Source organism: Spea bombifrons, chromosome 8 (assembly GCF_027358695.1).
Source record: "Spea bombifrons isolate aSpeBom1 chromosome 8, aSpeBom1.2.pri, whole genome shotgun sequence".
Taxonomy (NCBI): domain Eukaryota; kingdom Metazoa; phylum Chordata; class Amphibia; order Anura; family Pelobatidae; genus Spea; species Spea bombifrons.
The window spans coordinates 3,640,292-3,894,392 of record NC_071094.1 but is presented as its reverse complement, the minus strand read 5'-3'; the positions used below and the strand labels follow the sequence as shown (position 1 = coordinate 3,894,392).

At 42.0% G+C, this 254,101-nt stretch overlaps 11 protein-coding genes and 4 pseudogenes across 15 annotated transcripts; 11 read left to right on the top strand and 4 right to left on the bottom strand.

Annotated features, from left to right (window-relative positions):
* The first annotated feature begins 15,748 nt into the window (after window positions 1-15,748).
* On the top strand, window positions 15,749-30,632 carry LOC128502861 (stomatin-like). Its single transcript, XM_053472808.1, has 7 exons — window positions 15,749-15,877; window positions 22,127-22,230; window positions 22,652-22,724; window positions 23,115-23,197; window positions 27,460-27,663; window positions 27,802-27,936; window positions 29,923-30,632. Exons 1-7 carry the CDS (start codon window positions 15,754-15,756, stop codon window positions 30,118-30,120), a joined length of 921 nt encoding a protein of 306 aa, XP_053328783.1. The 5' UTR covers window positions 15,749-15,753; the 3' UTR covers window positions 30,121-30,632.
* Window positions 30,633-32,519: 1,887 nt separating this feature from the next.
* Window positions 32,520-38,697, bottom strand: LOC128503243 (gelsolin-like). Its single transcript, XM_053473281.1, has 11 exons — window positions 38,638-38,697; window positions 38,113-38,328; window positions 37,349-37,482; window positions 36,619-36,709; window positions 35,715-35,738; window positions 34,877-35,047; window positions 34,403-34,577; window positions 33,985-34,106; window positions 33,811-33,888; window positions 33,157-33,217; window positions 32,520-32,893 (listed from the first exon to the last, which is right to left on the bottom strand). The coding sequence occupies exons 1-11, from the start codon at window positions 38,695-38,697 to the stop codon at window positions 32,724-32,726; spliced, it is 1,302 nt and encodes a 433-aa protein (XP_053329256.1). The 3' UTR covers window positions 32,520-32,723.
* A 12,606-nt stretch (window positions 38,698-51,303) lies between these two features.
* On the top strand, window positions 51,304-53,710 carry LOC128503241 (stomatin-like; annotated as a pseudogene).
* Window positions 53,711-62,880: 9,170 nt separating this feature from the next.
* LOC128503238 (stomatin-like) lies at window positions 62,881-65,294 on the top strand. The gene is given in 5 exon segments (XM_053473279.1): window positions 62,881-62,889; window positions 63,245-63,448; window positions 63,587-63,721; window positions 65,091-65,130; window positions 65,133-65,294. Coding segments are annotated over 5 exon segments (543 nt in total). The 3' UTR covers window positions 65,288-65,294.
* A 17-nt stretch (window positions 65,295-65,311) lies between these two features.
* LOC128503236 (stomatin-like) lies at window positions 65,312-77,034 on the top strand (annotated as a pseudogene).
* Window positions 77,035-77,051: 17 nt separating this feature from the next.
* Window positions 77,052-86,201, top strand: LOC128503234 (stomatin-like; annotated as a pseudogene).
* An 8,402-nt stretch (window positions 86,202-94,603) lies between these two features.
* On the top strand, window positions 94,604-98,016 carry LOC128503233 (stomatin-like; annotated as a pseudogene).
* An 827-nt stretch (window positions 98,017-98,843) lies between these two features.
* GSN (gelsolin) lies at window positions 98,844-121,211 on the bottom strand. 4 transcript variants are annotated; one of them, XM_053472775.1, is made up of 19 exons: window positions 121,088-121,209; window positions 116,268-116,474; window positions 109,872-110,076; window positions 109,627-109,781; window positions 109,069-109,230; window positions 108,268-108,417; window positions 105,987-106,076; window positions 105,321-105,453; window positions 104,977-105,065; window positions 104,460-104,675; window positions 103,643-103,776; window positions 102,909-102,999; window positions 102,025-102,048; window positions 101,189-101,359; window positions 100,715-100,889; window positions 100,296-100,417; window positions 100,122-100,199; window positions 99,482-99,542; window positions 98,844-99,217 (listed from the first exon to the last, which is right to left on the bottom strand). In XM_053472775.1, the coding sequence occupies exons 2-19, from the start codon at window positions 116,307-116,309 to the stop codon at window positions 99,048-99,050; spliced, it is 2,268 nt and encodes a 755-aa protein (XP_053328750.1). In that variant the 5' UTR covers window positions 116,310-116,474; window positions 121,088-121,209; the 3' UTR covers window positions 98,844-99,047. The 4 variants fall into 4 exon arrangements, with proteins under 4 accessions (XP_053328750.1, XP_053328751.1, XP_053328753.1 ...); XM_053472776.1 differs by having other exon boundaries at window positions 116,268-116,471; XM_053472778.1 differs by lacking the exon at window positions 116,268-116,474 and having other exon boundaries at window positions 121,088-121,211.
* Window positions 121,212-127,113: 5,902 nt separating this feature from the next.
* RAB14 (RAB14, member RAS oncogene family) lies at window positions 127,114-135,488 on the top strand. Its single transcript, XM_053472684.1, has 9 exons — window positions 127,114-127,305; window positions 131,683-131,734; window positions 132,316-132,374; window positions 132,660-132,713; window positions 133,201-133,378; window positions 134,032-134,098; window positions 134,288-134,375; window positions 134,581-134,611; window positions 134,809-135,488. Exons 3-9 carry the CDS (start codon window positions 132,323-132,325, stop codon window positions 134,984-134,986), a joined length of 648 nt encoding a protein of 215 aa, XP_053328659.1. The 5' UTR covers window positions 127,114-127,305; window positions 131,683-131,734; window positions 132,316-132,322; the 3' UTR covers window positions 134,987-135,488.
* Window positions 135,489-137,531: 2,043 nt separating this feature from the next.
* On the bottom strand, window positions 137,532-163,948 carry CNTRL (centriolin). 2 transcript variants are annotated; one of them, XM_053472785.1, is made up of 44 exons: window positions 163,848-163,948; window positions 162,796-163,017; window positions 162,436-162,560; window positions 162,046-162,176; window positions 161,693-161,834; window positions 161,237-161,423; window positions 160,928-161,121; window positions 157,628-157,747; window positions 157,121-157,349; window positions 156,697-156,806; window positions 156,210-156,404; window positions 153,096-153,249; window positions 151,168-151,388; window positions 150,587-150,763; window positions 150,349-150,483; window positions 149,892-150,037; window positions 149,589-149,796; window positions 149,102-149,281; window positions 148,815-148,994; window positions 148,573-148,689; window positions 148,064-148,208; window positions 147,636-147,778; window positions 147,200-147,380; window positions 146,822-147,117; window positions 146,546-146,721; window positions 146,128-146,320; window positions 145,786-145,916; window positions 145,508-145,648; window positions 145,194-145,320; window positions 144,752-144,916; window positions 144,241-144,400; window positions 143,696-143,811; window positions 142,725-142,942; window positions 142,107-142,264; window positions 141,747-141,820; window positions 141,308-141,496; window positions 140,864-141,089; window positions 140,398-140,603; window positions 139,840-139,980; window positions 139,434-139,712; window positions 139,029-139,091; window positions 138,659-138,868; window positions 138,315-138,413; window positions 137,532-137,803 (listed from the first exon to the last, which is right to left on the bottom strand). In XM_053472785.1, the coding sequence occupies exons 2-43, from the start codon at window positions 162,986-162,988 to the stop codon at window positions 138,324-138,326; spliced, it is 6,972 nt and encodes a 2,323-aa protein (XP_053328760.1). In that variant the 5' UTR covers window positions 162,989-163,017; window positions 163,848-163,948; the 3' UTR covers window positions 137,532-137,803; window positions 138,315-138,323. The 2 variants fall into 2 exon arrangements, with proteins under 2 accessions (XP_053328760.1, XP_053328761.1); XM_053472786.1 differs by having other exon boundaries at window positions 140,873-141,089.
* A 2,143-nt stretch (window positions 163,949-166,091) lies between these two features.
* Window positions 166,092-192,074, top strand: C5 (complement C5). The gene is made up of 41 exons (XM_053473541.1): window positions 166,092-166,244; window positions 166,983-167,175; window positions 168,959-169,121; window positions 170,154-170,224; window positions 171,164-171,255; window positions 171,592-171,674; window positions 172,401-172,491; window positions 172,836-172,941; window positions 173,328-173,454; window positions 173,911-174,026; window positions 174,538-174,732; window positions 175,122-175,325; window positions 175,706-175,915; window positions 176,339-176,488; window positions 176,681-176,810; window positions 176,994-177,062; window positions 177,676-177,888; window positions 178,089-178,179; window positions 178,434-178,516; window positions 179,257-179,396; window positions 179,526-179,750; window positions 180,712-180,772; window positions 180,921-181,010; window positions 181,184-181,396; window positions 181,945-182,020; window positions 182,398-182,557; window positions 183,081-183,176; window positions 183,416-183,593; window positions 184,438-184,643; window positions 184,977-185,129; window positions 185,763-185,825; window positions 186,336-186,417; window positions 186,875-186,941; window positions 188,711-188,810; window positions 189,541-189,615; window positions 189,700-189,805; window positions 189,937-190,023; window positions 190,192-190,281; window positions 190,640-190,723; window positions 191,077-191,215; window positions 191,799-192,074. The coding sequence occupies exons 1-41, from the start codon at window positions 166,180-166,182 to the stop codon at window positions 191,926-191,928; spliced, it is 5,073 nt and encodes a 1,690-aa protein (XP_053329516.1). The 5' UTR covers window positions 166,092-166,179; the 3' UTR covers window positions 191,929-192,074.
* Window positions 192,075-199,177: 7,103 nt separating this feature from the next.
* Window positions 199,178-206,815, top strand: TRAF1 (TNF receptor associated factor 1). The gene is made up of 8 exons (XM_053473273.1): window positions 199,178-199,371; window positions 199,574-199,658; window positions 200,322-200,420; window positions 201,117-201,242; window positions 202,860-203,105; window positions 203,926-204,103; window positions 205,985-206,133; window positions 206,333-206,815. The coding sequence occupies exons 1-8, from the start codon at window positions 199,178-199,180 to the stop codon at window positions 206,549-206,551; spliced, it is 1,296 nt and encodes a 431-aa protein (XP_053329248.1). The 3' UTR covers window positions 206,552-206,815.
* Window positions 206,816-216,241: 9,426 nt separating this feature from the next.
* PHF19 (PHD finger protein 19) lies at window positions 216,242-235,444 on the top strand. Its single transcript, XM_053473526.1, has 15 exons — window positions 216,242-216,308; window positions 221,499-221,706; window positions 221,935-222,016; window positions 223,474-223,569; window positions 226,227-226,327; window positions 227,778-227,926; window positions 228,313-228,408; window positions 229,887-229,955; window positions 231,358-231,478; window positions 232,908-232,975; window positions 233,074-233,247; window positions 233,389-233,476; window positions 234,275-234,360; window positions 234,824-234,919; window positions 235,049-235,444. Exons 2-15 carry the CDS (start codon window positions 221,515-221,517, stop codon window positions 235,395-235,397), a joined length of 1,767 nt encoding a protein of 588 aa, XP_053329501.1. The 5' UTR covers window positions 216,242-216,308; window positions 221,499-221,514; the 3' UTR covers window positions 235,398-235,444.
* Window positions 235,445-240,586: 5,142 nt separating this feature from the next.
* On the bottom strand, window positions 240,587-243,509 carry LOC128503445 (protein CutA homolog). The gene is made up of 7 exons (XM_053473537.1): window positions 243,418-243,509; window positions 242,529-242,677; window positions 242,063-242,122; window positions 241,644-241,689; window positions 240,892-240,941; window positions 240,659-240,801; window positions 240,587-240,609 (listed from the first exon to the last, which is right to left on the bottom strand). Exons 1-6 carry the CDS (start codon window positions 243,490-243,492, stop codon window positions 240,693-240,695), a joined length of 489 nt encoding a protein of 162 aa, XP_053329512.1. The 5' UTR covers window positions 243,493-243,509; the 3' UTR covers window positions 240,587-240,609; window positions 240,659-240,692.
* A 3,238-nt stretch (window positions 243,510-246,747) lies between these two features.
* Window positions 246,748-252,367, top strand: LOC128503439 (26S proteasome non-ATPase regulatory subunit 5-like). Its single transcript, XM_053473527.1, has 10 exons — window positions 246,748-246,935; window positions 248,056-248,200; window positions 248,803-248,916; window positions 249,220-249,348; window positions 249,721-249,830; window positions 250,181-250,323; window positions 250,433-250,624; window positions 250,818-250,927; window positions 251,217-251,357; window positions 251,900-252,367. The coding sequence occupies exons 1-10, from the start codon at window positions 246,763-246,765 to the stop codon at window positions 252,155-252,157; spliced, it is 1,515 nt and encodes a 504-aa protein (XP_053329502.1). The 5' UTR covers window positions 246,748-246,762; the 3' UTR covers window positions 252,158-252,367.
* Window positions 252,368-254,101: the final 1,734 nt, after the last annotated feature.

The window sequence follows — 254,101 nt, the reverse complement described above, 5'->3', positions numbered from 1 at the left end:
AATAACTCATGTACCCAGCGCGGCACGAGGCTTTGAAAGCTGCATTGTAAGTACTTAGATTAATTACTTGGTTTTCGTTGGAACGGCCGCAGGAATATTGGTCTTTGTGCTTGAGCGCAAAACAAAATAAATGTATATGGCATGAGCGCCCAAGGACTTCTGAGCGGTGTTTGCTGCGGCTCCTCAAAGTAGTTGGCAGAGGCTCATACGGCGTTCCTTCAGCCTGATTTAACTAATGGATTCCTGCAAGAATAAAGAACGCATCTTCAGCCCAAAAGACCGTAGGAGGCTTGAAGACACGGCTATAAAATATTCCTTTTGCCGAATGTGGGCATCGCTCACCGTTAACGGAAAATACATTTCTGTTTAATATTCAGCTTTTCAGAAAAAAAAAACCAGGCAAGGAGCTATATATTTTTTTTTTTGTTGTTTGTGATTCGGCAGCATTCTGTACCTAGGGACGCGGTCCTGTTCTGCGCAGGATATTGAACTTTGCCAGCAGCCGTTTTACATTTTAAAAGGAGCCGTGAAATCGAAGGGAGCAAAATCCACATTTAATTAGACCCACGAGCGCGGTTTACTTTAACTAATGTGCGCTCCTTTTTTAATGTCGTAGAAGAAACGTTTGTGATTTGTTTTCCCCAGATTGAACAAAGCACCAGAAGGCCACTTGAGGAAACGGTGGTCTTGGTCTTGGTCCTTCTTGGTCAGTTTGGGGGTACAGATGGGGTGCCCACAAATACAATAAAAGCTTTTTATTTTTGAGTTCACTAAATAAAATATCCTTTTTTTGGGGGCAACTGAAACCAAGCCATGTTCTACTTGGATACCGTGAGCGGTGTATGCTGGCCTAAGCCGATGAGAGCCGGGGCAGCAAGTCCAGGGGGTCCCTCTGCTGCAAACTCCGGGGCAGAGTGCCCTACTGAGAAATTAGGGTCACCAGAGCAACACTGCCTACAGCCTCAGCGTCCTCTACCCAGTGTTGGGGATCCTTCCAAGGTGGATAGTCAGGGTATGATGTCATATCTCTAGAGGGTAAGCTCATGTAGGGACTGTAAGAAGCGCTGCGTGAATCGTTATCACTATATAAATAATAATAATATTTATATATATATATAAAGAAATACGCAAAGAATAAGCTCTCAAAACTAATATTATTAACAAGGTTTTTAGCAACAACAACAAAAAAAGATATTGGTATTTCAGACGGATACAAAGCGAGTCTAGAGAAATGAACCATTTTCACACGTTTTTTTTTTTGCGTTCTTTAATATGGAAGGTGAAAACTAATTGGGCCATTCTACCATGTCTGACAACAAAGAATCCTTTGGAGAACTGTTTATAAATGGCGGAATTAATCTCAATTAATTGTACACCTAACAGAAAGCCAGCTCATTAAGGAATCAATGACAAGCAATGATATATTATACCGTTGGGATCAGGGATGTCTCCATTGCGTCAGATCCCAGGTGGTTCTTACCGTCAAAATCGTCCGTCGATAACACATGGGTAATGTCACATGGGTAATATATCGGGCTCAACTGGGACACCTTCACCTTATATGCTAGGGTAAATTATACAAGGGGTTAAATACCTACCAGCTACCTCTCATAGGCAGATACAGTCCCTCTTTGGCTACCCGATTAAACATTAACCATCGTCAACAACATTCTATGATTTCCATCATCACCTCCATATTTATTCTACTTTTTATCACCTTTTGCACTCGCACTAACACCACTCAGGTACCAGCGGAGGGGGCCATATACAGTAAAACATAGACCTAGCCGAGGGCGGGTGGGCGGAAGCCACAAACTATACATTTATTCTTCCTCCCACGTATTAATTCAACGCTCTTCCAGAAACTTGCTGCATAAAGAAACCTCATGGAGAGATCGAAAATGTCAGTTCTACAAAACACATAACAGAATAACCGTCAAAATGCAAAACTATAATCCTCGCCGATTGGATCTCGGCGCACAATGTTTTTTAAAGAATAATGCTCCCTTTTGTACAAGAAACTATAAACTCTATTTCCATTTATGATACATACAATGTGGCTCACCCTGGGATATCCATCTACACAAGCTCAGAATTAATATCCTACTTCTAATGTTGTTTGGTTGAAATTTAAGAGCGACTTCTAAGAAAGACGAAAGTTCTTTTCAAAAAATTGGGTCGACTTTCACATCGTTTTTCTGTGTGATTAAGTATTGAGGTCATTGGAGGAGGAACTACCATTGGGATTGGACAATCAACGGGCTTCTTTAACCAAGAATGTTATACATGTTCTATACATGTTCCTGGTTATGAGGAGGTCTGGCCAATCTACACTCTGGAACCTATGGGTCTACTCCTCAAGTCGGCAGCACAAGACAGCTCACATGAAGAGTGAGTGGGTGTTAGAGTGAGCTTGCATGTTAGTATGTGTTTTAGATACAGGCACTGCCAAATAAATAAGGCACCCAGACTCCACTAACACTAGGCTCAGCGTTGGATTATCACCCTTGGAGTATCGTAATCTGTTGGTGTTGAGGGACATTTATCTTGGCCGGTTTTTGTTCACATTTTGGCTACTTGTGGTTAGTCAGTACCCCTGTAAGGTTAGCCATACGTCCTCTGACCTTGTTCCGGAAGCCACTAGATAACCCTGTCAGGTGTAGCTAAACCGGTTGAATACTGGGGCCCCAGCAAAACCAGCAGTCTACTGGAAACCACAGCAACAAAAGAGCGAGAAGCCTATTCACTTTAACCCAACAGGATGGAGGTTCCTCCAGAAGATGCTTACAATGGATCCTATGGAGAATAAGAACGGCTCCGACCTAAAGAACCAAGCAGTGACAATGTTGTGGTTTTTGCTCCTTAGCGAGCAGTACAAGTTTGTGGTTTGTAACCCGATGCTTATTTGGTTTATTATAAATAACAGCTTGCCGATGAACTGGCTTGGAGCAAACCCTGAATGCAATTGTCATGGCCGACGTAGGTGGCAACAGATGAAGTGGCGCACACAAGGCACACTTATCTGCTGGCTGCCGCTGAGGAGTGGTTGGAGAACCGCAGAGCCTTTCCTATACGCAGATACAATTTGTGTGTCAGGGGAGAGGGTTCCTTAGTGTAATTTACAAGCTGTGTTGTTCCTCTCTGTTCTGAATTTTAAAGGCCACGTCTTGGAAACGTGTCACTGCACATCGGCATGATTGGCGTTTACGGTCACTTATTTTATGAATCCAATAACCAAAGATTTTGCTTGAAAATAAGTCAGTGATGTGATAACAGGCACCTTCAACGTAGCCGGTAATAAAACATGACAAACGACACCAGCAGCAGCCCCTCTTGTCCATTAAGGAACCTTGGAGGACATTGTTACTTTATAAATGTCCTTGGTGTTCCAAATTTATAGTGAGAAAAGAAAGACCCGGCGACCAGAGGCAGCTTTTGCATATAAGCCTGGAGCTCTAAGGGATCTTGAATTTGGTAGGTCCTGGTTCTTTAGGGTTAACCATTGGATTGACGCCAGCCACCCTACGTTTGATTGCGTGAAGTGCATTCTCCACTCTCCAGAAGCTGAACACAAAGTCGTTATATTTGTGTTCTGCCTGGAAAGGTCTTAAAGCACCCTCTGGTGTTTAAATAACGTCCTCCTTTTTTAAACGTCTGATTTGTGGCGTTTTCTGCTGAGCCCATCCTAAAAACGAAATGTTAGTCCAATAGAAATGGTATTACCGCAGACTATAATACTTATTTTATTCTAATGCCACACGCTGAAACATGTATGGTGCAAAACATTCCATCAATAATTACATTTCCAACTTTAGTTAAAAATAAATTGTAATGTAGTATGAACGCTCATTTATTAGGATAGTTATCCTATGTTTTGAAACCACTGAGAACATAAACCGTATTAAAGTTTAACATTTGTTCATGAAGTCACAGAAGCTCGTCATCTTCAGCCCAAAACCCCATCTCTTCCACCAGCTTCTGCATAAATTCCATGTGGCCCTCGCTCTCCATGAGAACCGTAAGAGCCACCAGCAGCTTCTCCAAGCTGCTCACATATCGGGGGTTACTGGTGAGGTTCAGAAGTCTCCTCTCTGCAGGCGGCTCTGACGAAGATGGCAGCCCCACGATTTTATCCAAAGTTGGAAGGCTCTCATCCATCTTCATCACTGTCCATGACTGCATTCCGGGGTCTTCCGCCATGGTCCAAACCACATCTGTGCTCACGTTTTCTGATCCTGGAGATGTTTGAGGAGCAGGAGCTAGCAGATGAGACTTCAGTGTCTGAAGATGCACCGGACTAAGAAATAGAGGAGCTGTTTTCGGGCTGGGATTGCTGTGAGTTGCTCTCATAGGAACGTCCTGGTTCTGGGAAGCCAATAGGAAGTAAGGGCCCCCCCCCAAGCTGCTTAGTAGGAGTTGGGCGAGAGAGAGAGGAACGTGGCTGCTAGTAGAAGACAGAGGGGTGATTTGTATCTGCAGGAAGATTGCTGAGGACCCCACTAGTGTCTGTGACCATTAGCTGACGCTGCTTAGATCTACTTATTCCTGTGCCACGGCTGCCATGTGGCTAAGGGATATCAACTCGCCCCATCGGGCTGTACCTGTGTATAAGACCGTGCTCTGGGACGATAGACCCAAGGTAAAAAGTATATACATATAAATGAATAGTGTATGAAATGCTGATATAATCCTAGAGATTCGGCTACTGCGAAACATATCATGTTAAGTCCCATGAGAAGAACAGCCCTGAAAACACTGGGCGGCATTTAAAGGAAACCAAAAAGATCTCATTGCTGAAAACCATTCCTTACCAAATACCAATGGAGAAGCGGTGACTGCCAGACGCAATCAATGAAAACCAGGGTATAAACACTCGTAGGAAAAATTCTTTTGTAAGAGAGAAAAAATGTTTTGTTTAAGCTGGATCCTTACAATTTAGAGGTCGTCCCCCCCTTTCCCTGGGTCGTGGTAATACAGAAGCCTATAATTTACATTCTAAAAACATACATGGGTTTATTCCATAGAGAGGGCATTATCAAGCCACTATACCGTTTAAATCTGTCTCTTCTTGTCTACGCAGAAATGATATGCTCCAGACGTGAGCTCCTAGGCATTTTTTCGGTCAGCCTGGCTCTTAAAAGGGTCTGTCCTCAATTATTGACTTTGTAACTACTGCAAAGTCTTAATCATTTCCATCCATGCCAAAAAACGCAGCTTTGCTAGAGGTCTGGAAGGGGATGAAGCACGAGTGGCCTGAACGCCTTGGATGCCTGGTGGTCTTTTGGGATACAGATGGCCTCCGTCAGCTCAGATATCCCTGCTTCTACTCTTCCCCGCCTTGATCAAAGTGTCAGGAGAAATTCATGTTATGACATTATAAATGTGGTACCTGATCCTCGCTGAAGCTTTTGGTTCTACATTTGCATCACAGACAAGAGAACATAATGTTGTAAAATGCAAATATGTTGGACGCATATGTTGGAAGCATAGACGCAATGTCCAGTTCTTCAATGACACCGACCATTGATTTATCTCCTCTTCTACTTACACCCCTTGCTGCTACATGTATGTGTTTTGATACTGTGTCCACCTGTGCCCATGCTATCTTTGAGGCTCAGCTTTTTGGCTAGATGGTTTCTGAACGTGACACAGGACCACCAGCTGAGGACACGCATCTCAACCTGACACCAAGTCCACAGGCCAGCCAAGCCAACAGATGCACACATCTCCTGGCACCTCAAGACGGGTAATGAGCTCAGGATCCTGGTGTCCTCAGTCACTGTTGGTGTGGACACTGTTTTAAGAGATGCAGCTTTCCTGGTTCCTTTTACTAGATCACAAGGGAAAGAGGTTACTAAATTTACGGAGGCCACTCGTGGCTTATTGTCCATTACCAGTCATGGTGCAATCATCTAGAAGCTACAAGATAACATGCCCACCCAAAACCTTTGCAGGTCTCAGTCTACTTGCCCAAAGGAAAGAAAAGTAGAGGGTACAAAGTTCTGACTGTTCAACTCAGAATGTCTAAAAGCTTGCATTCGAGAGATGTATCCCTTGAAGTGTTCTTGGGTGAAGAACATCACAATGCAGAAGACCATACGTTACTTGTGTGTGATACAATTTTTTTTTTACCTTTGTGGTTCTTTTGTAATAATGAATAAACAAGTGGCACTTACCACACTCCAAGATTGTTTCGGGCATTTCATCTGTGTATGACTTTCCCAAGGGAGCACTAATGGTCCTCTGGAGTCTCCGGCATCTGGCTGCTTCTTTCAGTTCCTCCTGGCCTAGGAGTCGGAATGCCTTGCAGGGAATAGGAGATACATTTACACTTCGAAGGATAACCTTTTGAACTAGTATGATTACAGGTCATGGTTTTTGCATGACCCTGATTATTTTTTGGGGGGTTTTGGGTTGAATAGACTATACTTTTAATCCTCTTGCAAAAAAAAACAAATTAATTTTCTGGTGGAGCTAAAATATTCCAATATATCCATTAAGTGCAAAAAAAACTTTCGATTTAAAACAAAAAGACGACATGACAAACAAGAAAGCATTTTGAATATTTACTTTTTAAATGCAATTTTGACCAAAACTCCAATCAAAAACACCTTTGTCGTCTTGAAAGCACCCAGCTTAACTCTATTTGTGCCAACGTGGCCATTGTAGAACAATGATAGCTAATGAGGCATCATACCTGCGGTTAAAACAAATTTTAAAGAACAATTATGAGTTTAAATGATGTTATCAAAAATATAATAGGCAGCTAATGAGCTCTGACAAGTGTAACGTTGGTCATTACCTGCTCAAAAATGACCTTCATCTTTTTTAACTCCTTTCAATGTTAAAATAATCTTTTTTTTTTTTTTTTAAACTAGGGCAGTGCCAGACAAGCCTACAAAATAAGTGTCACTTTGGTCTGTAGAGATGGGCTTCTTGGCCAAGTATTGACATTAGGGTTGAGTTACTTTGGTGGCCAATGGTCCATGAGCTGGGGATTATCCACCGTGTTCCAAAAGGGATTTTAAGAAAAAATAGACTATTCTGAAAACCTAAATCAGGATTCCATTGTGTTTTTTATGTTGGGTACCAATCTATGACTTCCATGCTTGCATCTTAACACTTATTGGGAATCCACAATGAGTGCGCAGGACCTTTTAATGACCCTTTCCTAGGGTTTATAGACAATAGCCTAGAATGCCTTGAGGTTAATATCCCCATAAACCTCTCAAGGTACAGATTCAAGGAACAGGCTTGAGGATGGTCTCAAGGACAAAGCTTGAGGATGGCGTCAAGTATAGACTTAAGGATGTTCTCCAGGACAGGCTTGAGGTGCTTGAGGACCACGTCTTTCCATATTGCTTACGTTGGCCATGCTACAAGCTTCGGTTCCACAAAAACCAAGAACAGTTACAGTCTGATTTGCGCTTCCATGCCTACAGAAATAAAATTGCTACTTGATGGCACCTACTTACGTCCTATTACCGTGTTACCTGGCTACCAGTAACCTCTACCGCCATGAATTCTTCATTTATAATTGGGATGGAGTTTTCCGGTAGCGCTAACAAACCTTGTTAAGTGATTATTTGGACATACCATAGGCAGTAAATGAGCGTTTGTGCTTTAATGCCAGAAGGTTACTGAGAAAAAAAATATTTTCCTAAAATAATAAGGAATAATAATAATGCCTGTACAAGGGTTTAACCCCTTAAGGACCATGGGCGGTCCCTAAACCCATTGAAAACAATGCATTTTGAGCCCGTACATGTACAGGCTTTGTCATTAAAGGGTTAAAGGAACGAATAGTGAAAATAATGCCATAACATTACAAGTAAATCTGTCAAGATGCATGTACGTTAAGGGTGCTTTCTCGCTGTGATTTTATCCTTTCCTCTGAAGAAAAGCAACACAGATACGTTTAAAAAAGTTTTTCAGTTGCCATGGCAACAACCTATCTCAGCTTGTTTGGTTGTTTTTTGTCACACGGTAATTAAGTTTTCCCGGCAAAAAAAAGGCAAAATTATGTCAAGATACTAAATATTCTATTTTAAAATAAATATATCGCATTAGCCGTACACCAAAAAGTTAAAGAAAATTCAGTTTAATTTACATAATAATCAATATTTCAGAAATATTCTTCTTTTTTTATGTTTTTAATTTAAGAATTATGCACTTTTGTGTACTTATTTTCCTCGACAATATTTCATTTTTTGCGCGTTTCTTTTTTTGGACGTCTGATACTCATCACATCCGATGGTTTATCTTTATACTTTTATATTTAGTGACCCTGGACATTTCTAACTCCCTCCCGTGGACGAGCTGCAGACAGCTGTTTCCCCTGCTGAATCCCCCCCCTTTTCCCTAAGGTCAGAAGCCCCCTCAAAAAAACCCTTCGGTAACGAACGCCAACTGTTCACTTTTTCATTTTGTAACATTATTTTTGTGAGTATGCTGAAATTTTTATGTTTTTTTTAACACGGGCTACAAATCTCATCGCAGATGCATAGAATATTATGCATCAAAGGGAACATATCATAAAGCCGAGCTCTGAAACTAAGAACTCTTTGTGATCGCTTTAATTAATTGGGTATAGCCTATTGTACAGCGCTACGGAATATGATGGCACTATATAAAACAATAAATAATAATAATAAAAAATCCCCATCTGCACCTGACTTTTTGTGGAGATTTGTTTCCTAATGGGAATTGGCCACCACGAAAATTCTTCCAAGTGGTTCCAAAGTCAACAAATATCTTAATATTTCACGTTCTTTCCTCCTTTGTTGTTCTACGTGGAACCCACACTCTCCTTAAATGCCCTCTCTTTAAAACCCATTATAGGACCACATTTTGAACATCCTAAGTTTTTTTTTCTATTTAATATGTCTGTGTGGTTAAGTCTTGCTTTGGGATTTCCTAAAACTCCAGCCGGAATATTTTTGGGTCCCATTCTTACAGGACGACCTTCTCCAGTAGGACCGTAGTCCATTCACACACCGCTAATAACTCCTTCTCCTTGTTTTAGGTCTCAAATATGTCATAATATGTCATTGCACCCTACATTGAGTCTTCGCCCAGCACTGGCTAGACCTCGGTTCCTCGCGTGTTCGCTGATATCCCATACACAATACGGCATTCCGAGGATGACACGCGAGTCTATACTGGATTACTAGAAGGACAACAATGTCTTTCAACTCTAGTCCTTCCAGGTTGTCTCAACAAAGCTTGCCAAATTTGGGTGACATTTGCTAAAATACTGTTTGTATCGATGGATTAATATAAACTATTTGGAACTTGGTCAACCCTTAGGTCTTTCTTAATTGTCTAACGCTAGTAACACATATGAGGCTGCTACTACCTCCCAAACATCTGAATGTTGATGTCCACTCTCTAGGTTGTCTATCCCCTTTGGGCCAGTCTTGTTGATCTGAAATATGCAAACTTCTAATCACTATAATAGAACAGCTCCTTCCACGTTTAAGTGCTTCTATTTTTTGTCCTCAATCATGGAACTATTACGAGAAGACACAATTAGCGCTCCGCAAGCCCAATGTCTAGAGAATTGAACGCAACCTTCAGAACATAAGTTCCTTCTCCGTTATGGGGGGGGGTCCGTAATTCAAACCCTCCAGCTTATTACGGTTATACGTTATTAAGACTTTACACCTCACATGAGTTCACTGATAACAGTAATCTTCATTCCCGGGAAAGCTTGCCACATAGTGAAACATTAAGTTGATGTTCCCTGAATGTGACGTGGGGGGGGGGACGTGAATGTAACGAGGGTTCTCCCGGCAAACAATGGGCAAACAGTAACAAGCAACTTTTGGAACAATAAAAAAGAGAAGTATCCATCCTGTCACTGCGAAGGCTGGAATGTATTCTGTGCAATTATCGACGGAACAGGCTAGAACGTGGCCATCGAACAGACGCTCGTTTTATTAAGAAAGAAGAGAATAAGCGATTCTGGCAGAATAAAGCTGCCCACGATTACCATAAGCTTCAATGCGCCTCCGGGATGTTTGATACACATTGGAACGTTTTTAGATTATATTTGGGTAAACAAAAGGACGGGGGGGAAAAAACAGACGTTATCGGCAATGCAAATATTACTGCCTGACAGCTAAAGAAGTGATGTTCTAATCGCCGACCTCCAACAAAAAGGACAACTTCACGGAAAAGCGGCGTTTCTGGCCAGCGTTAGTAATGTCATGCGACAAGACATCAGTGGTCTCTTCTTCCTTAGATAGAATGAAGAAGGTCGTTGTTGCAACTAAAGACTTTTTTAGTAATTGCCGGACACCGAATCCGGGTGAAGAAACGAACCCCCTGCCCGCGGAACGAGGCGCTTCGTTTCATTTGCCCAATGCTGAGCGTTTTCGACTAAAGTCCCGTAAATAAAACCATAAAAGCCGTCACATTGTGTCCAACAACGTCCTTACACATATTAAGAGTCTCCCAGACGGGCCTCAGCTGGGAAATTGATGACACCGAATACAGACATCAGCGAGTTAGAAAGAACACCTGCGCACGTTCATCCGAAATTGTTTTCTCGGAGTGAAAAAACGTTTGACTCGGGTCATCCAATAAAACATTTCAAAACGGAGCTGTGACCTGTATACAGACGCAAAGCATCCATGTAGTAATACAATTGTATAAAGTGTTTATTGTGTGGTTCTACACAATACATTATTTGCCGCGCTATAACCCCATTAGAGAAAGGGACCCGTTGGTTGCTGGTGGAAAGTTATTACACGGAAATGTACTGGATGGGTCTGTCCTTATGAGTATCCTAGTAAAACAAACCCTATGCTGGAGGGGCAGTTATGTTGGGTTAGTATGCAAATGCCTGGTGGATGCCGGCCCACCAGGTATTTGCCCGATGTGCCATATGGTCAGTCTTGGCGTAGCACAGACCGTTCCCCATACATATCGTATTCGCAGAGGGTTGCCAGGAAATACAGTGATATTCTTTGGAGAAAACCTTGCCAGGTTGTCCCTACAAGAAACTAGGTATGTCCGCCCCGGCCTGGCCCTGCTGGAAAAGGTATGTGTCTGTACTTAAATATTTATAATGTAAACTTCCAAAATTCAACAGTGATAAATGCAAAGTTACGCATTTGGGTTATTGATAATATACTCCATAAGAACTAAATCAGACCGGGTCGGTAAAAATATTTTGGGACACAGTATCAGCGTTCCATTAGAGGGACACCCTGGCCATCATATACACTACAATACATGTATTACAGCGTCATTAAAGAGGGTTCAATGAGACCCCCATGTGCATGTACAGAAAACACCCCCCTCCCTACTCCCATACCTACAGGTAAATAATGCGTAATTTAATATGCATTCTCCATTGCTATGGCTGTATAGGACGCTATACCGTCCTTGTAAAAGGGTATCATGCATGGAGAGAGTTATCTCCAGAAAAGGGCTTCCTACAGATTGATCACAACGCGCAAGTACATTCAAAGTTCTTAGAACCGTACTGGAGATTCTACATCCACCAGAAAGAGCTGGCAACAAAATAAATCACTCACTGTTGAAAAAAATGCAACTTTTTAGCATGCACCTACCACAGGTGGTATAAAAAATATAAATTGGGCAAAACAAGGCAAAGAGCCCTTTTTTTCCCCCCATAAGTTTTGGAAGCCGTGTTACCGTCACGTAACATCGTAGCCAGATCCGGACCGTTTAAGACCGCGCGTCGTGTTTAAATTCACCGATCTGCCATTTCCGTGCTGCTATACATTGGACCTGGCTGTGAAAGCGTTAAGACCTCGAGACCGCTTTACGTCTAATTAGACCGGCAACCTATAGCGGCTTTAAAAAAATTCCATCTGCCGCTAAAACGAAGATTATTTCCAAAGCAAAGCGGCCGAAAGATGCTTACTAATAGGCTCTTCGCGTAGGAGACTGCTCGTTCGCGACCTCATCGCTGCTCCATCTGGCAATCAAATATTTATTTATTTATGAAATCCTAAGAACGAGACAGGAAAAAGAAATGACAAAAATAAGGGTTTTTGGGTTTTTTTTACCTGTTGTGGTAACATAGCGCGCGCCGTGCTTCTCGCGGCTCGACTCCCGCGACGTGTAATGAAACAGATGACTCGGAAATTAGAAATTGTCTCCTCCGACCCACTACAGATCACCCACGTGATGTTTGTTTCATTACGCCATGCTGGATCCAGAACGGCTCATTACTCGAAGAAAAGAAAGAAAAAAAACGCGAGCACGTCGTGCGCGGAACAATAGTGACTGATAAAAGTCACCGACGACTCCGTCTGCTTGACATCTAGAAAAATGTTCAATTAAAGAGCTTTGAAGCAGATCTCTAACCGCGGCGCGCATGCTGATTTTCCGAGAAGATGAATGCACTCCTGTTCCTGACGGATTCCTTGGGACGGGTACTCATTAAAGTGGGAATGAGACTCGATTGGGAATGAAGTGATTGCGACGCTTCGGAGTAATCAGCCTCGTAATTTGAGTTACCCCACTCAATAGACTATGCGGAAACATCTCCAAGTTTGTATGCTGGATTTTGTTTAAAGCGTTTCCTCATGGGCTGAGGTTCTCTTACCGAAGACAAGTGATTAGACCAACATTTAAAACCAAGATGATCGTCCATTATGTTAATTTTTTAAGGGGCTTCTTAAAATTTTAAGTATTATAAAAGAGAGGATTGGGATTGGCAATTTGAAAGCTACAGTGTGTGTTAAGTTGATGGTCCTCTTGTAGCTTCTAAGATGATGGTCCTGCTTTAGCTTCTAACATGATGGTCCTCATGAACCTTCTAACATGATGGTCCTTCATTACCTTCTAACACAATGGTCATCCAATACCTTCTTACATGATGGTCCTGCAATACCTTCTAACACGATGGTCCTCTAATACCTTCTAACATGATGGTCCTCCAATACCTTCTAACATAATAGTCCTCCATTACATGATTGTCCTGCTTTGGCTTCTGACATGATGGTCCTTCATTACCTTCTAACACAATGGTCATCCAATACCTTCTTACATGATGGTCCTGCGATACCTTCTAACATGATGGTCCTCCAATACCTTCTAACATAATAGTCCTCCATTACATGATTGTCCTGCTTTGGCTTCTGACATGATGGTCCTTCATTACTTTCTAACATGGTGGTCCCCCTTTACCTTCTAACATGATGATCATGCCTTAGCTTCTAACATGATGGTCCTTCATTACCTTCTAACATGGTGATCCTCCATCACCTTCTAACACAATGGTCTTCCCCCACTGGAGGGTCAATTCACTAAATCAGGGGTCTACAGATGAGTTGGTTTGCAGGATAAAAATTATCAGGAAAGACTAAAGGATCTCAATATGTCCAGCATGCAAGAGAGAAGAGAGAGAGATGGGGGATTGGAGAACTGGTTAGAACAAGAGGGTACTTCACTGAGAGGGTGGTAGATAAGTGGAGCAGCTTCCTAGCAGAAGTGGTAGAGGCTAATACAGTGAGGGAATTAAAATATGTTTTTTACATTTCGTCTACAGATAGAAGTCGAATGATTTTATTGATTTCTTTTTTTAGTTTTTAATCTAAAAGGCTTTTGTTCCTGTATTACTGAAAGGTTTTTTATGTTCACTGATACCATAGCAACACTTTACAAAAGAAAATTAGACTACCGTTTATTGACCCTGAAACTGTATGCAACCAACCAACTTTTCTCAACACTAAAGTGTAGCCGTGGCGATGTTGAAGATTACGCAAAATACAATAAAATCGGCATTTATTTATTATTTTGCTGGGAAGGATATTTTTATATAAGGCTATGACCAAAGAATTTGATTGGTGGAGGTTAGATTTTATACTTTTTGATGTCCTTAGACGTTTTCTGCGAAACATTCCCAGTTTCCGATGACCTTCTCTGAACTTTCTCCAAAATATCCACATCCTTTACGTGCCAAATGCATTAGTTTGCATTTATCAACGTTAAACTGCAGCTGCCACACTCTAGATCCTTCTTTTAACTATGATAACTTGCAGTTTGGATCGAGTGCGATTATTCGGTAACCTAGCCCAGTAGATGGCTTTCCTAGTTACATCCTTACCTGTAGGCTTGTGGAATTTGTCCACGAGCATTGAGGGAATCGTAAATTCAGACGGTTTACAGACTTAATGTGAAACATTTAACGCAACCTCAGATTTCTGCCAAACTAACATCAGGACGGGTTATTTCTTTGGTCCGGCCGAGATTTTCTGTTACCAACAAAAATATTTAGCAGGACGAACCATAATAACATACGGGCTGCTTATTATAATTTTCTGCCCTGACGAAGGCCATTATGGCCGAAACGTTGGCTCAATAAACGTTAAGTGGATTCAGAGTGTGCATGGAATAGGTCGTTGCTGGTGATGAGTCTTTTTTTTTTTTTTTATTTTAAATTTACACATTCGTAGATCTGCACGGAAGGGGTTAAACGTTTTTATTATTATTATTATTATCGAGATCCGGTCTCCATTACAGTAAATAATGTCCAATTTAATGGAAATCGTCCATTTTTTTTATGGGTAGAAACATATGTCCTCGCAAGAATAATCAGCATATAAATGCAACGGTTCTAATGGTGTAAGCATCTTAACGGATCCTCCGCGGCCCAGGGAGTATTACCCCTCCCCCCCTCCATTTCTTATACTCCGTCAGATGTAAAATTTGAATATTTTGGTTAAACTGGCCCATTTTATCGTGCAAACCAGGCACTAAATGATTTACTCTCCGGCGCACGAAGGCATTTGTTTTAATTGGCTTTCAAAGTGCCTCGTCGCAGGGGCCAATAACTAAACCGCGTCTTCTTTGCTGATCATTCCAGGCACCGCCATATGTTTTGCTATCCTAATGATGTCATTTGCATGTCCTCTTGGGTTTTTAGAAAAAAGTCTCGTAAAGCCATTTCCTGCTGTTTCTATACACATTATCGGGGCTTTTAGGGCTGTAGAACCCTGCGATACCCTCATACCCAGCAAACATTCTGAATGCCTGAGAGCTTTACTGATAAGTGCAACAGCCTCCCAGCAGAAGTGGTAGAGGGTAATACAGTGAGGGGATAGACGAGACCACTGACTGATTAGGGTTTGAGTCTTTACTGCATGGGGCAGGTTCTATTTTTTTGTAATGTGCAGGTGTAATGTGTGCGAATCACCACTAGAGGGAACCATTTACCTGTAAATAATTGTGCTGCTATTTTATTAGTTAATACATATAAAAAAGATATTTTTTTCCCCAAATCAAGGCCTGGGGTAATAAAAGGACAGTAATGCAGGGCAGCCCCATTTCCTGATATCTACTGCCAGATACTTAATGCATTTAGAAAATGCCAGCATTCATGGGATTACCTGTACAGTCCTTTTTTAAATTCCTGCACATTGCTACTACTGTATAATATGATGATATTTAATGAATATGAAACTAAACAATACATGACAAGCAGGGGGTGCTGCTGCATTGTTGCATTCACTGGGGGAGGTACTTTACACCGGGGGTGTGGCACTGGGAGGTACTTGGGGGGAGGTACTGTACTAAGGAGGTGGGGCACTGGGAGGTACTTGGGGGGAATTGCACTAAGGGGGTGGGGCACTGGGAGGTGCTGTACGCAGGGGGTGGGGCACTGGGAGTTACCGATTAGGTGCTGTACACAGGGGGTGGGGCACTGTGAGTTACTGAGGAGGTTCTGTGCACAGGGGGTGGGGCGCTGTGAGTGGCTGTTACCGCCCTGCTATGAGCGGAGTCCGCGTTATATACTCGGGCTGTTCGGAAGTCGCCTTATTACCCCCTGGTCTCCCCGCCATGGCAGATAACCGGGACAGCGAGCTTAAGCCCCGGAGAGTGACCGACTTTGAAGGTATCGCAGGACTGAACGGGGTAACAGGGTATGGGGTGGGGTCTGAGGGGGGGTGACAGGGCGCCTGACTGCCCCAGCTGGGTGGCATTGGTGCTCTATTGCCCCTGCTGGGTGGCATTGGTGCTCTATTGCCCCTGCTGGGTGGCAGGATGATGACCATGTCCTGCAGTGCCTGGGTTTGGTAAGATGCCAGCACCATCTGTGGGGTGCCAGCCTGTAGCACTGGGTATTACTGGTATTACTGGTATTACTGGTATTGGGGTAAATGCATTTGCCCCCCTTGGTCTCAAATACAGTATTTGCTGCCTTGTTTAGCGCCCAGTCCTGGCTATTTATACCCCCGACTCCTGCCATCTGTCTCCACCCTGCAGCTGTCACTGGGGCACCTTAATAATAATAAAAAAAAAAAAAAACAGCACCAGATCCCAGCATCCACAGAGTTAAAAATATTTCCCGCAGTGTTTTTCTGAAAATTATTTATTTTTATTATTATTTTTTATTTATATATCGCCAACAATCCCCGCAGCTCCTCTTACAGTCCCTATGTTCATAAGGTCTGACAAAACTAGAACTGGCGGCCTAAAACGAGACGATACATTAGGAAAAGAGGACTTGGCTTGTGAGCTTACAGTCTAGAGATGCGTGGCTTTAGAACTCCAGTGGGGCAAGTGATTTCTTTTTTTGGGCCACCAGGTTCTTTTCAATCTAATTCCCCATTTAGTCAACCAGGCCCTTTAGACGGTGTCAGTCTTGATGGTTTCCTTTCTGTTTTGGGCTTTAAAATCTGTTTTTGGTGCTAATGGGATCTGTCCTTTTTTTTTTTTTTTTTTTTTTTTTTTCTCCATATCCTGTTTACAAAGTAGTAGTTTTTTTTTGGGCCTAAACCTTCACATTTCATTTAACTTGCCCAATCGCACCAGTTCCCTGAATGTTTCTTTTGTGTATAAATATTTTGAAGCCAAACACGAGAAATATTTACAAATATTGTAGTTCTGTTATTTGAAAATAAAATATTAACTGTTTAACTTCCACGGTGTTTCCATGTAACTCTTTGGGTAAAGCTTCACCTGTTGCCAATTGATTGGCAAAGGGCGAAAGGGTTAAATTCCTTCCAGAAGAATGTGAAATTAATTTTGTAATAAAGAGCAACCTACACATTAACCCTATAAATCACTGCCCTTCCCCATTAACCCTATAAATCACTGCCCTTCCCCATTAACCCTATAAATCACTGCCCGTCTGCATTAACCCTATAAATCACTGCCCGTCTGCATTAACCCTATAAATCACTGCCCTTCCCCATTTACCCTATAAATCACTGCCCGTCTGCATTAACCTTTACCTTAGGGGGTTCCACTAAATGTGTTTTTAATGTATGTGTGTATATGTATGTATATATATTTATATGTATGTATGTGTATCTGTGTATATATATACACATACATAAATGGTTTTAATGTCCTTGTACTTGGAATCCTAGCTGGTCATAGACTGTAAGCTCTTGTGGACTCATTCCCTGTTGATTTGTTTTTGTTTATGCTTTCTCAGACTTGTGTGCGCTCAGTAAGATTCAGGAGCCGTATGTCTATCCCATGCATGTTTAAATCTCCCCACTGTATTACCCTCTACCACCTCTGCTGGGAGGCTGTTCCACTCATCTACTACCCTCTCAGTAAAGTAAAACCTAATTCCATTCCATCTCAGTCTCTGATCGCCTAGTGTTTGATTCCGGTCTCTTGTTGTAATCTTTTTTCCTCCTTTTGAAATAAACTTCCCTCCTGTTAAATCCCTTCATGTATTTAAATTACTCTTCATCCTCTCTCTCTCTTCTCTCCTCTCTCTCTCTTCTCTCCTCTCTCTCTCTTCTCTCTCTCTTCTCTCTCGTATGTGATCCTCTCCATCCTTCTCTGCAAAGAATATGGACCGGTGTTTCTGCTTCCATCAATCCGTCTCCGTGGTTACTCTGTAAAACTACGGTGCCGTTGTTATAGGGCTGGTGGTCCTGAGCTCTGGTGGCCGGGAAAAGTTTCCCAGTCCACAAAAAAACCAACACAACAAGCCAAGGTCACAAAGGTCACATTAGGGTGTTGGGGAGGAAAGAAGGGCAGTGAGGAAGGACTTTTGGGAGGTATGCTTACTCGGTGGTTACTTTAGGGCCCCTTAAAGTGGGTATTAATGTTGTTTCCTCCTAATAATGTCTGTAATTATTAATTACCAGGAGAGTGGAGACACCAGCATTTTTTCTTATATCGCTATCTTATTTCTTTTTTCCAAATTGTCCCTAATCTGGAAGCTCAGTCCCTCTTTCAGACCTAAATCTCCCTTCTTTGTCCCAGAATCTCTGTCCTTCTTACAGAAGGTCGTATAACGTATTAAATTCTTTATCGGAAGGCGGCCTGAAACAGAAGAATGTTTAATAATATGAAATAATCACTTAATTACTGAACGACCTTCCCTCTTACACCACTGATGAGGTTTATTATCTGTCGTAACAACTCGGGGTTATCGAGGTTCCAACTTTCCCGTATGTTGCAATGAGGAATATTAAGAAATGAGCCGGCGTGTAACGTTAGGTACGGGAACAGAGCACAATACGTTCTTAAGAAATAGTTAGGTACGGGAATAGAGCGCAATACCTTCTGAAGAAATCAGCTCCAGAAATCAACTCGTAAATATATATACCGAAACTACATTATTACAGATCCCAATATTCTAGGAACATTTTAATATTAGGGACTGACTTTTGGCCTGTTGGCGGCTATTGGTGTGGGCCACTGAGTGGGGCATTTAGAAGAAGAATGGGTTTATTTACCCCGTTTAATTTATAAAGCCATTTCTGCTGTTTCTATACACATTATCGGGGCTTTTAGGGCTGCAGAACCCTGCGATCCCCTCATACCCAGCAAACATTCTGACCTCCTAGAAAAGAGGGGCATCAGGGGAGGAAAGAGGGGCATCAGGGGAGGAAAGAGGGACACTTGGGAGGAATGCATTTTGTAATGAAAATAAATATTTCCCATCTCATGAAAATTAGCCAAAGTCCATCTTTTTCCGCTGCAGCCGTAACATTTGGCAATCAGCCCTTCTTATCGCCGGCGTTATTACTGTTATTTGGTCGGATGCGCTCGGCCGTGTAAAGAATGTTTCTTCCTACGTTATCTACAGTAAATACTTTGTGATCCTTAAACTGTCACCAATTAACTTGTTATGTAGCTCCAACAATTCAATTAAAGGTGCGGTCATTATCCCCCCCCCCGATGCCCCTCGGGTCTAAGGCTAGAGCTTCTTTAGGGGGGGATTTCAGTATGTGTTCTTCAAACCAAAACCCGTGAAGCTGCAGCCCTGTTGCTGCAGCTTCCCCCGTCCTCCTTGGTTTGCCATTTCTCGCCACTGATTGGCTGACCGAATCAGTGGCAGGAAAGCAACATCCAAATCTTGATAGACCAGCAAACTGCGGCTTTCCCAGAGAACACCACGAAAGACTCTCTCCTTAGAAATTTAAAGGGGGCCACACGTATCAATTAAAGTGCACAGAATGGCCGGAGCGCCGGTGTAAAACGCGCCGGGACCTGTGTAGGTTTTAAGACTTTTTGGGTGACTTGGAGTATTTCTCGCTGGGTTGGCAGAATTTCAACTTTAAACCCGTAGCCACACGCTTGACTCGGGGGGGGGGGGGATGGGCTTTGGGTGACGCCACCGGCCCTGACGGGTAACAAACCTAGAATCTGCGATAATCTGCCTGTACCTTTAAGAGCCTTAGTTTCCATTGGAAACCTCCAGAGCCATGTGACCTAAAGCCCAACCTTTGTAAATAAGTCACCCAAGAAGCGGGGAAAACCCCCGTGGAAATTGTTGCCGAGGAGCTGACGATCTTTAGGAAGCAGTCGGTGACCAAGGATGTCTCTTGTTCTCCTCTGTTCTCAGACTCCGCCGCACTGTTTGCTCGCCTCGTGTTATCGGACGCCCGCGGGTTGCTGTTTGCTTTTAGTGTTTCCGAGCCGTTATCTCCCATGCTCTTTACCAGGCACTCAATCTTTGAGTTTGCGTCAGGTTCCCTTTATTCCGTCGAGTAATTCTATTTGCGGAGCTTGTGTACGCAACGCGTTCTGCTTGGATACTAAACAAAGGGATGGCTCCTTACGCTCCCTTCTTAGGAGGGAATCCCGTCGTCGGCAATTAGTTTTATCGTCTCTCGTTTTCTTCGACGGGTCCCAAGATGCAGCCGCTAGGAACGGCAAAACATCGGAGATGGTGGAGTCAGCCGTGTGTACACAACAGAGAAAGTCTCCATGGAGGGCCGCGGGGTTTCATGCCGTAACCCGACTAACCGGCTCCTCTGTGTCTCATTGGCTGCTTTATGCAGAACTATCGGCTCGTGCAAGGAGATGAAGCTCTCTCTTCCCTGCTGCATGCTATACATATACATATACAAAATAACTAATTCCTCGGCCGACGCGTTTCGCTCGTGAGCAGTCTTTTCATATAATGAGACCGCTTAGAAAGACTTATCTTATATATTTCACGCAAGCAGCTGGATTGCTTCCGTTTTATGTCTCCATGGCAATATAGACGGCCCTGATCCGCCTGGACTTTAATGTTTTTTGATTATATTAAAAATAATAATAAAAATAATAAACGTAATAATAAAAATATATTTATATAGCGCCAACAGTTTCCCGCGGCTCTGCTTGCAGTCCCTACATTCAAAGGGTCAGCCGTGATCACACGCTTTAAGTTGGGCGAGGAGAGAATGCTTGACGTAGAATAGCGAGAAGAGAGCAACAGAACCTTCTTCTCTTAACTAAAGAAGGAATTACGGGAATATTTGTTTCCTCTTCCTCCATGTAGAAGAATCGCAGTTCTTTCTAATAGATACGCTTAAAGAGGAACTTCCACCAATTCTTTTATTCCTCGTATCGGATTAAATGTGTCTTAAAAAATCTGGCGCTGTTGTAGTTTTTGTCTCATAATATAAATGTTTTCAGGCAGCTGCATATCAGCCGTTTGTATGAGGTTCTCGCTCTGTTATCTGATCCCCGATCTACTAAACCCCCCAACTCCTTATCATACTGCCTGTGGGAAACAATAGAATGTCTCAGTCTTATTTACCCTGCAGGACTCTCTGACTAATGAAAGTCTATGGAGGATCAGACTTCATTAGCATTGCCATAAAGCATCAGCTCAGTGTGGGGTTTGAGCCGGGAAAATCACCCAAATATCACATGACTGACAGCAACGGCGGCTCCAGGTCTGCAGATAAAGGGAGTTTATTGAAGCAAAATGAGAGAGAAACGGGTTTTATCTCACTGACCGGCATCGCTGTATACAGTGCTGGGGGTTATACTACTGTATACAGTGCGGGGGGTTATATTACTGTATACAGTGCTGGGGGGGTTATTACTGTATACAGCGCTGGGGGTTATATTACTGTATACAGCGCTGGGGGTTATATTACTGTATATAGCGCTGGGGGTTATATAACTGTATAAAGCGCTGGGGGGTTATATTACTGTATACAGCGCTGGGGGGGTTATATTACTGTATACAGTGCGGGGGGTTATATTACTGTATACAGTACGGGGGGGTTATATTACTGTATACAGCGCTGGGGGTTATATTACTGTATACAGTGCTGGGGGTTATATTACTGTATACAGTGCTGGGGGGTTATATTACTGTATACAGCGCTGAGGGTTATATTACTGTATACAGCGCCTGGGGGGGTTATATTACTGTATACAGTGCTGGGGGTTATATTACTGTATACAGCGCTGGGGGTTATATTACTGTATACAGCGCGGAGGGGGGTTATATTACTGTATACAGCGTTGGGGGTTATATTACTGTATACAGCGCTGGGGGTTATATTACTGTATACAGCGCTGGGGGTTATATTACTGTATACAGCGCGGAGGGGGGGTTATTACTGTATACAGCGGTCGGGGTTAATGCTGAAGGAGGAAACTTTCATCACTCTTTCCTTCTCTTCCGAGAGGTATCATCCGGTTGTGTGGTGCCCTCGGAGGACGCATCTCTATGGTTTTCCTGTTTGTTTTATCACCTGCTGTCTAGAATCACAAAGGATTTTAACCTGTAAAACGCCTTAAAGAGCGCTGAGTGTTCGGGGTAAGAATGTTAACAGCGCACGACCTCGCCTTTTATTTAAACGACGGATCCACGTTGCGAATGACCTCCTCTTAGGCCTGCGGACTTTGCATTTAAATGTCTGACCTCCTCGTGTCTTCGCAGGTCAGTCGGACGGAGGGCTGGGATGCTGCGGCTGGATATTGGTCATCTTCTCTTTCTTCCTGGTCATTATCACCTTTCCGTTATCAGTATGGATGTGCATAAAGGTAACGACGCGCAATTAGTGTTCTTCTGTATAGAGACATATGTCAAATGATTTTATTTTCGACCCCCTCTCCAAAAAATAACAGACACAGAACCTGCTGGAAGATCGGCCCCATCCGGCCCCCGTCTAGTCTGCCCGTTTCTCCTGCTGTAAAGACTCAAACCTTAATCAGTCGTTGGTCTCGTCTTCGATTCAGGAGCCGTATGTCTATCCCATGCATGTTTAATACCCTCACTGTATTACCCTCTACCACTTCTGCTGGGAGGCTGTTCCACTAATCTACCACCCTCTCAGTAAAGTAAAACTTCCTTACATTACGTCTAAAGAGCATAAACCACAGGATCGAGCCACATGGGGATAAAGGAATCGGTTTTCTGCTTAAGTTATATTCATTCCATGGTTCTTCTTTTTGCTTGTTTCAGATTGTAAAGGAATATGAAAGAGCCATTATTTTCAGGCTGGGGCGCATCCTGCGCGGTGGAGCCAAAGGACCAGGTCTGTAGCCGCTATTGATACTAAATTACATTTTTAATTTAAGTGAAATAATGCGAAATCTTCGTACCAAATGCAAATATTTCCCAGGTGTCCCTTTTTTCTTTAAACAGTTCTTCCAACAATAATAGGAAATAGTCACAGGTCCTTATGGTGGACATCTCTCCAGAACTTGGACTCTTATTTGGCGAGGGCTTCCGGTTATGCGAATTGTTAAATTTTTATTTAATTTCCAGTATACTTTGTTACTGAGAAGGTTGGTTGGGTTCGGCCGCCCGGCTGTGAGCCGTAGAACCCGACGCTCCATGACTTTGGTCGCCAGTAGACCTTTAGAACCTTTGATGATCTCCTGCTTTCTTAGATGGTCTCAGCTAAATCTCTTCTCCTCTGCAGGTCTCTTCTTCGTCCTCCCGTGCACCGACAGTTTCATCAAGGTGGACATGAGAACCATTTCATTTGACATTCCCCCTCAAGAGGTAAGGGTCTACCAACATGGCGTCTTTGAATGGGGCTTTTGGTGGACTTAAGGTTCCCTACTGCCCCGCTTTGCCTTGGACTGGCTTAATCTCACAACCGTTGTAGTCTGATTAAGCAAACCGTTTGCCGCCCATCTTAAAAGGGGGTAGGAAAAGTGCGATATTTGGATTTTTATGGCAAGCGTTATATTTTCTTACTATGATCGCTGATGCAGAAGGAGCTCCTGACTCACGTAGGGTGATGGATCTCTGGTAGAATGTGAGGGTAATAAAGTATCTGGGGTTGGCCACAAATAAGCAAGGATTTACGGAGAGTTTGAGTCACTCGGAGTGAAAAATATGTCCCTCCGATGGAAATATTTACCCGGCTTTTCAGTTTGAACTTTGGAGATTAGTGGCTCCGTTTATCGAAGGTTCAGATCCTTTATCTAGCAATTTGTGAATGACTGATAGATAAGGAAGACTAACCCACAACGGAGGGGAACTGCCGTCTATTCTTCTCCATTCATCTGTAATAATAGTTATTGTCAAGATATATATATATATACTGTAATATTTAAATACAACCAACAGTATGGTTTGGGGTCAGTCAGCTGTTTTCATGGTAGCGGTTTATACAGTGAGGGGATTAAACATGTGCGGGATAGACATACGGCTCCTGAATCTAAGACGAGACCAACGACTGATTAAGGTTTGGGGCCGATCTGAATGTGAAACGCGTCTGTAACCACATTACTTGCTGCGAGCTTTTCAATTGTTCTTATTCACTAGCAGTTTGTTTTAGTTGGCCGGGTTAACATCACATGACACCAGCGTATTATTGAAGAAGTGTCATGTTTATAACTTGGCTGTTGGTAAATACTGGAGTAATTTAACCCCTAACTGGCATCGATACCTATAGAGAAGTCACGGATGTGAGTGCTTTGTGCTGACACCTTGGAAAATCTTGGCTCTCGCTCATTTACATATTCAGATTTATGTTTCCCCTCTGCTTTATGTGACTCCTTTGCCAGAATAATGTTTGACGGCTTCATTCTTGCCAAGTAAGGTCTTCACCCAACCATTTAAAAAACTCTCACAAAGTATACAAAGTCCCTGTCAGATATTTTATGATAGAAAATATGTATTTCTATATTCTGTATTTTACACAAAATGGAGTCAGAGCCATTTTATTTTATTTAATCATAGTGATTATTTCTTTTTGTCCTTGTTCCCTCTATAATTGAGAACAAAGGAGTATTCATGTATAATGACGTTTCAGCGTATATATGATACAATTAATGTTATCTTCCATGAGAAGGTTAAGGAGTAGACACTGCATATCTTTAGAAATGTAACTTGGAATGGGGGATACATGGTAAGACTACCAAGGCCTGAGTTACTATCTAGGACAGTGATGGCGAACCTATGACACGTGTGTCACTGCTGACACGCGTAGCCATTTGGGGTGACACGCGCAGGATTTCCTGCGATTCATCCTCGGCTCCTGCACGGCCGCCGAGGATGAAAGAATCTGTGCTGGAGGAACGGGGGGGGGGCGGTCCGCACCGGGTGCCGCTCATCAGGGGGGTGCCAACTTGCCGGCACCCGGCACCCCTCCAGAGACGGACAGTAATGTCCGCCGCTGGAGGAGCAGGCTCGCAAAGGAGCGGTATCGGAGGTCTTTAACAGACCACCGGCTCCCTTGAGTGATTTTAAGCCGGTTCAAGGATCTCTCAAGGGAGCCGGAGGTCTGTTAAAGACCTCCGATACCGCTCCCTTGCGAGCCGCGCGGCAACAGCTGTTGTGCGCCGGGGTTTGTTGTCAGATCCCGGCGCACAACACTGAAGCCGCGCCCACCGCTGTCCGTGCCCTCTGAACCCCGTGCCCACGGAAGAAGACAGAAGAACTGAAGAAGAAGAGGAGCGAAGAGCAGGAAAAGGAGCTGTAAGGAGAAAAGAGGAAAGGTAGGAAAGCATACAGTGAGAGTGGATTGGTGTATGTGTGTGGATTGGTGTATGTGTGTGGATTGGTATATATGTGTAGATTGGTATATGTGTGTGGATTGGTGTGTGTGTGTGTGTGTGTGTGTGGATTGGTATATATATGTGTGGATTGGTATGTGTGTGGATTGGTATGTATGTGTGTGGATTGGTATGTGTGTGGATTGGTATGTGTGTGTGGATTGGTAAATGCGGATTGGTATGTGTGTGCGGATTGGTATGTGTGCGGATTGGTATGTGTGTGGATTGGTATGTGTGGATTGGTAAATGCGGATTGGTAAGTGTGTGAGAGTGATGGGTGTTATGCTGTACCATTTCCAATGTATTTTTCATTATATAATTATGCTCTAAAGTACATCATAACTCCCATCACTCTATACTGTTCCATACAGTGGCAGAGCTGGGAGACAGAGGCCTTGCACCCCCACCGCAGGACTCCTGAAAGGTAAGTAGTTACTAAGCAGGTATGTTAAAAAATTTGTTTTTGGTTTATTAAATACAATTATATATTGCAATTAGAAATTTTTGTAGTTTAAACTATAAATTGCGCAAAATTATGTTTTTTTGTCGAAGTGACACACCACGCGAGTTATGCTCGATTTTTTTGCCGATTTTTGACACACCACGCCAAAAAGGTTGCCCATCACTGATCTAGGAAGTAACATTTGGCGATTAGGGTGACCAAGGATAAATTTCAAACACATATGTAATGGTTTAAAGTTAATTCTTAGACCAGAGCGTCTCTCACAGGTAAATTAAGAAATTACAACGGTGTAAATATGAGTAGAAATCCTAATTATAATGGGTAAAACCCACCGTTATGATTGGAGAATTCCAATCAAGAGGTGGAGGCTTTGATAATAAGCCCTGTCTTTAAAAGCTTATGTCTTGAATTAAAAAAAAAAAAAAAAGCGCACCTTAAAAAGATGGCACCCTGAAATAGACAGACCCGGACGGACTTATTCACCAAATTTACCTCGGAGAATTGGAATCTTAAGATTCTGGCGCCATATTCCACTCTTGGAGTTACTTTGAGTTCTAACCTATATAATTTGTAGCGAGTGATATTCTTTCCACTTAATTTCTTGCCAATGAACCTGGATTAATTTCTACAAGGACCGGTGGGACAACAGCAACAAGTGGTGGTAATTATAATTGTTTTATTATTCTGAATAGAGATGAATTTTGTCTTCTTCGTATAGAATTCCCTTTTTCTGGGAAGTACTATATTGCATTATTGTATATGGCGGCTTGTGAGACTGCAGCTTATAACCCGTGATAATAACAATAATGAAAAGGTATTTTTACCTATAGATGAAGTTTGACTTCACTAATACTCTTGGACACAATTAAATTATTTTTAATTTGTTATATTAGTTGAACTAATATTAGAGAGATAGTGATATCTTTATTACTGCCCTGATTATTATCAATTTTTGGTTGCTGAGTGGGATGGAAATTAATTGTGTGTTAGACTCATAAAGTAGTAACTCATATTGATAACTTTCGATAATATACTGTATTTGAACTGATTCAATTTGACATGTTTTAAGAATTTTGTGTTTTATATTATGCACTGTGTGACTCATATAGATATTTTATAAATTGTGTTTACAATAAATAATATTTTTGATTGATTATTATTGTGATATATATCTGATTTGAATTATAATTTTCGGCGATCTGAAAGGATTTAGGATCGGAGATAAAATATAGGGCATCTCCTTAAATTAGTATTGTGGATGTGGTACTACAATATTTGGTAGCGTTGTTATTTTGCGTGTGTGATAAAATATTGGTTTTGCCTATTTTGTCTCATTAATATCCCTAACATCCCATCTGCCCCCCTGTGGGTGAGAATAATGCTCTCTGCCCCGATTCTGAGAATAATTCTGCTTCGTATCATCCCCGAGCAATGTCTCCTGTAAACAGACGAGGTACCCGCGCCGAAGAATCAAGGTCTCTCGAGTCTCCGGCCGATTTTAATTGCTCAGAGTCAGTAAGGCTGCTTCTGTTGTTGTTGTTGGAATATCTTGCATCATTTTCCAGTAACTCCCTTTCCAACCGAATAATAATAATTATTAGAATACATAACCTCTGCGTCTGGAGCGGGGGAATCAGAATCGTAAGGCGATTGGAAGTCTGTTGTCTGATAGCCGGTTGCTATGGAAACTGAAAAAACTTTTTGTATTGTTGTGTTTTTTTAATGTGATTTAGAGAAAAGAATACAATGACTTAAATGCCTTTATAAAGCAGGGTTTTTGGCTCTTCTGCTTGCAGATTCTGACGAAGGACTCTGTCACCGTTAGCGTGGATGGGGTCGTCTATTATCGGGTCCAAAATGCCACCCTGGCCGTGGCCAATATCACCAACGCCGACTCCGCCACCCGGCTTCTGGCCCAGACCACTTTGAGGAACGTGCTGGGGACCAAGAACCTGTCCCAGATCCTGTCCGACAGAGAAGAAATCGCCCATAACATGCAGGTGAGGGACCTCGACGGCCAAAAAATGCACCGTGATGGCCGACCGACCGAGACCCCCGTCCTTAAACCCGAGGTGTAGACCCCTCTTTGCCATCTTCATTAAAACTATGTTTCTATACCCAATTTCTCTTCACCCCAGTCTACCCTGGACGTTGCCACAGATGACTGGGGTATTAAGGTCGAGCGGGTGGAGATTAAGGACGTGAAGTTGCCCGTCCAGCTACAGAGAGCAATGGCCGCCGAAGCCGAGGCCACCCGTGAAGCCAGAGCCAAGGTAAGGTTATGGGCTAACGGCGCTCGTAGCGTCCTTGGGCGATAGTAAGTTCTCGGGATGTGATAAATATTTGTCTCCGCTTTATGAACGGGAATAGCCTTGGGGTATTAATGGGTTAAACCCGGGGTGCGCTATGTAGGTTCTTGAAATAGTCTGTTAGTACAGAATCGGTCGTTTAATCGTCTACCAAGAGACAAAACCCACTGATCCATCCATTAGCGGGCCTGCGGACAGGATGATGCTGCTTGTCGAGCTTTGTTTTCTTTGTACATATTTCTGAGAGCAACAGACGCCACCGCCGACATTAACCGCTTCTCTCCGTAATTCTCATTTATTTTTTATATACGCTGCGGTTCAAAAGTTTTCATGTAAAACAAGGACATTTCTGGCTGTAACATAATTACAAAAAGGGTTTCTAACCATCAATTATCCTTTTACACTTAAACTTGGATCAGCGAACACAACGTGCCATTGGAACACAGGAGTGATGGGAGTGATAAAGGGCCATTGGAACACAGGAGTGATGGGAGTGATAAAGGGTCATTGGGACACAAGAGTGATGAGAGTGATAAAGGGCCGTCGGAACACAGGAGTGATGGGAGTGATAAAGGGCCGTTGGAACACAGGAGTGATGGGAGTGACAAAGGGCCGTTGGAACACAGGAGTGATGGGAGTGATAAAGGGCCATTGGAACACAGGAGTGATGGGAGTGATAAAGGAGTGTTCTTGTATCTCAAAAAAGAAATTTTTAAATGACCCCAAACTTTTAAACGTGTGTGTGTGTGTGTGTATATAATATATAATGCGTAATGATGGGGCACAGAGTTGTGAAATCAGTTCTACAAAATCCTGTAACTGGCTGTAAAATGACCACCTATAGAAACTTTACATTAACGGAATAATGAAAGAAAATCCTGTTTAATTTAATTTTTTTTGTTAAATTCCTGGAGATTTGTGTTTAAGTGTTTGCTGGGTATGAGGGGATCGCAGGGTTCTACAGCCCTAAAAGCCCCGATAATGTGTATAGAAGCAGCCGGCTTTATATATTAAACAGGGCAAATAAACCCCATTATTCTAAATGCCCCACTCTGTTACCCCGATACCCAGCAATAGGTAACAGAAGCATCCGCCTGCCCCCTGTATGCCATCGCTGGTGCGTTTAAGACCCCGTCTGGAGAGGTTTCTCTGTTCCAGGTCACGAGATCAGGCGGTTATTGATAGCGGCTTCCGGGCTGGGAAGGAATCCAAGTCCTGGGCGTCCTTAAAAGGCTCCTCGGGGTCGTTGGGGGCCCCGTTGGCAGGCGGCTGTATTTTAGGAACCGGTGGAGACCCCCTCTCCCCATGCATTGTTTAAATATTTTCTCCCTCGCTGGGTCGGTCTCATCGCACGAGCAAACAGATAATTTTCATAAACGGGGCAAACCTATACACTTTGCATATTTAATTGCGTTGCAAACAAAGGAGTAGTGGATATGTGGCACTACTTGAAAGCAGAAGTGGCAGTACCATTTGAAATGCCTTTAAACCTAAGCAGTGTTTTCACGGTTAAACGCCTCGTTTCCTTCTCTCGTTGCGGCTGCTGACCTCACGGGCACATTTTCTCCAACTGTTTATCCTACGTATATTAATAGAAAATCATTTTTTTATTATTATTTATTACCGTACACCCAAAAGGATAGACTTGGTGTAAAGTTCACAACGGCTACAAAAGTCGTTTTTGGGAGGGCTGTAGATAAGCAGGATAGCCTTCCAGCAGAGGTGGTAGAGGGTAATACAGTGAGGGTATTAAACATGCATGGGGTAGACATACGGCTCCTGAATCTAAGACGAGACCAACGACTGAATAAGGTTTGAGTCTTTACAGCAGGAGAAGCGGGCAGACTAGACGGGGCCAGATGGGGCCGATCTGCCAGCAGGTTCTGTTTCTATGGGGAAACCATTGGTAGCCACCCTGCTAGACTTTATTTTTCCTCTCTTTCTTGGCAGGTTATAGCCGCTGAAGGAGAAATGAACGCCTCCCGGGCTTTAAAAGAAGCCTCCCTGGTAATCTCCGAATCGCCAGCCGCCCTGCAGCTGCGCTACCTGCAGACGCTGACCACCATCGCGGCGGAAAAGAACTCCACCATCGTCTTCCCGCTCCCCATCGACATGCTGCAGGGCATAGTCTCCGCGGGCAGGAAGTAAACCGTCGGGCACGAGACGCGAAACGCGCTGTCCCGTCCCTGTTGTTGGAGAGACGTTAGTCCTTCTCTGTTCTCTCTAACCAGATTATTCTAGAAGATATTTTTTATCATTTTAAGTGCTCTTTTTTGATAAAACAAGTTGAATTTTAATGTTTTTTCCCCTATTTGAAAACAAGTTGAATTTTAATGTTTTTTCCCCCTATTTGAAAACAAGTTGAATTTTAATGTTTTTTCCCCCTATTTGAAAACAAGTTGAATTTTAATGTTTTTTTCCCCCTATTTGAAAACAAGTTGAATTTTAATGTTTTTTCCCCCTATTTGAAAACAAGTTGAATTTTAATGTTTTTTCCCCCTATTTGAAAACAAGTTGAATTTTAATGTTTTTTCCCCCTATTTGGTAAAAAAAAAAAAAAATTTAAAGCCAAGTTTCTCGGGTCCAGGAATACCTCAGGTTGTCCCTTTACATTTTTGTTAATTCCATAAAAAAATCCAATTCTTTCTCAAATAATTGCTTATTTTTAGTACAAAACAGTAATTTAACAAATTCCCGTTCAGAACTGTTAACAAAAATGTTACTTCCCTGGTTAAATCTGCCCGTTTGACCTGGTCCGCCCGAAGGACCGTGGCGGTCTAGGCCTCCCGGACATTGAGGGGTATTGGATAGCCTCCCATGCTCGTAGGGTGGTAGAGTGGACGGCGGGCACGTCTAAGCAGTGGGGTTGCATTGAAGACTCCTCCTTTGTGGCCGAGATTGCAGCCGTCCCCTGGCTGGAGGATCAGCACCGCCGTCCGTTGATACCCAATCACCCGACGCTTTTGCCCACTTTGCGTGTCCTCCGGACCCATTTGATACGTATGGGTTGGCTGAGGTCCCCGAGTCCCCTTTATCCTGTCTCCTCCAACCCTGCCTTCCCCCCAGGAATGGGTAGCAGTGTCATTCGACGCTTCTTGCCTGCTGGGACGAAGGTACTACGACTCCATTTGTTTCTTGACAATTCGTTATGGTCAGCTTCCTCCCTGACGCAGGTCATCCCGGTGCCTTTTCACCTGCAATTTCTCCTCCACCAAATCAAGCGTTTTCTCCGGCCTTTGACCCTGCCACCCCTTACTCCCCGTTTTGAGATTATTTGTGCTGATGAGGGTCGCCATGCCCATCTTTTATCTACCATGTACAATCTGTATTTGACGCACCGCTCACAGACTAAACCTTATTTTTTCAGCTTATGGGAAAGGGACTTGAGTCTCTCGTTGGACGATGCTGACTGGGAAAAGATTGCCCTTCTCACCCATAAGGGGGCTATCTCCTCCAGGCTTCAAGAGTCCTCATACAAATTGCTTTCTAGGTGGTATCGGGTCCCAGCAGAACTCCATAACTTTTTGCCCCACGTCCCGCCATGCTGTTGGAGATGTGGTTCTGGTTTTGGCTCTTATCTCCATATACGGTGGGAATGTCCCCTGGTCAGGCCTTTTTGGCTCGCTGTTGCGGCAGTGATTCGGGAGGTTGCGGATCCTGATTTCCACCTCACCCCTGAGGGTGCTGTCCTCCACCACACGCGGTCGAGTCTGGGGTCCTTCAAACGCTCCCTGACCATACAGCTCCTTAATGCCGCTAGGGCTACCATCCCTGGGTTTTGGAAGCAGCCTGTCTCTCCCCCACTCGCCGCCTGGTTGAAACGGGTTAACTTTCTCTGCCAAATGGAGGATCTGGTGTCGTCCTCTAGGGGTTTGGGGTATAAGAATGGCCTGAAGTGGTTGCCGTGGAGGGAGTTCCTTAAGTCACCTACCTTTCAGAGGGTTCTGCCGGGTCTTCCTGGTTCTCCGCCGGTCCTGGATCCCCCTTGACTTACCTCGTGGCTCTGTACTGTTTGACCTGTATGGTCTTTCGCCTATACCTATATCTCTTTTGCTACTGTGTAACTCTGCAGCCTGCTGTACTCTCAGTTTTTACGACACTGCATCCACTTTTTTTATATTTTTTTTTTGTTAATGTTTGGTTCTCTGTAAATTTAATTCACTTATTTTTATATCTGAAATTAAAAAAGTTAAAAAAAAAATAAATAAAAATCTTTACTACTAATTGATGCCAATTGTTTTTGGTTTCCCATTTTATTCCCCCAAAATTTCTGAGTGCGTCTTATTTTAAATACTTTTAACTGCTGTTTAATAAATATATTTATCTTTGTTCTTGAACAGTTGTCCGGCTTTGTGTGTTTTTTTTTTTTTTCCATTATTTTTTTTAGAATCGCTATGAATTAATGGATTTAAGTCTTAAAAGAGACAGTTTTTATCTTAAAGATTCGATGCCTTCCAGAAATTCTGAGCTCACCAATGGTAAAGAGAACTGTTGCAAATGTTTCTTCTGCTTTTTCAGGAAATGAAAGCAGACGCTACCCGGCCAGCCTCTGTTCCAAGCTTTATTGCTTTTAAATATTCAAAAAGTACAACTTGAATTAACGGTATAAACAAGAACAAAACTTTTTTTGGTTATTGCACTGCTCGTGGGGGGTGGGGGGTTAATGAAACTCGTCTAGCGGGTCGGAGAAGCTTTCAGGCAGTGAAGGCACTAAGAGGGAGGACGACCGAGAAGGAGCCTACGATCCGTAATCACATGTTGAGTTCGGCCAAAGCCTTCTCTAGCGGGTCAACGGCCCAGTAATCCGAGTCCCAGGCCAGGAACCAGCCCGTGAAAGTAGGAGGCTCGAACCCTTGTTTGATAACCGCCACTAGCGTCCTCTTATCTCTCTTGGCAGGGTCGCTTTCGATGTATTTGTGGGCTGAAAGACACAATAAGCGGTTAAAAAAAAAAAAGTGCGGCACTTTTCTAGGAAGTTAAAATTTATAGCCTGAAGTAAAAGGAAATACGGTCCTTTAGTAAGATCCTGGGGCCCTGTATCTTAAAGGCACGGCGCACCTTTAAACGCGGAGGGAGCAGCTGAAGGTAAATACACTTCTGCCCCCAACACAGAGTCCTTCCTCCTCCCCGGTGTCTGTACCGGAGAGGGCAGGTTATTTATAATGTACAGATAAACGCACTTACCCGAGGACAAGGCTTCCTTCTTTTCTTCCTCGTGAGCATCGTTACCAATCCAGACAAAGACCTGGATGAAAAGAGGTCAACTTATTGTTACGAATGGAGCTCTGGTAGATTCTCAGCGCCGTTACAGAAGGACACAAGTTTAACAATAACACAAAGAAACAGAAAGAGATACAGGAGGAGATTACGGCCTGTCCTTGGGAGCTTACAGTCCGAAAGCCCTTAACAAGTCACCAAATATATTCATGGAGCAGAAGGTCGATCGGCTTTCAAATTTGGGGTAAAAATAACAACGATGGAAGCAGGATGAGAAACAAGGATACATTTCAGCATTCTAGACATTCTAGGAAAGAACCATGGAGAAGCCAATTAACAGATCTTAGCAGATGGGGTTAAAAATGGGCGTTGGGAAAGCAATGTCCAATAGTAGGTCAGGTGGAGAAGACAATGATATTGGGTCACTGCCTATTATCTTGTTTATATAGTGCCAACAATTTTCGCATCACTTCTTACAACAGATACATTCAAGGGGTCTGAGGAGACTAGAATGTGCGACTCCAAGGACACCCGACATTGTATCCAAGTGAAGTTACTGGTAAGTTGACAATCACTGTGACCAGAGAGGAAAAAAAGCCCTTCTCTCCGTGATCACCGTACCTGGTCCCAGATGTCCAGAAGCATCACGTCATCTGTGGCAAGGTCATCTTGGGTAATTTCTCCTGGAACCTCCTCGATCTACAGAAGAAGACGAAGATGAGTATTTTGGAATGGCTTAGAGCGAAGATAGTGGAATATTCTAAAACTTCTATGGGGTTCACAGAGACCACTTACTATGAAGCGGCCGGTCTTGTTGGAACAGGCAAACAGGCGCGGGGGATGGGCATTCAGTTTGTCCTTGAGCCGTGAAGAGGTACGGTATGGAGCTTTTCCGCCCAGGGCCTCCCAGAAATCATCTGGAATGAAAACAATATTTAAAAAAAATGAATAAATGGAATACCTTTGTCCAAAGCAAGATTATCTAATCCATGTTCTCAATGGAAAATTGGCTTTATTTATTTTTATTATTTTATCTTAATTTTTCTTTTAACAAAGTAATAAAATAATAAAAATCCCTCTAAAAGACACATGCGCTAAGGAAACCGTCAGTGACGGGCAGAAAGCGTAACCAGTACTGGGTGAAGTCATATAGTCTGGCCCAATTGTGACCATTAGTGGCCAAGATTCTTCAACGCGTTTCACTACTACTCACCAGTTTCTCCTCCTTCTGCTATTTCCGACGCAGACGCTCCAAGAACGTTCAATAATTCTTGGCCTCCGCGTTTCTCGGCCTCACTGGAACCTTGGCCGATCCACAGGTAGGCAGAGGAGGGAGTCTTCAGGACAAACGCATCGTTGGAATTCAAATTACTCGCCGCGGCATCAACCTACAGCATGGCGAGGGGAAAATGTATTTAGAATCGCACAGAAAAGACACTTGGTGCGGCGCGTTTCGCTGGCCATGCCTCGTTTTCACTTTAAAGAAGGAAACATAATAATGGTAAGATACAAAGCCACCAGCCCTGCTGGACTCCCATGCCAAGTACCCCTAGGCACAACTTCTACAAATAATATCTAAACCAAAGTGGACATAGACAAGAACACATGGGCATGGACTTCCTCCAAGCAGCTGAACCCCTTAATTCAAGGGGTCCCTTTAAACCTCTGCAATGATCAAACGTCTTACCTCGATTGCTCTGCTGAACCCAGAGGAAGACGCGCGGACCTGGAACAGACGAATGTCCGCATCTGTCGTCTGACCCCCTTCTCTTGAGGTTCCTCCTTTGTAGACAATCAAGGGCTTCCCACCGAACAGACTCAACAAGTGAGCGGGTTCCTTGCCCTGAATAACTCGCACCTAGGATTCAAGCGGTGGAATTATATTCTCCCGTCTCACAGAGTTTGCTTAATTCTAGAATTTGAAATGCGGCGGTTTAGTAGAAAAAGTCACCCGTGCAACGTCACAAGCCAGACCTCCTCGGTCAACTTTTGGTGGGTGCGTCTGTAGGCCCCCATACGGAAGGTGCGTGTGTTTAGTGATAAGACCATCAAACCATCACCACGGCAGAATTACTGATCCCTCCCTCTCACACTTAGTTACCCTTCTTTAAAAAGACACAGTCATAGAATCTCCGGTATCTTTAATCTTAGTTGGTTGCAACAGCACCCACCGAATAAATAACGGGGACAGCACCCTCAGCCTTATGTTAATTCCACTTCTATTAGTAATATGTTAATATAGTAACAGAAATGTTATCAGTGCCAATGTTTGCTGTTCCATAGAACGTTCAACATTCCACTTGGTACTACATTATTTACAACGAGATAACATTTACTATAGGATTTACTTTGCCAACAAAGCCTCGAAGGGCTAAAGTCAAAGCGATACATGCAACGCAGACCCCACGCTATTATGCTACACGCGTCTTAGTGCACCTAGGCAGGCTCTACGGCTTCTAGATCTACATGCAGCTTCGTGAGCTACGGTGAGAACTATGGCCACTCAATCCTAGACGTGCAAATACCTGGGATCTGGACCCCCCAAAGCTCTGCAAGGAAGAAGGAAGAAAAAGAAAGGTTTGCAGTATAGAGTTAAAGGAACGTACACAGTCCGGTCAGAACGCCCTCCGACAGTTACTACAAACACAAGTGTCACCATGATCACTGATGATGTAACATTGTAACAACGGGATTGAGTGGAGACAATCACTCAACAGAACTTTGTGAAGATGGAAACTCCATAATGGCTACATTCCGTATATATATATATATATATATATTAATACATAACAAACGCCAGGGGTGTTCTGATTGGCTGAACGACGACTGATCACTCGACCGTTCTGGATAGATTTCCCAAGGGGCAGGCAACGTGGCTTCTTGGTTTACTTGCCATTCAGAGCCGATAAGAATAATGCCGACTACCACACCAGCTTCTGATACCAACAGGTGACAAATAAGCCCCTCTATGATACTAAATACACAATTTTTCACTAACGTTAATAAGTTAACATTTATAATGGGGAGGGGGGGTCTCTAACCCCACTTTCCGCAGGGACGACCCACACAGACGGGGGGTCTGTTCAGAGCCGGGCTCCGTTATAACCTAAAAAACGTGCCTTTAATATTTGGTACTGAAGCTCTGCATACTTAATTTGCATACCAGGATGCACTATGATGTCAGAGGTGGCAAAGCAAATTTATAACCCTTTTCTTTTAGGTTTTTCAGCTTGCTCTCTAGATTGTAAGTCACGTTGTTTTGTTACATATAACGTTATGTCCATTGTGCAGCTCTGCGGAATATGACGGCGCTATCTAAAGACAATAAATAATAATTAGCGTTGTACAACACAGCATGACGAAGTCCAACTTCTATCCGGCTTTGGAAAACATTTCGCAACTGGATATGAGTTGTAGGGAGCTGCTCACCTGAACGGGGCCGCCGCCAAGTTCCTCATCGAGTTGGGCGCTCAAGAAAGCGGAAGCGGTTATCTCATCCTTAGTGGAATCAGCTCCCTGCCTGTATGAGATAAACAATATAGCAGAACCCATGACAAGCCTTTATTATGCAACGCAAAGTGCTGCTTATTATTCACAGAATACTCTTGGGTTTTACTTTACTGAGAGGGTGGTAGATGCGTGGAACAGCATCCCAGGAGAAGTGGTAGAGGCTAATACAGTGAGGGGATTTTAAAATGCATGGGATAGACAGATGGCTCCTGAAAACAAGAGTCCAGCTTGTGAAGTGGGAAGATCACTATGAAGAAAAGTTAACGCAATGACCCATAATAAATAACAGGCGACTAGTTTTTTAACTAGGTTTACTAGATACGTGGAACGGCCTCCTCGTAGAATTGGTTTACATTGTTTTGTTTCTACTGAGGATTGGGCGCCACCTGCTGGCCACAAACAGACGCAGTCAGTGGGTAAAAAAATTAAAAAAAAAAAACTCACAAATCCCACCGCCGCCACCAACAAGTTAAAAGAAAATAAAAATTCAGTTTGCGAAAAGGAAAAGTCGGTATGCAGTAAATGTTTATGTAATGGCCCGTAATAAAAAACAGCTGTCTAGTTTTCTAACTCCTATAGAAGAGGAACGCACGTACTTCCCGTTTCTTGGAAGGGTTTGAAGCAATAAAATAAAAAGGCTGCTATTTACCAGGTGTAGATAATCTGTCCCTGCTTCCCACCGTGGCTGTAATGGTACAGAATAATATAACTGTCTCCGCCATAGAACTGCCCATAGAGGGATTCATCCACCGGCACCTTCTCGGAAGACTCAATCCTCCAGATCTACGGAGAGCGAACAGAAACATTTCAATACGTAAAGCGATTTACTTCAAAAGGAGGAGAAAATGTTAGAGCAAGAGGCCATAATCTAAAACAAAAAAACTGCCGAGCGGGTCTGATCTGCCGGCAAATTCTGTGTATTTAAGATACAGAATAGGATTGTGGGCAGAGGAAGGTAAAAAATAATTTCCAGCTGCCCCCTGGTGGACAGAGTGTTTTGCTTCATAAAGATTCATTTTATTCTGGAGTTAATTACTATGAGAGAGGAAAAAGGGGGAGGGAGATAGAGAGAGAAAAGGAGAGAGAGAGAGAGAGAGAGAGAGAGAAAGGAGAAAGAGAGAAAAAGGAGGAAAATAGAGAAAAAGGAGGAAAATAGAGAGAAAGTCACAGCTTCCAGTACCCTACAAGTTTGTTTTGTTTTAATTGAAAGGTTTTTGTTTGTTTCGTGGTACCGGTGACAATAATAATAATCGCCCCATAAACCCGAAAACAGCCGAAATTCCAGAGCAGCTGAAGGCATTGCCTGCGATGAGGTCTGGCCAAGACTCGTGTCAAATATAAAATGGACATTTATCATCTCTATAGAGAACGTGGTTCACAGCGCAGGATCTCCTACCTAAATCTCACACCCACCTGTTTTTTGCCCGTTCCGTTGTCCACCATACCGTGCTGCGCCGCCATGGCGGAGGAATCGTGGAGGGTGCTGACATCAAAGGGCACGTTCTCGATTTTGGCGATGTGATTGGGGATGTAGGCGATACCCATTCCTTCGGTCTGGTCCTTATCCCGCCAGTTCTTAAAGAACTGTTTGAACAGGGGGGTCTCCCCACTCTCTGGGAGAACTTGGACCTAGAGATGATATTAGGAGAAAATTAAAAATTACACAGAAAACCCCAAACATTGCTCTAGAACAGGATTTTCCAGAAAGGACCGGCTTCCTTGAGGATTATGAGAAATCTACATTTCCACCACTTATGATCTAGAATTATTGTAAAATATTATATTACAAAAGCAGTTATCCCATTCTTTTCCTATATGACCTCATTAATCCAGGACATAACTTGACGAAAACCACATTATGAGGTCATTACTTCATATAAAGACCGGCTCTGGTGCAAAGTTCTAGATAAGGAACTTTTCACTATGTTCCAGCTTTACAATATCTTTTTGAACTATACCTTCCCAGCAGCCGTTGGGTAGAAGACAGTCTTCAGGCATCGATGACTTCCGGAAGTCTATCGTAGACATTGGGGTCTTTTTGGTACCAACCTTTCCATACAAATATCTTGCCGTCGGAGCCGTGATCGAGAACAAAGCAGTCGTCTGAGCTGAGAGCGGATTGCGTGAATGGATTTTCATCTGCGACCAGGGACACAGTCATGGGTCCATTTCCATTTGAAACCTCAAGGAGAAACATTTGGGTGTAGATGTTCGGAACAGAAAAAAATATATATCTGGCATTGACAAAAACCTGTCTGTAAACACCCATTATCCGCAGACCTGGAGCCGCCGTTGCTGTCAGTCATGAGATATTTTGGGTGACTTTCGTGCTCAAACACCACACTGAGCTGATGCTTTATGGCAATGCTAATGAACGCCTGCTTATACTGATTAAATTCCATTCCCTTACAGACCTAAATTAGCAAGAGAGTCCCACTGGGTGATTAAGAAGCAGCCATTCTATTTCTATTGACAAAGCAGTATGATAAAAGAGATCAAGCCAAGATAACAGACCCAAACACGTATAAAAAAAAGCCACAATTTTGGGAAATTGCTTAAGAAAAAAATATACGCTATATATTTTTTAAACGGCTTTTAAATGAAAATACGGTGGGCTTTCCCCTCGGGATACAAATTGTATTGTATTGTATTATAGATTCGTCTGCATTTCCATTCAGTTTACCTTGTAAAGCTTTGCAAGTTTCCTATTGGAGGAATCGACTTTGACATCATCAGGGCTTCCTTCTGGCAAGTCTGGCTTCTCTCCCAGAACCTGAACATAAAAAAAAAATAATAATAATAATTAAAGTTAGTGTTATATACCTTACAAGGCTCTGTCTGTCGTGCCATTTCTAAATTAAAAAAAATATTACATTAAAATAAAAAAAAACACATTTCAAAATATGAATACAAAAGCTCTATTTACCCAATTAATATCAGATTAAAATAATAATAATAATAATAAAAAAAAAAAAAAAAACCACTCCATTTCCTAAGTTTCTCTTTTTCTAACTTTTTAGTGACAGCCATCAGACCCAAATTTGCTGAATGGAAAAACTTGACTTAATCTAAACAAACTTTGGCTCAGCTGGGAAACCAACAAACATATCAACAAATATGCTTTTAATGATTTGAGCTGTTCCACATTAATTGCACTCTCTAGATTGTTAGCTAATAAAACTTGGCTGATCTCTCATATTCTCTCCTCTAAAGGTTTCCAGTTTCTATGGGGAAAAAAAAAAAGTGGTTTTAGGTCACGTGACAATTAAGTGTCCCCGGCCAAAATTCTGAATGAAACTAAATTTTACGGGATTAAAGAAATTATTTATAGAAATAATGGAACAGTAGCTTAAATCACCTTTTAAAAAAATAGACATTTATGTTCAAAATTGTGTTTAGTTTTGAAATATTTTTCCATACAAGAACAAGGAATACTTCACAGATGTTCACTGTCCACAAAGTGTCCAGCAGATGTCTCGCTTCAAAAAAATAGTTCATTAAAGAAAATAAAATTAAAAATAAGGATATTCTCTCCAGAACTTACACCCAACCCTGATTGCAACATTATGTATATTTAAAAACAAAAAAATTATAATAATTAAGAAACATTAAACAAGTCTAAAGTAGAACCTTATATGATTTATTCTTTCAAAACTCTCATACAGAAGAAAGTGTTGGCACACTATATATATATATATATATATATATATATATATAGATATACACACATATATATAGATATACACACATATATATAGATATACACACAATATAATATATATACACACAATATAATATATATACACACTATTATATATATATATATATATGCACACAATGTATATAATATACAATTAAAAAAGTTATAGGAGGCTTTGTGGATTAGCGCCCTGGATATAAGATCCGCTTTTGGAAGATACACAAAGCCAGCGGGGGATCTGCACAACGAAGCAGACGCGTCGGATTAGTTTGAAAAGCCTGACCGCGGAATTCTGCGCAAATGGGATGGGAATGGTTGGGTTAAGACGGGCTGCAATATATACCGGTATATATATTATATATCCCTCCCTGGTTGCCGTTCCATTTCGAGACGCACTAGGTGTAAATACAGCTTGGAAAGTTTAGATTTTTTAACAAAACGATTGAAAATTAAAATCTGACAACGGAATTCTGATACGCGGGCGTTAATCCATATCAAACGACTGTGTGAGAGACCATCACAGAACAAAACACCAGCACCAGAATTTCTGAAGAAAAGAAAAGGAAAAAAAACATATGTTCGGCTTTATATACTTCAGACGTTGCCAAGGATCTTCCTGCTCCGTCTCGCCGGATAACTTGAAAATCAGGTTTTCGGACTCAACAAAAGCCGTAAGTCAATAATAGAGAAAAAAAGTTATTATATTTATTGAGAAAAGAAGAAGTTTTAGTGAGTTTTAGAGCACAATTAGCGTTTTAGGATTTCGTCTTCCGATTGGCTGAAAATCCTAAATTTGGACCATTAAATGACCAGATAAGAATATGGGACAAATATCCCAATTCATTTTGAGGTATTTTCTTAAATTTTTCAAAAAAAATGGCATTTGTGTTGGAGACCCGGAACGATGGGAATTGTATTCATAATACAAAATTCTAATTCATACGGAATTAAAGCCTTTTTTTTTGTACAAAAGCCAAAATTACCTGGTTTAAACAAGGAGTACCCAAACATACAAAATAAACATATTTGTGTAGTTTGTACAAGGATGAGCCCTGATGACAAGTTAATTCGCAGAATAAAGATACATTTGAAAGAAATTAAAGTAGGATTTGGCAAAGGGTTTTGTTTTGTTTTTTTGTCCAATTTTATTTTTATATATTTTTTAACCAATATTTTCATTTTATTTTTTTTAATATATCAATATAGCCCACTGGCTTACCTCTCAAAAAGGTCTAAATAATAATTAATACCTCACTGCTAAATCCCTCGGCAGTCAACTCGCTGCCGTGTCCTGCATTTAGACAGTAAAACCGCGACAAAAAGTTCGACTGAAAGCGGTAGAGAGAACCAGGCAGAAAATTATAAAAAATTATGACAGGACTAGGCCTTAAATTTAAAACGTGATGTCATATCCAGTGTCAACCAGCAGGAATTATGTAAAAAACCACAGTTAGAGTCATCAAATTAATTAAATTCACATTTTCCATAAAGCAGCCATTATATATATTTTTATAAATAAATTATAGACGTATAATGTGTTGCTTTACTGCTGCCGTAAAAAAACCACTTATATGGCACTGTGTATTTGGAGTGAACCGGTAAGCCTGAGGAGATAGGAAAGCGTGATAAACTACATGTTATTTGACATAAAACCACAGCAGGAGGGGACTGGAAAGATTTCACGCGTGACAAGGATTTAGTACGCAGATAGGAATCCATCTGTATTCAATTTGCACCCTGTGGGATCCTAAAACCAATAGTTAAATCAGAAAAAAATGCGAGAAACACACATCGCCTGACGCTCGCAACATTTCTGTCACACAACGCAGCACGTCTGAATGATGTGAAGAATAAAGCATGCGTTACAAACGTGTCAATTTTCTACAGAATTCAGTGGCCTATTGATGGTGCTGACCGGCCACAGGCCGAGACCACGTAAGGCTTAACCAAACAGGACTCCGTCGCAATGACAACCTTAAAATTAGTTGGGTTTATTTTATCTTAATCAGAACCTCATGTTCTTCACAAAAAAAAAACAAAAAAAAACGCCACCGTGGTCACAGGGGGTGCCGTGGACTCCGTAGGTCGCGGCTGCCAACTTCTGCAGCTGAAACCGGTGGTTTAGGACGAAGACGACCGTGACGTGGCTGTCCACATGAATCGCACAGCGTGGGCTGTCATTGCAAATCAGTTCCTCACATAGTTTAGCCTTAAAATAGACGATGAGTTTTCTAAACCACTTGAAAGTGTTCATGCAGGACCACGCAAGCAACTCGTATCTCGAGTTTGCTCCTAATGGAGGGGAACATTCAAGAAACAAAACAGTCCACAAATACCCCCCCACCTCCCAACCATGCTAGTGATTTCTAAAGAGTCAGTAATGCCTTAATATTCCATATAAAATAGCCCACCGGGAGAAGCTCCAGTAGGTACGTCGTCAGACTCGACTACTCTGAATTTTATCATCGTTCATAATCTTGCATTTTAGAGAAAGTGGGAGAGAAACAGCTAAGAAAACCCAAAGCTCAATTCTGATTGGCCAATTAGAAGAACTCTAGAATGGATCTCACAGTCGCTGACCACAAAATGGCTTTTTCTTATGCTCGACCAATCATAAGATCGGACATTCAACGTATGGCCACCAAAATGACTTCATGGTGTCAGAAAACAACCATTATTATTATTATTATTATTATTAATTGAATTATAAAGCGCCATCATATTCAGCAGCCCCTTGAGTTCTAATTGTGGTCACCGACCAAAATAAAGATATATATATATATATAGCTTGCTAAAATTAAAATCTAAGAACACTAGGGGGCGCTCGTGTATACTGGTTTCAATGAACAATGAAATAAAAAAGAAAGAATATAATTGTGTAATATTAAACACAGGTGATATCGCTGCAAGTCTGTGCAATGCACTTACAGTGTTTACACGTATTCAGGCTTCAAGAGACAATCCAGTCTTCCAAATGGGTGTGTGACCAATATGCAAAGAAACAGAGAGACAGGTAGGGACCCCAATGGTGTGTTATCACGCAACGTTTGTACCACGCAAAATACCAAAATGCACTTACACTTCGGAAGGGGTTTATGAAACCCTTACACAGCAAATGTCTTTCCTCTGCTCCTTTTGTGACTGCTTCAGATGATCTGTATATGTGGAGCTGTATCCAATGCTGGAATCAAACTACATCCACTATATGGTATAATATAAAACCTATTTATTCAAGGCTTACAAGCCAAAATAATAAAAGATTCACAATCATCCGCTAAGGGATGCTTAAAATAAATAAAAAGTCCAGATAAAAAAGTAAGAAGAGCTCTATAAAATCCTCAACGCATTTCGCCAGTTCCGTGGCTTCATCAGGAGTGTTCTTCATTCTCGGTGCGTGGTCCTTTTAAATTGTGTGCGGCGCCATCTTTTTCCGCCGGCGTCTGACGTCAACACGTTCGTTTTTTTTTGTTTTTTTTTGTTCCAGGAAGTGCGCGTCTGTGCGAGGCTGAAAGCAGTGCTCTTCAGTGACTTGGTCGCTGCTAACAGTCGGACCATCCAAATGCACACTAAGATCGGGGAGTGATCCTACTAATGCATGCATCAAAACAAAAAGCAATGGTCGCCACAGAAAAAAAACACTATGCAATGCCCAAAAAAGGTTAATACGGTTAAAAAAAATATTGTAAAATAATCTGCAAATTCATGCATTTTTTCAACATTATATTTGTATTTTTTTTTCTCCGTCTAAACAGGTATTTAAAATAAAAATATCTAAAAACATTTCTTTGGTGCAAGTGTGCCTATAATCCAGCGGTTAAAAAAAAATTCTAATTTACATTTTTAGGGGGAACTTTAATTGTCATGTGACACAAGAGCAGGCATAGGTTATTGCCATAGAAGCCGTGTTCGACGGTAAAATCTAAGGTAGTCTTTTGTAGGGAAGCCTCCATTTTCTTTATACGAGTAAAAAGCGTGGGGTTGGTTTATTGAAAGCTGTAAAACAGCAAATAAATATTAATATTGCCTCAAAAACACAAACAGCATAACTACAGAAGTGCAGTTTTGGGTTTTTTTGGTCCTGACTGCTGAAATTTATAGAAAATCAGAACATAGTCCCTGGAGGCGGCCATTTTGTTTTACTTTCAAACATCAGGAAGTATGAAGTAAATAAAACCAATTTCCAATTTTTATCATTGAAAAAGGGGCAAAATGCTTATTACAAATAATTTATCAAGCAAAAATAGCCTTTTAGGGAGTACTTAAAGAAATGTAAATACATTTTATTTTAATTTGACTATAAAATATAGTTCACAAAAGGTTTGTAGGAACTTCTAATGGACGCAAATATCTGAATGCAATATTAGTATTACTGCACATTTACCGCACTTTTTTTTTTTATATTGCAAACCTACAGTTGTACTTCAAAGTACTGCAGCTTTATTGCATTTGTACTTCCGTACAAAAATAACTGCAGTAAAACTGCAGTACAGTGAAGTACAAATGCAGTAAAACTGCAGTAAATGTGCAGTAATACTGCAGTAAAAGTGCAATATTGCAGTTTTTTCATGTCCAAAAAACTGCAGTATTACTTCAGAAAAACTGCAGTAATTTTTCGTGAGGGTAGTATGACTTCCTGTTTACATGAATCGCTTGATAAATAATGTCAAGAATATTAAAAATATATAATATAAAAAATATTGGAAAACTAGATTATGCAGCTCTTGCACCAAATAAATAATTATTTAGGCATAAAAAAAGAATTCATACGGAAAAACAAAGTATTTTCATGTCTTACGTGCCTTTTTTTGGTAATTTGTGTAAAATTACATTTAACACAGACGGCTTAAATTTATCGGTTTCATCTAAATTTCTACATTTTAAAAATAGCTAAAAAAGACAAAATACGGATTCTAAAAGAAAGGTATGTGTTAATAATGCTTAAATTTTGTTTTTCTAATGAAAATGAATGAAATAAACTTTACTTCTGACAGAGGCCGTGACAGAGGCCCGTCTGGCCGGTAAAAGGAATATCTCGGTTTATTACCGTCAGGATGTAGATATTATAATGCATGCGCGGATCGGTCGCCGTAGAGAAGGAGGCAGGTGCAGGAATTAGTGGCGCAGGTGCAGGAATTAGCGACGCAGTGCGTTAAAATAGCATTAACAAAAGAGTGCATCTGATGTGTAGCATGCATAGTGTGCAACACGCATATTAACCCTTTCATCTGCTCTCCCAAATGAGCCAGGACTTCATAAAGGCCTAACCCATAGTATATATACATATAAATACACTCAAACATGCACACACATACCTACATATGTGATCTAATTATTCACTGTATGAACAGACGAGAAGCCTACTGTACATGAAAGGTTAGATTGTATTAAAATCTGAAATTTACTATTAATTGGTTTATTTATGCAACGTTGAGATGCCTCTGTTAATTTGTATAACTAATTCATTTTTTTAATTACTCATTTTATTTTAGTAATAAATTAAATACTACTTAAATAAAATAAATTATATTCACAAAAAAAAGTCACCATATTTTTTCTGTATTTTAGCACACTTCAAAAGGGCTTTAATCTGCCCCTCTTCCCGACACTCGAAGCAGGGGCCTTATTTTGCCCCTACTGGGATTTACTTTCCCAGGAATATACTAATCTAACGCCCAGTTCCAATTTATCATCCAAAAGTATCAAAATACTTGATTTCCAAATTTAAGAGTGTTGCCAGTAACCATAGAAAGGCGGATCTGGACCAATACAGCATTTAAAACATTTTTTCCTTTTTTTTTTTTTTTTATGTTTTTGTTAAATCTACTTATTTGATGTACTATGTACCATATTTAATAAAATTATAAAAAAATATACCAAAATAATATAATTACACTGAAGGGGTTAATCCCTGGAGCAAAGTGACGTTCATTCTAAAATAATATTTATGTTTAGAATCTCAAACGTTACAAAATACATTGTTTATCTTAGTTTTTTGGGGTTTTTTTGAGTTCCAAGATTTGCCAAGAATTATGTAACCTGATTATTCATTCGCTTTCTGTGCTTTGAAAGTGAATGAGAGTAAAGCGAGGAGATCTGAGCGCGAGGATCCCCGTTAGAATGTACAGTAATATTGTGCGTGTGACGAAAGACGAATTTCCGCCACAAGAAAAAAAAAAAATTCTAAAAAAAAATTTGGCAGTCAAAGTTGGCAAGCGGCTGAACATCTGACGGTAACAGCTGGTCTTAATACAGTCACTTATCCGATCTAAAAAGGAGAGAGGGGGTCTCTGAGTACCCCCAACCCCCACGCTAAGGAAAGGAAGAAAATTTGTATACTTTAGGAACCTTATAAAACTTTAAGTGCAGTGTGTCTGGGCCCAAGAGCTGTCACTCATCTACCTGCGACGTTCGGCATCAGATTTCCTCAATCAGTTTTTTTATACAATAAGTTATTTTTCTGCCCCGAAAGAACTAGCGAGTTTGAAAATTACTAGTTAATTTTAAATTTCTATATTGTAAGATTAGTGATTTACTAGTTTTTGCACCCCCCCCCCCCCCGATGAAGAATATACTTCATTTTGTTACAATCTGGACTGGAAGAGGTTAACATTTTAGAATTAACCCCTTATGGGCAACGGGTTGTCCTTAAACCCATTAAGGAGGATTCATTGAGAGCCGTGAAGGCGTTAAATACATCGCTGTTGTTACCGGCGGGTGAAAAATCACAGACGCTGTCACAGCGCTGCACGGAGCGGAAGAGTGAGCGAAGGTGCGGTCTCCTGCGTGACTCACCTGAGAAGTCACCTGGGGCCCAGCCCAGAAAATCATCTAATCCCTGGCCCCTGGGGGGTTATAATTAGCATTTAGGGTGACCGTTGGGCTTTAAACCCTACCCCATCTCACCAGGTGTGCTGCGCTTATTATATAACCGCTCCTTTGCCATTATTAACCCTCAAAGTGCCAGGGAGGAGAACAAAGCCTTGCAATAAGACACTGACATCCAGCAGCCCTTACAGAGCTAAAGGCATTCCCTCTGGGGTGCTCGGGGTTAAATGTTCAGAAATGAATACTTTAACATCTTTCATTTATCTGCTAAATATTCGGCTGGGAATTATTTTATTCAGGACCCGACACCTTAAAGGGCAATTGTGGCCCAAAAACATTTTTTTTTTAAAAGTTACGTTCCATTGGTTGCTACGGCAACTGCACTATTCCATTGACAAAATTGACACTCAATATATAGAGAAAGGACTTATATATTGCGCATTTATTTTTATTGGGGTAGGTGGCATCGGGACCCAATTTGGGGCTTAACCCTTATTTTGCACAGCACAAGAATACACAGGATCATAGAATCCGCCAGCAGATCGGCCCCCATTCGGCCCGTTTCTCCTGCTGTAAAGACTCAAACCTTAATCAGTCGTTGGTCTCGTCTTAGATTCAGGAGCCGTATGTCTATCCCATGCATGTTTAATCCCCTCACTGTATTACCCTCTACCACTTCTGCTGGGAGGCTGTTTCACTGACCCTCTAGTTTTAGATCAGGACCTTGTTTGTTCCAGCTACTAAATTACAGTTAATCTATTCGCAGTCACGCAGTTTCTAAATGTTGCCTTTGTATTTTCTCAAATCCCCAAAGCATTAATTGTTTTGTCTTCAAAACCTACAACTTGGCAACGCTGGAGGAGGCAATGAAACGATCTCCGCACTGCCGATCAATGAGAGCATTGAAGGATGCTGTTTACAGTCACAAGAACGGTGCTATATCACGCACAAATGGGACAGCATCTTAAATATAGGCATAGAACCGATTTACACCTGCCGGCAGATCGGCCCCCATCTGGCCCCAGTCTACTCTGCCCGTTTCTCCTGCTGTAAAGACTCAAACCTTAATCAGTCGTTGGTCTCGTCTTAGATTCAGGAGCCGTATGTCTATCACATGCATGTTTTATACCCCTCACTGTATTACCCTCTACCACCTCTGCTGGGAAACTGTTCCAGTTATCTACCACCCTCTAAGTGTAAGTAAAACGTCCTTAGCCTCTGATGATCAGATACAAATCAGACTAGGCATTCTTTGTGTCAGATATTTTATGATAGAAAACATGTATTCCATATATTCTGTACTTTACATGAACACAAAATGGAGTCAGAGCCATTTTATTTTATTTAATCATAGTGATTATTTCTTTTTGTCCTTGCTCCATCTATAATTGAGAACAAAGGAGTATTCATGTATAATGATGTTTCAGCGTATATATGATACAATTAATGTTATCTTCCATGAGAAAGTTAAGGAGTAGACACTGCATATCTTTAGAAATGTAACTTGGAATGGGGGATACATGGGAAGACTACCAAGACCTGAGTTACTATCTAGGAAGTAACATTTGGCGATTAGGGTGACCAAGGATAAATTCCAAACACATATGTAATGGTTTAAAGTTAATTCTTAGACCAGAGCGTCTCTCACAGGTAAATTAAGAAATTACAACGGTGTAAATATGAGTAGAAATCCTAATTATAATGGGTAAAACCCACCGTTATGATTGGAGAATTCCAATCAAGAGGTGGAGGCTTTGATAATAAGCCCTGTCTTTAACCCCTTCAATCCCCTATAGACGTACCGGGACGTCCAAAAAACCCCCACAAAGAAACCCCTATTGACGTCCCGGTACGTCCAGCCCTTCGTGCAGCGTAGGGACACATCCCTGCCGCTGCACGGAAGACCAGGCTGTCGTTTGACAGCCTGGACTCCCCACTGACAGCAGAAGCCGGCTTTGCCGGCTTTCTGCTGTCCGATCACCCGTAACAGCTTCCGGCATGAAAGCCGGTAAGCTGTTACTGGTAAACTGCCCGATCGCGCAGTTGCAAACGCGCGATCGGGCATTCCCTTCCGGGTTACGTCACTGCTGACGTAACCCGGAAGGTCATTGGAGGACAGGATATCCCCTGCGGGGATATCCTGCCCTCCGATGAGGCACAGAGACGCTACGATCTCTATGCAGGTCTGTGAGGACCTGCATAGAGATCACAGTGTGATCTGTGCAGGGGGATCGCGGGGAGGGGAATGAGAAACCATCTCTCTCACTCCCCCTCCCGTCCTGTAACGGAAAAGCTGAAAAAAAAAAACGGTTAGTGATTTAAAAATAATATAAAATAAATCATTAAAATATTAATATAAATAATACAAAAAAAATTATAACGTGAGCTGTGATGTCATTGTGACATCACTGGCATGTTCAGGAGGTCCCAAGGAGGACCTCTAACCATTTCTGTGTAAAAATAATACATAAAAAATAAAAAAAAATGTAAAAAAAAATAAAATAAAATAAAACTTTAAAAAAAATATATAAAAAAATTATTAAAAAACCTTACTTCCCATTGCCCAAGCATAACATCTAGCCAGTATAACCCTCCTGCCCCCGTTCACAACCCCCAAACCCGTTAAGCCATAGGCATAAAAATTATACAAAATTGTACACCTAATAGTATGCTCCCTGGAGATGGCAAATTCTGGATAATCTATATAAATTAGGTATTTCTGAAATCAGGACACCTGAATTGATAAACTTGGAGGGGATTTTCCATCACTTTACCTAATTTTGTGAGGATTCAGAGGGAAAATGTAAAAAAAAATTAATTTATTTTTCTAATCTTCGCTAGTTTTTACTAAATTTCTCATTCTAAATTTTCAGCTAATCATCCAACTATGGTATCAAACGAAAGCTCTATCTCTCCTTGACAAAACAATATATAGTTTACATGGGTACACTATTCACAGGAAAAGAGAATCATCGCTAAACCGACATACCCCAAAAATGGCAAAATTGCTCTGGGCTTTGAGGTACCAAAAACCCCTGGGATTGAAGGGGTTAAAAGCGTATGTCTTTAATAAAAAAAAACGGACCTTAAAGAACGCACCCTGAAATAGACAGACCCGGACGGACTTATTCACCAAATTTACCCCAGAGAATTGGAATCTTAAGATTCTGGCACCATATTCCACTCTTGGAGTTACTTTGAGTTCTAACCTATATAATTTGTAGCGAGTGATATTCTTTCCACTTAATTTCTTGCCAATGAACCTGGATTAATTTCTACAAGGACCGGTGGGACAACAGCAACAAGTGGTGGTAATTATAATTGTTTTATTATTCTGAATAGAGGTGAATTTTGTCTTCTTCGTATAGAATTCCCTGTTTCTGGGAAATAGTATATTGCATTATTGTATATGGCGGCTTGTGAGACTGCAGCTTATAACCCGTGATAATAACAATAATGAAAAGGTATTTTTACCTATAGATGAAGTTTGACATTATTTGCATCTATTAGAAACTTCACTAATACTCTTAGACACAATTAAATTATTTTTAATTTGTTATATTAGTTGAACTAATATTAGAGAGATAGTGATATTTTTATTACTGCCCTGATTATTATCAATTTTTGGTTGCTGAGTGGGATGGAAATTAATTGTGTGTTAGACTCATAAAGTAGTAACTCATATTGATAACTATCGATAATATACTGTATTGAAACTGATTCAATTTGACATGTTTTAAGAATTTTGTGTTTTATATCATGCACTGTGTGACTCATATATAGATATTTTATAAATTGTGTTTAGAATAAATAATATTTTTGATTGATTATTATTGTGATATATATCTGATTTGAATTATAATTTTCGGCGATCTGAAAGGATTTAGGATCGGAGATAAAATATAGGGCATCTCCTTAAATTAGTATTGTGGATGTGGTACTACAATATTTGGTAGCGTTGTTATTTTGCATGTGTGATAAAATATTGGTTTTGCCTATTTTGTCTCCCCCCTGTGGGTGAGAATAATGCTCTCTGCCCCGATTCTGAGAATAATTCTGCTTCGTATCATCCCCGAGCAATGTCTCCTGTAAACAGACGAGGTACCCGCGCCGAAGAATCAAGGTCTCTCGAGTCTCCGGCCGATTTAATTTCTCAGAGTCAGTAAGGCTGCTTCTGTTGTTGTTGTCGGAATATATTGCATAATTTTCCAGTAACTCCCTTTCCAACCGAATAATAATAATTATTAGAATACATAACCTCTGCGTCTGGAGCGGGGGAATCGGAATCGTAAGGCGATTGGAAGTCTGTTGTCCGATAGCCGGTTGCTATGGAAACTGAAAAAACTTTTTGTATTGTTGTGTTTTTTTAATGTGATTTAGAGAAAGGAATACAATGACTTAAATGCCTTAATAAAGCAGGGTTTTTGGCTCTTCTGCTTGCAGATTCTGACGAAGGACTCTGTCACCGTTAGCGTGGATGGGGTCGTCTATTATCGGGTCCAAAATGCCACCCTGGCCGTGGCCAATATCACCAACGCCGACTCCGCCACCCGGCTTCTGGCCCAGACCACTTTGAGGAACGTGCTGGGGACCAAGAACCTGTCCCAGATCCTGTCCGACAGAGAAGAAATCGCCCATAACATGCAGGTGAGGGACCTCGACGGCCAAAAAATGCACCGTGATGGCCGACCGACCGAGACCCCCGTCCTTAAACCCGAGGTGTAGACCCCTCTTTGCCATCTTCATTAAAACTATGTTTCTATACCCAATTTCTTTTCACCCCAGTCTACCCTGGACGGTGCCACAGATGACTGGGGTATTAAGGTCGAGCGGATGGAGATTAACGACGTGAAGTTGCCCGTCCAGCTACAGAGAGCAATGGCCGCCGAAGCCGAGGCCACCCGTGAAGCCAGAGCCAAGGTAAGGTTATGGGCTAACGGCGCTCGTAGCGTCCTCGGGCGATAGTAAGTTCTCGGGATGTGATAAATATTTGTCTCCGCTTTATGAACGGGAATAGCCTTGGGGTATTAATGGGTTAAACCCGGGCCGCGCTATGTAGGTTCTTGAAATAGTCTGTTAGTACGGAATCGGTCGGTTAATCGTCTACCAAGAGACAAAACCCACTGAGCCGGATCGTCTCCCGGCGCGTCGGGCTCTCTATCCGTCTAATGCGCTAGTAAATGGAGATACCGCTGATCCCCGGCGCGTTAATCCTGTTTATTACATTTAATTTTTTTGGTTAAATTCCTGGAGATTTGTGTTTAAGTGTTTGCTGGGTATGAGGGGATCGCAGGGTTCTACAGCCCTAAAAGCCCCAATAATGTGTATGGAAGCAGCCAGCTTTATATATTAAACAGGGTAAATAAACCCCATTATTCTAAATGCCCCACTCTGTTACCCCGATACCCAGCAATAGGTAACAGAAGCGTCCGCCTGCCCCCTGTATGCCATCGCTGGTGCGTTTAAGACCCCGTCTGGAGAGGTCTCTCTGTTCCAGGTCACGAGATTAGGCGGTTATTGATAGCGGCTTCCGGGCTGGGAAGGAATCCAAGTCCTGGCCGTCCTTAAAAGGCTCCTCGGGGTCGTTGGGGGCCCCGTTGGCAGGCGGCTGTATTTTAGGAACCGGTGGAGACCCCCTCTCCCCATGCATTGTTTAAATATTTTCTCCCTCGCTGGGTCGGTCTCATCGCACGAGCAAACAGATAATTTTCATAAACGGGGCAAACCTATACACTTTGCATATTTAATTGCGTTGCAAACAAAGGAGTAGTGGATATGTGGCACTACTTGAAAGCAGAAGTGGCAGTACCATTTGAAATGCCTCTAAACCTAAGCAGTGTTTTCACGGTTAAACACCTCGTTTCCTTCTCCCGTTGCGGCTGCTGACCTCACGGGCACATTTTCTGCAACTGTTTATCCTACGTATATTAATAGAAAATCATTTTTTATTATTATTTACTACCGTACGCCCAAAAGGATAGACTTGGTGTAAAGTTCACAACGGCTACAAAAGTCGTTTTTGGGAGGGCTCTAGATAAGCAGGATAGCCTTCCAGCAGAGGTGGTAGAGGGTGATACAGTGAGGGTATTAAACATGCATGGGATAGACATACGGCTCGAAGACGAGACCAACGACTGATTAAGGTTTGAGTCTTTACAGCAGGAGAAGCGGGCAGACTAGACGGGGGCCGGATGGGGCCGATCTGCCGGCAGGTTCTGTTTCTATGGGGAAACAATCGGTAGCCACCCTGCTAGACTTCATTTTCCCTCTCTTTCTTGGCAGGTTATAGCCGCTGAAGGCGAAATGAACGCCTCCCGGGCTTTAAAAAAGCCTCTCTGGTAATCTCCGAATCGCCAGCCGCCCTGCAGCTGCGCTACCTGCAGACGCTGACCAACATCGCGGCGGAAAAGAACTCCACCATCGTCTTCCCGCTCCCCATCGACATGCTGCAGGGCATCGTCTCCGCGGGCAGGAAGTAAACCGCCGGCCACGTCGGGCACGAGATGCGAAACGCGCTGTCCCGCCCCTGCTGTTGGGCTTTGGGGCCGATCTGCCGGCAGGTTCTGTTTCTATGGGGAAACAATCGGTAGCCACCCTTCTAGACTTCATTTTCCCTCTCTTTCTTGGCAGGTTATAGCCGCCGAAGGAGAAATGAACGCCTCCCGGGCTTTAAAAAAGCCTCCCTGGTAATCTCCGAATCGCCAGCCACCCTGCAGCTGCGCTACCTGCAGACGCTGACCAACATCGCGGCAGAAAAGAACTCCACCATCGTCTTCCCGCTCCCCATCGACATGCTGCAGGGCATCGTCTCCGCGGGCAGGAAGTAAACCGCCGGCCACGTCGGGCACGAGATGCGAAACGCGCTGTCCCGCCCCTGCTGTTGGGCTTTGGGGCCGATCTGCCGGCAGGTTCTGTTTCTATGGGGAAACAATCGGTAGCCACCCTTCTAGACTTCATTTTCCCTCTCTTTCTTGGCAGGTTATAGCCGCTGAAGGAGAAATGAACGCCTCCCGGGCTTTAAAAAAGCCTCTCTGGTAATCTCCGAATCGCCAGCCGCCCTGCAGCTGCGCTACCTGCAGACGCTGACCAACATCGCGGCGGAAAAGAACTCCACAATCGCCTTCCGCTCCCCATCGACATGCTGCAGGGTATCGTCTCCGCGGGCAGGAAGTAAACCGCCGGCCACGTCGGGCACGAGATGCGAAACGCGCTGTCCCGCCCCTGCTGTTGGGGAGACGTTAGTCCTTCTCTGTTCTCTATAACCAGATTATTCTAGAAGATTTTATCATTTTAAGTGCTTTTTTTGATAAAACAAGTTGAATTTTAATGTTTTTTCCCCTTATTAGGTAAAAAAAAAAAAAATTTAAAGCCAAGATTCCCGGGTCCAGAAATACCTCAGGTTGCCCCTTTACATTTTTGTTAATTCCAAAAAAAAATTCCAATTCTTTCTCAAATAATTGCTTATTTTAGTACAAAACAGTAATTTAACAAATTCCCGTTCAGAACTATAAAAAAAAATTAAAAAAAAAATAAAAATGTTACTTCCCTGGTTAAATCTGCCAGTTTGGACCACGTTATAGCATTATCCAAAAACAGCAGGATAGTTGAACTTTTCTCGCATACAGCCAAGGGAATAAAAAAAAAATGTAAAATTACATAAAGCACTTTAATATAGAGAGAAAAAACCCTGAAATTTTGCTACAGGATTACTGTACTGCCGGCAGGTTCTGTTTCTATGGGGAAACAATCGGTAGCCACCCTTCTAGACTTCATTTTCCCTCTCTTTCTTGGCAGGTTATAGCCGCCGAAGGAGAAATGAACGCCTCCCGGGCTTTAAAAAAGCCTCCCTGGTAATCTCCGAATCGCCAGCCACCCTGCAGCTGCGCTACCTGCAGACGCTGACCAACATCGCGGCGGAAAAGAACTCCACCATCGTCTTCCCGCTCCCCATCGACATGCTGCAGGGCATCGTCTCCGCGGGCAGGAAGTAAACCGCCGGCCACGTCGGGCACGAGATGCGAAACGCAACTATAAAAAAAAATTAAAAAAAAATTAAAAATGTTACTTCCCTGGTTAAATCTGCCAGTTTGGACCACGTTATAGCATTATCCAAAAACAGCAGGATAGTTGAACTTTTCTCGCATACAGCCAAGGGAATCAAAAAAAATGTAAAATTACATAAAGCACTTTAATATAGAGAGAAAAAACCCTGAAATTTTGCTACAGGATTACTGTGATCAAAGAGACAGTTTTTATCTTAAAGGTTCGATGCCTTCCAGAAATTCTGAGCTCACCAATGGTAAAGAGAACAGTTGCTTCTGCTTTTTCAGGAAATGAAACCAAACGCTGCCCGGCCAGCCTCTGTTCCAAGCTTTATTGCTTTTAAATATTCAAAAAGTACAACTTGAATTAACGGTATAAACAAGAACAAAACTTTTTTTGGTTATTGCACTGCTCGTGAGGGGTGGGGGGTTAATGAAACTCGTCTAGCGGGTCGGAGAAGCTTTCAGGCAGTGAAGGCACTAAGAGGGAGGACGACCGAGAAGGGGCCTACGATCCGTAATCACATGTTGAGTTCGGCCAAAGCCTTCTCTAGCGGGTCAACGGCCCAGTAATCCGAGTCCCAGGCCAGGAACCAGCCCGTGAAAGTAGGAGGCTCGAACCCTTGTTTGATAACCGCCACTGGCGTCCTCTTATCTTGGCAGGGTCGCTTTCGATGTATTTGTGGGCTGAAAGACACAATAAGCGGTTAAAAAAAAAATAATGTGCGGCACTTTTCTAGGAAGTTAAAATTTATACTAGCAAAAGTGGTGGGAGGTCACTTTTTTAGAACACTATTTGAAAAATAATCTGATCCCAAGGGGTTTGAGGATTCAAAAATATCCGGCATTTGGGCATGAAAATAATGAGTTCATGGAAAAATGGAATAAGATTTTAGAGCGATCCCGAAAAAAAGGGATCTATAGAACCACTTCCCCCGAGTCTATTGACCGAAACGAGAAACAGATTCTCCCCATTCACACACTCTCCAATCAAAAAACGAAAAACCTCAAGAGATGTAGAGGCGTTAGGGGACAGGGATTCAAAGTAAACACCAAGACGATAACATCTACTAGTACAAAAAATATTATTAATCTTTCGAAGATTTCTCTGGAACCGACTGAAATTGAATTATTATCAAAAGGGCTTAAATTTGCCCCTAATCAAGGTCCGAATGGGTTTAACCTTTTTATAGATACTCAAAAGTTTTTGAGAAAGTTAACAGTGAAACGCTTTTTTCTTAAAAGGGAACATAATCATCTGGAAATTTCTAATTCCACTATGTCAGACCCATATATACATACGCCATTTAAACCCAGATCCAAATTTTACCCTGAGTATGAAAAAAGTGAACATATTAAAGTTTTTGCTGATATGCTCTTACAAGAATTTAAAAAAATTGAATCTAATAAAAATAGAAAATTTAATTTATCAAGAGAAGAACAAGAGTCACTTAAGAAACTTAAAGAAGAGAAACAGATTGTCGTTAAATCGGCTGATAAAGGTGGTGCGATAGTGATTATGGATAGGACATATTACATCCAGGAAGCAAACCGCATTCTAGATGATAAGATTACTTATCAGAAATTGACTAACAATCCTACGAATTTATTTCAAACTAAATTCATAAAGTTACTACAAGAAGGAAAAAAAGAATAAAGTCCTAAACACACAAGAATATGACTTTTTAAACATCAAGTTTCCTAAAGTGGCGGTTTTTTACTTCCTGCCAAAAATCTATAAAAACATCACATTTCCCCCAGGTAGACCCATTATTAGTGGGATTAATTCTCTTTCGAGCAATACTTCCCAATACGTTGATTATTTCTTACAACAATACGTAAGGGATGTTCCTTCATACATTCAGGATACTAAACACATCCTTGGGATTTTACGTAATATGAAATGGCAATCGGACTATTTGTGGGTAACGGTTGATGTAGCTTCTCTGTATACATCAATCCCCCACGATCGGGGCCTGGAGGCCGTAAGGAGAGTTCTCCAGAGAGATATAAATATGGATCCCCTGCAAAATGAATTTATATTGAATTGTATTGACTTTATACTTCATCATAATTTCTTTTGGTTTAACAACGATTTTTATTTACAACTCTGTGGTACCGCCATGGGGACCAGATTCGCACCGAGCTATGCCAATTTATATGTGGCAGACTGGGAGGCTAATTCCATCTGGTCTAATAACCCGTTCGGTGCGAGTCTGGTCCTCTGGCGGCGCTACATCGATGATGTATTGATTATATGGAAAGGGACACCAGAGGATCTCAATAAGTTTTTAGACTTTATAAATGACAATCAATACAATTTAAAATTTTCATCATGCATCCACCCCCAAGAAATCAATTTTCTAGATCTTACACTCTATATAGAGGAGGATATGATAAAATCTAAAACGTTCTTTAAACCAACAGATGGTAATAGTTATATTGACTATGCCAGTTGTCATCACCCACACTGGCTGCAGAATGTCCCTAAAGGACAATTCGCACGTATCCGCAGGACAATGATTTTTTAACTCAAAGCGGATTATTAATGGATAAATTTAGAGAGAGGAATTATCCAGAAGAGCTGTTACAAAAACACCTGGATTGCACAATAAAGAAAAAGAGGGATTTTTTTCTGGGAGAAAGGGAACATAAATCTAAAAAAACGTTTGATTTTGCCTTCTTAACAAAATATAATGATAAGGCGTTCGAAATTAAAAAGGCAATAAAAAAATGCTGGCCTATTTTGCATCAAGATAACGTCTTAAAAAATCACCGGTGGGAAAACAGCAACAAGTGGTGGAAATTATAATTGTTTTATTATCCTGAATAGAGGTGAATTTTGTCTTCTTCGTATAGAATTCCCTGTTTCTGGGAAATAGTATATTGCATTATTGTATATGGCGGCTTGTGAGACTGCAGCTTATAACCCGTGATAATGTAAAGGTATTTTTACCTATAGATGAAGTTTGACATTATTTGCATCTATTAGGAACTTCACTAATACTCTTAGACACAATTAAATTATTTTTAATTTGTTATATTAGTTGAACTAATATTAGAGAGATAGTGATATCTTTATGACTGCCCTGATTATTATCAATTTTTGGTTGCTGAGTGGGATGGAAATTAATTGTGTGTTAGACTCATAAAGTAGTAACTCATATTGATAACTATCGATGTTGCCATTTGAATTATTAGGATAGGATAACCGGGTATATAAGAAACTTATATATATAAAGATGGAGGCAAAACACACAGGTACTCCTTGCTTCTGTGTCTTTATTGAAACATATAAGCTGCTTCTCTTCCTGTTCAGGAGGAAGGAGGAGATAACAACATAAACTTTATTTATACTTATCTTAACTATACAATTGTATCACATAGGCTATAACACTGTGAGAGCACTTTCAGATTATATCTCAACACCCCCACTTGCTCTCAAGTGTTTAACCTTTTTATTTTTTAATATACATGACTTACATTCCAAACATATAACTTAAAAACTTTTCTAACTTGAGTTTTGTTGAAGGTTTAGTCATAACATCTGCTACCATCTTGTCTGTTGGACAATACTCAAGAACTGTCTTACCCTCACTGATTACTGATCGAATGAAGTGGTACTTGATATCAATATGTTTGCATCTCTGTCGGCAAACAGGATTCTTTGCCATGTATTCAGCTTCACATGTAGATAAAGCTACTGTGGACTGTTTCTTTGACTTCCATGCAATCAGTGGACCTTTCTTTGTTAGACTAAAGCAATATCCAGTCACACTTCTTCTATCGTTCACATCAGAGGCCCAATCAGCATCACTATACGCTTCAAGTTTCAAGTTTTCACTACACCTTCTGTAGCAAAGCTCATAGTCAATAGTACGTTTTAAATACCTCATCACATGCTTAGCTGTGGCTAAATGTTGTTCTGTTGGTTCTGATAGGTATTGTGACAGTTAACTGATTACCCAGCTTAAATCCGGTCTTGTACAGGTCATTGCATATAACAAGCGTCCTACTATCTCTCGATATCTTTTTGTATCTACCAGATCATTGTGATCATTATGGTCCAACTTCTGTTCACATGGCGTTGATCTGGGTTTGCAATCTGTCATTCCAAACTTCTCCAGAATCTTTGATATGTATCTCTTTTCGTTCATCTTTACCAAACCATCACTTTGTTCAAAATCAATACCTAGGAAATGTTTGATCCTCCCAAGGTCTTTCATCTTAAATTTTGCTGTGAGCATTTTCTTTACGTCAGTGAGTACTGTTTCTTCACTGGAGCCAATAATGAGATCATCAACCCATATTAGCAATATTACTCTCTCATGTCCAGAATGTTTGACATATACACAGTGGTCTGCTGAGTTTTGTTCAAACCCATTCTCAGTTAAATGATCATGCAGCATCTTGTTCCAATTTCTACCTGATTGTTTTAGACCATACAATGACTTGTTCAATTTTAGAACTAGTCTCTCGTTTTGTTTGGACTCTACCTCAAATCCCTCTGGTTGGTCCACGTAAACCTCACAATCAATTGGAGCATGTAGGTAGGCTGTTTTCACATCCATCTGGTGAATAAGTAAACCATACTTTGCTGCCAGTTGCATAAAAATACGTACGGATATAATGTTAGCAGTTGGAGAAAAACTTTCCTTGTAATCAATTCCCCTTATTTGACAATAACCTTTAGCAACATATCTGGCTTTGTACGTTTCTAATCCATCAACATTATTTTTCACTGCATACACCCATCGTCCCCCCACTGAACATTTACCTATTGGTAAGGTAGTCAAGGTGAAGCTGTCATTTACTTTCAATGAATCAATTTCCTCTGTCATAGCATTAGGCCAATTCTGTGACTGAGGTGAGCTCATAGCTTCTTTAAAGCTTTGTGGTACATCAAACACCTTGTAGCAATAATCAATGTTTGTTAGTATTTGATCGTCACATTCCACTTCTGAAACATAGTCCTCCAAATACTGAGGAGTTTTTCTGTCTCTTTTAGGATAACGTGTACTATGGTCATTCCCTGCTTGACCATTGTCCTTGCTCTTCAAAGTTTCTTTTTCAGAAATTTGAATCAAGTTTGGACACTCAGTTTCAGTTTGATTAATCTTTGGTATAGAGGGTACATAGTTCTCCCAATGGCATTCCGCATCATCATGTAACAAGTCAGTTTGAGTCTCTCTTTCAAAAACTCTCTTTGTGATAAACTTCACAAGTCTGTGTTTAAGGACCTTTCCAGTGTCTGGGTAAAACACTAGGTAAGAAGGACTGTTATGTCATAGCCAATGAAAATCCTTCTCTCGCATTTTGAGTCTAGTTTCTTTCTGTCATACCTGTATGCAAAACACTCTGACCCAAAAACTCTCATTTTAGAAAGATTAGGTTTTCTGCCCGTTAAAAGGTAATATGGAGTTTGTGCTAAACGGTTGTTAAAACACCTGTTTCGGATATGAGCGGCAGTCATTACTGCATATGTCCATAATTCTTTTGGTAATTTACTCTCAACTAAGAGACATCTTGCCATTTCAAATAGCGTTCTCCAATTTCTCTCAGCAGTCCCATTTTGGTGGGGTGAGTAAGGTGCTGAGGTTTCATGTCTTATGCCTCTCTTATTTAGCAGTGACTTAAAGCTACTTGCCATAAACTCTGTACCATTATCAGATCTTATACATTTTATGACTCCATACAAGGCTGTGTCAGCAATAAACCTTTCAGTGGCTAACACTGCATCACTCTTGTGTTTTAGGAAATTTACAAATATTGCACCAGAGTAATCATCAGTGAATGCTATTGTATATCTGAAACCTTCTTTAGCTGGTGGTTCTTTAGGACATGCTAAATCAGTGTGTACTAGCTCTAATATAGCTGTGGCTCTTGTATCAGATTCTCTGTTCCTGCTCTGCATCGCCTCTTCTCAGCGCCACACCAGTTGTCTTTTTTCCATCTGCAAGTTCCATTGAATGTTTCTCCGGTTTAAAAGTGTCATCAAAGCTCTTAAATTTTCTGATGTCAGTAATTATATGGGACGTTGCTCCTGTATCAACCATTAGTCCCTTTAGTTTTAACTCATCTAGTGGGTCATCTCTAATTTTAAAAGCAAATGAGTGTCTGTTGTCGGCGTCATCTGTTGCTTGTCTGACATTGTCTTTCTTTTTACGCCTGCAATTTGCATCTTTGTGTGTTGAGCTTTTGCAATAGCTACACCACAGCGATTGACCTTTATTTTTATTGTTTGAACACACTCTGGCCTTGTGTCCCTTTTGGCCGCAATTGTAACAAACAATGCTAGGATTATCTCTCTCTTTAAGTCTTGGAGTTGTGTTGCTCACTTTTAATATATTATCATTAATTGCACTGCTGCTGTATTTCTCAGTATCCTCAAAACTTCTCAATTGTGTTTTAAACTCTGCAAAAGTTACTTTTTCATCCCCTTGTGTAATGTGGATGGCAAATAGTTTAAATGATTCAGGTAAATCTTTCAAAATCATTGCAATCAACAGTCCGTCACTTAATGTTTCTCCAGCATTTCTCAGTGCTGTAATGGCTGTCTCTGCACGTATAATATAGTCAGTTACACTCTCATTTACAGCCTTCTGTAGAGATGTTAGTTCAGTATATAAACTGATTATGCGTGGCTTTCCTTTACTTGCATAATAGTCTCTCAATATTTGAAGTGCTTTTCTTCCATCATCAGCTGCTTCTCTCATAACCAGGGACAAACTTTTATCATCTAAAAATTGAATTAATTCAGCATATGCTTCTTCATTCTTACTGTTATCTTCATCCTCATCTTCAGTGTCTGCAGGCACATACAGGATGGTCTTTTTAAGATTCATTAACCTCAGATGTCCCAAGAACTTATTCTCCCAAAGTTCATAATTCTTTTCATCTCAATCAAAGCAAAGTCTGTTCCATCGGTTTCCTGCATCCTTCCTGGGCCCATAACCTGTTGCCATTTGAATTATTAGGATAGGATAACCGGGTATATAAGAAACTTATATATATAAAGATGGAGGCAAAACACACAGGTACTCCTTGCTTCTGTGTCTTTATTGAAACATATAAACTGCTTCTCTTCCTGTTCAGGAGGAAGGAGGAGATAACAACATAAACTTTATTTATACTTATCTTAACTATACAATTGTATCACATAGGCTATAGCACTGTGAAAGCACTTTCAGATTATAGCTCAACAATCGATAATATACTGTATTTGAACTGATTCAATTTGACATGTTTTAAGAATTTTGTGTTTTATATCATGCACTGTGTGACTCATATAGATATTTTATAAATTGTATTCACAATAAATAATATTTTTGATTGATTATTATTGTGATATATATCTGATTTGAATTATAATTTTCGGCGATCTGAAAGGATTTAGGATCGGAGATAAAATATAGGGCATCTCCTTAAATTAGTATTGTGGATGTGGTACTACAATATTTGGTAGCGTTGTTATTTTGCATGTGTGATAAAATATTGGTTTTGCCTATTTTGTCTCATTAATATCCCTAACATCCCGTCTGCCCCCCTGTGGGTGAGAATAATGCTCTCTGCCCCGATTCTGAGAATAATTCTGCTTCGTATCATCCCCGAGCAATGTCTCCTGTAAACAGACGAGGTACCCGCGCCGAAGAATCAAGGTCTCTCGAGTCTCCGGCCGATTTAATTTCTCAGAGTCAGTAAGGCTGCTTCTGTTGTTGTTGTCGGAATATATTGCATAATTTTCCAGTAACTCCCTTTCCAACCGAATAATAATAATTATTAGAATACATAACCTCTGCGTCTGGAGCGGGGGAATCGGAATCGTAAGGCGATTGGAAGTCTGTTGTCCGATAGCCGGTTGCTATGGAAACTGAAAAAACTTTTTGTATTGTTGTGTTTTTTTAATGTGATTTAGAGAAAGGAATACAATGACTTAAATGCCTTAATAAAGCAGGGTTTTTGGCTCTTCTGCTTGCAGATTCTGACGAAGGACTCTGTCACCGTTAGCGTGGATGGGGTTGTCTATTATCGGGTCCAAAATGCCACCCTGGCCGTGGCCAATATCACCAACGCCGACTCCGCCACCCGGCTTCTGGCCCAGACCACTTTGAGGAACGTGCTGGGGACCAAGAACCTGTCCCAGATCCTGTCCGACAGAGAAGAAATCGCCCATAACATGCAGGTGAGGGACCTCGACGGCCAAAAAATGCACCGTGATGGCCGACCGACCGAGACCCCCGTCCTTAAACCCGAGGTGTAGACCCCTCTTTGCCATCTTCATTAAAACTATGTTTCTATACCCAATTTCTTTTCACCCCAGTCTACCCTGGACGGTGCCACAGATGACTGGGGTATTAAGGTCGAGCGGATGGAGATTAACGACGTGAAGTTGCCCGTCCAGCTACAGAGAGCAATGGCCGCCGAAGCCGAGGCCACCCGTGAAGCCAGAGCCAAGGTAAGGTTATGGGCTAACGGCGCTCGTAGCGTCCTCGGGCGATAGTAAGTTCTCGGGATGTGATAAATATTTGTCTCCGCTTTATGAACGGGAATAGCCTTGGGGTATTAATGGGTTAAACCCGGGCCGCGCTATGTAGGTTCTTGAAATAGTCTGTTAGTACGGAATCGGTCGGTTAATCGTCTACCAAGAGACAAAACCCACTGAGCCGGATCGTCTCCCGGAGCGTCGGGCTCTCTATCCGTCTAATGCGCTGGTAAATGGAGATACCGCTGATCCCCGGCGCGTTAATCCTGTTTATTACATTGAATTTTTTTGGTTAAATTCCTGGAGATTTGTGTTTAAGTGTTTGCTGGGTATGAGGGGATCGCAGGGTTCTACAGCCCTAAAAGCCCCAATAATGTGTATGGAAGCAGCCAGCTTTATATATTAAACAGGGTAAATAAACCCCATTATTCTAAATGCCCCACTCTGTTACCCCGATACCCAGCAATAGGTAACAGAAGCGTCCGCCTGCCCCCTGTATGCCATCGCTGGTGCGTTTAAGACCCCGTCTGGAGAGGTCTCTCTGTTCCAGGTCACGAGATCAGGCGGTTATTGATAGCGGCTTCCGGGCTGGGAAGGAATCCAAGTCCTGGCCGTCCTTAAAAGGCTCCTCGGGGTCGTTGGGGGCCCCGTTGGCAGGCGGCTGTATTTTAGGAACCGGTGGAGACCCCCTCTCCCCATGCATTGTTTAAATATTTTCTCCCTCGCTGGGTCGGTCTCATCGCACGAGCAAACAGATAATTTTCATAAACGGGGCAAACCTATACACTTTGCATATTTAATTGCGTTGCAAACAAAGGAGTAGTGGATATGTGGCACTACTTGAAAGCAGAAGTGGCAGTACCATTTGAAATGCCTCTAAACCTAAGCAGTGTTTTCACGGTTAAACACCTCGTTTCCTTCTCCCGTTGCGGCTGCTGACCTCACGGGCACATTTTCTGCAACTGTTTATCCTACGTATATTAATAGAAAATCATTTTTTATTATTATTTACTACCGTACGCCCAAAAGGATAGACTTGGTGTAAAGTTCACAACGGCTACAAAAGTCGTTTTTGGGAGGGCTGTAGATAAGCAGGATAGCCTTCCAGCAGAGGTGGTAGAGGGTGATACAGTGAGGGTATTAAACATGCATGGGATAGACATACGGCTCCTGAATCGAAGACGAGACCAACGACTGATTAAGGTTTGAGTCTTTACAGCAGGAGAAGCGGGCAGACTAGACGGGGGCCGGATGGGGCCGATCTGCCGGCAGGTTCTGTTTCTATGGGGAAACAATCGGTAGCCACCCTGCTAGACTTCATTTTCCCTCTCTTTCTTGGCAGGTTATAGCCGCTGAAGGAGAAATGAACGCCTCCCGGGCTTTAAAAAAGCCTCTCTGGTAATCTCCGAATCGCCAGCCGCTCTGCAGCTGCGCTACCTGCAGACGCTGACCAACATCGCTGCGGAAAAGAACTCCACCATCGTCTTCCCGCTCCCCATCGACATGCTGCAGGGCATCGTCTCCGCGGGCAGGAAGTAAACCGCCGGCCACGTCGGGCACGAGATGCGAAACGCGCTGTCCCGCCCCTGCTGTTGGGCTTTGGGGCCGATCTGCCGGCAGGTTCTGTTTCTATGGGGAAACAATCGGTAGCCACCCTTCTAGACTTCATTTTCCCTCTCTTTCTTGGCAGGTTATAGCCGCCGAAGGAGAAATGAACGCCTCCCGGGCTTTAAAAAAGCCTCCCTGGTAATCTCCGAATCGCCAGCCACCCTGCAGCTGCGCTACCTGCAGACGCTGACCAACATCGCGGCGGAAAAGAACTCCACCATCGTCTTCCCGCTCCCCATCGACATGCTGCAGGGCATCGTCTCCGCGGGCAGGAAGTAAACCGCCGGCCACGTCGGGCACGAGATGCGAAACGCGCTGTCCCGCCCCTGCTGTTGGGCTTTGGGGCCGATCTGCCGGCAGGTTCTGTTTCTATGGGGAAACAATCGGTAGCCACCCTTCTAGACTTCATTTTCCCTCTCTTTCTTGGCAGGTTATAGCCGCCGAAGGAGAAATGAACGCCTCCCGGGCTTTAAAAAAGCCTCCCTGGTAATCTCTGAATCGCCAGCCGCCCTGCAGCTGCGCTACCTGCAGACGCTGACCAACATCGCGGCGGAAAAGAACTCCACCATCGCCTTCCGCTCCCCATCGACATGCTGCAGGGTATCGTCTCCGCGGGCAGGAAGTAAACCGCCGGCCACGTCGGGCACGAGATGCGAAACGCGCTGTCCCGCCCCTGCTGTTGGGGAGACGTTAGTCCTTCTCTGTTCTCTATAACCAGATTATTCTAGAAGATTTTATCATTTTAAGTGCTTTTTTTGATAAAACAAGTTGAATTTTAATGTTTTTTCCCCTTATTAGGTAAAAAAAAAAAAAAAATTTAAAGCCAAGATTCCCGGGTCCAGGAATACCTCAGGTTGCCCCTTTACATTTTTGTTAATTCCAAAAAAAATTCCAATTCTTTCTCAAATAATTGCTTATTTTAGTACAAAACAGTAATTTAACAAATTCCCGTTCAGAACTATAAAAAAAAATTAAAAAAAAATTAAAAATGTTACTTCCCTGGTTAAATCTGCCAGTTTGGACCACGTTATAGCATTATCCAAAAACAGCAGGATAGTTGAACTTTTCTCGCATACAGCCAAGGGAATAAAAAAAAATGTAAAATTACATAAAGCACTTTAATATAGAGAGAAAAAACCCTGAAATTTTGCTACAGGATTACTGTGATCAAAGAGACAGTTTTTATCTTAAAGGTTCGATGCCTTCCAGAAATTCTGAGCTCACCAATGGTAAAGAGAACAGTTGCTTCTGCTTTTTCAGGAAATGAAACCAAACGCTGCCCGGCCAGCCTCTGTTCCAAGCTTTATTGCTTTTAAATATTCAAAAAGTACAACTTGAATTAACGGTATAAACAAGAACAAAACTTTTTTTGGTTATTGCACTGCTCGTGAGTGGTGGGGGGTTAATGAAACTCGTCTAGCGGGTCGGAGAAGCTTTCAGGCAGTGAAGGCACTAAGAGGGAGGACGACCGAGAAGGGGCCTACGATCCGTAATCACGTTGAGTTCGGCCAAAGCCTTCTCTAGCGGGTCAACGGCCCAGTAATCCGAGTCCCAGGCCAGGAACCAGCCCGTGAAAGTAGGAGACTCGAACCCTTGTTTGATAACCGCCACTGGCGTCCTCTTATCTTGGCAGGGTCGCTTTCGATGTATTTGTGGGCTGAAAGACACAATAAGCGGTTAAAAAAAAAATAATGTGCGGCACTTTTCTAGGAAGTTAAAATTTATACTAGCAAAAGTGGTGGGAGGTCACTTTTTTAGAACACTATTTGAAAAATAATCTGATCCCAAGGGGTCAAAAATATCCGGCATTTGGGCATGAAAATAATGAGTTCATGGAAAAATGGAATAAGATTTTAGAGACATGCTCGGTTCAACTTATGAAAGCTCTGATAGAAGTACAACAACAGAACCTCGAGGAGATAGAAAGAAACATTAAACAAACTGAGGAGGAAGTCTATAAACATTTTAGTGTTTCAGAAATCGAAAAGAATAATGAGACCTTAAAAATGAAAATATTAAAAATAGAGGAATCTATTATTAATAATAAGAAGAAAAAATTACAAAGAGATAAGGATGATTATCTTAAAGGTACACATAAAATAGTTCCAAAAATAAATAATTTTTTTGGACATAAGGGGCAGACACAATTGTATAAAAAGCCACATGAAAATAAAAATACCAGATTTCGTTATAATAGTTACGAAAATAAAAATAGAAACACTAAGTTTCACCATAACACTCATAATAAAGATGAAAGAAATTTGAAAGCACATCATGCAAGTGGTAACCAACATCATTCAGCCAAAATGCAGAGTAAACCACTTTACTCAGCTATAGCTAATACAGGTCATCAGTATAATCCCGATAAATCTTCGGGATCTGATAACCCCCAAGATCCTAAGAACTCTTTCTTAGACAGGGAGCGATCCCGAAAAAAAGGGATCTATAGAACCACTTCCCCCGAGTCTATTGACCGAAACGAGAAACAGATTCTCCCCATTCACACACTCTCCAATCAAAAAACGAAAAACCTCAAGAGATGTAGAGGCGTTAGGGGACAGGGATTCAGAGTAAACACCAAGACGATAACATCTACTAGTACAAAAAATATTATTAATCTTTCGAAGATTTCTCTGGAACCGACTGAAATTGAATTATTATCAAAAGGGCTTAAATTTGCCCCTAATCAAGGTCCGAATGGGTTTAACCTTTTTATAGATACTCAAAAGTTTTTGAGAAAGTTAACAGTGAAACGCTTTTTTCTTAAAAGGGAACATAATCATCTGGAAATTTCTAATTCCACTATGTCAGACCCATATATATATACGCCATTTAAACCCAGATCCAAATTTTACCCTGAGTATGAAAAAAGTGAACATATTAAAGTTTTTGCTGATATGCTCTTACAAGAATTTAAAAAAATTGAATCTAATAAAAATAGAAAATTTAATTTATCAAGAGAAGAACAAGAGTCACTTAAGAAACTTAAAGAAGAGAAACAGATTGTCGTTAAATCGGCTGATAAAGGTGGTGCGATAGTGATTATGGATAGGACATATTACATCCAGGAAGCAAACCGCATTCTAGATGATAAGATTACTTATCAGAAATTGACTAACAATCCTACGAATTTATTTCAAACTAAATTCATAAAGTTACTACAAGAAGGAAAAAAGAATAAAGTCCTAAACACACAAGAATATGACTTTTTAAACATCAAGTTTCCTAAAGTGGCGGTTTTTTACTTCCTGCCAAAAATCCATAAAAACATCACATTTCCCCCAGGTAGACCCATTATTAGTGGGATTAATTCTCTTTCGAGCAATACTTCCCAATACGTTGATTATTTCTTACAACAATACGTAAGGGATGTTCCTTCATACATTCAGGATACTAAACACATCCTTGGGATTTTACGTAATATGAAATGGCAATCGGACTATTTGTGGGTAACGGTTGATGTAGCTTCTCTGTATACATCAATCCCCCACGATCGGGGCCTGGAGGCCGTAAGGAGAGTTCTCCAGAGAGATATAAATATGGATCCCTTGCAAAATGAATTTATATTGAATTGTATTGACTTTATACTTCATCATAATTTCTTTTGGTTTAACAACGATTTTTATTTACAACTCTGTGGTACCGCCATGGGGACCAGATTCGCACCGAGCTATGCCAATTTATATGTGGCAGACTGGGAGGCTAATTCCATCTGGTCTAATAACCCGATCGGTGCGAGTCTGGTCCTCTGGCGGCGCTACATCGATGATGTATTGATTATATGGAAAGGGACACCAGAGGATCTCAATAAGTTTTTAGACTTTATAAATGACAATCAATACAATTTAAAATTTTCATCATGCATCCACCCCCAAGAAATCAATTTTCTAGATCTTACACTCTATATAGAGGAGGATATGATAAAATCTAAAACGTTCTTTAAACCAAGAGATGGTAATAGTTATATTGACTATGCCAGTTGTCATCACCCACACTGGCTGCAGAATGTCCCTAAAGGACAATTCGCACGTATCCGCAGGAATTGCACTAAGGACAATGATTTTTTAACTCAAAGCGGATTATTAATGGATAAATTTAGAGAGAGGAATTATCCAGAAGAGCTGTTACAAAAACACCTGGATTGCACAATAAAGAAAAAGAGGGATTTTTTTCTGGGAGAAAGGGAACATAAATCTAAAAAAACGTTTGATTTTGCCTTCTTAACAAAATATAATGATAAGGCGTTCGAAATTAAAAAGGCAATAAAAAAATGCTGGCCTATTTTGCATCAAGATAACGTCTTAAAAAATCACCGGTGGGAAAACAGCAACAAGTGGTGGAAATTATAATTGTTTTATTATCCTGAATAGAGGTGAATTTTGTCTTCTTCGTATAGAATTCCCTGTTTCTGGGAAATAGTATATTGCATTATTGTATATGGCGGCTTGTGAGACTGCAGCTTATAACCCGTGATAATGTAAAGGTATTTTTACCTATAGATGAAGTTTGACATTATTTGCATCTATTAGGAACTTCACTAATACTCTTAGACACAATTAAATTATTTTTAATTTGTTATATTAGTTGAACTAATATTAGAGAGATAGTGATATCTTTATGACTGCCCTGATTATTATCAATTTTTGGTTGCTGAGTGGGATGGAAATTAATTGTGTGTTAGACTCATAAAGTAGTAACTCATATTGATAACTATCGATGTTGCCATTTGAATTATTAGGATAGGATAACCGGGTATATAAGAAACTTATATATATAAAGATGGAGGCAAAACACACAGGTACTCCTTGCTTCTGTGTCTTTATTGAAACATATAAGCTGCTTCTCTTCCTGTTCAGGAGGAAGGAGGAGATAACAACATAAACTTTATTTATACTTATCTTAACTATACAATTGTATCACATAGGCTATAACACTGTGAGAGCACTTTCAGATTATATCTCAACACCCCCACTTGCTCTCAAGTGTTTAACCTTTTTATTTTTTAATATACATGACTTACATTCCAAACATATAACTTAAAAACTTTTCTAACTTGAGTTTTGTTGAAGGTTTAGTCATAACATCTGCTACCATCTTGTCTGTTGGACAATACTCAAGAACTGTCTTACCCTCACTGATTACTGATCGAATGAAGTGGTACTTGATATCAATATGTTTGCATCTCTGTCGGCAAACAGGATTCTTTGAAAGAGCTATTGAACCTTGATTGTCACCAAAAATTGTTACTGGTTCATTGTGATAACCATTGTCCATTCCCTTGAGTAACTGCACAAGGTACAGACTTTCCTGCGTGGTTGCAGCCAATGCCATGTATTCAGCTTCACATGTAGATAAAGCTACTGTGGACTGTTTCTTTGACTTCCATGCAATCAGTGGACCTTTCTTTGTTAGACTAAAGCAATATCCAGTCACACTTCTTCTATCGTTCACATCAGAGGCCCAATCAGCATCACTATACGCTTCAAGTTTTCACTACACCTTCTGTAGCAAAGCTCATAGTCAATAGTACGTTTTAAATACCTCATCACATGCTTAGCTGTGGCTAAATGTTGTTCTGTTGGTTCTGATAGGTATTGTGACAGTTAACTGATTACCCAGCTTAAATCCGGTCTTGTACAGGTCATTGCATATAACAAGCTTCCTACTATCTCTCGATATCTTTTTGTATCTACCAGATCATTGTGATCATTATGGTCCAACTTCTGTTCACATGGCGTTGATCTGGGTTTGCAATCTGTCATTCCAAACTTCTCCAGAATCTTTGATATGTATCTCTTTTCGTTCATCTTTACCAAACCATCACTTTGTTCAAAATCAATACCTAGGAAATGTTTGATCCTCCCAAGGTCTTTCATCTTAAATTTTGCTGTGAGCATTTTCTTTACGTCAGTGAGTACTGTTTCTTCACTGGAGCCAATAATGAGATCATCAACCCATATTAGCAATATTACTCTCTCATGTCCAGAATGTTTGACATATACACAGTGGTCTGCTGAGTTTTGTTCAAACCCATTCTCAGTTAAATGATCATGCAGCATCTTGTTCCAATTTCTACCTGATTGTTTTAGACCATACAATGACTTGTTCAATTTTAGAACTAGTCTCTCGTTTTGTTTGGACTCTACCTCAAATCCCTCTGGTTGGTCCACGTAAACCTCACAATCAATTGGAGCATGTAGGTAGGCTGTTTTCACATCCATCTGGTGAATAAGTAAACCATACTTTGCTGCCAGTTGCATAAAAATACGTACGGATATAATGTTAGCAGTTGGAGAAAAACTTTCCTTGTAATCAATTCCCCTTATTTGACAATAACCTTTAGCAACATATCTGGCTTTGTACGTTTCTAATCCATCAACATTATTTTTCACTGCATACACCCATCGTCCCCCCACTGAACATTTACCTATTGGTAAGGTAGTCAAGGTGAAGCTGTCATTTACTTTCAATGAATCAATTTCCTCTGTCATAGCATTAGGCCAATTCTGTGACTGAGGTGAGCTCATAGCTTCTTTAAAGCTTTGTGGTACATCAAACACCTTGTAGCAATAATCAATGTTTGTTAGTATTTGATCGTCACATTCCACTTCTGAAACATAGTCCTCCAAATACTGAGGAGTTTTTCTGTCTCTTTTAGGATAACGTGTACTATGGTCATTCCCTGCTTGACCATTGTCCTTGCTCTTCAAAGTTTCTTTTTCAGAAATTTGAATCAAGTTTGGACACTCAGTTTCAGTTTGATTAATCTTTGGTATAGAGGGTACATAGTTCTCCCAATGGCATTCCGCATCATCATGTAACAAGTCAGTTTGAGTCTCTCTTTCAAAAACTCTCTTTGTGATAAACTTCACAAGTCTGTGTTTAAGGACCTTTCCAGTGTCTGGGTAAAACACTAGGTAAGAAGGACTGTTATGTCATAGCCAATGAAAATCCCTCTCTCGCATTTTGAGTCTAGTTTCTTTCTGTCATACCTGTATGCAAAACACTCTGACCCAAAAACTCTCATTTTAGAAAGATTAGGTTTTCTGCCCGTTAAAAGGTAATATGGAGTTTGTGCTAAACGGTTGTTAAAACACCTGTTTCGGATATGAGCGGCAGTCATTACTGCATATGTCCATAATTCTTTTGGTAATTTACTCTCAACTAAGAGACATCTTGCCATTTCAAATAGCGTTCTCCAATTTCTCTCAGCAGTCCCATTTTGGTGGGGTGAGTAAGGTGCTGAGGTTTCATGTCTTATGCCTCTCTTATTTAGCAGTGACTTAAAGCTACTTGCCATAAACTCTGTACCATTATCAGATCTTATACATTTTATGACTCCATACAAGGCTGTGTCAGCAATAAACCTTTCAGTGGCTAACACTGCATCACTCTTGTGTTTTAGGAAATTTACAAATATTGCACCAGAGTAATCATCAGTGAATGCTATTGTATATCTGAAACCTTCTTTAGCTGGTGGTTCTTTAGGACATGCTAAATCAGTGTGTACTAGCTCTAATATAGCTGTGGCTCTTGTATCAGATTCTCTGTTCCTGCTCTGCATCGCCTCTTCTCAGCGCCACACCAGTTGTCTTTTTTCCATCTGCAAGTTCCATTGAATGTTTCTCCGGTTTAAAAGTGTCATCAAAGCTCTTAAATTTTCTGATGTCAGTAATTATATGGGACGTTGCTCCTGTATCAACCATTAGTCCCTTTAGTTTTAACTCATCTAGTGGGTCATCTCTAATTTTAAAAGCAAATGAGTGTCTGTTGTCGGCGTCATCTGTTGCTTGTCTGACATTGTCTTTCTTTTTACGCCTGCAATTTGCATCTTTGTGTGTTGAGCTTTTGCAATAGCTACACCACAGCGATTGACCTTTATTTTTATTGTTTGAACACACTCTGGCCTTGTGTCCCTTTTGGCCGCAATTGTAACAAACAATGCTAGGATTATCTCTCTCTTTAAGTCTTGGAGTTGTGTTGCTCACTTTTAATATATTATCATTAATTGCACTGCTGCTGTATTTCTCAGTATCCTCAAAACTTCTCAATTGTGTTTTAAACTCTGCAAAAGTTACTTTTTCATCCCCTTGTGTAATGTGGATGGCAAATAGTTTAAATGATTCAGGTAAATCTTTCAAAATCATTGCAATCAACAGTCCGTCACTTAATGTTTCTCCAGCATTTCTCAGTGCTGTAATGGCTGTCTCTGCACGTATAATATAGTCAGTTACACTCTCATTTACAGCCTTCTGTAGAGATGTTAGTTCAGTATATAAACTGATTATGCGTGGCTTTCCTTTACTTGCATAATAGTCTCTCAATATTTGAAGTGCTTTTCTTCCATCATCAGCTGCTTCTCTCATAACCAGGGACAAACTTTTATCATCTAAAAATTGAATTAATTCAGCATATGCTTCTTCATTCTTACTGTTATCTTCATCCTCATCTTCAGTGTCTGCAGGCACATACAGGATGGTCTTTTTAAGATTCATTAACCTCAGATGTCCCAAGAACTTATTCTCCCAAAGTTCATAATTCTTTTCATCTCAATCAAAGCAAAGTCTGTTCCATCGGTTTCCTGCATCCTTCCTGGGCCCATAACCTGTTGCCATTTGAATTATTAGGATAGGATAACCGGGTATATAAGAAACTTATATATATAAAGATGGAGGCAAAACACACAGGTACTCCTTGCTTCTGTGTCTTTATTGAAACATATAAACTGCTTCTCTTCCTGTTCAGGAGGAAGGAGGAGATAACAACATAAACTTTATTTATACTTATCTTAACTATACAATTGTATCACATAGGCTATAGCACTGTGAAAGCACTTTCAGATTATAGCTCAACAATCGATAATATACTGTATTTGAACTGATTCAATTTGACATGTTTTAAGAATTTTGTGTTTTATATCATGCACTGTGTGACTCATATAGATATTTTATAAATTGTATTCACAATAAATAATATTTTTGATTGATTATTATTGTGATATATATCTGATTTGAATTATAATTTTCGGCGATCTGAAAGGATTTAGGATCGGAGATAAAATATAGGGCATCTCCTTAAATTAGTATTGTGGATGTGGTACTACAATATTTGGTAGCGTTGTTATTTTGCATGTGTGATAAAATATTGGTTTTGCCTATTTTGTCTCATTAATATCCCTAACATCCCGTCTGCCCCCCTGTGGGTGAGAATAATGCTCTCTGCCCCGATTCTGAGAATAATTCTGCTTCGTATCATCCCCGAGCAATGTCTCCTGTAAACAGACGAGGTACCCGCGCCGAAGAATCAAGGTCTCTCGAGTCTCCGGCCGATTTAATTTCTCAGAGTCAGTAAGGCTGCTTCTGTTGTTGTTGTCGGAATATATTGCATAATTTTCCAGTAACTCCCTTTCCAACCGAATAATAATAATTATTAGAATACATAACCTCTGCGTCTGGAGCGGGGGAATCGGAATCGTAAGGCGATTGGAAGTCTGTTGTCCGATAGCCGGTTGCTATGGAAACTGAAAAAACTTTTTGTATTGTTGTGTTTTTTTAATGTGATTTAGAGAAAGGAATACAATGACTTAAATGCCTTAATAAAGCAGGGTTTTTGGCTCTTCTGCTTGCAGATTCTGACGAAGGACTCTGTCACCGTTAGCGTGGATGGGGTTGTCTATTATCGGGTCCAAAATGCCACCCTGGCCGTGGCCAATATCACCAACGCCGACTCCGCCACCCGGCTTCTGGCCCAGACCACTTTGAGGAACGTGCTGGGGACCAAGAACCTGTCCCAGATCCTGTCCGACAGAGAAGAAATCGCCCATAACATGCAGGTGAGGGACCTCGACGGCCAAAAAATGCACCGTGATGGCCGACCGACCGAGACCCCCGTCCTTAAACCCGAGGTGTAGACCCCTCTTTGCCATCTTCATTAAAACTATGTTTCTATACCCAATTTCTTTTCACCCCAGTCTACCCTGGACGGTGCCACAGATGACTGGGGTATTAAGGTCGAGCGGATGGAGATTAACGACGTGAAGTTGCCCGTCCAGCTACAGAGAGCAATGGCCGCCGAAGCCGAGGCCACCCGTGAAGCCAGAGCCAAGGTAAGGTTATGGGCTAACGGCGCTCGTAGCGTCCTCGGGCGATAGTAAGTTCTCGGGATGTGATAAATATTTGTCTCCGCTTTATGAACGGGAATAGCCTTGGGGTATTAATGGGTTAAACCCGGGCCGCGCTATGTAGGTTCTTGAAATAGTCTGTTAGTACGGAATCGGTCGGTTAATCGTCTACCAAGAGACAAAACCCACTGAGCCGGATCGTCTCCCGGAGCGTCGGGCTCTCTATCCGTCTAATGCGCTGGTAAATGGAGATACCGCTGATCCCCGGCGCGTTAATCCTGTTTATTACATTGAATTTTTTTGGTTAAATTCCTGGAGATTTGTGTTTAAGTGTTTGCTGGGTATGAGGGGATCGCAGGGTTCTACAGCCCTAAAAGCCCCAATAATGTGTATGGAAGCAGCCAGCTTTATATATTAAACAGGGTAAATAAACCCCATTATTCTAAATGCCCCACTCTGTTACCCCGATACCCAGCAATAGGTAACAGAAGCGTCCGCCTGCCCCCTGTATGCCATCGCTGGTGCGTTTAAGACCCCGTCTGGAGAGGTCTCTCTGTTCCAGGTCACGAGATCAGGCGGTTATTGATAGCGGCTTCCGGGCTGGGAAGGAATCCAAGTCCTGGCCGTCCTTAAAAGGCTCCTCGGGGTCGTTGGGGGCCCCGTTGGCAGGCGGCTGTATTTTAGGAACCGGTGGAGACCCCCTCTCCCCATGCATTGTTTAAATATTTTCTCCCTCGCTGGGTCGGTCTCATCGCACGAGCAAACAGATAATTTTCATAAACGGGGCAAACCTATACACTTTGCATATTTAATTGCGTTGCAAACAAAGGAGTAGTGGATATGTGGCACTACTTGAAAGCAGAAGTGGCAGTACCATTTGAAATGCCTCTAAACCTAAGCAGTGTTTTCACGGTTAAACACCTCGTTTCCTTCTCCCGTTGCGGCTGCTGACCTCACGGGCACATTTTCTGCAACTGTTTATCCTACGTATATTAATAGAAAATCATTTTTTATTATTATTTACTACCGTACGCCCAAAAGGATAGACTTGGTGTAAAGTTCACAACGGCTACAAAAGTCGTTTTTGGGAGGGCTGTAGATAAGCAGGATAGCCTTCCAGCAGAGGTGGTAGAGGGTGATACAGTGAGGGTATTAAACATGCATGGGATAGACATACGGCTCCTGAATCGAAGACGAGACCAACGACTGATTAAGGTTTGAGTCTTTACAGCAGGAGAAGCGGGCAGACTAGACGGGGGCCGGATGGGGCCGATCTGCCGGCAGGTTCTGTTTCTATGGGGAAACAATCGGTAGCCACCCTGCTAGACTTCATTTTCCCTCTCTTTCTTGGCAGGTTATAGCCGCTGAAGGAGAAATGAACGCCTCCCGGGCTTTAAAAAAGCCTCTCTGGTAATCTCCGAATCGCCAGCCGCTCTGCAGCTGCGCTACCTGCAGACGCTGACCAACATCGCTGCGGAAAAGAACTCCACCATCGTCTTCCCGCTCCCCATCGACATGCTGCAGGGCATCGTCTCCGCGGGCAGGAAGTAAACCGCCGGCCACGTCGGGCACGAGATGCGAAACGCGCTGTCCCGCCCCTGCTGTTGGGCTTTGGGGCCGATCTGCCGGCAGGTTCTGTTTCTATGGGGAAACAATCGGTAGCCACCCTTCTAGACTTCATTTTCCCTCTCTTTCTTGGCAGGTTATAGCCGCCGAAGGAGAAATGAACGCCTCCCGGGCTTTAAAAAAGCCTCCCTGGTAATCTCCGAATCGCCAGCCACCCTGCAGCTGCGCTACCTGCAGACGCTGACCAACATCGCGGCGGAAAAGAACTCCACCATCGTCTTCCCGCTCCCCATCGACATGCTGCAGGGCATCGTCTCCGCGGGCAGGAAGTAAACCGCCGGCCACGTCGGGCACGAGATGCGAAACGCGCTGTCCCGCCCCTGCTGTTGGGCTTTGGGGCCGATCTGCCGGCAGGTTCTGTTTCTATGGGGAAACAATCGGTAGCCACCCTTCTAGACTTCATTTTCCCTCTCTTTCTTGGCAGGTTATAGCCGCCGAAGGAGAAATGAACGCCTCCCGGGCTTTAAAAAAGCCTCCCTGGTAATCTCTGAATCGCCAGCCGCCCTGCAGCTGCGCTACCTGCAGACGCTGACCAACATCGCGGCGGAAAAGAACTCCACCATCGCCTTCCGCTCCCCATCGACATGCTGCAGGGTATCGTCTCCGCGGGCAGGAAGTAAACCGCCGGCCACGTCGGGCACGAGATGCGAAACGCGCTGTCCCGCCCCTGCTGTTGGGGAGACGTTAGTCCTTCTCTGTTCTCTATAACCAGATTATTCTAGAAGATTTTATCATTTTAAGTGCTTTTTTTGATAAAACAAGTTGAATTTTAATGTTTTTTCCCCTTATTAGGTAAAAAAAAAAAAAAATTTAAAGCCAAGATTCCCGGGTCCAGGAATACCTCAGGTTGCCCCTTTACATTTTTGTTAATTCCAAAAAAAATTCCAATTCTTTCTCAAATAATTGCTTATTTTAGTACAAAACAGTAATTTAACAAATTCCCGTTCAGAACTATAAAAAAAAATTAAAAAAAAATTAAAAATGTTACTTCCCTGGTTAAATCTGCCAGTTTGGACCACGTTATAGCATTATCCAAAAACAGCAGGATAGTTGAACTTTTCTCGCATACAGCCAAGGGAATAAAAAAAAATGTAAAATTACATAAAGCACTTTAATATAGAGAGAAAAAACCCTGAAATTTTGCTACAGGATTACTGTGATCAAAGAGACAGTTTTTATCTTAAAGGTTCGATGCCTTCCAGAAATTCTGAGCTCACCAATGGTAAAGAGAACAGTTGCTTCTGCTTTTTCAGGAAATGAAACCAAACGCTGCCCGGCCAGCCTCTGTTCCAAGCTTTATTGCTTTTAAATATTCAAAAAGTACAACTTGAATTAACGGTATAAACAAGAACAAAACTTTTTTTGGTTATTGCACTGCTCGTGAGTGGTGGGGGGTTAATGAAACTCGTCTAGCGGGTCGGAGAAGCTTTCAGGCAGTGAAGGCACTAAGAGGGAGGACGACCGAGAAGGGGCCTACGATCCGTAATCACGTTGAGTTCGGCCAAAGCCTTCTCTAGCGGGTCAACGGCCCAGTAATCCGAGTCCCAGGCCAGGAACCAGCCCGTGAAAGTAGGAGACTCGAACCCTTGTTTGATAACCGCCACTGGCGTCCTCTTATCTTGGCAGGGTCGCTTTCGATGTATTTGTGGGCTGAAAGACACAATAAGCGGTTAAAAAAAAAATAATGTGCGGCACTTTTCTAGGAAGTTAAAATTTATACTAGCAAAAGTGGTGGGAGGTCACTTTTTTAGAACACTATTTGAAAAATAATCTGATCCCAAGGGGTCAAAAATATCCGGCATTTGGGCATGAAAATAATGAGTTCATGGAAAAATGGAATAAGATTTTAGAGACATGCTCGGTTCAACTTATGAAAGCTCTGATAGAAGTACAACAACAGAACCTCGAGGAGATAGAAAGAAACATTAAACAAACTGAGGAGGAAGTCTATAAACATTTTAGTGTTTCAGAAATCGAAAAGAATAATGAGACCTTAAAAATGAAAATATTAAAAATAGAGGAATCTATTATTAATAATAAGAAGAAAAAATTACAAAGAGATAAGGATGATTATCTTAAAGGTACACATAAAATAGTTCCAAAAATAAATAATTTTTTTGGACATAAGGGGCAGACACAATTGTATAAAAAGCCACATGAAAATAAAAATACCAGATTTCGTTATAATAGTTACGAAAATAAAAATAGAAACACTAAGTTTCACCATAACACTCATAATAAAGATGAAAGAAATTTGAAAGCACATCATGCAAGTGGTAACCAACATCATTCAGCCAAAATGCAGAGTAAACCACTTTACTCAGCTATAGCTAATACAGGTCATCAGTATAATCCCGATAAATCTTCGGGATCTGATAACCCCCAAGATCCTAAGAACTCTTTCTTAGACAGGGAGCGATCCCGAAAAAAAGGGATCTATAGAACCACTTCCCCCGAGTCTATTGACCGAAACGAGAAACAGATTCTCCCCATTCACACACTCTCCAATCAAAAAACGAAAAACCTCAAGAGATGTAGAGGCGTTAGGGGACAGGGATTCAGAGTAAACACCAAGACGATAACATCTACTAGTACAAAAAATATTATTAATCTTTCGAAGATTTCTCTGGAACCGACTGAAATTGAATTATTATCAAAAGGGCTTAAATTTGCCCCTAATCAAGGTCCGAATGGGTTTAACCTTTTTATAGATACTCAAAAGTTTTTGAGAAAGTTAACAGTGAAACGCTTTTTTCTTAAAAGGGAACATAATCATCTGGAAATTTCTAATTCCACTATGTCAGACCCATATATATATACGCCATTTAAACCCAGATCCAAATTTTACCCTGAGTATGAAAAAAGTGAACATATTAAAGTTTTTGCTGATATGCTCTTACAAGAATTTAAAAAAATTGAATCTAATAAAAATAGAAAATTTAATTTATCAAGAGAAGAACAAGAGTCACTTAAGAAACTTAAAGAAGAGAAACAGATTGTCGTTAAATCGGCTGATAAAGGTGGTGCGATAGTGATTATGGATAGGACATATTACATCCAGGAAGCAAACCGCATTCTAGATGATAAGATTACTTATCAGAAATTGACTAACAATCCTACAAATTTATTTCAAACTAAATTCATAAAGTTACTACAAGAAGGAAAAAAGAATAAAGTCCTAAACACACAAGAATATGACTTTTTAAACATCAAGTTTCCTAAAGTGGCGGTTTTTTACTTCCTGCCAAAAATCCATAAAAACATCACATTTCCCCCAGGTAGACCCATTATTAGTGGGATTAATTCTCTTTCGAGCAATACTTCCCAATAAGTTGATTATTTCTTACAACAATACGTAAGGGATGTTCCTTCATACATTCAGGATACTAAACACATCCTTGGGATTTTACGTAATATGAAATGGCAATCGGACTATTTGTGGGTAACGGTTGATGTAGCTTCTCTGTATACATCAATCCCCCACGATTGGGGCCTGGAGGCCGTAAGGAGAGTTCTCCAGAGAGATATAAATATGGATCCCTTGCAAAATGAATTTATATTGAATTGTATTGACTTTATACTTCATCATAATTTCTTTTGGTTTAACAACGATTTTTATTTACAACTCTGTGGTACCGCCATGGGGACCAGGTTCGCACCGAGCTATGCCAATTTATATGTGGCAGACTGGGAGGCTAATTCCATCAGGTCTAATAACCCGATCGGTGCGAGTCTGGTCCTCTGGCGGCGCTACATCGATGATGTATTGATTATATGGAAAGGGACACCAGAGGACCTCAATAAGTTTTTAGACTTTATAAATGACAATCAATACAATTTAAAATTTTCATCATGCATCCACCCCCAAGAAATCAATTTTCTAGATCTTACACTCTATATAGAGGAGGATATGATAAAATCTAAAACGTTCTTTAAACCAACAGATGGTAATAGTTATATTGACTATGCCAGTTGTCATCACCCACACTGGCTGCAGAATGTCCCTAAAGGACAATTCGCACGTATCCGCAGGAATTGCACTAAGGACAATGATTTTTTAACTCAAAGCGGATTATTAATGGATAAATTTAGAGAGAGGAATTATCCAGAAGAGCTGTTACAAAAACACCTGGATTGCACAATAAAGAAAAAGAGGGATTTTTTTCTGGGAGAAAGGGAACATAAATCTAAAAAAACGTTTGATTTTGCCTTCTTAACAAAATATAATGATAAGGCGTTCGAAATTAAAAAGGCAATAAAAAAATGCTGGCCTATTTTGCATCAAGATAACGTCTTAAAAAATCACCGGTGGGAAAACAGCAACAAGTGGTGGAAATTATAATTGTTTTATTATCCTGAATAGAGGTGAATTTTGTCTTCTTCGTATAGAATTCCCTGTTTCTGGGAAATAGTATATTGCATTATTGTATATGGCGGCTTGTGAGACTGCAGCTTATAACCCGTGATAATGTAAAGGTATTTTTACCTATAGATGAAGTTTGACATTATTTGCATCTATTAGGAACTTCACTAATACTCTTAGACACAATTAAATTATTTTTAATTTGTTATATTAGTTGAACTAATATTAGAGAGATAGTGATATCTTTATTACTGCCCTGATTATTATCAATTTTTGGTTGCTGAGTGGGATGGAAATTAATTGTGTGTTAGACTCATAAAGTAGTAACTCATATTGATAACTATCGATGTTGCCATTTGAATTATTAGGATAGGATAACCGGGTATATAAGAAACTTATATATATAAAGATGGAGGCAAAACACACAGGTACTCCTTGCTTCTGTGTCTTTATTGAAACATATAAACTGCTTCTCTTCCTGTTCAGGAGGAAGGAGGAGATAACAACATAAACTTTATTTATACTTATCTTAACTATACAATTGTATCACATAGGCTATAGCACTGTGAGAGCACTTTCAGATTATATCTCAACAATCGATAATATACTGTATTTGAACTGATTCAATTTGACATGTTTTAAGAATTTTGTGTTTTATATCATGCACTGTGTGACTCATATAGATATTTTATAAATTGTATTCACAATAAATAATATTTTTGATTGATTATTACTGAGATATATATCTGATTTGAATTATAATTTTCGGCGATCTGAAAGGATTTAGGATCGGAGATAAAATATAGGGCATCTCCTTAAATTAGTATTGTGGATGTGGTACTACAATATTTGGTAGCGTTGTTATTTTGCATGTGTGATAAAATATTGGTTTTGCCTATTTTGTCTCATTAATATCCCTAACATCCCGTCTGCCCCCCTGTGGGTGAGAATAATGCTCTCTGCCCCGATTCTGAGAATAATTCTGCTTCGTATCATCCCCGAGCAATGTCTCCTGTAAACAGACGAGGTACCGCGCCGAAGAATCAAGGTCTCTCGAGTCTCCGGCCGATTTAATTTCTCAGAGTCAGTAAGGCTGCTTCTGTTGTTGTTGTCGGAATATATTGCATAATTTTCCAGTAACTCCCTTTTCAACCGAATAATAATAATTATTAGAATACATAACCTCTGCGTCTGGAGCGGGGGAATCGGAATCGTAAGGCGATTGGAAGTCTGTTGTCCGATAGCCGGTTGCTATGGAAACTGAAAAAACTTTTTGTATTGTTGTGTTTTTTTAATGTGATTTAGAGAAAGGAATACAATGACTTAAATGCCTTAATAAAGCAGGGTTTTTGGCTCTTCTGCTTGCAGATTCTGACGAAGGACTCTGTCACCGTTAGCGTGGATGGGGTCGTCTATTATCGGGTCCAAAATGCCACCCTGGCCGTGGCCAATATCACCAACGCCGACTCCGCCACCCGGCTTCTGGCCCAGACCACTTTGAGGAACGTGCTGGGGACCAAGAACCTGTCCCAGATCCTGTCCGACAGAGAAGAAATCGCCCATAACATGCAGGTGAGGGACCTCGACGGCCAAAAAATGCACCGTGATGGCCGACCGACCGAGACCCCCGTCCTTAAACCCGAGGTGTAGACCCCTCTTTGCCATCTTCATTAAAACTATGTTTCTATACCCAATTTCTTTTCACCCCAGTCTACCCTGGACGGTGCCACAGATGACTGGGGTATTAAGGTCGAGCGGATGGAGATTAACGACGTGAAGTTGCCCGTCCAGCTACAGAGAGCAATGGCCGCCGAAGCCGAGGCCACCCGTGAAGCCAGAGCCAAGGTAAGGTTATGGGCTAACGGCGCTCGTAGCGTCCTCGGGCGATAGTAAGTTCTCGGGATGTGATAAATATTTGTCTCCGCTTTATGAACGGGAATAGCCTTGGGGTATTAATGGGTTAAACCCGGGCCGCGCTATGTAGGTTCTTGAAATAGTCTGTTAGTACGGAATCGGTCGGTTAATCGTCTACCAAGAGAAAAAACCCACTGAGCCGGATCGTCTCCCGGCGCGTCGGGCTCTCTATCCGTCTAATGCGCTGGTAAATGGAGATACCGCTGATCCCCGGCGCGTTATCTGTGGATCCGTCCATTAGCGGCCCTGCAGACAGGATGATGCTGCTTGTCGAGCTTTGTTTTCTTTGTACATATTTCTGAGAGCAACAGACGCCACCGCTGACGTTAACCGCTTCTCTCTGTAATTCTCATTTATTTTTTTATATACACTGCGGTTCGAAAGTTTTCATGTAAAACAAGGACGTTTCTGGCTGTAACATAATTACAAAAAGGGTTTCCTAACCATCAATTATCCTTTTTAAACTTAAACTTGGATCAGCGAACACAACGTGGCATTGGAACACAGGAGTGATGGGAGTGATAAAGGGCCATTGGAACACAGGAGTGATGGGAGTGACAAAGGGCCGTTGGAACACAGGAGTGATGGGAGTGATAAAGGGCCATTGGAACATAGGAGTGATGGGAGTGATAAAGGGCCATTGGGACACAGGAGTGATGGGAGTGATAAAGGGCCATTGGGACACAGGAGTGATGGGAGTGATAAAGGAGTGTTCTTGTCTCTCAAAAAGGAAATTTTTAAATGACCCCTTTTAAACGTGTGTGTGTGTGTGTGTGTGTGTGTGTGTGTGTGTGTGTGTGTGTGTGTGTGTGTGTGTGTGTGTGTGTGTGTGTGTGTGTGTGTGTGTGTGTGTGTGTGTGTAATATATAATGTGTAATGATGGGACACAGAGTTGTGAAATCAGTTCTACAAAATCCTGTAACTGGCTTTAAAATGACCGCTTATAGAAACTTTACATTAACGGAATAATGAAGAAAAAAAATCCTGTTTATTACATTTAATTTTTTTTGTTAAATTCCTGGAGATTTGTGTTTAAGTGTTTGCTGGGTATGAGGGGATCGCAGGGTTCTACATCCCTAAAAGCCCCAATAATGTGTATGGAAGCAGCCGGCTTTATATATTAAACAGGGTAAATAAACCCCATTATTCTAAATGCCCCACTCTGTTACCCCGATACCCAGCAATAGGTAACAGAAGCGTCCGCCTGCCCCCTGTATGCCATCGCTGGTGCGTTTAAGACCCCGTCTGGAGAGGTCTCTCTGTTCCAGGTCATGAGATCAGGCGGTTATTGATAGCGGCTTCCGTGCTGGGAAGGAATCCAAGTCCTGGCCGTCCTTAAAAGGCTCCGCAGGGTAGTTGGGGGGCCCTGTTGGCAGGCGGCTGTATTTTAGGAACCGGTGGAGACCCCCTCTCCCCATACATTGTTTAAATATTTTCTCCCTCGCTGGGTCGGTCTCATCGCACGAGCAAACAGATAATTTTCATAAACGGGGCAAACCTATACACTTTGCATATTTAATTGCGTTGCAAACAAAGGAGTAGTGGATATGTGGCACTACTTGAAAGCAGAAGTGGCAGTACCATTTGAAATGCCTCTAAACCTAAGCAGTGTTTTCACGGTTAAACACCTCGTTTCCTTCTCCCGTTGCGGCTGCTGACCTCACGGGCACATTTTCTGCAACTGTTTATCCTACGTATATTAATAGAAAATCATTTTTTATTATTATTTACTACCGTACGCCCAAAAGGATAGACTTGGTGTAAAGTTCACAACGGCTACAAAAGTCGTTTTTGGGAGGGCTGTAGATAAGCAGGATAGCCTTCCAGCAGAGGTGGTAGAGGGTGATACAGTGAGGGTATTAAACATGCATGGGATAGACATACGGCTCCTGAATCGAAGACGAGACCAACGACTGATTAAGGTTTGAGTCTTTACAGCAGGAGAAGCGGGCAGACTAGATGGGGGCCGGATGGGGCCGATCTGCCGGCAGGTTCTGTTTCTATGGGGAAACAATCGGTAGCCACCCTGCTAGACTTCATTTTTCCTCTCTTTCTTGGCAGGTTATAGCCGCTGAAGGAGAAATTAACGCCTCCCGGGCTTTAAAAAAGCCTCCCTGGTAATCTCCGAATCGCCAGCCACCCTGCAGCTGCGCTACCTGCAGACGCTGACCAACATCGCGGCGGAAAAGAACTCCACCATCGTCTTCCCGCTCCCCATCGACATGCTGCAGGGCATCGTCTCCGCGGGCAGGAAGTAAACCGCCGGCCACGTCGGGCACGAGATGAGAAACGCGCTGTCCCGCCCCTGCTGTTGGGCTTTGGGGCCGATCTGCCGGCAGGTTCTGTTTCTATGGGGAAACAATCGGTAGCCACCCTTCTAGACTTCATTTTCCCTCTCTTTCTTGGCAGGTTATAGCCGCCGAAGGAGAAATGAACGCCTCCCGGGCTTTAAAAAAGCCTCCCTGGTAATCTCCGAATCGCCAGCCTCCCTGCAGCTGCGCTACCTGCAGACGCTGACCAACATCGCGGCGGAAAAGAACTCCACCATCGTCTTCCCGCTCCCCATCGACATGCTGCAGGGCATCGTCTCCGCGGGCAGGAAGTAAACCGCCGGCCACGTCGGGCACGAGATGCGAAACGCGCTGTCCCGCCCCTGCTGTTGGGGAGACGTTAGTCCTTCTCTGTTCTCTATAACCAGATTATTCTAGAAGATTTTATCATTTTAAGTGCTTTTTTTGACAAAACAAGTTGAATTTTAATGTTTTTTCCCCTTATTAGGTAAAAAAAAATAAATTTAAAGCCAAGATTCTCGGGTCCAGGAATACCTCAGGTTGCCCCTTTACATTTTTGTTAATTCCAATTCTTTCTCAAATAATTGCTTATTTTAGTACAAAACAGTAATTTAACAAATTCCCGTTCAGAACTATAAAAAAAAAAAAAAAAAAAAAAAAAATTAAAAATGTTACTTCCCTGGTTAAATCTGCCAGTTTGGACCACGTTATAGCATTATCCAAAAACAGCAGGATAGTTGAACTTTTCTCGCATACAGCCAAGAGAATAAAAAAAAATGTAAAATTACATAAAGCACTTTAATATAGAGAGAAAAAAACCCTGAAATTTTGCTACAGGATTACTGTGATCAAAGAGACAGTTTTTATCTTAAAGGTTCGATGCCTTCCAGAAATTCTGAGCTCACCAATGGTAAAGAGAACAGTTGCTTCTGCTTTTTCAGGAAATGAAAGCAGACGCTACCCGGCCAGCCTCTGTTCCAAGCTTTATTGCTTTTAAATATTCAAAAAGTACAACTTGAATTAACGGTATAAACAAGAACAAAACTTTTTTTGGTTATTGCACTGCTCGTGAGGGGTGGGGGGTTAATGAAACTCGTCTAGTGGGTCGGAGAAGCTTTCAGGCAGTGAAGGCACTAAGAGGGAGGACGACCGAGAAGGGGCCTACGATCCGTAATCACATGTTGAGTTCGGCCAAAGCCTTCTCTAGCGGGTCAACGGCCCAGTAATCCGAGTCCCAGGCCAGGAACCAGCCCGTGAAAGTAGGAGGCTCGAACCCTTGTTTGATAACCGCCACTGGCGTCCTCTTATCTTGGCAGGGTCGCTTTCGATGTATTTGTGGGCTTAAAGACACAATAAGCGGTTAAAAAAATAATAATGTGCGGCACTTTTCTAGGAAGTTAAAATTTATACTAGCAAAAGTGGTGGGAGGTCACTTTTTTAGAACACTATTTGAAAAATAATCTGATCCCAAGGGGTCAAAAATATCCGGCATTTGGGCATGAAAATAATGAGTTCATGGAAAAATGGAATAAGATTTTAGAGACATGCTCGGTTCAACTTATGAAAGCTCTGATAGAAGTACAACAACAGAACCTCGAGGAGATAGAAAGAAACATTAAACAAACTGAGGAGGAAGTCTATAAACATTTTAGTGTTTCAGAAATCGAAAAGAATAATGAGACCTTAAAAATGAAAATATTAAAAATAGAGGAATCTATTATTAATAATAAGAAGAAAAAATTACAAAGAGATAAGGATGATTATCTTAAAGGTACACATAAAATAGTTCCAAAAATAAATAATTTTTTTGGACATAAGGGGCAGACACAATTGTATAAAAAGCCACATGAAAATAAAAATACCAGATTTCGTTATAATAGTTACGAAAATAAAAATAGAAACACTAAGTTTCACCATAACACTCATAATAAAGATGAAAGAAATTTGAAAGCACATCATGCAAGTGGTAACCAACATCATTCAGCCAAAATGCAGAGTAAACCACTTTACTCAGCTATAGCTAATACAGGTCATCAGTATAATCCCGATAAATCTTCGGGATCTGATAACCCCCAAGATCCTAAGAACTCTTTCTTAGACAGGGAGCGATCCCGAAAAAAGGGATCTATAGAACCACTTCCCCCGAGTCTATTGACCGAAACGAGAAACAGATTCTCCCCATTCACACACTCTCCAATCAAAAAACGAAAAACCTCAAGAGATGTAGAGGCGTTAGGGGACAGGGATTCAGAGTAAACACCAAGACGATAACATCTACTAGTACAAAAAATATTATTAATCTTTCGAAGATTTCTCTGGAACCGACTGAAATTGAATTATCATCAAAAGGGCTTAAATTTGCCCCTAATCAAGGTCCGAATGGGTTTAACCTTTTTATAGATACTCAAAAGTTTTTGAGAAAGTTAACAGTGAAACGCTTTTTTCTTAAAAGGGAACATAATCATCTGGAAATTTCTAATTCCACTATGTCAGACCCATATATACATACGCCATTTAAACCCAGATCCAAATTTTACCCTGAGTATGAAAAAAGTGAACATATTAAAGTTTTTGCTGATATGCTCTTACAAGAATTTAAAAAAATCGAATCTAATAAAAATAGAAAATTTAATTTATCAAGAGAAGAACAAGAGTCACTTAAGAAACTTAAAGAAGAGAAACAGATTGTCGTTAAATCGGCTGATAAAGGTGGTGCGATAGTGATTATGGATAGGACATATTACATCCAGGAAGCAAACCGCATTCTAGATGATAAGATTACTTATCAGAAATTGACTAACAATCCTACAAATTTATTTCAAACTAAATTCATAAAGTTACTACAAGAAGGAAAAAAGAATAAAGTCCTAAACACACAAGAATATGACTTTTTAAACATCAAGTTTCCTAAAGTGGCGGTTTTTTACTTCCTGCCAAAAATCTATAAAAACATCACATTTCCCCCAGGTAGACCCATTATTAGTGGGATTAATTCTCTTTCGAGCAATACTTCCCAATAAGTTGATTATTTCTTACAACAATACGTAAGGGATGTTCCTTCATACATTCAGGATACTAAACACATCCTTGGGATTTTACGTAATATGAAATGGCAATCGGACTATTTGTGGGTAACGGTTGATGTAGCTTCTCTGTATATATCAATCCCCCACGATCGGGGCCTGGAGGCCGTAAGGAGAGTTCTCCAGAGAGATATAAATATGGATCCCTTGCAAAATGAATTTATATTGAATTGTATTGACTTTATACTTCATCATAATTTCTTTTGGTTTAACAACGATTTTTATTTACAACTCTGTGGTACCGCCATGGGGACCAGATTCGCACCGAGCTATGCCAATTTATATGTGGCAGACTGGGAGGCTAATTCCATCTGGTCTAATAACCCGTTCGGTGCGAGTCTGGTCCTCTGGCGGCGCTACATCGATGATGTATTGATTATATGGAAAGGGACACCAGAGGATCTCAATAAGTTTTTAGACTTTATAAATGACAATCAGTACAATTTAAAATTTTCATCATGCATCCACCCCCAAGAAATCAATTTTCTAGATCTTACACTCTATATAGAGGAGGATATGATAAAATCTAAAACGTTCTTTAAACCAACAGATGGTAATAGTTATATTGACTATGCCAGTTGTCATCACCCACACTGGCTGCAGAATGTCCCTAAAGGACAATTCGCACGTATCCGCAGGACAATGATTTTTTAACTCAAAGCGGATTATTAATGGATAAATTTAGAGAGAGGAATTATCCAGAAGAGCTGTTACAAAAACACCTGGATTGCACAATAAAGAAAAAGAGGGATTTTTTTCTGGGAGAAAGGGAACATAAATCTAAAAAAACGTTTGATTTTGCCTTCTTAACAAAATATAATGATAAGGCGTTCGAAATTAAAAAGGCAATAAAAAAATGCTGGCCTATTTTGCATCAAGATAACGTCTTAAAAAATCACCGGTGGGAAAACAGCAACAAGTGGTGGAAATTATAATTGTTTTATTATCCTGAATAGAGGTGAATTTTGTCTTCTTCGTATAGAATTCCCTGTTTCTGGGAAATAGTATATTGCATTATTGTATATGGCGGCTTGTGAGACTGCAGCTTATAACCCGTGATAATGTAAAGGTATTTTTACCTATAGATGAAGTTTGACATTATTTGCATCTATTAGGAACTTCACTAATACTCTTAGACACAATTAAATTATTTTTAATTTGTTATATTAGTTGAACTAATATTAGAGAGATAGTGATATCTTTATGACTGCCCTGATTATTATCAATTTTTGGTTGCTGAGTGGGATGGAAATTAATTGTGTGTTAGACTCATAAAGTAGTAACTCATATTGATAACTATCGATGTTGCCATTTGAATTATTAGGATAGGATAACCGGGTATATAAGAAACTTATATATATAAAGATGGAGGCAAAACACACAGGTACTCCTTGCTTCTGTGTCTTTATTGAAACATATAAACTGCTTCTCTTCCTGTTCAGGAGGAAGGAGGAGATAACAACATAAACTTTATTTATACTGATCTTAACTATACAATTGTATCACATAGGCTATAGCACTGTGAGAGCACTTTCAGATTATATCTCAACACCCCCACTTGCTCTCAAGTGTTTAACCTTTTTATTTTTTAATATACATGACTTACATTCCAAACATATAACTTAAAAACTTTTCTAACTTGAGTTTTGTTGAAGGTTTAGTCATAACATCTGCTACCATCTTGTCTGTTGGACAATACTCAAGAACTGTCTTACCCTCACTGATTACTGATCGAATGAAGTGGTACTTGATATCAATATGTTTGCATCTCTGTCGGCAAACAGGATTCTTTGAAAGAGCTATTGAACCTTGATTGTCACCAAAAATTGTTACTGGTTCATTGTGATAACCATTGTCCATTCCCTTGAGTAACTGCACAAGGTACAGACTTTCCTGCGTGGTTGCAGCCAATGCCATGTATTCAGCTTCACATGTAGATAAAGCTACTGTGGACTGTTTCTTTGACTTCCATGCAATCAGTGGACCTTTCTTTGTTAGACTAAAGCAATATCCAGTCACACTTCTTCTATCGTTCACATCAGAGGCCCAATCAGCATCACTATACGCTTCAAGTTTCCACTACACCTTCTGTAGCAAAGCTCATAGTCAATAGTACGTTTTAAATACCTCATCACATGCTTAGCTGTGGCTAAATGTTGTTCTGTTGGTTCTGATAGGTATTGTGACAGTTAACTGATTACCCAGCTTAAATCCGGTCTTGTACAGGTCATTGCATATAACAAGCTTCCTACTATCTCTCGATATCTTTTTGTATCTACCAGATCATTGTGATCATTATGGTCCAACTTCTGTTCACATGGCGTTGATCTGGGTTTGCAATCTGTCATTCCAAACTTCTCCAGAATCTTTGATATGTATCTCTTTTGGTTCATCTTTACCAAACCATCACTTTGTTCAAAATCAATACCTAGGAAATGTTTGATCCTCCCAAGGTCTTTCATCTTAAATTTTGCTGTGAGCATTTTCTTTACGTCAGTGAGTACTGTTTATTCACTGGAGCCAATAATGAGATCATCAACCCATATTAGCAATATTACTCTCTCATGTCCAGAATGTTTGACATATACACAGTGGTCTGCTGAGTTTTGTTCAAACCCATTCTCAGTTAAATGATCATGCAGCATCTTGTTCCAATTTCTACCTGATTGTTTTAGACCATACAATGACTTGTTCAATTTTAGAACTAGTCTCTCGTTTTGTTTGGACTCTACCTCAAATCCCTCTGGTTGTTCCACGTAAACCTCACAATCAATTGGAGCATGTAGGTAGGCTGTTTTCACATCCATCTGGTGAATAAGTAAACCATACTGTGCTGCCAGTTGCATAAAAATACGTACGGATATAATGTTAGCAGTTGGAGAAAAACTTTCCTTGTAATCAATTCCCCTTATTTGACAATAACCTTTAGCAACATATCTGGCTTTGTACGTTTCTAATCCATCAACATTATTTTTCACTGCATACACCCATCGTCCCCCCACTGAACATTTACCTATTGGTAAGGTAGTCAAGGTGAAGCTGTCATTTACTTTCAATGAATCAATTTCCTCTGTCATAGCATTAGGCCAATTCTGTGACTGAGGTGAGCTCATAGCTTCTTTAAAGCTTTGTGGTACATCAAACACCTTGTAGCAATAATCAATGTTTGTTAGTATTTGATCGTCACATTCCACTTCTGAAACATAGTCCTCCAAATACTGAGGAGTTTTTCTGTCTCTTTTAGGATAACGTGTACTATGGTCATTCCCTGCTTGACCATTGTCCTTGCTCTTCAAAGTTTCTTTTTCAGAAATTTGAATCAAGTTTGGACACTCAGTTTCAGTTTGATTAATCTTTGGTATAGAGGGTACATAGTTCTCCCTATGGCATTCCGCATCATCATGTAACAAGTCAGTTTGAGTCTCTCTTTCAAAAACTCTCTTTGTGATAAACTTCACAAGTCTGTGTTTAAGGACCTTTCCAGTGTCTGGGTAAAACACTAGGTAAGAAGGACTGTTATGTCATAGCCAATGAAAATCCCTCTCTCGCATTTTGAGTCTAGTTTCTTTCTGTCATACCTGTATGCAAAACACTCTGACCCAAAAACTCTCATTTTAGAAAGATTAGGTTTTCTGCCCGTTAAAAGGTAATATGGAGTTTGTGCTAAACGGTTGTTAAAACACCTGTTTCGGATATGAGCGGCAGTCATTACTGCATATGTCCATAATTCTTTTGGTAATTTACTCTCAACTAAGAGACATCTTGCCATTTCAAATAGCGTTCTCCAATTTCTCTCAGCAGTCCCATTTTGGTGGGGTGAGTAAGGTGCTGAGGTTTCATGTCTTATGCCTCTCTTATTTAGCAGTGACTTAAAGCTACTTGCCATAAACTCTGTACCATTATCAGATCTTATACATTTTATGACTCCATACAAGGCTGTGTCAGCAATAAACCTTTCAGTGGCTAACACTGCATCACTCTTGTGTTTTAGGAAATTTACAAATATTGCACCAGAGTAATCATCAGTGAATGCTATTGTATATCTGAAACCTTCTTTAGCTGGTGGTTCTTTAGGACATGCTAAATCAGTGTGTACTAGCTCTAATATAGCTGTGGCTCTTGTATCAGATTCTCTGTTCCTGCTCTGCATCGCCTCTTCTCAGCGCCACACCAGTTGTCTTTTTTCCATCTGCAAGTTCCATTGAATGTTTCTCCGGTTTAAAAGTGTCATCAAAGCTCTTAAATTTTCTGATGTCAGTAATTATATGGGACGTTGCTCCTGTATCAACCATTAGTCCCTTTAGTTTTAACTCATCTAGTGGGTCATCTCTAATTTTAAAAGCAAATGAGTGTCTGTTGTCGGCGTCATCTGTTGCTTGTCTGACATTGTCTTTCTTTTTACGCCTGCAATTTGCATCTTTGTGTGTTGAGCTTTTGCAATAGCTACACCACAGCGATTGACCTTTATTTTTATTGTTTGAACACACTCTGGCCTTGTGTCCCTTTTGGCCGCAATTGTAACAAACAATGCTAGGATTATCTCTCTCTTTAAGTCTTGGAGTTGTGTTGCTCACTTTTAATATATTATCATTAATTGCACTGCTGCTGTATTTTTCAGTATCCTCAAAACTTCTCAATTGTGTTTTAAACTCTGCAAAAGTTACTTTTTCATCCCCTTGTGTAATGTGGATGGCAAATAGTTTAAATGATTCAGGTAAATCTTTCAAAATCATTGCAATCAACAGTCCGTCACTTAATGTTTCTCCAGCATTTCTCAGTGCTGTAATGGCTGTCTCTGCACGTATAATATAGTCAGTTACACTCTCATTTACAGCCTTCTGTAGAGATGTTAGTTCAGTATATAAACTGATTATGCGTGGCTTTCCTTTACTTGCATAATAGTCTCTCAATATTTGAAGTGCTTTTCTTCCATCATCAGCTGCTTCTCTCATAACCAGGGACAAACTTTTATCATCTAAAAATTGAATTAATTCAGCATATGCTTCTTCATTCTTACTGTTATCTTCATCCTCATCTTCAGTGTCTGCAGGCACATACAGGATGGTCTTTTTAAGATTCATTAACCTCAGATGTCCCAAGAACTTATTCTCCCAAAGTTCATAATTCTTTTCATCTCAATCAAAGCAAAGTCTGTTCCATCGGTTTCCTGCATCCTTCCTGGGCCCATAACCTGTTGCCATTTGAATTATTAGGATAGGATAACCGGGTATATAAGAAACTTATATATATAAAGATGGAGGCAAAACACACAGGCACTCCTTGCTTCTGTGTCTTTATTGAAACATATAAACTGCTTCTCTTCCTGTTCAGGAGGAAGGAGGAGATAACAACATAAACTTTATTTATACTTATCTTAACTATACAATTGTATCACATAGGCTATAGCACTGTGAGAGCACTTTCAGATTATATCTCAACAATCGATAATATACTGTATTTGAACTGATTCAATTTGACATGTTTTAAGAATTTTGTGTTTTATATCATGCACTGTGTGACTCATATAGATATTTTATAAATTGTATTCACAATAAATAATATTTTTGATTGATTATTATTGTGATATATATCTGATTTGAATTATAATTTTCGGCGATCTGAAAGGATTTAGGATCGGAGATAAAATATAGGGCATCTCCTTAAATTAGTATTGTGGATGTGGTACTACAATATTTGGTAGCGTTGTTATTTTGCATGTGTGATAAAATATTGGTTTTGCCTATTTTGTCTCATTAATATCCCTAACATCCCGTCTGCCCCCCTGTGGGTGAGAATAATGCTCTCTGCCCCGATTCTGAGAATAATTCTGCTTCGTATCATCCCCGAGCAATGTCTCCTGTAAACAGACGAGGTACCCGCGCCGAAGAATCAAGGTCTCTCGAGTCTCCGGCCGATTTAATTTCTCAGAGTCAGTAAGGCTGCTTCTGTTGTTGTTGTCGGAATATATTGCATAATTTTCCAGTAACTCCCTTTTCAACCGAATAATAATAATTATTAGAATACATAACCTCTGCGTCTGGAGCGGGGGAATCGGAATCGTAAGGCGATTGGAAGTCTGTTGTCCGATAGCCGGTTGCTATGGAAACTGAAAAAACTTTTTGTATTGTTGTGTTTTTTTAATGTGATTTAGAGAAAGGAATACAATGACTTAAATGCCTTAATAAAGCAGGGTTTTTGGCTCTTCTGCTTGCAGATTCTGACGAAGGACTCTGTCACCGTTAGCGTGGATGGGGTCGTCTATTATCGGGTCCAAAATGCCACCCTGGCCGTGGCCAATATCACCAACGCTGACTCCGCCACCCGGCTTCTGGCCCAGACCACTTTGAGGAACGTGCTGGGGACCAAGAACCTGTCCCAGATCCTGTCCGACAGAGAAGAAATCGCCCATAACATGCAGGTGAGGGACCTCGACGGCCAAAAAATGCACCGTGATGGCCGACCGACCGAGACCCCCGTCCTTAAACCCGAGGTGTAGACCCCTCTTTGCCATCTTCATTAAAACTATGTTTCTATACCCAATTTCTTTTCACCCCAGTCTACCCTGGACGGTGCCACAGATGACTGGGGTATTAAGTTCGAGCGGATGGAGATTAACGACGTGAAGTTGCCCGTCCAGCTACAGAGAGCAATGGCCGCCGAAGCCGAGGCCACCCGTGAAGCCAGAGCCAAGGTAAGGTTATGGGCTAACGGCGCTCGTAGCGTCCTCGGGCGATAGTAAGTTCTCGGGATGTGATAAATATTTGTCTCCGCTTTATGAACGGGAATAGCCTTGGGGTATTAATGGGTTAAACCCGGGCCACACTATGTAGGTTCTTGAAATAGTCTGTTAGTACGGAATCGGTCGGTTAATCGTCTACCAAGAGACAAAACCCACTGAGCCGGATCGTCTCCCGGCGCGTCGGGCTCTCTATCCGTCTAATGCGCTGGTAAATGGAGATACCGCTGATCCCCGGCGCGTTATCTGTGGATCCGTCCATTAGCGGCCCTGCGGACAGGATGATGCTGCTTGTCGAGCTTTGTTTTCTTTGTACATAATTTTGAGAGCAACAGACGCCACCGCTGACGTTAACCGCTTCTCTCCGTAATTCTCATTTATTTTTTTATATACACTGCGGTTCAAAAGTTTTCATGTAAAACAAGGACGTTTCTGGCTGTAACATAATTACAAAAAGGGTTTCCTAACCATCAATTATCCTTTTTAAACTTAAACTTGGATCAGCGAACACAACGTGGCATTGGAACACAGGAGTGATGGGAGTGATAAAGGGCCATTGGAACACAGGAGTGATGGGAGTGACAAAGGGCCGTTGGAACACAGGAGTGATGGGAGTGATAAAGGGCCATTGGGACACAGGAGTGATGGGAGTGATAAAGGGCCATTGGAACATAGGAGTGATGGGAGTGATAAAGGGCCATTGGGACACAGGAGTGATGGGAGTGATAAAGGGCCATTGGGACACAGGAGTGATGGGAGTGATAAAGGAGTGTTCTTGTCTCTCAAAAAGGAAATTTTTAAATGACCCCTAACTTTTAAACGTGTGTGTGTGTGTGTGTGTGTAATATATAATGTGTAATGATGGGACACAGAGTTGTGAAATCAGTTCTACAAAATCCTGTAACTGGCTTTAAAATGACCGCTTATAGAAACTTTACATTAACGGAATAATGAAGAAAAAAAAATCCTGTTTATTACATTTAATTTTTTTTGTTAAATTCCTGGAGATTTGTGTTTAAGTGTTTGCTGGGTATGAGGGGATCGCAGGGTTCTACAGCCCTAAAAGCCCCAATAATGTGTATGGAAGTAGCCGGCTTTATATATTAAACAGGGTAAATAAACCCCATTATTCTAAATGCCCCACTCTGTTACCCCGATACCCAGCAATAGGTAACAGAAGCGTCCGCCTGCCCCCTGTATGCCATCGCTGGTGCGTTTAAGACCCCGTCTGGAGAGGTCTCTCTGTTCCAGGTCACGAGATCAGGCGGTTATTGATAGCGGCTTCCGTGCTGGGAAGGAATCCAAGTCCTGGCCGTCCTTAAAAGGCTCCGCAGGGTAGTTGGGGGGCCCTGTTGGCAGGTGGAGACCCCCTCTCCCCATACATTGTTTAAATATTTTCTCCCTCGCTGGGTCGGTCTCATCGCACGAGCAAACAGATAATTTTCATAAACGGGGCAAACCTATACACTTTGCATATTTAATTGCGTTGCAAACAAAGGAGTAGTGGATATGTGGCACTACTTGAAAGCAGAAGTGGCAGTACCATTTGAAATGCCTCTAAACCTAAGCAGTGTTTTCACGGTTAAACACCTCGTTTCCTTCTCCCGTTGCGGCTGCTGACCTCACGGGCACATTTTCTGCAACTGTTTATCCTACGTATATTAATAGAAAATAATTTTTTATTATTATTTACTACCGTACGCCCAAAAGGATAGACTTGGTGTAAAGTTCACAACGGCTACAAAAGTCGTTTTTGGGAGGGCTGTAGATAAGCAGGATAGCCTTCCAGCAGAGGTGGTAGAGGGTGATACAGTGAGGGGATTAAACATGCATGGGGTAGACATACGGCTCCTGAATCTAAGACGAGACCAACGACTGATTAAGGTTTGAGTCTTTACAGCAGAAGCGGGCAGACTAGACGGGGGCCGGATGGGGCCGATCTGCCGGCAGGTTCTGTTTCTATGGGGAAATAATCGGTAGCCACCCTGCTAGACTTCATTTTTCCTCTCTTTCTTGGCAGGTTATAGCCGCCGAAGGAGAAATGAACGCCTCCCGGGCTTTAAAAAAGCCTCCCTGGTAATATCTGAATCGCCAGCCGCCCTGCAGCTGCGCTACCTGCAGACGCTGACCACCATCGCGGCGGAAAAGAACTCCACCATCGTCTTCCCGCTCCCCATCGACATGCTGCAGGGCATCGTCTCCGCGGGCAGGAAGTAAACCGCCGGCCGCGTCGGGCACGAGATGCGAAACGCGCTGTCCCGCCCCTGCTGTTGGGGAGACGTTAGTCCTTCTCTGTTCTCTATAACCAGATTATTCTAGAAGATTTTATCATTTTAAGTGCTTTTTTTTGATAAAACAAGTAGAATTTTAATGTTTTTTCCCCTTATTTGGTAAAAAAAAAAAAAAAAATTTAAAGCCAAGTTTCTCGGGTCCAGGAATACCTCAGGTTGCCCCTTTACATTTTTGTTAATTCCAAAAAAAAATTATTTTAGTACAAAACAGTAATTTAACAAATTCCCGTTCAGAACTATAAAAAAAAAAAAAAAAAAAAAAAAAAAAAAAAAAATTAAAAATGTTACTTCCCTGGTTAAATCTGCCAGTTTGGACCACGTTATAGCATTATCCAAAAACAGCAGGATAGTTGAACTTTTCTCGCATACAGCCAAGGGAATCAAAAAAAAATGTAAAATTACATAAAGCACTTTAATATAGAGAGAAAAAACCCTGAAATTTTGCTACAGGATTACTGTGATCAACTCCCCCAAATTTAATATAAAATTTGCTGCACCATCACATTAAAATTTTTTAATTTTAAGTCTAGTAGGCTACGACTTACCTGGAATTTAATGTGTTAAGTTCACCAATCAGCCTCTAGAATTCCTTTTTCCATACCTTTTCAAAAAAAGGGATTCTGAATATTTTTTTTAAATAACCAACCTTTTAGTGCTGCTTTATAATTTAATATAAACTTAATTCATTTATTTTTATATCTGAAATTAAAAAAGTAAAAAAAAAAAATAAAAAAAAAATCTTTACTACTAATTGATGCCAATTTTTTTTGGTTTCCCATTTTATTCCCCCAAAATTTCTGAGTGCGTCTTATTTTAAATACTTTTAACTGCTGTTTAATAAATATATTTATCTTTGTTCTTGAACAGTTGTCTGGCTTTGTGTGGTTTTTTTTTTTTCCATTATTTTTTTTAGAATCGCTCTGAATTAATGGATTTAAGTCTTAAAGAGACAGTTTTTATCTTAAAGGTTCGATGCCTTCCAGAAATTCTGAGCTCACCAATGGTAAAGAGAACAGTTGCTTCTGCTTTTTCAGGAAATGAAACCAAACGCTGCCCGGCCAGCCTCTGTTCCAAGCTTTATTGCTTTTAAATATTCAAAAAGTACAACTTGAATTAACGGTATAAACAAGAACAAAACTTTTTTTGGTTATTGCACTGCTCGTGAGGGGTAGGGGGTTAATGAAACTCGTCTAGCGGGTCGGAGAAGCTTTCAGGCAGTGAAGGCACTAAGAGGGAGGACGACCGAGAAGGAGCCTACGATCCGTAATCACATGTTGAGTTCGGCCAAAGCCTTCTCTAGCGGGTCAACGGCCCAGTAATCCGAGTCCCAGGCCAGGAACCAGCCCGTGAAAGTAGGAGGCTCGAACCCTTGTTTGATAACCGCCACTGGCGTCCTCTTATCTCTCTTGGCAGGGTCGCTTTCGATGTATTTGTGGGCTGAAAGACAATAAGCGGTTAAAAAATAATTTATGTGCGGCACTTTTCTAGGAAGTTAAATTTTATAGCCTGAAGTAAAAGGAAATACGGTCCTTTAGTAAGATCCTGGGGCCCTGTGTCTTAAAGGCACGGCGCACCTTTAAACGCAAAGGGAGCAGCTGAAGGTAAATACATTTCTGCCCCCCAATACCGAGTCCTTCCTCCTTCGCTGTGTCTGTACCGGAGAGGGCAGGTTATTTATAACGTACAGATAAACGCACTTACCCGAGGACAAGGCTTCCTTCTTTTCTTCCTCATGAGCATCGTTACCAATCCAGACAAAGACCTGGATGAAAAGAGGTCAGCTTATTGTTACGAATGGAGCTCTGGTAGATTCTCAGCGCCGTTACAGAAGGACACAAGTTTAACAATAACACAAAGAAACAGAAAGAGATACAGGAGGAGATTACGGCCCTGTCCTTGTGAGCTTACAGTCCAAAAGCCCTTAACAAGTAACCAATTAAATTCATGGAGGAGAAGGTCGATCGGCTTTCAAATTTGGGGTAAAAATAACAACGATGGAAGCAGGATGAGAAACAAGGATACATTTCAGCATTCTAGGAAAGAACTATGGAGAAGCCAATGAACAGATGGGGTTAAAAATGGGCGTTGGGAAAGGAATGTCCAATAGTAGGTCAGGTGGAGAAGACAATGATATTGGGTCACTGCCTATTATTATCTTATTTATATAGCGCCAACAATTTACGCAGCGCTTTTTACAACAGATACATTCAAGGGGTCTGAGGAGACTAGAATGTGCGACTCCAAAAGACACCCGACATTGTATCCAAGTGAAGTTACTGGTAAGTTGACAATCACTGTGACCAGAGAGGAAAAAAAGCCCTTCTCTCTGTGATAACCGTACCTGGTCCCAGATATCCAGAAGCATCACGTCATCTGTGGCAAGGTCATCTTGGGTAATTTCTCCTGGAACCTCCTCGATCTACAGAAGAAGACGAAGATGAGTATTTTGGAATGGCTTAGAGCGAAGATAGTGGAATATTCTAAAACTTCTATGGGGTTCACAGAGACCACTTACTATGAAGCGGCCGGTCTTGTTGGAACAAGCAAACAGGCGCGGGGGATGGGCATTCAGTTTGTCCTTGAGCCGTGAAGAGGTACGGTATGGAGCTTTTCCGCCCAGGGCCTCCCAGAAATCATCTGTAATAAAAAAAATATTTTAAAAAAAATGAATAAATGGTATACCTTTGTCCAAAGCAAGATTATCTAATCCATGTTCTCAATGGAAAATTGGCTTTATTTATTTTTATTATTTTATCTTAATTTTTCTTTTAACAAAGTAATAAAATAATAAAAATCCCTCCAAAAGACACATGCGCTAAGGAAACCGTCAGTGACGGGCAGAAAGCGTAACCAGTACTGGGTGAAGTCATATAGTCTGGCCCAATTGTGGCCATTAGTGGCCAAGATTCTTCAACGCATTTCACTACTACTCACCAGTTTCTCCTCCTTCTGCTATTTCCGACGCAGACGCTCCAAGAACGTTCAATAATTCTTGGCCGCCGCGTTTCTCGGCCTCACTGGAACCTTGGCCGATCCACAGGTAGGCAGAGGAGGGAGTCTTCAGGACAAACGCATCGTTGGAATTCAAATTACTCGCCGCGGCATCAACCTACAGCATGGCGAGGGGAAAATGTATTTAGAATCGCACAGAAAAGACACTTGGTGCGACGCGTTTCACTGGCCATGCCTCGTTTTCACTTTAAAGAAGGAAACATAATAATGGTAAGATACAAAGCCACCAGCCCTGCTGGACTCCCATGCCAAGTACCCTTAGGCACAACTTCTACAAATAATATCTAAACCAAAGTGGACATAGACAAGAACACATGGACATGGACTTCCTCCAAGCAGCTGAACCTCTTAATTCAAGGGGTCCCCTTAAACCTCTGCAATGATCAAACGTCTTACCTCGATCGCTCTGCTGAACCCAGAGGAAGACGCGCGGACCTGGAACAGTCGAATGTCCGCATCTGACGTCTGACCCCCTTCTCTGGAGGTTCCTCCTTTGTAGACAATCAAGGGCTTCCCACCGAACAGACTCAACAAGTGAGCGGGTTCCTTGCCCTGAATAACTCGCACCTAGGATTCAAGCGGTGGAATTATATTCTCCCGTCCCACAGAGTTTGCTTAATTCTAGAATTTGAAATGCGGCGGGTTTAGTAGAAAAAGTCACCCGTGCAACGTCACAAGCCAGACCTCCTCGGTCAACTTTTGGTGGGTGCGTCTGTAGGCCCCCATACGGAAGGTGCGTGTGTTTAGTGATAAGACCATAAAACCATCACCACGGCAGAATTACTGATCCCTCCCTCTCACACTTAGTTACCCTTCTTTAAAAAGACACAGTCATAGAATCTCCGGTATCTTTAATCTTAGTTGGTTGCAACAGCACCCACCGAATAAATAACGGGGGCAGCACCCTCAGCCTTATGTTAATTCCACTTCTATTAGTAATATGTTAATATAGTAACAGAAATGTTATCAGTGCCAATGTTTGCTGTTCCATAGAACGTTCAACATTCCACTTGGTACTACAGCATTTACAACGAGATAGCAACCAATAGATTTACTTTGCCAACAAAGCCTCGAAGGGCTAAAGTCAAAGCGATACACGCAACGCAGACCCCACGCTATTATGCTACACGCGTGTTAGTGCACCTAGGCAGGCTCTACGGCTTCTAGATCTACATGCAGCTTCGTGAGCTACGGTGAGAGCTATGGCCACTCAATCCTAGACGTGCAAATACCTGGGATCTGGACCCCCCAAAGCTCTGCAAGGAAGAAGGAAGAAAAAGAAAGGTTTGCAGTATAGGGTTAAAGGAACGTACACAGTGCGGTCAGAACGCCCTCCGACAGTTACTACAAACACAAGTGTCACCATGATCACTGATGATGTAACATTGTAACAACGGGATTGAGTGGAGACAATCACTCAACAGAACTTTGTGAAGATGGAAACTCCATAATGGCTACATTCTGTGTGTATGTATATTATATATATATATATATATATACATAACAAACGCCAGGGGTGTTCCGATTGGCTGAACGACGACTGATCACTCGACCGTTCTGGATAGATTTCCCAAGGGGCAGGCAACGTGGCTTCTTGGTTTACTTGCCATTCAGAGCCGATAAGAATAATGCCAACAACCACACCAACTTCTGATACCAGCAGGTGACAAATAAGCCCCTCTATGATACTAAATACACAATTTTTCACTAACGTTAATAAGTTAACATTTATAATGGGGAGGGGGGGTCTCTAACCCCACTTTCCGCAGGGACGACCCACACAAACAAGCTAAAAACGTGCCTTTAATATTTGGTACTGAAGCTCTGCATACTTAATTTGCATACCAGGATGCACTATGATGTCAGAGGTGGCAAAGCAAATTTATAACCCTTTTCTTTTAGGTTTTTCAACTTGCTCTCTAGATTGTAAGTCACGTTGTTTTGTTACATATAACGTTATGTCCATTGTGCAGCTCTGCGGAATATGACGGCGCTATATAAAGACAATAAATAATAATTGGCGTTGTACAACACAGCATGACGAAGTCCAACTTCTATCCGGCTTTGGAAAACATTTTTTTTCGCAACTGGATATGAGTTGTAGGGAGCTGCTCACCTGAACAGGGCCGCCGCCAAGTTCCTCATCGAGTTGGGCGCTCAAGAAAGCGGAAGCGGTTATCTCATCCTTAGTGGAATCAGCTCCCTGCCTGTATGAGATAAACAATATAGCAGAACCCATGACAAGCCTTTATTACGCAACGCAAAGTGCTGCTTATTATTCACAGAATACTCTTGGGTTTTACTTTACTGAGAGGGTGGTAGATGCGTGGAACAGCATCCCAGGAGAAGTGGTAGAGGCTAATACAGTGAGGGGATTTTAAAATGCATGGGATAGACATACGGCTCCTGAAAACAAGAGTCCAGCTTGTGAAGAGGGAAGATCACTATGCAGAAAAGTTAACGCAATGACCAGTAATAAATAACAGGCGACTAGTTTTCTAACTAGGTTTACTAGATACGTGGAACGGCCTCCTAGCAGAATTGGTTTACATTGTTTTGTTTCTACTGAGGATTGGGCGCCACCTGCTGGCCACAAACAGGCGCAGTCAGTGGGTTAAAAAAAAAAAAAAAAAAAAAAAAAACACAAATCCCACCGCCGCCACCAACAAGTTAAAAGAAAATAAAAATTCAGTTTGCGAAAAGGAAAAGTCGGTATGCAGTAAATGTTTATGTAATGGCCCGTAATAAATAACAGCTGTCTAGTTTTCTAACTCCTATAGAAGAGGAACGCACGTACTTCCCGTTTCTTGGAAGGGTTTGAAGCAATAAAATAAAAAGGCTGCTATTTACCAGGTGTAGATAATCTGTCCCTGCTTCCCACCGTGGCTGTAATGGTACAGAATAATATAACTGTCTCCGCCATAGAACTGCCCATAGAGGGATTCATCCACCGGCACCTTCTCGGAAGACTCAATCCTCCAGATCTACGGAGAGCGAACAGAAACATTTCAATACGTAAAGCGATTTACTTCAAAAGGAGGAGAAAATGTTAGAGCAAGAGGCCATAATCTAAAACAAAAAAACTGCCGAGCGGGTCTGATCTGCCGGCAAATTCTGTGTATTTAAGATACAGAATAGGATTGTGGGCAGAGGAAGGTAAAAAATAATTTCCAGCTGCCCCCTGGTGGACAGAGTGTTTTGCTTCATTAAGATTCATTTTATTCTTGAGTTAAATTACTAAAAAAAAAAATTAAAAAAAAAGAAAGGAGGAGAAAAAAAGAGAAAGGAGGAAAAGAGAGAAGGGAGAAAGAGAGAGAGAGAAGGGAGAAAGAGAGAGCAAAAAAGCTTTGATTCAAAAAAAGGGGTTATAAGTCAAAATATACACACACACATATAATATAAATATATGACAGTCACATCGCTTCCAGGACCCTACACGTTTTGTTTTATTAGTTTTAATTGAAAGGTTTTTGTTTGTTTCGTGGTACCGGTGACAATAATAATAATTGCCCCATAAACCCGAAAACAGACGAAATTCCAGAGCAGCTGAAGGCATTGCCTGCGATGAGGTCTGGCCAAGACTCGTGTCAAATATAAAATGGAGATTTATCATCTATAGAGAACGTGGTTCACAGCGCAGGATCTCCTACCTAAATCTCACACCCACCTGTTTTTTGCCCGTTCCGTTGTCCACCATACCGTGCTGCGCCGCCATGGCGGAGGAATCGTGGAGGGTGCTGACATCAAAGGGCACGTTCTCGATTTTGGCGATGTGATTGGGGATGTAGGCGATACCCATTCCTTCGGTCTGGTCCTTATCGCGCCAGTTCTTAAAGAACTGTTTGAACAGGGGGGTCTCCCCACTCTCTGGGAGAACTTGGACCTAGAGATGATATTAGGAGAAATAAATGAAATTACACACAAAAAGTCCCAGTTATCCCATCCTTTTCCTATATGACCTCATTAATCCAGGGCATAAATTGACAAAAACCACATTATGAGGTCATTACTCAATGGGCGACATATTTATAAAGACCAGCTCTGGTGCAAAGTTCTAGATACTATCCTCAATTAAGCGCATTAGCTAAAAAAATAAATAAAATCACGCGTATTAATTAAAAATATATATATATAAAATATTAGTCGTGGTGGGACTGGAAGCGGAAGCTGCCGTGTGGACGTACCTGCGTTTGTTTGGGGTAACCCATTTTTGAGATAAACTCTGTGGCTGTTTTCAAAGCCGCTTTCTTTTCTTCTAGGTTTGCGCTCTTACCTACAAAGAGTGTAATTAGCGGTCTTAAAAATAAAACAGGAATCAGGGATACGGTGCAGAATCAGGATCTATACCCATCAATCCGTATAAAATGTAGGCTGATGCATCACTATTCTTCTCTTAGATTAGACCCCCAAGCCATGTACTAAAGACCCCTTAAGTAATGAGACAGCAGCCGTTTGGTAGAAGACAGTCTTCAGGCATCGATGACTTCCGGAAGTCTATCGTAGACATTGGGGTCTTTTTGGTACCAACCTTTCCATACAAATATCTTGCCGTCGGAGCCGTGATCGAGAACAAAGCAGTCGTCTGAGCTGAGAGCGGATTGCGTGAATGGATTTTCATCCGCGACCAGGGACACAGTCATGGGTCCGTTTCCGTTTGAAACCTGGAGGAGAAACATTTAGGTATAAGGATTTGGCTGTATGGGTGTAGATGTTTTGTACAGAAAAAAATATATATTTGGCATTGACAAAAACCTGGTTTTCTGTCATTTTTGTTCCAATAAACTCCCTTTATCCGCAGACCTGGAGCCGCCGTTGCTGTCAGTCATGAGATATTTTGGGTGACTTTCGTGCTCAAACACCACACTGAGCTGATGCTTTATGGCAATGCTAATGAACTCCTGCTTATACTGATTAAATTCCATTCCCTTACAGACCTAAATTAGCAAGAGAGTACCACTGGGTGATTAAGACGCAGCCATTCTATTTCTATTGACAAAGCAGTATGATAAAAGAGATCAAGCCAAGATAACAGACGTATAAAAAGCCACCATTTTGGGAAATTGCTTAAAAAAAACCAAAACACGCTATATATTTTTTAAACGGCTTTTAAATGAAAATACGGTGGGCTTTCCCCTCGGGATACAAATTCTATTGTATTGTATTATAGATTCGTCTGCATTTCCATTCAGTTTACCTTGTAAAGCTTTGCAAGTTTCCTATTGGAGGAATCGACTTTGACATCATCAGGGCTTCCTTCTGGCAAGTCTGGCTTCTCTCCCAGAACCTGAACATAAAAAAAAAATAATAATAATAATTAAAGTTAGTGTTATATACCTTACAAGGCTCTGTCTGTCGTGCCATTTCTAAATTAAAAAAATATTAAATTAATTTAAAAAAAACAATTCAAAATATGAATACAAAAGCTCTATTTACCTAATTAATATCAGATTTAAAAAAAATAAATAAATAAATCACTCCATTTCCTAAGTTTCTCTTTTTCTAACTTTTTAGCCATCAGACCCGCAATTGCTGAATGGAAAAACTTGATTTAGTTAATCTAAACAAACTTTGGCTCAGATGGGAAACCAACAAACATATCAACAAATCTGCTTTTAATGATTTGCGCTGTTCCACATTAATTGCACTCTCTAGATTGTTAGCTAATAAAACTTGGCTGATCTCTCATATTCTCTCCTCTAAAGGTTTCCAGTTTCTATGGGGAAAAAGTGCTTTTAGGTCACGTGACCATTAAGTGTCCCCGACCAAAATTCTGAATGAAACTAAATTTTACGAGATTAAAGAATTTATAGGAATGCTTTTGGGTATTCCGCAGTGAATGAAGATACAAAAAAAGTAAATTAAAAAAAAGATGGAACAGCAGCTTTAATTATCAGACATTTATGTTCAAACAATGCTTAGTTTTTAAGGACAACGGGCGGTCCCTAAACCCATTGAAAACAATGCATTTTGTCATTAAGGGGTTAAATATTTCTCCATCCAAGAACAAGGAAAACAAAGTGTCCAGCAGATGTCTCGCTTCCAGAAAAAATAGCTCATTAAAGAAAAGAAAACAATTCAAAATAAGGATATTCTCTCCAGAACTTACACCCAACCCTGAGGGCAACATTATGTATATTTAAAAACAAAAAAATTATAATAATTAAGAAACATTAAACAAGGCTAAAGTAGAACCTTATATGATTTATTCTTTCAAAACTCTCATACAGAAGAAAGTGTTGGCACACATACATACATACATTATATATATATATATATCTATATATCTATAGATATATCTATATATCTATAGATATATCTATATATCTATCTATATATCTATATATATATATATATATATCTATATCTATATATATATATCTATATCTATATCTATATATATATAGAGAGAGAGAGAGAGAGAGAGACAGAGATATATCTATATATCTATATAGATATATCTATATATCTATATAGATATATCTATATATAGATATATCTATATATATATGTATATATATATATATATATATATATATATATATATATACATACATACATACACACACACACACACACACACACACACACACACACATTTATAGATATACACACACATAATATAAATATAATATATATATACACACTATTATATATAATATATATATATATATATATTATAAATGCACACAATGTATATCATATACAATTAAAAAATGTATTATATACATGATATATAGATAGATAATATATATAGGGCGGTGAGGCATTAAGATATGCAGGAGGGCATTCAACTTGTAAAGTTATAGGAGGCTTTGTGGATTAGCGCCCTGGATATAAGATCCGCTTTTGGAAGATACACAAAGCCAGCGGGGGATCTGCACAACGAAGCAGACGCGTCGGATTAGTTTGAAAAGCCTGACCGCGGAATTCTGCGCAAATGGGATGGGAATGGTTGGGTTAAGACGGGCTGCAATATATACCGGTATATATATATTTTATATCCCTCCCTGGTTGCCGTTCCATTTCGAGACGCACTAGGTGTAAATAAAGCTTGGAAAGTTTAGATTTTTTAACAAAACGATTGAAAATTAAAATCTGACAACGGAATTCTGATACGCGGGTGTTAATCTATATCTAACGACTGTGTGAGAGACCATCACAGAACAAAACACAGATCAGTTCAAGATGCAAGAACATGCCTCCGACCTTCAGGGGAATTCACATGATTATATGTTATATTTGGCACACGCCGAGAAGGAACCCGTCCAAACCACGAAACTGTCAGTTACTAAACATATAAAGAGCGCACGTCTCCGAACACGACTTCAATAGACGGCAACGCATGACAAAGGGTGAAACGCGGAGGGGTTTACGGCATTATCTACAAATAAACTGTTAATATTAACACACAGAGTAACAGAAAATATAAAAGGTGTACAGAAGTAATTAAGATTTTTATTTTTTATTTTAAATACCTCAATCATTTTCTCCCGCTCCATCCCTTCCTCCACCACAAACACCTTGGCGCGGCCGTGTCTTTCATTATCGCGAATGTCTTTGGCAAGAGTCGTGGCCTTCAGCTTCTCAAAGCGATTGGACTTGGAACCGCACCACTGGTAGATCTCCTGCAAGCGACATGATTGTGAGCAATACTGCAGAAAAGCAGGTAAAACCCCAGCCCTGTATACAGTAATAACCCCCCAGTACTCTACACTGCAATAACCCCCCAGCGCTGTATACAGTAATGTCGGTGGGTGTCATTTTGCTCCAATAAACTCCCTTTATCTGCAGACCTGGAGCCGCCGTTGCTGTCAGCCATGTGATATTTTGGGTGACTTTCCCGGCTCAAACACAGCACTGAGCTGACGCTTTATGGCAATGCTAATGAAGTCCGTTCCTCCATAGACTTTCATTAGTCAGAGAGTCCACTGAGTGATTAAGACTGAGTCATTCTATTGTTCCTCACAGGCAGTATGATAAGGAGTCAGGGGGTTTGTCTAGTAGATTGGACTCGGATAACAGAGCAAGAACTCATACAAACGGCTGATATGCAGCTGCCTGAAAACATTATGGGGCACAAAAATGAAAACAAAATAAATCTTAGGCTCCCCATAAAAAAGCTTTCTGCTAGCTGAGATTTAGCAGTAATTCCATAGAATACAGAATGTTCCGTATCGCGGCATTATTAATAAACGCTTTGAGAAATCTTTGCCTTCCTACAGGGCTTTGATGCGCCTGTAATTATAAACCCGTCTATAATCGCTAGGAACACTTACATCGCCAAGATCAAGGATAAAGCAGTCTCCTTGGTTGAAGCTTTCCCAACCAACAGAGACTTCGGTGGCTCTGGCCAGGCGTCGGCCTTTGACCTGCAGAAGTCGCTTGATATTCACGTCGTTCGGCACTACATGGGTAAAGCCCGAAGCCACACCACCGGCCTGGAATATAATAATAATCCAACATTTTTAAAAAGCCACAATCAGGATGGTACGAAAAAGGTAAATATTATTTTACATTTTATTTATTTATTTTTATTATTTATTTATTAAAAAAATTACCAAAAAGATCTAAATATAAAAAAAAAAAAAAAATACATTTTAAACTAACTAGAAAAAAGAAAGCCAACATTCTGAATTGTAGTCAAAATTTTCTCCGGAATTATTTTTTATTTTAACACCGTTTTAAAAATTGTGCATGAATTATTTTCTAAACTGGTTCCTCCGCTTCTCGCATTCCGCATCAGGTTCTCCTCCAACCTCTTGTCCGCCATATTACCCCCCCTCCCCGCGTCTATCAAAATGGGTTCACGTCACGAATGTCTACCCGGTAGCCACCTTATATTTGATGCCAGATTTGAAGTATCCCAAAAATACGGACGACTCGAACCCTTGAACTTCGCGGTTCTGGATGGGATCTCCTCCTAAATGGTCGTCCATTTGGACTGTGAAGATTGCAGCTGAGCCACTTTCATCCTGAGTGCACTCATCGCCTGTAGAGAGAAGAACATCGATGGATTCCCTTCTAAATGTTTAGATAATATGTAAAAAAATAAATAAAATAAAAAAATATATATATTTACCCAGCCAATAGTGAAGGTCGTACTGTAGTTTCCCAGATTTCTGTTTGATGGTGTTGAGGACAAGGTAGGCATCACCGGTGAAGAAAGACCCGTACTGGTTCCGTGGCACGGCCACCAGGTCAAACTTCTCCACCCTCCAAACCTGGAGGCCCGGCTCCTTTCCGGCCTTCTCAAACTCTGCGTGTTCAACCACCATTTCTGAAGGCTGGAGGAAGCATGCGGGGGTGAGGGACAAAAAGATAAAAATAATCATTAGAAATATATATATAAAAAATATTTGGGGCAGATGCATTTAAAACAAAAATCACTAAACAAAATAATTCCCAAATACAAGATCTTAGACAATATGAAAATGAACACGCAGAATTTAGATCCCCTTTTTTGGGGGGTGTTTGTAAAGCCACTAGCTTACCGCAATTTTAGGAATTGTGACATTTGATTAATGGGGAGAATGGTTTCAAATTGTGAAAAATCTTAACTAAATTCTGAAAACAATAAGAATTCACTACTCACAGTGATTTACTTATAAAGTACAGTATATTTATTGCCACGATAATTCATATTCCAAATCCATTTCAATTCATTGCAAACAAGATGAAGAAATTTGTATAAATGTTCACATCGGAGCCCATATAATACATATACACACCACACCATTCAAAAGTTTGGGGTCACTCAGCAGTTTTTACGGAAAACGTAACATAATTACAAAAAGGGTTTTCTAACCATCAATTATCCTTTTTAAACTTAAACTTGGATCAGCAAACACAACGTGCCATTGGAACACAGGAGCGATGGGAATGATAAAGGGCCATTGGAACCCAGGAGTGATGGGAGTGATAAAGGGCCATTGGAACACAGGAGTGATGGGAGTGATAAAGATTGATGAGCGCCTATGAAGATATCACATTAAAAATGATCATCTGTGCTGGATTTCTGACCAGTTTCATGTTAGTTTAATAGACAAAATCTTTTTCTTTAAATAAAAAAAAAAAAAAAAAAAGTGACTCCAAACTTTTGCACAGTAAAGTATGTAAAAAATCCTTTATATATTTAAGCGCCGTCTCCCCACATTGTTCACCGCTCTGAGACGAGAGCCATAAAGGAATTGTCGGTGATGATAGACTATCATTTAGACTTTGATCCATTTGAGAGGCCTCGATAGTTGAGCTTCAGCTTTTCAGATTCCGCTGCATCAAACGAGTCAGCAGCTGTTGTAACAGAACACGGTCACGTGCCGTCCGCACACGCTTACACAGCCAAACTATTGTGCGCTCGACAAAAGCTGCGAGTGTCGGTTTGTTATCTCCCTTGTCAGAGAATTAAAGCTAGACTCCAAACACCGGAATGAGACACCATGACATGTTTCCACAGGACGGGTCAACCTTTCCCTGAGCCACATTCAACAGTGTGATGAACGTCAAACCATCGTGGACTGGATTTAGAGACAGAAGCCATACGCCTATCCCTTCCACATTTAAATTCCCTCACTGTATTACCCTCTACCGTTTCTGCTAGGAGACTGTTCCACTTATCTACCGCTATCAAAGTAAAGCAAAACTTCTTTACGATCCATCAAGTCCTCTGATCTTCTAGTTTTCGGTTACGGCCTTCTTTAGTTCTGTACAAGACCACGTGCGGATGAAGCCACCTTGTCGTCTTCCACGTCTACTCCAGATCGCCTACCCATCAATACTGTTTGGGACTTTCTTTTAATTTTACTTGGCTGTCTTCCTCTAAATCCCAATAGATTGTAAACTCACAGGAACAGGACTTTCTTCCCTTCTGCATCTTATTACTGCTAATTTTCACCCCCCATTGTAATGTCGCAACGGAACCTACAGAAACTCTATATGTAGAATGTTATGTACATTTACAGTCTAATAAAATATTCTATTTTCTGTCTGATTTTCTGTTTAGGTCACGATATCAAACAAGAAGGTCCGGCGGATAAAAGATCACTTCGTTTCCCTGACCCAATGATAATGTTCAGCACGGTTCCCATCAATATATAAATATTCCAAATCCCTTTAGGCGGAATTTGGCAGAAAAGGGTAGTTTTGAAAAATCCCAACTTCCTTTTAACTTAAAATCATATTAATCAAGCGGAGAAAGACACAACTATTAACAAAAACAAAATATACGACTGTGGTCCTCCTGAGGTGACAAGAGGGACAGAAAAACCTCCTCAGAACATTGTTATTGTTGATCTTCTCACAATGTTCTTCTGGGTCCTCACCAGCACAACAAGTCATTTCTTGGAAGACCAGAAGAGAGGATTCAGAAATAACGTTCCGCGCCCTTTTATGTTACCCTTGGAGAAATTACCAAGGCTGGCTAATAATCTAAATATAAAAACGATGGATCCTAAAACAGGAAAAGGTTGCCGGGGCGCTGGAGTTTGGAGACGTTGTCTAGAGCAGATGCCATGCAAGATGGCGGCTCCACCAATACGGCATGAGAACCATTAGAAGACATTTTAATATTAAATATTTTTTATAAGCTATTAATATATATATAAATAACAAAAAATAACAGGAGTGACCTGTTTCTATGCGTCTATGACATGTTTATATTTTGGTTGGTGTTTTTTCTTTAAGCTAACATTTTATTTATAATGCGCCGGCAGATTCCATAGGGCTGTTACCATGTGAACATCAACAAAATCATATTAAAAAAAAAAAAAAATATATATATATATATATATATATATATATATATATATATATATATATATATATATATATAAATTTTATATTATAAACATATGAGCATTAACACAGACTACAGGAAATATTAAAAGCTCGACGGATTGAGATAAAAATAAATTTTAGGCAAAACGCCAGAAGTAAAGGCCGCTCAGGGAATTCCGTAAAATATCTTATTTTACAGCAGCTGTTGGGGCAGATAAAATAAACATACACCGGAAGCTAATAGCGGAGGCAAAGATGTAGAACGGGACGAGGGCCAGGCCATGCAGATTCATATGTCTTTTACGAAGGGATATCTCCCAATTGTCCCGGTTGTAGCTCATGGCGGACAACTATCGTAGTTACCGACAACTCTGAGAGATGACATCATCAATACCTGTAAGAAATGAAGAAATGGCCACGTGGAAGCAGAAAGGAGATCCTGTGCAACGCGGCCAAAGGTCCGTCCCTTTAGGCTACACGTAGAAGAGCGGTAGACGGGGGACAGAGCCCCGGACCTGGAGCCCTGGAACTGGTTGCAACCAAAGCCCCTGGAGTTACGTCTCCAAACCGAGGGTTTGGATATCAAGTCTGGATTCCAGGCAAGTCGCCAGCAATTGTGTAACACAAGCCTACCAGCTTGACGTTCGAACGCTCAACTTAAAACTAAACAAAAAAATCTTACTGAGAAAAGACATTCCTTAACAGAATTCCAGCCAAATCCAGATGTAGGAAGATCCGCGTTAATTATTAGAAGTGGACCAAAAACAATTCGGACGACCAATTTCCTTTCTTGAGCTTCCGGTTCGGACGGAATTCAGAGAGCTTTTTCAATTGGTCCTCACTCACATTCAGTAGAATAATGGGGTTTATTTACCCCGTTTAATTTATAAAGCCGTTTCTATCCACATTATCGGGGCTTTTAGGGCTGTAGAACCCTGCGATACCCTCATACCCAGCAAACATTCTGACCTCCTAGAAAAGAGGGGCATGGGAGAGGGAAAAAGGGGCATCTGGGATTTTGGGCCAATTTTATACAAAAGCAGAACAGACATCACCGCTCACTAGAAAAAAAACATATTTACAACAAAAATAAATTAACTTTACAGCAGCGACTCGTTTCTTGCTGCCAAATAAAAGGTTTTGTTGCCGATTCATTTTTTCCAGCGAAACTCAAAAACCTCAAATATTTTCACGCAGCAGGATATAGAATTTCTGAAGAAAAGAAAAGGAAAAAAAACATATGTTCGGCTTTAAATACTTCAGACGTTGCCAAGGATCTCCCTGCTCCGTCTCGCCGGATAACTTGAAAATCAGGTTTTCGGACTCAACAAAAGCCGTAAGTCAATAATAGAGAAAAAAAGTTATTATATTTATTGAGAAAAGAAGAAGTTTTAGTGAGTTTTAGAGCGCTATTAGCGTTTTAGGATTTCGTCTTCCGATTGGCTGAAAATCCTAAATTTGGACCATTAAATGACCAGATAAGAATATGGGACAAATACCCCAATTCATTTTGAGGTATTTTCTTTAATTTTTCAAAAAAATTGCATTTGTGTTGGAGACCCGGAACGATGGGAATTGTATTCATAATACAAAATTCTAATTCATACGGAATTAAAGCCTTTTTTTGTACAAAAGCCAAAATTACCTGGTTTAAACAATGAGTACCCAAACATACAAAATAAACATATTTGTGTAGTTTGTACAAGGATGAGCCCTGATGACAAGTTAATTCGCAGAATAAAGATACATTTGAAAGAAATTAAAGTAGGATTTGGCAAAGGGTTTTGTTTTGTTTTTTTGTCCAATTTTATTTTTATATATTTTTTAACCAATATTTTGGTTAAAAAAACAATTATTTTTTTTATATATATCAATATGGCCCACTGGCTTACCTCTCAAAAAGGTCTAAATAATAATTAATACCTCACTACCTCACTGCTAAATCCCTCGGCAGTCAACTCGCTGCCATGTCCTGCATTTAGACAGTAAAACCACGACAAAAAGTTCGACTGAAAGCGGTAGAGAGAACCAGGCAGAAAATTATTAAAAATTATGACAGGACTAGGCCTTAAATTTAAAACGTGATGTCATATCCAGTGTCAACCAGCAGGAATTATGTAACAAACCACAGTTAGAGTCATCAAATTAATTAAATCCACATTTTCCATAAAGCAGCCATTATATATATTTTTATAAATAAATTATATACGTATAATGTGTTGCTTTACTGCTGCCGAAAAAAAAACCACTTATATGGCACTGTGTATTTGGAGTGAACCGGTAAGCCTGAGGAGATAGGAAAGCGTGATAAACTACATGTTATTTGACATAAAACCACAGCAGGAGGGGACTGGAAAGATTTCACGCGTGACAAGGATTTAGCAAGCAGATAGGAATCCATCTGTATTCAATTTGCACCCTGTGGGATCCTAAAACCAAGAGTTAAATCAGAAAAAAATGCGAGAAACACACATCACATTACGCTCGCACCACGGACGCTCGCAACATTTCTGTCACACAATGCAGGACGTCTGAATGAAGTGAAGAATAAAGCATGCGTTACAAACGTGTCAATTTTCTACAGAATTCAGCGGCTCATTGACGATGCTGACCGGCCACAGGCCGAGACCACGTAAGGCTTAACCAAACAGGACTCCGTCGCAATGACAACCTCACAATTAGTTTGGTTTATTTTATCTTAATCAGAACCTCATGTTCTTCACAAAAAAAAAAAGGCACCGTGGTCACAGGGGGTGCCGTGGACTCCGTAGGTCGCGGCTGCCAACTTCTGCAGCTGAAACCGGTGGTTTAGGACGAAGACGACCGTGACGTGGCTGTCCACATGAATCGCACAGCGTGGGCTGTCATTGCAAATCAGTTCCTCGCATAGTTTAGCCTTAAAATAGCCGATGAGTTTTCTAAACCACTTGAAAGTGTTCATGCAGGACCACGCAAGCAACTCATATCTCGAGTTTGCTCCTAATGGAGGGGAACATTCAAGAAACAAAACAGTCCACAAATACCCCCCCCCACCTCCCAACCATGCTAGTGATTTCTAAAGAGTCAGTAATGCCTTAATATTCCACATAAAATAGCCCACCGGGAGAAGCCCGTCGTCAGACTCGACTACTCTGAATTTTATCATCGTTCAGAATCTTGCATTTTAGAGAAAGTGGGAGAGAAACAGCTAAGAAAGCCCAAAGCTCAATTCTGATTGGCCAATTAGAAGATCTCTAGAATGGATCTCACAGTCACTGACCACAAAATGGCTTCTTCTTATGCTCGACCAATCAGAAGATCGGACATTCAACGTATGGCCACCAAAATGACTTCATGGTGTCAGAAAACAACCATAATTATTATTAATTGAATTATAAAGCGCCATCATATTCGGCAGCCCCTTGAGTTCTAATTGTGGTCACCGACCAAAATAAAGATATATATATATAGCTTGATAAAATTAAAGTCTCCCAAGCATTTTTACATTTTTACTTAAAAAAAAAAAAAAAAAAAAAATTAGTAAACCTTGGAAATTTTGAATTAAAAAAAAAATTTAAAAATGTAAATAATCCCCCCCCAAATGAAAAATTCCAATCCATACTCCTCTAAACGCGCTATTTCATATAAAATGAGTGTGACCTGAGGCATTACTGTCTCTTTTTACACATGAGTGCAGGTATTAAAAATGAAAAATTTCACACACCCGTGGTACACAGCAAACTCCTGGAGCATTGGTGTTTCCCATTTATAAGCGGTTACTCATGCCCGGCGTTCAGAAATATATTTTTTTTATTTTTTGGGTCCAGGAAGTGCGCGTCTGTGCGAGGCTGAAAGCAGTGCTCTTCAGTGACTTGGTCGCTGCTAACAGTCGGACCATCCAAATGCACACTAAGATCGGGGAGTGATCCTACTAATGCATGCATCAAAACAAAAAGCAATGGTCGCCACAGAAAAAAAAACACTATGCAATGCCCAAAAAAGGTTAATACTGTTAAAAAAAAATATTGTAAAATAATCTGCAAATTCATGCATTTTTTCAACATTATATTTGTATTTTTTTTCTCCGTCTAAACAGGTATTTAAAATAAAAATATCTAAAAACATTTCTTTGGTGCAAGTGTGCCTATAATCCAGCGGTTAAAAAAAAATCTCTATACAATCTGTGAGGCCTTATTTAAATTTTTAGGGGGAACTTTAATTGTCATGTGACACAAGAGCAGGCATAGGTTATTGCCATAGAAGCCGTGTTCGATGGTAAAATCTAAGGAAGTCTTTTGTAGGGAAGCCTCCATTTTGTTTATACGAGTAAAAACCGTCGGGTTGGTTTATTGAAAGCTGTAAAACAGCAAATAAATATTAATATTGCCTCAAAAACACAAACAGCATAACTACAGAAGTGCAGTTTTGGGTTTTTTTGGTCCTGACTGCTGAAATTTATAGAAAATCAGATCATCATCTGGAGGTGGCCATTTTGTTTTACTTTCAAACATCAGGAAGTATGAAGTAAATAAAACCAATTTCCAATTTTTATCATTGAAAAAGGGGCAAAAGGCTTATTACAAATAATTTATCAAACAAAAATAGCCTTTTAGGGAGTACTTAAAGAAATGTAAATACATTTTATTTTAATTTGACTATAAAATATAGTTCACAAAAGGTTTGTAGGAACTTCTAATGGACGCAAATATCTGAATGCAATATTAGTATTACTGCACATTTACCGCACTTTTTTTTTTTTTGCAAACCTACAGTTGTACTTCAAAGTACTGTAGCTTTATTGCATTTGTACTTCCGTACAAAAATAACTGCAGTAAAACTGCAGTGCAGTGAAGTACAAATGCAGTAAAACTGCAGTAAATGTGCAGTAATACTGCAGTAAAAGTGCAGTATTGCAGTTTTTTCATGTCCAAAAAACTGCAGTATTACTTCAGAAAAACTGCAGTAATTTTTCGTGAGGGTAGTATGACTTCCTGTTTACATGAATCGCTTGATAAATAATGTCAAGAATATTAAAAATATATAATATAATATAAAAAATATTGGAAAACTAGATTATGCAGCTCTTGCACCAAATAAATAATTATTTAGGCATAAAAAAAGAATTCATACGGAAAAACAAAGTATTTTCATGTCTTACGTGCCTTTTTTTGGTAATTTGTGTAAAATTACATTTAACACAGACGGCTTAAATTTATCGGTTTCATCTAAATTTCTACATTTTAAAAATAGCTAAAAAAGACAAAATACGGATTCTAAAAGAAAGGTCTGTGTTAATAATGCTTAAATTTTGTTTTTCTAATGAAAATAAATGAAATAAACTTTACTTCTGACAGAGGCCGTGACAGAGGCCCATCTGGCCGGTAAAAGGAATATCTCGGTTTATTACCGTCAGGATGTAGATATTATAATGCATGCGCGGATCGGTCGCCGTAGAGAAGGAGGCAGGTGCAGGAATTAGTGGCGCAGGTACAGGAATTAGTGACGCAGTGCGTTAAAATAGCATTAACAAAAGAGTGCATCTGATGTGTAGCATGCATAGTGTGCAACACGCATATTAACCCTTTCATCTGCTCTCCCAAATGAGCCAGGACTTCATAAAGGCCTAACCCATAGTATATATACATATAAATACACTCAAACATACACACACATACGTGATCTAATTATTCACTGTATGAACAGACGAGAAGCCTACTGTACATGAAAGGTTAGATTGTATTAAAATCTGAAATTTACTATTAATTGGTTTATTTACGCAACGTTGAGATGCCTCTGTTAATTTGTATAACTAATTCATTTTTTTAATTACTCATTTAATTTCAGTAATAAAATACTACTTAAATAAAATAAATTATATTCACAAAAAAAAAGTCACCATATTTTTTCTGTATTTTAGCACACTTCAAAAGGGCTTTAATCTGCCCCTCTTCCCGACACTCGAAGCAAGGGCCTTATTTTGCCCCTACTGGGTTTTACTTTCCCAGGAATATACTAATCTAACGCCTAGTTCCAATTTATCATCCAAAAGTATCAAAATACTTCCAAATTTAAGAGTGTTGCCAGTAACCATAGAAAGGCGGATCTGGACCAATAGAGCATTTCATTTTTTTTTTCAGTTTTTTTTATGTTTTTGTTAAATCTACTTATTTGATGTACTATGTACCATATTTAATAAAATTATAAAAAAAATATACCAAAATAATATAATTACACTGAAGGGGTTAATCCCTGGAGCAAAGTGACGTTCATTCTAAAATAATATTTATGTTTAGAATCTCAAAACGTTACAAAAACGTTACAAGAGTTCCAAGATTTGCCAAGAATTATGTAACCTGATTATTCATTCGCATTCTGTGCTTTGAAAGTGAATGAGAGTAAAGCGAGTAGATCTGAGCGCGAGGATCCCCGTTAGAATGTACAGTAATATTGTGCGTGTGACGAATGACGAATTTCCGCCACAAGAAAAAAAAAAAAATTCTAAAAAAAAAATTTGGCAGCCAAAGTTGGCAAGCGACTGAACATCTGACGGTAACAGCTGGTCTTAATACAGTCACTTATCCGATCTAAAAAGGAGAGAGGGGGGGTCTCTGAGTACCCCCCAACCCCACACGCTAAGGAAAGGAAGAACATTTGTATACTTTAGGAACCTTATAAAACTTTAAGTGCAGTGTGTCTGGCCCCAAGAGCTGTCACTCATCTCCCTGCGACGTTCGGCATCACATTTCCTCAATCAGTTTTTTTATGCAATAAGTTATTTTTCTGCCCCGAAAGAACTAGCGAGTTTGAAAATTACTAGTTAATTTTATATTTCTATATTGGAAAATTAGTGATTTACTAGTTTTTGCATACCCCCCCCCGATGAAGAATATACTTAATTTTGTTACAATCTGGACTGGAAGAGGTTAACATTTTAGAATTAACCCCTTATGGGCAACGGGTTGTCCTTAAACCCATTAAGGAGGATTCATTGTGAGCCGCGAAGGAGTTAACAGCGATGTATTTGTTACCGGCGGCTGAAAAATCACAGATGCTGTCACAGCGCTGCACGGAGCAGAAGAGTGAGTGAAGGTGCGGTCTCGGGCGTGACTCACCTGAGAAGTCACCTGGGGCCCAGCCCAGAAAATCATCTAATCGCTGGCCCCTGGGGGGTTATAATTAGCATTTAGGGTGACCGTTGGGCTTTAAACCCTACCCCATCTCACCAGGTGTGCTGCGCTTATTATATAACCGCTCCTTTGCCATTATTAACCGTTAAAGTGCCAGGGAGGAGCACAAAGCCTTGCAATAAGACACTGACATCCCGCAGCCCTTACGGAGTGAAAGGCATTCCCTCTGGGGTACTCGGGGTTAAATGTTCAGAAATGAATACTTTAACATCTTTCATTTATCTGCTAAATATTCGGCTGGGAATTATTTTATTCAGGACCCGACACCTTAAAGGGCAATTGTGGTGCAAAAACATTAAAGAAAAAAAAAAAAAGTTACGTTCCATTGGTTGCTTCGGCAACTGCACTATTCCATTGACAAAACTGACACTCAATATATAAAGGACTTATATCTCGCGCATTTATTTTATAGGGGTAGGTGGCATCGAGACCCATTTTGGGGCTTAACCCTTATTTTGCACAGCACAAGAATACACAGAATCATAGAATCCACCAACAGATCAGCCCCCATTCGGCCCGTTTCTCCTGCTGTAAAGACTCAAACCTTAATCAGCCGTTGGTCTCGTCTTAGATTCAGAAGCCGTATGTCTATCCCATGCATGTTTAATCCCTTCACTGTATTACCATCTACCACTTCTGCTGGGAGGCTGCTCCACTTATCTACCACCCCCTCAGTAAAGAACCTTATTTCCATTCCATCTAAGCCTCTGACTCTTGTTGACTTTTTTGTAACATTTCTCCTCCTTAGTGCAAGATTGGTGTCGCTGCAGAACCTCGTGAACCCTTTTTCCGATCGAGTGTGACAAGGGGGGGGGCTTAAGCTTTCAAGAGGTTCTGCGGCAGCTTAGGTTCTCAGATCCATTTCCCAGATTAGAGCGGGGAGGCGGAACGTAATAAAGCATTGGGGTAATTCTGTATTATTCTGCCTACCCCCCGGGCATATGCCAACCACACTCAGACCTCACATGCGAACACGACTAAGCCGGGATTCCATGCCTATATATGGATCAAATTAGAGCGCAGAGGGGGAAGTTGTCAAGCTGTCTCACAAAGACATTTGCAATCTCTCCGCAGGCAATTACCCCGATCCGGTGCATTTATCTTGCTGCATGCACATCCCTATGCATGCATCTCCCGGTTAGCGCATGCACCAAAAGTGCAAGGGATGCTCTTCTGCAGCGGTGAGTCGTGTCTCCTGAGTGAGTGCAAGTGCATTTACACCTATACTCAGTAAAAAGGGGTGACCCAGTGAGTCTCTGTGCATTAAAGAGAGAGATTCAGAGCCCTGTCCCTGACTGATGAGCAGAGCCCTGGAGGATAGCAAGAAACTGGGGAGAGAGAATGAAGTTGCACCTACCTGGTGAGTTACCTCTGTGCACAGAGACCGAGATCCCACACTTACTGCGAGAGAGACAGCTCTGGAGTGCAGGCTTTGTGCACACAGGGAAGCAATTAGACAGCCACCACCCTCTGACTCACAGCAATGCACGTTACTGGGGCGCCCCAACCGGTGAGCAGCGGGTACTGCACCCTCAGATCAGTAACAAAGGCTGCATAAAATAATAATAATAATAATATAGTAATAATAATAATATAGTAACAATAATAAGAATAATAATAAGAATAATTATATAGTAACAATAATAATAATATTCAGAAGAAGCTTCAGAACTTCATACACAGAGGTGCCTGGATCACAGGATTGATTAAAAAAGTTATAAGTGTCAGGGTTAGTAAATTGTGGTTGATAAATGGAACAGCATCCCAGTAGATGTGGTAGAGGGTAATACAGCAAGGGTATTAAACATGTATGGGATAGGCAAACGGCTCCTGAATCTAAGATGAGACCAACGACTCTGGGCAGATATGGGCATCAGGAGAGGAAAGGGAGGCACAGGGGAGGAAAGAGGGACACCAGGGAATTGAGGGACCAAAGAGGGACTCTGATCCCTTTAAAAAGCATTTCCTTTGTTTGTTGTTGCCATAGTTTCTGCACAATCCGTGTATTTATATTTCTCCACACGCCGTCGCTACGACCGGTTCTTTTTTTGTGGTTAAAAAGCGATGACTATTTCCTCAAAAATGACTCGTCGGATCTGGTCAGGGTTTTAGAACGAGCGTGAATCACCCCGCAAACACCAAATAGACGGAGAAATATATATATATCCTCTCCAACCAAAGATAAGAGGACCTGCTTCCTGAATCTATTCCCGTCCTACCCGGGAGGGTTATATGAGATGTTTCTCGGTTGCGTAATACGCATTTTTTTGAGAAATGTACATCAAACGCCTTTTTTTTATAGGAGTGTATAGCATGCCTCCCAACTGTCCCACTTTGCGCTGGACAGTCCTGATGTTGCCACTCTATCCTGCTTTTCCGCCGAGCTCCACCTCTGTCCTGCTTTTCGGCAATCCCACGGTGCCAATTTCATGGGGGGCAGAAGACGCTGTCTGTCACCGGCCAACCGGGCACTTGTCGAGTGCCTCAGGTGACAGTCCGGGGCCTGTACTCATCAGATAAGTGTGTATAAGATGGAGACTTCTACGGATGAGGAACGTTGGCCATCTGGCCAGTTCAAGGTCAAGGTGACATTTATCCCCGTTTTCAGGTAATGCTGCTTCAGATGTCACCAAGTTCTGACCAGCAGCCGTCCTACCCAATTACCCCCTACTGCTTCTGTAACTGGGACGGAATTGGCGGCATTCATGATGTCCAGCACCTCCTGTCCAATTGGATCATACCACTTTGGTAGGCGTAGCCCTCCTCTTGCTACATTGTATACCGTACGGAATGTTGGGCTAATCTCGCGCCCACATTTGTTATTACATCCCTTGTAAGATGCCTTTCCGGCTCCAAATCTTGCCCTGGGGTGGTGAACGAGGCGTTTAACACAATGGAGTCTTCCGAGCTGCTCATATCTGGGCCGGAATTTGCTTCCTTGAATGCCCCTGCGCCGTGTCCTTCACCACCACGCAGGGCACTTTATCCCACCCACTGTTCCCATCAATACAGATTAAAAAAAGATCATCGATATACCCAAAACCTTCGTTTCTTTTCTCCTCGTTCTGCTCCAGAATCTAATGTGTTTTTTTTTGTTTTTTTGGGACCCGAATATATAATTCAGAATCCAGATCAGTGACGGAGGCCAAGAGGCAGCTCGTTATCTGCCAACATAATCAGCAGAGGGAGCAAATTCTACGTCCAAGGAAACACTTCGCCAGGAAACCAGACATTTTGTGAATGGGAACCAGTGCGCCCTCCCTTCCCGATGAGTCCCCTGACTGCTTTGTCTTTTGTCGCTTGTTATGTGAGCGTATTATTATTGTGCTGTTCCTGGCATTTTCTTTACGTAAATAAGGAGATATTGTATGTCTGGAGCTCCCACAATCCACCACGAACTCCAAGAACTCGGGAAGAACGGGAAGCAGCAGCTCTGAAGAGTATTTAACGGCTACGTTGTATCCGCAGTAGATCCATAGATTACATCATGCTAGTTTTGGATAGTCACAGTTTTTGGGCACTGTCCTGCGGTCCCAGTCAGTAGCTGCCATCTGTCCCGCTTTTGGGGTCAGTGGGAATCATGGACGGATCCTCTGATCACCTCCGACCGCCCCAGGGACCTGTGACATCAATGGAGATCTGTGCAGTCCTTCCTTTCTAGATCTGACTGTGGCAACTACCCCATACCTTCTGACTTTTACTCTCGGCGAATCAGAGGGGACGGAGCTTAGGAGATATAGTCCCATTGGCAGAGCTACTGTGCATGCGCAGTATGCCTTCTCCAAAGCCCCAGACACTGGGGAACGAAAGCGGGACCACCGCTCCGTTGTCGTGCTGAGCTCCACCTGTCGAAAGTGGGACAGAGGTGGAGCTTGGTGGGATAGAGTGGCAAAATCTGGACTGTCCCACGCAAAGCGGGACAGTTGGGAGGCATGCTTCCCTTATCTAGCCAAACCCCCCCAACATAGGTGCCCTGAAATATTGGAGGGCAAATGCCCAGTTGGCCGGTAGCTCCAGTGGCAGATTGGGTGGTGTAGTGTATGGACAGCAGCTGGATTTGCCCGGCATAATCATAGCACGCCACCGCGCATACATTCAGCCGTCGGCCACACTGACATCACCAAGCGGCCACTTGCCTTAAAGCGCCGACCGCCCCGTCATCTTCACTTTCATTCCTCGCATTGACTTTGAGAGTCTTCAGGTGGGGGGGGTCAAACTTATCGCTGCTTTCGTGTTATCTACGGAGTCCATGATTTCAATGCCTAAGAATTCCCCGTATGATGTAACATGCTTGTTGCCCCGGGGACAGGCGTGTAACAGATATGTGAAGGGTTACCTTATTTGTTATTTGATTTAACCCTATATTTGTTGCTTTACGCCTCCTTTTTCCACGAATCACAAAAGGTTTTCTAAAAGATATTTCTATGAACAGGTTAACTCTTTACTCACAACAGTACAATAAGTGTAAATACTGCTACAGACTTCATTTAAAGGCATTACTGGGGTATGACATCATATCCCAGCGCTCCGTTTCTTATAGGTGGGATTGTACTGGCGATGCTGACCACATATTAGGAGGGCGCTGTCCTAGATCGGCCCCAGAGGTAAATACATTGCTATGGTTGATGTGAGTGGTATATTTTCTTACATTGTTTTATGATTGGAGTGTCCGTGTAATCAACTACAATTTGTCCTCATTTTTTTCCGGGAACACTTAATTGCCATGGGACACTAAAACAAGTCACTGATTGGCTGTTTCCATAGACACTAAAAAGACTTCTTAAAATAATTAAAATAGTCTGTTGTAAAGATTCAAACCTTAATCAGTCGTTGGTCTCGTCTTAGATTCAGGAGCCGTATGTCTATCCCATGCATGTTTAATACCCTCACTGTATTACCCTCTACCACCTCTGCTGGGAAACTGTTCCAGTTATCTACCACCCTCTCAGTGTAAGTAAAACGTCCTTACATTCCATCTTAGCCTCTGATGATCAGATACAAGTCAGACTAGGCATTCTTTGTCACTTGTGATGTGACCCATCACATGTCATGAAATATACGCGTGAAGGATGCATTAACCCCTGCCACCCCTGCAGGGAGATTTGTCTCAATTGTTTTGTGCAGAGAGATGATGTGATTTTTGGGCAGTTATAGAGAGGGAGCCTTGATTGGAGAAGAAATATCATTTTTTGGCACTAGAGGCTGGAAAAATTCTTGCGGCGAGGAACGAAGGAATCTTTAACAGAGGACACAGGAAAGCGCCAATGAATCAAATTTCCACTGCATTGTATGCGCGGCCCTTATAATGGAGGAGGGAGAGACATTTATCAAAGTATCAAATCTTTGGAAACAACTCTCCATCATTATTACTGTGACCTTAAGGCAGTAGAACCCTGCGATACCCTCATACCCAGCAAACATTCTGAGCTCCGAGAAAAGAGGAGCTGCAGGGGAGGAAAGAGGGGCATCAGGGGAGAAAAGAAGGTCATCAGGGATTTTGGACCCATAGAGGGATTGGCCAAAGTAAACAGGGATACTTGGGAGCTATGTGAGGCTGAAGTTGATCTTTTGATAGAAACAGCATTGGCTTTGAGCAAGTGTGGGTTTTTTAAACTGCAATACTGAAAAAGGCCACCAGGTGGCAGACACATGTTGAAGTGTATCTGGGACCCGCATGGAATGACTGAATGCCTTGATCTACACATTGGCTACGTATGGCTCAAAAGATCATTGTAAACACCGCTTGCTAGTGGGCGTGGCTTTGCTTGAATCATGCATATATAATTACACGTATATACACATATATGTTACTGCAGCACGTTGAAAATAAAAGTACCGTATATACAGCACGTCCTCTTTATAATACTTGTAATGAGAATATGTTTAACCCCTCAGCTGATGGATTTCTCATTGTTGCAGCAGGGAAGGTGTTAACAGCGACAAGTTGCGCCATTTGCCACAATCTTGCAGCTTTCTAACATGATGTTGAAATCCCAACGAGCTTCTCTTGGGTCAGCATGTTTCGTGACAGTAATGGAAATAGGAGTGGCAACATGTAACATATGTAACAATAACTCAAACATGTAATTTATGTAACAATAAGTCATACATGTAATTTATGTAACAATAACTCATACATGTAACATGTAACAATAACTCAAATATGCAACATGTAACAATAACTCAAACATGTAATTTATGTAACAATTACTCATACATGTAATTTATGTAAGAATAACTAATACATGCAACATATGTAACAATAACTCATACATGTAACAATAACTCAAATGTGTAACATGTAACAATAACTCAAATGTGTAACATGTAACAATAACATACATGTAATTTCTGTAACAATAACTCATATATGTAACAAATGTAACAATAACTCATACATGTAATTTATGTAACAATAACTCATACATGCAACATATGTCACATTCATTCATTCACATAACATGTTGCTGATGTCATGAAAAGGGGACACACCCCCATTTAAGGTGGAAATGGGCGGGGGGTCTGGACCTCGATCCAGCGAACCGGAGAACTGGAGCCTCTCCTGGAGACTCCAGAGGAACCCGAAGCGTCCCCAGATCATATGTCTACATAATCCCAGCCAGAAGGGAGTCGGCTCCAGACTGTGTGACCCGGAGAATCTGCCCCGAGACCCTGAGACTGGGGCAAAAACCCTGAGACTCCGGGGCAAACCCTGACAGTTCCCAGATAAAATATTTATATAATCCCAGCGAGGAAGGTGTTGGCTCCAGACTGTGTGACCCGGAGAATCTGCCCCGAGACTGGGGCAAAAACCCTGAGACTCCGGGGCAAACCCTGACAGTTCCCAGATAAAATATTTATATAATCCCAGCGAGGAGGGAGTCGGCTCCAGACTGTGTGACCCGGAGAATCTGCCCCTGAGACCCTGAGACTGGGGCAAAAACCCTGACAGTTTCCGGGTGTGAAAAAATACATTTCAGAATCAAAGCAATATTTTATAGAACACGCGTCCGATAAACAAGAGTCTCCGCTATGTATAAAGACATACGTATATTTCAATGACAGACTGATTGATAATTCATTGATAATTGATTGATAGATCATTGATTGATAGACAGATAGATAATTGATTGATAGTTCATAGATAGAATATTAATTATAAGAAAGAGCGAATACTATAAGAACATTATAACAGCTTAGTGAACATGGGCCCAGAGTTTCGTTACGTCACCCCGCCCTGCTGGAATCACGTGATTGCGTCTCAGGATCTCGTGACCAAGCTCGTGCCCGCTGCGGGGAGACGGGAAGTGTTGGGCGTGTTCGGAACCTGAGCGCGTTCCGCCGGCCCCACCCCTCTCTCTCGCCCCCGCCCGGCCCGTTGGGAGCGCGCAGGGAAACCCCGTGCAAGCGCAGACGCCATCTTGGTGAGAGAGAGGTAGAGAACTGGAGCTGCCCGGGAGAGCGCACAGAGCCGGAGGGAAAGCAGCAGAGAATAGACAAGGAGGAAACGGAGACCGGCTTCTGGAGCGAGACACGGGTACAGGCGGCAGTATCAACAGAGAGGAGCTGGCACAGGTAACCCCGGAACACCCCCTGACAGGCACTGCACCCCAATACCGGCCTCACCCCAGAGACAGACAGGCCGTTAGTACCCTAGTTACCCGCCTCCCCAAATAACTGCCACACCCGTAATGCCTCCCCCGAGCTGTCATGCAACCTGGGGCCCCCATTCTCCCCCAGACCTCTCCCCGTGATCCATGGCAGGTACCCCTAATCCACCCCTCCCATCCCCTTGTGCAGCTGCTATTAACCCTGTGCCTGCCAGTGCACTGCATACCCCACCCTTTTTGTTACTAGGCTTTGGCCGGTTAAGCTCCCCCCCTTTCAATCTGCTGCCTGATCTGTCTGCAGTGTACCCGATAGCAGGGCCTGGAGTCCTTTATCCCTATAGCATCCATATAGCAGGGCCTGTCAGTCCCCATTTTCCATATAGCAGGGCCTGTCAGTCCCCATTTTCCATATAGCAGGGCCTGTCAGTCCCCATTATCCATATAGCAGGGCCTGTCAGTCCCCATTATCCATATAGCAGGGCCTGTCAGTCCCCATTATCCATATAGCAGGGCCTGTCAGTCCCCATTATCCATATAGCAGGGCCTGTCAGTCCCCATTATCCATATAGCAGGGCCTGTCAGTCCCCATTATCCATATAGCAGGGCCTGTCAGTCCCCATTATCCATATAGCAGGGCCTGTCAGTCCCCATTATCCATATAGCAGGGCCTGTCAGTCCCCATTATCCATATAGCAGGGCCTGAGAGTTTCCTATGATCTTTATAGCAAAATCTGGGACCCCCTTATCCTTAATAGCAAGGCCAGTGAGCCCCCATTACCCTCTGTGCCCGGGGGTGGGTATATGCGCATACCCCGGTAACCGGTGCTCAGGAAGTAGGGTCCGTGTCTTCCCCCTTAGCCTGAATTTATCAGATCGCGGCGACCATTTGCCATCTGGAGCCGTCATTTGTTACGGACATTCTGTACCCCAAAAATGCTGCTGTCATATTACCCCCGTAGCACCCCCTCGCCCCACTACGTGCCCCGGGAGAGGGTCTGACAGCTTTCCGGAAGAGGCAGATGATCTCGTGATCGTGTTTATTCTTCTCTGCAGCCGGCTAGTGTCAGGCCCGGTGGGGGGGGTTGAGTGCCGGCCCAGACTGTCACCACCTTTATTTACTTACCCTGCAGGACGGCTCTATCCTGGAAAAACCTCCCTCCCCACACGCTGTCTGCCCCTAATACCCCCTCTGAGGTCCTGATGGGGGTGGAATCAGCAATGCAAATCAATGCAACCTTCCACGGGAAGCATAAAGGTCGGGGGGGGGGTTGGGTACTGCACCTGCACCGGGCAGCGGCCACCGGAGGGCTGGGTTACCGGATTTATGAATGAAGGCCCGAGGGCTGTCAGTGACTCAGGTGTCGGTAACCATGACAAGGACGGGAAGCCGTTTGGGTCATTTGCCTGTCAGCATTCGGCCGTCTATATGGCTGCATGTAGCTTGTCAGCCGGCGTGCAGGACCCTGTCTACTTAATGCATCCATTTCTAAAGAGGTTCTGCAGCAGCTGCCGTCCTCGTCGCCGACGGCTTTTATCATTTATAATGCCATTCTGCGCTTCTCGTGACGCCGGACCCCATTTGGAATCATCCGGAGACCTTAGGATCCTAACATTAATTTTTTGTTTGTTTTGTTTCTGTAGCGCTGCGTAAATTGTTTGCGCTATATAAATAAATAATAATAATAATAATAATAATATTAGTGTAAAATAACTTTGTTATTTAAGTAGCGATTGATAGAATTACAGTAGGGTGAATCTTTAACATACTGACTATCCTTACAGTACCGCCTACTACAGTGTCCCCAGACCTGCGACTACTACTACTTTATCATAGCTCCTGTTCACTATGAGTGTAAAGCGTCCCATATAAGGGTTTTCTCATTTATAAACTAAGAAAAAAAAACTAAGCAAAAAACGTGATTTTATCCAAGTTCCTTACTTTGTGTGCCTGCTGGCCTCTGATGGTTCTGCGGGGTCAGGGTGTCCATAGGCTGGGTCCCCAGGGGCCTTTTAGCTGCATCTCCAATGATTCTTTGTTTTTTTTCGGTTGGGCAAAGGATCATGGGAGTTGTAGTTGGACAGCTGTGAGGTATCATCGTCATTTCCGGGCTCTGCTTTCTTTCTGATTTCTGCGTCATGCAGATAGTTTGCTGCTGTCGTTATGGTTACGGTTCTATGAATCAGGTATTGGGATAAACCTGCTTTGCTGCAGGTGTATTTTAGGGACACCGATTAACCTGTTAGTGATTGCGCAATCGGTTTTTAACCGTTTACGTGTATTAAGACGCACGGGGCTGTTTCGGCAGCGCATGGCGGGGCCGCCGAGTGAGTCTGTTGTGATATTTAGAGCCTGTCCAGGCTTTCGCACAGCTTTCTATCCTCTGCTGTGTTCCGAGGCACCTTGTGCGTCCGCTGGGGCCGCTCATGGATACAGCCTCCTGAGTCTCGCTGCGCTCCCTGTGTGCTGTCCGGCGTGAGATTTTCCTCCCGGCGCGTCCTCTCTGCGTTCCCGGCGTGGCGGCAGCCATGACACCGTGCAGTCTCCTTGTAGTCTCTTTGCTCTCTGTGCGACGTCCTAGCGAGGGGCAGGAGACATGCTTCGTAGCTGATGAGAGCTGCGAGCGAGGCAGGGAACGGCTTTTGGCTGTCGGTCTCGTACATGGACGGCTCTGGCCTAGGGGTCCTCCTCCCAGTGCGGAGCGCCCCCCCCCCTCCGTGGGGCAGCGAAAACAAGTTGCTCGCCGTGATGAGGCGTTTAGTGACGTTCTGGAATACGCGTCAAAAGTGACAGCTGCAGCGAGACGCTCTGAATCGTTCATCTCTGCGTCGCGCTCATAGAGTAACACTTTATTCTGTAGAGGAGACCGCTGTGCCGGCCCCTGCGTGCGCGAAAAGGTCTCCAGTCCTTTGTGTAGAAATTAAGATATTCAGAAACCCTCCTGCTTTTGTTTATCGATTGAGATGAAAAAATCCCCCCCCCCCGTACTCTGAGTATCTCTAACCCTCTGTCCGCACTTTAATACGCATTCTTTCAAAACGGGGAGGAAAAAAAACTAAAAGCATACGATCTGCAGCTACCCTCAATAATTCTTGAATTACCACCCCCATCCTGGGGAATTGGAAAGGGGGGCACCAAGAGACCCCCCCCCCAGCTGTCATTCATTAAAGTCCATGGGATGGCTGGAGCGCCCCTGTAGCGCGGCGCGCGGTGGAGACATGCGGCGTGGGACGCCGTTAACGACGTATCGGCTTTATAAATTCCGTTTAAGGCGAGGTCTGCTTTATGATGCCGACCCGGCGGCTCTCCGAGGGATTTCCGGAGCCGTATTTAATAGAGAACAGTCTGTTGTGACTTAAAGTATGACATCATCCTGTAAAGCTGCCAACACACCTGAACGCCGGACGAGTCAGGGCCGCTTTTTTTTTGCTGTAGTTGTTTTTAAGCCGGCTGTTTTGCCCCAGGCTGTCTCTCGAGCTCCTGGTGACGCTCGCGGTTTGCAGGGCGAGCTTTAGCCGGGGCGAGCGGCGTGACATCCGACGCACGGTTCCGGTTAAAGTGCCTGCGCGAGACGACCTGTTAGTTTGTAGGGTTTGCTGAGAGGTTCTGCGAGTTCTGCTTTTAAATTGAGAGGCGTCCGCATGTTCTCAGAGACCCCCGTGATGCAGAGACCCCGCTGACGGAGGGCATCAGACGGCTCCGTGGTGCTGCTCGTCTGCTAGGGCCTGATGTTGGATATTATCGCCCAGCTAGATGGCTGATCCGTTACCTGCGCATGTCCAGCAGTCTCACCCGCCGGACCCTGACCGGTTATGCTGCGCTCTCGCATTAATTATTCCTTTTATTAAACATTAACTCTGGACTCCGGAACCCGCGACTCCGGCGAGTGTCACTGCCGGCTCCCGAGTCATCGCCTATGACAGTAGACGAGCGCTGCGCTTGGCTTGTGTGTGGATGGGGGGTCTTTTGTGCCAGCTGCCCTTGATATTGTGCTGCCACTAGGCCACCATCCCTTTCCCTGGTCCATTGTACGGTCACACGATCCCCTGACGCATACATACATGGGGGGGCTTTATTACGGGACACCTCAAATCCCGATTGTGCCTCTCTTAAGTAGGTAATCGTATGGCCGTATCGTTTCTGCGCAGGGAGAGGAATAAAGTTTTGGCTTCAAAGTGAACACACAAGGGCTATATTTATTTTTATATATACCGTATATATATTACATGCAGATAGTAGCAGTAGGGGCCGTGTGAGCCTATAGGGAAGGATCGTATAGACCGGGGGTTCCTGATTGTCGGCTGCTTTCTTTGTATTTTAATCTTTTGCTTTTTCTTCCTGCAGAGTCACTCGCTTGGTGATCGTGAATCCCGTCCGTCGGCTGCTAATTTATAAGGTAATAAATATTCCTTACTTCTTCTGCTCCGGCCAGGCGAGGAGGCTCGTTAACTCCTTCAGTCCGTGCCTAGTATTGCTTTAACTGTTAAACAGAAGAAGTGCGGTTGTGGAGGGCAGGAGGAGGCTTTTTGATGGTCAGATGACGGGGAAAATCCTTTTGGACATTTTGTAAATAGTAAAGTTTTGTTTAATTGAAAAATAAATTGTAACACCAGTGTACCAGATACCCCTCCTATAGGGCTGTCCGCCAGGGGCCAGGATTCCTCCCTGCCCCCTTTCTTTGACGTTATTTCACCCCAGCACCTGCTGTATCTTTTCTATGCCTGTCATTTTTACAAAAATCTTTACATAACGGAAATAAAGCAGCCAATGATCATCAAGCAGGTTCTGGCTGCAAACGCGTTAACCGCCGACGTGCTGGACTGCACATATCTCTTGTAATTCTAGTGGGCCCTATGTTACGTTTGGCACTGTCAGGGTTAAGTCGTGCTTTTCTCCATACGTGTGTTTATCATCTGACTTCTTTGCAACCCAAAAAATGTGTTCCTCTAAATTAACCCCCCCTTCTTTCTTTTTTAGAGCCAAAATGGCAACCGCACCTTACAACTACTCTTACATCTTTAAGTACATCATCATCGGTGAGTTTATTTCCTCGTTACCTTTGTTTCGGTTTCTCGTTTGCCCCGTGCTGGCAGGAAGGGTGTGATTCCTATCAGAGCCACGTTTAAAGGGACATTGTGGTCACAAAGCCTCTGCCCCTCGTGTAAATCCAGTATGTGCGGGGTCATGGAGTATCGTACTGAAGTGTTTGCACTGTTTAAGGGCACTTTAAATACGCATTTACATACATTCCTTATAACGTTACCGTTGAATCATGCGCGTGCTTTCCGTGTTCCAGCTGACTTCTGTCTTCCTTTCCGCAGGTGACATGGGAGTGGGAAAGTCCTGCCTGCTGCACCAGTTTACAGAAAAGAAATGTAATTCTGCTTTTATTGTTACCCGGTGTTCCTGCGTCTGAGCGAGTTTTGGACTCGGAGGTCGAAGCCTTCCTTCCCGGAATCCCGTTTGGGTTTAGGGTCTTGTCCGCTAAGCTCTTTGCTGCAGGATTAGCACCCCCCCCCCCGATACATACGGATGTCTGCGTAGCTTTAATGGACGGAGTCCTTGTGCATCCAAGTGGGAGAATTCAGTGTACTTTGTGAAAGCAAATAAGCCAAGTAATAAAATCTTCTACGGTCAGGAGGAAAAAAAAGATCTCCATTGATCCATTAAAGGGCTGGAGCAGCCAATCGGCTAACGCGTTCATTCATGTGTTATTTAGAGATAAGCCGTCACGTGTCACAGCACTTACTTTGAGCGTTCTGTGTCATATGATCTAAACGTGTTAGTTTAATTATTATTATTATTTTTTGTATTTTAATGAAAGCAAAATATTAACCCATTCAATCTCTCTGCTTTTTCCAGTTATGGCAGATTGTCCTCACACAATCGGCGTTGAATTTGGCACTCGGATAATCGAAGTCAGCGGCCAAAAAATTAAACTGCAGATCTGGGATACGGCAGGACAGGAGAGGTTTAGAGCCGTGACCCGGAGCTATTATAGAGGTGCTGCTGGGGCCCTTATGGTCTACGACATAACTAGGTGAGTGCTGCCTACGTGTGACCAAACCAACTGCATTGTTACGGGTCGTATACTGTTACTTACGGCCTGCAGATTGTACATTTATTGAGTGTACCTGATGTAGTATTTCCACAACATATCAGAGCCTCGGCACTCCCCTCTCCCCCGATTAGAGGATTGAGGTAGTCTGTCCCCCCTGCGCACGGAGACTCTGCCCTGTCGCAGAAATACTACCTCAGGCCAGAACAATGCAGACGGATCTGAGGAGAAAGAGAAGCGTATCTGCACTTCTTACTCTACATACCCCTCTACGTTATTCTGGCCTCTTGGAGTACTTCTGGGACAGGGCAGAGCCTCCACCTCATGGGACAGCTTCTCCCCACTCCTCCAATCACGGGAGAGGGTGTGCATGGAGGCTCCGCCTTGTTGTGGAACCACCCCTGATTAGGATAATGAGCTGAGGGACCATGTCTAATAACTATGTTGCTGGCTATTAATGTCTGGCTCGTCCTTGACTTCTGCAGTATAGTCCTGGTTAAACCTCTTCCTCTGCGTCACCGTGAAGACTGTGCATGCGCAGAGAGGTCTGGCACATTCACTTCTAGTGTAAGCGCTGTTATTACTCTCTGATTTATTTCCCGAAGCCGTTGACACCGAATTGTTTTTACTTGCAGGAGAAGCACGTACAACCATTTAAGCAGCTGGCTGACGGACGCAAGGAACCTCACCAATCCTAATACTGTAAGTCGCCCGTGTCACGCGGATTCACGACGTTTACGTAAATACCAGCAAAGCGAGCCGTTAATAATGATCCGACCGCTGCTGCTGAGTTTGGGTTTATATGCGAGTTTAAGGGGATGCGCTGTTTTATTGCATTACAATTTAATTTTTTTGGTAATGAGGATTTCTAAGGAAATGTTTGTTCTTCAGGTCATCATTCTTATAGGAAACAAAGCCGACCTGGAAGCCCAGAGGGATGTTACGTACGAAGAGGCCAAGCAGTTTGCTGAGGAGAACGGTATAATTAGTTATTCAGACTCTTTTTACACGTCCGTAACTTGGTGGTGTCCTTAACGTTCTGCCCAGACGGCACAGATTGCGTGACCGAGCGTCTCCTTTGTAGTTGATCTCGTGGGTTAGGGGTACAGAAATTGCTGATTATAAAGCAAGGCCACAATTATTTCCTAATCGTTAAGTGTTTTTTTATTTTTTTATTCTTGCAGGTCTTTTGTTCCTAGAAGCGAGCGCAAAGACGTAAGTATTGGGAGGATTCGTTGGATTTATGTTGATAGACGTGGTATTGATCATACAATACATGGTTAGAACTGCCCTTTTTCTTAATTATCATTAAGATTTAATCCAAATCTAGATTGAGTAGATTTGATTGAGGACAAACAGATACAGAGTTTCCATAAACGCTTCTAAATACCTCGATCGTTCCTCCTCCCCAGGGGTGAGAACGTCGAAGATGCTTTCCTAGAAGCCGCCAAGAAGATCTACCAAAATATCCAAGATGGCAGCCTGGACCTGAACGCGGCGGAATCCGGAGTACAACACAAACCCTCCGCTCCCCAAGGCGGGCGGCTATCCAACGAGCCCCAGCCGCAGAGAGAAGGCTGCGGATGCTAATGAAATCCTCCTCCTCCGGCGGCTGATTCTCACCTCCACCTGTCTGTCTGACGCAGTATTTTTTTTTTGTACTGCCCCCTCTATCTTCTCTCCATCCTGCTGGTCTCTATTAAAGGTGTGTTGGGGTGGGGGAACTCTGCTAAGACGACAGTTTAACACAATACTAAACTGCTCAATAACTAGATGTATCCAGGTTATCAAAGGCAAGTCGAGTAATAAACACAGAGAAAAAACCTTTCCTGCATGGTATTAACTGTAGAATATATTTTTTTTTCTTCTTAATTGTCTTTGTGACGTCCGCAATCCATTGTTTAAAGATGCGCACTGATGCTGGACTTTCGCTGCAGGGGCTGTCTTAAGACTTTTTTTTTGTTGTAACTAAAACTTTCCTTGTGTGACTTGTAAAAAAAAAAAGAAAAAAAAAAGTCTGTCCGCGGTAGGCGATAGTTTTATTTACTGTGAATAATAACTACACGGTTAATTTTGCTGGATAAAAAACAAATCATATAATTGTCTTAAATTTTGGGAGTAAAGAATGCAATTTTCTATTTTTTTTTTCTTCTCTCCTTCCTGTGATCCGTAGCCTTCCTTGTGTTCAAGGTTTTATCATGTACCCTTAAGTGTTAAAATTATCCCAAAGGATCCCTTTAAATACATGCTGTGTATATGATTTTAATGAAGAATTCTAATTCCTGGCATTAGTATAATCAGAATATACTCGTCTGTACAGTACGTCGGCGGCATTTCTCTGTTGTACAGTAGACGTTACCAGCTGGTTTTTAAATAATCGGGGTTTTTGTTTCTGTTTTATATATTTTTTTTTCTCTGCGTACCAATTTCTCACTTTACGGTTTAGCAACCCAGTTGTGGAATAAGCAGCGGCTAACTTGATTTTTTTTTTCACCCCGGTAAACCTTTAATTCATACATGTTTTGTCTCCTTCGGTGTATCATTTTCATAAATATATATATTTTGATTTTTTTTTTTTTAACACTACAGTGGGATGGATTTGTAAAAACATAAAACTTTTTAACCTTTTGATTATTTGTTTTTTCTTCAAAAACCCGCTTTAGATCTAGTAAATTCCATTTGTTCATTGAAACCTTTTGCAAAGTAAATTTTGTTCTCTTTTTTTTGTTTTTTTAATTGTGTGACGCATATGGGTTGTAATATAAATCTATCAAGCCTATCGGTGTTTTTAAAGGGGCCATGCTTAGTTTCTTGTGCTTAGGGTCCCTTAAGCATGACCCCCTTCAAGTCATGTAGCTGAGTAGTTTCTAACCAGTTAAAACATATTTAAAAAAAAATCTAACCCTTCAAGTGCCAGATGGGGCTCAACAATACCCGTGTGGCATTAAAGGGCTTAAACGCTTAACTGATGAGCAATACGCAACACTTTAGGATGGGGTTTTGCGCGGTCCTTTGGAGAACCAGGTTATATATATAAATATATTCATTTTTAAATATGGAACTTGTCCGATTCTCTCATTGCTCACACTTTTAGAGGGTTTAGAGCATTTTGCCATCAGTTATAGTGCATAAGCGACTAAAGCTTATGCCAGGGACCACGACCTACTGAGCGTGGAAAGGCCGCACTTTGCTCAGACGAGACCCCCCCCCAGCTCGAGTAGGTCACCTTGTTTATAGCTGTCACTAAAGGATTTGTTTGGATTCCTGTACTTTTTCCCTTGATGTAACAAAATGCTATTAATCTAAATATTTGTAAATAAAGTACCTGTATCTAGATAATTTATAACCGGCTGCTTTTTTTTCTTATTTCTGTATTAACGTTCTTTACATGGGTGTTTATATGTGGAGTGTTTTAAAGTACTTTATATTCCAAAAGGAAAACTTCCATAATTAGGATGGTTGGGAGTCTTCATTCTTATGGATGCCAGGGGTGACCATCATGTAGTTTTGTGCTTTAACCCCTGCTTCACCTCCCTGTACTTCATACGTAAGCAGGGTACGTATTGGCTTCACCTTCAAGAGACCCCTGCATGCGTTGATACAGCGGAGCAATAAGCACAATCCCCCTTAAGCAGGTAACCAGGGAGAGAAATCAAATATTGTAGTACATTAAATACCCCGGGGAATTAGCTTATTTCATAACTTACCCTGGTATTTAAATATGAATTAATCGCCGGTGCCGCAAATATGTTCCCGTCACAGACAGACACATCAATCAACATTATATACGATGTCTCTAGATCTTGATATATATATATAAATACACACATCCTACTTTATTAGGTACACCTTGCTAGTACCAGGTTGCCTTCAGCACTGCCTTCATTTCTTCGTGGCTCACTATCTACAAGGTGCTGAAAACATTCCTCAGATTTTGGTCCATATGGACCTAATAGTGGCCAGTGAGTGTATAATATAAATAATAATAATATATTATATATATATATTATACCTAATGTGTAATATATCTATACCGGTATGTATCCAATTATAATTATATTAACATATTCTTGTGTTTTAATCCGAATAACATGTTCTTGTAATTACCTTAGCTTTTTTTTTTTTTATTATTCAATTATTTCTATACAAATTTTTTTATGAAAACCCATCAAAAATATACATTTAAACAAAATCTTTGTTTGAATATATAAAATAAGTTCTGTATATACAAACGTCAGTGCATAGGTGAAAGGAAGTATGGGGGCTGTGCCATGAGACCTTAGAATACAGAAATATAGACATTTCACAGTAAGTCCCTGTATCTTGAAGCAAAAAGAGCTCTGGATATTTAAGGCATTAAATCTTCTACTCCGTCGTTTAAACAGTCCGGTTTCCTGAAATATGTCACTGCAAAAAAAAAAAATAAAATATATATTACAATAGATCTGAAATATTGAAGAACTGTTGGTTTTGGATAGGCACGGTCCTATAATGAAGCTCACCCCCTTCCCATGAGTCAGCGGATAGGGCTGGATTATTTATTTTTTGCACCGACCTTTAAGTAGTGTACCATCTGGTCTTTATTGTTTGTATTTGGGATAAAAAAGGGCAGCATCCTAATAGCCCCCGGCATTTCACATGCTTGAAAAGCATTAATTGTGTTCCCTGGCATAGCTAATAAGCCTTAGCTTAGCTTGAGGTTTAATCACACAAGAAGCTTTTTAAGGTTCTACGGCAACAACCTATTGACAACTTTTGAGGTCACATGACAATTTGAGCCCCACAAAACAGGCATGAGTTTTACATTTAGTCTATAGGTGGGACAGCAGCTTTAACCATAGCCTTAGCATTTGGCTAGAGTAGCCCCGTTTCTGGGGGCATCTTGTCCATTAGCCTCTGACAGTTATTCGCTTCTTACCAATTTAGTTTAAGGTTGCGTTCCAGGTGAGTACATTGCATAGAGCTGCTGAGACAATATTCCACTGGAGCCCGTAATCCTCGTTCCTTGTAAGTACCTCTAAAAGAAAGAAGAAAGGGGCAAACAAAATATTTAACTTTGATTCTAGAAATATTTGCTTATGATGAGCAAATTTGCCAGCTTGAGTTGCCCCCGGGGCAAGCATTTTATTGCAACAAAGATGTTACCGCTGTAACAAACTTCTAATAGACGCGCACAAACATCGCTCTTTTCCGGCCAATGTGGTTTCCCAAGTTTGTCTGCTATGCTTGTATGTTGACGCCGGATTCCGCCTGCGATTTTACCTGGCTTGGCGGGTTCGGAGCATAATCGTGAAACGCGGCTGCCGCGCCGGATGAATTGTGGGAATGGAACGGAGAGTCCGTCGATCCGTTGCTGACCAGCTCGTCCAGGGCATCGACCTGTTTCTTCAGACTGATGAGGCTGCCCTCGGTCTGCTGCCGCCCTTGGCTCAGCACGTCGGCTTGCTTGGACATCCTTTGGTGAAGTTGAGCCTACAAAGGATAACTTTAGATGGTGTAGAACAACGACTACCCCACAATCCCCGAGGGGATCTATATGAAGCGTCTGAAGTCCAATGAGTTTCGCCACAGGTTGTTCTATCCACCCCCTAGTAGAATACACGCAAAAAGTCAACTAGATGACAAAAAGTACCTTGAGTCTGTCCTCTTGTTGCCGCAGTTCTTCTCGAAGAGCTTCTCCTCTCCAGTGCTCATCCTAAAATGTACAGCAGCAGACAAGATGCCTGTTAAGCCTAATTCAGGCACGACCTTCGACATTTCAATCTGGGCTAAGTTTAGGATTTAATGGTCAAATACAAGATCTATAAAGTTAAGAAGTGAATTGTGTTCCTCTGCAAAACAAAAAGAGTATTTAACAGTCCTAGATCTTTCTGTGAGAGTGAAGCACATAATGCTTTAGAATGGCCAACTTCATTCAGCGAATAGGCGATGAGATCACTGCCTTGCCGATCTTTACATTTACTCCAGAATGTTCTAATTTAGAATGAAGACTTCTGTATAGTTCTGTACCTCACTCTACGCGTTCACTGCCACCTACCATAATACTTGGCTTGGTGAGGCTTATCTTGCCCCGGAGCGATGGCTTTAAGGCCTCGTTGGCTGTGAAGGGGAAGTTCTCCTTCAAGCTCTCTAGCTGAGCCCGTAGGCTTTCGTTATCCTCCAGAACCCCGTCCACGTCTTCCGCCAACTCCTGCTCATCAGGACGACAGAAACCCGTAAGGCTGCTTTGGATTTCCATCTTCACCTGGGCCTTCAAGGCTCGCACGGCTTCATTAACATCCTGCTGTCGCTGGTCAAGTTCCTCTTGGCTCTTGAGCTAAAAGTCAAGGCGATAAGTACGATGGATTGTAAGAACGTGACATTTTTCAACATTAAACAACTCTCTCACAGGTGCTCTTCCCTTTGGCCCGTAGCCGTTCAGGTAATGGTCTGGCGCGCCGTACCTGCTTCTGCAGGACTGCATATTCTGCTTGAAGTTGCTTGAGTTCCTTCAGCAGATGTCTGGCGCGGTCATGGTTGTCGTACGCCGCCTGTTCCACCGTAGTGAGCCGCTTCCACAAACTGCTTTTTGCCTCTTTTAGTTCCTGTTTTAAAAATGACAATTGGAGAATGAATGAATGAGTGAATGAATGAGAATGTTAGAGGTGTGCGGCCAGGAACATTTCTCCTCCGCTCACTGCCAAGGGACCAAGCCATGAAGGGTTGTCACAGGGCTGCATGTAAGCAACACATGTATGTAAGAAAGCCAGGAGGGTAGATCACGGCGCTGCCAACTTTTCACAGTCAATGAACTCCGCCATTTTTTATTTTATAAAAGTTTTCTATTCGCTAACACCTAGAAACTTGATCACAATATAATTGACAGCTTAAACAATGATCAATGCAAACCCCTGGGAAGTAAGTAGACCACCTGACCACTTATTTTAATGTGAATCAAATGTCTCGGGAGTGATTCAGATCTGCAGATAGGACACCACGGTGTGCGTGTGAAGGGAATATACCTGGATGGTGTCCTCGTACTGGATCCTTTGGCCGTTAATGGTTTCTTTAAGTACCGAGATCCTTTTCTCGTCTTTGTCCTTCTGTGAAGTCATTTGATCCTGCAAGCGGCTCAGATCGCTTTTGTAAATCTCCAGGTGCTTCTGCAGGGCCAAAATCTCACTGTTTTTCTCCTCCAGCTGCTGCTCTGTCTGGGACAGCTGGAGTCCTGGAAGCACAGATCAGTCCTCGGTTACACAATCATTCCCACTTGCTTTTTACAATATTGTCACGAATCCCCGTTTCTTGCCCCAATAAACAATCCTCTATATGCTACACGTCTGTGCAAAGAAATAAATAATGATACTGTCCCTTTAACATACTTTAAAACCCTCTGTATTACCCTCTACCACTTCTACTGGGAGGCTGTTCCTCTCATCTACAGCCGTCTCTGTAAAGTAAAACGACCCAACACCATAAAAGACTCACGCGTGTTACTGAGAGCTTCCTGCAGTGCCAGCGACCACTTCTCCTCCTGCTGCAGTTTCAGGGCGCGTTCCTCCAGTTCCTTCACTTTCGAGGTCACCAGTTCCAGCGCGTTCTGCCGATTGGCCAGTTCCCACTCCATAGTCTGCTTGTGATCCCTCAGTTTAGCTGCCGACGCTTTCAGATGCTCCTCCTGATGCTCCATTTCTTTCATTATTTGCTTCAGGATCTGGGAACGAAACTCCGAAAATTAAAACCGGGGGGGTGGGGGGGGATTGGGGGTGTCGATGCAAATAGAAATACCTAAACGTACACATGTTCTATCATGGAGTCGCACTTAAAAGGTCTTAGGCGATAAAGAACAAACATTCTAATAACCCCAAATCTATGGGAATCTCCTATTTTCCCCCATTTTCTCTTTCGACAAGTAGGTTCCACTAGTTTTACCCTCTCCTGTTTTGCGACCTCGTCCTCCTTCTGCTCGATGGCTCTCTGCATCTGCTTCAGGTGGCCTTCCTTCCTGGTCTCTTTCTCCTGGAGGAGCTTGAACCTCCCCATACTCTCCTCAGTCTCCTTCTGCAGCCTGGCCTGCTCTCGGAGTAAGTCGTCTCGATTCTTGGTGCTGTTTCGGAGATCCTGAAGAAGAAGAAACGGCGTTGGTAAATCCAAGAGATAAAACACTCGGGGAAAAAAAATATCAGAATACATTTTTGGCCTTTAAAAGTCCCTTTTATTATATTTAAATGGTCTGTTTGCAGCAAATATATTCAGATATTTTGCTTTAAGGAATAATCGCTTTTTTTGGACGGTACGGCTAGATCAAACACATCGCAGGTACCTCAGAACCTTAGAACACGCGAAGAGTGGGCAAAGTCTGAAATCTTACCTGTTCGACGACTTTCAGCTGTTCCTTGGAGTCAGTAAGTTCATCTTTTAACAAATTCAGCTCCTCTGTTTTCTCTGCAAAGGAAAAGTCTGTTAGTCATCCGGTGTTATCTCTTCAGGAAAAGGTTTTATCATGACATCACTACGCAGGTTAAAAGATGAAGAAATGACAAAATAATCAAATTATTCGGCTGTGATGCACGAGTTCTTCAGGGAGAAAAAGAGACCTCTAAGGTCCCATAAGCTTACGTGACGCTCCAAGATTCCATCCATGTCGGACGGTCCTGCTGCTTCTAGCTTTACCAGTAACAACATCCCTGGTCCCTTCTCGTCTCAGTCCAGTGCCCCCCTCCCTGTTCACCTTGCAGTAACTGCTGTGCCGCTGCAGCTTCCTCCTTTAGGCACTGCTTCCGCTTGTTCAGCTGCTCAATATCTTTTTGCAGGTTCTTGATTTCCGCCCGCAGCTTCTCCAGGTTCGAGGCTGCGGCTCGGTTGCCGTCTTCTGAAGCGAGCAGATCTCTAGTAGAAAAACAGCAAACATTGCATTGGTACAGAACGTTCCTCCAGCGACTGAATTAAAAGGGAGCCACCTAAATGTACACTGGGGTATCTACCAATCACATGCTTGCTTTATAGTATGTAGCAAACTGCTAGGAACACAGAGCAGTCACCACAGGAACCAAAGAAACGTTCCAAACTCTCTTTTGGAATTTTTGGGCTGCGTCCTGCTGAGCTGCCCCGCTGTCCTGCCTTCAGGATTATGAACCAGTTAGATCTCCACTGACCGGCCCAGCGAGCAGTAAGAGGTCACCATCCAAGACTCCTTCTTCAATGCAAAACTAGCTACCATGGTATGTCCATCGTCCTGCCCTACTTTTAACCTTGCCGGCCACCAACCATGTCCCCCCAAACAACTGTGTGCCATGTTGGGCGCCTGAAATTTTGAGGGGTATGAGTAAAGTTAGGAGGTCCATCTTACTTTTTGGCCTGGTCTAGCTTCTTCTCTAGGTCTTGCCTGCTCCTCTCCAGCTGCTCCTTCTCTCTGCTCAGGATCTCGATGTTCTGCTGCAGGGAGAGCGTCTGGCTCCGGAGAAGCTCCATTTCCCGGCTGTCTTTCTCCATCACTTGCTTCTGCCAGTCCGTGTCCCCGCGAAGCCGCTGACACGTCCGCTGCAGGTTTTCCAACTCCATCTTCCCCTGGAAGAGGAAACATCCCCACGTTAATTCATGGTGGGTCCTCGCAGATAAATAGTTGCATGCGCTTTCTCACACGAGCCGTTATTGCAGACTTATAATACTATACTTAGCCTCTCTATTTTACATCGTGGAGGCTGGAATTAGTGTGGCAGCCTGTGGCACAACGGACATAAGTTTCATACACGACAAAGGAATGGATGGATTCTTTACAGTGAGGGCAATAAAGATAAAGAATCCACTGCGGATGTCTATAACGGATGTCTTCTATCGTTATTGGTATCTAAGTGGCAAAACTAGCAAAATTGCTTAATTGGGTTTTTCTGCCTTCTTTAGGAACAAAAAGCAGGAAGGATGAGTAGAAGGGGGGGACGCGATGGACGCAGTCCGTGTAAATGACTATGTTACTGTGAGATGGCTGCTTCCCTACACATAAGGTGGGTTTCTAATACAGCTATGTCCTTGCTTATTGGTTTGTATAGCGCATTCATATTCCGCAGCGCCGTACAACGAGATTGTTTATCAGTAAACAACATTGCACAGATTTAGGGTACAAAATTGTAAAATGGAGGTTTTTGAAAAATATCAGATCCGTTTTAAAACACGACTGACATCATCACGTCTCGGAATGGGTGCAAACGGCCCCTGATGGTGAATTGGGGGTAAAGGTCTGCTGTGCGAGGAACGTGATCTTCGTGTCTTGTGATTCACGTCCTGTGGCTTTTAACCGTTTGATGGCCGGAGAGCGGCCCGTACCTCCAGCACGGCGCACTGAGTCTTCTCCATCTCGTTCACTTTCTGGTTGTGCTGAAATCTTAGTCCTTCCAGCTCATTCGATTCAAACTGAATCATTTCCAACACATGTTTCAGCTCTAAGAGAAAGACACAGAATTAGCACTTTTTTACAATAGATAATAAGCATTTACACATACATTTTATTATATATATTATATATGTTTGTTTTTTTAAATGTATTTATTTTAAGAGCATGAAAAGATCTGGACTGCTTTATTCATTTATACCAATAACGATAGAAGACATCCGTATACATATAAAAAAAATATAGAAACATTAGAAATTTGTAATTATAACAGCACTGATAGAAAAATACATTTTTAACAAAAAAACTTCTCATTTAAAAAAATGCAATTAAAATTGTTATTGTCCCTTTAAGGTATCACATTTATAAAAAACAGTAAAAGTAAGTGAAGAATCCTAAAATGACCTATAATCCCGCACCTTTTTACAGTTATTTATTCAGCGTTGCGCTGGGATAGAGCAGGAATTAGCAGAACGGGTACCTGATTTGTGTTTATGGATCTGAGATGCCACCTTCTGCAGAGTATCTTCTTCCTCGGCCACCTCCTGTTTCAGGACGGCCAGCTGCGCTCTCCTCTCGTTCAGCTGGGCGTTGAGTTCCCCCTTTTGAGCACTTAAATCCTCCAACAGGGACCTCACCTCCTAAAATTAATTTTAATATAATAAATAACTCATGGGGTCCCATGGCTAGCTTTTCGGTGGACACACAGAGCAATATATTCTGGTGGCCGCCTAAGGAGTCCGTATACCATCCTTTAGGGTACAATCAGGGGAGCATTTAGGCCTCGGCCAAAGGTGGCCTCCTGGGTACATGGTTCCATCAGCGAGGGAGATGAGATCTTGGTTTCTCCATCACTGAGGACACGCTCCTCATGTAGTAGAGACAGGAGATTAAGATGGCTTCTCCCATCTCAAACACATGGTGGGACAAGTTTATTCAGCGTATGGAGACAAAAAACAGTTTAAAGAATGTAAAGCTAGTTAAGATTTTACCTTTATCTCTTGGCGTCTCTGAGACACGTCCATCTCTCCGTCCCGTAGGACCTCCTTCAGGCTGGCTTTCTTTTGGTCAATTTGATCCTGGAGAAGATGCAGCTCCTCTTCCTTCTGACCCAAAAGCCGGTCCAGGTCCACAATCTCTTGCTGCTGAGCGGACACCTTTGGCGCATACGCATCAAACATTACTACAGGCTTCACAGCAAACAATGTACTATAACGGTATATATCAATCAAGCCAAATGCACTGCAAGCAAATGTATAGAGCAAAAAGATTTACGACTTATAAAAACCCTCCAGAATTAGAATGAAGAGTAACGAATTTACATTGGGGACGAGATGCAGCCAATACATTTTAAAGCTTTTGATCTATGCAAGGTGATCACAGTTCCTTCATATACAAATATAAATAAATAAACCACTGGCGTAATAACCTTACCTGACTGTTTACATGTTCTAGAGTGACCACCTTCTCCTGGAGGATGATTTGCGCTTCTTTTAGGGTATTTAAATGATGATCTTCCTTTCCTTCCGCCATTTCCAAGTCAGTCTGAAGTTTCTGAAGACTGAAAACAATGCGTGATATTTAGAGCTGCCGATGGTTATCATTTCAGCTGCAGTTCCTTACACAGCCACTGGGGGCACCTGGTTCGTAGGAGATAATTTTACCGGCGTAATAAACCAGGGTAGACACTGGAGGGTTAACAGGTAACAGGGTAACAGCCCTTGCCAGACCAGTGATGAGATCCTTACTTATCAGCCATGGTTTGGATTTTGCTGCTGAGAGACTGGAACTCGGCGTCCTTCGCGGACACCACCGCGTTAATGTCCTTCAGGACGTTCTCCTGCTCCGCTCGGTGCCGCTCCAGGTCTTGTGTGCTCGCCTGCAGCATCCTGAAACGCAAGAAAATAAAAGCCGTTCTTTTTAAAATAATCCTAAATATTGGTTGCAGATTAGAACAAATTTGCTTAATTTGATAATTTCTTCCCATAAAGTCAGGCATGTCTCTGATTGGTCCTCTCCCACTCACCTCAGCTGCTGGTTGGCTTTCACAAGCTGCGTGGCGGTGTCCTGCGCTCTCCGCTCCAGCTCCTCCGCGTCGCTCTCCGTGTGGCTCAGATGCTTTCTGGCAGAGTTGTACTTCTCAATGATATCCGAAGTCTACAGAGAGAGGGAAAAAAGTAACGGAAACTAAAACTGTGGTCCCTGCTGGTGCTGCTGACATCATCCAAGTGACATCATCACCAAGGGGCACACACCTCTAAGTCATGCAGTGCAGGGATGTAAGCCCACAAGGGATGGACATCAGCAGGACATGTCCCAAAGTTAAATAATCCCCGCTCCCGACGGGTCGGACGTCACTTCCGCATACCTTGGTACGCGTGTTCTTCAGTTCTGTCTCCGCTTCGGCCAGCAGGCGGTCGGCCTCTCGAAGCTCTGCCCTACGCTTTGAAAGAGTTTTCTCGATGCATTCGATCTCGTCCGCGATGTCGTCGTGGTGCTGCAAGGACTGCTCGAGCTTCAGCTCTGTGATTAAGCTGTCCAGATGCCCTTCGACAAAGTCTCTGCAAAACAGACACAGAAGAATCAAGTTCTCCAGGGGGAAAACATTACGGCGGGACGAACAGAGTAAGAGTGTCGCCACAAACACAACGGGATTCCCAAATGGCGCCGGAATCAGGGATAAGTCATATCCACGCTTAGTTGAAGAGTGGATATGACTCCAGTTTAAGATGTAATAAAAACCTAATATGTCAACAAAAACGGAGCTTTGCCGAAGTTCCACTTACTTCCGCTTGCGTTTTTGGGATGATAGACGCAATTCCTCCGTTTCCTTCCAAAGTATTTCTTTTTGACGCTCGAGGTCATCGATATCCGCGAGTAACCGCTCCTTTGCTTTCTTTTCTTTGTGACGGCGAGATTTCAAATGGTCGACGATGTCTTCGAGGCGGGTGATTTCATTTTCCTGCAAGGCGGAGACGCTTCATGAGCGAACGGTCCTACAAGAACACACGCGTGACACGTCGGGCACGAAGCCGCGAGAACACGTCCCCAGCGTGACTTACTAGATTGTGATGGGTGGGCACGTTACAGTGAAGGACGCCAGCGGGGATGACCGGAACCGCAAAGTGAGCCGGGGGCGGCCCGTAAACCACTTGGGTTCCTACAGGAGGTGGCCCGTAAATGACCGTTCCAGGAGCCACCGGTCTGCTTCCACCGGGCGGAGGGGGGGCATAAATCACAGTCCCCTGAGGGGCAGGGGCACCATCTGGAAATACCGTGTAAATAACCGAGCCGGGAGGCGGCACGAAGTGACCCGGCACGCTACAATCGCTCTGCGTTTCACCGTCATCTCCGTCACCTGCCGAAGGAGAAGAATAGTGAATCCCATGTAAAGGTCGTGGAGATTCCCAAAGGCGAAGTCCATCGGAGCGGGGTCTTACCTCTGCCGGTGCGCCATCTGTGCAGGCCCTGCCGGAGAGGTGTATACACCCAATGACCGGCGGCCCCTTCTTTTTTGGGGTATCTCATAGGACTGCAGGTACGCCTCGCGGGTGATGATGTCATTGGATACTGTAAACCAACCCCGGAGTCCTTCGTGCTCGTGGAATCCGGCCCCGAAGTCTATAAATGATTTAAATATAATTAAACAAAGTTCAATATAAATATAACAGAACATATTAACCAATCCCAGCATTCCAAGTAACCAGATGGATACAGCATGCTGAAAGTCCCAAAGTTCTTGTGATGTCACTATTCAGGAAATATTTTTTATTTTGCATGGGATTATAATATTAATACTTTTGAAAAGATTTAGGAATAGGTAACAGAAGCTCTGTTTATTAACCCCCCCAAAAAGTCTAGATAAAAGGTTCTCACGTTCGATGGAGAGGGCATGTAACACCAGTAGCCCCTTCGGCGGAATGGGTCGGCCATGCTGGTGATATAGTCATTCTGGTAATCCAACGCATGCCTGAGAGAATCAATCTCATCTAACAGTTCCTCGATCTCACCAACATTATCTGTAAAACAACAAGGGTCAGTTATTAATTATTGTCTCTCCAACTAAAAGGACTTTTCAGCGTTCTTGCATATGATGCAACGTGATGATGTCACAAACAAAGAGATTCATTTAACTTTGGTTTCCGACGCTCAGATAGTTTTAAAATGTTCAAAAATATCTAATGGGCGAGAGACATGAAAAGTCCACATACAGGGACAGGAACTGGGTCAGCATGATGATTGGGTTAGACCGACGGTCGGCGTAACCCTTTTTCCAACCAATAAGGAGTGAACTAAAGCCGTACCGGCTCTGGCGTGATCCAATAGATGCTTGAGACGTTCGATTTCCTCCTTTTGTCTCTTCAATGTTTGGTTTAATTTATCGATTTCAAGCTGCTGCAGATTAGAAGTCGCGGCCCCAGCGTCTGCGCTCTGCATTTCATCTTGAAGCTGCATGGAAGGAGAGCTTAGAAGTTACTGAGCGCCCGACAGCGTTTCATTTACGCCAATCTGATTTGGAGCAGGAGTAAAAATAATAATTATATATATATGTATTTATTAATAATTATTAAAAAAATACATTTTATATTAATTAATAATTAAAAAACATTAAAATACATTTGATAAATATTATTAATGGCAATATTACTAATAATGTGTAAAAACGCAGAATTCCAAAACCTCTGAACCAAAGTTACTTAGTTTTCAATATTTCTTTTGATGTTAGATTTCTAATTCTAAATAACCAATTGCTATTCAAGATCAAAAGAAATAAATAAATACCAATAAATCCAGTTTGATCAATAAGTCTTACTTGTTTTTCTCTTTCCTTAAGAAGGTTCTGCAACAAGTCGATCTCCGCTTCTGCCTTCGCGAGATCTCGAGACGCTTGTGCCGCTTGAGAGCAGAAATTTCCCGCTTCTTGCATCTCCTATCGAGAAAGGAAAACACAAATAAAAATAAACAGATAAATAAACAACGCAGAAGGTTTGCAACATCGCCAAGGGGAAATCACATCGGGGTTAGAAGGGGTCTAAAATATCTAAGGTGCCCAACCTCAGTCCGTTCCTGATTTATCTTAAGCACGGCCCCGTGTAGAGACTTCAGCTGATCTTTGGCGTGGGACAGCTCAGAGGTGGCCATCTTGTCGGAAGCAGCCACTGCCCGCTTTAACTGCCTCAGCTCTTTTTCCAGATCGGACATCTGTTTCTGAGCCTGAGCATCTTCTGCCCTTCGCTGCCATAGTGGGGGGGGGGAGAATACATAAGTCTTCTTAGGAAATGTTCTGCATAAAACCCTCTGAATGCAGAGGCGGCGAGACTGGAATTATTTTATCAACCAACCTTCTCTTCCAATTCTTGCAGCTCGGCGAGCAGCTTCTTGCGCTCCTCGTCTGCCTCCACGAGCTGTTGGTCAGCCAGGCCTTGGATGTCCTCCATGTTTTTAAGTTTGCCATTGAGGCGGCGGATTTCGTTCTCCAGCTGCCGCAGCTTGGCTTCATATTGCCTTCTTTCCGTTTGCATCTACAGCGACATATAAAAGGTGTTCTTTGGCGTGTACATGATAACGTCTCGTGAAAAATAAACATGGCTTCCGGATCTACCAGCTGAGAAGAGATCCTCAACCTTCACTTGAATGAACTACAATTTGTATGCGAAACAAATGGATAGATCTATGAGGTTCCTCCATAGGGGAGCAGTTAAAAGACATCCCATGAAGAAGCGCGCATGCTGCGGGAGCTGCTCACCTTTGGAGGAACAACGTACATCACCTCAGTAAAGAATGAGGTTCAGGGGTCTCATATTCTTCATTTTGGACCCTTCTTCTTACCTTAGCCTCAGCTGCCATGTTGCAGGCCCTTTTAAAATCTGCTGGCGCATCCCTTGCCTTTTCTTGCAGTGAAGAGATTTCCTCCTCTAATTTCTTCTGCCTCTCCAAGGCCTCTTTCTTCTCCTCTTGCGCCTTCGCGAGGACTCCGTTTATCTGTTTCTGCAGATCTGCCAGGCTTTGTCCTAGAACGTCCGAGGGGCTGGTGGACCTGGCGAGGAACACCCGGCAGAGGAGAGAGATTTAGCAGAGAAATCTTGGCTTAGACTTAAGCATTATGATGTCTAGGCACCAGCGACGATTTACCTAACTTCCCCAACGCCGGTCTGTAATTTCCGCTTGAGATCGTGGACGCTGGCTCTGATCTGCTCTGGGTGGACCAGGTTATCCAGAGCGTCGTCAAGCTGGGCCTGGAGGTTTTCAAGTTGCTCTTTAAGGAACTCGTTATCTCCCTGCGGAATAAGATAAAAGACAATCACGAGGAACCTGAGCACAGAACTTAACCCCTTAAGGAGAACGGGTTGTCCTTATACCCCTTAAAAACAATGCATTGTGAGCCCGCACATGTACGGGCTTTATCAGGAAGGGGTTAAATTTGGCAGCTCCCATGGTATACACATAAGTTGTTTTTTTTAAAAAAAATGACATAATACATATATACTATGTCTTAAAAATTCAAATTTACCAAAAAGCAACCGATCTGCTTCCAGAAAGTAAGATTCCGCGTCGGGTCTTTTATCCGCGCGGCCAGCGTGACTCTTACCTTCGTTTGTTTCAACTGAGACAACAGCTTTTTGTTTTCCTTCTCCTTTTCGTCCAACAGTTGAGCTTTGGTGAGCACGTTCTCCAGAGCCTGTCTGTCTTTTTCGAGCTCTGCTTGCAGGGCAGAACTCTCCATCTGGGAAAACATCACAGATTTTTATGTGTTCTGGTGAGCACTGAGCAGCGGTCTTTTTTTAAAAACGTATACTTTGGGGGGGGGAACCCCTTTGAATGCTTACATGACTGAGCCGTTTCACCCTCTCCAGTTCCTCCTTCAGCTGGTTGGCCTCCGCGTCTCTCACTTTCAGCTGGGCCTCCAGCTCTGCCTCATACTCGCTGAGGTCTCCTTGAGCTTGCCGTAGAGTCGCGTTGAGTTCTTGTTGCTCTTGAAGGCTGCGCTCCAGCTGCGAGATTTCCTACAATCGCATGCAGACGTAACGCATTATTTCAAGAGATGCGTCGACTACATTTTTATTCAAACTTTTTCCAGCCAGACTTGTGCCAGGTACCTAGTATTTCAGGTATGATCTGCCCACAACTAAAGTGGAGCTTCTCATGCCCCCAAAATGCCCCACTTGACCCATAAAGCCACTCACTCTAAAGGAAACCATTTTCAATGTCCTTTAATATATTATCCTTTAAAATGTTTCTATCTGTTCCCCTCTAAACCACAAGGTCCCACAAGAAGAAAGGACGGTAGTCCTTGTGTTGGTGGACCTTCATGGTCTCCATACAAGTCAACGGTTGACCAGTGCAGGCTTTGGGTCAATCGAGACTTGTGCCATCATCCAAGAAGAATACCATTCCATCAAACAATAACCTTTCTCAGATTCTCTGCATCCGTAGCTACGATCTCCAGCTGTTTCTTCTCTTCTTCCAGTTCCGATAGCCGTTGAAGTAACTCCTCTCTTTCAGACTGAAGTTCTCGACATTCTTCCTGGGCTTGCTTGGCTTGGCCTTTCACGCTCTCCAGATATTCCTGCAGCCCGGCTATTATGCCTTCTAGATCCCTCTTCAGGGCTTCGTTGGCAGCGATCTGACCTGATCAGACAGAGAATAAACGAGGTATAGCAACAACCAATCAGGTAGTGATTAAACCCACCACACGTTCCCATGGAATGGTTCCTCTGCAAAGGGAACTGTTGGTGGATATGTGACCTCTACTTACTTTCTATGTCATTGATTTTTTTTTTATGAAAATGGGTAACTCAAAGACTGAAACTTTGGCTTTTGGGAAAAATAGGTCATTGTCCCCGATCAGATTGTTATACTAAGCTTTTGTTTGCACAAGTTTGGAAGGTCTACAATTATGCCACCAATGGTGCCCTCACGGTGGAAAGACCTAATTCAGAACAAGAGGGCTGGTAATTATGTATAAGGCGATACATGTAAGACATGGTCTTATCCACATAGCAACCAATGGGATCGCCCAATCACCAGGACGCTTCCCATTGTATCGGCATCCATAGAATGCTTTTATTTCCTCCAAACATAGCTTATTGAAGTAGAAACTGATCTCCAGTCTCGCGTTGATAAATTTGGCTCTGAATCTCTTATCAGACACGCCGTGGGCTATTTGCGGCCTCTCTCTTTGGTACATTCCATACTTTGATTTTAGAACCCTTTCGAATGCCTTCTAACGCATACAATACACCAAAAGAGCAGGGGGGGAAAGTATTGTAACAACTAGAATTTTTATGTAGTTTTCTTACTATAGATTAAGATTTTAAGTCTAAAAATAAAAAAATAAAAAATACTACATAAAGCAAAAACCGTGCATGGTTGGCAGTTAAGAGGTTAACAATACATGCATTTTCCTCCACCTTTTAGAGGAAATAACTCAGGAACTTACAGGCCTCTTTCCTGTGGATTTTTTTTTTTTTTATACCCAAACGACACAAACTGCAGACAAAGCAAAAACCGATGCTTTCACAACTTTGACTGCCCGGTCCTTTCTGAGCTAAAGCCTCGTCTGGCCTCCATAGCATAAGATCTTCAAGATGTTGATGATGATGGAGTTATTATGCGTCCCCTTCCGCTCTCGCGGTGAGACGCAAGGCTGTCATTTAACCACAAAAAGGGTTTGGAGTCTATTCATTGAGGCACCCGTTTAGCTTAGAGAGTTGGACCAACTTTCAACCACATTTGATTCCATCTAAAGAAGAAGAGATCTCTCAGGTCCCCAATGGTTATGCAACTCCTAAGAGGTATCCCCTTCGACTAAAGACCCCATTGACCACGGTGCCCGGGGCAGGAGCCATTCTGCCCTACGGCTAATGATCCCCTGGTATCAGCACATGATGCTCTAATCGCGGTGCCAGGGGTAGTCGGGGTTGTTGTCAATTTGTCTCCGTTGTGGTTAGAAAATTGTTTTAAAACTTAAAAAAAAACAAAAAACATTAGCGTCTTTTGCCCAAATAGAACTCACAATTTAACAATATATTTAAACTTAACTTATAAAAGCGCCGCCTGGACAATTACCGCGGGGGGGGGGGTATCTATAACAAGCAAATCGCTTACAAAGTTCTTAAAAGCGGTGCTATCGCCACAGTAATGTATGGAACGGTCCTATCAGCAGGAAGATCCGGTTGGTTGCTATGGTGATAAGATCATGTACAGACTTTGCATCCAGACAATGCAACACAAAGTTCCGTACGACGGCAGGACTTGTACGTTCATGCGCGGGGGAGCGGTGCCCTGTTGAGCTTTCCTTTAGGTGTCTGTATGCTAAATGCCGCGTCCGCTTACCCTCGGTGAGCTGCTGCTCCAGGTCCTTGATCTCCTCCGTCTCTTTCGTTATCCGGGAGAGCATCTCGTCCAGCCGAGCCTCGAGCTCCTGGTACTGCCGGGTCATCATGTCCAGCTGCTGCTCCTTGCCGGCCTTCTGCGCCTTCACATGGGTCTGGAAGAAGAAACGGCGTCTTAGGGACACAGACCTACCGCGTACATGCAAAACAATGGAAGAAAAGAGTCTCTGATCCCAAATGACATCACGGAGGGGATTTGTGAGACAGGACAAGAGGGCAATCCAGCTAAGGGGGGGTTAATTATTAATCGCACAAATCCGAGTCAATAAAAAGGCTTTATTACAATGCGTAGACACACAGGTGTCCATATTTACATTGTTTAATGGACGAGGGGGAGGGGAGTGTGTGCAAATGTCATTTATTTGACATCTGAATATCATAATTGTCTGATGATGTCATAAATCATGCAGACATGTTATTTCCTGCACAAAAAAAGAAAAGATAAAGACTATGCAGATAAATTATTGTACAGAGCTGTAAAAGTGGACTTGTCACCTGGATCACTGTGGCGGTTGCTATGGCAACTGCATCACCTTCCAAACTTTGCACCGTAATCCATTTTTATACTTAACCCTTAATAGTTACAAAGCAATTGAGAGGGGAGTGTTAAAAAAACAAAAAGGTCACAGAAGGAGTGTTCGGCCGTATTTATAAAGAGCCACGCAAAGTTCTAAATGTGGAGCAATCGCCATGGAAACCAGTAAACTTAAACCACTTAAGTGCGAAAGTGGGAAGAGCAGGTTAGATAATGGCGAGTAATTAGGATCTATCGTCCCTCCGAACACCTGCTGCTGATTCACGGTCCCTTAACACCAACACTCAACTGGGACTCAAAGAGTTAAATGAACCACAAATTAAAAGGGGCCGGTTTAGAGCCAACGCACCATGCGGCCCACCCCCTGCAGCTTACAAATCAGGGGCAGCCAAGGGGTGAGCCCTGTGGCATCTGTTTTACCTCAACCCCCATAACTCTCAGCCGGCCCACAACTTACTAAAGGCTTCTAGGAATTGTTTGCAGTTTAACATGAAAAGTACCACAGGATGCACGGCAAGTAATCCCTACACACCTGCAACCCCCATAACTCTCAGCCAGAACACAACGGTTTGCAATTTAACAGCCCGACAAGCACCCCACGTCCAGACAGACAGACACGATGCAGCACAAATAGTCCCTACATACACATACTCTTTCAGCATCTACATATATGACATATTATGACTTAATAACTGAATATTTGTACTGGGAAGAAGTGCTGCGGAAATTATTGGTGGTATATAAATAAAAAAATAATGATAATAAATAATAATAAAAAATATTATTAATAAACATATAACCCGCAAAGGGAACCTCTGCAACAATCATAATACACGATGATGAAAGCACTCACAACTTTGTTGCCTTCGGCAGGGGATGGGATCAGATCCCCTCCCTCATAACCGACCGAGACGTATACCGAAGAGTCCTTGCAGAGTAACGAGTTCCCCCTCGCCTGCCGCGGACCCCTCGGGAAGGGGACGCTGTGAATGCAGCTCTTTGTCAGCCTCCGGAGGTAGAGGAAGCCGACGACGGGCTGCGGGGCTCAGCCTCCCCCGGCTCCAACTCCCCTGCTGGTTTGAAATCACAACACAGGAAGCAAAGCCCTGCGTCCAATCAGACGCAAGCTCCTTCGCCGACAGCCTCCCCTGCCGGAGGCTGGGATCTTGCAAAGAGAACTTCTCTTGTCTTGCAACATGTTGCAGCGATGCTGTCAGCTGAACAGATCGCTTGGCAGATGGCCCGCATTTCATAAGCAGGCGTTCTAAACGCCGCCGACGGATACATTTACCCCGCTGCGGGGCAATTCAGATAATTGCACCTCTGGAGACCTCATCAAGCAGGAAGACGATCGCTTTCCAAACTCATTACGTTCGCTGTTGGTAAACAGTATGATGCAAGATTTCCTTTAAGACGCTCCTAGAGACTACGCGGCGATCGAGTCACTCGGTCCAAGATATATTTTTTAAGCCCAAGAGGTTGGTTTTTTGGTTTTTTTTTTTTTTAGAAACCAGATCCTTGTCTGTATATTAAATCAGCAACTGAAAGATACATCTGGATCTAACGGTTCTGTATAAATACCCCCCCCCTATATCAGAGGAAGGCACGGGGTCAGCAGCAGCAACTTAACTTCTACAACCAGGGGCATAAAACTATGTGGCAGGGGCAGAATTATTCATTTGCCCCCAGCGCTTCTTTTCATACTTCACATACCCCTACCCAGTTTTTTATAATGCGCAGAGGGATAGAGATGTCCAGAGGGCCACCTGACAGGCGATCTAGCTAATAGAAAGCCGTATGCTACACATAGGGGTGTATTCACTAAGCTAGGAGTTTGAAAGCGAATCAAACATTTTCACTTACTGATGTCACCGCGCATGTGCAGAACACACAAGCTTCTCCTGCAGGAAGGGCCATGTCAGTATAATGTATAGGTAACGAAGGGGAGATTTGGGGAAAGTAATGTTATACGCAGGGCCAGCACGGCCCGTCCTGTAGAAGTAGATCCCCTTTATAATGTAACATAACGTGCCTGAGAATGCCTGCAGTAATCTGGTGTTCATTGTGTTGTTGTACGAGTTAAACCAACGCCTTTAAGTCCTCCCCGGTGGGACTAACTGAAGCCGTGGCAATAGCCATAACTGCCACTAGAGGGCACACGAGCGCAGAGAATGGGGCTAGTAAATCGCACCCTCCCAGAGTTGCCGCTGTTAGAGATAACAGGCGGCGTGATATTTGATTTAAAAATATACAATTATTTGGGGACCAATAATAATAGAAACAGGGCCGTAACTTCCATGGGGCAAGAGGGACAGCTGCTCCAGGCGCGGCAAGGCGAGGGGCACATTTAAGCCACCCGGCAGCAACGTCTCTGCCCCTCCAGGAGTTGATCTGCTCATCTCCAGAAGGGACCTGCGATCCTGCCCCAGATGCCAAGGGCCCTCGTTATGGCTCAGAATAGAAGCCCTCCGAGGCGGTGTTCTACGCCATAAGTCACATGTTTGGGGGTCTGAAACTCACGTGTCTGGGGTCCTGTGGATTGAGGGAGTCCAGATATTTTTGAAGGTCGTCGATCTCCTTGTGCTTCTTGTCCATCTCTCGCCTCTGCCGCTCCATCTGGTTCTCCAGCTCCTGCGCCTCCTGTCTCAGCTGATTTAAGAGCTGGATTTTGCTGCCCAATTGTTGGCGAAGTTTTTCCTTTTCTGCTTCGGAAATCTTTACAAAAGGAAAACAATTAAGTAAATTTCCTTCGTTCTATGGTCGGAAAAATAAAAAAAAGAACACCAAATAATGGGAATAGCCACCAATCGCAATCACCTAGTTCACCAAGTACAGAAACCTAGAACCTGCCAGCAGATCGGCCCCATCCGGCCCCCGTCTAGTCTGCCCGTTTCTCCCGCTGTAAAGACTCAGACCTTAATCAGTCGTTGGTCTCGTCTTGGATGCAGGAGCCGTATGCCTATCCCGCGCATGTTTACATCCCCTCGCTGTATTAGCCTCTACGCACCTTTTTCTGAGCGATGGCCTCTTCCAGATTTTTCAGTTCTTCGGTTGCCTTTAAAATCTGTTCCTCTGCGTTCATGATCTGTTGACGGAGTTCTGTTAGTCTCGTTTGCGCTGTCAAAAAAGAACACGGGGGTGTGAGTGGATATCTTCATAGTGATGTTAGAATTCCCGGCAAGATGGCGTGTAAAGCTTCAGCAACACCAAACCGATAGCATAATGAAGGTTTTTAGGACGATCTGTGCCAGAGGAGGCATCGGCCACCGTGGGGGAGCTGCCATTCACAAGGTGAGTGAGTTTCGCCGGTGAGTCCTGCTTTAGGTCAGGTCTAGGGCATTACTGACTACACGGTGTAGATGGAGCTGGAAGGACAGATGGTCACAGACCTTCTCCATGTTCACCATGTGCAAAGATTCCAATGGGATTACCCGCTGAGATGTTTTTCTCCTTGTCGTCCAGATCTACGTCGAGAGTCGTGTGGATTCGCGCTCTGATTTGCTCGTTTCTGATCTGGTCGTCTCCGTCCAATTCCATCTTCCCCGTCTGCAGCTGCTGCGCATGATCTGCGATGAAACCTTCTTGCGCGTACAGATTTCTCTTGTACCTGGCCTTCCCGATGTAAGGGCTTTCTCCCGGAGCATCCTCGGCCTCAACGTTCTGAAAACCCACAAAGAAAAAGACTTATTTCATAACCACTTACAGCGTTTTTACGCTTAGAGGAAAGGTGAGACACCCCAAAGAGATCTTATCACCATTGAAACCAGTCGCAGGTTCCTGCTCACTGGACCATACCATTGTCTCCTATGGTGATAACACAGAACGGAAAGGGCTCTGGAGAGGTGGGCTATCGGTATCGGTACTGTTTGAGGAGCCGGACAGCACATAACCTTATCGATAACCCGTCTGCCCTTTATTTTTGGCCCTCAAGAGATTACCTCGGGAGACGTGTAGCCCATTGGTTCAAATTTGGCGTCGATCTTATAGAAAGCCAGTTCTTGTTCCAGTTCGTACTGCTTCTGACATGCGCGGGTCAACTCCAAGGTCTTCTGCTTCAGCTGAAAGATGATACAATAAAGGCACAACCTCAGGCTCTGGATATAAACGGCACTTATGCATATCCCGTGTTTGTTGGAAGGGATGTTGGGAACGACCGCGTGTGGCCAATGGGCCTATCAAGCAAACACACACACACGGCAAAGACGCAACTTACAACACGTCACGAAAGGATGGGCACAACCTCACGGAATTTTGAAGCCAGTTACGAAGTATCTCACACTGGCCATTGTATCGGATGTAAAATTCCATCGAAAAGGAAAATACATGAATTTGAACGAGACTTTCTGACGTTGAGTACAGGTAGACCTTCTACAGTGCTTCTGGCAGATCAACCAGTGCTCATGCGCAGAGCTTCTAAAAGATCACAACGATAAAACATCCTGAATTCCTAAGATTTGGCCAAACTGGCATTAAACGTTAAACCCCTCATGGCTTTATCTTGACAAACCATTAAACGCAGGGATTGGTTCTTTCTCTATATAATATTTGATCTAAACATTGTCCAGGGTACAGATCACCAAGCTCATGGCGGGCTTGCGCACAGTGCAGCGTACATACTCAAGTGTTTACTACTCTATGGAAACGCTAAGATGACACCAAGGACTGGTCAAGGTTTGAGTCTCGACATCGGGGGGGGCCTTTGAGTGGTCTGGAGCACATCACTCGTCTCAAAGTTCCAGGGTTAATATTTTCCTGGCACGTAGGGTCCAGCACAGAGCACACTGTACCTGACACAAAGGACGCAGAGGTGCTCCAAGCAGGTGTTCATTGCAAGGCTAATGGAGAGAAATGTTACAGGACACAAAGCAATCATGAGTTTAAAGCAGCCGAGACCTCATGCAAATAAAAAAAATAAAAAAACACAAATCGCCATGCAGTAATGTCGGAACAAAACGTTTCACAACACGTATCATGCCACCAACGCGTACGAGGGATGGGGATCTACGGTGACTACCTTTAGATAGGAGCCCGGGCTCAGTAGGAAAGAAGCGGTGCCACAGCAACACCATGACAGATGCTAAAAAGGAGGAAGGAACGGTCAAGAAAAGGAAAAAGAAAAGGTCTATATAAGTTAGATGTTTAAGGAAAATGATTCCCTTTTCTCTTTATTTTAAGAATTAAAAATTAAACGTGCTGGTTGATTTCTGGATTGAGGGGGAGGGGGGAAGATATTGTGTGGTGCACTCCATTTCCTTAGTAGGAAACGATGCAGGATAAGGCAGAGATCCAGCAGGAAGTATGCCGTGCGCTAAAAAAAAAAGCTTCCCCCGGTTAGCTAAAAGGAAAAAATATATATAAATATAGTTTGAACGATATGTATTTGGGCTTGGAGGGTCTTGTAACCAAAATGTTTTTCAACTAAAGACAAACCGATTTCATCTGAATTATCATGGAAACGGCACATTTATGCCACAATTTAGAGAATGCATTTAAATGTATATTTATGGTCGTTCTGATCAGTTAGGCTGACACATTGAATGTAAAACATACATTAATATGTACACCCGCTTTGACAGCACATGAGCCCTGAATCCTGTATAAATGATTTACAAAGAGTGAACATTCCCTACGGTACTATCCACGATACGCAGATTGCCAATAGATCTGACGAAGCACAGAGAGACTGCTGTTCTTCTATCAGTTAGCACAGCGATCCCTCCGAATACTATAAGGACACCCTTTGTGTCTTTACTGCCCTGCTCACCCCGTGAACGGTGCCAATTATCATGCATTGCAGCTGCAGGGAGGACGCTCATCAGTATACATCACATGTGCAAACCACGCAAAGGCGACATCGTTCCTCCAACACAAAAACAAGTTTGTTTTTGTCGTGGGAATTTATACGATTTGCGACGAAAAAGAATAGAATCTTCAGCAACTCGGAGACCTCCACGATGTGAAATTCCACCATTTAACTATTTAAACCATTTTACTGCCCGGTATTATCAGCTGGGGAGACCTGGCATGGGTTTCCCTTGTTGTGATGCTGCAATCTACCCAATACAGCAGCCGGGAGGAGAATTTCGCTATAGAAGGTTAATAGTAGAACACGGTTTCTGCTATACAGTGTATTTTGAGGGGTATTTTTGCCAAGCATACCCTATGCGTGGGTCGGATATAAAGTATGCTTCTTTTCCACCTTTCCTTCTAAGCAGAGAGAACTAAAAAGGGTCTAAGCATTCGGCAAGCACCGTCACAAAAATATATCCCAAACTGGAAAATCATTTGGTAAAAGTCAACAAAAAATACATGCAGTTTGAAAATAAATAAATAATAAAAATATATATATATAAAAATCAGATATGTTAATCAGGGATGCACAAAATCCAAGCGTTTCATTGTTTACATTTTTGTTAAAAACTCCCGGAAAACTAGTTTTTCTGCAAATAAGTGTCTCCCTGTTCCACAGAGGAGAACATGGCAATTATCTAGGAGAGGTTATAACTGATACTTTCAGGTGAAGGAAATACCACTACAAAAAAAATTCAGGATTTAGTGCATTCCTTTGTTTTATAAAACCAAAAAAAAACCAACGTATAACAGGAATGCATCATCACACCAAGCTGAAGCCTACTTTTGATGTTTCCAAACAAAATCCGCTGTAAACGTCACAATAGAACAAAGCAAAGAAAATCAGTTACTGGTTATAGATACGTATATATAACATCAAGACATGAAACCGTGTTTATCCTTATTTAGGCTAATAAAAACAACCATTTCGTTAGTTTCCATGGTAATATCTGCACACAAAGAACTCTTACCCAACATTATTCCAGTTTTGTCTGGCTGGATATAGCCTGTTATGTCAAAGTGGTTCATCATGGACTTATGAACAGGATTCTGAGTATCGTTGAGTATTTTACTTAAATTCGACTGTTTTGGTCCAAAATATACTTACAAAAGGAACATATTATAGGTACCTTAACAAAAAAGGAATTAATTAACCATATGGCTTAAGACCTAGAGCCGGGGCGTCCAAACTACGGCCCTCCAGCTGCTGCAGGACTACATCTCCCATAATGCTCTTTCAGCTAAGGGGCTGGCTGAGGAGTATGGGAGATGCAGTCCTGCAGCAGCTGGAGGGCCGCAGTTTGGACACCCCTGACCTAGAGGATAGGGGGATCTTACGGTCCATCATAAAACTTTGTCTGCTGCGGGACCCACCGCGGGACACTTACGATTTCATTCTTGGTCTCCACCTCCCTCTCAAGCTCCTTGTAGTTCTTCTTCTGTTGCACGGCCTGCTGTTTGAGCGACTTGTTCGTCTCGCCCTGGCTCTGGAGCTCGTCAACCACTTTTGCCTTCTGGCTTTGAAGTTCTTGAATCTCGTGCATCTTTTTCTCTAACTCGCTCTCCAGTTTTTCTACCTCTTCTAAAAGGAAAGAAGGACACAAGGTGGCATCTCAGCACGCTTTTCAAAGAGATGCAAGTTACGCGATCGAGAACGATCATTCTATTGTAACGTTGACCGATCTCCCGCGAGTTACCTATGTTGAAACGGTCATGAGCCTCTTGTCTTTCCTGGTTTGTCACCGGCTGTCCGTCCAACGAATCCAAAGCCCGTAGGTGGAAAATGGTGTAGAGCCGATAGTGAGGAAGGTTTGAAATGGGATTATCAGCCAGAAAGAGCGAAGCCAAGTCTTTCAAAGGCTTTAACCGAGACACATCCTGAAGCTGAAGATATAGAAGAAGAAAAAAGTACATAATCTTAATTAAAAAATGTTTAAATGCGGTGTCCTCTCTCTTTGGTGTCATCCCCAAATGCAAATAAAAGAAGACAATTCCTCTACATGGACAGATGGAGTATTTCAATTAATTTCAACCCCATTGTTCTCCAGGTCTGTATCTTGCTAATTCTGCAAGCACGATGTATATACATTACTATTTAGATCCAATACGGTGGTTCCCAACGCCGCTTGGGAGACGAGCTCACGGTGACTTACGGAGAAGATCTTATTCTGTTTCAGATTTAAGATGCTGAGAGATCGGAGCTTCTTCCCGACCCACACGGGAATGTGTTCGATGTCGTTTCCAGCCAAGTTTAATTTCTGTAAATGCTGCATATGCTCCAAGCCTTCAATTTTGCTGTAAACGGGTTAAAACAAGATTTAAAAACATGTATTACAAAATCTACGAGGAGAAGACAACACCCCAGGCCTAGTTGGCCCGCTACATACTCAATATGTACGACCAAGTTGGGGGGCATTGGATGGTCCGTCCCCCTTACCTTAAAAGGCACTTCCAAAAAAATAAAAAATAAAGTATTTCAATCCGAGCCGCATTAACCCCGGCGTACCTGATTTTGTTGTGAGATAAGTTGAGTTCTCTCAGTCGCGTCTGTTTTTCCAGTTTCTCGATTTTCTCAATTAGATTGTAGCCGAGATTTAGAATTTCAAGCCGTTCACATTTTCCAAGGTTTTCTATAAACTAAACAACAACAAAAAAAGGAAACAGATAACGAAGGTTTAGCATCTTGACATTTCTACTATAGACTGGAGTTGTATATTTTTTGTGCTCTACTCCCCAGTTCAGGCTTTTTGCCCTCATTTTTTTGATCTGAGACACTCTCTGGCACGTAACGTCAAAATTAATTTGCTTTTCCCTAAAATATTTGCTAAATAAAATAATTAAAGAACGTAATTGTTCACAAAATAACTATAACCCTAATGTATGGCAATACACCAACCTTAAATTTTTTGCCCCCTTCTTTAGACAGAGAAAGGTTCAAAGAGGTAACAAAGGCCAAGTTTTCCTGCTTCGTCTGCTTTTGTATGAGGGGTTCTGTGATGTAACGAACTCCCGATTCGTTATCTTTTTGCATTAATGAGAGAAAGAAAAGAAATGTAAGCAAAATCCCCACAGAATCATTACAATAACAGAGTTCTTTGAAATAATTGAAATTAATAAGCGTTATCTTGCCCAGTTTTGGGGTAAGTAAATAATGTGGAATTCACTTGCTTATGACATTGACTCTGTTTCAGATTTGAAGACAATAGCAAAAAACTCCAAAAGAAACAAATAAAATATATATATTTTTGTTCGTTACTTTTATCTCCGTCGTGATCTGGAACGTCACTTTCCTCAGTCACATCCAGGCGACGATCTTTCGGTCCTCTCGCTGCGTAAGACGGAGCAGCTTTGGCTTTGTTGGAGGAGGATGATGATGGTGACTTCATGGTGGGACTGGACGATGAAGGCGATGGACCCTTGTTGGCTCTTGGTTGAGAGCCTTTCTTCATTGCAAAAGCCACACAAGACTAATCATGTACTGAAAATAATACAAAGACATCAAGTGATTAGTGTTGCACAGAGCTAATGTTATGGAGTTGAAAAGAATTTAGGGGGGGGGCTATACATGCCGATAATACTATTGTATTTGCTCAATTGGTTCCCCCAGGAAAAAAAAAGAATCTGAAAATTAAAAGTCTGGATTTAAGGATACAACAGAACACCGAGCATCTCCCATGTGACTGCCCCGCACGGCCCTTTAAATTAGATATAGTGAGAAGAGAACTCACACTCCCCCTGCAACTGGATCTCCAGTAAATGTCACTCTCATACTAACACTCGCTCTCGCACCAACACTTATGAAAACATATCTCAAAAAGGTAGTCCTCCGTTAATCATGTTGTTCTGTATGTTGGTTCATAAATGTTTGGAAAAACAATTCCTAAATGTATACAATTGTTACTTTAATAAATATAAGAAATATTATTATTAGTAATAATAATAAAAACAAATCCTAAAAAAAAGGTCAGCGAGTGCTGGAGCCGTCTTCTTCCTATTCTACACAAATTATATATATATATTTAAAGACTCCCAATTGGTACTTTCCTCCCAGTGCGTTATGGCTGATACCCCTGCTTGAATGCAGGTGACTCAATTAAGTGTAACTTTATATTACGACACGTCAAGGTTTCTGAGAGCCGTTTGGTTTACACGTTAGGCGAGTGACTGCATGTAATCTCCACGGCGGACTATTAAAGGGTTAAATTTCAGCAGTCCCAGGGTCATTTAGAAAGTCCCCGGTACGGCTGTATCCCGCGCAGCATTCTAGTTCGTGGCTCAAACTTAACACGCGTTCAAAAACAAACTTACCGCGGTGCATTGATGATTCCTGACACATAACCGTCTGCAAACAGGACCGTGGAACAGGAACAAAGAAAACACTCTCTGCGCCTCCACTTCCTTCCTGTTTTCTGAACGGCAAAACCAAGTAACACGATTAGGTCGCTCTGATCCCGTTTGGAAACGTTACCTGTGCACACGGGAGTAGCAGTTAGAGCGTGCAGCTGCTGCCTGGGGTTGTCATGGCAACGCTTGGCCTCCTTCTCCTCCCTTAACTGACATCCCGCCTCAGGCTCTCTGAATGACAGGGCCCGGGTGTGTGGAGGGGGTGTGACCTATCCAAGGGCCCCTAGCACAGATTAGGGTCCCAGGGTGCCCGGTGCCGGGGCTGCACGGCCAGGCGGGAGCCCACACGGGAGGCACAGGAAACCGAGTTCACCGAGCGATGCGAGCCGCCATCTTGCGTGGGGAACGAGGCGTCAATCAATTGACAGGGGGGGATAGGGACACACCCATCTGCGTGGCAGGGGCGGGGCGGACACGCCTGTGCCCCATGAAACCGCCCCGTTTGGGACAGAAACAAAGCACAGCATAGCTCTAAGGTGTCCCTGGTTTGTTTGTCCAGTCCCTCTATGGACCTTAAATCCCTGATGCACTTCTTTCCTCCCCTGATGCCCCTCTTTTCTAGGAGCTCAGAATGTTTGCTGTGTATGCTGGGTATGAGGGCTTCTACAGACCCAATACTGTGTTTATAAACAGCAAGAAATGGTCTTATAAATTAAATGGTGTGAATAAAACCTGTTATGGCGGTATTTTCATTTTAAAAAAAACACCGGGACTGTCCTGGCAAATTCAAGACTGTTGCCTACTATATATGAGGGTATGACAGAGTTCTACAGCCCGAAAAGCCCCGATAATGTGTATAGAAACAGCAGGGAACGGGTCGAACACAAATTCTCTAATCATGGTGTCCGCTGCCGCAGAAAGTTAATGATTAAGGTTTCCCGTAAAGCCCTGCCTCCCGCTGCCGGATTTCACAATCTCCATTTACCCTCTTTGCTGTATCGTATTGACTGATTGGCCTCGTGAGTGGAGCCCAGTGAGTGGAGCCCTGTGAGTGGAGCCCTGTGAGTGGAGCCCAGTGAGTGGAGCCCAGTGAGTGGAGCCCTGTGAGTGGACCCCCGTTAGTGGAGCCCCATGAATGGAGCCCCTGGCGCAACCCATCCATCAAACTCACATCCTTGGCTACATTTCAGGAAGATCTGGCAAAGTCCTCCGCCGCGTCTGTCTTCCTACCAAGGAGGAGGCTGAAGACGCAGTAAAACCCCACATGTCACGCTTACGTTAAGCAATATATGTATAAGAAACCATGCGAAAAGCCATCGTAACCCCCCCTCCCTCTGAATCACCCTGATTATTCCTCCCCGATACCTGGGTTGTTGCCCAATTTCAGTCTGGATCTATCTCCTTTATGATCTACATTGTTCTGATGACATCTAAGACCCCCAGTTGATGCCTTTTCTCCCTTTATGTTATGGTTGATATCCCTGCTTGAATGCAGGTGACTCCATTAAGCGTATCCTTAAATAATAACAAGTCAAGGTTTCCATTACGACCGGCATTACAACACATTTGACGTTGAATCTGCATAATTATTGGGAGTTTTTTCTTCCATGAAGCCCGAGGGTCTTGTGCTTCTCAAATCGTCATGTGATGGACGGTGGTCCAAAAGCGTTAGGGCCGCAGTGGACACCCGCTCCCCGCTCATCCTCCTCTGGGGTCCCACTCCCCTCGAGAGAATATATATATATATATACTGTACAGCCGCTTCCTTCCCACCCAAGCCAAAGCCTAAAGATGGCGGCATCTTCTAGAGTCCCCCCCACCACCACCCCAAGTGAGGACCTACCGAAGTCTCCAAGGGGATGGGCCATTAATGGGTTAATGTTAGAAAGATCCGAGATTGTCTCGTTTGGACACATATGACCTTTTTTTGGAGGCCACGATTCTTTGTTTTTGGTGTGTTTGTGCTTGACGAACTTTGCTCGGGTTTCGGGTTCTTCCTCGGTATTTGCAGTCAGGTTTACTTTTCCCGACACTTAAATCCGGAATTCTCATCGGCGAATATTTACTCAGAGAGCCTGCGACACAATGTTATTAGTCACCTTATCAGTAACACGCTAAACCCGAGGGCAAACTAGCTCAATTCACTCAATTCCCCTTAAAAAGTAGGAGGTTTCCGCCCTATAAATTCAAATTCTTTTTTTTTTCTTGGATTTTTCGACACTTTGGAATTCTATGGATTTGCCACAACATCCATTCTCTCCATGACCACAAACACGATCCTCTGAAATTTCTTGCAATGATTTTACTACAATTTTTTGTTATTTTTGTACTTTATAAGAACGCTCAATGCCAGGAAAAAACGTAAGTAAAAAAAAAAAAAAAAAAAAAAAAAATTATTAATAAATAAATGCTTATATAAAAATAAATAAATAATAAATTGTTAGTTATTTTTTTTTTAAAAAAAAAACTTTTTAATGGAGAATTAAGTAGATATATTATTATAGATTTTATTTGTTTTTTTTTAGTTACTTTTGTCATTTAAACTTTTACAATAGTATGTCTTTTTTTATACTTTTATACTTAAATACTATAAAAAATAAATAAATAATAATATATAGAAAATGATTAAATATTTTTTTCCCCCCTGGAAATATATAAATAATTGTACCGTATTTTATTTTACTTTTTTAATTTTTAAATAGACACAAGTATAAAATGTATGCGAAAAGTATATATTTGATTTTTTTTAAAACAAAACAAAAAACAGGAAAAATGGGTTTTTGCCTCTCGTGCTTCTTGTAAAGATTCATATAAAACAACAATTTTTTTTTAATAATTTTATATACATTCTAACTCAAACTATTATGGTCAAAATTGAAAATAAGAAAATAATCTTTATTGTTTTTCTTTTCTTTTTTTTTTCTATTCACGTTTTTTATATATAGAGTGTCTGGCTGGGGGTTTATGGGCCGGCTATTTAACCTTTCGCAATCATGCAGTAAGATAGGGATTTATTTGCTTTATTTAACCTCTGATAAGAGGAAAGAGAATCATTTTGGGGTAAAGTCACAGATATTTGTTGTTTTTTTTCTTCTTCAGGTACCTTGTCACGGCTCCGAGAATATGGAGGGTTGGAGCCTCGGAAACAGTAGTGGTTCAGGCTTTCGGACTGACGGAAAAACTTAATATAAGAATTTCTTTAGTTAGTTATCCAGATAAAAAAACAAAATATGCTTCTCAGCATCTCCTGTTGACCCCCGGCGGCCATTCCCAGGGCCTCATCAATCTAATGGCGAGTACACGGTCTATTCTATTTATTACTTCCTATTATTTTACACCAAGGGTAGCGCTACCACCGGCCATTCGAATGAGAACAGTGATTATAATAACATACAATAATATAACCCCCAGCGCTGTATACAGTAATATAACCCCCAGCGCTGTATACAGTAATATAACCCCCAGCGCTGTATACAGTAATATAACCCCCAGCGCTGTATACAGTAATATAACCCCCCGGCGCTGTATACAGTAATATAACCCCCAGCGCTGTATACAGTAATATAACCCCCAGCGCTGTATACAGTAATATAACCCCCAGCACTGTATACAGTAATATAACCCCCCAGCGCTGTATACAGTAATATAAGCCCCAGCGCTGTATACAGTAATATAACCCCCAGCGCTGTATACAGTAATATAACCCCCAGCGCTGTATACAGTAATATAACCCCCAGCACTGTATACAGTAATATAACCCCCCAGCGCTGTATACAGTAATATAACCCCCAGCGCTGTATACAGTAATATAACCCCCAGCGCTGTATACAGTAATATAACCCCCAGCACTGTATACAGTAATATAACCCCCCAGCGCTGTATACAGTAATATAAGCCCCAGCGCTGTATACAGTAATATAACCCCCAGCGCTGTATACAGTAATATAACCCCCAGCGCTGTATACAGTAATATAACCCCCAGCGCTGTATACAGTAATATAACCCCCAGCGCTGTATACAGTAATATAACCCCCCAGGGCTGTATACAGCAATATAACCCCCAGCGCTGTATACAGTAATATAACCCCCAGCGCTGTATACAGTAATATAACCCCAGCGCTGTATACAGTAATATAACCCCCAGCGCTGTATACAGTAATATAACCCCCAGCGCTGTATGCAGTAATATAACCCCCCAGCGCTGTATATAGTAATAACCCCCAGCGCTGTATACAGTAATATAATCCCCAGCGCTGTATACAGTAATATAACCCCCAGCGCTGTATACAGTAATATCCCCCCCAGCGCTGTATACAGTAATATAACCCCCAGCGCTGTATACAGTAATATAACCCCCAGCGCTGTATACAGTAATATAACCCCCAGCGCTGTATACAGTAATATAACCCCCAGCGCTGTATACAGTAATATAACCCCCAGCGCTGTATACAATAATATAACCCCCAGCGCTGTATACAGTAATATAACCCCCAGCGCTGTATACAGTAATATAACCCCCAGCGCTGTATACAGTAATATAACCCCCAGCACTATATACAGTAATATAACCCCCAGCGCTGTATACAGTAATATAACCCCCCAGCGCTGTATACAGTAGTATAACCCCCAGCGCTGTATACAGTAATATACCCGCCTAGCGCTGTATACAGTAATATAAACCCCCCGGCGCTGTATACAGTAATATAACCCCCCAGCGCTGTATACAGTAATATAACCCCCAATGTTGTTGTCAGTCATGTGATATTGTGGCTGACTTTCCTGAGCTGATGCTTTATGGCAATGCTAATGAAGTCCTTTCCCCCATAGACTTTCATTAGTCAGAGAGTCCACCAGGGTGATTAAGACTGAGCCATTGTATTATTTACCACAAGGCAGTGTGATCATGAGTCAGGGCGTTTGTCAAATAGATTGGGCTAAAATAACTAAGCAGTTACTGTATTAAAGTATATAAACCGTGACCTACAGTATATACCATATACTGATCCGATGATCCTTCTTTAGATTTTAATTTAAAGCCCTGGTTTTATTTACATGCGCCATCTCTTTCATTCTAGATCCAACCCAAAGATTTACCTCGGAAAGCCGGCACGATGCAGTTTGTGTACCTCGAGGCTCTATCAGACATTTTCACCAAAGAAGAAAAGGTTCCGATAACCTACGATAACGGATTTCTTTTCATTCAGACAGACAAACCCATTTATACCCCCGACCAATCCGGTAAAATACACTTTAAAAAAAGTAATAAATTCCAAATAATTGTAATTAAAATAATTTGAATTTTGATACTGTTCTCCATGTTTTCAGTGCATAAAAAATTATAGTTCCACAAAATGAGTGTTTAATGCTCGGGGGGGGGGGCATTTGATCCAAAGGGGCAAGACCGGCAGTGAGGCAACTTTATAGACAGACTTTGTAATAGGATTAACTTGGACTGGCTTCTCCGGGTCCAACAACCCAGTAGGGTCATAAAAAAGGAATGTGAAGCCGAGAAAGGATTAGCTATGATGTAATTGAGGACTAAAAATTGTTTATAATGCGCCCCTTGTGGCTAAACTCAGTATTACACGTAAAAGATAAATTCCAGCGGCTTTTGGAAATTATATCAATTCTATGCATTTTGAAAGCCTCTTTTGGTAGGCTAAATATTCTACTTTCAGGTTTGTTGGGATATTTGGTGTATTATTAAATATTGATGGTTGTTGTCGTTAGATATTTATTCCAAGTAATTGAATTGGCATTTAGCGATTCCATTCATGCTGGCATTAAGTCATTTATGGAATTTGTGTGTTAGATGAATGGTAAAGAGTTAAGTAACTTGCTAGAAAATGATAAATTTACCTGTCGTCTCTCAGAGATCAATCTTTAAACCAATAAGACGGACTGGTTGGGCACCCCTGGTCTTTGGAGGCTGGCAGGAGCCTGATGATGTCAGCGGGCACCTGATGATGTCAGCAGGCCTCTGATGATGTAAATTTTTTCTGGTCACGGAGCATATCCAGGACTTCAGTGAGTGATGTCAGCCAGTGGCCCTCTGGGCATTAGCCCAGTGCGTCAGATGGCCAGTCTGGGCCTGAGGCATATGGCTGCTGAATCTAAGACAAATTAAGTTTTGAGTCTTTACAGCAGGAAACATGGGTAGAGTAGACGGGGGCCGAATGGGGCCGATCTGCCGGCAGATTCTTTGTTTCAATTTGTTGTTGTCACCTCGTCCTCCAAGCAGCATTGAGCGGGGTAATCCTGTTTCTACAGTGAAAGTTCGAGTTTACTCCATGGATGAAGAGCTAAAACCTGCACGAAGAAGCGTAACCTTAACATTTCAGGTTAGCCTTTAATTTTACTTACATATAAAGGCACATAATAGTCAGGGACGACTTCACTATCCCATTAATTAGCATACCTGGGAATAATAGTCAGGGACGACTTCACTATCCCATTAATTAAGATACCTGGGAATAATAGTCAGGTACAACTTCACTATCCCATTAATTAAGATACCTGGGAATAATAGTCAGGGACGACTTCACTATCCCATTAATTAAGATACCTGGGAATAATAGTCAGGGGCGACTTCACTATCCCATTGATGAGCATACCTGGGAACTCTTCAGGTTTCACACTGAGTCTCCGGGTGATGCCTTGCTTCTCTGGGTCATCCTGCTCTTGTTCAGGGGAGGGGAATTGCTTTAAGCCACACCCACTCCCCACCCAGTCCCCTCCCAATCAGATTCAAATTCAGTGCAATCTGGGCTAGCCTGGCCCCTTGCCCGGTGGCAGATAATAGGTCACCTCATTGTGGCTTGTCACTTCATAAGCCAATGTTCTTTGTCTTTGGGTCTTCTGCAACAAGGTATGCATGACATCATTGATGTGACATAGGCACTGAGCTCCGACACACTTTTATCGGGTCATAGGAATGTCCACTTTGGTTACTTTTGAATAGCATGACGTACTATAGATGTTCTTCAACCATCACACGAGTCAGCAGGTCCCTACAAGGTTGTTGACCTTGCTAAAAATCACTAATGTTGCCCCCATATAAGTTGCTTTGTTACCCAACACTGCGGACAGATACATTGTTATAAGCCTTCGAACAACCCCCGTCTGCCCTTACATAGTTGGTGTCCATATTGGGTTAGATATAGAAGGCTTTCAACGATGTTCCTGTGGGGGTTCCACGGTCTCAGGAAATGAATATCTGTGCGCATGCTGGCCTGGCGCTCCAAAAAATAAACTATATTTGTATTTTTTTATATTTTAAGGATCCGGAGGGAGTGAAAGTGGACATCATGGGAGAAAAAGATTTAACTGGAATAATTTCAGTCCCTGATTTCAAGATTCCTGCCAACCCTAAGTACAAACATGCATTTATATTTATATATTCTTGTGTCTTTTTTAAAAAAAATGTTAAAGTTCCCCAATTTTTTTTTTAATTACCCTTTACCTCGGCTTTAAAATTTTTCCATTTGTAATATGTTTGTGATATATGTTATATGCATACCCCCAATATTTCAATTTGTTAAGTTATTGATTGTTTTTGATTGGTTCAAGAAGCCTTTGTAATGTTAGGGGGAGTAAAAAAGGACAGAACTTTCCCATAGAAACAGCCGCGTTGGCCACGATTCCGACGTGAGAGCCGGATCTATATTTACCGGTACAGGGTCCTGAAAATGAGTTTATTTCTCTCTAGATATGGCGTATGGACCATCCAGGCTTCCTACGAAAATGATTTCACAACCTCCGCCGATGCACTCTTCGAAGTGAAGGAATATGGTATTTGTCTTCATTAAAAACACTCTGAGTATTTTAAATCAAATATATTAATCATGTTTTTCCTTTTCGCTTAAGTATTAATAGAAAAATCCCCTCCCTTGTCCGCCGTTGTGCTGTACGTGGGATCCGCCATCTTGCTGCCCCATCACACAGTTTAGATTGCCCCCTCGCCCTACGGTATTTGTGATAATAGCGTTACAGAGGGATCCGCCAAAACAATGCGGGGAGAGAACAGGAAGTGGGCAGCAACTTCCTGCTTTGGGCTGACAGCAGAATTCTATTGTAATCTGCGCTGGAGCATCATGGGAAAACAAGGGAAATTTGCATGTACAGCCCTAGCATTTAATAAACATAACAATAACATACGTGATAGACATACGGGAGCTCTCTGAGTGGAGCGGCGATTCTCCGGGTCTCCGGGGCACTCTGCTACAACTCCAGAGATGCGTTAATCCACGCCCATTCCTCCACCATGTCCCCTCCCACCCCTATATCATTTCCTGTTATCTGGGATAAGCCCTGCCCTTGTTGGCAGCTAGCCCCGCCCCTCGTGCAAGCAACCCCACCCACATGCATGACCAGCCCCGCGCCCTCTCGATGCCACTTCCCTCGGAAGAGGGAGATCCTGACCATGGGAAGTTCTCAGCTATGATAACGGAAAGTTTTAAGTGCCGATTTCTTTCCCAAAGACCGTAAGCTCACGTCGCTATGTGGTTTCCCTTCCAGTTCTGCCGACATTCTTTATCTCCATACTGCCGGAGAAGAATTTCATTAGCTACGACACCTTCGAGAATTTTGAAATCATCGTAAAGGCAAAGTGAGTTCTCGATTAACGCGGCGTCATAATGAATGTCATCATTCAATTTAACCGGCCCCAAACTCTCTGGGTTTTTACCCAAATCACAGGGTCTGAATAGGCAGATTCACAAAGTCTGCGGCTAACTCCTTCATGATCTACTCTGATTTATAATGGTATCTGAGCTTCCTGATTGGTACATTTATCGCCATTATATCACATCTGAAATCCCTGCTTGAATACTGGTGACTTTGTTCAGAATATTTTTATCTCCTGGCAAGTCATTAGCAAATTGCTACCACAATTTTTGAGATGGACTCTTAAGGGGTTATAATTACTTTCGAAATGTTAACATTGCCTTACAGGTATTATTATAACAAAAAGGTTGACAACGCAAAGGTCTATATCCGCTACGGGATAATTAGAGACGGAGAGAGGAGATTCATGCCTAACACCATTCAAGTGAGGCTGGTAAGAAACGGATACATCCAGTAGGTTGGACCTCTTCTAGATACCTTGGACCTCTTCTAGATACCTACAGGAGCTCATGGAACACCCCCCTAACCCCAATATTCCATCCAATTACATTAGCCTTTGTGCAGCGCCCTCCTTCCTGGATAAGTGGAATCAGTAGAGGTCAATAATATGGTTATTAAAAAGAGGGAGGCATGAGGCTACCCCAAAAATAGACATGGCCAAGGACAACCAAAGCTTTGAAACCAATAGAAAGTGACTGGGTTGGGAAGAATGGCTTTCATCTGTTATCACGCTCTGTGCTCCAGTATTGGGGTGATTTTCTATTCCTGGCGACAGCCAAATACCCCCTAACGATATCAACATTCCCTATATTTTATCAGATGAATGACGGAGAAGCAGTTTTCCAATTCAATAGTAAGAAGGCAGTGAAGGAACTGGGATACGAAGAACTTGAAGACTTGGATGGCTCTTATTTATATTTAGCTGTGTCAGTGTCGGAGGCTTCAGGTATCTACAACTGAACATCTGCTCCTTTATTTAAGTGTGACTAATTAGCCGAAGCTCGAAACTTTTGCTAGCAATATTAGTTTATATAAACCAACGCGACACAAAAGGAAATTAAATCTAATTATATAGTTGATCCTGGTCCTCCAATAGTTAAAACCCACTGCTTTGGTTTCAATAAGGGACTGGATGCTATGTTTCGATCTGGGTCAATATCCAATCAGTAGACTTATTGCGAAGACCCTTAAAAATATGGCTCATGTTTACTTTTGAAAGACCTGTTTTGTCCAGCTGAAGACCTGTTGGGTAGATGTTACCCTAAAAATGCTTTTTTTGGCCCCATAACATACCTGAAAATTCCATAGGTCTTGTTGCATTACATCATAGGATACACAAGAAAGTCCACCAACCAATGTTTCCCTTGAATGGTTGAGTAACACGGCTTATGTTTACAATCAGGTGGACGTACAGAAGAAAGTGAGAACTTTGATGTCAAGTATGTTCTATCTCCGTATGTCTTGAGTCTTGTTGGAACTCCTCTGTTCGTGAAGCCTACCTTACCATATCACATACAGGTTGGTTTGGATGGATGTTCCTTGAAAGATTTGTAGCAATCAGTAGCCTGCTTAGGTCTATGTACTTGAGCAGCTTAGAGGAGATAATGGTGGGTAAATGGTGGCTACCAACATGGTCACTTTGACAAAAAACCTAGAAATTCTAGCTGAATTCTAGAGTTGGTTTGAAGACATCTGACCATTTTAGTGGCTCCTCATCTTTTTCATATTTACATCTCGTTTCCACCAAACCAAAGTAACAGACTGCCATTCTGAGGTCCTGAGCTCCAAGTATGGATCATTCATCGCTCATTAATGAGAAGTTTTATTTGTGGACAAGATAGGGGCTTCTTAATGAGAACAGACATAGACTGGGTGGATAATTGGGGATGGAAGGTGAATCTACATACCACTTACTACTAGCAGGCAAGAACATTGCCCCAAACATATTAGAGACTTGGAGCCTGTGGGGCAAACCGTTAGCGAGTCAGGTGCAGAGCAAAAATAAAACAGTCCTTACTTTCTAATATAGGTTCAAGTGAAAGATACTTTGGACAAGCCAGTTGGCAACATCCCCATCACTATCACCGGAGAAATGTTTAAAGAGGATGGTGAATCTGTATTTTTAACTGACAATGAACGAGATACCAGGACAACCAATAAGAACGACGGGACGGCCAAGTTTATCGTAAATATTCCGGCAGATGTGACGTCTCTGGAATTCCAGGTGAGTCGGGTGCTTCAACGGGCAATAACCTTATGTCCTACCCACCCAACATTTCCAATGGACAAAGAGGGACGCTTTGTGGGGTCGTGGCCGAGAGTGTGCATTTACAAGACTTTTGATCTGCTAATACTTAGTAAAGAGAAAAACCAACAATATATTTTTTTACTCAATCCAATTTACAAATGCATTTTCTGAGAACGGGAAGTCAAGATGGCGGCCACCACGGCAAACACATAAAGTTGCTTTTAATATATATATATATTTTTCTAATTAATTATTTTTATTTTTTTTATCGGTAAGCATCATTATGTGGGTTTATTTAGGTATAAAAATATAGGCTTTGGGAAAAAGTAATAGATTTCCTTAAACCAAATTGTTTTCTTTTGCAGATAAAGACCGCCGATGGCAACCTTCCAGATGTCAATCAAGCAACGGCTCAATACACAGCACAGTCTTACAAATCCTTAACCAAAAGCTATCTTTATATCAACTGGGCGAGACAATCCCAGGTCCTGCGAGTGGGGCAATACCTGAACGTGCAAATAGTTCCCAGTAGCCCGTATCTTCATAAATTAACTCATTACAGCTACCTGGTAAGTCAGTATTGTTGAAAGGGACCCAATAGTGTCAATGGAGACGTTTTTATAAATTTAAATTTACACAGTATAAACCGGTCCCTCCATAGACTTTCAATGGTCAGAGTGTCCAGCTGGGCGATTAAGACTGAGCCATTCTATTGTTTTTCCACAGGCATTATGATAAGGAGTCGGGGTGTTTAGTAGATCGGGGCTCAGATAACAGAGTGAGAACTCATACAATTGGCTAATATGCAGCTGCCTGAAAACATTATATTATGGGGCAAAAACTACAACTGGGTTAAAAAATGAAAACGGCGCAATATTTTTACTTTTATTTTATTTTTTACTAGCGATAAAATATACCTGAAGCATGCATTATTTAACTGTATCTGCAGATTATATCGAAGGGAAAGATAACAGACTTTGGAACCGTGCCTAGGGTGCATGAATCGGTCTCTCAAAATTTGAATATCCTCATTACTCCACAAATGATCCCATCGGCTCGCCTGCTGGTTTATTACATAATTACGGGGGAAACCACCGCGGAGCTCATTGCCGATTCCATCTGGGTGGACATAGAAGAGAAGTGTTTGAATGATCAGAAGGTATGTTGGCTGTCTGATAAGTATCAGTCAATCAGTTAACGCTGGCTCTGATTAAATGCCTTTCATGATGTTTGGCTTGAAATTATATAATATATATATATATATATATATATATATATATATATATATATATATATATATATTGGGTATTAGTGGGTTATATGTGTAACCCATAGCAACCCAATCATTATTATCATACATTATTTATTTTTGTTATTACGTAATAGGTCAGCTTTAATATGCCAATTTTCATAGAGTCCACATGGTGTTAGAGTGTGTATGTGGTAGGGTATGTTTCTTTAAAAAAGTAGGGTAAGTGTTCTTATAAAAGCACCTGGTCTATTTCTTTGGCTTTATTGAAGAGGCCCAGATAATAGAAACATTCTTCTCACAGATACTCTTACTTTTTGGTATCTTTCAAAGGTCCAATTGTCAGCAACAAAGAATGACTTCCAACCTGGGAAGGAGATCTCACTGACTCTTAAGGCTCAACCCAACTCGCTAGTCGCCCTGTCGGCCGTGGATGTCTCTGTGTATGATGTAGCCAGAAAGACAAAGAGACCCTTGGAAAGAGTTAAGTCATCACCCACCCCATACATGGTTGGAGCGAACCATCTAATCCATTTTTTGAAGACCCCAAGCGTTCCGTCTTTGGCTGCAGAACCTCTGGGCAAAATTATGATTTTTGGGCAGTCATTTCTGTGGGGCGGAGAGGGGTTTGTCTTCTTCTACCTCTGGGTAACTTTTATACCCGTGTACCCGCAGGTTCTAAGGAAGATTGAGGAGAGCGATCTTGGTTGTGGCGCCGGAGCAGGTCAAAATAATGCGGACGTCTTCCGATTGGCAGGCCTGACATTCCTAACAAACGCTAACATACGCGCCTTCGAGAACTATGGTAATTATTATATACTTTATTCATTTCTTTACGCCATTTGGGGATTTCTTGCAAAGCTTCTCTTTTGGATATTTTCCAATATTTTCTGATCCGTGCCGTAGGCGACGTAGCGACAGAATTGTCATGTGATCCTGCGAATTTCTGAAAAAAATATCTGAAACATGATTTTTTCTTTCTTTCCAGCCTTTAAGTGCACTGATGTTTTAAGACCAAAGCGCTCTGTTGACGTCGAAGAACAAATACAAAAGAAAGGTACGTTACATTAAATAACTAAATTGGTAAAATTCCTAGAGAATTAAGGGTCAAGTTACTCAAACTTAGGTTCGATAATATTTTTATTAAATTTATGACATTCCGAGAGGTGGAAGAGGAAGCTTCACAGCGTTTGTCATACATAAATTATTTTATTTTGCTTACTTGCTTTTATTTTCAGTCTCTGTGACAAAAAGTGTCACAAAATGCGTATCTGATCAATGTTCAGCACTGACGTTCTCTCCCTTCTCCTCCTGCCCAAGGCTGCCTGAACCAATCATCATTAATCAGCAACTTAACAATAGAGGGGGATAACTTTACTGGGGATTACTAATCAGGTTCAACGAGTGGGTTACGAGGTTCCTTTTCTGGGTAATATAAACTAATAAAAATAATAATAATAAAAAAATTAATAATAAAAAATAATAATAATAATAAATTCATAATGATAATAATAATAATAAATTCATAATAATAATAATAATAATAAAAAATCATAATAATAATAATAATAAATCTTAATAATAATTAATCTTGGTACATACATACATATATATGGTTTTTTATTATTTTTATTCTGTTTTTGAGACATTCTGCCTTTTTTATGTTTCAGCCAACAACTACCGTGACAAACGCTTGCGGAAGTGCTGTTTGGATGGGGTCCAATGCTTTTTCGATGAAAAAGGTTGCACTGACGGAATTCACCGAATCAAGAAAACCCGAGCCGATCGTTGCGTTGCGGCATTTTCAGATTGCTGCAATTTCGCCCAAAGCCTCAAGGAAAAAGTAGACTTTTTTATTAAAGACACGTCATTGGGCCGGATGTGTAAGTAATTCATTTGGAATTTTTGTATTTTGGTTTGCGTGTAGAATCTGCTTCATCTGATATACTTCCCGAATTGCCTGATTCATTTTAAAAGACGGTAGAATAATAATAATTGTGTTAAAAATTGTGAATTTATTTTTTTCCCCCACTTTACGGAATATTTGACTCCCTTCGTATGTTCCTTTATTTCGTATTTTTAGATATCAGAACTGTGTTTGACATCGACGAGCCGGAAGTTCGAAGCTACTTTCCCGAAAGCTGGTTATGGGAAGAACATTCCATCACCAACGCGTACGAAATTCCTCTAAAATATGAACTAATGATAAGCGTTACAAAAAAAATCAAATAATAATAATTAAAATGCATTGTTTGTCCGAAAAAAAATAATCACAAAATAATTTAATGGATTTAGAAGGAAAGGGTTGGGAGTAGACGGATTTTATTACAATATGTCCAAGGAACGTCAGAAGTATGTTTCATTAAATGGCATTAAAATATTTTATTTCTCAAGTATTTACTCAACTAACACCTCGCTCTTCTCTCAGGCTTGGCTGGAAGACATTTGAAGTAAAGCTCCCCGATTCTTTGACCACGTGGGAAATTCAGGGAGTTGGCATGTCTGATAAAGGCAAGTACTGAAGTGACTTAAAAAAAAAACAACAAAGGGGTAATTTAAAGTTTCCTTGTCACCATAGCAACCAATGTAACTGTCCAATCAGTTGGCCCATTCCAACGAATTGAATGGAATTTCTCCTTATTTATGTCCTCCGCAGTAATGGGTTTTGACTTGGTTTATGTTATGGATGAATGCAAAAAAAAAAAAATAACTCGTACTTTATGACCGGAAGTATGCGGACACCTGACCATCACACCTATATGAGCTTGTTGGACATCCCATTCCAAAACCATGGCCGCCCAACTCCACCCTTTGCGGCTGGAACAGCCGCCACTCTTCTGGGAAGGCTTTCCACAAGATTTTGGGGCGTTTCTGTGGAAATTTGTGTCCATTCGCCCAGTAGAGCGTTTGTGAGGTCAGGCGCTGATGTTGGACGAGAAGACCTGGCTTCATACCGAAGGTGTTCAATGGGGTTAAGATCAGGGATCAGCGCCACGTTTAAAAAGCTCTTCGGTACGACCCATTCTACTGCCAATGCTTGTCAATGCGCTCGGTTTTATACACCTGTTAGCAATGGCTGTGGCCGAAACACCTTAACTCAAGGAGGGGTGGCCGCATACTTCTTGTATACAAGTCTGGACTGCCAAAAAAAATTTCTGATTTAATTTCGAAGCCATTGGGTTTTTATAAATTACTGTTTCATATTCTTACCAGATCCCCCAATAACCTGTTTAGTCTTCTCCCTACACCAGGCATGTGCGTCGCCGACCCACTCAGTATATTGGTTTGGAAAGACCTGTTCGTCGATGTCCAGCTACCCTATTCAGTTGTTCGGGGTGAACAGGTCCAATTGAAAGTCGTTGTGTACAATTACAAGAACTCCGACGTAAAGGCAAGTACATCTTCCACGTCCGACCAGTCTGCGAATGGTGGTAAATGGGGATGGAGCCAAAGCTGGAGTGCCTGGTGGGGCAGGTTATTTCTATAGGGCCTTAGAAATAAACTTCTGTTTTTGTTGCAGGGTTGTGTTTCGGCGACCGTTGGCAAAGAAATCTGTCTGTACTCTGAACCCTCATCCGGTCGATCAAAGAGTCAAAAAACATGTTACCAGGAAACTATCGGCGGTGGGTCATTGAAGACCTTCATCTTCAACGTCCTGCCATTGGAGCTGGGACTTCATAACATCAACTTTACCTTGGCCTCTCAATTTCACTCGGAAATCCTAGTAAAAACCTTACGGGTCGTGGTGCGTGAAGCGTTAATGACTTCTTATTACTTAAAATCCCTTGAATCATGTGTTCTTTATTGGAGTAGGGTCAATGGAACACAGGAGTGATGGGAGTGATAAAGGGCCATTGGAACACAAGAGTGATGGGAGTGATAAAGGGCCATTGGAACGCCGGAGTGATAGGAGTGATAAAGGGCCATTGGAACACAGGAGTGATGGGAGTGATAAAGGGCCATTGGGACACAGGAGTGATGGGAGTGATAAAGGGCCATTGGAACACAGGAGTGATGGGAGTGATAAAGGCCCATTGGAACCCAGGAGTGATGGTAGTGATAAAGGGCCATTGGAACACAGGAGTGATGGGAGTGATAAAGGGCCATTGGAACGCAGGGGTCATGGGAGTGATAAAGGGCCATTGGAACACAGGAGTGATGGGAGTGATAAAGGGCCATTGGAACACAAGAGTGATGGGAGTGATAAAGGGCCATTGGAACGCAGGGGTGATGGGAGTGATAAAGGGCCATTGGAACACAGGAGTGATGGGAGTGATAAAGGGCCATTGGAACGCAGGGGTCATGGGAGTGATAAAGGGCCATTGGAACACAGGAGTGATGGGAGTGATAAAGGGCCATTGGAACACAGGAGTGATGGGAGTGATAAAGGGCCATTGAACGCAGGAGTGATGGGAGTGATAAAGGGCCATTGGAACACAGGAGTGATGGGAGTGATAAATTGCCATTGGAACGCAGGAGTGATGGGAGTGATAAAGGGCCATTGGAACACAGGAGTGATGGGAGTGATAAAGAGTAATTGGAACACAGGAGTGATGGGAGTTATAAAGAGTGATGAGCGCCTATGAAGATACTCCATTAAAAATCAGCCGTTTCCAGCTACAATAGTCATTTACAACATTAACCCCGTCTGCGCTGGATTTCTGATGCATTTCTGATTGAATTCCCCTGTTGTTTTTTTCTTGCAGTCTGAAGGTATCGAGGAAGAAAGAAACGCTGGATTCACGTTAGATCCCCAAGCTGTGCGTGGTATGTACTGAAAGGGTGATATGGGACCGATCTGCCGGCAAATTCTGGTTCAACAGAAATATCCATCATGAGTTGCTGATGAATTCTTTTTTCCGGCGCCCCCCACCTGTAACAGTGAAGACGCTCACCCTGCATTCTCTTTTCAAAGGTGTTACGAAGAGACGTCAAGAAGTAGGCTTTAAAATACCTCCTAACATTGTTCCAAAATCGCAGATCACAAGACTTCTTAGTATTAATGGTAAGCATCCCTCCCCCCGGCTTTTCAGTGATATGACATCACGGGCTGGACACATGACATCACTGGGAGGAATATGACATCATAGGTCGCACTCCAAGAAAACACGATATTATGGATCTCGTTTAAGTCACTGCTTTAGAGAAATCCGTTGACTTCTTCTTTATAATTTGCAGGCAAAGTCCTCGGCGAAGTGATGAAGACGGTGCTTCAGGCTGAGGGCATCCAGTACCTCATCAGCCTCCCAAAGGGCAGCGCGGAGACGGAGCTGATGAGGGTGATCCCCGTGTTTTATGTCTATCATTACCTGGCTACTGCCAACGAATGGCATCTACTGGGCTCCAACACCTTTACTTCACGACTCGACATGGAACGGAAGATGAAAGAAGGTAACGGCGACAAAACCGGTGACGAGATTCCATTAAAGGAAATAAAGAAAGCCGTCACCGGTCATATTATATCTGATAATTAACATCAGATATACCTAATATTCCAAATAGGACTTATGTCATTATTAAAAAACAATAGAAATGCCCCAAACCCTCGGGCTATGAGCTTCATTGATATAAGACACAGACATCGTACCTTTTTGATTCTAATTTCTTTTTTTCTTCTTTTGGTTGGATATTTTGAGGATAGCTTGATTAACCCCTAATGTCTTCCAAAATGGTTGAGCAAAGTTATATTTAAGTGGGAACTCTTAGAAGTTCATGGAATATCAAAATCACCTTCGACCTAGGTTTTTTCTTATTATTATGTGGTTTATTGTGTATTATTATTAATACAAATATAATTAAAATTAATAATCAAATCAGAGCTTAACTCTTAAAATCGGAAAACTGGTTTCTGGTTGTCTTGTTGAGATCATGGATTAATTGGTCTTTGGAGTCTGGAATTTTGTGGCCAAATCCCTTTTTTTTCCATCATTTTTTTAAAGGGGTAACGAGCATCCTGTCATTTAGAAAAGATGACTTTTCTTACAGCGTCTGGCAAGACAGAGATTCAAGCGCCTGGTAAGTAAACCGCGGGATCGGTCGTGCTCACTACCTGCCCTCACGATCTGCAGGATTATTCTTCCGCGTTATCTCTCACCTATTGTCAAGTTGCTGATTGTTGCTGATTGGTTGAGGCAGCCTTTGTAAGGGCTGCAGGAGGGAGAGGTCTTCAGGACAGGAAGTTGATTAGATAACGCTGGCTCTGCCACGGGCTGCCACCCATCTCAGCTTCTATGAAATTAGACGATTAAACTGATTGACAACCGAAAATCAAAAGCGATGGGTGGGTTTAATAAATGAATAATAAGCAACAAGTCGTGGCGTTTCGTTTCTCATTTAAGTGCAAGAAAAAGGGATGGTAACTCTCAGTAATCTGAGCATTTGTTTTTTTACAGGTTAACTGCGTTTGCGGTCCGAATCTTCAGTGAAATCCAGAATTATGTGAATATCGATCAGATGTCCACGTGTAACACGCTGCTCTGGCTTGTGGAAAACTGCCAGCTACAGGATGGGTCTTTTAGAGACAAATCTGGGTACCAGCCGGTGAAGCTACAGGTGAGATCCGTCCTCCCATCAAATCCACAGCCACAAACTCATCAGGCAGTGTGATAAAGGGCCATTGGAACACAGGAGTGATGGGAGTGATAAAGGGCCATTGGAACACAGGAGTGATGGGAGTGATAAAGGGCCATTGGAACACAGGAGTGATGGGAGCGATAAAGGGCCATTGGAACATAGGAGTGATGGGAGTGATAAAGGGCCATTGGAACACAGGAGTGATGGGAGTGATAAAGGGCCATTGGAACACAGGAGTGATGGGAGTGATAAAGGGCCATTGGAACACAGGAGTGATGGGAGTGATAAAGGGCCATTGGAACATAGGAGTGATGGGAGTGATAAAGGGCCATTGGAACACAGGAGTGATGGGAGTGATAATGAGTGATGAGCGCCTATAAAGATATCCCATTAAAAATGAATAATAGATAGATAGATAGATAGATAGATAGATAGATATGGAACTTGGAAACAGATCATTTTTATTATTATTGATGATTTGGTTTTGTTTTTGCGTTATCAGAGCACTGTTCCAACAGAAGCGCGGGAACGATCATTGTATCTGACAGCGTTTGTTCTCATTGCGCTGAAGAAAGCCCAGCGTATCTGCCCGATCGCGGTAAGCTTCATCATTATTATTATTTTTCGCCTTCTATAACACCATCATGTTCTGCGGCGTCGTACAATGGGGTTTCTTAATGCATTGAATTTTCTGTCGTCTGTCTTTTTTTGTTGAAGTTTATACGCTTACTATTAACCCCTTAATGACCCCTAATATCGCTGGCCTCTCTGTTTTTGAGTTAGCGGAGTAAAGAAATACATTTCATACACGTCTGTTAAAAATGTTCTTACTTTCAGCAAGTGCAAAACTCCATAAATAAGGCGGAGGAGTATTTGTCGGATAATGTGATCGGCGCACAGACCACGTATTCGCTGGCCATAACGGCGTATGCTCTCTCGCTTTTGGACGTGACGAGGCTTGGAGTGCGTACGGCCGTCACCAAACTCAAAGGAGAAGCTTATACCAAAGGAATCGGTAATAAACGGCTCTACAGCATCATAATTACTGCAGCACTGTCCACAAACGAATGTTATCGCTAGGATCAGATCATACTGTCTGTGGGGAAAAATAGAATGGCTCAGTCTTAATCACCCAGACAGACTCTCTGAGTAATGAAAGTCTGTGGAGGAACGGACTTCATTAGCATTGCCATAAAGCATCGGCTCAGTGTGGTGTTTGAGCTGGGAAAGTTACCCAAAATATCACATGACTGACAGCAACGGCGGCTCCAGGTCTGCTGATAAAGGGGGTTTATTGGAACAAAATTATATAAAACCAGTTTTTTTCAGAATACTGGCCAACATTACTGTATACAGCGTGGGGGGTTATATTACTGTATACAGCGCTGGGGGGTTATATTACTGTATACAGCGCTGGGGGTAATATTACTGTATACAACGCTGGGGGTTATATTACTGTATACAGCGCTGGGGGGTTATATTACTCTAAACAGCAGTGGGGGGTTATTACTGTATACAGCACTGGGGGGTTATTACTATATACAGCGCTGGGGGGTTATATTACTGTATACAGCACGGGGGGTTATTACTATATACAGCGCTGGGGGGTTATATTACTGTATACAGCGCTGGGGGGTTATATTACTGTATACAGCGCTGGGGGTTATATTACTGTATACAGCGCTGGGGGGTTATATTACTGTATACAGTGCTGGGGGTTATTACTATATACAGCGCTGGGGGGTTATATTACTGTATACAGCGCTGGGGGGGTTATATTACTGTATACAGCACTGGGGGTTATTACTGTATACAGCGCTGGGGGGGTTGTTAATGTCACTCGGGTTTCTGATGATTAGGCGACAAGCCGCTCTATCGCTATTGGAAAGACAGCCTAAAGAAGTTTGACCCCGCGGTCCCCAGCGTTGAAACCGCGCGGATGGTGGAAACCACGGCTTATGCCCTCCTGGCCTTCCTGAGACTCGCGGAGAAGGATTACTCCCAGCCGGTGGTCAAATGGCTACAAGAGCAACAACGATACGGCGGGGGATTCTTCTCAACACAGGTAGATAACCAGCAGATAAACCCATTCGGCCATCTTGCTTTTTGTTGGTGGCCGGGAAACGGCGAGACCAACGACTGATTACGGTTTGAGTCTTTACAGCAGGAGAAACGGGGGACTAGACGGGGGCCGAATGGGGCCGATCTGCCGCAGATGTTTCTACGCATGGGCAGATGTTTTATTTGATATGACGTGTAACTAAACGCATGGTGTTAGGTGTACCGAGGGCCAGAATCAGAACATTTGGGACACACGCTCACGTTTGCAGCTGTTGTGTGACTAATATTTTAATAATCTCACCATTTTCTTTTGTTTTTTTTACCTCATTTCGGTCAGGACACGGCCATTGCACTCGAAGCTCTGACGGAGGTTGCGTTCCTCGATAAGAAGCTAACTTTAAACATGGACGTAGACGTCGCTTACAGGAGGTCGGGAAAACTCCAAAGCTTCAAGCTGAACGAGAAACGTCCATTCACAAGGCCCACCGAGGTATGGAAAGGGTTCAGAGAGACGGCTGCGGGGCCTGCACGGGGGCCGGACTGGAGATGAAGGTTTGGTCCTGGCACTTTAAGGCCAGCGGCCGCCTGATGACATAAGCAAGGCTGACAACGTGATCTATGCCGCCACACTAATACTGGGGGACTCTCAGGGTTTGCCCCTCTGGGATTCTGCTCCAATTTCGGGGTCTCAGGGTGAAGGGGGCAGATTCTCAGCATCACACAGTCTGGAACTGTGCTTGAATACAGGTGACTTTAAATAATGACGAGTCAAGGTTTCTTTGAGGAACAGTATCAGAGCAATTTGGGTAACACATTAGATGAGAAGCTACATCGATGGGCTTTTAAAGGGTTACTATTTAAAGAGTCTCGGAAAGTCTTCAGAAAGTTCCCAGGTACAGCGACCCGTGCTGCAAGTCCTATTCACTAACTGCGTTAAGCCTGTCTCCCCATCTCCGGTAATACCTCACATAGCCACGGGGTGGCAGCACTTGTTCACCGTTTCGGACATCAAAAAAGCCTGTCTGGGGTTTTCGGACCCTCGCACTCCTCCCCTTTAACCCATTATTGCCCTCTCAGTGTTATTAATACTGTTTTTTTTAATATATACATTCTTTTATTGCAGATCCCGCTTCCAGAAGATCTTATTATCACTACAGGCTTTTCCAACGGGGTAGCCACTGGGAACGTACGTGTATCTAACGCCAGAACCAATCAAATTCTCATGTTTGGATGATACAACATGCTCCACCCATGGATTATTATTATTATTTGTATTATTGTTATTTATTGTTTTATATAGCACCATCATATTCTGCAGCGATGTACAATGGGGGAGGGGTTTAAATATTCTTCTGATAATAAAATAACATATTGAACAGCATAGTGTCGGGGTATTTAAATATCTGTGTAATATGTTACTGGACTGGGGCAAATCCTAAAATTAACTCTCTACTCACCATGTCCTGAGATCTTTATAAGAAGCACGGCGTGGAACTATGAACTCCTCCATAGTATAAATGGGCCAGTTGGGGAGATCAGCAACCCCCCCCGTTTAACCGGCCCATTGAGTAGCCCGAGGCTACCTGCTATGCCTCACCCCTAGGTCTGCCGCTTTGGGCTTACTTGCCCTAAAGCGGAATACCGGAGCCGGTTTCTCTATGATGGCGTCTCATGCTCTCCATCGCTGTGTCTTTAGGTGCGGACCGTATACCACGTCATTAGCCCACCGGAGGAAAACTGCAATTTCAACTTAAAGATTGAGAAAAAATCAGATCCGTGTAAAGTATCCATTATTATTATTATTATCATATTGTTTAATATAGCGCCTCTATATTCCGCAGCGCTGTACAAAGGGTTAACACGAACATCAGCTAGACTGTTTATTGTTTTGTATTCTAATTTAATTTATATTAAATGATACAATTTATTAGAAGTATATACAGAAATATTCAGGCTCAGGCTTGTGTTATACAGAGGTTAGTGTATCCAAAAGTCCAAATAATTCTTCCCTAAAAAGGGATTTAGCATAAATCTTAAAAAAATATATAATGTTCCCAAATCGTTACGTTTTTCCAGTTCTAGAATGCTACATAAACCCATATATTTGCATCGCCTTATCTCATTTCCGTCATTTTCTCTTCGTAATGCTCCTTTTATAGAATTTCTATTTATTTTACGGATGTTGGGGCGTGAACCCCCCCCGGCATTGATTCTGGTGTTTGTGTCCATATCTAGGGGAAGGCGACCGTTCAATATTTGATGATGATATTTCTCAAGCGATACATCTGGAGGCATGCGCAAGGTAACGTGAATTTAATTTTCTTTAAATACTCATTTTATTTTATTTTTTCTAAAAAAAAACACTAATTTGGAGCTAATAAGATATGTTTAATCTTTTATATTACGCAATAAATATAAATAATATTACTACATTTGTAAAAATATATATATTCTATTCCTAGACAATATAAAGCCCCCGACGCATTTCACTGGGTCCTGCCCAGCTTTCTAATGCAAAGTCCGTGTCGCCTGGAAGGCTGATCCATCTTCCACTACTTTTTAAAGGCAACTTCCGTTTTTACAATTTACGTACAGACACGCCCCCCCATGGATGGGCAGGGAGTGTAATTTGGCCCCACCTCCTCCCTACCCCTCCAGGTCTACCATTGGCTACCCTTGCCTTTTATGCATCTAGAATTTACCTCCCAATGTTGACCAATGGCTAACGAGGGGCACTTTTGTTTTAGGGGGTGTGGTTAGAGGTGTGGCTGGAGGTGGGGCTTTACAAGCGTTTGTATGGGCCTGATGGCTGTTTATGTAACTGAGGCACTAAGCAGCCTTCCAGCAGAGATGATAAAAAAAAATCCTTACAATCAGGAATCGAAAAATAGCTTAAAAAAAATGACTACAAAAAATCTGTTTTTCACACACTAGTAATTTTGTCCCGCGTAGGTTCATCTTATATAAACTGTAACGTCTCAACTTAAAGTCACAACGGTCCTTAACCAGACGTTGCATTCAAAAAAACTGAATCACATGGAAAATGCATTCGTTGTTGGCGTCCATTCAAAAGACAGTCGTTCGTCTTTAGTCCATAAACAAAAATGTCATTTATATGCAAACCGGCCCCCCAAACGTAAATCGGTGCGGAGGATATAATTGGCCTCCAGTGTTTGCAGCCAGCTCACGCCGTCGTGCCCTCCGGCCAATCGCTAACGGACGCCTTCCAAGTCCGACAAAAGCAAATGTATTTTTGGCCAGAAACACACAATCTGGGACCTTTCCAAAGGAGAACCGTTATTTCTTCTAATTTAATCCTGGCTTTATCCAAATTCCACTAAAAAAAAAAAAAAAAAAAAAATTCAACGTGAAAAAAAAAGTAAAATAAATAAAAAATTCAAAAAAAAAACGGTTGTAAGATTTCTCCGGAAAAGCAGATTAAATGACCTTGCTGCGTCGGTCTCTTAAAAACCACATTGTGCTCTGTGGGAAGGTAAAAAATCTCAGGACTTTGTGAGACGTGCCAAAATTTGAATTTATGACAGCAAAAAAAAATTTAAAAAAATTATAAAAATTAAAAAAATAAATAAACTCTGAAGCTTAAAAAGCTTTATTGGCATTTATTCATAAAATAATAAAAAGCCGATCTCAGAACTCGCTGACCTCCTCATCTCCCAACTACATACAAAAGACAGAAGATCTCCCGCGTTCGCAATTATTTTAATTTATTATTTTTTATTTTTTTTTATTTTTTTATCCCAATCAGCGGGGATGAGTTTGATGAAATGTCCTGGAAATAAGGAAATTTTATTCAAAATGGAGGAGAAAATGAGCGATCTATGCTCTGCCTTAAATGTAATTATTCCGTAAGCAAGTGGACTGTACGGGGGGAGATAAGGGACAAAAAAAGACGCATGTCTTCTAAATGCCTCGCTCATAAGTAGCTCTCAATAGGTCACAATTTAACGCAACGATGTAATTCGTTACCCTTTTTCAGACATTTCCGTAGCCGTTTCTATTGTGTTTGCAGATCATTTAATTGTTGTCGGCTTTTAACTCTCTCTGCTGTAGGTATAAGCCGACAGACAACGAAATAACCTCCTCCAGCCATACGGTGATGGAGATCTCCTTGCCAACCGGATTGGAGGTCGATGAAAAAGAATTAAATAAGGTGATTTACATTTTTTACCAAGGGGAATCTCTGACCCTCCGACTGGACTATTAACATTATGGAGGACGACCCAGCGTCACACGTCCTTAAAAGGCAGGGCACTGGGATATGATGTCATATATCTGCGCTCAGCAGTAAGGAGGGGTAGCACAGTTAGGCCTAGGGTGCAACCAGGGGCGTCTTTAACACAGGGCAAAGGGGACAACTGTCCCAGGTCTAGTCCCGGTGGGTGCTAAGGTCCGGGATATAGTATCATATACCAGTGCTCAGCCCTGAAGCTACAGGCACCGCGATGGGCCGCTGAAACAGACCTCGCACAGAAAGAGGAGGGATAGTGAGAAAGAGGAGAGATAGTAAGAAAATGGAGAGATAAAGAGAAAGATATAGGGGAGAGATAATGAGGAGGAGAGAGAAAGAGGAGAGGTAGAGAGAAGAGGAGATCGGGAGAAAAGGGGGAGATAAGGAATAAGGGGAGAGATAATGAGAAAGAAAAGAGATGGGGAAAAGAGGAGGGATAATGAGAAAAGGGAGAGATAATGAGAAAAGGGAGAGATAATGAGAAAAAGGAGAAATAACGAATAAGGGGAGAGATAATGAGAAAGAAGAGAGATGGGGAAAAGAGGGAGAGATAATGAATAAGGGGAGAGATAATGAGAAAAGGGAGAGATAATGAATATGTGGAGAGATAATGAGATTTATTAATTATATCATTTTGCTTTTCTCTCTGTAGTTCATGAACAGAGTTGATCAATACGTCACAGATTACAACATAGAGGACGGACGCGTCATTCTCCACTTTGACTCGGTACGTCCTTCGCAGCGCATGCTTTTATTCACCGTAACCGGGTCCCGTCCTTCATAATGACGCCATTTTCCTAACCCGCTGCAGATCTCCGCCGATGAATATACCTGCGCGACGTTAACCATCAGAGAAATGTTTAAAGTCGGGATGCAGAATCCTGGAACCTTCAAAGTCTACGAGTTTCACGCGCCAGGTAACTTATCGTGTCCTTAACGTGTGCTGGCGGAACGGCGTGATATTGTTTCGCGACGGCGGGGGGCAGATGTGACCCCGGCTACTTTTTAGGTGGACGGCTTATAATTGGGTTTCTCTCTTTGTAATCAGAACAACAATGTACAATTCTGTATAACCCCCACGCGGAGGACAGGCTGGCGAAAATCTGTACCGGAGACCTATGCAAATGCTTCGAAGGTAAAGTGCCATTGAGTTACACGTTTATGCTCCTGTGTTTAGCGCTCGTCTGAACACATAATAAACCCCATTATTCTTCACATTCCCATAAGTGAAGCTAACCCCCCGGTTCTTGCGGGTATTTATTATTCGCTGACGCTCTGTTGTCTTTCCCTGAACGCCATGAAGCCAAGTGCCCCAAAGTCCAAACCAAGATGGATGGGAGAATTACGGCCAACGACCGGAAGACCAAGGCTTGTGAAAGTGACGTGTCCTACGGTGAGAGCCCAGGATCCATGTATGAATAAATATGTAGAGATTAAGCATGGCAGATATTACCATACCACCCAACTGTCCTGCTTAGCACCGGATAGTCTTGAGTTTGCCATTTTATTCTCTGGCAGAGCTCGACAGCCAGCAAGATTCGGGGTTCCAACCCCACGTTCCTTTCATTTCCGGTGTAATTTCAGGAAATATTTAACGTTCTGGATCATAGGGGCCGATGCCAGAACCGGTAGCTCCCCCAGTTTTTTTTTTCAATTTTTTTTTACATTTTTTTTTTTTAAATTCACAATTTTTTACATTTTTTTTAATGTACATCTGGTTACCGTTGTGTCGCCTTCTCTTTCTTCAACAGCATATAAAGTCCAGGTTGTGGAATCCGTAGAGGAAGGCGGCTTCGTGAAATACACGGCTACTATCCTGGACCTCTTTAAAAAAGGTAAGAGCCGCACCGGTTACAGCGAAGAAGCCGGCGCCAGGATGCACTCGTGAGGGTCACATTAGACCACCTTCTCCAGCTCTGAAGCCCCCCACATGAAAATTGAAAGGGCCACTCAGCTATTATAGGCATTAAAGTGCATATGATGGCTCCAGTGTCCCTTTAAGTACAAATGATACATAATCTAAACAATAAATAATAATAATAATAATAATAAACAAATGCAACATAATAATAACAGCAAACAATGTCGGTTTGAGCAAATTTTGTACTTCCTCCTAACATCCCAGGGTTCCTGGATTCTTGACTTAGTAGATAGACCCTCATTTCCTAAACTGTTTTCTGAATCCCAGGTACGGCCCTAGTAAAGATAAGCAAAAAAATCAAATTTATTAAGAAGAGGACCTGCTCTGATTTCGAAATGTGGAACGGGGAGCAGTTTCTGGTGATGGGCAAAGACGGCGTTCAGATCAGAAATGGATTTGATTTTCAGTAAGTGAAAACATTTATACACACACTGTATGTATATATATATCTATATCTTACCTTTCCTTACTCGCAATATCCCGGATAAATGTAACCTCTTCACATACAAGACGCTCTCTCTCGTAATAGATCAGTGAGGATTTCTCGGTTCTCAGGATCTCCCGTCATGAACTGTAGTGAGCATCTGATAATAGAAGGGTTTAACTGTATAATGTATAGTTACTGTAGGGATGGTAGATACATGGAGCAGTATCCCAGCAGAAGTGGTAGAGAGTAATATAGCTGGGGATAGACATACGGCTCCTGAATCTAAGACGAGACCAACGACTGATTAAGGTTTGAGTCTTTACAGCAGGAGAAACGGGCAGACTAGACGGGGGCCGGATGGGGGCCGATCTGCCAGCAAAGTCATCTATGTGATTTAAGCATGCATCATGCAGGGCCAGCTCAGCCCTTCTTGTTGGACCTTCATAACGCATAATAGTCAGATGAGACGTTGAACTCTCCTGAAAACTGGCAGTTTAGTGAATTCACCTAAATGTCTTCTATTCACCAAACCCCTCACCCGTTTACTCGTTTATCATTCGAGGTATGAATATCCTTTGGACTCCGGCACGTGGGTTGAATGGTGGCCAGAGAACTGCGACACTCAGCAATGCAGCTCATTCTCATCCGTCTTGGACGAATTTGCAGAAAGCATTCTATTCGAAGGATGTTAACGGTCTTCGGTTTTCCCTCACTATATATATATATATATATGTATCATTCAGGAGGACCACGATACTGCATAATCTGCCTTTAATTCTTTTGATATCCTTTCCAAAGATTGTAAGAAACAACAAAAATAAAAAAAAACATTATAAAAGTCGTTGGTAACTTTATTTACAGTAAAATACGAACTAACGCCAGGTTCCCCATGAATTGGAAAAGTAATCTAGAACTTCAATAGAATACAGAAAAAACCGATCCAGTACTGTGTTCTTGTTTTTGAAAGAAACACACATTTTCCCCATTTAAATGACATGAAATGGATCAGAAATCCAGCGCAGACGGGGTTAATGTTGTAAATGACTATTGTAGCTGGAAACAGCTGATTTTTAATGGAATCTCTTCATAGGCATACAGAGGCCCCTTTATCACTCCCATCACTCCTGTGTGCCAATGGCCCTTTATCACTCCCATCACTCCTGTGCTCCAATGGCCCCTTTATCACTCCCATCACTCCTGTGTTCCAATGGCCCTTTATCACTCCCATCACTCCTGTGTGCCAATGGCGCTTTATCACTCCCATCACTCCTGTGTTCCAATGGCCCTTTATCACTCCCATCACTCCTGGGTTCCAATGGCCCTTTATCACTCCCATCACTCCTGTGTTCCAATGGCCCTTTATCACTCCCATCACTCCTGTGTTCCAATGGCCCTTTATCACTCCCATCACTCCTGTGTTCCAATGGCCCTTTATCACTCCCATCACTCCTGGGTTCCAATGGCCCTTTATCACTCCCATCACTCCTGTGTTCCAATGGCCCTTTATGACTCCCATCACTCCTGTGTTCCAATGGCCCTTTATCACTCCCATCACTCTTGTGTTCCAATGGCCCTTTATCACTCCCATCACTCCTGGGTTCCAATGGCCCTTTATCACTCCCATCACTCCTGTGTTCCAATGGCCCTTTATCACTCCCATCACTCCTGTGTTCCAATGGCCCTTTATCACTCCCATCACTCCTGTGTTCCAATGGCCCTTTATCACTCCCATCACTCCTGTGTTCCAATGGCCCTTTATCACTCCCATCACTCCTGTGTTCCAATGGCACGTTGTGTTTGCTGATCCAAGTTTACATTAAAAAATATATATAGTTATGTTTATATATTTATATAATATATATATATATTTAATGTGAATATATATATACTTGTGTTTAAGTAGCTTATCAAGCGTTTAACGTTTTTATCTGCACAGAGATCTGCATCACAGGCAGAAATTTATTTCTCTTTTCAAAACAAGCTGGAGAAGTCGAACTCGAAGTAGTTTTCCTGCCCACCGGCCAACAAGTCAATTTAAGATTTGCCGACGCGTGTCTATAAAAACCTATAAATGGGGTTTGTTTTCCTGCCGTTGGCCGCCCCTCCCCCCTCGGCGGTTCTCCAGCACTAAAGTGCCCAGTGTGTTCCTGGAGAGCTTTGCTCGGTGAGAATGTGGAAATTCTGCTTCTCAGAGAACAATTTCCTAATATATTATTCTATTTCATTTTAGTTTTAACGTTTCAATGTTTATATAGGGAAAAAAAAACATCCAAAAAGGAGAAAAAAAAAAAGATCTCTGGTTTCGGACTGGTGATGTTCGTACAAAGGGGATGAGAAAATGGAAAAAAAAAGTTTTATTTCTTGGTAGAACATGGAAAGAACATTAAATCAGCGGTTTCTAGTGAGCCTAGGAAGTAAAAACAATGATAAAGAATGTTCCACGTACAAACATATTCATTAACTATGTATATCCCCTTTTTTTGTGCAATGGTATGGTCCTTCAAGGTTCTGCCCCTTTGTATCACATGACTACCACGCAGATTACAGCAGTCCCCGGAAAAAACATGATGGGCATAACTTTATTTCTGGCTCTAAAAGTGTTAGGCTAATTTCTTTTGGCTTCGTGTTCTGCCCAACCCTCGTTACTGAATATTTTACTTATAATTTTAGAATCTTTACATAATAATTTCTCGACATTCACTAAGAGCCCTCCTGGCATCAAAAAATGTGTAGTTTTCTTAGTATATTTTAGTTCATGCCATGGTTTACCTGGGGCAACAAAAATACAAGCTTTTATTGTGAAAAAAACCACAGAATATATATATTTTTTTTATAATACCTTCAGAGCTCAAAAATCTCTTGTGCTTCCAAAATCTATAAAGAAAAGGATCCATAAAAAAAAAAGAAGCCTCTGGAATGTTAAAAGTATTTTTGGAATCATAGTTACAACTTGTTTGAAGCATTCACTTTGTTTTCACCCAAACAGTGTGATGTAATTGGCGGTAATTCAGGGGGAGGTACGGGATCTGTGAGTTGGTGGAACGTATCTCATGCCTACGTTTGGATTTTGTTCTTCGGATTCAAAGACTACACTCTTTGACGTCTTACACACAAGCTTTCTGGATGTGAGTTATGACATCATATGTCAGCTCCTTTAGCCAATGCAACTGCAAAGCCGTGGAACAGGTCTTCTACTTCATAGACTACCAAGGATGGTTTCTCTGTTACATTCTCATTCCAAGTGGAAGGGAACAGTAACATTCTTACTTGGTGCTCACAAAGTAGGAGTAGGTGAGGAGAACATCTCACATCTTCTACTCCACCAGTGGTTGTGACCTCCACCACTTTTCCTCCAAGACAGAGAGGAGGTCATTGATTGTCCACTTTCACGTGCAACCACTGGGCCTTCTTCAAGCTGGTTCCAGGTGAACTTTAACTCCTGCTATCCTTCGTCTGACAGACGTGGGAGCTCCAGGTCAGCAACACTAGAAGGGCGACAGATTTCAACCACTGTCCCCCAACAAGTTGAAAAATGGAACTCGTGTGTCATTAAAAACGTAAACCTATTCTAAGCAGAGATTCGCTTGTGTTTTCTGACAACCAGACCTTGACATTTATATTATGTATCCAAGTTTTGTTAATTTAATTTTGTGCGTCTGGTGGCAGACGGGTGGCTCTACCTTTGCTATAGTAGAGGGGATAGGGGACATCTCATTGTGTGCCTCTTTGGAGGAAAGGAACTAGAGACAGAGATTTCAGGTCTCAAAGAAGAAATGCCCCCCTTACAACAGATCCCAGCATTCAATAAAATGTTTAATTTCTCACATTCCCCCGTAAAATATTTTAACTCATTATTAGCTGGTATCACTTTAATGAGCAAAGTGGAATTTTTTAAATAATCGTCAATGCAATAACAACACATATTTCAAATAGCTTAGAATGCAGTCAAACAAGTTAGAAGATGACTTCATCTTTTTTTACTTGTTTCATAACCAACCAGTTTTGTAGCTTTTCAAAAAGGAAAATCTACCAATACTTCGCTGGGACACTAGTCCGATGAGTTATTTGTACCAAGTGCAGTGTGCTGTACAAAAAGAGGCTACATTCATAATTAATTTCATAAATTCACAATTAATTTCATAAATTCATAATTAATTATCTGAGAAATTCCTTTATTTATTTATTTTTTATATAGTTTTAGCTATTCCTAATCTACATTTTTTAATATGTGATAGATGAAGCCACCAGGTCCAGAGTGCTCAGAATAGATAATAAACTTTTGCGTAACGTTGAGATCAAATCTTTACGTATCTTTCACCCACATCCTGTTTCCTGCAAATTACTCATTATCGGGAGCAAATGTAACAAAGTCCACGACTATTTGGTCCGTTTGGTTACCACACCAGCTTTTTTGGACAAATTGCATCATTAGGGTAGACTATTAAAAGGGTTAGTATTTTGAAGGGTTAACAGGTAAGACCCTGTCATTAAGTTATCATAGTTTCCCAAAATGCACCCAGCAAACATTCTCAGCTCCTAGAAAGCAGGGTCATCAGGGGAGGAAAAAGGGGATTTGAGGTCCAAAGAGGGACCGTCCAACCTAAACAGGGACAACTGGGATGTATGGACTGCTGCTAAACCAAAACTAACTAAGGATTTAGTGAAAATTGTTGAATTACCCAAAATTACCCAATTCTGTACAGAAAAGAATATATATATTATTATTTTTTTTTTTTTTATATTTTTCTTCTGGTGTAAAGCTGCCAGCGGAATTCTGATGCATTATTATTATTATTTTATATTATTATTATTATTAATAATAATATAAAATAATAATAATGCATTATTATTATTATTTTATATTATTATTATTTTTTTATTATTATTATTTTATTATATTATTATAATATTATTATTATTATTATTATTATTATTTTATTATTATTATTATTTTGTGACCAGATTTTTTTTTAATCTTTTAGAAGAAGTTAATTGTTTAATATGCTGGTTTATTAAATCCAGAACCACATCTGCCTTTACCAAAAAAAACTTTAAAATATCATTTCTGGTAAATTTGCCGGTACTTTGTAGACAATTTTTCTGGCCCCCGCAGAAAGAATAATAATAATAATCCTTTTCCTGTAAGGCCGTCGCGCTTCTCTTAGGCTTTATTTATGTTTTAAAAAGTGGATATGATGAACTACGCAGGTTTTAGTCTAATCTGTGAAGAGTTTAACCTTCCACTCCGACCTGAACGACTAATGAAAACTCACAGACGTCATCAAAAGCAATTTTCCAGCAGGGGCCTCCGGGGTACAATGCATTCTTTTACTAAATCAGCATTTCATAACATTCGCTTTCTCAATTTCCATATCCGTGTCCGATGCTGTTAGAACGAAACAAAATAGATTTGTGCAAAATCGGTGGGAAAAAAAAAAGTGCAACTGGAGATGACTTAGTACCAAAAAAATTAAATAAAATAAAAAAGAATATACATTTGGCCTCTATTTTTTTTTCTTAAGAAAAAAAAATTTTTTTTTTAATTAAAAAGATTAAAAATATTTCTATGTTAATTAAAAAAAAATCTTTAAAGTGTAAAAATAAATAAAAGCAGACAATATGGCTCCCTATACCTCCTCCTGATGCCCCTCTTTCCTTCCCTGATGCCCCTCTCCCCTCCCCTGATGCCCCTCTTTTCTAGGAGGTCAGAATGTTTGCTGGGTATGAGGGGATCGCAGGGTTCTACAGCCCTAAAAGCCCCGATAATGTGTATAGAAACAGCAGGGAACGGCTTTATAAATAAACGGGGTAAATAAACCCCATTATTGTTCTACTAAATGCCCCACTTAACTTCACCAATAGCTACCAACAGGCAACAAAAATTACCCATAAAGTCTTGGTAAAGCCCCACCCCAGCCACACCCAATAAAACAAAAGTGCCCCTCTCTGTATAACCTTTGATTTCTGTATCTACCCTTCACAATTCTCTGAAGGCCGACATTCTCATACTGGAAAGAGGAGCCATTATTACTCTCGCATCTCCTCCCCGTATCCATTCACGATTTTGGTGTCTCCCCCTCGGCTGTTATCAGAGTCATGAAGAACTTGGTCCGGCGCGTGAGATAATCTGCCAAACGCTCAACGGAAAAGGACTCAAAGCTCTGTATACTCGGCAACACTCCATCCTGACAACCGGGGATTTAATAACAAGGTTATGGCTGCAGATATCCAAGGATTTAAAGGGGAAGTCCCCCAGCGCTATACACAGTAATATAACCCACAGCGCTATACACAGTCATATAACCCCCAGCGCTATACACAGTCATATAACCCCCCAGCGCTATACACAGTCATATAACCCCCCAGCGCAATGCACAGTCATATAACCCCCCAGCGCAATACACAGTCATATAACCCCCAGCACTATACACAGTCATATAACCCCCCCAGCGCTATACACAGTAATATAACCCCCAGCACTGTATACAGTAATATAACCCCCCAGCGCTGTATACAGTCATATAACCCCCAGCGCTGTATACAGTAATAACCCCCAGCGCTGTATACAGTCATATAACCCCCAGCGCTATATACAGTCATATAACCCCCAGCGCTATACACAGTCAAATAACCCCCAGCGCTGTATACAGTAATAACCCCCAGCGCTATACACAGTAAAATAACCCCCAGCATTATTTACAGTCATATAACCCCCAGCGCTATATACAGTCATATAACCCCCCAGCGCGGTATACAGTAATATAACCCCCAGCGATGTATACAGTAATATAACCCCCAGCGCTGTATACAGTAATATAACCCCCAGCACGGTATACAGTAATATAACCCCAGCGCTGTATACAGTAATATAACCCCCAGCGCTGTATACAGTAATATAACCCCCAGCGCTGTATACAGTAATATAACCCCCCAGCGCTGTATACAGTAATATAACCCCCAGCGCTGTATACAGTAATATAACCCCAGCGCTGTATACAGTAATATAACCCCCAACGCTGTATACAGTCATATAACCCCCAGCGCTGTATACAGTAATATAACCCCCCAGCACTGTATACAGTAATATAACCCCCCCAGCGCTGTATACAGTAATATAACCCCCCAGCGCTGTATACAGTAACATAACCCCCAGCGCTGTATACAGTAATATAACCACCAGCGCTGTATACAGTAATATAACCTCCCAGCGCTGTATACAGTAATATAACCCCCCAGCACTGTATACAGTAATATAACCCCGGCGCTGTATACAGTAATATAACCCCCAACGCTGTATACAGTAATATAACCCCCAGCGCTGTATACAGTAATATAACCCCCAGCGCTGTATACAGTAATAACCCCCAGCGCTGTATACAGTAATAGCCCTCAGCGCTGTATACAGTAATATAACCCCCAACGCTGTATACAGTAATAATTATTTCTATTTATATCTTTTTTTTTGTTACAACTTATAGTTATACTAATTCATGTTTATATCTCTATATTTATTTTATTTAGAATCATTTATTTTTCTATCTCTATAAATATTTTTATTTATACTAATTTATGTTTATATCTAAATATTTATTACTATTGATAAATCATTTATATTCATATCTATGTATTTATTTTATTTATAATTATTTATATTTATGTACTTATTTTTATTCATTAAAATTTAGATTTTTTTTTAATACTTTAACTCTAAACCTGCTGTGGTGTTCATCAGTTTGTGGACTTTTTTTTTATTACTATGTCACATTAAATAAGTTTGGGGGAATTCTTACGTACTTTCCCAACTCATTACAAACCTCGGCAAGGACTTTTGAAACAGGAAGTGCTCGAGGTTTTAGTTTCGTCTCTTAAAGTTTTTTTTGTTGTTGTTCAGACAGAGTTTGTATTTTCGCGTTGCCTCCTGCTTCTGAATTACTCGAAGAGATGGCGAAACGGGACGGGGGGTCTCCTCCAACCCCTGGCGAGAACGAGTTTGCGCCTGGTTACCCTCCACACATCTTCAGCGTCTCCCCCGGAGAGAGGTACTTGTGCTGTAATTGCCGCCACGTGCTGAAGAAAGCTCAGCAGACTCCGTGTGGTCACAGATACTGCTCTGCTTGTTTGTCTTGGATCGTAAGGTTAGTAAATACGAACTTTCACCTGCTACAGAGACCCGGGGTTAACCCCTTAAAGACAATGAGAGGTTCCTAAACCGATTGAAAACAATGCATTTTGAGCCCGTACATGTACATTATCAATTACCATCAGCTGTCAATAAACATTCCGGCGTAGAGTCTCCATATTGACTGACCAATGAAATCAACGTTCTTTGGTTTTTAGGACCAAACCGATTTGTGCCAAGTGTAAGGAGGAGCCGGCTGACCCTGACGTCGTGCCTGAAGACTCCCTTCGAACGATAGAGCAGGTATAGGATTTCGGTGAGACGCGTAACACCTGGCAGGTTGCGCATGTTCGTAGGATGCCATGGGTTTAGTGAAGGCCCAGGAGGTAAAAGAAGTGGGACACACCATCCAATGACCCAGATGTCCAGTCTGGGCCTGTCTGTGGGTGACATAATTAAAATACAACCTTGTTTATGGTCATTCCATGGCAAAAGTTTGGCATTCCTGGAGTCTTCCCATTGGGGCAGGCAGATACGTGTGGGTGCAGCAGCTCGGGGGCCAGAGCTGGACTTGTTGACGACAAAACGAAAGTCGTCATGGCTAGAACAAAATCCCCCACTCTTTTTGAACCGGGCAGAGCCAGACTTTGGGCTGAATGTCACCTTTCCCATATAAGGAGCCAAGTGGAAGCCAGGAAGCCACTGGCCCCGCCCAGAGAACAAAGGACTGCCCCCGAGGATCGGCAATTCACTATCCTCCAAGGAAACATTGTGTCTCCAGCTGTGTTTGGGGCTCAGACCATCTCAGGCACCCTTTAAAAATATACCTTAGTATAAATTAATAAATAGAAAATTTTTTTAATTTTTGCCTCTTTGGCTGGATTTGATATCCAAGGAGATCACATTTCTTGTATTTTGTTTTTTTTTTCTTATATTTTATTGATTAGATTTGTTTGTTTCCCTCAGGCTTTTGGAGATGCGGCCACCGATAAAGAAATCTCTGAGTTAAAAGTTCACTGTGTGGCCCCAGGGTGCCGATGGAAAGGCGTCTTAAAGGAGTATGATGTAAGTTTCTGTTTTCATCTTTTATCAATTCTGCTCGTTTTAATGAAATATTACATATTACACATATGTTAAAATGTAACCAAAATCACACGGGCTTAAATACTCATATTTTTAATGATTATATTATTACGTGTATATTTTATTTAAAACAATTATAAAAATGCTGATATTTTTTCTTTTCCATTCCATGGAATTTTAAGAATTTTAAGAACTCCTGAACTGTGCAAAAACCAAAATTTAAAAAAATGGCGTTTTCTTCTGCTTCTCTAAGTGAATTCAACATAGGGGTGAATGTTATTTACGGGGAAATTCCAGTAAAAAAAAAAAATGTTTTTCTTTGAGAATTAAATATTCTCTATCGAGGTCGGTATTAACCCTTCGGAGCTGCCCTAGAGCAGCATCTCTGAACTTTGCATGGTATTTATACTGAAAGGAAAATCCCTAGAATAGACAAGGTGTTTCCCCTACATTTTTTTTGTATCAAAAGTGAGAATTACATGCAAGAAATATCTGGTTAAATTACCGGGGAAATTTTGTAATTTACAGAACATGTCGCCTCCCAAGCTCATATAGGCTAGTTGTGGTCGGCTCTTTTTTATATATATATCATGTAGATATCATGGTCTATGTAGCATTATATCGAGTATATTCATGTTGGGGCACAGAGGTATTAATTACCGGCTTCTTCGTTCTCAGGATCATCAAAACCTTTGTGATTATGCCCCAATACTGTGTCACATGGGCTGTGGCCGCACGATTATGCGAAGAGAACTTGCAGACCACTTGGAAAAGGATTGCAGAATCAACGCATCGCCTAACGAAGTAAGAATTTAAAGATCTAATTCCTCCGTGTTATCATTGGATATTCATATATATATATATATATATATATATATATAGCAGGGGTGGTGAATCTGTAGAAGGCGTAATAAAGGAAGCTGATCTGGGAGTTGGTGGCAGAAGTGGGATCAAATTTGACACAAGAATAAAACGTCCCATAGAAACCTTTCACAGGCAGAATTTGTAACCAAAACCTTTAAGTTAACTTTGTCTAAAAGGCTCAAACGGAGCAGGAGAGGTTGGTGTTCCTTGGTTTGGCCCCTGATTCAAGGATTTAGGGCCACTTCTAGCCCCTATTGTTGCCCGTTGTACATCTAGCTACATGATTACACAGGCAATAACAGAGTTTTGACGGACAGCGTCAAACGGTTCCGCTCGTACTTGTTTTGGGAAGGTATTCTGCTGCCCCCCTACCACGTGCAATGTACATTTTTACATACTGTTCCTTTGCAGGCGAAGCAAAGGTCATTTCCCGTCTAGAACATTTTGACACCAATTTATATGTTTCCACTACGTTCCATTTCTGAATTGTACTGCGGGGGTAATTTTTCTAAATACAATATGTACTTATTTGGCATTTAAATAGTTCTAGTTCACTAATGGTTTGTGCAAAAAAAAAAAAAATAATAATAATAATAATAATAATGATATATATATATATTATAATTCCCGCCTGGACTGGATAATACTGGGGAAAGAATTAAATATATTTGAATTATAATAATTTGAATGATTACTGCTTTCTGGAAGACATTTTTAGTAATCGATGTACAAAATGCCATTGACCCCAGTATGTTAGGGATATTCAGAAACAGCCAATCAGGAAGAAGGATCTGATGATCACTAATTTCTAAGCACAAGAGACAAGTCATGTAAAAATGCAATGAAAATGTCAATTTTATACATGATTTTATTACTCTGTTGATTGTTATTATTATTTTTTCACATGATAATTTTACTTTTTTTTGGACCAATTGGTTAAAATGTTTCGTCTCTGTTGATTCATTTTTTTAATTCATAAACAATAATAATTAATAATTTTATGCTTATTAACTAATTAGGCTAAAAATGTATATATATATTTAGAAATAATCTTCAATTACTTCCGAATGCCAGAAGAGCTCAGTCCATGGTAAAAAAATCTCACTATTTTTAATATTCACAATTGTAGGAAACGACGTACGTTCAAAATATTTTTTCTTCCTAGAAAACACCTACAAAACCTTAATTTACAGACTTTTATATCTTAAATGAATCTGTTTCAGAAATAAAATTGTCCGCAAGCAGTAGGCCTGCTCTATACGACCATTTATAGAGCAGCAAGCGAATAAAATAAATTAAATAATATATATATTTTTATATAAATATATATATATATATTATATTTTATATGTATATTTATATAATATTTATGCATTTTTCCCCAGGTTTTTACAAATATTAACCTAAAAACATTGAATATTATTATTAAAATGGATTATTAGTCTCTGTTCAAGAATAAAAAAAATACAAAAATTTGCCTTTGTTCTAAATATTTCAAGAAAATTAATGTCAAAATGGAAACATCATAAAACGCACTTTTTTTTATTATTATTAAAGGAACCTGGAAAACACTCAAGCTCGAAACAATCGTCGGGCACATGGGAAGGTGAAGACACCATGGAATTCCACGAAGACTTCTGGAAACTTTCATGTAGAACGTTGGAGCTGGAAAACAAAGTGAAAGTGTTTGAAAATATCATTGCGGTTCTCAACAAAGAGCTGGATAATTCTCTCCTCCAGTTAACGAGCGCTCAGGAGCAACGGGCTAAAGATCAATCGAAGCTCAACGAATTCGAGCAGAAGGTAAGGGACCCAATGGAGGTCACTTGGATGAAGGGTTTTTCTGACGATTGTTAATAAGTTGGATACAGAGTGTCTTACCTTTTAGCTTCTGAGGTAGGGTCATATGAACATCTGAAGACCCAACCAAAGACCACGTTGAGTCTATTCACTTTTTGTCCAGCAACATGGAGGGTGAAGCTCAAGTGGGCTGTAGAACTGCTGAACACTTTTAGAGAGGACAAACCATGGTCCATGGTCCATCCATGGTTTCCCCACAATAATGTTTTCTTGCAAAGTGTTGACTGCTCAATATTAGGGCATACCTAAACCTGTAAGTGGCATACACAGGTGGGCAACCAGCCCCCCCAGATGCTTTTCTAATCTGGACTGCTCCTTCTAAATTCCAGTATCCCAAGGAACCTCCTCAATGAATCACTTACCTTTAGGAGAAGCTGCAGCTCCACAGCTGCAGTGCAATCCCCCCCCCCTCCATGGTTCTGTTTTCACGCTTGAAGCAGTCAACTGGTGGCAGGAAAGCGCTCCTATTCAAATAAATGGGGGCACTTTCTGCAGATGCTTACTGGGGGATTTTGTTTGTTTGACCAAACTTATTTTCTGCAAGTAAGAGACAAAGACATATGTGAGATTCTACGCGATCTCTCCATGTCTGCGCTAGGGGGGGGGGCCTCGTGACAATTTAAAGGGGCCACATACACATTAGAGTACACATGCTGGCTGGAGTGTCTCTTTTAGGAGTATATCGGATGTAATAAAATACACAGTGGATAAAAGCGACACGTTCTTTATAAATAAACCTTCACTCTTCTATTTTTCATCCCAGCTCATCGGTTTGCAGGCTAGCGTGACCATAAAAGACAAGACTATAAACGAACTTAACATGCGTGTGGAGACCTTGGAGAAAACCTCATACGATGGAGACTTTTTATGGAAAATCACAAATTTAAAGCAGAGGTTTCAAGACGCCATCAGCGGCCGGACGAACAGCCTGTATTCGCCAGGTATTAATGTCTCCAGTGTTTAAAGGCACTCTACCATAAATATGTTTTATTAAATACTATTAAATACATTCACGGGAATAATTATTGTACAAATATTGACATCAATTTGCATAGAAAGTAAACTTCTTATTTATTTTTATTTCCGTTTTGTCTCGATTGTAAGACAAAACCTCCGAAAAAAGCCTTCCCTTATAATTACCGTATTTGCTCGATTATAAGACGAGGTTTTTTTCAGAGCAAATGCTCTGAAAAATACCCCTCGTCTTATAATCGGGGTCGTCTTCTAATCAGACCTCAAATAGAGGTCTGATTAGGAGACTAAGATCCAGATCCCCCGCACCGCTGCAGGGGACCTGGATCCTCCTGTCGTCGCCCCCCCCCCCCCACACACACACACACTTACCGGTGCTTCCGGAGGTGAAGTTGGCAGCGGGGGTTTGTATGCGTCCGTCGCAAATACCTTCCCCGACTGTCAGAGATCAGAGTTCCAGAGTTCCTGATCTGACAGCCGGGGAAGGTATTTGCGACGGACACATACAAACCCCCGCTGCCAACTCCACCTCCTTCCGGCTGCCGCGGAATGAGAGGTCAACCCGCTGCCCCGGCAATACAGCAGGAAATTGGAAGCACCGGTAAGTAAGTGTGTGTGTGTGTGTGTGTGTGTGTGTATGTGTGTATGTGTGTGTATGTGTATGTGTGTATGTGTGTAGGGCATTTCTGGAATGCCTTACACCCCTATATGCCACTCTGGCACTTAGGGGGTTAAAAGGCATATTATGGGGCAGAGTGGCATATAGGGAGGTATAAGGCATTTCAGGAGGCAGAGTGGCGTTAAGGGGGCATTTAATAGTGCACTCTGCCTCCTGAAATGCCTTATACCTCCCTATATGCCACTCTGCCCCATAATATGCCTTTTAACCCCCTAAATGCCAGAGTGGCATATAGGGGTATAAGGCATTTCTGGAGGCAGAGTGCTCTATATAATGCCTTTTAACTCCCTTAATGCCACTCTGCCTCCTGGAATGCCTTATACCTCCCTATATGCCACTCTGCCCCATAATATGCATTTTAACCCCCTAAATGCCAGAATGGGATATAGGGGTATAAGGCATTTCTGGAGGCAGAGTGGCACATAGGGGGTCAAAAGGCATACCATGGGGCACAGTGGCATATAGAGGGTTAAAAGGCATATCATGGGCCACAGTGCCATATTGGTGTGGCAAGCCTGGGGGCAGATGTGCGTAACTGGGGGACAGGTTGGAAAATACAAGAAATAAAAACCAAAAAAAATATTTTTCTCAATCATAGCTTTTATTAAAAAAAAATAGTTTACATGAATTAACATTTACTGGTAAAACTTTTTTCCTTTAGGGTCGTCTTATATTCAGGCTTTTTCTTTTTTTCCTAAGTTAATATTCAGATTTTGGGGGGTCGTCTTATAATCAGGGTCGTCTTATAATCGAGCAAATACGGTATTATTCAGACCTCACGGCCTCCCACTCACTCTCTCATGCCGTCTCACACTCTATAATGCTCTCTCACAATCTCTCATGCTCTCATTCATTCGCTAATACTCCCATTCACTCTCTTATACTCTCATTCACTCTCTCTCACCGATCTGTCAATGTTTTCCTACCTTCTCCTCCGACCACTTCCGTGTCTCTGTCTCCTTTTCTGCTTCTTCTCTTGCCTCCTCTTGTTCTTCTGTCTTCTTTCTTCGTCTCCTTCTCCTCGGTATCAGCTCCGTTATGCATGTGCTTCCGTGAGAGAGGCCGCCTTTTTTGTGGAAGTTCTCCAGAATATTGCCAGATTCTCGGGGGAAGGAGAGGGGCAGACACTTCTGTGAGCACACATTAACTTTACCTTCCCCTCTGATTGCAGCATTTTACTCTTCGAGGTACGGATATAAAGTGTGCCTGAGAATTTACTTAAATGGTGACGGGGCAGGGAAAGGGACTCACGTGTCTCTCTTCTTCACGATCATGAGAGGGGAGTACGATAACCTTCTGCCCTGGCCTTTTAAGAACAAGGTAAATATTCCACACGTTCAGCTTTTTTTTCTGGCTCTTCTAACACATTGCATTAAAAAGAATATAATTTAAGAAATTATCATTACATCACAGGAGGGAGAAACGGGCAGACTAGACGGGGGCGAATGGGGCCGATCTGCCGGCTGGTTCTATGACTTCTCTGGGTATCTTATGGCTGCTTCCATGTCTTCTTTTCCAGGTGACCTTCATGCTTCTGGACCAGAGCAATCGAGAACCCATCATTGATGCCTTCCGCCCGGACATTACGTCTGCTTCTTTCCAACGGCCTGTGACGGACATGAACATTGCCAGCGGCTGCCCTCTATTCTGCCAGCTCCCCAAACTTCAGTCGCCTAGAAACCACTATGTAAAGGATGACGCCATGTTCATCAGGTGTATCATAGACAGCAGTTCTTAGAAGCAAAGACACTCAACTCCGGCAACCAGGAACGGAAAGATGTTTGATCCCTGTATCAGAGTAGGATCTACTCCGTTGTTTTATGAAGAGACATAAGCAAAATGTGTTGTAAAAGAGGCAAAAGAACATTTTTATTTTGTAAATTATAAAGTAAAAACCTCCATGGAAAGATGGGGATCGCCATGAAGGATCTCCTGGGCTTGGCATGCAAGAGGTCCACGTCTGACCCTTCTCTACCAACGGGTCTATCTAAGAGTATTTAAGTGAGGCGTGTTAGGGGCATAGGAAAGACATACTTAACTACGAAGCAAACAAAGCTTAGAATGTCTTCAAGATACCTGTTCTCGACGATAAGGCCCTAGGACTGAAGGGTAATCATAACAAGGTATCTCCTGCTCACTAGTTATCAGATGTCAACCATATTTCAGTGATGAAGCTGAGACATCATCTCTCTTTATTAGTTCTCAAGTTAGGAGATAATTTGCCTGTTATTTCCACCTTGATGTATGAAAGATGTCTATATTGGCCCTTGGAAGCTGAGACTTGAGTTGACCATCACACGGATGGAGTTCGGCTGGTCAACTCATACAATTTGCCTGCTCGGGACTTGGAATAGACTTGGACTAGAGCCCCACGGAGCTCCATAATGCTTCTAGATCCACCAAGGTGGGCATTATTGCATTGACCGCAACTGTGGACAAGATGAAGACCTCAGAGTCCTTCTGTGAAGATCAGAACCACCAAATCTCGACAAAGATTCAGTGTACGGTCCCCATCATTCAACATGCCGTGTAACGATCATTTTGTAATGCATATGGGTCATATTTTGATGTATCTCTAGCCAACAACAAGGAGACACGTGCTAAAGGGATTTATATCTCTGCAAGGAGATAAGTCTCATGTTTGAAATGTCTCCAAATAACATGATATTTGAAAATAAGCAATAAATCCTCTCTCATGGAACCGATATTGAGTTCCGTTCGTTGCCGTCTCTTATGTCTTCTTGAAAGTTTCAAGATGGAAAATGTATCCAGCCTACGAATGTATCCTTTTGTATTCTCGTGGGGATCTGTGCGTCTGATTAAGACTCGGAGGACGATTGGGTTACACGGAACCATAACAAAGAAATCTTCAAGAAGCGGGATAAAATCGAAAGGGGCTCCTTGGATTTCAATAGCATCAGTTAATAGACCTCGTCGCAGATAGGTTATTTTATATGAGCGGTATTAGCAAGGCGAGAAAAGCTTCTTGTTTGCGGGTAAAGTTACAAAAACAAAAAATACAATCAGATCCAACCATCTCCCGCAGCGTTAGATGGAGAGAGGGGGATCAACTGGTCTTAAAGGGGCCGGCGAAGGTCTCGTTGGCAGTTATAAGAAGTTATTTTTCTAGAGCATCTCGCTTTCATCCTGAAAAGAGCCACATAAACCAAACGTCCTATGGAAAAATGTATATACCGGTATTTTTTCTTGAGCATAACCCCCAGCGCTGTATAAAGTAATTACCCCCCCAGCACTGTATACAGTAATATAACCCCCAGCGCTGTATACAGTAATATAACCCCCAGCGCTGTATACAGTAATATAACCCCCAGCGCTGTATACAGTAATATAACCCCCAGCGCTGTATACAGTAATATAACCCCCAGCGCTGTATACAGTAATAACCCCCAGCGCTGTATACAGTAATATAACCCCCAGCGCTGTATACAGTAATATAACCCCCAGCGCTGTATACAGTAATATAACCCCCAGCGCTGTATACAGTAATAACCCCCAGCGCTGTATATAGTAATATAACCCCCAGCACTGTATACAGTAATATAACCCCCAGCGCTGTATACAGTAATAACCCCCAGCACTGTATACAGTAATATAACCCCCAGCACTGTATACAGTAATATACCCCCCCAGCACTGTATACAGTAATATACCCCCCCAGCACTGTATACAGTAATGTCGGTCGGTGACAAAAACCTGGTTTTATCTCATTTTGTTCCAATAAACTCTTTTTATCTTAAAGGCACCATTGTTGTCAGGCATGTGATATGTTTGTTGACTTTCCCAAACCCCAGATGTTGATGCTTTATGGCAATGCTAATGAAGTCCTTCCTCCACATGCTTTCATTAGTCAGTGGTGATTGTGACTGAGCCATTCTAAAGTTTCCCACAGGCAGTATGACAGGGAGTCGGGGTGATTGTCTAGTAGATTGGGTTTGGATAACAGAGCGAGAACTCTAATAGAATACATTGTGTTCTATAAAAATATATTTTTGAACCAACAGCCTTATTATATGCTTATTGTGTATACACGGGATAGACGGATGATCCCTTTTAAAGCCAACTATGTCCAAGGGCGCCACCGTAAGTCAGATGGGGGTATTGCGGATTACCTTCATTGTTTTTGTAAGGCGGACAATTAATTTATTTCTTTGCAAACCTCGGCATGGATGGGGGGAGATCAAATGGCCTTTAATACATTTTTTAAAAAAATAATAAAAAAATTATTCAATTATAAAAAAAATAAAAATCTGTTGATGATAAATGCTTTAACTGACTTAATAAAGCTAAATGTGGTCATTTTTGCTAAGGCCGTCCCTTTAAAATAAAATTTCAGCGTAATTCTCGCTTCCCCGGGAATATGAATTAGCGTCAGCTTCCTTCAGCTCGTTTAAATTCATTCACCTCTGCAGATAAGCCGCTCTCTCCCGCGGATCGACATGGACCAGCATGTCTTCAAGGTTTTTCCCCCCAGAAATTTAGCCTAACAAGAACGCACTTGAACGTCTTATTTTATTCTTGGCTGGGACTATGTAATAGTGGATTAGAAAAACTATAATTCTTGGCTACTGACTTTATTTTTTATGTAATTTTTTTAAAATCAAAAAAATTGTAGCAAAGAGGGTTTTTTAAAAAAAAATAAAAAATAAAACAATTACTAAATATTATTGTTTGTTTTTATTATGTATTGAGTTACATAGGTCCATTAGTTTAAAAGGGACAGGGAGTGGTTGCAGGAGGTCAGACGGCTGTGATGTAATACATAAAGGAGGAGCTTTGGAAGAATGAGAGGACTCTATTGCTAAGCAGCTGTAGTATCTCAATAACTCTTTTAATGCAGTTTTTAAGCGACGAAGAGCATTTAGGAGAAGAATAAAAAGTCACATGATGACATGAGATAAATCTTCACACAATGCAAAGCCCCACAGCTCTTGCCCCCTCCCCAAGTGACCCCCCCAAAAAAGATAGGGATCTGTGATTATATGCCTTATGGGAAATCCAGTCCCGATCCAACCAACTCAATGAAAGAAAAATAAGTACGTTTTAACGCCATCCCCCTGGATCTCAGTAAGGAACCCAGACGGATCTTGTTATAACGTATGGATTAGTTACATGTTTCAACAGAGTCCTGTCTGGAGCTCGTAGAAAAAAGCTTAACCCCTTAAGGACAATGGGCGGTCCATAAACCCATTGAAAACAATGCATTTTGAGCCCGTACATGTACGGGCTTTGTCATTAAGGGGTTAAACATAAAAATGACATCCCATTCAGACACCATGAAGATGAATCGTGCGCGTGAGAAATTTCCGACCTTGAATTTGCTTTGGATACTCCACGTTTGTTATTCAACCCGAGAAAATCTATTTTTCTGCCTGTAGTAACCGTCCAGGAACTCTCCAACGTTCCAGCTTGGATTTCCACGAAGCGCCTTGATGAATGACGCAGATTTTTAACTGGTTCTGACCCGCAATTATTTAATGCATGGGGAACGCGTTGTCCGCAGCGATAATACTTAAGATCGCATAATAGAACGCAGCATCCAAAAAGTTTTTTTTTTGTTTTTTTTTTTAAACAATTCAAAAAGAAAAACAGGAAAAAATGATATAAAAATAGCTATTTTAATTTTGCATATTATACAGTTACAATTGTCTTCTTCACATTGCCCAAATTTATAAAAAAATATATACAAAATCATCAATGGGTGTTTATTCCCCCCAGAAAAATGTGACCATCGGATTCATGAAAATCTAAATATATTTGATATTTGACGAACTTGTAATTTTAGCATTTCCTGGACAATTTCCAACTTCCTAAATTTTAGGTGAGCTTTTTCTTTAAAAAAAAGCTGAAAAATAGTATAAGATGAACTTGAATCATTTTTTCATATTTACAAATGAAACGTGACGGCCATAAATTGTGAAAGCCGTATAGATTGCGTATTGGGACGTTTAAGGTTCTGTGCAATATGAAGACCTCTAAAAGAAATGTTATTTTGGGGTCGGTTTCATGGTCCTGACCCCTACATCTTGTTCTTGGATGGCGTGTTCACGGAGGAGCTCATGTCTTGCCAAGTTGAGTGACCTCTGAAGACCAAAGGTCTCCAGAAGGTCTACAGTCATGGGACACCTACCATGGTTTCGACGGGCACCAATGCCCTAAAACAATCCGTTACGTTCTTTCCGTGTAGGACACGGCTAAGATGGTGAAGAGCTTGACAGGAGAAGACAGGAGCCAAAGACTTGACCAAGAAGATCCAAACTCTAGCCATGGCCACTGGCCTTTATTGAGCGTCCAAAAATGCACCGTTTAAGGTCAGTTCTGTCCTGTGGACAACCTGGCCACGAGAAAAAGATCCGAGGGAAATATATATAGCGTGTGGTCCGTTATCTGAATAATCCCACGTCTCGTGTTTTCGACGCAGGGTAACCAGGGTATGATGGACGCAGAACGAAGGCTGGTTTTGGGTCCCACGCTGCTGGGTTATACTGGCACCAAAATACTTTCCCATGCCCTTGATATTAGGAGCTTGACCCTGAGCCAAGTCATGGCACATGGTGCCACCGCTCGTCAACAGGGCCGGCGTGGGGGTGGCCATTAACACCCCCCAACTGGTGTGTTTTCGATGACCGTGACATTAACCCTTGCTTGACTGTACAACAATATTTAGAAAAATAAGTGGAATGCGTACAGATGGGCTTCCGTTCAAAGGAGGTCTTACAACACAGCAGCTGCTGGATCTGACGAGTATGGCTACCCAGCTGGTGCTACACTTACCTTTTATTTTTAAGTGACCACTTAAACTCATTGGAGTGCACAAAAATACAGTATATATATATATATATATATATATATATACTGTACCATTCCCTCCCACTAGACACCAGTAAAGAGAACACATTTTACACTCTCCTAGAAGACCACCAATTTTTTTTTTTTAACCCCTTTTTTTTCATAGATGCATCAATTAAAAAGTATTTTAGATTATAATGTAACAATGGTGTAATAAGAATTTAATTCATTGTTTATTATTATTATTATTTCCTTTTATCTTCAGCACTAAAATTGGCAAAAAAAAAAACTAAAAAGTACTTTTTTTTTTTTTTTTCCGGGAAGAGAAAAATATAATCCAGTTATGAATCATTTGGGGATATCAGGAATGTCATCGCTGGACTATTTGAAATATGTGAAGGAGTTACAGATTAACATCGGGAAAGAGGGCCCGTCTTCCCCGAAACCACGTCACATTGTTCTGTACAATTGTTTAACTCGCCGTGGACGTTGTAAACACAGGAAACGGCTTGGAAGCAATTTCTCTGAAAAAAGGCCAATATCTGGAAAGTTACACGGGGAGGAATAAACTCTCTAGGGTAAGCAAAAGAAGGGGGGGTCTATATATTATACATCTATATAAGTCTATACATAATATAGTATTTTGATAGCGGCTGAAACAAATAAAGATTTTATTTTAGTTACTTCTAAAATGTAGGAAAATTAAATTTTTTCACTGTAAAAAAAATAAACAAAAAAACATTTAAAAAAGTAAAGTCACCTAAAATAATGTAATATTGATATTGTAATATAGATATAATAATAATTATAATAATAATAATAACAATAATAATAACGTAAAAATTATAATTATTGTAATAATTTAAAAATGAAATAATAATAATTGCATAATGTTAAAATTATAATTATTATAATAGTTTAAAATAATAATAATAACAATAATATAATGTTGAAGTTATAATTATTGTAATAATATTTTAAAAATATGAAATACTATATCTATAATGTTAAAATTATAATTATAATAATAGTTTAAAATAATAATATATTCATAATTCAAAAATGATAATATTTAAAAAAAAAAAAATAATAATAATAATAATATAATGTTGAAGTTATAATTATTGTAATATTTTAAAAATATGAAATACTATATCTATAATATTAAAATTATAATTATAATAATAGTTTAAAATAATAATATATTCATAATTCAAAAATGATAATATTTAAAAAAAAATAAAAAAATAAAAATAATAATAATAATAATAATAATAACAATAATATAATGTTGAAGTTATAATTATTGTAATAATATTTTAAAAATATGAAATACTATATCTATAATGTTAAAATTATAATTATAATAATAGTTTAAAATAATAATATATTCATAATTCAAAAATGATAATATTTAAAAAAATAAAAATAAATAAATAATAATAATAATAATAATAATAATAAAAATAAATAAATAATAATAATAATAATTGCTCTGTGGCTGGATAATCCCTTTATAAAAAAAGGCATGGTTATTATATAATATTGAGACAGATCGTTGAGGAAGCACACAATGGATCCAGCCAGGGTATGAATTCCACCCAAAGAACTGTGGAATGGAATGTCAAAATAACGGGTTAGCGTAGATGAGTAAAAGCCCGGCAGCCGGGAATCTCCTCGCCGGGCAGGACTATGGGAAATCGTTTAGAATCTGCCGATGATTTTTTGGAGAAATCCGTGTAACAAACCCCCGTAAATGCGGAGAATAAACAAAGTGACATCAGGCAGAAAGAAACGAGGAACTGGAATTTCCAGTGAATTTCACATTCCAGAGGAATTTCACGCCCTTTACCCAGACTTTCACTTCATCCTCTCTTGGACTAAGAATACACGGTACTCATACTCAACATACTCTAGAGTGCAGTAAGTGCACAGTGATGAGTATACAGTACATGTACAGTAATGAGTGTACAGTGAGTGTACAGTAATGAGTGTACAGTAATGAGTGTACCGTAAGTGCACAGTAATGAGTGTACAGTAATGAGTGTACAGTAATGAGTGTACAGTAATGAGTGTACCGTAAGTGCACAGTAATGAGTGTACAGTAATGAGTGTACAGTAATGAGTGTACAGTAATGAGTGTACCGTAAGTGCACAGTAAGTGTACAGTGATGAGCATATAGTAATTCTACACACAGTGTAGAGTAGTAGTGAGCACAGAGTGTATAGTAGTAGTGAGCACACACACACAGTGTAGAGTAGTAGTGGGCACACACAGTGTAGAGTAGTAGTGAGCACACACACAGTGTATAGTAGTAGTGAGCACACACAGTGTATGGTAGTAGTGAGCACACACACAGTGTATAGTAGTAGTGAGCACACACACAGTGTATAGTAGTAGTGGGCACACACAGTGTATAGTAGTAGTGAGCTCACAGACAGTGTATAGTAGTAGTGAGCACACACACAGTGTATATTAGTAGTGAGCACACACACAGTGTATAGTAGTAGTGAGCACACACAGTGTAGAGTAGTAGTGGGCACACACAGTGTATAGTAGTAGTGAGCTCACACACAGTGTATAGTAGTAGTGAGCACACACACAGTGTATATTAGTAGTGAGCACACACAGTGTACAGTAGTAGTGAGCACACACAGTGTATAGTAGTAGCGAGTACACACACAGTGTAGAGTAGTAGTGAGCACACACAGTGTATGGTAGTAGTGAGCTCACACACAGTGTATAGTAGTAGTGAACTCACACACAGTGTAGCGTAGTAGTGAGTACACACAGTGTATAGTAGTAGTGAGCACACACACACTGTAGAGTAGTAGTGGGCACACACAGTGTATAGTAGTAGTGAGCTCACACACAGTGTATAGTAGTAGTGAGTACACACAGTGCATAGTAGTAGTGAGCACACACACAGTGTATAGTAGTAGTGAGCACACACACAGTGTATAGTAGTAGTGAGTACACACATAGTGTATAGTAGTAGTGAGCACAGACAGTGTATGGTAGTAGTGAGTACACACGCAGTGTATAGTAGTAGTGAGCACACACAGTGTATGGTAGTAGTGAGCTCACACACAGTGTATAGTAGTAGTGAACTCACACACAGTGTAGCGTAGTAGTGAGTACACACAGTGTATAGTAGTAGTGAGCACACACACACTGTAGAGTAGTAGTGGGCACACACAGTGTATAGTAGTAGTGAGCTCACACACAGTGTATAGTAGTAGTGAGTACACACAGTGCATAGTAGTAGTGAGCACACACAGTGTATAGTAGTAGTGAGCACACACACAGTGTATAGTAGTAGTGAGTACACACATAGTGTATAGTAGTAGTGAGCACACACACAGTGTATAGTAGTAGTGAGCACAGACAGTGTATGGTAGTAGTGAGTACACACGCAGTGTATAGTAGTAGTGAGCACACAGTGTATAGTAGTAGTGCGCACACATAGCGTATATTAGTAGTGAGCACACACACAGTGTATAGTAGTAGTGAGCACACACACAGTGTATAGTAGTAGTGAGCACACACACAGTGTATAGTAGTAGTGAGCACACACACAGTGTATAGTAGTAGTGAGCACACACAGTGTATAGTAGTAGTGAGGACACACACAGTGTATAGTAGTAGTGAGCACACACACAGTGTATAGTAGTAGTGAGCACACACACAGTGTATAGTAGTAGTGAGGACACACACAGTGTATAGTAGTAGTGAGCACACACACAGTGTATAGTAGTAGTGAGCACACACACAGTGTATAGTAGTAGTGAGCACACACACAGTGTATAGTAGTAGTGAGCACACACAGTGTATAGTAGTAGTGAGCACACACAGTGTATGGTAGTAGTGAGCACACACACAGTGTATAGTAGTAGTGAGCACACACACAGTGTATAGTAGTAGTGAGCACACACACAGTGTAAGCACACACACAGTGTATAGTAGTAGTGAGCACACACACAGTGTATAGTAGTAGTGAGGACACACACAGTGTATAGTAGTAGTGAGCACACACACAGTGTATAGTAGTAGTGAGCACACACACAGTGTATAGTAGTAGTGAGCACACACACAGTGTATAGTAGTAGTGAGCACACACACAGTGTATAGTAGTAGTGAGGACACACACAGTGTATAGTAGTAGTGAGCACACACACAGTGTAAGCACACACACAGTGTATAGTAGTAGTGAGCACACACACAGTGTATAGTAGTAGTGAGGACACACACAGTGTATAGTAGTAGTGAGCACACACACAGTGTATAGTAGTAGTGAGCACACACACAGTGTATAGTAGTAGTGAGGACACACACAGTGTATAGTAGTAGTGAGCACACACACAGTGTAAGCACACACACAGTGTATAGTAGTAGTGAGCACACACACAGTGTATAGTAGTAGTGAGGACACACACAGTGTATAGTAGTAGTGAGCACACACACAGTGTATAGTAGTAGTGAGCACACACACGCGCTCGTTGCTTTCGGCAGCCGCTGAATTGCAGGGAGGGGGATTGGGGGGTTTCTAGTTCTGACCAATAGCGGAGCCGCGGGGGGGTGGGGGGGATGCTCACATTATTACATAAGCGAAACGAAAATAATTCGCGGGAAAAACAGGACGGATGAGCATGGCGGGAGACGGCGGGCAGCCCCACACTGTGCGCAGGTACGGACACACAGGGGTTAATACCCCGCCGGCGCCAACCCGGTGACACGGGAGTCACTGCTAATGCGTGCAGTGACGGGGGGGGTAAGTAATGCGTGCAGTGACGGGGGGGGTAAGTAATGCGTGCAGTGACGGGGGGGGTAAGTAATGCGTGCAGTGACGGGGGGGTAAGTAATGCGTGCAGTGACGGGGGGGGTAAGTAATGCGTGCAGTGACGGGGGGGGTAAGTAATGCGTGCAGTGACCGGGGGGGGTAAGTAATGCGTGCAGTGACGGGGGGGGGTAAGTAATGCGTGCAGTGACGGGGGGGGGGTAAGTAATGCGTGCAGTGACGGGGGGTAAGTAATGCGTGCAGTGACGAGGGGGGTAAGTAATGCGTGCAGTGACGGGGGGGGTAAGTAATGCGTGCAGTGACGGGGGGGTAAGTAATACGTGCAGTGACGGGGGGGTAAGTAATGCGTGCAGTGACGGGGGGGTAAGTAATGCGTGCATAGACAGGGGGGTAAGTAATGCGTGGAGTGACAGGGGGGGTAAGTAATGCGTGCAGTGACAGGGGGGGTAAGTAATGAGTGCAGTGACAGGAGGGGTAAATAATGTGTGCAGTGACAGGGTAGGTAGTGCGTGCAGTGACAGGGGGGAAAGTTATGCGTGGAGTGATGGGGGTGAGTAATGCTTGCAGTGACAGGGGGGTAGGTAATGCTTGCAGTGACAGGGAGGTAGGTAATGCTTGCAGTGACAGGGAGGTAGGTAATGCTTGCAGTGACAGGGAGGTAGGTAATGCTTGCAGTGACAGGGAGGTAGGTAATGCTTGCAGTGACAGGGGGGTAGGTAATGCTTGCAGTGACAGGGAGGTAGGTAATGCTTGCAGTGACAGGGAGGTAGGTAATGCTTGCAGTGACAGGGAGGTAGGTAATGCTTGCAGTGACAGGGAGGTAGGTAATGCTTGCAGTGACAGGGAGGTAGGTAATGCTTGCAGTGACAGGGGGGTAGGTAATGCTTGCAGTGACGGGGGTAGGTAATGCATGCAGTGACAGGGGTAAGTTAATGCATGCAGTGACTGCAGGTAAGTAATGCGCTTAGTGACAGGGGGGTGGGTAATGCGTGCAGTGACGGGGTGTGCATACTATCGCAGTATATCTGAGTGTGTGAGACGTGTGTGTGGCAGGATGGTGCAAATGCATTGACCGTACCCAAGAACTGTCAGGGTTTTTGCACCAGCCTCGGGGTGAGGGGGCAGATTCTCGGGGGGGGTGAGGGGGCAGATTCTCGGGGGGTGAGGGGGCAGATTCCCTGCAAGGTTGGTGTTTCTGCTCCCTGTATACTTCACTGCAGGTGACTTAATAAAGTGTGTCTTTAAATGACAAGTTTCGGTTTCCATGGCGACCTGTATCGGAGATCAGCGCGTGGAATCGTTACCGACAGGGTATTAAAGGGTTAACGGAGCAGCTCGTGGTGTTCGAGTCGCACACGGGGATACTTTACAGGCCAGAGGGGCCAACTGGGGCCGATCTGCCGGCAGGTTCTACATTTGTGCTGTTTGCAGGGTGCCCTGGGCTGCAGTGGGCCGCCCTGGGCTGCGCTGGGTAAACTGCTTGTCCCCTCCCGTACGTCACATGCTCTGCTGGAGGGAACGCGTCGTTTTGAAAGCTCCAATCTCCGCTCAGTAGGGCTGGCAGCTCCTTTCTAAAAATGTTTGGACGCCTCAGCGACCTCCCGGACATTTAGTATAACAGATGAGGGGGGGGGTGCCGGGCTGCAGAGAGGGGCGAGGAGTGCAGGTTTAACGCGGGGAGGAAATAGACGCTTCTCAGCCTAAAAATCACCAGCTTTGGTATTATTAGAAGGGTTTGTGGCTGCAGAAGCGCGTCGGCAGGCGGTCCGGATGTGAGTGATGTGAGCGCCCCTCCTCGTGTGTTATCTGCCTGCGCCGGCCGTTCCCCATCTATTATAACGCAGCCAGCAGCGCGTTTTACCCCATTTACCCCATCCACTTCCGCTGCCGAATTGAACACGCATAACTAAACGTGGCATCGGTAACATTGCTGTTAGTCCTCCCCAATGCCCCAAAGTGAAACCGTTTTGCCTCCTTTATCACTATTATGAGCTGTGCAATGGGATTTTTCAGGGAACGCTTAAATGTCACATGACACAAAAGCAGTCACTGATAGGCTGTTGCTGCAGAGGCCCCTCTAATGTCTTTACGTGGGCCAAGGGGCATTTAATTTAGGAGGTGGGGCATTTGTGGCCTGTTGGTAGCTATTGGTGTAACTGAGTGGGGCATGCCGAATAATGGGTTTTATTCACCCCATTTAGTTAATAAAGCCATACATTTTTGGTCTATTTTTCCCCCCTTAGTAGTTAATGGTCTCGCTATAATGTATGGATCACTGAATGTAAACTACTTAAAGTTACCCCAAAAATAGAACAGGAGTCGTTAGAGCCGAGCTGCGCGCCCCCCTCGGCCCCCTCGGCAGACACGCTGCGCTGCGTTAGTCACACGTGACTCATCGGCTAATGCGCGAGCGATTTGTAAACAATTATCTGAGATCCAAGAAGTTCATAGAGAGCCGGCGTGAGCGTTTGTGGGGCTCGTGGGAGATTTAAAGGGGAACCGTCGCGTTTCGCAGGGCCGCTGATTCATACCGCATCTATATCGGGGCTCGAGAAATCCCGGTCGCCGTGGCAACTGGAAATAACTTCCTGGCGCCTGGGAGGTACGCCTGGTGCTATAGGCGGACGGCACCCAGGGACCCGAGTTATGTGAAGAGAGAGAGGAGCAGAGGGTTAGTGTGTGTGTGTGTGTGTGTGTGTGTGTGCTATAGTGTTAGTCATTGTGTATGGATATGTATAGTGCTGGAGTCAGTGTGTGTGTGTGTGTGTGTAGTGCTGGAGTCAGTGTGTGTGTATAGTGTCAGAGTCAGTGTGTGTTAGTGTATAGTGTCAGAGTCAGTGTGTGTTAGTGTATAGTGTCAGAGTTAGTGTGTGTGTTAGTGTATGTTGTTGGATAATGTGTGTGTGTGTGTGTGTGTGTGTGTGTGTGTGTGTATAGATATATTTATATATTAGGGGAGTATGTGAAAGTTGAGCAGCACCTTAGAAGAAAGATGGGAGAGGGGAGGTCTGACCAAAACTTTAAAATTAAAACAATGATTGGGGAACAGATAACTGACATTTTTTGGCTCCTAGATCCAAACCGCATTTGACGACCCCTGACCTATATCCAAATCTGAATTATCTTTTAATTCCCTTTCTATTGATCTTAACATACATATTACACCTTATACGGGAGCCGCCATCTTGCCGCCCCATCACTTCAGGGAGAGAACAGGAAGTGGGTAACAACTTCCTGCTTTGGGCTGCCGGGAAGATTCCAAAGCTGTCTGCACTGGGGGGGGTGTTCTTGGTAGCGGAGGGGAATTTGGATGAAATACCCTGGTTTCGATGCCAGAGCCGGAATACATAAAACATGGATTACTTATAAACAGAACATTAATGCAAATTAACGCATTGGCGTTAAATCTTGTAACAGTTTCCCTTTAATCTGTTCGTGGAAACATAATAATCACAATGGCTACATATACAATGTATCTGCGCTTTCACACCTATACAGTATCTTGGCGTGTAATATGTTTTTATTTAAATAGATTTTCTCTAGAACTGAGCGGAATTACCCTTTTCCTTGGCTTGAGGCCAGCTACATCTGCCTGATGAGAACGATGTATACCATTAACCCTTTGCAGTGTTTCTGCACAGGTTTTTTGGGGGGTTTTTGCTCTAAAGTTGAATTTATAGTTTATCACGCTTGCTGTGAGGATCCGGCGGAGCGGCTGGTGTGTGTGTGTGTGTGGGGGGGGTAAACGCTGTTGAGGTTTTTTTTTTGCTTTGTAACGAAACGGAAATCCAAACCATGCAGGTAACGGCGGAGGATTTCCGTTCCGTGATATACCTTTTGCAGGTTTAACCCCTGTCTTGCCAATGAGTTAATAAGTGTGTCTGGTTTAGTAAAGGCCCAGACAGTGGGCTAGTTAAGTCCTTAAGGGGTTGCTTTTTTTTTACCCCACAAAGACTTAAGTATCTAATGCCACTCAAAGCCAAAATCCTGGGGTGCTTGATTTCATTAGAGTACAAAGGGTTAAACCATTAACATGGGGTAAACAGTTGTCATTGGTCTTTCATAGGTATCAAAAGGTATCACTTATGGTATTTATTTCCCAGAAATGCGGCGGTCGGTGCTGAACATTTGCCAGCCGGCAGGATTACTTTTCAGTGACTCACAATGTGGCTACTGTTAGCCACCGCGTAACACACCATAAAAACATTCAGGCCCGGCTTACTAAACTATGAGTCTCATGCCGTGTGGACCTCGATGCCCCCTTTATCCCGCGTGTTTCTTCCCCTGTGTAATGTAGTTTAGTTTCGAGTCAGGGACTGCTTGCGAATATTTCTGGACACATGGTTACTGTAGGTGCTTCATGTATTGAGACGGACCTCACGTTAAGTATATAGACTTGATGTCTTAAGGCCCCTCCTTTTGGGTGATCTGCCGATGTTTAACGCCAAAGTATAGTTCCGGTAAGTTCTGCTTCTTCGCGGTCAGCGATGACCTCATCGGTGGGTATAATGTATAGATTCGCCGCGTTTCACGCAGTTTAACACATAAACCGCTTTCCGTGCGTCCTTCTGACGGGCGATGTGTGTTTGCGCCCCGTGCACAGGGCGGCCGGGGAGGATTTCCTGTTCCTCCTCCGAATTAGAACTTGTGTTTTTTAATAACTTTCACATTAAGGAAGTCGGGTATCTGCAAGTTTTTTTCATTCTAAAGAGCGTTTTATCGGGTCATTATCGCGGGATCTCTGCTACTTTGTATCTTTAATATGCGACACTCTCGTCGCCAAAGAGCTGGTCCTGGTCCCCGACCGAATAACTCATAGGTGCGCCTTCGTTAAACCAAGCTCACAGCGATGCCGCGGTCTTTGCCTCTGGGGTAGTTTGGGGTAAACTGGTCCTCCCTGATCCGACACCTTCAAGGAGTCCTTGACCTTCATGGGTCAGACTAAACCAGACGGCGTCTAGTGATTCAGTTAAAAAGCCTTTAAATGCCAAAAATTAAGTATTAAATTAAATTAAGCCCCGCCTCTATCTGCCCCGGGTAACTGCGTTTCACCAACTGGACTCTTGCTTGGTTTCGCAGAGGTCATTAGGAAGAAATGGAAGAGCGAAACCTGGATCCGGCGCTGAGGGACGTCTGCATGTCCTGCAGCCACCGGCAGCAAGGTGCCTCCGAGTCGTCGGTGAGGAGCGGGCAGGAGTGCACGGATTTCATGATCACTCAGGCCGAAGGACAGTATGTACTCTGCCGGTGGACGGATGGACTCTACTACCTTGGAAAGATCAAACGGGTAAATTCCACAAGAGCTTGAAGGGCGCCCGTAATGCAACATGAACCAAAAACGTTCTCTACATAACGCACCGGCGGATATCATTTATAATATAAGTGATGTTCTTCTCTTTGACCTGGGGAGACGTTGTTAACCCTCGTTAACCTTTGTCTGACGCGTTCTTCCTGAATCGACCCCGACGCGCTCCGCTCTGTACTATTTCCCTGACCGCTGTCCTTTTGTTGGCAGGTAAGCAGCTCCAAGCAGAGTTGTCTCGTCACGTTTGAAGACAATTCCAAATACTGGGTCCTCTGGAAAGATATACAGCATGGTGAGTCCGTGGCCCGAAGCCATTTGGGGGCAGAAGGGCAACATTGGTATCCCTTGGGCCTCTAAAACCGCCGATTTCTCACCTAAACTACATTTTACCAATTATTGTATTTAAAATAAACATTCATTCCTTTAGGGTAGCGAACCTATAACGTCTGACACCAAGAAACCCCCCAAAACAGAAATGGTAGGGTAGAGTTTAGCATTACTTTTAATTCTACTTTCGATATTATAATCGAAAACTAGAGGGTCAGAGGCTGAGGTGTGATATAAGGAAGTTTTACTTTACTTTGAGATTGGTAGATAAGTGGAGCAGCCTCCCAGCAGAAGTGGTAGAGGGTAATACAGTGAGGGTATTAAACATGCATGGGATAGGCATACGGCTCCTGAATCTAAGACAAGGCTAACGACTGATTAAGAACATCAGGGGAAGCAGAAGGGGGTCCGTAGATCGTCATTTCATATCATCCAGCTGTGGATACATTGTTTCCCGGCTCACCTTTCTGTTAAGCACCATCCAGTTGTAACATGACATAAAATGCTTTGCGTCCAGACAATGATTGTGACAAGAATAGGCAATTCCGTTGGAACGCGCACATCTGCGGGGGGCCGGGACTGCGAGGAATGTGGTCGTAGCGGGCTGTTTGTGTGGATTTTTTGCACGGAATAAGAGCGTTTTGGCAAATTACCAAGCTCTTGGAGCGAGCGGATTCGGGGGGCATGTTCAGACAGGACAAATGGGGGGGGGGCGCGAATGTTCCGGTTTATGTCATTCAGTAAAAACCACAAAGCCTAATCTATTCACCATAAGGCCGCGGTATCAGTCGCCTTCCCGGTGATGCAATCCGGAGGGCTGATAGCCGAGTGGACGCGGCCCCCCGAGCGCAGAACCAGATGTTGAGTCCTGACAAGAAAATAAACCAGAAATTTGACATGAAAACTAACTTATTACACGGATAACATGTGTGGGACGTATAAAATCAGTACCGCCAAAGTTACTCCTCATCCATAGGTGGGCAATTCGGGCACGCTAAGGATTGCAGAACACCTTTTATCACCACGTGCAGGCAGAAGGACCATGTAGGGACCACAAAAAGGATCCAGACTGGGGTGAAACACTCACACAGCCAGCCTTTTCCTCTGCTAGATTGATTTGGTTAACGGTCCATATCTTATTGGCCCTCGGGCCAGTTGTCACCTACCACACAATAACTTTTTTACAAACTTAGTGGGATTGACCAAGATGTCTTTATTTCGTCTGCATTTTCCTCTCCTGGTCGCAAACCCTCGTCCTCCCAAGTATATCCCCGGTCTGCATCGCGCAGCACCGGGGTGGAAGTGATAATGTATACCGCGTCGGCGTGGAAACCATTATTTACATTGCTTTGTAATGATGTACAGCATTTTCATCTCGTTCGTCGGCGTTTATTAACGCGATTCCGTGTATTCCGCCTACAGCCGGCGTCCCCGGAGAGGAACCAAAGTGCAGCATCTGTACGGGAAAGACGTCGGACCCCACGGACGAAATCCTCATCTGCGGAAAGTGCGGTTTGGGTAGGTTTTTAGATCCACATCCTACACAAAAAAAAATTATTAAACTAAAGTATTTTAAGACAAAATACTATGATTATCAAGGTGGACCCGGGATGTTTTAGAGGGACCCTGGGCCATTCCGGTGCAAATTCTTTAATATATAGAATGTAGTGTAAAAATCCAAACCCAAAGCCGTTAAAACCAATATTGAGACCTCATATAAAATGAAACAATGTGTTTGTATCTCCGTTATAGTGCTATATTTTTTGTTATATACATAATTAGTGTTTTTGCACTTTTTATTGTGATTACATTTAGTGTGACTTTGATTATTATTATTATTTGTCCATTATCTGTCCATTGGATCCCTACTAGTCCAACTAATTTACTGCTGAACAAATTCCCCAATACCTCTGTGTTTATCTAATGTCTTTGTTAATGTGTGAATTGTGCTTTTGTATTTAGATAAGTCTGTGTTAGCTTCATTAATGCCTGAGGAAGGGACCGGACAACTTGGTCTCGAAAGCTCGCAATCAAACTCTCAGTTAGCCAATAAATGGTATCATTTTAACTATACTTTTCTCCTATTATTATTTGTGACATAGATGCAAGGATTGGCAAGGTGTCTGTACAAAGTAATTGATGCCAATGGGACATCTAGATGTGTGCCCAAAATGCCCTGGCATTATGAGTTCCATGACTCGGGGGGGGGGGAAATAAATATTAAAGAAAAAGTTATATTTTCATGCTGGGGCAACCAATGTATTTTTTGACACCCCTGCTATATATCTCAATGCGTTTTATTCCGTGGCTGTGGGGACACGCAGAGGAAGCGGCAGATGTGAAGAGACGTGTGGGGTCCACAGCTAGAGAGCCGGCAGCTTTTTGCCCCCCCCCCATTAAACTTTAACAAGGATTTGGGAATTCAGAGGCTGTTGTAATTGGCTGTTGCCAAACGCGTTGTTGCTGCAGGTGCCTTGGACTGCTCGCCGACGTCTTCCAGCTGCCTTCCGTATTCATGCGTTCCCGGGCTCCCTTTCATAAAGTCGGTGCATCGTTTTTTTGCTCTCACACCAGATGCGCCGTGGTATTTAGACGGCGTATCCCTCTGTGATTGCGAAATCTTGGCCTGCTTTTAATATCCTACGCCAGCCAATAGAAAACATAAAATAAGGTTTACGAAAGACGGACAAAATATCTCATATGCCGAACATATAAATATCTTAAAAATCCTGCCGCTTTAATAAACCCCTCTGTAGCCCTTTTTCCCTTATGCTGTAGAAGAATGGTATCCCTGAACGTTGACAGTAAGCTTCCTAGACAGACTTTGTCTGCATTAGGAATTACTGGAAGGCTTCCCGGGGGTTCTGCTAATTCCAAAAAGTATAGAACAAACACCGAAATTCCAAGAAGTACCAAGGAGGAGCACAATGCTGTGTTTTGGGGGGCAGCGGTTGCCCTCCGTTGATGGGCAGCAGGGTGGTTACAGCCCCAGCTTTTACTGATGCGGGGAGCGGAAGAACCAAAAGGCTACTGACTGCAGAATGGAGGAGGCTTTGTGTCAAGGTGTTCCAAAGTGTTGGGGGGTTCCCTAGAAGATAGGGGGGGGTAAAATGTTGTCGCCTCTCCGCGTTTCTCAAGTTGATTCTCGCTTAGGGTGAGGTTTTCAGCTCCTAATTTAAGATGTGTCACAGTTGGCGCGCCGTCCCGGACACTGACTACATGCTGTCGGGTACAAACGTGTTGACTTAATGACCTGCGCGAGTAGGTCATCCCGCAATAAACGGCATGCGTGCTCTCGGCATCTCACAGTAACGGCGGAGCTACACTTTATTTACACTTTTTCTGATGAAAAAATATCCCCAGAACCGGCAGGACCAAAGCCTGTATCGAGTAACATCCAAAACTGTCATATATGCAGAATTTATACTTTACATGCGCAGCGTTCAGTGTTTAATGATTTCCTTATGTGTTCTGTCTGAAAGCCTGCAACGCGTCGGGCGTCCCGGCTGCTCGGACAGAAAGACGCAGGAAGCCTGGTTTATTAATCCTTCTAGCCGACAGTATTTGAATTGTCCTTATGATAAATAAAAAGAATAATAATATACTAATAATAATAATATTATAATAACATAGTTATATAATATGCTAATACTGCTACTATTACTACTAATAAAATAATATACTAATAATATAATAACATACATAATAAAATACTACTAATAAAATAATATACTAATAATATAATAACATACATAATAATAAGATACTACTAATAAAATAATATAAAATATAATAACACAATAATATACTATTATTACTACTACTACTAATAAAATAATATACTAATAATATAATAAAAATCATATAACAATATACTGCTAATAAAAATATAATCGGTCTTTTACAATCTACAATATAAAAAGTCACGTCTTATACAAAGTACAGTAGTGATCTGAATACATTGGCAAAGAAGGCCCCTGCCCCAGGGAGCTTACAATCTATTTCATATCCACCGGCCTTTTGTGTAAGTTCAGAGAGATCTCTGCATAAAGTTTCTGCATAAAATGTTATTTGACGCATTGAATGTGCGCATGTAACCGATGTTCGCCGCGTTCTACCGTCGCCATTATGCATCCGTTGACGAAAGTCTTCACGATAAACGATTTCTTCCCCAGGTTATCACCAGAAGTGTCACGTACCTGTTGTGGACAGCAATGGCAGCTGCCTTCTGGAGCCTTGGTTCTGTAGAAGATGCATCTTCGTTCTCGCGGTCAGGGTAAGGACGTCAAGCCCCTCATAATTGTAAAGCTTAATGGCTCGTGCCACGCTTTTCAGAAATCCCTGCTTGAGCACAGGCATCTCAATGAAGCATTAACTGTTTGTTTAGGGCAGGGATGCACAGAATGCCTTGCCGGGCTGCGGCCCTCGGGGACTGGTGGTGTATCGCCACGCTGTCCATAAGCAAAAAACGTTAGCCTTTCCGTCTTTACATGTTTAGAGAACATTATCAGAGCCTTGAAACAATGTAACCGACATTATGAACCCTATGTATCACGATGATGATTCCTCCTCTCCGCTGTACGGTCGTCGGTCTCGTCTTAGAGGAGCCGTATGTCTATCCCATACATGTTTACATCCCCTCACTGTATTATCCTCTACCACTCCTGCTGGGAGGCTATTCCACTTAACTACTACCCTTTCCATAAAGCAAAACTTGAAATAGATGTCCAGTTTGTGCATTGTCTTAATTCTTGTGAAAAATAATTGAAATTCAGTGAATATAAATTGCGTTTTTATAAACTCCTGGCCCGGTCATTTACTATATCACTGCCCCCCCCCCCGCGCCTCCCGGAAAAGTTTAGAAATGGAGAATTGGCTCGGTTGTAAACGTTCATCAAACGCACCTCTTCCAAGTAGTAAATAAATCCCCGGCACCCGGCCCTGCCTCATCCTCCAGACGGTTTGTGCCGTCACCGCGAGGATATGCTGAGTTTGGAGGTTTCGGCGGCTCTGCGGTTGTAAGAGAAGGAATTCGATGGCCTCTTGTCCGGTCCGAGGGGGATTAAGCCGTCCTACGACTGCCAAACCCTGTCCGGGCTCACAGAAACCCATTTATTGCTTCAAGATGATACAGCGTCTGCTTCACCGGGGGCCGACATGGAAAGAAAAGAAAGAGCGAGCTTGGCTTTTGGCGAGGTCACCGGAGACATTCCGCCCCTGAGCTCCTCGCCAACGACTTTAACGTTACGCTTCTATGGAACGTAAAGGTCTCCGTGTTGTTGCTATGGAGAAGTCAGTATTTTATTACATTTGATCTCCGTAGCCCCTCTGGTCCATGTATTATAGCCTCTAAACACTTGTTTAAAGGAACAGTTTAATCCCCGCCCTCTGGCCTCCTCGCCAAAAGAAGTACCTTCTATAGTACCTAAATAAGTATTCTTTTTAATGATTAAATATGCTTGATGCAGGCAGTCGGTGGCGTGTGATTGGTCCATTTAAACAATAGGATCCCCTTCCACATGTGTGCCCGGGGGTCTGATCATAGACCCTCTCCGTAAAGCTTGCCAGCGGGGAAAGGGGCAAATGCATATGGAAGGGTTCTGCGGAATACCCCCATGCGCCTGGAAACATGAAAATTTAAAGGGACCGCTAGGCAGCCATGTTTTGCTTTACGGCAGTTGTGGGGGGAAAAAACTCCCACCGTAAATATGTTTTTTTACTTGCAGAAAGGAGGTGCTCTGAAGAAAGGGCCGATCGCCAAAACCCTCCAAGCCGTGAAAATGTTCTTGACATACAACCCCAAGGAGCTGGATTGGGATTCGCCACACAGAACCAACCAGCAGCAGTGTTACTGTTACTGTGGGGGGCCCGGAGAGTAAGAGATTTCTACTATTCAACCCAAAAGCCCATTTTATTTTTATAGGATGTCCTAAAAGCATTAAAAGGCATGACCTAACCGGTCTGTCCGCAACATGCGCGGCTAGTATTCTAATCTCGGATTTATTATAGTTTTTAAGTGAATGCGCAAATATAAAAATCTATATAATAAACTAGAGGATTAAACATTTCAGAAAGTCCGATCCAAGGAGCTTGCAATCTGCTGTGCCGGTGGCCTCCTAGGTGTTAAATACAGCCATAGTCTACAAAAAAAATAAAATAATAATAATAATAATTAGATCGTTCAGAATATGGGTTAAAAAATGACATTTCAGGTCAGCCCGTGTAAAGTATGTGATTCTGTAAATGTATCGTTCTGGACAGGTGGTACCTGAAGATGATCCAGTGTTTCCGCTGCAGACAGTGGTTCCATGAAGCTTGTATCCAGTGCCTGAACGAGCCCATGATGTTTGGAGACAGGTACTGTACACCTTTCAGACGCGTCGCGCATGGCCTGGGACCTGTAACCCCCCCCCCGCCTCCTGCGACAATGCGGCTAATGGCCCATTTATTTATTCTGCCCCCCTGCCGGTTAACGAACCTCTCTGTTGGCTGTTAACAGCCCGCTAAACGCTCCGATGCCAGCGGCTCTTTATGACTGCTGTAAATTGTGGCCCTGGGGAGGAATATCGGGTCTCCCAGTACACAGGAACGCTTTCTTTAGCAACAAGGAGCCGGTGTATATGAGCAGATCGCCCATGACTGCTCTAACGACACCGCGTCCGAAGAGCTTACTAGACGATACCTATGTATTTATTATTATTATTATTTATTTTAAAATGCTTTTTATGGGGAATCTGAGATCCCAGGAGCCCGCCTTCCACGCTGCGGAATACGATGACGCTTTATAAATCAATAAGTCATTTTTTGGTCTTCGGAACGTAGCATTTTCCGGCAGGTCGGCTCCGACGGACCCTCGCAGCCCGACGAGTCCCAGGTAGATGGATCTGGGAAGGAGCGTCAGTCCCTTGGGTGTAAAGCCGAAGCCTGATGATGGAATTCTGTGCGGTTTCCCCTTCCCTCCGTAGCATTCTGCACATTCTTTAACGTTCCCGGGAGGCTGCTTCTCCTAGCGAGCGGGGCCTTCCCTTTCACATTCTCCGCATTAACCCCTTCCGGTCCAAAAACAAAACTCACGCCAACCTCGTTTAAGCTTAATAACTCGATGGGGGGCCGGAATGTCCAGAAATTGAAAATAAATATATTGCTGCACTTTGTAGCTTTCCGTTTTTGCCGATCCGCCTCTTCTAAACGGCACAACGAGACTTCATGAAGTATGTGAGAAAAAGATCCGTGCCCCTCGTGAAAACACGTAGTCTCGTCTGCAGCTTATTTCCATGGGGGGGGGCGACCTTTTCCCTGCTGGTCATGAATGAATTAACTCTAAAAGTCCGTGTAGCGCCAAATGTAAATCTTTCTTTACAGGTGCAATTCCACGGAACCCCAAGACCCCCCCGACCAACAAAATAGTTTTAAAGTTTCGCTTTTTATTCTTGGAAGTTCTTTTCCTGTTTTTTTTATTTTATTATTTTTATTTATTTTATTTTTTTTAAATCTTCACAGATTTTTTTTTCCCTCCTTGTTACTAAAATATGTTTTTTAAATATAAATCCTCATTCCCGAGCTGCGGTGGAAGTCCTGGCGCGAGGCTCTAAGGGCTGCTGGAGATCTTAATTGCCGTAACATTTGTTTCAATGTTTTACAAGAAGTGGGGAAAAAAACTTACGATATTATTTGGGGAACCCGGGCCGCGATCTCTAAAATAAATATTTGTATTTCTATGTTTATTTATTTGTATTGCAATGTAAAATATATACAGTTCTGTCGTATTCCATAGTGCTGTACAACGTGGAGGGTTTTGATGATGCGCTCTCGGCATTTATCTCTCTCTTTCTTAGATTTTACGTTTTCTTCTGTTCTGTGTGTAACCACGGCTCTGAATTCCTGAAGCGGCTGCCTTTGAGATGGTAAGATGAAGGCTTTATGCTGCCGAGAGGACTTATTCCAGTTATTGTGGGTTTTGTTTTTTTTTTAACCTCTTAATGACAACTGGTTGTCCTAAAACCCATTCAGGACAATGAATCTTGAGCCCGTACACTTCACTTTGTCGTGAAGGGGGTAAAAAGATGGCCACAGAATCATTTATATACTTGGGATCATCCCCAGTGTCCTCCTTGCAACTCAACTAGCATTCCTAGTGGAAGGTGAGCCGCGCAAGTGTAACTGGGCATTCGCAGGTTAAATGTCCCTAAGGCCCAGCAATCAGCCGCCATACTTACAATCCCAAAATGGGGCAAATCCGGAGATTTCCCTGGTTTGTCCATTCACTACCTAATAAAAAGGAATATATATATAAATATATATATGTATTATAGTGAATATAGGGAGCGCTAAATATGGAGGGGATCCCCCGAAAGGCATCACCATCCGCAGAAAGCTCGTATTCTCCTTGGAGCGGTGAGAGAGTCCTCAGGCGGTTTGCTTAGGGCGACGCACGCAAAGTCCTTTGTCTTTCTCCAGTAAGTGGAGCGAGTCAGGATTTGCCCCGGGCCATCATTCGATGTGTTCCTGCTAGTTTATTCGCGGGTAATTAGTCTATTAATACCCCAGACGGGATTAAGCGACACTCCGAGGTCTAAGTAACCCGGAGATGAAGGTGCTCTTTGTTAAGATGCCAAAGGAACGTATCCCTCGTTTCCAAATACACAACGTGCGCGATGGGCTCTGAGAGTTCACACCGCAGGACAACGGGGCGATTCATCGTAAGACACCCCACACCCGAGTGTCAAGGGCAGCATTTAACGTTTTACCCCCGGCCACCGCGCTTCCTTCCCGTGCCTCGTCCCCTAATGCGAGGAGACGCGGCATCTGCGTATCTCGTCTCTTAAATGCTCCGAAATCGGGATAAACTTCTTGGCAAAAACTATAAGAAAAGCTTTGAACCGGAAACAGTGTTTCCAAGAAACCCAAACCCTTTTCGCTTGAAATTATTATTCTCCTAAATAAACATGCGCCTCTCGTCAGGAGCGGCGGAGACCCTTACCGGGAGGGGATTTAACCAAGGACGATACACGGGACTGAACGCTCTTACTTATCATATTCAATTAATACATTCAATAGTGAATACGATGCGAACAAGAGATACGGGGGGCAATTGTGGGCAGGGAATGCAGGTTGTGTCTTAAAGGACTTCAAATGTAGGAAAAGATGAGTGAAGAGACCACCGAATCACTTCCAATTATAATGTGTAATACTGAGAGGGTGGTAGATAAGTGGGACAGCCTCCCAGTAGAAGTGGTAGAGGGTAATACAGTGAGGGGATTGAAACACGCATGTTTACGTGACGTGACTCGGCGTTTTTGTTTACAGGGTAGATATCGTACACCTCACCCTCTACAACCTGGGAGTTCTCAGCAAAAAGAAATATTTCGACTTTGAAGAAATTCTGAATTTCGTCAATGCCAACTGGTACCATATGCAGCTCGCCAAGGTACGTTCCGTTTAAAAAAACATTATTCCTGGACCCAAAGATGACTTTTTTTTAGCCTTATTTTGGGTCTACGTGACGAATCACAATAATTCTGTGTAATAAGCAGGATTTTGTCTTATTTAAGAGAATAGTGGGGGGGGTTATGCCTTAGGCTTTTACTACAAATACTTTCTGTCCGTATCACTCGGAACGTTAACATTTGTTGTGCTCGTTCCAAAAAACACATTTGGCAATAAATCAAAATTCCGTTTGGAATGTGATGTAATGCGGCCGTTTAGCTACCCCTCCCTCTTCATCTGGGGCAGAATCCAGCGCGTCAATGGTTTACAAACACCGGTTAGCCGTTTCCCGGGGGCCGCACAGCCCCCGAAAAAAGGGTAAACGGGTAAACGAGACAGTCGGCCGTGACTACCCATGATCCTCTGCTTTGCGACCAGTGGAGGTTTGGCTCGGACACGTCTGTTCCATCTGCTTGTCATTTGGAGGAACGCAGACAAACGTTCTAGTATCCCTTTGGATCTGAGTTCTGGGAAATGAGATGGCGGGCGTGCGAGAGACGCATTATGGGGGCAGAGGGGGGCCGTTCTGTTTGGGGAATCAGACATTTGGCACGGAAATAACAGTTGTTGGGGGGCGATGGGTTAATTGTCTGCCGACTGGGTGTATACCACGTAACCCCTACGGCGGATTCAGCCGCATTCTATAGAAAATAATTACCCGACACTCCCTTTTATTTATTTTTTAATAATTTAGACTAGTTTTCTCCATCAATCTGATATAAGATGCAACGAAAACGTATAATACGTCTGCTGTGTCTCCCGGAGAAGTACAATAGGGCTGGGTAGGGGGGCCGTATGTCCCCTTTAAGTGGTGATGCATTACTATATATATATATATATATATACCCTGCTGTATACATTTTCTTTGGGTATCTGCAGTTGAAGGTGGGGGGATTTAAGATTTTTAGGGGCCGTAAAAAAAGGAGGGCCACACAAACACCAATAAATGCCCCAAGCAGCTGCTTAATCTTCTTATGTGAGGAGAAGTTTAACCCCCTAATAACAGCAGAAGATGTCACTTTTCACCCCAGTTACGCCCCGGGCGTGATGACGTCATCAAAGTTTCAGCTTTACTTCTGCAGACATCTGTGTTCCTGCGAATACTTTCACCAAAACATAGAGTGTTATTCACAAACACGGTGAGAAAACTTTTTTAGCCCGTCGATGTCTGTAAACAGGCAGGAGAGTCCCCCTAGGTTTGGCTGCCCCCTTATGGTCGCTCCCTGAAGTGAATGTACTAATTCATAATCCTTAACCCCCGTTCTCGATAAACCCAATTCCATAACCCTTTTTTTTTTTTTTTTTTTTTTTTTTATAACAATAACACGCGTGGGCTTCTTTTACTAACTGGTGTTTAATGCCATTTCCAGCTCTCGGCGACTCCAGCGGAAGAGAGAGGTCAGCATCTCCTCGATGCGTTAAACAGCTATAAGAGCAGGTAGGACATTCGCACCACGAGGCGTCGTGACCACCCAACTGGCCGTGCATTGTATATCCCCTTCGTTCCATGTCATCGCGCTAATTATTTCGTTTTAGATTTCTTTGCGGCAAGGAGATCAAAAGGAAGAAATGTATCTTCCGTCTGAGAATCCGCGTCCCGCCGAGCCCGCCGGGAAAACTGCTCCCAGAGAAGGTGACCGGTCAGACGGACAGCAGGTCTTCGGCCGACCCCAAGAAGAGAGGAAGGAGCAAGTATTCCCATAAAAACAGGTAGAGTCCCAAAAAGATGCTTAGGGACTTTATTAACTGTCACGGAAACAAAGTTTTTTTTACTCAGAGCGGACTCGGTATAGAGAGCCCGAACTTTAAAGTTCTAGGACAGAATTCTATTTTTTCATGTTTTTGTTACAGTTTACTACCCCATGAATGCCAAAGGCAGAAAAGGCAAGGTATTCGGAGGAAGCAGGCCAAGTTCCTTCTGGAAGATGCCATCCCCAGCGTGAGTATTTATTTAAACAAACAGATGTTTAGCAGACATGCGTCCGATCGCCGTCTCCCATAATCTGGCACCGGACGCCGCTCGCAGATGTGTCTCTTCCCGAGCGTCCCACAAACACTGGACACGTTTTGGTTATTGAGGTCCTTGTAGTTTAGGAGACAGCTGTAGCCAGAATTAGCGGCCAAACCACTCAACTCCTGAGACCTCTGTGTCCTGCCACCTGCGGATATACCGTTAGTTTCACAGGAAAGTATTCCAGCTGTACATTAAACGTCTGTCCAAGATGGATGTTCTCCTTCTTATTAAATAAATACAGTCATTTTATATGTATTTATATTATTTCTTGATTTTATATCCTCTTTATGGCCTCCCATTCCTGAGCAGCTGAATAACTTCTATGACAAAATAAGCGGACTAAATAAAAATATCTTAGCCATTTTGGGTGGAAATGTTCTCTTCTACACGTTTTTTATAGACTCGTTATTATATGAAGAATAAGACCAGATGTTCTTAAGGCGAATTGGACGGGTTACATGGACTCATTCTGTGCTGAGATGATTAATGTAAAGTTTGTTTAACCTTAATGTCCAGCTGTCACCTAAATGAAGAGAGGTTTTAGGAAAAGTTCAGCGCGGTGACGCTCACAGCTAGAGACCCATTAGCGGTTATTACGGGGGAGCTCCGCAGCGAAGGAATAACGGGCGTCCCACCGAGCGCCGAACGGCTGCTCTCAGTGTTCTCAGACTCCGCCGATACTCGCGTTTTCTTAATCTTTTCCGTTCATTTCCTCTCAATTAGAGCGATTTCACGTCTGCTTGGAGCACGAACCATCACCTGGCCAGCATTTTCGACTTCACGCTCGACGAAATCCAGAGTTTGAAAAGGTATGAAGTGAACTATGAAACATTCCATCTGACAGCCGATAACAACCGGTCGACCCCCCACCTACCGTCCGCTGAGCGGTTTGAAAAATCTACTCCATAATTGGAAATTTATGTATATTTTCTTACATTTGGATATTTTAGTTTGTAAATGTTAACAGTCCAACAGACTTATTGACTTCTTAAGCCCTGCTTTCCAGCTTCTGGTTATAATATCTATATGGACCAACTCATGAGCCGGTTGGGTGCATGGCTGTCCCCACCATGTACGTGACCTGAGACCTACGGCACCAGCCTTGTGGGACTCGCTAACGCCGGCTTCCGCTTTGTTCTCTCCGTTGATACGTTTTAGCGGATGTAGAGAGCGTCGCTGCAAACCTACAGAGCTTTATCTAAAGGGTTTTTACATTTTTGGGGGTTTTTTGGGGCTAAAACTGAATTAGTTTCTGCTCTTAATGTATTTTAGTGCCAGCTCCGGTCAGAACTTCACCTCGGACCTTGATTCTAACGACGCCGCTAGCACGTCCGGTTCAGCCTCCACCAGCCTGTCCTGTGAGTCTAGGTGAGTAAAGCCCGGCGTTGTTGGATTATTCCGTGTCTGTACTTGGTATACGGTTCTGGGCTATTTGGTATTCTTCTTACTTTCTAAGTCCAAAATGTCTAATGTGATTTTTTTTGTTTTTGTTTTTAGAGGTAATGTTGGTAGCCGTAAAAGAAAGTTGGCTTCCAAAATGTACACATCTATAGAGTCCAAGAAGAGGGCCTTGGAACATACAGAAAGGCAGAAGGGCTGCGTCTCGGAAACCATCGACTACGCCAGGGCTTCCGATTTGCCGGACAACGCCATTGACAGCCACCCGTTCGAAAGCATCAGCGAGGACGACACGTGCCTGTCCCACCTGAAATCCTCCATCACCAATTACTTCGGGGCCGCTGGGAGGTTGGCGTGCGGAGAAAAGTATCAGGTGTTGGCCCGACGGGTGATGCCGGAGGGGAAGGTTCAGTACTTGGTCGAGTGGGAAGGGTCCACTCCCTATTGACGCACCCGCGCTTACATACGTGTTTTAGGACCAATCGTATAACCAAAGGTTAAAAAAAAAAAAAAATCTATATGTTTTTGAGCGGGGCTCCAGAATGTGGAGATTGTAGCTTTTGGGAAGAGGTCTGTAGGTGTTTCAGAGACGTTACTATCTTACTAACCACACAGCACTTAAAATAGGGTAGAGGATTCAATATTTTGGCACCCTTTAGAACTGTAAAAAATGTTTTTCTTACAATACTAAAAACAATGTTTCTGAGGGCTGTCACCGTCTGTGACTCAATAGGTGCTTCTTCTCCAAATATCGCACTTAATCCCTTATGCTAAATGTCAGCGGGCTTTTGGCAACAACCTACTTTGCTTGTTAGGTTTTCTTGACATATATATATATATATATATATATATAAATATATATATATATATATATATATAAATATAATGAGCACTTACTGTTTCTTACCCTTCTCTTCCGCAGTTTAGCAGATAATCCCCTTTTTCGTTCTTCTTACGAAGCTGGAAGGTTTGTCATTCTCGGTGGCAGAAGGTTATGGTAAAAGACCATAGAGGTGCGTCTCATAGCTGCGATGTGCCTTAGGGGTTCTGACGAGGCATCTCTATGGTTTCTCTGCGGTCTTGAGGGGGAGGAAAAACCTCCAGCGCTGTAAAGAAGCACTAAAAGAGTTTTATCTGCCAAATCCTGCCAGTAGGAACATTTTCCCCTCTAGGTTTCTATATAACCAATATTTAAGGCCCAAACTAGCAAAACTGTCAAATACCAGAAGCACTGAAAAAATGAAGTCACTTTTGACTGCCCATAAAATAACAAATATATAATATGCATTATCTAAAACAATCGTAAATTGGGGGAAAAAAAATGAAAAAAAAACCTCAGTGCATTAATAAATAGAAGATAAGAGTATTTATATGTTAAGATAACATTTTTAACGTGTTTTTAGCTGTAAGTTACAGTTTAATATTAATATAAAGGGGCCTTATGCTGGTGGGGACACTACTTTATATAAAGTTCACTTTTTCGGGGGCTACGACCAGCACGGACTACATGAACGTGTCGATAAAATATAACGCCACGCATCTACATTGGGGTGGCCTGGCCCTATATTGCGTGCTATGGCAATATCCAATGTGGTCTCAAATACCTGCGGTTTGGCTTGCAATGCATCGTGGGAATCCTAATCCGTTAACACCTGGACGGGGCATACGTTCCAAATCCTGACATAAAGAATCAAGGAGTCCCCCCTGTGATATTTCGAGGGGAGTCCCCGAGTTCAATGACATTTTTTTTTTTGATAGTATATACAAAGCTGCTTTTTTTACCATTTACTGCTTGTTAGGAGATACAAATTAGTATTAAAATAAACAAACATTTTAAGTAAGAATGTAAAAAAAAAAAAAAGATAGTGTATCAAACACTTTAACACTCCGATAGCTGAAAGTGAGAGTGCCGTTAGTATTACTGATGAACTGACTGGATATTGTAGCATTTTACTGTATCTGACAAAGAATTTAGAATGTTCCCATTCATGCACATTGTATCCCACGGGATACGGGGGGGGGGCTATTCAATGGAAGGGGGGAAGATCTTGTGAACGCCAAGCGACAGGACAGTTTATTTCTATGGCCCATAACCGGTTGTGTTACCAACTCCAAAAATCTAATGCAAAAAATTGCCTTGCAGCACTTTTATTTTTGAAGAGGGCTGTTGCTTGTCCATGGGGAAGCAGAACGAATGGGCTTTAAGGAACTTAAGAAAGTTTTACTTTACTTAGAGGATGGTACGTAAATAGAATGGGGCCGATCTGCCGGCAGGTTCTGTAGGACCAGACTTGGAGGTGGGTGCCCCCCAAAAATGTAAGGCTTTACTGCATCTTAGAGCCATCTATCAGGTGTGAGGCCTGGTGTCCTCAACAGCTTATCTGTCCAACCTTTCTAGATACGGTCCTGATAGCAAAGGAGGGTCCCCGTGTTCACCACTAGACAGTGCCCTACCGCCATGGATAGGAGGGCCCCACCACCACCGCCAGAGCATGTCGGAATAGTGGAAAATGCCGGTTCTAGAAACGCGAGGGCCGGTTCTAGAAATGCGAGGGCCGAACCCTGCTCCATTGGACAGCCCAGTGCAGGTTTCTTCTATAGCAACTAGCTGGTCTAATACAACTTAGATTATATATTGTAAGATATATACATTTATATATATATATAAAAATATTTACTAAATACATATCTATGAACATATGTGCGCATATAATATAGTTCTATGTATGAACACACAAGCCTAAACTGTTTTTTTGTTTTTTTATTAGAAAAAGAAAGTCGTTTGGTTGAAACAGTCATATAAATTTTATATCACCTAGTTATTTTCGGAATTAATATAAGGTTGGGTTTGCTTTTTGAAACACTTCCTAGGTTTTTTTTATAAAACCGATCACTGACGATTGTATTTTTTAAAAAAAAAATATATATTTTTGGGGATAATTTTGAGGTTTTTATCAATGCTGCTATTTTTTTTTTTCCCTCTCGGTTCCCGTTTGTACTTTAAGAATACCGTCACTAATAGGACATTTTTGACAATCAAATTTCTAGCTCATGGATACAGTGTAACCAAAAGTCTTAGGAAGACCACGGGTTTATGGGTATAAAAAGAAAATCAGTCTCATCACCATAGCAACCAGTGGAATGTTAAACCATCAGCAGGGAACATCGCTATGTTCTAACTGACGTTGCTATGGTGATGAGATCGCTTGAAAATACATCTCAACAGTATTTTTTTTTATTCCTTTAACTTTTTTTTCTTAATTTAGGGATTTTTTTTTTATCTGAGCTCCAGATATGATGTTCAACAAATCTCCGCAGAATGCTTCTATATGCGGAAACTTCTGGTACTTTTTTTAATTCTTTTTCACATTTTTTTTTTTTTTTTTTTTTTTTTTAAGAGGAAGCATTGCTTTAAAATATATATTTTATGACGCAGCACACTGAGAAAAGCAAAATAAAATAAAGTTCGTAACATTTACGTTCCCTCCTCTTCAGCTTTTATTAATGCATGCAGAGACTTTAAGTAAATTGAAGCTGATGAGGAAAAAAAAAAAAGACGTTTTCGTTATTGCTGTATTCTGATTGGCTAATTTCTGGTTTGATTAGAGCCAATCAGGATAGAGCATAAATTGACGTAATGGCCAATGATGGCAAGAATTGTTTAACTCCCTCTATGCCGTTACATACTATTTTTAAATTCTTCACAATTGAAGGCCGGTAGTGGATTGTGGCGGCCCGGTAACGGTTAAAATGCCCCATTTCTAAAATCCGTCATTTTTTAGAGCAAAGCTTCCGTAGAATAATAATTCCGACCAATCGCATTCATCCTTAACGCAACACAAAGGTTTTAAAGTGTCTTGTGGGAAGTTTCTGTAGCGATAAAATATTTTTTATTGTTAATTGCTGCTTTTTGTATAGGGCTTCGTTAGAATTTCTGATATAAACACCGCGTTTTCCAAGTATCTGCAAAATTTATACTGTATTTGATAAACTGCCAAAAAAAAAAAAAACAAGTGACCTTTTTTTCGGTAAAATTAGACACATTTTTAATTGTGAAATCAGGACCGATTTTTAACAATTTGTAATTTCCAAAAAAAAAAAAAGTAAATAAATTATTGGGAAACAACGCAGTGTTTTTCTTTATTTTAATCTTCTCTCGGTATAGCAGCCTTTGATTGTCAGCTCATCGCCTCTGGTCTAACTAGATTATTATAAACTTCCGCCATGTTTAGTGCCGGTCGATCTCGTTGAGGTCTTGGGCTCGCATAACTAAGTTGGTGCGGAATCCTTCTTCACTTGTTCATTCGTTGGTAATATCGTCATGAAACTCGGCAAAGCCTCGAACATCTGATGAGTTACTTAGATGGCAAAAACTTAGAGGGGACCCCCAAATACCACTGTGTACCCCCCAAAACCCATTGGCTATACCCGTCCTTGGGTCCGCCCCGTGGAAGTAATGGAACAAATTCCACTTACAACCAATTTGGAGAACCTTCTGTTTTTGGAATGGTACGTATTGCCTTTTTTTATCATTAATGTAAAATGCTTTATTTAAAATAAAAGCGGTATAATCATTGAACTTGTGCGCGGGGGAGGTGCGTGATACAATAATTATATATGTTATAAAAAAAATCTCAGAAAACTCACACTATACATTCTTAAGTAACAAAAGTTTTGTTGTACTTAAAATGGTAACATTGTAATTCAATCAATACACTGCATAATAAGGTGCTTTGCTCAAAAAGTTAATCGTATATTTTATTTATTTAAAAAAAAAAGTGTTTTCTTAGTGTTTCCCAGCAGTGATTCCGATTGGCCGGAAAGCCATAGAAATTTTAATAATCCCAGTGAAATTTCTGGGTTTCCAGCTGTGGGATTGTGAGAAGCCCACCGAGAGGATTTTTATTTGAGTGGGGATTTGATGATTTTGGGATTTCCGTGTAAAATTTGAAAGACGAGAATGTTTCAGGTGGTTTTTTTAATTGAACAATAAAAGGCTGGAATTTGGCCCAAAACGACAGCGTCAACAACAGTTTAATTAGGTTGGATTCAGCAGCTGTATTAGACACGCGGGGCAATTATTTCTACTGCTTGTTGAATAGACTGCATAAAATAAATCTGGACTTGTAGAAGGGCCAAATTGGGTAAATCTATCACAATTTGACTTCATACTCGCCATCTACTACATTTTTAATCTAAGAATTAAAACTCAGTTGGGCGACCAAATTAAACTCACCCTCTTCCATTTTTTGGCCATAACCCGATCTCCCTTTCATTCCACCTCTGCCTCCATTCATGTTCTCCAACCTACGAGGGTAGAGATGGGGCTGGTGTTAGGATATGAGGTGAGAGCCATCGTTGGACGCCTTTAGAAAGGTGATGTGACATCATGGCCTTACAAGACAAGCTCCAATACACATTTTTCTTAAGGCGGAATGTTGGGTGAAACCTGCCGACCTAGTTAGAGCCATCGAGCTAAAGGACATTAAGGAAGTCCTGAAAAGCCAGGTCCGTCAGGGCCATCTCTTGAGTTACCCGAGGCACTGACTGGCTCCGGATCTTTCTGGTTGCAGCCATTTACCAAGCTCAACTGATCACCATTGACAATGATATCTTTCCTTCTCAACGAATCATTCTTGATCAGCTGACAATTCTGCCAACTCAACCAGAGTTCCATGGCTTTTATCAAAACTCTCAAAGCTTTTGCACCGATCCCTTCGGAGATATTCAGCGATATCCTACGTTATGATTCCGTCTCCGTCATGACTTCTTCGATCCACCTTAAATAATCTGGGTTTCCTCGGTCTATTGGAATACTTATGAAGTCAGGAGTTTGGAAGGGATGAACCAGCCTAAGGAGAAAGGGTTTTTACATTATTTCATCATTCCCAGAGTGATTCATAAAACATAAGCCCTGCTATCTAACAGAAAGATAAACTTACCCAACATAAGAAGATAACTCAAATACTTTTGTGGTTTTGGTTTTCGCTACCTATAAAAAGAAAATAAGTATTTTCCACAACATATTTGGGTAAGCGCACTTGCATTATTTCACCACTAGTTGGCAGCAGCATGTCGATCATTTAAAGGAGAAAAGTACAGCGAGGAAGTTTAATGCCGGTTATGAAGAATGGCAGCTGGCTGGAATTTTACTGACAGGCCAGAAAAATCTATAATAATGTAAAGTTATTGTTAATAAGACAGAAAAAGAGGCAATTTACATTATTTATTATTATTTTAATGCTGTGATTCAGCTCCAAAATTTACTCTGAAATATGGCTACTTCTCTCCAAAAAATGCAAGCAGCTTTTAAGAAAACTAATAAAAATAATTAAAAAAATAAATAAAATTTCCCCCAATTAATTGAGTTTCCACCAAAGAAAAAATAAAGCGGATTTATTTTTTTTTTTGGATTAATGTTCTTTGCTGTTAATTTAGATCTCTCTCATCTGACATCTTAATCACCTCCGCCGGAGTTATTAAATCACATTATCCGGTCAAGCTGAATTTTTTAAATTCCCTGAATTAAAAAAAATAAATATACAGGGAAGGAAAAAGTTACATTATTGTTATATTTTAATTGTGAACCAAACATTCCCAGAAGATGACAAAGTATCTCGGATACACAGGACCTTTGTCTATTGAAATAACAAAAGTAGTTTATGAAAGTAACTTAAATGCGAGTTATCCTTACCAAGAGTGTTTCGGAGGATTCCTCAATTTCTCCCTTCCATAGGTATCTGTTACAAGCAAAAATTTTAAGTAAAAAAATGTTTTCCTTCCTGAAGCAACCAACGTCCATAACCATTAAAATACAGATCCTCAAAAAAAAAAAATCAGGCTTACTATTATTATTATATATTGTTTAATAAAGCACCATCATATTCCGTAGCGCTGTACAATGGGTAGACAGGACATAACAAGTAGTATGTAACATAACAATTTGAATTACAGAGACAACAGATGAGGAGGGCCCGGCTCAAACGAGCTCACAATAACAAAATTTGGCATTTAGGGACTGAAAACCCTCTATATGTGGTTAGAAAAATGTTAAATATATATATTAATATATTTTTCCCCCTTTTAAAACTGAACCTGCCCCTTTATACCTACAGAGATGAAGTCTTCGGCATGATATTAACTCCAGCGGCCAACCTCTTCTCCAAGATGCCTCTAGAAAGAGCAGATTACGAAGGGTTTCAATGCCAGGAACCAGTATGAGAATTTCTCTTTGGTTTCAATGTTTTTGGGGACTGAGATTGCCTGCTGGGACCGATAGCCAGCAGGCAATCCATAGACTGGTGACTTATCCCATGGGGTTCAATTACAAGACATATTACATAGGGATTACAAAGGGGTATCAATATACTTCAACCTTCCGGGTCGGTGTTTTTCTTATTTAGTTCATACTTTTTGTGGTTATAGAGTATGAACAGAACTTTCTAGCATTACTCATAAAGTATGGTTGCGTATGGGTTTATTGGGAGGAATGATTTGGGTCCCAAAGAGGGACTGGCCAGATGGAACAGGGACACTTGGGACTTATGATGTCATCATATCAACCACTACCCATTACTACCTGGCAATATCTTTTGCAATTTCTTCGTTAGGACAGTTGATGAAAGCGAGTGAATGGGAGCCAGGAATGTAACTGCCAGTGAATGAGGAGTGAATCCCGAAATAAAGGCTCCTTATTACCGGATACATTAAACAGGAGCCAATCATCACCTGAAACGCAAAGACGGATATTCCGAGGGTTAAACAGTTCCCAGAATTCCATGTTTTTATTAATAATCAAAAAGCATACCCATTACTCTTATAGCTTATTTTAAGTGCCAACAGTGCGTTCAGCTCGTTAGGGATATCATTGGGTATATACTATATAATATACCATATGTACCATAACATGTATACAGCATACATCCACACACAACCCATATACATTGGTATGTTTCATCTTCCATTAACTACTTGTCATGGTCTATCTTATTTCATTCACTGTATCAATCTTAACCATTTCTACTTGGAGGCTGTTCCACCTATCCACCACCCCTCTCAGCAAAGTAAAACTTCCATTCCATCTCAGCCTCTGACTCTCTAGTGTTAGATTCCGGTCTCTTGTTGTAACTTTTCTCCTCTCCTTTGAAATAAACTTCCCTCCTGTCCTATTAAATCCCTTTATATATTGAAATGTCTCTCCCACACGCCCCAATCTCTCTTCTCTCCCATCCCCTCTCACTCTTCTCTCCCCGTCTCTCTCCCATCCCCTCTCTTCTCTCCCCGTCTCTCTCCCATCCCCTCTCTTCTCTCCCATCCTCTCTCTTCTCTCCCCGTCTCTCTCCCATCCTCTCTCTTCTCTCCCCGTCTCTCTCCCATCCCCTCTCTTCTCTCATCGTCTCTCTCCCATCCTCTCTCCTCTCCCCGTCTCTCTCCCATACCCTCTCTTCTCTCCCTGTCCAAAAACTCACCAGCAGAACTGTGCTCCAGCTTGGACGAGGCCAGCTGGAACTTGGTATCTGGCATATCTGGGACCAGAAGCCCATGGTCTCGAGCTGGTGGCCTCGGCAGCTTCAGACGGGGGTGGGAAGAGGTCCGTGGAGTGTTTTGAGAAGGTTCCAGAGCCGTCATCAGCTCCTTCACCTCTCCTCCGTGCCCGCTGCTTGTTCCCAACCCTCCCTCTGCTGCTTACAGCTTGAAATTCAGTTTATTGGGTGCTAAAACCAAAAGTGAACACGAAGAGCGGAGGTCACCGCGGTCCTGGACTGAAATGCAGCTTTCCTGAGCTTTTCTCCTCTTTTTGAACTTATGAATTATAAATCTAAATTTTAAAAAGCTGTTAGATATGAATTCTTGCCCTTCCCCCGTCATCCAATCTGCTTATAAATTATTAATATTAATGAGTAGAGTGATCGGGTGTCTATGTTTCAGGGAAACACCATCTTGATAGAGACTTCTGTCCCCAAAAACGATATATATATTTTTACCCCAGTTGTACCATTTTTCACGCTATTAAGCAAAGTCAATGTCATTATAAAAAGTCAATGATTTTATTGGATATCACAATTAAATATTAAAATAATTGAATGCAGTCAAAAAATACAGGTAGATTTCATTAAAATTTTAAGGGGTCTTTCCCCTTTAATCGCATATATTTTCAGAATTGGAAGAGATTTGGTTGGTTAAAGGAATGCGGCTTGGAAAGGGCCTTAAAACCTTAACTCTTTAATGGATCATCACCAAGGTTCCTTTTAGCAACTTGTCCATTATATTATTATATATATAATATTATTATATTATTATAACAAAACACTTGTTCTGATGGGGAAAAAGTTCCAGAATTGGGTCACTTTGTATGGAAGCAGGATTTTAAATATAAAAAAGCTCAGATTTCATTGAAGGGTCGTCATTAACCAAAAACCTGTTTTTACATAATTTTGTTCCAATAAACTCCCTTTATCTGCAGACCTGGAGCCACCGTTGCTGTCAGTCATGTGATATGTTTGGTGACTTTCCCAGCACAAACCCCACACTGAGCTGATGCTTTATGGCGATGCTAATGAAGTCCGATCCTCCATAGACTTTCATTAGTCAGAGAGTCCGACTGAGTGGATAAGACTGAGACATTCTATTGTTTACCACAGGCAGGATGATAAGGAGTCGGGGTGTTTGTCTAGTAGATAACAGAGCAAGAACTCATACAAACGGCTGATATGAAGCTGCCTGAAAACATTATATTATGGGGCCAAATCTACAACTGGGGTAAAAAAGAAAACAGCGCAATCTTACCCATCAAGCTATAATAATTATTATCTTTTCGTTATATAACACCAATGATTCCCACAGCGCTTCTTACAGTCCCTACATTCAAAGGGTCTGACAAAACTAGAACTGACAGATTAAGACGACCTGATACATTAGGTGAAGAGGGCTCGGCTCGTGAGCTGACAATCTAGAGGGATAGTTATATAATGAGGGTCTTCCCTTGTAGTAGGCCAGAACAAAATAAGTGTGACCTCACACAGCCTCTAACCTCTAAAACCTCACCGGCTGCTCCTTCTGAGTCTGGAAAAAGTCACCTCCACCTGATACGGCCATATATTATTTAAACGTCTCGATCACCGCGTTGGGATCGCCCAACATCACCTCATATCCTGACTGTACTAAGAAACAGAACGTTCCGAACAGCAGGTCATGTAAAGGGGGGGATTAGGGTTACTGGATGTAGTGGGTATATGGTATGGCTATACATCAGAGGTTTAAGGGCTGCATTATAATAGAATCCAAAATGGAGAGCAGGGCTGCAAACCTCTCCTAAAATCTCCTTATAACCTAAAACTAGAGGGTCAGAGGGTTAGATGTAACGTTAATAAGGTTTACTTTACTGAGAGGATGGTAGATACATGGAAGAGCCTCCCAGCAGTGTGTGGGTCTTATCTGACGGCAAATTCCAGGTCCTTAGGTTAATATTTTTCGGTGTACGAATTGGGACACCTAGGATGGGGGTGTGGCAAGAGCCAGAGAGGGGTGGGACTGGGCTCATAAATCTGCATAACCAGGGGCGTGTTCATGCATCCACCTAACCTGAGAAGCCTCCTGTCGGGACTGTTGGGAGGTATGGGCACACACTGTTTCCATGGTAACTGCACCACATTTAGCAATCACCATGGGAACTAACTTACTACGGAATCGAAATTCAAAATCCACAAGCTTGGAAAGCAATCATTGGGGGAATTTAACCCTGTCTTTTCCCCCCTTTTCCTCCATTCATTCTGTAGTTGATACATAACAAGCGCTTTAAGGCTCTCCCTGTTTTTTTTTTCTTTGCTCCAGATTTGTTTTGGCCGCAGACACCAATGTTCAGGCAGGACGTTCGCTCTCAGCGTGAAAAGACTCATTCATCCGGCTGCGGTCACATACTGGAGCCGATTCATTTATTAAACTGGCAGCTTTTCCGCCGCCTGCTTCCTCGCTCAGTATGAAAGATGCACACAGTTATATTTATCGCCATACCTGGGAGAGTCTGCCCCGGAGTCTCAGGGTTTTTGCCCCAGTCTCAGGGTCTCGGGGCAGATTCTCCGGGTCACGCAGCCTAGAGCGGACTCCTTCCTATTCTCCCTCCGCTCGGGATCATATATAATACTCCCAGTTTGTTCTTTTGCTCCCAGTCTGTTATGGTTGATATCCCTGCTTGAATGCAGGGGACCCAATTAAATTTATGTTTTATAATGACAAGTCAAGGTGTCCATGAGGGCCGGCTTTAGAGTCACAGAAGCTTTCAGGGGCTCAGAGGTCTCTTCTTCAGTTGGGAAATCCCTCTACATTATTTACTATGTTGGCCCAATAAAAAGCATTTAATATTCAACTTAAAATCTTATATTTGCTTTTACCAACCCGGCTATATGCGATTACCTTGTGTATGAAAGAATAACATTATTATTACGAATGTTATTTATTATTATCATTCTTATTGTTGTTGTTGTTATTATTATTACCATTTATTATCATATAACACTTTCACTGCTCAAGGCATCATGGGAGTTGTAGTCCTCTGTCTGTTTCTGTGCGAGGATGTTAGGTATCAACAAAACTACAACTCCCAGAATTCTCCACGTAACCACAACCTTCAACTTGGCTACGGCGGGTGATTTTTTTTTTTTAATTTATTGTTTTCCACGTATTATTTGCAGTTTATTCCCGGTGCATTTGTGGTGTTTTACCATTTCCAGACTGAGAGTAACCCGCGTTGCTAAGGCGGTCTCGTCTTTACCATAGTAACATTACGCAAGTCTCGCGAGAGTCTCATCCCTTCCAAGATGGCGGCGTCCATAGAGCAATTGGTGGCTTCTTTGTCTGGGCTGGAAGAGCCCTTAGAGGCTTTGCAGACCTTAAAAACAGCGGCCCTGGCTCTGCCCCTGAGCACCCTGAGGGAGACGGTCCCGGAGCTCCGCCTGGGGGCTATTTTCTCCCTTTTGAACGTTAATGACAGGTGGGAAACACCATAATATACCCCAGTGGATGGTGCATTATGGGGCAGTTCATGTATTGCTAATTACCATAATTAAATGTCTTTTATTATTTTGGAAATCATATTTTATGAAGAAATCCATATGTGACGTATATTGTAGGCTGACATGTATTTTTAGTAAGCTGCGCTCGCTTTAACACTTTCACTGCTGAATGCCAAAACCTTTCACTAAAAACCATTATTTAATCACCATTTTTCCGCCTCATTCACATCTTTCTTTATTTTTTGGGCTGTGAACACTTAATTATAATGTGACACAAAAGCAGAAACTGATAGGCTGTTGCCATGGAGATGACCCTAAACAAAAGTTTACTAAACAGTGCAATTCATGTCTTGTCAAAATGGAACAGCACCTTTAGAGGGTGTTACTATGCCCCGGCCAGGCCTGTGGCCCCCATAACTATTAACGTAGCTTTAATGTCTCATCTTTTAGTTGAAAAAGTCTCCCCCCTGCCGTGATCAGCCGGTCTATGTGTAGGTCACCCGTTCCACTGGGGTTCACTGACCGTAACCCGGTGCGTTGACTTTCGATGACAAGCGTGGGTCGGGATAGTGAGATTTCTGGTGTTGGTGCCCCTGCTTTCACGCCAGAGCACCATAGCCCCGGGCACCCATCGCCATCCATGAAGATGGCGACCCATAAGAGCAAACAAGGTCACGGGGCTGTAGGAAGCACCTACCCCCCCCCCATATCAGCGACGTCATGCAAGCAGTTTAATAAGCGGAGAAATACAGGGTCATGATTTACCTAGATTAGCAAGAGCCCTGGTGCCAGCATGACTGCAACATGAGGATAGGAATAAATAAAATGGGTAGGTGAAGCTGCCAGCAGAAATACACTGAATACCAGTAAAAATATGGTGGTCTATAGGAGCAAAGGTAATGAGTCCAAAAGTGATTGAGTTCTTGAGTTCAGGGCACACTCTGCTTTTCTCTGCTTTTGATAATATTACCGGAAATCCAAAAGTCGAGGATTCTGCATCCTCAGAAAGCTGTACGGACGGCGGTTAATTTCCTATTTTCATGCTCTGATCTCTTTGAAATAACTGCCTGTACTCACTGGTGATTTATGTGTTCGCAGAGAACAGGTTGCCATGTGCGTTGCCATACTGGAAAGATTTCTACAGGCCCTCGAACCGCTTCAGGTTGCCCGAAATTATAAAGAAGAACTTCAGAGAGGACTCTATCACCCCGATGATTCCGTGAAACTCCTCACTATAGCGCAAGTAAGTAAACAAGCAAAATGGGCATAATACGGAATTCTTTATTTTTTTTCCTGGAAATTCTTGTGTTCCAGGACGTCTAGGAGACTGATCTGATTGGCTAGTGCAAAAAAGGTTCATATATTTTGGGAGGGGTGTGGGGGGAGTGGCAGCAAAAATCAGTAATTCCACAAAATCTGTACCCTAAGGAATATCCTGATATTTTACGATAGACGCAACCATCAAAAACAAAGTACCGTGTTCTAAAAATGTAATTTAATTTTAAATTTCTCGTTTCTGCACATGCTTTGGCTTGTTGGTAAATTTGAATTTTGAATAATTTAAAAATGTGGAATTTGAAATTTAAAAGAATAAAAAAATTTAAAGACGGCTATTCTTGATACGATATATTTAGAATATGGCACTTTGTATAATTCTCGGGACTCGCGCTTCTTATTAGTATTAGAAATCTAGAATTGCGATGAGTACTTATAATTTGGGTCGCTAGAATTAACATTCTGAATTATGATGTGAGAACTATTCCACTCTTTGCAGAATTAAAAGGATAAATATCGGTCGCCGTTTAGTTAATCTGCCCCGCTCGGTCACATACTTTTACATTTCAGGTTGGAAGGATCGTGGAGTGTCCGCAGGCGATGACAGAAATAATCACCAACCTTGATCTCCTGAAACAAATTATCCTGTGCATCGGAGGAGATAAAATATCGGTAGCCAAGGAGGTCTGTGTTGTTTTTGTATTTCTTCTCTCTGATATCGGTTGTTTTTATTTGATATAATGAAAATTAAACAGAAAACCGTGTAAGAGAATGGAGGCGTTCGACCTAATTTCGTTTATCTCCCATATTTTTATTACGTTGAAGCCGTTCCTAATCAATGGGTATTATCTAAAAACAAATAATGCGCTTTTTTAATTTGCGATATAAATTTAATATAGCCCTTTATTGTCGAAAAACTAGATTTTCCAGCAAAAATGTGTAATATTTTACGTATGTTTGACTGAACTGCGTTTTTTGCCTTTCTAGGCGATTAAATCCCTATCAAAAATCTCTCAGACGACATCCGGCCTCGACGTGCTTTTCGGAAGCAATTTGCTGACGGACGTTAAAAACGTCATGGCGATCAGTGACGTGGTGCGGTATAGAGTTTATGAGGTTCGTAGATTCCCGTTTCTAATCTTCTGATCTCCCTAAACCCCGGCCCAGGGAGGTCAAAAATAAATGGAGGCTCTGCTGTTGTATCACAGACCTCCATTGTGGGTCCCACGTGTCCTCCTCATGACGCTACAGGTACAGTGGGCAAGTGGCCACTTCCATAGCTGCCCCTCCTTGCCTCTTGCCACCCACCTCAACACAGGAATCCTAGCGCGGATGCCTAAAATGTTGAGAAATTCAAAATCAAGAAATCTGTGTTTTTATTTCACTTTTTCCCAATAATATTTTGTTTGCGTTTGTGCGTCCTAATATTTTGCTTTGGCTCTTACATGTGTGTTCGCTTTACATTATTAACATGATTATTTTCTTCAGCTGGTTGTAGAGATCGCTTCTGTGTCCGAGGAGTCTTTGAAGTGCTGCGCAAACAGCGGTCTGGTGCCGCGATTACTGCAGGAGCTCACAGGGGATGATGTCCTTGTCAGGTAAACCAATAAAAGACTACAAGGTTTTAATTGTGCCAAATTATGTTGGTTTATACTTGAATATAAAAGTTTTACTTATATTAATTATGTTTATTCACATATTGTAATAAACCCCAGTGCTGAGAAGCAGTGATGTATATGAAAGTAGATAATTTTTTTAAATGAAGCGGGGAAGGGAGGGCACTGGAGATATTCATTACCCATTATATATAAAATTGTAGCCTATGAATTTTTATTACTTTTTATAGAAATTACTTATTAAACTAGCTTGTCCATCATCTCAGAATTGCAGTCTGTTCTAGACCGTGGCCTAGCTGTGTTAATTCCGATCTCTCTATTATCTTCTCTAGAGTAACCTGCACGGAGATGGTGACCTCCTTAGCCAGCACCTCGCACGGCCGCAAATATCTGTCTCAGCAGGGCGTCATCGACAAAATCTCCAACATGATCGTGGGAGCAGACGCCGATCCTTTCTCTGGATTCTATTTGCCAGGTGCCGGCCGTTCTCAGTGATAACCTGTATAGTATAGTTTGAGGCAGGGGGACCGCGCGTAGTTTGAGGCATCTTGTATGAGACTCTAATTTTCTGTTTCGATCGATAGGATTGATAAAGTTCTTTGGGAACCTTGCCATCATGGACAGCCCACAGCAGATCTGTGAACACTACCCAGCATTCCTTGAGAAGGTCTTCAGTATGGCGGAGGGCCATGAGACTACCATGATAGGAGTGGCCGTGGACACACTCGGAGTTTTGGGTTCTAACATAGAAGGAAAGCAAGTGCTACATAAGACAGGTGAACTTGTTTACTCTTATCGGATATCTTATAGGAAATAAGTGGCGCTGGTCTAAATAACCACCCCTTAATACCGCTGTGTAGGTCTGTGTGGTCTTACCATAATCCTGTTTCCTATCTCGAGAAGTAGGATGAACAGCCCCTCAGGGGAGGTGACGATTTTACAGTGTATTTTATGACCTCTCCCCTCTAGGAAGCAAATTTCAGAGCGTCTTCAATAGGACTGGGCACCATGCGAAAAATGCCCCTACTGAACTCCGAGTGAGATGTTTGGACGCAATCGCGGCTCTCATGTTCCTGCCAGTAAGTCTGCCTAGAAGCTATTTTTGAGTATTGGGTAAAATTAGCTCAGCCCTCTCGCGTGGTGATACAGATTTTCATTACCCAAATTAAATGGACAACGCGCTAAAAGCTTATATAGGCAATGGAAGTGAAGGAAACCATCGCTAGCTTGTTTACAGCCCACTTAGGTTCACCTGGACGCCTTGGGTACTCAATATGGTTCAAACTTTCTTTTGGTGGAATAAGTTCATTTAGTTTAAATGCAGACATACAGAAGCAACCTTTTTATTCCTTTGCATTTCTTCTTTAGACTGATCTACATACAGAAGATCTGTTAGCTATGGCTGAATCCTGGTTCAGGTCCCTATCAAACCAACCCATTGATCTGTTCAGGGGCATCGCCTGCCAGCCCTTCCCTGAGCTGCACTGCGGCGGACTCAAGGTCTTCACGGTGAGTGCCTCTAACGAGGAGAGAAGGATTTACCAATTTTAACAAATATTTAGATTAATGCAAATTCAAAGGAGTATAAGACGACTTGCAACGTGCATACACCTATTCTAATTAATAAATTAATTCGAATTAATAAGAAAAAAATGGTAGACTAGATGGGCCAATTAGTTCTTTTCTTGTCATCTATGCATCTGTATAAAATAAGTTTTATCTCACAATTTAAATGTTTTTATTGATTTCCTTAAAATTCAACAGTGGCGGTAGCCTCTAAGCAAACCTAGTTCCACTTTCTAAAATGTATGGCGTCTTGCCCTGAAATCTTTTTGATGACTTATAATTTCCTCTGCTCCCGTTTTCCAAACCCAATCATTCTATTGAAAGGTAGACTATTGGGGTGATTTCGAAGTAAATCGTTTAAGACGACCAGACAGGAGACGCCTAATTCATGTCCATGCTGTGGTGCGTGTGGAACGCTTTAGGGGTTTTAACATTTTCTTGAACATGTTAACTGATCCTAACTTTTCTGCTCTCTCCCATCTTAGGCTATTGCAAATCAACCTTGGGCCCAGAAGCTGATGATCGAAAGCCCCGGATTTCTAGAATACATTGTAGATCGAACCGTAGACCCGGACAAGGAATCCAAGGATGCCAAATTCGCGCTGGTGAAAGCACTTGTGAGCTCCCCAACGATCGCTGAAATATTTGGCAATCAGCATTACCTGAGGCTCCGCGCCTACCTCAGAGAAGGCCCTTACTACGTCAAAGCCGTCTCGACCGTGGCTGTGGAAGGAGCAGAATAGGCTGTTATTCTGAACTTTGACGGACATTTCTCGTTGGTGCTCTCCAACCAAGCTCCGGTGGGACACGAGTCAGATTAAGGAACTGGAAATCGGACCAGCCAAAAAAAGCACTTATTTGAATCGCTTAAAGCAAGTACCTTATTAGATGTGACGTTGGCAGTGCTTTCCATGTGTCTGTAATGTTTGTAGGAAATACACTGCTTTATTAGAGCCCGGGTGGACAGTTTCCTCTATTGTTCTAATATATCATTTTAAGGGATACTTTTTAATTAGAGCAACCCGACACAAAATTGTGTATAAATACAGAAGTGTGTTCCTTAACGGGCTGGTCTGTGATGACGTCCTCGTCGAGTCTTCTCTTACCAGCCTTAAAATCACCTTGTGCCAAATCAGACGGAGGACAGACGTACGCGAGACATACAGACATAAGCATTGCAGCTTCTAACATTAACACAGAGGCTACGAAAGCTTTAATACATGAATTTAATAACAGTAGGAGATGGTTGCCCTTTGATTAGGCAGCACCTCATCCAATATAGTGATTGTCTTTATGTTTCAGTAGTGTCTGTATTTTGTCTACAGTCTCTTCGCTCATAAGGTTGTCATCCAGGCTTATGTGTTTAACGGCGCTGCCGTGATCGGTCGTCAAGCTTCGCACAAGAGCCTCTCCGCCTGCTTCTCCTATGTCGTTGCTGTCGAGGTCAACCATGAGCAAGCCTCTGTTGAACCGTAGAGCCTCTGCTAGGGCATAGACGCCTCCATCACCCAGAGAGTTTTCATCCAGAAGCACGCGGGTTAGATTGGAATTGACAATTAACGCCCCAAATAGTTCTTTCCATGCATCCAAGCTGTTGACGTTGCTTTGCGCCAGGCCCAGGTACTTAAGAGGTGGGTTAAGCCGAAGAAAAGATGCAACAGACAGAAGACCTTGTGCGCCTATCTGGTTGCCTCCTACGTCCAGTTCAGAAATCGCAAGCGGTCTTACTCCAGATATATCGGAAGATGGTTTCTCCATTCCCCGGGTAGACACGTGTAGCTCTGATAGGCCGCGCATAAGTAATTTTATCCCATCGATTCCTAGATGGTTCCCGTATAATCTAAAACGGTAAAAACGAGGTTTTAGGTCACCTTAAAATACTTAAAAAAGATAATTGCTGCGGTATTCCATTAGGGATGTTTGCAGCTTTTGCTATGATTTATGAAGTAACGTTTTTTGGATTATATATATATGATATATAGACAGATTGTGGTGGAAACAAATACGTAGCAATAACTTACAGTTTCCGCGCCAGCTGGCCCAATCTCGTTCAAATTAAGGTTTATCTTCTCCACCTGGGACCTGCTGGTTTCTATAGCAGTAACGAGACTTTTCAGCAGGGCGTCTGTCATACCGGTATTCCTAAGGACCAACTCGTCCACCTCGTCGCACTCGTGAAGCACAGAGATCAGGTCTGTGATCTGCAGAGACGAGAGAGAACGATCAAAACAGAGTGTTTGCCCTGTCTAACACTGGCCCTTTGCCACGGGGGCCACGATAGATATTACGGTATCTATTCATACAACATTTAACAGATCCCAGGAAGCGCAGAGACACCGCATGGGGTTCCTCTGTCGCGCAGGTCTCGCACTGCCACCGCAAACGCCAACACGCTGTTTCATTTTGGAACCTTTGACTTGAATCTCTGACACAGAAGATCTTTTCGTGACCTGCTGTTTGTAGATATATCTATATACAAGAATAATAGATATGTACCTGGCTAAGAAGAGCATTCCCATCTTCCTCGGCTTTCCCCGAACCAATCTCAGGAATTTGCAATTCGGTTTCGCTCTCCTCTCCGTTCTGAGTCTGTGCTGCCTCCTGGAGGTCAACCATTGGCATTGCATCGTGTGCTTCATCTACATCACCAGGAGGATCGTAGGTTTCTAAAACGTGTTTATTAAGAA

Excerpts from the sequence above, each read along its gene's own strand:
- LOC128503439 (XM_053473527.1), top strand. The coding sequence starts at position 246,763 with ATGGCGGCGTCCATAGAGCAATTGGTGGCTTCTTTGTCTGGGCTGGAA. Across the intron at positions 246,936-248,055 it reads CTTTTGAACGTTAATGACAG|AGAACAGGTTGCCATGTGCG; the intron begins GTGGGAAACACC and ends ATGTGTTCGCAG. Across the intron at positions 250,625-250,817 it reads GCAAGTGCTACATAAGACAG|GAAGCAAATTTCAGAGCGTC; the intron begins GTGAACTTGTTT and ends TCTCCCCTCTAG.
- PHF19 (XM_053473526.1), top strand. The coding sequence starts at position 221,515 with ATGGAAGAGCGAAACCTGGATCCGGCGCTGAGGGACGTCTGCATGTCC. Across the intron at positions 231,479-232,907 it reads ACCATATGCAGCTCGCCAAG|CTCTCGGCGACTCCAGCGGA; the intron begins GTACGTTCCGTT and ends TGCCATTTCCAG. Across the intron at positions 234,361-234,823 it reads GAAATCCAGAGTTTGAAAAG|TGCCAGCTCCGGTCAGAACT; the intron begins GTATGAAGTGAA and ends AATGTATTTTAG.
- RAB14 (XM_053472684.1), top strand. The coding sequence starts at position 132,323 with ATGGCAACCGCACCTTACAACTACTCTTACATCTTTAAGTACATCATC. Across the intron at positions 132,375-132,659 it reads CTTTAAGTACATCATCATCG|GTGACATGGGAGTGGGAAAG; the intron begins GTGAGTTTATTT and ends TCCTTTCCGCAG. Across the intron at positions 134,099-134,287 it reads ACCTCACCAATCCTAATACT|GTCATCATTCTTATAGGAAA; the intron begins GTAAGTCGCCCG and ends TTTGTTCTTCAG.
- LOC128503243 (XM_053473281.1), bottom strand. The coding sequence starts at position 38,697 with ATGCCTGAAGACTGTCTTCTACCCAACGGCTGCTGGGAAGGTATAGTT. Across the intron at positions 35,739-36,618 it reads TTGGCGGCGGCCCCGTTCAG|AGCTTTGGGGGGTCCAGATC; the intron begins GTGAGCAGCTCC and ends TCTTCCTTGCAG. Across the intron at positions 34,578-34,876 it reads GGTTCAGCAGAGCAATCGAG|GTTGATGCCGCGGCGAGTAA; the intron begins GTAAGACGTTTG and ends GCCATGCTGTAG.
- TRAF1 (XM_053473273.1), top strand. The coding sequence starts at position 199,178 with ATGGCGAAACGGGACGGGGGGTCTCCTCCAACCCCTGGCGAGAACGAG. Across the intron at positions 200,421-201,116 it reads GCGTCTTAAAGGAGTATGAT|GATCATCAAAACCTTTGTGA; the intron begins GTAAGTTTCTGT and ends CTTCGTTCTCAG. Across the intron at positions 203,106-203,925 it reads TCAACGAATTCGAGCAGAAG|CTCATCGGTTTGCAGGCTAG; the intron begins GTAAGGGACCCA and ends TTTTCATCCCAG.
- LOC128502861 (XM_053472808.1), top strand. The coding sequence starts at position 15,754 with ATGAGCGGAGTCCGCGTTATATACTCGGGCTGTTCGGAAGTCGCCTTA. Across the intron at positions 23,198-27,459 it reads TTGACATTCCCCCTCAAGAG|ATTCTGACGAAGGACTCTGT; the intron begins GTAAGGGTCTAC and ends TTCTGCTTGCAG. Across the intron at positions 27,937-29,922 it reads CCCGTGAAGCCAGAGCCAAG|GTTATAGCCGCTGAAGGAGA; the intron begins GTAAGGTTATGG and ends CTTTCTTGGCAG.
- GSN (XM_053472775.1), bottom strand. The coding sequence starts at position 116,309 with ATGGGAAACACCAATGCTCCAGGAGTTTGCTGTGTACCACGG. Across the intron at positions 100,200-100,295 it reads ACAAGACCGGCCGCTTCATA|ATCGAGGAGGTTCCAGGAGA; the intron begins GTAAGTGGTCTC and ends CTTCTTCTGTAG. Across the intron at positions 99,218-99,481 it reads GAAGGAAGCCTTGTCCTCGG|CCCACAAATACATCGAAAGC; the intron begins GTAAGTGCGTTT and ends ATTGTCTTTCAG.
- CNTRL (XM_053472785.1), bottom strand. The coding sequence starts at position 162,988 with ATGAAGAAAGGCTCTCAACCAAGAGCCAACAAGGGTCCATCGCCTTCA. Across the intron at positions 139,981-140,397 it reads AGTACGAGGACACCATCCAG|GAACTAAAAGAGGCAAAAAG; the intron begins GTATATTCCCTT and ends TTTTTAAAACAG. Across the intron at positions 138,869-139,028 it reads AACAAGAGGACAGACTCAAG|GCTCAACTTCACCAAAGGAT; the intron begins GTACTTTTTGTC and ends TATCCTTTGTAG.
- LOC128503445 (XM_053473537.1), bottom strand. The coding sequence starts at position 243,492 with ATGGGCTTCTGGTCCCAGATATGCCAGATACCAAGTTCCAGCTGGCCT. Across the intron at positions 242,678-243,417 it reads GCTGGAGCACAGTTCTGCTG|GTGATGATTGGCTCCTGTTT; the intron begins GTGAGTTTTTGG and ends TTTGCGTTTCAG. Across the intron at positions 240,942-241,643 it reads AATCCTCCGAAACACTCTTG|GTAGCGAAAACCAAAACCAC; the intron begins GTAAGGATAACT and ends TTCTTTTTATAG.
- C5 (XM_053473541.1), top strand. The coding sequence starts at position 166,180 with ATGATTTTACTACAATTTTTTGTTATTTTTGTACTTTATAAGAACGCT. Across the intron at positions 182,558-183,080 it reads ACCAGCCGGTGAAGCTACAG|AGCACTGTTCCAACAGAAGC; the intron begins GTGAGATCCGTC and ends TTGCGTTATCAG. Across the intron at positions 185,826-186,335 it reads ACGGGGTAGCCACTGGGAAC|GTGCGGACCGTATACCACGT; the intron begins GTACGTGTATCT and ends CTGTGTCTTTAG.